The sequence below is a fragment of the Chlorocebus sabaeus genome, chromosome 25 (genome assembly GCF_047675955.1).
Source record: "Chlorocebus sabaeus isolate Y175 chromosome 25, mChlSab1.0.hap1, whole genome shotgun sequence".
NCBI lineage: Eukaryota > Metazoa > Chordata > Mammalia > Primates > Cercopithecidae > Chlorocebus > Chlorocebus sabaeus.
The window spans coordinates 70,390,068-70,678,425 of record NC_132928.1 but is presented as its reverse complement, the minus strand read 5'-3'; the positions used below and the strand labels follow the sequence as shown (position 1 = coordinate 70,678,425).

General features: G+C 41.5%; 1 protein-coding gene across 5 annotated transcripts; it reads left to right on the top strand.

Annotated features, from left to right (window-relative positions):
- Positions 1–45,649: 45,649 nt before the first annotated feature.
- Positions 45,650–277,116, top strand: SIPA1L2 (signal induced proliferation associated 1 like 2). Of its 5 annotated transcripts, none has more exons than XM_007989805.3 (22): positions 45,650–45,800; positions 160,838–162,590; positions 181,988–182,121; positions 184,612–184,800; positions 191,683–191,857; positions 195,936–196,039; positions 204,500–204,657; positions 210,140–210,716; positions 214,337–214,611; positions 228,943–229,200; positions 231,088–231,171; positions 232,893–232,993; positions 233,371–233,474; positions 235,285–235,673; positions 242,266–242,490; positions 246,133–246,286; positions 248,896–249,115; positions 259,016–259,147; positions 271,399–271,452; positions 272,004–272,127; positions 273,101–273,182; positions 276,262–277,116. In XM_007989805.3, exons 2-22 carry the CDS (start codon positions 161,108–161,110, stop codon positions 276,406–276,408), a joined length of 5,169 nt encoding a protein of 1,722 aa, XP_007987996.3. In that variant the 5' UTR covers positions 45,650–45,800; positions 160,838–161,107; the 3' UTR covers positions 276,409–277,116. The 5 variants fall into 5 exon arrangements, with proteins under 5 accessions (XP_007987996.3, XP_037841957.2, XP_007987997.3 ...); XM_037986029.2 differs by lacking the exon at positions 45,650–45,800 and adding an exon at positions 46,102–46,361; XM_007989806.3 differs by lacking the exon at positions 45,650–45,800 and adding an exon at positions 46,102–46,398 and having other exon boundaries at positions 231,091–231,171.
- The last annotated feature ends 11,242 nt before the right edge of the window (positions 277,117–288,358 follow it).

Here is a 288,358-nt window from a genome sequence, read left to right as displayed (position 1 = left end):
TTTTTTAACCACACAGAAACTTTCTAAACTCTTTACTCTTTTGGATCATGTTTCTGAACCAATGGGGTCATCACTATGGTGAAGTCAGTGTACTCGATCCTCCTAAACTCGGTACATCCTATATCTCGTGGTATTAATATCTCACCATATCAGAGCATATAAAGTGTCAGACTCTTACCCAGGTTGTGGCTACAGTCATTAGCATGCCTGGGTTAAGCATCACGATCATCACCAAGAACTTCTTCCATGTTGACCCTGAGCCATCAACCAATGCTTTCTGGAGATGACAGTTGAATCTTCAGCCTGCTGTGACTCCACCTAAGAGAACTCATATGGCTTATATTTCACCATTTTATCCATAAAAACACTACGAGGGGCTTAAGTTGGCATGATACATTCTTAGTAAATCTGAGCTGTCATCAATAATTTTATAAATGTTGACAAACCATCTGCCTCATAACCTGTTGTGTCATTTTCCTTGAGCAAGCTTGGCTTTAGGGCTGTAACTAAGAACCACATTTTCTTAAAAAAAATAAATTATTTTTCCCTTTTTCCCTGAAGACCACCTACTTAGCTCTTCAGAAACGTAATTATAACCTTTACCGTCTCTCCAGCAGACACTCTTCCCTAACTATGTGTTTGCTTAGAAGTTCCAGGGACAACTGAATCTTGGAACACACCAGGTACCTCTGGAACTCTCACCCACCAGGAGATTGCCTCAAAACAACATTCAATTTACAACTCACCTCTGCCCATGATGGTGCCAGCCAGACCACTGGATGGATAAGACATCAAAGCAAGTCATGCAGACCCCCCACACCTCCTCACTCTGATCCCTGTGTTCCATTCAGGCCAAGTCCCTTTTCAAAGCCTCTGCTTTCTTCCCCAAAAGCTCAAGTTATTTCCTTAAGGCAGGAACCTGTACTGTTTCCCCTCAGCTAAGCTCTCAAACAAAAGTCACTTTCTTTTTACAACCCTTGTGCTTGTTATCTGAATTTGCAAGTGGCAAGTAGCCGGACCTGCATGAAACTTCAAAGGCCTGAGTAGGTAGGGACACTGAAGCAGATAGAACCAGGATATAACTGTAGGACTGGCCTCTGATATGACAGATGATAGGCAGCCAGTCTAATATATAGTACCTAAAAAGGCATGGGAAAATTGGGGCTTGCTTTGAGGTGGCACCCATATTTAAGGCAGCTCAAGTTAAAGGGTTAATCAGAGCAACACAAGCTAAGAGAGCATGGTTCCCCATTTCAGGCAGGCAGCATTCCCAGGGTTCTGAGTGAGCGGTCCACTGAATACAGGACCTTAGCCAGGGGCTATCGGTTCAGAAAACTAAAGTAAGCTGCTGGAGAGGTGGAGCTGGCAAGAGTGTCAGGAAAAGTATCAGAGTCTCAAGCAAACAGATTCTAGGGTAGAATGGGATTCCAGTTTCACCGGGAAACTGGAGTTACTAATCGAAAGGTCAAAGGCAGAAACCAGGTAAACAGGGTCAATAAGTCAGAAGTCTGGGTAACGATGCAACACATGCCCTAGGCTCCCACTTTGTGCCCAAGACGCTTGGTCCCAGGTTCATGGTCTGCACCCAATCAGTTCTGATGTCCTGGTAGATGGGTGAGTAATGGCAGGTGCTCTTGGGAGCAGAGGCGGTCAATTCTGCAAGTAGAGTTGAGTAGCCCTGGAGGAGTAGAAGCCAACAGTGATCCCTATCAAGGTGAAATGTTCTGCCTTTTCTCCATCTTGAAAATGAAGACAATCCTTACCTTGTTTGGATCTAATTTCAAGTTGTTTATTTCTTCAAGCATTGTTAGTTAAAGGTAACAATTAGTATTGAGTTAAAATTATGTTGTGATCTTAATGAAGGGTCATGATTTTATAGAGAAAGTAATAAGGCTTGAATCAGGGACCATTTTTCCTTATCTCAATGAACCATGGGTGAAAAAAACTGATTTGTTAGATCTATGCAAGCATTAACAATCCTCACTGACTGTTCACCTGGTGGTGTTACCATTATGGGAGACATAGCAGGAAATTTTTACCTTCTTTAGAACTCGACTGCAAAATTAAACCTATTTAGAGACAACATGTCGGAATGTTCAGCATGCCCTCTGTCTTTTCTCTCTCTTTCTTTACAATTTTCTGCTTTCCTTTCATTTTTCCCTCCCTCTCTCCCTCCCTCCTTTACCTCCCTTCCTCCCTCCTTCTTTCCTTCCTTCCTTCTCTCCCTCCCTCCTTCCTTCCTTCCTCTTTTCCTTCTCTTTCTCTCTCCCTTTCTTTTTCCCTTTCTGTATTTTTTCTTTTCTCTCTCTCTCCCCACCCCTCTCCCTTTGACTCCTTTATGCCAGTCTGTTGGGGCACAGGGACAATGACCTGCCTGAGAAGAGGCAGTTGTTCACTGGATATGACAGGAAAAAGACCAGGGATGTCTGTCTCAGACCAGGGGATCAGAGGAGGCTTCCCAAGGGAGTCATGTCCTTAAGGAATGTAGGATTTGGCCAGATGGAAAAGAGCATTTGAGGTAGAGGGCATCACACATGTGGAGACCTAGGAGTGTAAAGAGCGTGGCTCATTTGAGGAACTGTCAAGTGTGACAAGGCCTGGCACAAAAACACAGTGCGGGTCAGGCACGGTGGCTCAAGCCTATAATCCCAGCACTTTGAGAGGCCAAGGGAGGAGGATTGCTTGAGCTCAGGAGTTTGAGGTTGCAGTGAGCTATGATCACACCACTGCATTCCAGCCTAGACTCTGTTCCTAAAAAATAAAAATAAAAAAACAAAACCTACAATGAGGGGAAGCTGTACTACATTGGGTGTCCAGCTGGTGGGGCAGCCAATTTTAACACTAGCCCTGGCCAAAGCCTCCTCTGCTCATTTATATTAATAGTTTCTGAGTGTAAGCCTTTATAATAAATAATACCTTTTCTAATGCCACATTTTTTTTTCTTAAAAGACTGTAAAGAAGTCCATGATGGAGAAATAACTTCTTTGACATCATGAGCTTTCCTTATCTAAACAGAGAGCTCTCTGGAGGAACTTGGCATGTCCTCTTAGCTTTGTACATGATTAGGGCACAGCGAGACAGTAGCTCCTTTCCCACCACATGCTGAGTGGGATTTAGGTAGCCTGGGCACACGCTTTTATTTTGACGTACGGATAGTTCATGTTGAGAAGGATAGGCACAAAGTTAAGGAGCATACTTGGCTCTTGGGAGTCAGGAGTGCCCGATGAGGCATGTTCTGCATCTGTAGATGCCAGTGGCCCCAGACAGGGCAGTATGAGTGCCAGAGGGAGCTCTGGAAATGAATACCAAAGGCTCTGTCTTCTTCCTCTCTTGATAATGGCGCCAACTCTCTAATTGGGTGTGAGATGTGTTGTTGACAGGAAAAATATGGAATAGGATGGAACTGCAGATAATAGAACCATGTGGACAGGAATGCCATCTGGAAACTCTGGGAAAGGCGCCTGCCTTCAGCTGGGCTCGGCTGTCTGCTCTTTTGCGGTTATCTAGCTCTGCAAGAAAATAAAACTTAAGTTCCTTTAAATTTCCCTTAAGTTACCTCCAAGACCTAACAGAAGCCAGGGACACCAAACAGGAGGGCAGTGAACACCAGTAACATCACGTTTTTGGAGCAAGGATTAGAGTGGGAAAGTGATAGAAGGTACAGCCACAGACAGGGCAAGGGCCAGACCTAGAAGACACACCATGAAGAAAATCTCAGGAAGTTGTTTTTGTCTTTGTTTTCTCCTTTCTTTCTTCAGTATCATCACAGTTCCAGACTTCTTTTTTTTGTTTGTTTTTTTGAGATGGAGTCTCGCTGTGTCGCCCAGGCTGGAGTGCAGAGGCGCGATCTCGGCTCACTGCAACCTCTGACTCCCGGATTCCAGCAATTCTTCTGTCTCAGCCTTCTGAGTAGCTGGGACTACAGATGCCCGCCACCACGCCTGGCTAATTTTTGTATTTTTAGTAGAGACGGGATGTCACCATGTTGGCCAGGCTGGTCTCGAACTCCTGACCTTGTGATCCGCCCACCTCAGCCTCCCAAAGTGCTGGCATTACAGGCATGAGCCACCGTGCCAGGCACTCAGACTTCTCAAATTCCATGAAAAATGGAATTTGGGGTGGAAACGAAGAGCTCATTTCTGGGATAACATTGCAGGGACAAAGATAAGAGCAGTTACTGCCACTCACTAATGTAAACTTCCTTCAACACTACAGGCCCATTACTTTTGCCTAACATTTCCTCAAATAATTTTTTTTAAACTATTGGTTTGAGTTTATCGGTACAATGTTTTATTTGAGAAACAACAGATTTTAAGAATGACTACCCTACCATTGGTTATTACATTTTTATGACCTTTTAGAGAAATAGAAAAGAAAAAATACGTGGTGATGTAGTTTTTTTTGTTTTTTTTTTTTCTTTTTTGAGATGGATTTTTGCCCTGTCACCCAGGCCAGAGTGGGAACCTCCACCTCCCAGGTTCACATAATTCTCCTCCCTCAGCCTCTCCAGTAGCTGGGATTACAGGCACCCCCTACCATGCCCAGCTAATTTTTGTATTTTAGTAGAGACAGGGTTTTGCCATCTTGGCGAGGCTGGTCTTGAACTCCTGACCTCAGGTGATCTGCCCGTCTCAGCCTCCCAAAGTGCTGGGATTACAGGGGTGAGCCACTGTGCCCAGCCACAGTGATGTAATTTTTAATGATCTGTTATGGCTCTTTGACTCTGATACCAAGAATGGGTTATAATTTTTTCATGGTAATCCACATCCTGAATCTTAATACCATTTCAAAAGCCGGGACAGGCAAGAACAAACTTCTCATCATCAGTGACATAAGACGAGGCTGTGCCCTGCTCCTTTCACTTCACTTCCTTTTTAATAACAGAAAATCACCCTGAGATGAACTAGACACATGCCTCTGCCATGGAGAGATGGAGCAGTAACCTCTATGCTCAGGTTAAGCAGAAGCCATTTCAAAAGACATTAGATTCCAGTAAGTCACGCTGTCATAAAGATGGCTTGGAAATAACCATTCTGTGAAAAGATCATTCATTATTATCCCGGAGAGATTTTGAGAAGTTCATTGATTTTATTTTTTAATTTTTGTGGGTACATAGTAGGTGTATATATGTACAGGGTAAATTAGCTATTCTGATATAGGTATACAATGTGTAATAATCACATCAGGGTAAATGGGGTGTCCATCACCTCAAGCACCTATCCTTTCTTTGCATTACAAACAATCCAATTATACTCTGTTAGTTATTTTTAAGTGTACAATAAATTTTTGTTGACTGTGGTCACCCTGTTGTGCTATCAAATACTAGATCTTATTCATTCTTTCTCATTATTTTTTGTACTCGTTAACCACCCTCCAACCCCCACTACCCTTCCCAGTCTCTGGTAACCAGCACAGTTGTTACTGGTTCCATGGCATATTTTGCAGCTAATCCATGCTGATGGATTCACAAGGAAGCCATTTTGCTCAACAGACATTTCACAGACGCAGTTTAAAGATTTTCCCATAGCCCTGGTGGGGACAGATTAGTAAAACTTATTTTGAACCTCTTCCAAGCCAATGTCATCTGAGCCATACTTTACACTGTAGCCCCTCAGGGACACAATCAAGCTCTTATTCACTTGCTGAAGCAGACCCAGGACTGCTTCCTGAGGAAAATTGTGACTTTACCTGAAGAAAAAAAAGAGTAAAGACATTTAGGGTAGATATCAGAAGCCCAGAATAAATAAAACGCTGTGGACCAGGATTGATAGTAAGTTAGACTTTTTTGGATACGTTTCTCAGAGGACAAGATTCCTATTCTGTACCGGGTGTAGCACCTCGGGAGTTAATCAGTCACCAGTGGTAATGGAATTCTTGGATGTAGACGAGACCACCTGGGGCTGGACAGGCTACGCAATTTGTGAAGTCCGGTGCACAGTGAAAAGGCGTGGAGTCCTTGTCCAAAAATTAGACATTTCAAGATGGGAAAGCAGAACATCGATTTAAGGCTGGGGCCCTTGGCAGCATGGGGCCTTTGCAAACGTGCAGGTTTCATGCCCATGAAACCGGGCATGACTGCAGGGAGGAGATGGAGTAAAAAGAAGAGTTAATTATGGGATTCTAGGGGAAAACTAACCTTTATAGGGAAGGTAAAAGAGAAACAAAGACAAAGACAGTGAGATAGGGAAGTCCGGGAGGTAGAAAAAGAATCAAGAGTGAGTGGTCTCTCAGAAGCCAAGGAAGTCATACTTTTAAAGGGAAACCACATGGATGTTCCTATGTATCCTTGCACTTCCCATACACTGGCAAAAAATATGCATCTAATTGCTGCAGGATGTAGTCACCTGTCTCATGTTACTGAAGACCAGGTAATGTAAGTACTCAAAAGTGTCCTTGCCTTTCATAGCTAGGAGGTCATCACTGAGCTGATTGAAAAAAGTCTCAATAATAAAAGAGGAACAGCCAGATGTCAGATTGCGTTGTGCTGAGAATGGACAGGGAATTGAGATCGTGGAGACAGCGCCAAAGACCTACCTGGTGAGCTTGAAGAGAAAGGATTGAAAAGAGGGGAGTACCCGGAGGCAGATGTTGAGCAGTGAGAGCTGTTATTGTTATTGATAATGGTATTTTGTTGTTTTTTGATTGCTTTTAAGAGGGGAGAGACTAAAGCCTGTTGGTATGCAGAAAAAAAAATAATAAATAGCAGAAAGCGAAAAGGCAGAAAAAGGGAGGAGAAAGGAAAGAGGAGAGAAAAAGGAAACGGATAAAAGATTGGAAGAAGTAATTCATGAGTAGTTGAAAAGCATAGAATCCAGGAGATAAGTCTATAAAAATAGCAGAGTTAAGGCATTGGGTGAGCTGAATGTTAAGTATATTGGTAACTTGCAAGTATTCCTGAGCTTTACAAAAGATGTTATATCAATCAAAAAGTAGTAACAAGAATAATAAAGACTCAATGTGAAATCTTGGCAGGGTAGCCCTCAGGTTGGGATTTTTACTTTGTGGTCATGTATACTAGCCTGCGGTGGATGAACTACCATTTGCACTAAGCCATTCATTTTGAAAGAAAGGGAAAGTGTATATTCAAATGTGAGGGGAAAAAAGTGGGAATGAAATGAATGATGAATGTAGACACATTTTTTATGAATATGCTTACATTTGGAAGCAAGAGACTTGGAGGGAGGAACTGAAGTGTTCCATGCTTTCATTCTTCCCTTATTTCCTGTATGAAGTAGGAAACAAGGTCATTTGCTGAGGATAAATACTAAAATACTTACCTAGTAATTAAAAAAACCTTACTTTGATTTGTATAGTTCCTTTTTTTCTACACACTTCAAAGTTCTTTAGCAACTGCTACTCTCAAACAACCTATTCTGGTATTTTGATAGACCCTTTCATTGTGGTATTAATTTCTGTTCCCACTAATATCAAAGAGAAACTTGAAACATTTCTACAAAGACTTAACTAATATCAGAAATAGGTTTTCTCTCTATAGCATTTTACAGGGCAATCATTTCAGAACACATAGAACTCAGAATCAGATCATGATGTCTGGAAATATAAGACTATTAGAGCAAGCCCCTCACAGCACTAGTTTCCCTGGGAAAGAATATTGTTCAAAATATAGCTCTGGGTGGGAATTCTTCTGTTAATTTTACTTCCGTATTATAGTCGGTTTCGTTTCTTTTATGAAGAAGGGTCATATCTTAGTCCAAAGGGCAGCTTATCCAGCATGGTTTAAGATCCACAACTACCAGGTAAAACTGCCCACCTAAAAGGGCTACCCTGCCAGGATTTTCTATTGAATCTTTATTATTCTCATTGCTATTATCTCGTTGATGTAACCTCCTTCATAAAGCTCAGAAACATTTGCAAGTTAACAACGTATTTAATATTCATCCATTCAGTTCTCCTCGTGCCTTCCTGGTGCTATTTTATAGATTGAATCACCTTTTACCTTCTGTATAGTTCACTTATTTATTATGCTTATTATCCATTTCCCCCAACAGAATGTAGACTCTGTGTCCGCAACACCTAGGACCATTTCCATCTATAATAGGCCATTCATTGAATATTTGTTGGAAGAATAAATGAAATACATGTTGAATATTTTCTATTTCAGTGTATCATATTAACTCACATATAGTTGTGCAGAATAATTTTCCATTCTGTTCCTATTTCTCTGGGCTTAAATTGGTGATAGCCGATAGTCTTTAAAAAAAATCAACAACAACAAAAAAACTTCGTGTTTAGGTCTAGGCCAAGAGGTAGTTACACCCAGCTGATTTGCCCATCTCCGAATCACAAATGAAGGATGGAGTAAATCTACCTAAACAGAGAATCTAGAAGAGCTACAAGAGGGCAGTTTCATATGGTTGGACTTGAAACAGTGCTAGGTGTTTTACATTTTATTAAGTCATTTATTTCACAAAATAGCTTTAGGATATAATAATTATTGTTCCCATCTTACAGAGGTAGAAACTGAAGTTCTAAGAGGTTACATTGACCAAGTTAGAAAGCTAAAAAGTACAAAGTTTGAATTTGAGCACAAATCTTATTCTCAAACCTGAGCTCTTTTCAAAACTGCTTGAGAATTATTCGATGAAGTGTATTGTACTGAGAAAGAAAGAAATAGAATAAAACAAGATGTTTTCCACCTTTACAAAAAAAAAAAAAAGGAAGGGAAAGTAACTTATGCCTGCAGTTTTCATCAGTAATTCCAACATGGAAAGCAAATCTATTTCCAATTTGGCAAAGCCCTCTTAGCAAATTGATATCTTGGCTTGGATATGAGAAGCCATGTAAATATAATTCAAAAATTATGAGCCATTGAGAAATAATTTCTAGATACAAAAAAAGTCTGAGGCAACCATCCATTTCTCCACACTACAACAACGAAGGTTGCTTCTCTTTGTTCAGGGCCAAGTTCCAAAATTTATTATCCCTTTAATTCCACCTCCTCAATCATGATTCACACAGCTTCATCTCCTGCAGACTCTGAAGAGGTGCAGGGCATGAGTGGGTAACTACATCGTAAGTCCAGCTCACCCTCCTACCCCTTATTTCATTTTTCTCTTTTCTTTTTGGCTTTTATTTATAAACCACCAAAACATCTGGCCAATTTATTTAAACTCCAGATGTTGTAGCCCACTTCATATTGCTACATTTTTTTTTTTTAACCGAATGTGCTGGCTTTATGATAAATATAGCCTGAGTGAAAGTGAGTGAAGGTTGTCAGCTGATGGAAAATGAAACTAACTGGTAATCAACAATCAACATCTGCTTCTCATGTTTCTATTGCTTCCTGGCTCAATCAAAAATAATGTGCCTAATCTTAGAAGAAATTCCTAGAGAAGTAGAAATCACTTAACAATCTTTACCTTATCCGCTTTACAACCTGAAAGAAGCTAGGCATGGCCAGAATCAAAACAGGATCTATATCAGGGAAATGGCCTGAGTTAGACTCACACATTGCACCATGAGGATTAAATTAGGATAAGAATTCAGACCCAAAGTTGTCAAAACCATTTTGTTACACCATCTCCATCATTCATGTTTCCTTTCCAACTTATCCCAGCATGTTCATGATAAACTTCTTTAATTACCTCGGTACAGTGCCATCCTGGGGGAAGTAATAAACAAATGCCTCTTAGTGCTCTTCAACTGAGAACTGAAGCACCAATCCAGCCTTCAGGTGCCATGGTGCAACAGGAGTCTAGTCCTATGTTCCATGGTGACTATAGTCCTTGACCTATATCCCTGGTCCAAAGAGACAATATGGTAGCCAGACTGGTCTTGGAGAGATTTAAACTAAATCACGCTTTATGCCTTTTCATACGATTTGGAGCTAACATTTTCCTAAAGGTTCTAGCCAGTAAAACAAGACAAGGAAAAGAAAAGATACAAGAACTAGAAAGGAAAAAGCAAGCCTCATTATTCACAGGTGACCAGATTATTATGCAGAAAATCCAAAAGGATCTATAAACAAAATATTTAAATTAATAAATAAGTTTATTTAGAGTCATAAATTTAATGCTAACAGTTATTTTTCTTTTACCAACAATAAGCTGAAAATGAGATTTATAAAATGACACCATTTACATTAGCATTGCAAACCATCAAACACTTGGTAATAAATATACTAAGGCATACAGAAACTATGTATATGTACAAGACATATACGCAGAAACTATCAGACATTACTGAGAGAAATTAAATAAGAATTGAATAAATAAAGGAATATATCATGTACACAAGGGTGTTGGGGCCTTCTGAACCAAGCTGTAGTTTTCTGAGTGCATTAAATTACAATAAGTAAAGCCACAAATGTATGATTTTTGCACTTTCTGCTTGTAAGTTATACTTGCATACAGTTAATAAAAAGTAAATTGAATAACTTGTCTTGCAATGCTAAACAAATAAATACTAGGTTGAACCATCTGAAATTGCTGTTTTTGTAGTTCAGAAATGGTCAAATATAGGCAATAGTTATATAGGAAATGTAGGCAATAGGTAAATAGATTAAATGTTTTATGTTCTATATTACTTGTAAATCATAAAATTATATATTTGTGTTTTCTCTTTGTGACTTTTAGTGGTCAAGTTTTGTGTTTTCGTACTATTAAACGTGTTTCCTTTTTTTTGAGATGGAGTCTTGCTCTTTTGCCCAGGCTGGAGTGCAGTGGCATGATCTCGGCTCTCTGTAGGCTCCACCTCCCGGGTTCACACCATTCTCCTGCCTCAGCCTCCCGAGTAGCTGGGACTATAGGCGCCCGCCACCACGCCCGGCTAATTTTTTGTATTTTCAGTAGAGATGGGTTTTCACCGTGTTAGCCAGGATGGTCTCGATCTCCTGACCTCGTGATCCGCCCACCTCGGCCTCCCAAAGTGCTGGGATTACAGGCCTGAGCCACTGCACCCAGCCTATTAAACATGTTTCTAAGTCTACAGCTACAACTATAGCATTCTATCTGTAAAGAAAAAAGTTTTGACTTTTGACCCATTAACCAGAAGTCAATTAATCTGAGATGGATAGGAATGGTCACACATATTTCATTATGTGTTTTTTAGCTCCGTCACCCAGGCTGGAGTGCAGTGGTGCGATTTCGGCTCACTGCAAGCTCTGCCTCCCGGGTTCACACCATTCTCCTGCCTCAGACTCCCGAGTATTTGGGACTACAGGTGCACGTCACCACGGCCTGCTAATTTTTTGTATTTTTAGTAGAGACGGGGTTTCACAGTGTTGGTCAGGATGGTCTAGATCTCCTGACCTCATGATCTGCCCGCCTAGGCCTCCCAAAGTGCTGGGATCCCAAAGTGTGAGCCACTGCACCCGGCCAGGTCCTTATATTTAATATGTATTTCTTCTAAGGAGAAAATAATTGTTTACCCACTCTGAATATCTTTTTCTTTTAATTAAATCTGTAGTTCATTTAAATGGAATATAATTACGATTTGTTTTCTATTTGTCTCAACTTTTTCTGTTCTTATTTTCTTCTTTCTTACTTTTGAATTGAATAAGAATTTGTATTATATCCATCCCCACTATCATACTGTTTGATCACTCTTGTAATAGTAGAGACTATCCGGTGGTTCGAACATCCTTCCTAGACTTATTAAAATCGAAGATAAATCAGTACTTTTTCCACTTTTTGTACAACACAAAGGACTTAGTATTCTTTATCATATTTCACTACATCCCATCTTATATACTGTTTTTAAATTCTCCAGATAATGTTTACCCATACGAGACATTATCATTATTGATTTTTATAGTCAATATTCATTTAGATTTGCCCACGTATTTACCATTCTGTTACTCTTCATTACTTCCTGAGCCTCTGAGTTGCCACATGAAATCATTTTCCTCATTCCACCATGGCTTCCTCTATTACTTATTTCATTATGAATCTGCTGGTGATGAATTCTCCTGATTTTTAATGTAACTGAAAAAAATATTTTTACCTTAATTTGGAAGACATTTTTACAGGATATTTTCTTTCAGCCCTTTGAAAAGATCATCATTTTCTTGCTAAACAACTGACTGCCTGAAAGAAATACTGAGTGAATAAACACATAAATCAAAGAATGAAGGAATGGAGTTATGTCAATAACAAATCCCATTTCTCTCAGAAGAGGGAAAGGAAGCCAAAAGCAAGGGGGGATGTGCACATGCGCACACACACAAGCACAGGACACATGCACACACACAAGAACAAGGTTACATGTTCAATGCATTCATTAATACATTCCTTAGTTTATTAAATGATTTATCTTTCTAATTAGAATATTACTACACTAGATACTATAATACAAAATGTGTAAACATATTCTTCTAATTGTCCTTAGAGAACTTATAATCTAAACTCTGAGAAGTATATTCTTACTTATTTAATAGGTAATTTTAGGCCGAGCTTGGTGACTCAAGCCTGTAGTCCCAGCACTTTGGGAGGCCAAGGTGGATGGATCACTTGAGGTTGGGGGTTCGAGATCAGCCTGGCCAACATGGTAAAACCCCGTTTCTACTAAAAATACAAAAATTAGCCAGGTGTGGTGGCAGGCGCCTGTAATCCCAGCTACTTGGGAGGCTGAGGCAGGAGAATAGCTTGAATCAGGCAGTTGGGGGTCGCAGTGAGCCTCAGCAGCAGAGTAAGAGTCCGTCTCAAAAAAAATTTTTTTTTAAAGTAATTTTATACTACTTTGAACCTTTCTCAAGGACCAGTCACACTACAATGGCTTTTAAAGAAAAGTCACCAATATACTTTCATGGGGCTGTACAGCAAACTACGGACTAAAGCAAACAAATATTCACTTAATTGTGGAAGGAAAAAGGGAAGCAATTCAGCACTTCTTATGTGATACAGATTGATACTTAGAAAAACAACAGTAAATTTTTAAAAGCAGGACAGCAATAAAACAATAGAAAAAATGAACTACTGTTTAGACATGGAAAACATAATGCACTTTTATCTGGTTGTTTTTTTGTTTGCTTGTTTGGGGGACCGAGTCTCACTCAGTCACCCAGGCTGGAAATGCGGTGGCGAGATCTTGGCTCACTGCAACCTCCGCCTCCTGGGTTCAAGCAATTCTCCTGCCTCAGCCTCCCAAGTAGCTGGGATTACAGGCACCTGCCACCATGCCTGGCTAACTTTTTGTACTTTAGTAGAGATGGGGTTTTACCTCATTGGCCAGGCTGGTCTCAAACTCCTGAGCTCAGGCAATCCGCCCACCTCGGCCTCCCAAAGTTCTAGGATTACAGGCGTGAGCCACCGTGCCTGGCCTTATTTGTTTTTTACTATGCTTTTTTTTTTTTCTTTTTAAGAATAGTTGTCTTTACAAGTGATTATCTTTGGATAAAAAAAAAAACACAATATGGAAAAAGCTAGAGTGTGTTGAGAATCTTGTGTTTAGTAGCAGAATAGAGTCTAACCCACACTTGCTCAGATAAACTTTGGGTTTCGGAGAGAGGGGGTTGGTTTTAGAAATGAGATCTCTCTCGATGTTGCCCAGGCTGGTTTTGAATTCTTGGTCTAGCCATTCTCCTGCCTCAGCCTGGATAGCTACAATTACAGGTGCGAGCCACTACACTCAGCAAGATAAACTTCGAGCTGGGCAAAAATGTGGGTGATGCCTCCTGTACATATTAATGTTGACAAGACAGAAAATAAACATTCAGGCTAAATGGAAGTGGGGAGAGGGGGTCTGCTGTTGAACCAAGTGCTCCTAGAGAGAATGAATTCAGAGCAGACTTTTCTAGAAGAGTGGCCTGCTGCAGGCCTAGAAGAAGGAAAGCATTTTCAATGGAGTGTTCTCTCTGTCTTGTTTTCTTGACATAGCTCCACCGAATGGATGATTTGCTGTTGACAGCAATACTTAGCAGTCTTAAGCAGGATGTAACCATCCTCTCCACTCCCACTTGTTTAACTCACAGGTCCTCACTGTGGCTCTCCATGTACCTCCAACCTTTCAGCCATGGACCTGGTCTCCTTAAGCCAACCGAGGCCCTTGCTTCTTTGTTTCTCATTTGCCGGCACCTCTCCACAACCGGCCATTGCCACGCTCTCTGGAACATGATCTGGAACTTGTCGTCAGGCTCCATGCATTGTAGCTGCTACAGGATGCACACTGCTGCTTCCCCTGAGCCCGACATAGGCTCTCCAAGTCTCCTTTCACAGGGAGATGGATTGGAAACTCGGTGTACGTGTGGACAAAGATTCTCAATGAAATGAGTCTATAACTTGGAAATGGGAAGATTTGCACTCTTTCACTTTCTTCGTTTTTTTTTTTTTTTTTTTTTTTTTCCTGGTCTGTGAAATTAAAACCCCTTTTCTGGACCTGGCTATCAAAAAGTATTTATATGTTAGCCTGTTATAGTACAACTATCAAACATCTGAAAGCACTGAATACAAAAAGTTCAGTAAAAAAGGCATGAGAGGTGGAATGTGTTTTCTTTGTAAATAAAAATTCACAGGAAGAAGAAAACAGGACAACCTTCAAGAGTAATTAACATTGTTTTCTTCTATCGTATATTTGGTTGAGGAGAGCTCCTTCAAAAATAAAGGATGATGATCTGTAAGCACTACCTCGTGTTTTTTAATAGTCTGGATTCATCTGTTTCCTCTTCTCCATGGTTTTATGACTCTCTCCTGGCCCATCAATTACATGACAGTAATCGACTTTTCCAGAAGAAAGGGACCAAATGAGATAATTGACATCTCCCCCAATCTTACAGCACTGAGGTTCAGTCATTCTTCTCTTTAATGGACCTTCCCCCAGTCTCCTTGCCCCAATATAAAATATATGCCATATGTATTTCCAATGAGCTTCTTTATCTAAATGAGTGAGCAGCAGGAAAGCTGGTTTCTAGTCTGCCGTTCACAGCAGACCTTTTGGCATTTATCTACACAGCTCTGTGTCCACCATCCTCATGTTAGATGTGCTTTTTGTTTGGTCCTTGTGTTGGGAAAGCTGACCACTCAGGGCAGGTTGTGTGACATCGTTGGCATTGGTCCTTGCTTCTCTTGCCCAGGCACTCACTCAATGGCATGCAGAGACATAAAGGACTATTAATTACAAGGGACTCTAATCAATTGTGTTGGGCAGTGCAGTCCAATGATAACCATTCTCCAGATGGCTTGCTAAGTACTACATAGGCAATTTCCAAGGTCAGGTTTCTCCTGAGTCTCTTGTACTATATGGGGAAAACTATCACTCTTCTGTTATCATTAATGCAATGTTATTTGGCATGTGCCTGTCTTTAGGAAAGTAAAAATCTCTAACTTGAGGCCATTCATCTATTGGTTCTGTCTATTCCAACGGGTTATAGCTGTTGGCCAGTTTGGTTATTTAGAATATTCTTAAACTCAAGAGTAGTTGCACCTCAGAAGCCGCTTAGGATACTGTAAGGCCAATTGAGTCAGGTAGACAATTCCTTCACAATCACTCACTGATAAGCACCTATCAATGTAATGGTCCAGGGAGATAATGGTTTACAGCCTATGACATTGTTCATTGCTAAACCATATATGTTCACTCTCTGAGATCTCAGTCTAATAGCTAAGATCTCACCATAAAATGTTAGAATTACCTAAAGCAGAGGTCACAAAGTCACAAAATGGCAGACAACTCTTAAAAATCATAAGATTTCCCATAAAATGTATGCTTATAACTTGTCTTGAAGAACTGAGAGTTCTGGTAGAGCTAGGTAGCATGACTTCCATTGACTAAAGGTAAGAAGACATAAAGGTAAGAAGACACAGTAACCCCTCTCCTCCACAGACAGGGTATGGACTCTCGGGTCACGTGTCTGGCTTCCCTGAACACTTGAGGTTGTGAATCCCATAATTCCCTTCGAAAGTCAGTTACTAACTATGAACTTGGCTGCAAAGAGCCAGGGATCCTGACTGTGTCTAGGAATGGACAGGCAGGCATTACATTTAGAAGCAGGAATATTTGAGCTTTGCTTCAAGCTCTACCCATAGGACCTGGCCCATTGTGATCAGTCCTCATAGAATTATAGAGTCATAGAGATTATTTAAATCTTCCCATCTCTCCCCACACATAACAACCGAGTTTTCCTACATCCAGTATTACTTCCATGCTCAGACATAATATTAGATTCTATGGCAATGTGCTCTTTTTCTTATTTATGTATGCTAGTCTTGTCATCTTCCAACATAAATGCAAGCGCATGAAGCAAAGGGACATGTCATGCAGTTTCTTTGTAATTCCCAATGCGTGTTTCTTTATAACACATATTAAATATTCACTACTTATTGAATGGGTTGATTTAAGACAAGCTGCTTCATTTTTCAACATCTCAATTTTTCATTCACAAGAAAAGAATTCTCCTTTGAAACCTCTTAATATCACTTGAATCCTTGAATCTATGAGGCATACAGTGAGAGATTATTTTGTAGGAATTGCTTTTCTGCCAAGAGCTGCTTCATATATGCAATGCATTGTATTAAAACTAAAATGTTGGTACATTTTAGTGAGACACTTGGGTCTAAATGCTGTAGAAGGCTCTGGTGGTCAGAATAAATCTTGAAGATGAAAAAATTGTGATTTTTATGTCCTTTTTGGGAAAGTCAATGGGCCTGGAGGAAATAAATTGCAATAGTGGAGGAAAGTGCCTCTCTAGATATATTGGTGATTTTAGTGTGAGTTTCAAGAAGCTTTTTTGAGGGATTGAATATGTGAGTATGACAGAGAAGGTGCCAAAGTTGGGTGAAACAGGGTTTTTGTACACCTTCCCCTTCTGTGTTTTAAAGTGTGAGGTCAAGAAATTAGATATGAGTGGGAAATCTTATGTTATTTAATACTTCTCTTCGCATAAGCTGGTATGTTACCTCTGCTATTATTATTGTCAAGTTGATTTGAAAACCTGTAAAAGGCCTCAGATAGGCTGTGGAAGGCTGAAAACCTGTAACAGACATCAGTTTGGCTATGGAAGGCTGAAAACCTGTAACAGGCATCAGTTCGGCTATGGAAGGCTGAAAACCTGTAACAGGCATCAGTTCGGCTACGGAAGGCTGAAAACCTGTAACAGGCATCAGTTAGGCTGTGGAAGGCTGACTTACCAAGCCAGCAGCTGATTCACAATGTTTCCCCGGTTCTACCTAAAGCCATTTTGCTCCTTTTCATTCAGAACATGTGGCTTTTGCTGAATTAATACATCAAATTTATTTCATCTGTTAACAAGACTATAGTAGTTAATGGTGGACAGAGGGTAGGGAAAGGATACATTTCCCCTATTGTTATCATAAAGGACTGTAGTTACCAGCTTGTTGCTGAAAGGTTCTAAGGAGAGATGTCTGTGTGTGCCCAAGTCACTATCTTTTCTTTGTGAAAGTGAGTAAAGGGTCAGCTCAAAGCAAAAGGCTCCCAGCCCTTAAAAGTCAGTGTTGAATCTGCTCTATTTAGTGAAGATTAACTATTTGCTTATATCCCTGAAAAACTCGTTTTGAAATTGCCTTAAAGAGGATAAAAATCCTGGTTAGCCACCAACGCAGCTTTATGAAACACAAACCTGGTCAGGCCAATCAAGTTCTTTTTTTTGTTTATGAAAATAAGCCAGGGAGAACCCTAGAAAATCACCGGTATCTTAGCTTCACAGAGACTTTTATTCTAGTCTATGTATCATACAAAAATACTAGGCCTACATGAGCTAAGTTACATAGTCATTATATGACCATACACATGATGGGAAATTCATGTGCAAGAGGGGACTTTTTAAAAATAGCAATACCAACTTAAAATTTCATGGCAACCATTGCTCACAGGATATTGGTTCTATACCCGGCACTGCATAACCCCTGGATGATGGAATGAGAGTATCCTTCATTAGTTTCACAGTTAACACTAAGATATGTGGGGCAAAGATCTTGAAATATAGAAATACAGGAATTTAATGTGTTTTCAATAAACTGGCAACTTGAACTAAGAAAAGCACATCAAGGACAGAGAAAATGCATAAATACAAGACAGAGCAATTATATATACATAAATGGCAGGAAAACATTGAGGGGTTACAGTAGGTAAGGAGCTGATGCCCTATCAGTAGGATAAAAAGGCTGAGTGCATCCCAAGTAGGAACCATGAAGTACTGCATCAGAATGGGACCTGAATCCATACTGACAGAATTCTGAGTCCCAGAAAAAAATGAACTAGAGTAATTGGAGAGAGTGTAGAACATACCTCCAAACACAGTTTTAAGGAACAGTTAAAGTTTTGGCAATATTCTGTTTCTAAAAGAAATGACTGAGAAGTGATACTACAGGCTTCATGAAAACAAAAGCCATTAATTATATGGTAAATTTTCTGTCTTCACTGAGATGCAAAGAAAGTCACAGGGATTAAGCTATAATATAAGAACTTATATATTCTGTCCTTGGAATGTTATCAAACACTTTCCATTTTAGTTCCTTCTCTGAACTTGTTTAATTCAGTACAGGAAAACTGAGATGTGATCCTGCCCGAGGCTAGAGGAGTGGCCAAGATGATTTCCCTGGTCCTTTCTAGATCAATGTTTGCATACCATTTTCATAGACCTTAGGACCTTTAGTTCTCAAGATATCTCCACTGTGTAGGAATTATTAGTCCCTGGTTAAAGATGTGTATGCCAAGTCTCAGAGAGATGAAATTCCCCTTCTGGCCTTGAACTCAGATTTAGCAACTGCAATTCTTATGCATTTTCAACAATGTCTTGCTGCCTACAATTACATGAAAATGAGTGTGTCTCTTTCTCTTGTTATAAATCCTTGCAAAGAAAAGATGAACTGTGATGTGTTTCATAAGAGAAATTGTCCCCCTAGGCTTCGTTCTCTAAGGCAGAGATCGAGCTAGCATAAGCAAGTGGACAGCCCTCAGGTTTAGGGGAAGGGCTGGTGGATCAGAGGCTTTGGAAAATTATCTAGTTCATTTCCTTCTTCTTTTCTTCAGTCCAATCTACTTCTGGATCAATCATATTATCTATTTATGGAGGACATTTAGGTGTGAGATACATAGTACCTATATCTTCCTGAAGGCTGTCTTCGCCTTCTCAATTTGGGCTGCTGTTTTTTTTTCTTTTTTTCCTTCATGTCTAAAGTTTAAGAGGTCAGATTTTGTCTTACCGTGTAGCATAAAGATGCTGAGTCTGATACTAACTGCCTACATGTCACACGGCCAAGCAAATGTCACCATGATTTGTTCACTTGGAATCAATCTGAAGATATTGCAATAGGTCTTTTAAAATTGTTTCCATAATTATTTTTATGTAGAATTCAGAGATGTCTGTTATCTATTTTGAGGGAAAATCAGTTAAAAAGAAGGCTTTCATTTTGGCAGTACAATTTCATCACATTCCTGGAGAGATTGTGTGGTGGCCATTTCCCAATCAGCAATACAGAGGGGAATTTATTTTCTATTCACAGCTTTCTTTCCAATGCACATATTGCAAATATTCTAAATTAAGAACAGGATCCTCTTTTGAAACCAAGAGAGTTTAGAACCAATGTCTTGCATCGTTTCTCCTGAAACAGAACCTCTTCTGAATGTGTATATTGTACTGCGAGCCTCAATGTCTGCTCGCCCTCATTTGCACCTGGACTGTAGCCACTGTGAATGATAATCCTTCGAACACTGTGATCCTGGGGAGCCCTTAGAAGTGGGCTTCTGCTTCTAAGTTTGCAGCAGCTTCTTTGCGCTAAGAATTGATTCCCAGGGCCATCCTTTATTCTGCATTTGGGTTTAGTCTCTACTAAGTACATAGTAGTTACCTAGTAATTTCGATTGGCGATTGACTTATCCCAATATGATATGGGTTTGTACATTGTGGCTGCAAGTTTATAGGGGAAAAAAATGATTCATTGATTTTTTAAAAAAAATTTCTCCCAACTCTGAGAATCAACAATGCTTCATAAAATCTTTTTAGGAACAGAAAATAAGCATAAATTGAATATCTTTCCCTCAGTCTTTCCTAGTTTGGGGTCAAATAAAAGACTTGCTTTTTATTTTATCTGTAGGATGTTTTTCCATAATAACACGGATATCTCTTAGAAATGCCATAGTTCATTTGCTTGGTGGAAGCTGGTTCAATAACACCATTATATATTTATGTGGTTTTGTGGGGAAGTAAAGATCAATAGAGGTCTTTCCAGCCATGTGACTATAATGATGGTTTTCTTTTCCTACTCTATTCATTATTTATTAAATACCTCTTTGTGAACAACACTGTCCTAGACCTCGAATGTGATTGAATGAGAGGACTGTAGATGGACCCAATTCAGTGTACTGATATCATCCTGAAACTTTGGATTTTACTGAAATGTGTTTAAAATTATGGAAGACATGCTTGTGGCAAACACTTTATCAGTCACTATCACGTTTCAAGATAACATTGAACCACAAATTCAATGCAATGCGTATCTATATTCTTTGGAAATGTACCAAATTTAACTAGAAACATTCAAGATTTTCTGAAGTCATTATGAAAAAGCACCTAGGCAGAAAAATGCTAAATGGCCAAGATGGAGCTAAAGTATATCTATTTCATTGGGTCTACACTTTCATAAACTGTGAACATTAGATGTGTTTAGTGTGGATATTTTCCCAAAAAGCATAAGGCAGAGAACTGCATTTTTACAAAATGTAAGAGAAGAAATGGCATAGTGGTGGTCTTGAATGTGCAGGTCAGAAAGCTGCGAGTCTTGTCTCAAGCATGGGAACTGTGATGTGGATAAATTACTCATGGGGGTTGGGTACAGCGTCTCACCCCTGTAATCCCAGTACTTTGGGAGGCTGAGGCAGGCAGACAACTTGAACCCAGGAGTTGGAGACCAGCCTGGGCAACGTGATGAAACCCCATCTCTACAAAAAATACAAAAATTAGCTGGGTATGGTGGCTCGTGCCTGTAGTCACAGCTACTTGGGGGGCTGAGGTGGGGAGATTACCTGAGTCCAGGAGGTCAAGGCTGCAGTGAGCCATGATCAGGCAACTGTACTCCAGCCTGGGCACCAGAATGAGATCCTGTCTCAAAAAAAAAAGAAAAAATCACCATAGAGTCTGCCAGGATTCAGAGAACTAGACAGAGAAATGCAAAAACTGAAGAATTTCTTGAATTGACCCTGGGCTTTTTACCATGAGTTAATGTCATCTTCTACCTGGGAAGTGTTTGACCTGGGGAAAGAGAAATATATAAAGCTGGTTTGAGTTCTAGTTTTCACCAGACACTGTGGTGTCTCTTGCAGCCCTGGCTCCTCTCCGGCTGATGTGTTTTCTCTTGCACTATCTTGCCCTCAGCTTTCTTTTCACCTGTTCGAGAGAAAAGAGGCTGAACTTCTGACTGTGTCCTTGCTGAGATGATAAAGACTAATGAATGCCTTTGAAGCCGTTCGCAGCATGGTAGCCTGAGGTCTTGAAGGGTTCATTTCCTGTCTTGTGGCTATGTGGTTTCTAAGTTTCATGAAGGACTGTAGTAAATAAAACATGACACATGATCAGACCTAAAAGTGGACAGAAACTTGTGTTTACACATTGTATTTACACATTGTATCAGTGCGGGGAAAGGAAGGTAAGGAAGGGGAGGGAAGACAGGTTTATGTAGATGATCTCATCAGTCATTTATTCCCTAAGTGGAGGTGAGCCCTGCTGATTCTGAGATTATTCTTCTCTGGTGACGGCTTTCCTAGTGACAGGAACATGTCCAGCCTGTCGCTGATTCCCCGTGGAGATGAGGCAGCGTCCCTCTGGTGCTATCGCTTGTCCTTGTGAGGGGCTCTCCCAGGTGCCTTTGTTGCCATGGTTGCTCCTGAGCACACGCAAGATGCTAAAAATAAATTCCAAGTGAAACTTTCCAGCTGCCTGGTAAAAGAGTTTTCTGCTCTCTTTGTATTTACATCCAATTGGCTTACAGTTGATATGCTCTGAGAAGCTGGATCAAATACAGATGCCATGCCCAGAATCAGCAGATGGACTGGGGGTGGAGAGAAATTTTATAGGTTAAAGACCGCCAGGGGAGTCAAAGCCTCCACTCCATGACCTTGCCTAACCATGTACCTTTGAGAAAATGGTGTCATTTCTCAGGATCTCAGTTTCTTTACTGGGAACTGCAGTGAGTATCAGAAGAACATTCTCATTTTAAAAGTGCACTTATGAGTTCTGATTTTGAGTCTGAAACATTTCTGCATACTAGACCTCACTCCTATATCAACTCTGTGAACTTTGGCAGCCAATCACTATTGTCCCGAATTACCATCTAAGAGAACTTAAAATGTATACCTCATATGACTTGATGCCAGCATTCATACGACAAAAGTCACACACAGACACGCAGATGACGGTTGTGTTCGTTTTCCCATTCATGCACTATTTTCTTCATTCAGTAAATTATGACTGTGTTCTTTTAAGTCATCAGATTTTTTTTTATACAGCCAGCATTGAACTGAAAGCTATTAAGAAAAGTAAATGCCTGAGAGCATTAGGTATCAAATTAAAATAATACAGACTTGGAATGAGATGATATTAACATAATAGGAACAAAATATCAACACAAAATATTTGTGTGTTTTCTGATTACAAAAGATGTCTATGTGAACTCTTAAACTAATTGGAAAAAAATCTCTAAAGTTAACATTTGATTTTTTTACTAACAGTAGTCCTGACATTGCATAATTTAATTTCTGAGTTACAGTAGTTCTGCTAATCTGAGATATAAGAAGGGCGAAAAAAGCAAACCTAAGGGATAATGGAAAATATGTCCATGAATTAGACGGAAGGCTCCTAGTGACTAAATTATGGAGCTAATTAGTGCCGAAAATATTGAATATGTACCGAATGTGAAGGATTCAACGATTGGGCTAAAATCTACTTAGTAATCTTCAGCAGTGCCCACTCAGGGCAGCAGCTACTAGAATTCTCTAGTTACAGAACAGAATCAGAGACTGAAGAAGGTTAGGCAAGATCCTATCATCAGCAGATCCTGTTTTCAGCAACGTGCACGCTGTCTGCTGGCTTTACATGTTCTGTTCCTTCATGTGGAGGAATGACTCTCATCCTTTTAGGGAGGGTGCAGGGGATGGTTTTTTGTTATTAGCTGTATGGAAAGTAATTAAACTTGGTAAGCCTTCAAGCTTTATGTTCCAAAATTAACTCTCCTGGGCTTGGAAAGCCTTCTTAAATGACAAGAGGGTATAAGAATTGCAATGTAGAGCAGTGTAACAACACAGATCTGAGGAAGGGTGGAGCTTGGGGACCTCGTGGAATTGCAAGCAAATTTAAAAATAGAGGACTCCTTAGGAACTCTGAAAGATATTCAAATGGAAGGTCATGCTTTGAAATAGGGAGAGATGGGAGTCTTCCACCAGCTGTTGATAAAAGGCAGAGAAACTGCAGAAGGGAATGAAGGTTGCATCTACAATATCTCATAATGCCAAATAGGCCTAAGAGTAAGACCTCTGCTTTTCCTAGCTGCAAACCAGAGATGAATAGGCAGAATCAGTTTGTAGAGTGCACCCACTTTAGTAAGTGCTTTAGTTATTGAACAGGTCAGGGCCAAGACTAGAACTCAGGGCAACTCAATGTATAGAGACTTTCAGGCAGTAGGCAGAATTGAGATCATCTATTATATACATGTTGATATCTCCCTCCAAACTTCCCCTTGCGCTTAACTTCTATTGTGATACTAGGACAAGAACTGGAGGAGCTGCAAGAGATATAAGCTAAGTATGAGGTTGTATGTAGTAGGATGCAGTAATGGGGAAATCAGCACATGGAATGACTGTGAGTGGATGATCAATAGTTTATGTCAGGGCCATCACATAAAGGGTAATACAGGGCAAATGCTGTTGTACAAAGTGGCAGGTGAAGCATCACAGAATACAGAAGACAATTAATTAACCAGGTAATCATTGCAAGACTTTTCTAAATTAGACCTGTCTATTTGGTAAATAGCTGATGGATAAATGACCCTCAATGCATTCTTTCAACAAATATTCACTGAGTGCCAAATTTATACAAGACATTGTGATAAAACCCATACTATAAAGATTAAGTGATCTCGGCCAGGTGTGGTGGCTCATGCCTGTAATCCCAGCACTTTGGGAGGCCAAAGCAGGTGGATCACCTGAGATCGAGAGTTTGAGATCAGCCTGACCAACATGGAGAAACCCCATCTCTACTAAAAATACAAAATTAGCCGGGCATGGTGGCACATGCCTGTAATCCCAGCTACTTGAGAAGCTGAGGCAGGAGAATTGCTTGAACCCAGGAAATGGAGATTGCAGTGAGCTGACATTATGCCATTGCACTCCAGCCTGGGCAACAAGAGCAAAACTCCATCTCAAAAACAAAAACAAAAAAAAAAACAAAAAAAGATTAAATGATCTCTTTTTTAATAAGTTACTTAAATAAATGCCTATACCTTCTGTGAAAACTCACTTTTTTTTTTTTTTTTTGAGATGGAGTCTCGCTCTGTCGCCCAGGCTGGAGTGCAGTGGCGTGATCTCCGCTCACTGCAAGCTCCGCTGCCTCCCAGGTTCACGCCGTTCTCCTGCCTCAGCCTCCCCAGAAGCTGGGACTACGGGCACCCACCACCACGCCTAGCTAATTTTTTTTTTTGTATTTTTAGTAGAGCCGGGGTTTCACCATGTTTGCCAGGATGGTCTCAATCTCCTGACCTCGTGATCCGCCCCCCTCGGCCTCCCAAAGTGCTGGGATTACAGGCGTGAGCCACTGCGCCCAGCCGAAAACTCACATTTTTTAAACTAGATTTTAAGAGAGAACGGTGGTTTGAAACAGAAGCAGCAGCCCGAGCCAACAGTAGACAGCAGAAAATCACAGGCATACCGGGCTGAGGCAAGAGGACAACTGGACCATAAGGAGAGATGGGCATGGAAGGTTAAGCATTGGCCCATCATGGAGGGAGGTGTAGAAAATGAAGTTTTCAGGGAAGGAAGTACCAGTAAAGATTTCTGAGCAGAGAAGTTGCAAGAACAGAACTGTTATCAAGCTTAATCCGGTGATGTTATATATCAAGCTGAGTTGGCCCAGTTTGTTCAAGCTGATAATTCAGGGGTGGCGGGTAGTGGGAAGAAGCGGTAAAAATGAGTTTACATGCTCACAGAATGATGGAAACGTGAGGTTCATTGGACACTTCAGCTGGGAAATGCACATCTAAGCAAGACTCCACCACTCATGTGATAGAAGACAATTTGAAGAATAGTCATATACAGGAATGCAGGGGTTTGTTTGTTTGTTTTGTTTTTTTGAGATGGAGTCTCACTCTGCTGCCCAGGCTGGAGTGCAGTGGCATGATCTTGGCTCCCTGCAACCTCTGCCTCCTGGGTTCAAGTGATTCTTCTGCCTCAGCCTCCTGAGTAGCTGAGATTACAGGCATGCACCACCACACCCAGCTAATTTTTGTTTCTTCAGTAGAGATGGGATTTCACTCTGTTGGCCAGGCTGGTCTCAAACTCCAGACCTCAAGTGATCCACCAGCCTTGGCCTCCCAAAGTGCTGGGATTACAGGTGTGAGCCACCGCACCTGGCCTGAATTCAGGATTTTTTTTTTTTTTTTTTTAAGTGAAAGACTATGCTATCTGTACATGTTAGAAACAACAGAATTTCCTTTCTTTTGCTCTAGAAAGTTGGAAAGGTATTTCATTGGTAAGACTTAATCAGCCTCAATGCCTCCTATGTCTTGGAAGTATTAAAGTTGAGCCCACTGTTGTACCCTTAGGCCCTGGCCCAAAACCCGTGGATGAGCAAATGATGTATTTATTTACAAAAGGGCAGACAATATTGCTGGAGAAATCACTCACGTAGCCCACATTATCTTCCTAGAAAATTACAAAACTATATCAAACCATATAAAAGTCATTCCTAATATCCCAACTGAGTATAGGATGGGTTAGAAGAAAAAGAAAGTGAAGTTGAAAAAGCCAGTAAGGAGTTTATTACACTAGTATTAAGGAAAGTCAATAGGAGCCTAAACTAAGTTGGTGGTAGGGGAAATGGAAAAGCAGAGAGAGAGGCCAAATCTCACAAGGTAGAATACAGACAAATTGGTGAGAGCTAAAAGATGACTGACATTTAGCATGAATAGGGGAGGCAGACAGGGAACCGGTGTAGAGGTCAGGCAAGGTCAGTGTCAGATGCACTGGTCTGGAAGCGATAGGAGGCTATCTGACTTGAGACTACAGCAAATGTGGAACTAGAATTCGAGGAGCAGCCAGCTGGCAGAGGGAATTTGAGGAACTATCTGCAAAGAGGTATTTGAAGAATTGGAGGAGATGTCTAAGTGAATCATATATGAAATATGTGATAACCAAATCTATGTTGCATTTTTTTCTTGACTGTTAAGACTGGCCTGACTTCTCATTTATCTTAGTCTTTTTTTTTTTTTTTTTTTTTTTTTCTGGAGTCCTGTTGCTTCTCATTCAAAGACTCCTTATCTCTTGTGGGGATCCCAGCCCTTGCAAAGTACTGGGCACTGTTCGGCTTCCCCAGAGCCCACGCAATTCCCTGCTCCCTTGATACTCTCTGCTACAGTGGGGATATAGGTGAATACTCATTGTTTTTGCCTCTCTTCTAGCTGGAGGTACACCTATGACTGACAGCCTGAAAGAGCTTGAGGGGAGGCCAAAAGAAACAAACGGGCTTGATCCTCCTCTTTCCCTTTCTCTATCCTACCTGCTACACAGGCATTGTGCCTGGAGCCAGGGCAGCCCTACCTGTTCCACCAAAGCAACAAGCATGGGGAAATGCCAAGAGAATTTCACAGGCAATGAACCAGATAGAGTTAAGCCTCCAAAACCATGCCAGCTGCCCTCCGCCTCCAATCTTCCTGATATGTGAGCAAGTGAAATCCCCATTTGTGCAAGCCACTCTTAGGTCAGGTTTTCTGTGACTTCTAGCCAAACACATTCCTAACTGATGTACTCTGCCTGTTTTTTTGGAGGTGGGGGCAGTTTGAGGGATTCCCAAAAGGTGTGTTCCAGTTTTCTATTGCTGTATAACAAACAACCTCAGAGCATAGTGACTTAAAGGAACAATAACCATTTATTTTACTCACACATCTGTAATTTGGACAGGGTTCAGTGGAGATAGTTTTTCTGCTCCAAGGGTGTCAGTTGGAGAAGCTCAATAGGGAACAGAAGGATACACTTTCAAGATGGTTTACTCATATCACTAACTAGCTGATTTTGGCTATTGGATGGAGGAAATCAGGGTCTGGAGCCAGAGGCCTCCATTTCCCTCCATGTGGGCCTCTATGTAGCTGCTGGGCTTCCTCACAATATGGAAGCTGGGTTTCAATAGAGAATGTACCAAGAGAACAATGAAGGTTCACCGCATGTTTATAATCTCTCCTCAGAGGTTACAAAGCATCACATCTACCATACTCCATCAGTCAAGTCAATTGTAAACACGCACCCAAGTTTAAGGGGAATATCATTGCCATCTCTTGATAGGGGTGTGGCAAGGCCCTAGAATATACAGGATGAAAAATATTATATGGGATGCAGACATCTTTGGAAAATATAATCTGCTAGAAGGAATTTTATAAGAATTCATATATAAGCTACATGAATAAAGGTGCACTTTATTCATTCATTTATTTATTGTTGCACTCTAGAGATTATGTGTGACACTTATAGAAAAGAAGAGCTCATCAAAATTAGAATTTTGATTTATTGCAATAATTCTGCCAAATTTTTTCAAATAGAAGTTATAATGGACTTATGGGTAACATGCCTTCTCTTTGTGGTATTAACCAAATAACCCAAGATTTGTCTTGATGATCAAATGCATTTTGGAGAGTCACAGTTAATCCTATTCATTTAAATGTATCCTCTTTGGGGTATAGCTGTAGAGGACCTGGTATGTTTCACCTGTCCGTGACTAAGTAAGAAAACTCCACTGTATGGGCAAGAATTGAGTAAGAGTGTGTGTGTGTGTGTGTGTGTGTGTGCGTGCACGCGCATGTGCTGGGGGCCCTTTGATGGATTGGAAAGTTGGAATATAGCACAGAGCCACCTCACAACCTCACAAGAACACAAACATAATATCCTTCAGTCCTAGAAAGAGCTGCAAATACCATGAAATAGCTCTCTGTACACAGAATTCCCTTGTGTTGTTTGTGCAGTCATGTCAGAAAATATAAAAGGATGCTATGCTAACGAGTAGTCAGTCTGCTCTCAGACCCAACACTTGCCCTTGCTTTGCTCTGCACAAGGAACATGGAACTACATTTCTGAGGCTACCTGGCCAGTTGGGGGTCCTACTAGAAGACTAGAGTCTTCTAGGACTGCTGTCCTTGGCCATGTCTGTGTCTCCCTGCATGGTAGGTGGCTTTGGCAATGGCTCTGGAGAACCCACCCTCCTAGTATTCATGCCCTTGTGTAACTCCTTCTCCTTGAACGTGAACTGGACTTATTGCAATGAATAGAACATGGCAAGGGTAATGGAATGTCACTTCTAAGCTTAGGTGAAAAGGAGATTGTGACTTCTGCATTGCTCCCACGCTCTCTTTCCTTCTCATCTGTTTGCTCTGATGAAGCCAATTGCCATGTCGTGAGCTCCCTGATGTGGCAAGAAATTGAGGAGGATCTCTGGCCAACCACCAGGGATGAGCTGAGTCCTGCCAACCATTGCTTGAGTGAGCAGCCCCACCCCTAGTCGGGCCTTCAGATGATTGCAGCCCTGCCTGGCCAATACATTGATTACAGACTTGAGCAACACAGAGACAGGGGACCCAGCTTAGTCATGCCTGGATTCCTAACCCACAGAAACCATGAGAAAGTACAGGATGTTGTTTTAAGCCACAGGGCTTGGGGAGATGTGTTACACTGTCGAAGATAACGAATACACAGAGGCTCCAGTTCCATCCAGAAGCTCCTTGCTCTGCTATCAGCAGATAGGGTGGGGCTGGGCTCTGGTAGCTTTATCCACTGTCACTCAGCTGTGGGTGGGAAGTGGCTGTCTGCTGTTGCTAAGTGCCTCACTGTCCCATGTTTGGGTTTTCCGATCCCTTATTAGCTGTATATCTTATTCCTATATGAACTTCCTACCTCTAGTAGTTTTTGTTTTTCTACATGAATCCTGTCTGAATAGATTACAGCTCACAAATTTGGTAAAATGCCTCTCGTTTGTGTCCATAAAGTTTTCCTTCTTTCCGTAAAAGTCAGAGGTCCAAAGGTACAGGGCCAGAGCTGGTAGTCCAGTATGAGTGAATACTATGATGTCCAGCACCAGAAGCATGGAAGGAATAGCAGAGAAATAAGGTCTACTTTCATATCTAACTTTGTGTTTGTAATTTTGTAATCTTTACTTTTTAGGCACCAACCTAATTTAATAGCAAATAAGTAATCGAGATACATGTTATTACACAAATACTGAAGGTGATAGGAGTTTTCACCTTTATCATGTTGACACACATGTATTCTTGAAAAGTTCTGTGTTTTAAGATATTTGTTTTCAAAATAGTTGCAAAGCATGTTCTTTACACTAATCTAAAGTGACCTACATAGGCTGGGCGTGGTGGCTTATGACTGTAATCCCAGCACTTTGGGAGGCTGAGGTGTGCGGATCACCTGAGGTCAAGAGTTTGAGACCAGCCTAATCAACAAGGTGAAATATCGTCTCCATTAAAAATCCAAAAATTTGCTGGATGTGGTGGTGCACACCTGTAGTCCCAGTTACTCGGGAGGCTGAGGCACGAGAATCACTTGAACACGGGAGACGGAGGTTGCAGGGAGCCAAGATCACACCACTGCAGTCCAGCCTGGACAACAGAGAGAAACTCTGTCTCAAAAACAATAATAAATAAATAAAATAACCTGCATAATCTAAAATAATCTATATCAAGAAAACTTTAAAAATACAATTAACTTCAAACAATTAAATATGAAAGACAAGCTATCAAATAAATAATGCATGTTTACAGAAATTTCAGGGAACTGCCACTTAGCTTTGTAAGTTTAATAGATAAAAGGATTAAAATCATCTAATGATAAATTATTTCTATAACATGAATAGCATCCATCACAAAAGTTTTAGTAATAGTATAGTTTCACAAATACAAATTACTCTTAAATTGCATATACAAATCATTCTATGACAAATATTTTTTAAAAACTAGTAAATTGTCTACCATATATCTATCACTCATAATCCTATAAATTTTTTTCTTTTTATGGTAGCGTCTCACTATATTGCCTGGGCTGGACTCCCCATGTCACCTAGGCTGGTATGGAACTCCTGAGCTCAAGCAATCCTCCTGCCTCAGCCTCCCAAAGTGCCAGGATTATAGGTATGAGCCACCATGCCCAGCCCATAATCCTGTAATTTTAGCAATATTTGACACCAGCTTAAAGAAGGCACATAAATTTATTTAACCTTCACTTTTATCAATCTGTGCCTGCCCCCGAGTTCAGACACATTGGATACCAAAACTGTTAAAGGCCTAAAAAAATCCAGTTAAAGTAACTTTAAATTAAAATAGCTTTAAAACAACGAAGGTTCCTGTTGATTTTGAATTATCACAGGAGAAACTTGGAAACCTTTGTAGTTTTCTTTTAAACTTTCAAATTTTATGATCTATGACTCCATTGCTTAGAAATTATTTCTACTCCACTCAACCAACTTTTAAAATGAAATAAAAATGATAACCTTCTAACTTTAATTACCTTAATTCATAGAAAACTATAAGGAGGCAAGGAGGTGAACAGCTCTTTGGTCATTAGTTTTAAGAATATCCTGCCTAAAACAGGCTTTTATCAGAACAAACACAGAAGCACAACAAATTGTAATTAGAAAGTGGCATTGCCTGAAGAATCAGAAATATTCCCCTTCTATACTGAGCAGAGGCCTCTCTGAGTACAGTGGCTTCTGCTAACCTTGAAGGATTGCATCCTTCCATCCATTCACTACAGATTCTTACATCCTAAGAACCAGGAGGGATCTTAGAGGTTATTAATTCCCTTTCCATAGTTGGCAACCAAACAAATTGAGGTGCTCAGTGATCAAGTGAAGTCCCTAAATCCCATAGCTTGTCTGTTGCAGAGCCAGGCTAGACCTCAGACCACCTGGCTCCCAGTTTAATGAAAGAACAAATTGCATAACCTGGCAAATACGGTTAACATGTAAGATCAACTTAATGGCTTTATCTTCCCTTAGAGCCATATTCAAGACTGCATGAAGGAGAGTCTCAATTGTCAACTTTTTGGTGGTAGAACCTGTCTTACCTGAATAATAAACGTTCTGTCATGAAGAGCAATAGTCACGGGAGTGATGAAATGGTCACAGGTGAATCATTAGGTTGCAACAAAGATGAATAATATCATCATATTCTCTGTGTGTCCAAACTATTCCCAAGCTAGGAGCCAGATTTTAGTCTCTTTCCTTGATGCATTTTTTTTTTTTTTTTTGAGACAGAGTCTCGCTCTGTTGCCCAGGCTGGAGTGCAGTGGCGATCTCGGCTCACTGCAAGCTCTGCCTCCCAGGTTCACGCCATTCTCCTGCCTCAGACTTCCGAGTAGCTGGGACCACAGGCGCCCGCCACCACACCCGGCTTATTTTTGTATTTTCAGTAGAGACGGGGTTTCACCGTGCTGGTCAGGCTGGTCTTGAACTCCTGATCTCGTGATCCGCAGGCCTTGGTCCCCCAAAGTGCTGGGATTACAGGTGTGAGCCACCACACCCAGCCTCCTTGATGCACTTTACTGTCCTTTTAATTAGCCTTATCTATTTCTCTACTTATAAATGGAATAAACACTTTTTTTTTTTTTTTTCACAGCAGCTACAAAAAGTAATGCAGCATCTTATTTTGACATCATGTCTTATTTCCTTTGGTTCTTTGGAAAGAGCCAAAAAGGCTTAGTTAGCTAAGTTTATGTTCTGAAGAAGCATGGAAAAGCAGGTTAAAGTTCTGTAGGTACTCAATACTAGACTCTGCACACAAAAATAGAAATAAAATCTGTATTCTCTCAAGCTACCATAGAATTTCCCTATTCAGTTCTACAACTCAATATACCTGCTGACTAAACACTTCAAGGGCAGAAGATTGTGCTAAGGCTGTTTTTTCAATATAAAAAATACTCATTTGAATTAAAATTACTGGATGGATCACATGATATTTAAGAATTTAAGGAGGATGGAAAATTATGCCCATGTCGCATAGATGGGCTTATGTGGTACTCAGAGATTCAGAATTTTTTACATTTCCTCATATCTGTTAATTTAATTTGATTTTTCTTGCTTACCCTTGCAGCCAGCATGTAAAAATGAAGGAAATGATAAAAACCAAGAAAAAGAAGAAACTTAGCAAAGCAACAATTTAAGGTAAAAAGTCCAGCTTAAAATCTTAGGTAGTACATGTATACTTAGGTATACATTTATTTTATCAGGAAACTTTATCTTAAAGAATAAATAACCCTTTTTGCATTGTCTCTAAACTGGAAACTATTTCACCATATTTGGTTCAAAAACAACCTTAATACACTATAACTTTGTGCTAAGGCCAATGAAAAAGTTGTTAAGATATAGGAAAATGCTGCTTTTATCAGACTTAGCTGCAGAGTGTGAAGAGGTGGGGAATGGGTAAAAATTAGAGAAAAGTAACAGCTACAAAGTACCTGGGAAAGGCATTTTAATCCAATCCAAACTAAGCCTCTTTCCTTCTGGTCAATACCTGGCATTCTTTGGGGCTGACCTTAGCATCGTATCACTTCCTGGCTGTTGGAGTGGATTCAAGTTCTTTCTCCTTTTTTTTTTTTCAAATTGTCTTCTTGTTTGTCTCTTCCACTAGAGATTGAGTTCAATACATCTTTGCAACTGTAGTGCTGACCACTATGCTTGGCATATAGTAGCACACAAAGAAAATTCGGCAAGTGGATAGATGGATGGATAAAGCAATGAAAAAAGTGAATGAATGGGCATTTATCTTCCAGTTGTTTTACATCCTTGTTGATATGGTTTGGCTCTGTGCCTCTACCCAAATCTTATCTAGAATTGTACTCCCATAATTCCCACATGTTGTGGGAGGGACCTGGTGGGAGACAGTTTGAATCATGGGGGCAGTTTCCCACATACTGTTCTCAAGGTAGTGAATAAGTCTCACGAGATCTGATGGTTTTATCAGGGGTTTCCACTTTTGTATCTTCCTCATTTTCTCTTGCCACCACCATGTAAGAAGTGCCTTTCACCTCCTGCCATGATTCTGAGGCCTTCCCAGCCATGTGGAACTGTAAGTCCAGTTAAACCTGTTTTTCTTCCAAGTCTGTTTATGGCTTTATCAGCAGCGTGAAAATGGACTAATACACTTGTCACCTGCCCTACACTCTTTGGGGCTTTTCAGCCTTAAACTGGATATAAGCCAGTTTCACCTGTGAGATAGACCTAAGCCACTGGGGCTTCTCTCCCCACGAGGGTGCTCAATATATACATGTTTGTTAAGTGACAATGCTAAAGAGAGATTCTCTGATCTCCAAATAACATGTACGAAGTCAAGATTATTAACATTTCTTAACAGGAAAGAAGGAAAATAATGTTTGGAATGAATGAGCTCAGTGCTTTAACTATATGTTTACAATCAATACAGATGCACTTCCTCTTTGGTGTCTTTCCCCAGTGCACAGTGACCTGCCCCCTCCACTAGATCTTTTTTTTTTTTTTTTTTATGCCCATGAATTGGGAATAAAGTGCCAGCAAATTTGATTTTATTGTTCCACATGAATGCTAGTCAATTTTCCTAGTGGGAATACTAAAGATGATAATTGTATGTTGTCTCATCTTGTCTGTATAGGTCTCCTCTAGTGGTAAGCCACTGAAAGCATGAAAGGATAGGAACAAGAGCAAATGAAATGTAATGTGGTGCATTCTTTGAACTAATAGGGACCTGCTGTTTGAAGGGTATCACTGATTTGTAGATAGATAGTGTTAGGGAAAGCTCAAACTGTTTTCCCTCTGCTTGAACACACACACAATAGAAGTCAACATAGAAGACGTCTGTGACCCCAAAGTACGTATTTCTCCCCCTTCCAACAGTTCAAGAAAACAGTTCAGCAGCAGACACCAACAAGGTGTCTTCCAATTCAATTCCAACACTATCTATCTAGAAATAGCATCAGGTCACACAGGTTGGGGCCTCAGTTCCAAAACTTCCCCACTCTTCAGCCATTAGTTGCAAGTTCAGGCCTCCAGAACTTCTGACCAACTGACTTCGAGCTGGTGTGCTCAAGTCCCCCTCTTTGGGTTCAATTAATTTGCTGGAGCAGCTCGCAGAACTCAGGGAAACATTTACATTTTCCAGCTTATTATAAAGGATATAACAGAGGATACAGATGAAGAGATGCATAGGGAAAGGCATATGGGAAGGGGTACGGAGCTTCCACGCCCTCCCTGGGTGTCCTGGCCTCCAGGAATCTCCATATGTTCAGCTATCTGGAAGCTCCCAAACCCTGTCCTCATGGGCCTTTGATGTGGACTTCATTGGCTAGGCATTCATTGGATTGACAACCATGGAGAAATGTGATTGGACAAAAAGGGTATGAGCTAAACCCAGCGAGGCCTGTCTGTTCAGATTCTTCTTGGCCTCTCTGCAGCATTCCTTTCTACAGGGTATGGGGTAGGACCACCTCTGGAATGAGGGTCTTAAGAACTACAGTCAGATTAGAGTCCTTCCTTGGGCAAGTAAAAGGAGGGCTGGAGAAGTTCAAAGAGAGATTTTGTGGATTGTAACAAGGGCAATGGGAGTTACGCATCAGGAACTGTGGACAAAAACCTGTATATGTAAATATACATACATATATATATAAAATAATATCACAGGTAGACATAGACTTTTTTTTTCCCTTTTAGGCAGGCTTCACTCAGGGAATATAGGGAGTGACTGTCAATGGAAGGTATGGTAATAAATGGTCAGGCTCCATAGTTAGGGCACTTGATGGTTTACCAGGGCTGTTGGATGTTGTAGGTGTCACTCTGCTCCTGTGGAATGCAGGCTACAGAGCTGGTCCTTGGTGGGTAATTATTAGGCAATGAGAAACAGTCTTGAACAGCACAGGGACATAAAAAATCTTGTCTGAGACACCGTCGCTTCGTGGTTTATTTCATATCACTTGTCTTTTGGGAGGAAATAATCATACTCTATTATTGATGACTTACACTGTTGCATGGAGAAAAGGCGTGGATAATGAATATAATAGGTGACCCTAAAGCAATTGCTTTTTGTTATTAGAACGTTGTTGAAGAGAGAGACCGCTTTATCATAATTACTTGCCCACATATCCCTTCAACACTCACTCTTCACACCCTTCTTCTCTAATTTCCTCTGGGAACGAGGTGGGTAGATAATGAAGAGAATAGATGTAAAGGCGAAACAAGTATGTTTACATAGCAGGATTATCAAGAAATTGGGGTTCTGGCCCCGTGTCCTTGAAAGACAGAAAGCCCATTTGCATTTTCCAAGTTTTATACCCTCAGAGGGGTAAAAACTGATGAGTAATGCCTCCCTCCCTCTGTGCTGTACTCTCAGAATAATACCATGTGCTCATGCCATTCCTCAAAGCTCCTTGAACCGTGGCCAAGGTGCTCAGACAGACTTATCTCCATCACTTATCAAATGTGGTTAGAGAGACAAGACATAGATTGTACCTATCACAGTAATAACGAAGCATTTGAGATTGTATCTGTAAAGCCCAATGACACGCACAGTCTATTTGTATGCCAACAGAGATTCTTTAGACTGGCCTCAGGTACAGAAGGGGCCACGTTCAGGGTAATTCCTTGTTTTTCTTTGGCTCTTGCCCCATCTGCTAATACAGAAAACCAATTCTCTACAAAATCATTACCTCTCCAACACATGTCTGGGCGTCTTCAGGGGATGAGTCTCTGCACAGGATTGAATCTACTGGTAGCTCTGCAGCTTCAACCAGGGACACTGCAGCTGGTGCTGGGGCTGCAGCTTCTGGCTTGTCTGGATAAAGCCACACCTGCCAAATACCATGACCCCCACGTCTGTGAACCTCAGGCATCCTCTCCCTCACTGCCTTCGTCTCCTGATGGGCCCTGCTGCTGCTTCTGCCACCTCGTGCAGGATGTTGCTACAGATGTGCCAGTGCTGCTTGGAGGTCTGTGCTGAATCTGGGTGCAGTCTTTCTCTCTGTTGGGTAACATTATAATAGAAAAAAGAATGCAGTTGGCTTGTGTCCTAGGACCACACTGAATTTTAATATATAATTTTAGAGTACAGCCCAATTTCTCCATATAATACTGCTATGGGGACATGGAGATGGGCTCCAGGACAAATCATTATGTGTGATAGGCATCATTTTCAGGACAAAATCATTGTCATTTTTAGGACAAAATGATGCTTATTACTTACATTGATTTATCATGGAGCCCGCTTTCATGTTCCCATAGCTGTATTATCATCCCTCTTCTCTAACTATAAGGTTCTAGAAGTGGCTAAATGTGTCTTTTCTCCTAGGATGAATTGGTTCTCTGATGGGACATTAGTCCCTCAGCAGAGATGAGGAACCTCTGCTGGGCTCATCTCCTCATTCACCAGATGCACCAGCAGAGGCCTGTCTGGGACTCATGTTGGGATCACTGGCAAAGGCTATTGGGAGGCTTGCAGGTAGGTTGAGTTGTGAAGGAATGTTTTATGGAAGAGAAAGTCAAGGCCCCTGCATACTTCCTGCCTTCACAGAGTGTACATGCTGGTGGGAAAGAAAGAGGCCACATATAAGAAAGCATAAGGAGATCTTAGAGGGACAATTCTAAATGCCGTAAAAAGGAGAACTGATCAGAATTCCAAAAGGCACCATCCTGGATGCCATAATCCCAAATGCTGAAATCCTAAAAGATCAAAATTCCCAAAATATAATTCTGGAAAAAAATAATAAACTCTTTAAAAGATATTTATTTACACTTTTAAAAGGGGTTTTATTTGAAAAACATATAAACACACAGGACAGGCACTTCATAGGCTACTTTACACAATAAAATAGGCAATAACAACATATATGTTTTTGCAAGCATAAACACTCAGGTATATGAATGGCAGTCACATGGGTTACGAGCAGATAAACCATATTCATAAAGAAATAGGTAAAAAGGAGGTGTATAAAGCCATGCCACTGTGGCTGGCAATTGTGTGCCTCCACTTCAGTCATCTGAAATACCGTGAAGAACAAACAACCTTTGCCTTTTGAGAAGATTAATAAAAAACTGATTACCACTGCATGTGCAGTTGCCAAAAGAACTGAGATTTTGAGAAATTTTATCTTTCCTAAAGAAAATGTACAATAACGACTTCTCTTCATTTACTGAGGAAGTTTCAACGTTTTCACATACGTGCACAATGCTTATCCACAAAGTCAAGATTCTGATAGTGCACTCTTGTGGGCTCAAATTTGCAAAAAAAAAAAAAAAGAAAGAAAAAAAAAAAGAAAAAGAAAAAGAAAAAAATGTGTAAAAGAAATTAGAATTCTCTAGAAGATTTCACATGATTTATACCTCCGGTATTGGAAGTGACATAAAGATGAAGTACATAGCATAGTGAATTGTAAAACATATTGCTGACAATTTGAAATAGTAAAAAATGAAGAACAAAAGAAAAAATTTTTTAAAAAAAGAAAAAAATACCTAAAAAGAAAATTCAACATATGAAAAAATGTGTTGCAGAGCTAGATTATGGGCAATTGCACAGAGATAGTCCAAAGAGCTGGCCTAACATGATACAACTATCCTGTGGTTAGGATTTTGGGGATTTTAGACTTTAGAGATTTTGATCTTTCAGGATTTTGACATTCTGGACTACGGTGTTCAGGAATGTGTGTTTTGGGATTATGATCCAAACCTCCACAAGAAGATAGAGGGTTGACCTGGCCTAGTATAGGGATCAAGAAGGATCATCCTGAGGGAGAGCCATTTGAGACCTGAAGGATGAAGAGGGGTTAGCAAGACAGAAGCAGGTAGAGAAGGAAACTCTTGGCACACGGGAAGTCTGTGTGGAGTCTGAGAGGTGAAATGTGCTGCGTGTAGAACTATGGAAAGTGTTTGGTATTGCTGAAGAATAGGGAGCAAGGCAGGCAGCTGGAAAGAGCAGACAGGGACAGGTTGAGGAAGTTTTCTCTCGAGGGCAATGGGAAGCCTCTGAGGTTTTTAAAGCAAGGGAGGAAGGTGATCTGATTTGTGTGCATGAAGGGTAGATGAATTAGAGAAGAGCTGGACAGAAGGCAAGAAGAGAGACAGAACATTTAGGAGGCTGTTGCTATTGTCCTGGCAAGACATGATGGTGCAGTAAGGATGTTAGGAGAAGTAGATACATGCAAGATATATTTAGGAGGTAGAGAGAGAGGCCTGGTCATTGACTGGATTAAAGCATGAGGGAGAAGGAGGGGTTGAGGAGAAGCCCCAGCTTTTGGAAACGACAAATAAATGGGTGGTGATGCTATTACTGAAATGGGGATCACAGGAAATGGAGTCTGGAGAGTTACGTTTTTTGACGTATCGGGTTCAAGTGTATTGAGATTGCGCTACCTTTGAGGCATCCAAGTAGACATGTTGACTGAGAAGTACAATTTCATAGTAGTCAGAGTTCATTTTTGCCATGTCGGTATCTGGTATACAATCTATCACAGGAGAATTCATTTTCACAGTCTTCACCTCTGATAGATATCTATATCTATATCTATATCTATATCTATATCTATATCTATATTGATCTATCTGCATACTTAGCTTCCTGGGAGCTGAATATCCATTCCTAGGCTGTCCATTTTGGTTCATGGGTCCCAGCACAAGGACTGTAATTGTAAACATTGGAAAAGATGAGATTTGCCAGGAAACAGGTGAAGGGTAGGAGAAATCTTGAGTTGCATCAGATGTGAAGGTGGTAGAACAGGAGTTTCAGAGGCAGGGAAGTGTCAGAGAGGAATGAAGGGTTCCAGGAGAAGGTAGCACAATGGGGCAAAGGAAGGTGAATGTTCCGTGAAGGAGAAAGTGTTCTGCAGTGGTCAATACTGCTGAGAGTTCCCTCCAGGAAACTAAGGTTGGAGGCAGTCTATGGAAGGTGCAAATGTTACGAAGGTGGGAGAACTTTGATGTTATTTAGTATGCAATGAGAAACCCAGAAGACTTGGGAACTGGAAATTTATGTGCTTAAAGGACTGTGTGTCCGGTGGTTTAGAACGGGGTCCCTGGCCCCCGGTCTGTGGCCTGTTAGGAACCGAGTGGGACGGTAGGAGATGAGTGGCTGGCTGGCTTCATCGGTATTTACAGCTGCTCCCCATCACTGGCATTACTGCCTGAGCTCCGCCTCCTGTCAGATCAGTGGCAGCATCAGATTCTCATAGGAGCATGAACCTTATTGTAAACTACGCATGGGAGGGATCCAGGCTGTGCTTTCCTTATGAGAATCCAACTGATGCCTGATGACCTGAAGTGGAACAGTTTCATCCCTAAACTATTCCCCTCCACCGGTTCCTGGTGCCAAAAAGGTTGGGGACCACTGGTTTAGAAGCCAGGGGGAAGAAAACAAACAGCTTATTTAAGAGAGTTGTCCATACTCAAGGACAAAAGCACCTAAGGAGGACAGCTGCGCTGGTGTAAGAGATCGTTGGAGGAAACCAGAATCATTCTTGTTGGATCATGGAAGGCAGAGAAAGAGAAGAATCCAAGAGAAGACTTTCTTGGGTCCAGTATTTAGCAGAGTGACATCTGTATCACAAATGTCATGGCTAGCAAAGGTTGCCAGCCTTTGGGAAAATTTGATAGATTTGGTTTTAGGTCATTGAGTTGTAGGCAACAGCGTCACATGGTGACGGTCTCTGTTGTTGTTGTGTTTTGTAGGTGGATGAAAATGGTGTCTTCTACAGGCTCTTTACTTAGGATGAAAATGGCGTCTGCCACAGGCTCTTTACTTAGTCATTTGTTGCATTTCTGGAAATAAAGTAGTACAATTTCATAGTAGTCAGAGTTCATTTTCACAACGTTGACACCTGATTTTACAATTTCTGGAAACACTGAAATTAGGAGAGCTAAGGTGTTTCAATTTCCTTTTATGGTTCTTTTCTCCTTACTCCTACAATCTTAAAATACAGTATGAGCTTGCTCTTTCCACATCAAAGCAGTTTCAAAGATTTAATTTTCAGATTATGTGGGTAGGATTTACCTTTCTAACCCTTGGCCACTCTTCTCATGTTTCTCTCTGATTGCCTCCTCACACTGCTCCTTTGCTCCCCTTCCTTCCCATCTCTCTCCCTCAATTTCCTTCCCACTTAGGTCTCTCCCCAGGAAATCTCAAGTGCAGTTATTTCTCAGACAACCAGATGTTAGAATGAGGAAATGTGGCCTCGCTAATCCACTTGGACCTGGAAAGCAGAAACTACATAGTCTTGATGGAGCATTTCAAATTTATCTCTATTTCTCCCTTATATTTCCTAATTTTTTAAAAACAAAAATCTGTCCCCTTATAGGATTTAAATATCATAAACATTTTCCTCTCAGTGCTCTGACAGCTTTTCTTCATGAGATAGCAAGCACATCCTCCAAAGCATTTAATACTGGGTGCCCAGTCCCTAGTTGTTAAATGAATAAATGAATGGATGAATGATGAAGGCAGGCAGAACAGTCTCTCTACTTTTTTTCATTCTCTCCATATTGCTTTCAACTTTTTCTAGATTATTTTTTCCCAGGGGGTGTGTTTTTCCATCAGCACTGCAGAAAGACTTGGAAATAGTCACCAGGTACTGTGAAATGTCTTCCACATTGAGGCTGCTTAGAGTTTAATTAACAACCTAAACTGTTGTTACAGAAGACTGTTAAAATTAGGAAAGCAAGTGGTTTGCCAAATTATAGGCAGCCCTAGATACCTAGCCAATATTAAAAAGAAATCAAATGTAAAATGTAAATCTATATACATATATGGTATGCTGTATATGCCTTTTCTGTACTGATTTCTTTAGATTTATTACTCGGCAGAGTATGTGTGGTGCTTTTGAGCATTATTATTGATAAACGCCATCTAGTGGTATAGAATAGCAGATGCTCTGTTCAACTAACACGTCATTATTATTGTTATTTTGTAAAAATAGAACCAAAAGCACTCGTTAAAGGATCCTGTTTGTCCCAAGTAGAAATAAAATTTGGAAGATTAAGATATAAACTTTAAATCTGCTATGGAAGAAAACAGAAAAATCAATACAGTACTTTCTCTCAGGGCAATCCATCCACCCACTCCCTACTGATTCATCAGATATCAAGCAAGACCTTGCCAGGTTCTGTGTGAGTTGCTGGATATAAAGTTCCAGTCTCCTCTTTGAAGGATAGAAGCAAGTGGCAAACACTGATGATCTACTATGTCTTTAGCTGTTTTCCTTCCTCCCTCTCTTCTTCCCTCCCTCTCTCCTTCTCTCCCTTTCCTTTCCTCCTCTTCTTCTCCTTCCTTTCCTCTCTCTTTTCTTTTTCCTTCCTTCCCTTCTGCCCTCCCTCCCTTTCTCCCTTGCTCCCTCTTTCTCTCTTCCCCCCTTCCCTCCCTCCCTTCTTCCCTCCCTCCCTTCTCTCTCTCTCTCTTTTTCCCTTGCCTTCCCTTCCCTTCTCTCCTCTTCTTTCTCTTTCCAAAGTGAGGCAAGAGGCAGAAGATACCTCTCATAGTGATAGAGTTGGTACAAGTTGTTAACCTGTGGGTCTGAGAGTAGAGAAAGTGAAACAGACAATAAGGGGTATAAAATGTAAAATAGCTATGGCCAAGAGTTTGAATCATCAGAAAAGAAACAAACCACCTGTCTTAGAAGATTCTTGGAGATACATTAGATTGGGTACATTACAGCAAAGACAAACATACAGGATTTTAAATTTCTGAAACATATGATTAAGAACTCAAGAAACTTTTTCCTTCTGAAGGATATTTGTCAGTGATCCTTAACCACGCCATCCAAGATTGGCCACTCCAGATCTCCGTGTCACACATCAATACAACATTAAATTCAAATTGGCATTTTAAATGTGTTGTCTTTGCAGTAATCTGAGAATTGCTTCCTCTGTGAAACTCCCAGCTAGGTAGTATTTTATTTCCTTGAGGATCATTTCATTATTTATCTGTAATAATCCGCGTTCCCCAGAGCAGAACTGAACACATAGTAGGCCTCCGTAGATATCCACAGAACTGAGACTTTTGTATTAGATGGGTTTCTTCTAAGGCTATTACGGACAGTATAGGGTACTTAGCACATCATTTATGTTGTTCTGTTGGTTTTATGTTATTCTAGTGGTTTTCATTTTTAAGATAAACATGTGCTTTGTTCGGAGCTGCAGCTGAATCATTTCTTTAAAAATTGCAACAGAACTTTGCATTTCTTAATTTACTTCACAAGACCATATTCAAACATGTTTCTGTTGTAAGAGGTTTTCTTTAAAAAAAAAAAAGAAAAAAGAAAAGTTGAAGCAGCACCCATACGGTCGTCTGCCTGTGAGAACTTCCCTTCTACGAGGAAAACAGAACCTGGCATAGATGAAGTGCCATGTAAGTGTTTGTTATATAAGTGAATAAGCCTGTGCTTGGCCAAAGGGCACCACTGTTTCCCAAACATGCCTTGCACAGGCGGCTCCTGTGTCTGCACCCACCGTGCTTCATCTTGCCAAGGGTAGAGTGCTCTCTTCTCTCCTTCTTGCCTTGTCAGTTTCACATCCTTGGTGGGGCCTTTGCTGGTTGGCCCAAGCCAGGTGGCTGGCTCTCCTGCTTTCCCTGTGGGCACCACTCATTGGTGATCTTGAGCACCTGCTCTCAAGTTCTTCTCCTTGTCATAAAATTCACATACTCTAATAAATATTGCCCTTTGGGTCCTTAGAGAGTCTAATATAATACCCCGAATGTAATACGCATTCAAAGCCTATTTGCTGCAAATTATACCTATTCATTTGACATAAAAGAAATACTTATTAAAAGATGGTTAGTAATAGAAAAGGGAAGGAGGAAATAAGGATAGGAGTATAAACCCTTATTTAACTTAGCTATTCAGGTTTATTACAGTGTACACATTTTATCTGTAAGTAGAATCCTGCTGCAGTGTGTCAAGAAAACAAAACTTCCATTTTGCTAAATTCAAAGGTAAATAGCTAGAAGTACCAGGTAAGGTCAGCCAAGAAGTTCAAAACCTTGGAACAGGGTAGACAGTTGGTATGTAGTTGAACTCCAGCTCTCTTTCCACTTAGAGAAAAATAGGTAAGAGTGATGTTGGAATTATTTCAGGAGTGGATGTGCTGAATCAAAATTGTAAAAAGAATTAATCCCTTGAGTTTGTTTCTTTGGGAACCCCTAGAACATGATGCAATTCACAGAAGAAAGAAGAGTTTTGAGGGCTAGAAAGTGAGGCTTGGGCAACAAGGGGAGGGAAAATCTTGGCCTGCGAGAAGGCGAAAGTGATAAGTTCACACTAGCCTTCAGGCAAATACAATTTTGTAATTCACCATTGATTTTTTTTTTTTAAATTTCAGCAAAATGTATAGCTTTAATATAGAATTATTTTCAGTAAGATGTCCTGAGGACAAAATGATGCACTGATATCTTCACACGTGCTGCAATTCCACCGTCTCTGTGCTAAGTTTCAGGCTGTTTGCCTAAAAAGGCAAGAAACAAGAGGGCTGCTGGTAGGAAGACTAGCAAGGAAGGACACACACATTAAAATCTAATACTATTTCTGGAATATTTTATTTGGTGAAGAAGGTTCAGAATCAGTCCTAAGATGTGTCTCTTGAAGATCTCTCGCGGTTGACTGTGAAGTGGATACCTTGTGGGTTTTGCTCTTTTCTGTATGTATCACCATTGTTCTGCACAGCAAAGGGGCTCACTCAGGACCTGCTGAAGGCAGGAACATTCCGATGAAGGCCTACCTCATGTGATGTGGAGTTCTGGGAAAGTCAGAAACTCCCATGGACCTTCATAAACGCACACAAATATTTACTCCACACAATCAATTACAGGCGTGAAAAAAAATACTGCCAACCTTGGTAGTGGGACTTAGGATATTTCAGTTTTAGTTTGCAAAGCACAAGAAGTGGGATGGGAAGGTGAGAGGGTGAGAATTGTGGCTAGCACCGTCATCGAAGAGTGTCTGGTCAGACTTCCATGTATGATCATTATGTATTGGATATTAAGGAGTGGGTTCCTCTTCATCTATTAGACAATGGACATTTGCAGCTGTAGCAGCAAGACCCACCTCAATGACCACCCACTGATCCAGGATCTGCTCCGGGCTGCAGTCGATTTGTGCTTTAGGGATCAAAATGCTAGAGGAGATGTGGTTCTTCTCCTCAAGGTCCTTACAGACAATGAAACATGCAATAAGGTGAAACGTAAGTATGTCCACCCTAGGCACTCCCAGGAAAAGTTCCTTCACGGGTGCTGCTCCTGTAGGGTTTTGTTGAGTACACAGGAGATAATGTTGGTATCTACAATGAATGAGGATACACCTGTCAGATGGTGCGCTCTTGAAGAGCCAAGCCTTATGTCCTGTGCATTTTATATTCCCAGCACCTAGCATGGTCTGGAACATCAGAGGATCTCCACGAATGTTTGTTAAATGAATACATGACAATCTTGTAAATGCTGATAATGGGGTGACAGTTGGGAAACTCATCAAAACCTGGAGTGCTCAGGAATTGTATTATGCCACAGGATTGCTTTTTGACCTGTTTAGTTATACCTAATCCCACAGATTATACCTATAATTTAAAGAGATACAAAAGATTGTATAATGTGTACATGCTTCAGATCACAGAGAAATACAGTGTGGGAGGGACCGCCTGTATTTAACTTTTAACAGGGCTGTGTTCTAGGAAGTGTTTGTGATAGGGAAGTAGAGATAACATTCTCTCTTCAGGAAGAAGTCTGACTCTAGAAGGGGAGGAACTGAAAGCCCCAATCCAGTCTCAGGGAACCCAGCTCAAAACTCTGACAAAAAAGCCTGCTCAGGAAATCCTACCGTGTCGCTGGAAGGTAAGTTAGAGGCTCCCTCCACCTGCTTTATTATTTCTGCGTATAGATGACTGTTGCTGTCCATTTAGGCAGAGTCAATTCCAGTCTAGCTTAAAATATTCTTCTGAGACCCTTTAATCTTTCTGCATCTAATTCAAATGTCAAGCAATTTACAGTAATAGTTTCAAGTAATGCTTCCTCAAAGGTGAGTCAACATTTCTAAGAAAGTAGAAAAGTTGGGTATAAAAAGTTCAATTTTTCCTCGTCGGAAAAACGATCCAAGACATTTCTACCGTGGGCTGAGCGCTGCCTGGAGGGCAGGGAGGAAGGGCTGAGCGGACCGGGCTGGGATGCGGGTGCCTGGAACTGCTGGTCTCTCCGTTTTTCCCTGGCTCCTAAAGGTCTCTTAGCAGCATTTCCTGCACGCTGGCACCCCCTGTCCTCCTAAGATTTTACTGCCTGCGTATTTCTCTGTGCTTCCCCACCCTCCGACCCACCGGGCCCGCGGCGCCCTCCGGGGGCCGGCACACAGCAGGGTCACGCTTCCTCGCGCTGTCTTCTTCTATGGGATCACTTCGAGATGCGGCCGTTTGGGCTTTCGCGGGGCCTCGGCGATTCTGTGGAGCCCTGGGCTGTGTATGTAGCCCCAGCGGCCGAGGCTCACGGATCCGAACGCCCGGCTGCCGCGTCTGTCCCAAGTTGGGCGACAGGAGGGCCGGGTGGGGTCGCGCCTGCGCCAGAGGAAGGCTCAGAACCAGACTCGGGGTTTTTAACTTATTCCTCAGAGGGACGAAAGCGAGTACCGGCGAGGACGGCGACGGCTCTCTAGAAGCCTGGGTCCAGGTAGGCTGCCCGGCCCTCGAGCTCGCCCAGCGCCGCTCATGCTGAGCTCCACAGCCCCCTCCCCAAGAAAGGCGTTCGGGCCCCTCCCGGACGCGCCGCTCCCGCGCGCCGCGGGGCCTGGGAACAGCGCACCGGCTGAGCCTGGAGCCCGGCGGGCGGTGAGACTGACGGCGCCCGCGCCCAATCGTGGGGCGGGGCCGAGGGGGCCTGCAGGTGGCGGCCAATGGGAGCCCACAGAGCGGGCGGGGGGCGGTGCCGCCGGGCGGGCGGGCCGTGGCTTCGGGAGCCGGCGCGGCAGACTGGGAGCCCGGGAGGAGCCGGCGGAGCGAGAGGAGGAGGAGGACGGAGGAGGAGCGCCGCGCCCCCGCCGGCCGCCCGAGTGCAGGCCGAGAGCTCCAGCCGCAGCCGGCGGGTCCGGGCCGCCTCCGCCGGAGCCCGGCGCGGGGAGAGTCCGGGCCGATGGGCAGCCCGGGGCAGCGGCGGGCGGCGAGGCGGCAGCCCCGGTACGCGCCGCCCGGCGCGCACAGGCTGTAGCAGGTCCCGGCGGACGGTGTTGCGAAGGTTCGTGTCGGGGAATCCGACGGGCAGCGTGGCGAGGGTAGGTTCGGGATGGCTACGGCCAGGCGGTGACTGTCCCGAAGGGGAAGGGGATGCCCTTCGGGGCGCTTCGGGGGGCTGACGGCGGCGAGGGACGCGGGGGTGCGAGGGGCACGGGGCAGGGTCCGGCTTGTAGACGCAGATGCGCCCGCGCTCCCGGGCCCGGGCTGGGAGAGGAACCGTCGCCGCCTGTTCTCTCCAAGTTATCGATCATCTGAAAGGTTATTCCCGTGTCGGCGACACCGGCACTGAGGAGGACCTCCTCCAGGTGCCCAGAACTCCGCTCTGACTAACGCTCTCTGGAAGGGCTCGCGGTTGCCCGACGCAGCTCCCCCGGCGCGCCTGGCGGGTTGACGCCGAACTTGCTGCGGGGCTAATTCCCCTTCTAGAAGGGGTGCGCCCCGACTGCGCGCCCTCACCGGGACGGATCCCTCTTTGTAAGACCGTGAGCTGCGGGCGAGCGCCCTTCTCACTCAGCGCGACCTTTCTTCCCACTTTGCCAGCTCCTGTGCCTCCCCGGGTCTTCCCGTGTCAGTGAGGGTAGTTTGCCCACGTCCTAGGAATATCCCCAGGAAAACCTACAGATTAATTTTCAGCCGTGCCGCAAACCCAAAGAATCAATTTCGGCTCATCATCTACAAGAGGAGCCGAGGCTTCTCGGAAAGAGAGAACAACTTGGCATTACTCCTCTGGGAGATATTTGTCATCATTAACCTGCTTCAGTTAAATTAATTCAGCCCAAGATGACTCTGGCCTGAGTATTGGAAAAAATCAAGTGCGTTCATTGGTCACGGAATTATGCTCAACAAAACACGATTTTGGTCAAAATAAAATTGTAGACATTTTTGATTTGGTTAGATTGAGACTGGGTTTTGACAAGGATGGCTTTTTTCAAAAATCAAGGAAAAAAACCCTCAAAGAATCTTGGTGGTTCTCATGGCTTTGCTCAGTAAGTTCAAAATAGTCGCACAGATTTTTCTTTTCTTTGCCTCTTTTGTCTGCAGTCTCCATTCTAAACGTTAACACTAGATGGCTTTCTTATGACAGACATTTAGTAAACTGCCCATTTGAGTTGCGTTTGTGTGCAGCCTAGGTTGTAATTTTTCTAGTGTTGCAATTAGTAATTGAAGAAAAAAGATCTCCCAAACTGTTGCTTTTTATTACTTTCCTAGAAAACCTACACATACCAATATCTTTGCGGATATTGAGAGGTGGCCTATTATTTTTGGCATTCCTAAAGTTGAATTTCAAGAGACAACTTGGTTACTGTATTTAGTTACATCATTTAAGAATGTCTGTTTCATGTTTGGACTTATTTAAAGAATTCAGAGTTCTGTTTTGTCATCCTGTTTAGACAATATTTCCACTTAAAAGATGTTTACTGCTTGATTGAATTTCACTGCTTGATTCAGAGTTATAAGAGAGTATTATTCATGAGAAAATGCAATCTTAAGTTTTGGGTGTAAATCACGTTGATTCCTCCTAAAGGATTCCATTGATCCATTTTGGGAATAGATGCAGTTAAAGTATCTGCATGATTCATACCAGGGATTGTGTTAGGGACATCTTCTCCCCAGAGGATATTTGATTTTTTCATTTCTAAGCACAAGCCCTTTTATGACAAGCACAATAGCCCGTAGTTTCAGCAGTAACAGCAGCAGCAGACTCCCAGTTGTGTTTTTTAAGCACTTTTATTCTAAAGCAAGATCATGGCAGCCTGTCCAAATCTTGCCTAGGTAGGCAAACTTATTTATACGCTGGATAAATATCTTGAAATTATCTTGGTAGCGCTCATTTATTGTGTGCCTTGCCCAGCTTAAAATAAGACATATTGAATTTGTTCTAAATTAGAGTGTATTCATAAATAGCTGAAGGAAAAAGAAAAAAGAAAAACTACAGAGCAAACATCTGGGAAGTAGGAAATGAAATCAGAAACAGCTTTTATCAGTACCCACATGCTACCTATAGATGGGGTGAAATGAACTTGTATAAGAAGCAGTGTAAGCACTTGGTCCGGAAAATAAAGCAAGAGCTGGATCATAGGTATGGGGGTGGAGCTTCTGGCTTTTAGTATGGGCCACAGATTTTACCCAGTTGCTTTAAGTATATGTTTTTCATTAAATGCTTTTTATGTATTTAAATCATGGATTTTCTCAAAGAGCTTTAAATGTATGGAATGTAACTTTTAGTCTAATAGGGGAATTATCAGATCATGATTTGGTTTCTATGATGCTTACTGTAGTTAAAGCTGTGTAATACGGATTTGGAAGGTGTTTTTTTTCTTTTTTTTTCTCCCCCCATTCCCCAAGACTGGGATGGTGTTTTGAAGGGTTCCTTGATACCTGAGCTTAGTAAACACTTGCCCACCTTGTGGGTCTTTTTACCTGAGGCAAAGGGGAAGCGGGTTATTATTTTGAAATTAGCAGTCAATCTATTTCTTAAAGTAAGGAAATACTAGCTACCCTGAAAAACCAGTTGTTTGGTAATTGAAACTGGTTTAAAAGCACTATGTTTGGGCATTGAAACTAGTTTAAACGGGATTGTGTTTCCTGCATACTTTGCAAAGAACTATGTGTTTATGTGAATACAGCCCCTTGCCCCCAACCATAATTGGTAAATAAGTGCAGGGTTATTTTTTGAGATTGAGGAAGGCATTGAGTTTTTGAACTTCTGATCAATTTATGGTGGTGATTTAGGATTACAAATCCTTTTAAAGACATACTGAATTTAAAGAAAATTTAGCCTGGGGTATTAATTGAAAAGCTGCTTTTTTTTTTTTTTTTTCTGTATTGAACTTCAACGAAATACAAAGTACGGTCCTAGAGAATACTGAACCGTGTTCTAGGTTTTCTACTTCTGTTAATGTGCCTAATTCACTTGCAGGATGAGAGTAGAAAGAGCTTTAGGCACAGACAGGAACCTTGAGCTTCCTGCCTCTACCACCTGTCACGAATGAATTTGGATGAAAGTATTTTCATGATCCCTTACATCACCAAAATGTGGGGTTTCTTTAACGTGTAAAACGAATGTATTAGAGTAATGAAAATGCCTGTCTGACTGGGATAGTTTATATTTTTCATGATTATGTCATTTCTTTGCCTTGACCTATAGTAAGTTTATATGTGAATGCTTTGCATGAGGATCATAGCTACTTGGTTTACCTTGAAATCGATGATTCAGAAATTGCTTTTTCTGTTCCAATTGCATTTGGCTGTGACGCCTTTTAAAAGAGGGGTAACAATGTGATAGGAATTTAAAAGCCTCCCAACTTTAGACATAGATTATTTTGATCCTTTCTGAACTTGATTCATAAACTTTGCTTCCAAAGAATAGCAGTTGTAGAAGGGAGCCAGATCTTGACTCGCTGTTGAGGTTCTGCTGCTTGAGAGATTTCATATTTAGTGAAACCCAATTCCTTGGTTCGTTTTCCCACCCCAGTACTATATAGCTAAGTTGGGTGGTAGGAAGGGAGAAAATATGCAGCAAGTCGAGTCTAGTTGTCATAGCATCTTTGGACCAGAAAGGACCTTAAAGATTGTCTCGTCATGGTGTTCCTATACCTTTTGTTTTCATCTACCTGTAAAATGGAAAAACAAAAACAAAAACAAAAAAAAACAAGGAAGTATTAGGGATTGTCAGGTATGTCAGCATTTAATGTTGCTGCATAAGTGTGTTGAAAATTGACAACAGCAGTTACTACTTATTGTCAATGCATTTCGTCAAAATACGTTTGATGTACCAAAAAAAAGAAAAGGTGGGGAAAAGGGGAAGAATATGTATGCTGTCAGGCCTAAAGGAGAGTTCTTCCTATCCAGAGAGGAGCTGTGTTAAAACTACCCCGTTCGTGGATTTATAGCTATCCCAACACGGACACTTTTGTTTTGCATGGGTCAATGAAAACTTCACTAAGGACCAGGGTTTGGAAATCACTGAGTAGCTCAACTAACCCTTCTTTGATATTTGGATCCTTTTATATAATCTCTATATAAGTGGTCTTCCGGTAATACCTGAACATTGCAAGTAACGGGTGGGGGTCTCCACCTTTTAATGGTTTTGAGTACTAGAAAGTTTTTTTGGCCTATAGAACTGAAATCTAATTCTGCTTGTTTATTCAAATTCTACTGCCTTGGTGGCCTACAGAACAAATCCTTCAGTGTCTGTCAGAGTTGGGCTCCTGGCGGGTGTAACGTGACCTGTGTAGAGTAGAGCAGGAGTGTGTATCATAGGTTGCTTGTTGCTTGCACTGATATAGTCCAAGTTTGCATTCGCTTTTCCGGTGGTCAGACTCAACGAGTTTCCTGTTCACTAAACACCCATGAGCCGTTAATCATATGCTGCCATTGAACCTCGTCTTCCCATCTTGCGCTGATGTCACTGCAAAGTCTAACATTTATTGCGCTGTGGTTTTGCTTTATTTTAGCTGATTCTTTCCATCATGCTTTTTGGAATTTGATCATATTATTTGGCACCTTTACCTGTGCTCCCAAAGAAATGCTGTCTGTACATTATATCAGACTCTTTTATATCTTTTATATCTTTACTTAAGCTGGTGATGAAATTGTTAAACTGGCTGAATAACACGAAGTGTGTCTCTGGAAGCTTCCCTTGAGGCTTATAAGGAGTCACACTCTCGGTTACAGTTAACTACTAATGCTCTTAATATCTTATAACTAGCCCATGTATCTCCACCTTTTCACGTGGATATCCTGAAAGAGTGTGTCAGACCTCCTTTGCTGGTTCTACTGACCGAGTTTTGCTGAGTAATAATGAGTTCACTTTCAGTGTGTCCCTAGTAATGAGGACTCTGTTCTGCATATGATTATGAAAATTTGTTGAATGACTGACTGGATTGAGAAACTAGGATCACACTGTGACCTGTGACCTCTGGAGGCCTTAGGAACTGCAATGCTTGTAGGAAAGATCAGAATCTTGTTGGACTTTGTTCAGCTTATTTTTTGGTTTGGTATTCTCTTGTGTTGAATTGCTTTCAGATAGTAGGGAAGAACACCACAATCTCTTCTGGTTCTGTTTTAATTGGTTGATACACTTCTCTTCCTATTTTGCTAACAAACATTTAGCCAGAAGGGGCGTCTTTAACTCTTCCCATTAGAATAGTCCGTATTTTTCACTTCTGCATATTTGCTTAATCTGCTGAGAGATATCCTCATTTGGTTGAGTTGCTCAAGAATCAGAACAGTCCGAAGTAGGTTATTTAGTAGTATATTCAATTATTCTTAAGTAGAAATATCTAGGTAAAGAGCCAGTGTTAAAATTTGTTACTTTGGAAAGGGAGAACTCTTGGGTGAATAAAAAATTATGTATACTGGCTGGGCGTGGTGGCTCACGCCTATAATCCCAGCACTTCGGGAGGCCGAGGTGGGCGGATCATGAGGTCAGGAGATCGAGACCATTCTGGCTAAAATGGTGAAACCCAGTCTCTACTAAAAGTACAAAAAAATTAGCCGGGCGCGGTGGTGGATGCCTGTAGTACCAGCTACTAGGGAGGCTGAGGCAGGAGAATGGCGGGAACCCAGGAGACAGAGTTTGCAGTGAGCCGAGATCGCGCCACTGCACTCCAGCCTGGGCGATAGAGCGAGACTCCCTCTCAAAAAAAAAAAAAAAATTAAAAAAAAAAAATTATGTATGCTGAGATGAACTATTGTGTGGAGTTTTAAAAAAAGTTCTGATTAATGCTTAAGGCATAATATCCTGTGAAGTCAGCGTAACGATTGCTTTCACTGTCTTCTGGAGGTGTTTTTGGTAACACATTTGGTTGCTTGTTGAACAGTGGGTATTCACATTGTTCAGGAATAGCTTTGGGATACTGTCCTCTATGTATTGAAGTTTCTAATAAGTAATTTTAGAAATTATAGTTTTGATTCTTTTTACAGGGCAAATGCTACCTGTTTCAGGTGTTTAAATGATCGAATACAAAAAAACAGTGGTTTCTTTTGGTAGGTTCTCAAACTTTTTTCAACATGCATCCCATCTATACACAATAGTCTAAGTGTTCATGTATGTATGCATATACTTATATACATATCTGTATACACATTTGTGCATGTGTATATGTATAATATATCTGTATGTGTAAACATACTTTGCTGTGCTAAGATATTATGGACATTATAAAACAAATGTAAATTTTAAGAAGATTAATATTGAAAATAAATAGATGTAGAAGTATTTTCTCTGCACCTCAAGGGCATTTGTATCTTTGAAATGTGTGGCCCTGTTTGGAGACCACTGTTCTACTATCACCGGTTAGAGTTTATAACTGTTGAGAAATGGAATTTCTAGGGAGCCTGTAGGATCTTGTGAGGCAAGCTGAAGACAAACTCCACTCTTAATGGGCCTTCTACTTACTATGTATTTATTCTTTTTCCTGAAGACATTTCTGACTTTGGCCTGTTTTCTTCCAGAATTGCTTGTGGGTTTTGGTTTGAGGTTTCATTTATTGAGGGGTAGGAGGTTAATGTAATGGTGATACTATTCTGCTTAGAAGGTTTCTAGTTGAACTCAGCTGTTTTTTTTTTGTTGTTGTTGTTTGTTTGTTTTTTGAGATGGAGTCTTGCTCTGTCGCCAAGGCTGGAGTGCAGTGGCACGATCTCAGCTCACTGCAAGCTCCCCCTCCTGGGTTCATACCATTCTCCTGCCTCAGCCTCCCAAGTAGCTGGGACTACAGGCGCCTGCCACCATGCCTGGCTAATTTTTTTTTTGTATTTTTAGTAGAGACAGGGTTTCACCATGTTAGCCAGGATGGTCTCGATCTCCTGACCTTGGTATCCGCCCACCTCGGCCTCCCAAAGTGCTGGGATTACAGGCGTGAGCCACTTTGCCCGGCCTGAACTCAGCTGTTTAAGAAGCATCATACTATCACACTCAGACAAAACCAGTCCCAGGATCAGGGTATGTTAAAAGTGCAGATTAATAGCCTAGCTCTGTCTGTATGTGATTGGCCAGAACTGTAGCACACAGCCACCCCTAGTGCAAGGAATGCCTAACTTCCCAGCCATTAGTGGGTTGGGAATGAATGAGGAGAGACAGCAGGGAGCCCTGCTCTTGTATCTCCAGTAGCTTCCAGCTAAATGAGCACCACCCACCCCCACCCATCCTCCTGTGCAATTTTAGTAATGGAACATAAGCAGCAAACGGGCAGGGACATTTCTGGTTTACTGCTGTATTCCTTGTACTTAGGTGGTTTTTGCCACATAATAGGCTCACAGTGAACTAATATTTGTTAAAGAAATGATTGGGAGTTGTGGGTTGAACATAAAAGAACTTCCTTTATCTTGGCTTTTGTTGAACTAAATACTGTCGAGTTAAAGTTCTAATCATTATTTCTATTGTGCATGATCTATCTTGAACAACAGTTTATACCTAATTTATGTCTTTCCTGGGTTGTTTGAAATGACCTCTGATTGAACTCTGATATGGAACTGGTAAAAATGTGGAAGTTTCTGAAGAGGGTTTTGACTGTGTTCCATCTGTTACATCAAGAACTTTACAGCCCCATTCAGAGGGGTGTGGTTCCTGGGAGCCTGGGCACCCTTAGGTGGCCTCCTTTCATGAGAGAGTATGATTTACACCTTTCCCAGGTTTCAAAGTCTGGTCTGTGCTGATGACTGCACAGCCGAATTTGAATCCCATGAGGCTTCAGTTGACTTAAAAGCCCTGGCTGGGACTTAATCAAGCTTACTGAAAAGAAAGGATTTCTGAATTGTGTAGTACTGTCTGTAGTCCTTTAGTTCTCAGTCCATTAGCAGTGTTAATTTCTACAGGAAATCATGTTGTTTAAAAATGCGATCAGTAGTGTATAGTGTGCATCTTTTGTTGATTCAGTACTTTTAGTTTGAGGGTTGCAAAGTACATGAGGATATTATTTATACCTTAAATATGGTAGGTGTTCAGTAGCCATAGTCTTAATTTTACATGGTTAAAATCTTTCTTTAATATCTTAACATACTGCTAGTTCTTATAATATGACATTAGAGGGATATCATTCTAACTCCTGTTTGTTTACTTTTGTGTATAAGGTATGCTATGGTAAATGCTGTAAGCAGGGCGTACATGATAGTAGAAGCATCCAGTTTATCAACCAATTTTATTTGAGGGTCGTTGTAACTCATTTGTTTGGAATAGTAGGTCAGTTTTCTCATTTAAAATGTTCTAAGTTGGGCACAGTGGCTCATGCCTGTAATCCCAGCACTTTGGGAGGCTGAGGCAAGGATTGCTTGAGCCCAGGAGTTTGAGACCAGCCTAGACAATAAAGCAGGACCTCATCTCTACAAAAAATTTTAAAATGAGCTGAGTGTGGTGGTGCACACCTGAGGACCTAGTCACTGGGGAGGCCGAGGAGGGACCCTCCCTTGAGCCCAGGCGTTCGAGGTTACAGTGGGCAGATCATACTAGGGAACTCCAATCTGTTTGACAGGGTGAGACCCTGTCACAAAAAAATAAATAAAATGTTTTAAATGACAAGAATAAGTGAAGGAGACTAATGTTGTTGATTTATGAAGAGAATAAAGAATTGGGGAGAGATATTCTTAAAGGCAAATGTAAAATGTTACTGTGCTTGAACTTTCATTGTGTTCTCTCACGTATACTTAACGAGAACCTTATAGGGCTGGTGGGATTTTTTTCCCTTTTACAGATACAAAAACTAAGGTTTAATGAAAGTGTGGTTTTCTGAATCTAAGTCCTTATATTTTAAACCCATGTCTCTTGGTTCCAGCTATAGCGTTGTTTATTCTACAGCTCACCTGTAAGGTATGGTAGGTTTCAATAAATCATGATAAAAGGAAAGAATGAAAAGAGAGAAAGGAAGAAGGGAGAAAGGGAGGGACTAAAGAAGGTGTGTGCATATGAGAATGGCGGAATTATCCGACTCACTATCACTGAAAGGGGGAAGTGGAGGCTAAGGGTTGGGCTAATGAGCTCATTGTTCTGGTCTAAAAACCGCCCTGTTCTATCAGCCAGTGAATTGTCTGTTATTAACTAGAAATTTCATAATATGTAGTGAGGTAGCAGTTTTGCCAATTGAATCAGGTTATATATTCTTTGTTGGGAAGCGAGTGGGTCCTTCTGTGATCATGCAGAGAACATTTTTTTTAGCCTCTGAGTCTTTGCCAAGATTAAAAGAAATATAAGAGGAAAACAATTTTTGTTTTGCATTTATACTTTGCTAAATTTGCATAATCTTTGTTTAAGCCAGTTGAATGTGAATCCCTAAATACATTTCAGGCATTTAAATATTTAAAAGGATTCATCCACAGTACTTTACTCACCCAAAGAATAAGTGCTTACAACAAAGAAAATAACACCCTTGCAGATGTAGCCTACATAGACTGTTCACCTTGTCATTGAATTATACAACATTAATAGCGAAGCTAGAATTTGAACATTCACTGAAATGCTTAGCTGGCTCTGTTCCAAAATATTGTTTCTCTGGTAGAGAAAGCAGGACAATTTGTTTAAAACTGGCAGTTCGCCAGTCAGAATAGCTCTGACGCAATCATTGCAGTAACTACTTTGCTCTGACTGCTAATTTTAGGGCAGTTAAATCTGGTTGATGTCTGATGGCTGCTGTCGCTGTGCGTCTGGTTATGTGGAGCTTTCTAAATTCATCCTCTTCGCTTGGCACGGTAACTTAGTTCTTTCTGAGATAAGCTGTGGAGCAGAGGGGATGTTGAGTCGGCACAGGATATGTGCATGGAATGAGGAACAAGGCCCTAGGAGAGTTTCAAGAGACACTGCTTTAGTCTTACTACGCTCTTCGTTATTCCAGTAGCAAAGAGCACATCTGTACTTGCCTTGCTGTAGCACACTGGGGGGTGTTGAGGAAGGTGGAGAGAAGTGTACATCGAGACACCTGCCTTTATGGAGCAGGGTTTTGGCAATATGCCCTCGCTTTCCTTGTCATCCCTGCAAGCATTAGTGTGCCTAAAAGTGAACTTTTACCTTCTTCTGTTTTGGAACAGGTAAAACTAAAGAGAAAAATGATAATTTAAAAAAATCTGGCCGAGCGTGGTGGCTCACGCCTATAATCCGAGCACTTTGGGAGGCTGAGGCGGGCGGATCATGAGGTCAGGAGTTTGAGAACAGCCTGACCAACATGGTGAAACCCTGTCTCTACTAAAAATACAAAAATTAGCCAGGCGTAGCAGTGCGTGCCTGTAATCCCAGCTACTCAGGAGGCTGAGGCAGGAGAATTGCTTGAACCCAGGAGGTGGAGGGTGCAGTGAGCTGAGATCGTGCCACTGCACTCCAGTCTGGGCAACAGAGCAAGACTCCATCTCAAAAAAAAAAAAAAAAAAAAAATCTACTTGGCGTATTATATAAAAGAGCAAAGTAGAATATCCTGCTATTGCAGATGATACAAGTGGGGTAAGGAGTTCTTCGGTGGCCTTGTCTAAGTCCCTCATCTTTCTGGGGCAGTGACCTGTAATCCAATTTTAAAATAAGGATGTGAGGCCAGGCCATCGTGAAGTCTGTTTAAATGCTGGCATTCTAAGATTTCCAGGTTAACAGGGTGCACCCTAGGGTGTGAGAGCCCTGAGGACAGGGATCTTGCCCTTCCATCCCTGTCCTTCAGTCCTGGGTAGCTGTCAGGCACAGTTAGCAAATTAACTGACTCTTAGAATTTAGTCCTCAGAGGGACTTTGAGTGTTCTTCTAGTTCAACTTCCTTACGTTACTGATTCAGAACTATCAGAGGGAATGATTTAACCACTAGACCTATTGTGTAGTAGCATGGGCTACCTTATTAGGTGATGAATGAACTGCCTTCTTAGGTGATGAACTAACTAACTTGGGCAGAGTTGATGGCTGTGTGTCAGGTGTATTAGAAAAAGATTCCTGTGTAAATGAGACCGTATGATTGATGGGCAGTGCAGCTTCTTTCAGATGAAAGGCTGTGTGGTTAGCTGAGAATAAGGTGGGTTTGCATAATTAGGAAAACATTCAAGGAAGATAGAACTTGAGTTAAGCTTTGGAAAATGGTTAGGATTTGAATTTTTGTTGAGGGCCTCTTGTGTGCAGGGAAACTGTAGGCCCTCTCCAAGACCAGAAGATACACACAAAACATTCTCAGTTGTTCCTTTGATCACAGTACTATCTCTGTTAACATGATCTGCTTAAATCCGAACTCATCTTTTTGCCTGGTTTAGGTTTTGCAACTCCAGAAATGGATTTTATTAACAAAAGCAACATTAAGGAGAAGTGACGGACAGTATTTTCAAAGTGGTGATAATTACTTTGTCTATCATGTAAGATGGTCATTATGTTTTTTTTCCTCATTGTAATTTACTAAAGGTTATAGACTATGTCATAAACCTAAAAGAAAATTATTTTGGATATATCAGAGATATAAATGACGTTTTGGTATAAAATTACTCAATTCGTTTCAGTTAGTCGACAGAATATACACATAGTATTATATTTGCTACTCAAAGTCATGTGTTTTAAGACTTTATACTTAGGAATATATAACTTGATAATTGATACACTGAAGTGATTTGCTGAGTAACAAGAGTTATTTATTTATTTATTTATTTGAGACGGAGTCTCACTCTGTCACTTAGGCTGGAATGCAGTGGCGCAATCTCAGCACACTGCAACCTCCGACTCCTGGGTTCAAGCGATTCTCCTGCCTCAGCCTCCTGAGTAGCTGGGATTATAGGTGTGGCCACCACACCCAGCTAATTTTTGTATTTTTAGTAGAGATGGGGTTTCACCATGTTGGTCAGGCTGGTCTCAAACTCCTGACCTTGTGATCTGCCCACCTTAGCCTCCTAAAGTGCTGGGTTTACAGGTGTGAGCACTGCGCCCAGCCACAAGAGTTTTAAACTGAGGCAACATTAGGAAGGATATCTGTGGACAAAAAGAACTCGCCTCACCTCAGCATCCCATCCGCCCCCAAGTCTCTGGGGTGTTGGTCATTTGCTGCCAGTGCTCCCTTCCTTCAGTCTACTTCCTATCTCATGTCTCATGAACTCACAGTAAGTTCTGGGTAAGATTTGCATTCTGCTTTAAACTTCTGAGATTTATTTAAACCAATAAATCTCAATGCAATCACCATATACTTTCCCCCAGCGTTTTATCATGCAAATGTGCAATCATATAGAAAAGCTGAAAATACTGTGTGGTGTAGGGGACACCGCTGTACCCACCTCCTGGATTCCACAGTCGTTAGGTCTGACTTTATTTGCTTTATACATGTCTCTCTGTTTTTACCCATCCATCAATCTATTTTGTTTTCTTGATGCATTTCAGAGTAAGTTGCACACATGTGTATACTTTCTCACTAAACACTTCAGCATGTATATTATAAATGAGTTAATAACTTTTACGTTTTTTGAAGTAAAAGGTACAGAGTGAAATGCACAAATCTTAAGTGTATCATTCTGTGAGTTGTGATAAATGCATACACCCATATGGCCCATACTTCTGTTAGGATGTGAAATGTTCCCATCACATCCAAAAGTTCTCTCATGCCCCTGCTCAGTCAACTTACTCTTTCATTTCCCACCTTCATGTGAGGCAACCTTTGTTCTTTTTTTTTTTTGGCCAGTGATAAGTTTTGCTTGTTCTTGCACTTCATGTAAATAGAATCATGCAGTATGCACTCTTGTGTATAAAGCTTCTTTCAAAACTCAGCATAATTTATTTACTTTTACTTTGTTATATACTTTATATGACCACACTGAGCTTTCTTTACCTTCATCTTTATCACATGACCTTTTCTGAGGTCATATCTATTTGTCAAATGATTTTAGGAGCAATTTCTGTTAGATATTTATGTATTTATCTTCACTCACATCTCAACTTCCCTTTTCCCTACAGGGGTGTGATTTTCCTATCTGATTTGGCAATTTTCCCACTAGGTCTCATCTTACGTCCCACCCACTCATTCTGGAGATCAGGTACTTCTTTTGTTAGTTGGCTGATACTTGTTGCAGGCCTGGCTCAGGCTGGCTTACAGCATTGAGCTAAGCAACTTTGCTTCTGAAGAGATGGATCCTGACATATTACTGGTTGATTTGTATCTGATACTTAGAAAATTTTAGGTGAACGAAAATAAATCTGTTTATTTTTGCAAAACTGAGGAATTTTTTCTAATTAGTTCAAATTATTTCCAATTATTTCAAATGCAACAATTATTAAAACAAAAAAAAATTCCTGAGTTCAGTTTTATGATACTATATGAAGGAGACTAATCAACTAGCCCTGAAAAAATACAGATTTTCAATCGTTTATGCTGAAGAGATAGATACTGGTTAGCAAAATGAAAACCTAGTTGACATAAAAATGAAATTCTAGACTTAGTTAACCACCCCCCTTTTCTATTTCTTCTACTACTGAAGTTCTGAGTTGCTAAACCTCTCCAACCATAAATGAAAGTACTAAAACGTTTTCATCGGCTGTACCAGGTGAATGGTTGTTTTGCATGTGAAATGTGCCATCAAGGTGAGAAGACTTTTCCTTAGGGCTGTATTGGTTAAGGTAGCTCTACCTGCTCTAAGAGACACTACAAAATGCTCTGGCGGTGGAAAAGCTGATTTCCACTGAAAAGCAGGTAGGCTGCTCTCCTCCACCTGACACGTGTGGATTCAGGTTCCTTCCACCTGTTTCTGCCACCATAGGGCCCAGCCCCACTGCATTGCCCTGAGTGGTCTGCGCTGAGGCTTGTTGAGGGGGACGGGGCACCCAGGTGTGCATCACCTAAAGGGCTGGCCCAGAAGTGTCTCCTCCATCCCTTCCACTCTTATTCTTCTGGAGCTCTTATTATGACCTGACCTAACTTCAGGGGAGGCTAGGGAATGTCCTGTAACTGGCTATCCTTGGGCTTCTGTTCTAGTCTTGTGGAATTAGGCTTGCCAATTGTTTGGTTCTGCTTTGCCCAGCGGGTTTTATGATGCTTTGTGTGATGCTGGATGTTCGAACTCTTGTGTTGGGGGCTTCCCTAGTATTCCTCTCTACTGTAGGATAAAATCCTTGTGATCTTGAGCTCTTTTTGCTGTCCTGTACTCCCAAGATACAGAACACATGTTGGATAGATCAGACATGGGCTAAGACTGAGGGGCCATCTCCATGGCTGTGGGGCCTGTATGTCAGTCAGCGGCTTCCTCTCTAAAAGTCCACATTTCTGAACCTGTAAATGGAAAAAGTTGAATCTGTGTTATAGCATTACAGAGAGGATTTATTGAGATAAGCTGCCTATTGTCTAGCTGGTGCTCAGATGTATTCATTCGTCAGCTATTTATTATGTGTTCTTTTTTACCAGACACAGTTCTAGGGACTCAGGTTATGGTGGTGAGTAAGGCAGACAGGGTGTTGCCCTTGTGGTGCTCTTATTCTGGAAATACAGATTTTCTAATAATATTTCTCAAGATAGAGTCCCCCCCCCACCCCATTGGATGTAGTTTAGTTCTGGGTGGTGGAAGGGAGGGTAAAGTCTAATAATGAGATTGCTGACAGATTCTATAACTTCGAAAGAAATGTTACTGGAGACATGGATCAGGGGATGTAATAAAAGACCTAGTCCCTGTTTAAAATTCAGACTCATAATAGAAGGCTTAAGAGACACTTGATGAATGGAATAATGGTAATCACTTATTCAGGAGCCAGAGGGTTTCTTGGGAGCAAAAACCTTTGGAATGACTGCAGGGCCCTCTGGCTTGCCTGCGATTCAGAGGAAGTTCCATTGGAGTCCAGGGGCCGTCTCCCAGTCTGAGGAGTTGGGATGGGGTCGGGGCAAATAGTAAGGAAGCAGTTGTGCGTGTGATTTTCTCCTTCTCTAATGAGCTCACATTATGCTGCTTTAGCCTGAGAGGACCTTCAGCAGACTGCTGGCTAGCACCTTGAAAAACTCTTGAAGTGATGATTCTCATCGATTTGAGTGGCCACTTTGGAGACTGTGTGGGGTAGATTCCGATTCCGAGCCTGTGTCTGAGCTCAAGGGCAGCAAGTGCTGTGGTCAGTGCACCATAGTGTCAGGGGCAGGAGATGGAGCGTGGCCCCCATTCTTGGGCTCTTGAGTTTTGTGTTTCTAGAGTTATCTTGTGGGTTTCCAAGGATGTGCAGCAGTAATTCTGATGATAGCAGACGTAAATATTCTTTCCAGAGGGTCAACTCATAACATCCACAGTGTACTATGAACGTGAGCTTATTCCTCTCAGAATGTTGGAGAGTACCGGCTTACACTTGTTTGCTCTAAGTTAAGGGATTATATCTGGCTTTGGACTGGAATTTTCTCCTAGAGATTGGAGTGTTCATGTTCTTGAATGAAGATGTGCAAAAGAATAAAAACTTAGCGATAAGGATGTATTTATCACTTTCCGCTATCAAATCAGAAAAAGAGGCAGGAGAAAACTCTTGTTTAAAGTAAATGACATTTCAAATTTTTGTGAGATGGAAAGGCTAAATGGTTTTTAACAGGAGCATCGTGGCATTTTGATAATTCGAAAGTTGCATTCATTTCCTTTTGATTACTGCTGTCTGCTCGAGGTGTATTATAGATGGGCCATGCATATATTGCTAATTTTTGCCAATAAGTTAATCATGGAAGGATTCCGGGAAACTCTCGAGCAATAAGAACACAGCTGAGCATTTCTTGAGCCTTTCATTTGATTTGGGGGCAGTAGCTGTGGCTAAGCAGCTGCAGATGGTATGTTTTCAATTCATGCTGTGGCAGTTTGGGAATTTTTTTTTTACATCTTTTTGTTTATAGTGAACAAAAGAGCAGTGTGGAACTTAATCAGTTAGATCAAATGTGTATAAATTCTGAGGACGGTATTTCTACTCTATCTGAACTGAAATATGAAACTTGTGTGTGAGGAAAACTGGCCTGGTGATTTATGGTGCCTGATTAAATCCTACATTAACATGCCTCTAAAATGTGTGTACTTTGACTTTCCATTAATGGGTAAACATTTACACAGGCCTTGGCTGATGGAATAATGAGTTATTCCATCAGCCAAAACCCTTTATCTTTCTCTTCTTACACTGTTACACGAAGTATCTGGCAATCCCTGTGTGGAGGGTGAGCCTGTGCTTTTCATGACAGTAAGTTAGTGTAGTCTGTTGGTTGGGGATTTTGGAGGAAAAAGGGAAGGCTTCTATAGGAGGGTGAAGGTTTCTCAGAGTTCATGTCTTCATGGGAAGAGTGGGAGGAGATGCCAAATAAATTGCAAATATACTAATAATCCTCAGAGAAGTGGTTTCTGCACAGCGCCCTCCTGCTAAGTGTTCTGTTATTGTTGGAATCGGAATAAAGACTTGCTGGACTCTGCCTCAAATCCTGTGGGCGATTCTTACATTTTTGTGTTCAAAACCATCCTAGCTTCCTGTTGCTCAGATACTGGGTGTGTTCTGTGGGTTAGAAAGCACATAGCACCTGAAAGATCATGTTCTGTGCTCCTTAAATTGAGATGAACTAATTTGACCTACATTACAACATTTTTGGCATCTCACACACACACACACACACACACACACACACACACACACACACGCACACGCATACATATAATTTTGTTCTTGAATTTTAACTTAATTGGAAGCTTCCAAACACTGGATCCTTCTAATCTTGTGTTTATGGTAGTATCTGTATTTTGGTCACAGCTTTTAATCCTTGCTGTATTCTTCTAAGTGTTTAGATTCCCAGAAACTTCCAGAATTGCTGGAAGACAGTTCCATGTTGGATACCTTCAGTTAATGTATAGAATGCTGTTAATACCTGGAGAAGATTCCTTTGACTTCATAATAAAGGGTGGTTTGCTAAAGACTACCTGTAACTTTGCGTTTAACTTCTTGCCTGGGCCTTTCTACAACTTTACCACCAGGATGCCTTCTAAAAAGTCTAGTATAAAGGGTCTTGTGAAAACACTAATATTTTAAGTTCTATCTTTTGGGGTAGAGACATTGGGAAGTCCATTGAAAAAGTACTGCTCACTTTTCCACCCTCTCAAAATGAAGAGGTGACGAATAAGCTGAAGGTCAGTGTATTAGTCCGTTTTCACACTGCTGATAAAGACATACCGGAGTCTGGGAAGAAAAAGAGGTTTACTTAGACTTATAGTTCCACATGGCTGGGGAGGCCTCAGAATCAAGGCAGGAAGTGAAAGGCATTTCTTACATGGCGGCAGCAAGAGAAAATAAGGAAGATATAAAAGCGGAAACACCTGGTAAAAACTTTCATCAGATCTCGTGAGACTTATTCACTACCACGAGGACAATATGGGGGGAACTGCCCCCATGATTCAAGCTGTCTTTCACCAGGTCCCTCCCTCCTACAACATGTAGGAATTAGGGAGTACAATTCAAGATAAGATTTGGGTGAGGACACAGAGCCAAGCCATATCATTGCACCTCTGTCCCCTCCAAATCTCATATCCTGACATTTCAAAACCAATCATGCCTTCCCAACAGTCCCCCAGTGTCTTAACTCATTTCAGCAGTAACCCAAAAGTCAACAGTCCAAAGTCTCATCTGAGACAAGGCAAGTTCCTCCCACCTATGAGCCTGTGAAATCAGAAGCAAGCCAATTACTTCTTAGACACAACAGGTATTGGGTAAATACAGCTGTTCCAAATGGGAGAAATTGACCAAAACAGAGGGGTTACAGGGCCCATGCAAGTCTGAAATCCAGTGGGGCAGTTGAATGTTAAAACTCCAGAATGATCTCCTTTGACTCCAGGTCTCATATCCAGGTCCTGCTGATGCAAGAGGTGGGTTCCCATGGTCTCGGGCAGCTCCACCCCTGTGACTTTGCAGGGTAAAGCCTCCCTCCCAGCTGCTCTCACGGGCTGGCATTGAGTGTCTGCAGCTTTTCCAGGTGAACGATGCAAGCTGTCAGTGGATCTACGATTCTGGGGTCTGGAGGACAGTGGCCCTCTTCTCACAGCTCCACTAGGCAGTGCCCCAGTAGGGACTCTGTGTGGGGGCTCCACCACACATTTCCCTTTTACACTGCCCTAGCAGAGCTTCTCCATGAGTGCCTGCCCCTACAGCAAACTTCTGCCTGGTTATCCAGACATTTGCGTACATCCTCTGAAATCTAGGCTGAGGTTCCCAAACCTCAGTTCTTGACTTCTGTGCACTCGTGAGCTCGACACCATGTGGAAGCTGCCAAGGCTTGAGGCTTGCACCCTCTGAAGCCAGGGCCCCAGCTCTGTGTTGGCCCCTTTCAGCCATGGCTGGAGGCACTGGACACAGGGCACCAAGTCTGTAGGCTGCACGCAGCACAGGAACCCTGGGCCTGGCCCATGAAACCATTTTCTCCTTGGTAACTGGGCCTGTGATGGGAGGGGCTGCTGGGAAGGCCTCTGATATGCCCCGGAGACATTTTCCCCATTGTCTTGGAGATTAACAGTTGGCTCCTTATTACTTATGCACATTTCTTCAGGTGGCTTGGATTTCTTCTCAGAAAATGGGATTTTCCTTTCTGTCACATTGTCAGGCTGCAAATATTTTGAACTTTTATGATCTGCTTTCCTTATAAAACTGAATGACTTTAACAGCACCTAAGTCACCCCTTGAATGCTTTGCTGGTTAGAAATTTATTCTGCCAGATACCCTAAATTCTCTCTCTGAAGTTCAAAGTTCCACAAATCTCTAGAGCAGGTGTGAAATGCCACCAATTTCTTTGCTAGAACATAACAAGAGTCACCTCTGCTCCACTTCCCAAGTTCCTCATCTTCCTCTGAGATCACCTCAGCCTGGACCTTCTTGTTCATATCACTATCAGGCTTTTGGTCAAAGCCATTCAATGAATCTCAGGCAAGTTCCAGATTTTCCCACATTTTTCTCTCTCCTTCTGAGCCCTCCACACTGTTCCAACTTCTGCCTGTTTCCTACTAAAGTAACAGTCGGCAAAGTCGCTCCCACATTTTCGGGTATCTTTTCAGCCGCGCCCCACTCTACTGGTACCAATTTACTGTATTAATCCATTTTCACGCGGTTGATAAAGATATACCCGAGACTGGGAAGAAAAAGTGGTTTAACTGGAGTTCCACATGACTGGGGAGGCCTCAGAATCTTGACGGAGGCAAAAGGCAGTTCTTACATGGCAGAAGCAAGAGAAGATGAGGAAGATGCAAAAGCGGAACCCCTGATAAAACCATCAGATCTTGTGAGAGTTATTCACTATCACGGGAACAGTATGGGGGAAGCCGCCCCCATGATTCAAGATTGTCTCCCACCGGGTCCCTCCCACAACACGTGGGAATTATGGGAGTACAATTCAAGATGAGATTTGGGTGGAGAGACAGAGCCAAACCATAGCAGTCAGACAGCATTGGTGGCCCTCTGGGTTTCAGGCCTATTGTTAGTACAAATAGAGTTTTTATGTTATTTTTTTTTAAAACTCATTGTAGAAATGTGAGTTAAAGCCCTACCTGAACCAAGGTGTTCCTCCCCATTTAATTGCCCTTCTTCTCCTTCCCATGCTGTCAGGCCTGTGCTGGCCTCTCATGGGTTCCAACTCGGGAAAGGATGACACGGTGCCGCTCCACACTGAGAAAGGCTGAACTCTGAGCTCTTCTGGAGGCTCAGTGTCAGGCCCAGGTGCCTGAGTTCGTCATTGCTGATATTGTGTGTATGTGGAGGGGGTTGCTCGTTTGCTTGATTACTAGGTTTTAAGACCTGGAGACAAACTGGCAAACAGAGAAGTATTTTGCTGTTTATCAAGATCTCTTAGAATTTTGTATATATTTTATCTTTAGAAACTACGTAAATAAGTAAGGTGCATTTCCCTCCTTACATCTTCCATAGCACTGAGTTTTTGTGTCTTGCTTTAGCCTTGGAAACCTGGTGTCCAGCCCAGTACTGGAGGCAGAGGCCGTTTCTCCAAGCGAGTCCAGGTCTCAGCCAGTGACTTGTTCCCATCCACATTACCTAGCACGGCACTTCTCTGTGGCAGAGAACTGAAGGAACTCAAGTGTCTTTAATTTCCAGTCCCTCACAGATTGGTACTTCTGAGAATGTAATTAATATTAATTTTTAAAAAAGAAACATGAAGAAATATACAGTATAAAATTTTAAAACCTCAATTTTTATCATTAGGTTTAACAGACATAAACTTCCATTTCTTTAAATATAATCACAATAAACATAGGAAAAAAGAAAAGCATTATTAAAAAATTATATTTGTTCCATGAAAATGTGCATATCAGAGATGAATAAAGTGAGTCACAGTTACTCTCATTACTTTGTTCTGCAATTATAACTAAAGTTACAAGTGAGAGATCGGTTCTCTGGATTAAATGCTAGTGACAGACTTTGAACAGACACCATGCATATCATTATTTTAAGATTTTAATTTGATAAGTGAGCTTCCTTTTTTTTCTTTTTTCTTTTCTTTATTTTTTTTGTTTTGAGATGGAGTCTCGCACTGTTGCCTGGGCTGGAGTGCAGTGGCGCGATCTCGGCTCACTGCAACCTCCGCCTCCCGGGTTCAAGTGATTCTCCTGCCTCAGCCTCCCAAGTAGATGGGATTATAGGTGCCCACCACCACACCCAGCTAATTTTTTTGGGTTTCACTATGTTGGCCAGTCCGGTCTCAAACTCCTGACCTTGTGATCCGCCCACCTCAGCCTCCCAAAATGCTGGGATTACAGGCGTGAGCCACCATACCTGGCCGCTTGCTTCCTTCTTGCTTTGATAATTTATCTACTCAGTTTTGGATTGATAACACTGTTTTAGGGGATAATATGTATCTCAATGGTTTCTCTATTTTGTTTTAATAATGCGCATAATAGAGACACCCTTTCACGGAGAAGTATGTTGATGGAAGTGGAAGAAGAAATTGTGAAGCGATTTCAGCATATTCATTTCAAACTTTTACCCAGAAAGTAAGCAAATGATATATTTCAAAATTTATCTTTGATCTGTCATTGGTGATTAGGTCCAACCGTTTATTTTATAAAGTAATAGTTAATTTGATGAACAAAACGGATTCTGGATTTTGTATACTTTTGACAGCTAACTATAAAACATCACTGTTGTAACGCAGTCCTAATGATCTTAATTAGTCATGTGACTCACCTTACAAGTTCAACAACATCCAAACTGGTCTATGGCTAGCTTGATGTGGGTGATTATCCCAAATTAGCTTTTAGAGAAGCAAAATTAAATTGTGGAAAACCAACTATTAGAAAAGAGGTTACTGTCTTTTTTTTTTTTTTTTCACAGCTGCTGCTTTTCTAAAGGAGGGGATGTTGGTTAATGTTAGATATGTGTTTGACTTTAAGAAGACCGGCCTATTGTGAGTAAGTAGCTAGATTGTGAACTCTGTGGAAGATTTATTTTGGGGCTGTGAGTTTAAGATGGAGTAATGGAATCTCACAGTCCCAGGTAGGTGAACCTGCCTGGCACTTGCTTGGCCATTGTATGTGGTTTCCTCTGTGGTGTATTTCTCGCCTCTGTGCCTCTACCTTAGTTGGAGTGCTTATCAGTCTTCTACTGTGCATGGATCTCCTCGTGTTTGTAGTATATGCAGAGAGATGGGTGTGCAGCACACAGAGAAACATCTTTAGTTAACTTGAGTAACTTGGCAACACCAAAATGCTAAAATAATTTTTTATTTTGAGAGAGGAGGACCATGTTAATGCCTGAGCTTATACTCAGAGGGTAGAGGAAAAGATAGCATTGAAAAGAGGGCACCAACCTCTTGATTCCAACCCACTAATTTGTTTTCTATTATTTGAGAGTTGTTACTGCATTTGCAGGTGGTCTGCCCTCTGCAACAGTCCCTCACTGGATGTTTGACCCCTTGTGAGAAGCTATCACTAAAAGATTATCTGTCCATTCCTCTTAAGAGGTGAAATATGGGGTTGGGCGCAGCGGCTCATCCCCATAATCCCAGTACTTTGGGAGGTTGAGGCGGGCAGATCATTTGAAGTCAGGAGAATTCCAGACCAGCCTGACTACCATGTTGAAACCCTGTCTCTACTAAAACTACGAAAAAATTAACGGGGCGTGGTGATGCATGCCTGTAGTTCCAGCTACTCAGGAGGCTGAGGCATGAGAATTGCTTGAGTCTAGAGGTGGAGGTTGTGGTAAGCTGAGATTGCGCCACTGAACTCCAGCCTAGATGACAGAGTTAAGATTCTGGGTTTTAATTTATTTTTATTTTTATTATTTTGATTTTTTGAGATAGAGTTTCGCTCTTGTTGCCCAGGCCGGAGTGCAATGGCACGATCTCGTCTCACCGCAACCTCCACTTCCCCAGTTCAAGTGATTTTCCTGCCTGAGCCTTTTGAGTAGCTGGGATTACAGGCATGCGCCACCTCGCTCAGCTAATTTTGTATTTTTAGTAGAAACAGGGTTTCTCCGTGTTGGTCAGGCTGGTTTGGAACCCCCGACCTCAGGCGATCCGCCTGCCTCAGCCTCCCAAAGTGCTGGGATTATCGTGAGACATAATCCCACGTGAGACACTGTGCCTGGCGTTTTGTTTTTTTTTTTTCTTTTTTTTTTAAGAGGTGAAATATGGAAAATAAGTGCAGATGGGAACATCACCATGTAACCCTACCTGTGTGCCTGAAGACTTTGAACAAAGCAGCCCTTCTCTTCCATGACACTGGCTGAAAGATTAATAACTACGGGGAGAAGTAGGGACAGTTTTTGTTAATGCTGAGTGCTCCAAGCATGGCATTCCTTGTCTTCTAGGTGAAGCTCTGTGCAACTTTTCATAATGTAGAAAGTTAATAATTGTGTGGGGATTTGGGATGGGCAATTTACCCATCCCAAATAATCACAAGTGGTCTAAAAGATTTATGTATAAGATTGCCCAATGTAATACTAGTTATATGAAAAATTGGAAAAAATTTGATAGTAAGGTATTAAATTATGATACTGCATATGATCAAGTAATTTAAATCAATTAAATATCCTGTTTTATAAGGCTATTTAATGACATGGGAAAATGTTCACAGAATATTAAATGAAAAAATTTTCTTCGTAAGCAGTATATTAAATATGCATATGTATTAATGGAACCAAGGATACATTTAAAAATTTACAATGGTTATTACTTGTGCTTGTGTTATGTTTAATTATCATTTTCTTTTTGCATTTGTTTTCCAGCTTTTCTAAAATGGACATATTAATTTTATAATAGGAAAAAACATGCTCTTAAAATATTTGAATGACTGCATTATATGTAATCTTTAAAAAGTAATTAGTCTGTCTCAGAATAGTTTCCTGATTCAATATAGTTTGGATTTATTTTCTTTTAATTGTATTTAACAGAAGTTTTCAAGGCAAGTGATTAGCAAATATTTACTAGATCCTACTTAACAGAAGTTTTCAAGGCAAGTAATTAGCAAGTGTTTATTAGATATAAATGTCTAATAAATATTTTTTTGGTACATGTTCTTTATTGTAAAAGCCCCTAACATCTAAGTTTAGTTTCATGTATGCTTTGAAAATTATTTGCTGATCTTATATGTCAGTTTAAGCATTATATTTTTTAACCTTCTGACAACTTTCTTTCATTTAAACTTATTACATAGGAAGAAATACATGTATATATAATTTAAAGGCATTGAAATTAATTTCAGGATCTTTTTTAGTATTAATAATATATTATAAATAATATAATACATATAATAAATGAATAATATAATTCATTGGTAAGGCTTAGAATGACTTGCTTTATATACATACATTATTTTATTTAATTATCACAAGTACCTCTCCTTGACAATGAGAATATTTTTCCGCATTGCTACTAAACATTAAGTTAGAGATTTCGGCATTTACTTTAAAAATACCGTTAAAGCTCTCAGCTTATTTCTGAAAGCAGAGATACCTTGACCCAGATAACTTCCATGTCTTTTTAGCAGTATAATTGCCGGCCCTTTGGTACTATGCTTTTTGACATTTATGTTAAAAATAAAAATTAGCTAATTTGTAAGTTATGAGGTCTCAAAAAAAAGTTCATTTCTGTTTCATGCCTGTTAATGCTTCCATTAAAATTCTGAAATGGCTTATTAAATTAAATGCAGTGTCAAAGGCTAATTGTCTCTCTGTAATTAGTCTACATGACTTATGAAAGCATGTTTTAAGAATTATGTTTGAATAGCAATTCTGAAGTCAATTTTTAGTATCTATCAAATTGTAATGATAGTAGATGACAAGTATTAATAGATTATGAGGTCCTTTCTCTTTCTGTTACAAAAGATGCCTATAATGTATATTCGTTGTTAATGTACTTGAAATTTCTTGAACTCAGTAGCATCACGTGTCTGAGACATTGATATGAATATGTGGTTAGAATGTGCTGTGTGTGCTACAGCATTGTCTGATGGATCAGAAAGCAGCAACTGTGTCTGACTGGGGCATAGGCAGTGCACGTATGTGTGATGTGTGTAAGAAGTCCTGCCATATTGTTGGAGAATCAGAAATCCTGCATTTTTTATTTTTATCATAATGTCAAAGTTATATTTCACAAGCTAGTATAATTTTAGTGGAATGAATGTGAGGCTTGGAGTACCTTGTTTTTTTTTTTGTTTGAGACAGAACCTCACTCTGTCACCCAGGCTGGAGTGCAGTGGCACGATCTTGGCTCACTGCGACCTCCGCCTCCCAGATTCAAGCGATTCTTCTGCCTCAGCCTCCCAAGTAGCTGGGATTACAGGTACCCGCCACCACGCTCAGCTAATTTTCTATTTTTAGTAGAGACAGAGTTTCACTTTGTTGGCCAGACTTGTCTTGAATTCCTGACCTCAGGTGATCCACCCGTTTCGGCCTCCCAAAGTTCTGGAATTACAGGCGTGAGCAACCACGCCCAGCTGGGAGTAACTTATTCAGTGTCTTTTGAACACCTACCATGATTTGTTCACTGTGATATTCCACAGTTTGAACCTGAAGTCTGTACTACCTTGGATGGCTGGGCGCAGTGGCTCACACGTGTAATCCTCCTGGCATTTTTGGAGGCCGTGGAGGGTGGATCATTTGAGCCCAGGAGTTTGACACCAGACTGGGCAACATGGAGAAACCCTATCTGTACCAAAACATACAAAAATTAGCTGGGTGTGGTGATGTATGCCTGTAGTCCTGGCTACTCAGGAGACTGAGGTGGGAGAATCACTTGAGCCCAGGAGGTCAAGACTGCAGTGAGCCATGATTGAGCCACTGCACTCCAGCCAGGGAGACAGAGCAAGACCCTATGTATTAAGTCAGTTCTTGCACTGTGATAAAGAAGTACCTGAGACTGGGTAATTTATAAGGAAAAGAGGTTTAATTGGCTCGCGGTCCTGCGGGCTGCACAGGAAGCATGATGCTGGCTATCTGCTTGGCTTCTGGGGAGGCCTCAGGAAACTTACAATTATGGCGGAAGATGAAGTGGAAACAGACACGTCTTACGTGGCCCACACAGGAGGAAGAGAGGAGAGGGAGTATGTGCCACACACATTTGAACAAACGGATCTCCTAAGAATTCCATCACAAGATAGTACTAGGAGGCTGGTGCTAAACCATTAGAAACCACCCCCATGATCCAGTCCCTCCCACCAGGCCTTACCTCCAACATTGGTGATTACAATTCAACATGAGATTTGGGTGGGGACACAGATCCAAACCACATCACCCTGTCTCAAAAAAACCAAACCAAAACAAAACCCAAATAGACACACCACCTTGGGCAAGTTGAGCCTCAGTTCTCACGTCATGAAATGGGGATTAGAATATCTATTGTGAAAGATTGTTGTGAGATCCTGATAATGCTTGTGAAAGTGCTTTGTCAAGTGCCTGGCACATAGTAGGTGCACAACAAACTATAGTTACTATTCTGCATTATTGAACATCTGGTATGTGTTAAATAACTTGTCTGCCTACACTAGAGCAGAGTGAGAGGAGGCGGCTGGAAAGGAAATGAGTACAACAGACTATAAAAGTGGAGTGAATTTTAATGAACGAAGAGGTTTTTAAAGTCAGAATACAAAAATTGTATTCAACGATTAATATTCCTCTCATTAGTGATAGTGAGAGTCAAAACAAAGTTGATTTGAAGGAAGTTGGTATAGATTCTCACAGGGGAAGTTCCCTTATGCTTGACAGCGTGCTGGAATCTTTTGAAGATTTTTAAACTGATAAGCAAGAGTCTGTGGATGCGTTGTATCCTTTGCTTGAGGTAATTAATCCCTGTGGTGGAATCAGGTTGATTTGTTTGAAAAATGCCGTTCAGCAGGTGTTAAAAAAGGATAGTCTGATTGTGGGTTGAGTAAATATGATGTCCACGTCTGTGAAATTCCCTGCTCACTTCACTTCTGTATTTCAGAAGGTCTCTTTTTGCTGGGTACCTTTTTACTTAGTCATCAAAAATAGGTAACTTGAACTTTTCTGATAGTCTGTTGGAGCCTAGAAGAAATGGTCTCAGTAATTACGGAGACCATCGGAGTGTAATGATGTGACTGGTGTTAGAGCAGAGTCTGAGTGCCCCATGTGGATCTAATGGTCACCTGCATCAGTGGATGGCAGGGCCTGGAAGGAGAGGTGCGTTTCCATGACCTTGCTGCTGTGATCCTAACATCCACCAGCTCTTCAACCCCTCTGAACCCTGCTGGTGCTGCCACAGTCTTGTCTTCCACCCATGGCTTTCGTCATCTGGTCTTCCCTCCTGGCTCTGTGGTTCCTGGTATTGCGAATCCTACAGCTTGTCCTCAGGCCGCATCCTCTGTGACTTTCTGCTCCTCTTGACCCTGAGTAACACCCTGCTGTTCAAATATCTCTGCGCCTGGTTCTCCTCCCTCCCCTGGTCATTTCTCTTCTGCCTTTGCTGGCCTCTCCACCTCTCAGTGCCTTTTAAACACTGGGGTCTCATGATCTTATTGTCCCTCTGCATGATCGATCACCCCTCCCTAAGTGGTATCTTGGAGACCTCCAGATCTTTACCTGTCTGGCCTTTCTCCAGCTGTCCCTAGTCATCTTCCTTGGATCCTCTTAGTACATTTCACAGTAAATGAATCCTTTCTGGATCTGTTGTCTTCCCCCAGACCTCTGTTGCACTCTGTTCTTTGTCTTAGTATGTGCTGTCACTGTCAACATAAGATGCCCAGTTAGACGGAGCTTGTTGTCCTCCCTAACTCAGTCCTTATACGACGTGTCCGGTTGGTCACCAGCATCTGCTAATTCTGCATCAGAAATGCCTTTGAATCTGTCTTTTTCATCTCCCCTGCTCCTGCCTTACTTAGGACATGTCATCCTTCATTGAATTTTCATATAGCTTTCTAGCTGGTGTGTTCAATATAGTAGCCACCAGCTGCATGAGGCCAGCTACCAATATGGTAGCCACCAGCTGCATGAGTTAAAATTAAATAAAAATAAAAATTCAGTTCCTCTTTCTCAGTGGCCACCTTTCAGGTGCTCAGCAGCCCCATATAGCTGCCAAACTGGGCATTGCAGGAGTAGCATTTTCATCGCTGTAGAAGTTTCTGTAGATACCGCTATCTAGCTCATCTGTCCATCTCCAGTTGCCTACTCTGCCCATTTCATCCTTCATATTGCTGCCAGCATTTTATGCGTGGAAACAGTCATCCAGTTATGAGCCTTGCCTGCTTAAAACCTTCTGAGGGTGGCTGGGCGCAGTGGCTCACGCCTGTAATCCCAGCACTTTGAGAGGCTGAGGCAGGTGGATCATGTGGTCAGGAGTTCAAGACCAGCCTGGCCAAGATGGTGAAATCCCCGTCTCTACTAATAACACAAAAATCAACTGGGCATGGTGGTGCACACCTGTAATCCCAACTACTCTGGAGGCTGAGGCAGAGAATAGCTTGAACCCGGAAGGCAGAGGTTGCAGTGAGCCAAGATCACGCTACTGCACTCTAGCTTGGGCAACAGAGCGAGACTCCATCTTGAAACAAAAGAAAAAACCTTCTGAGGGTGCTTGAGTAAAATCTGCACCCCCTCAGCATGGCCTGTAGGTCCTCAGAGCCTCCCTTCCCCTCCCACACCATTCTCCTTGGTCTCTAGGCTCAGAGGCGCCTGCCCCTTGCCTGTCGTCCAGGCTGGCTTTGCTGCTGCTTTGCCTGTGCACAAGCTCTTCTTGTTGCTTGGAATGCCCTCGTCTTCAGACTTACCTGCACTTTCTCTCCTGTAGTGACTTCCCCTCCTTGCCTTGTAGCATTTGTTCACTAGGCCACCTTCTCCATGGTAGGGCTTTTCTCAAGGGCGTGGTCTTCAAAGGTTTTTGTCTTTGTACCCTCTGAAATAATTTTTAAAAAACTGTATACTCCTTCACATGCTTGTAAGGTGACATCCCATATTTTAAATCATAAATTTAAATAGTATGTTTTTGTTAATAGCGAGTAGGAAGTGTTAAACATATTATGAGATGAAAATAATATGAAGATTGACTTAGTTTGATATACCTTTTACAGTTGAATTTGAGATAATTGATTTTATCTACCTGGTTGAAAAATGTACTGTAAAGAATACAAATAAAATTGTTATCTTTGAAGTTTCTGTAACTTGGCTTGAACATTTTGGCATTTGGTGTGTTGGGGGTGTGGAATTTCAGAAACATTTAAGAGAATCTATGCCACTAAACTGTATGTCTTCAGTTTTTCTGAATCCAGAACATCCCCAAATGGGCCAAGTTTTACCCGTAACAGAAATGTGTTGAAGACACATAAAAACTGGAAGCCATATGGATTCTAGGGGCCATAGGCCGTAATTCGTCATCAAAGAAGACATCTTGATGATCAGTGTTTTTAGTTACCCTTTGTTTGGTGCCCTGAGGTTTTTTAAACGTTGGAAGAATGTAAGATTTCAGGGAGAGTGGAATTGTTGCAAAGATAGGAATGCCCGTCTGTTTTCAGAAAGAGTTGCATAGGGAAGGTGAGGGTCTCAAAATTGATTCTGTAGGAGGATTGCTTGGGCCCAGGAGTTTGAGACTAGCCTGGACAGCGTAGCTGTTAGCTATCAGCTCTCCTTGAACTGGGCACACAGACTTTTCAAGTCTTTAAAGTTGCATGTCTCTGTTGGACTACTGGAACTCTAGGATGAGGCAGTCTTCATCTTGCCTGTGTCCCAGGGCCTGGCCTGGGGGCTGACTGAATAGGCCTCCTTTCTAGTCTAACTTGGCACAGCCTCCCTGGCTGGTCCCTTGCTCTCCTTTAGGGGATACCATTTAGGCGGGGGATCTCCTTTAGGGGCTGTTGTTGGTGCCTGCTCTTGCCTATAGGTTTACTTGAGACACCACTGGTCACAGGAAACAGGGACTGTCATTCTGCCTTGGGGAAGAGTGAAAGTATTTTTGTCATGACACAGTAACTGTGTTTATAGCAGCTTGCTTGATTTTATCAGTTATTCTACAACCCATTTTGTAGGACAGGGGTGACATTGCTGTGCAGGCTGCCTGGCTATCACCTGTGTGCCCTGAGGCTTCCATGTGAGTGGCTTCCATGAGTCTTCGTGGAGCAACTGCCAACTCCTGCCCTGTAACTGAGGGCTGAGGGGCAGGGGGTGGGGCACGCTTAGGGTGAGCGTCCTACCCACTTCAGAAGTAAGATGCATGGTGACCATTGTTCCCCAGCTAGATCACGGATAAACCACATTATGTCATCCAACAGGCATGCTCCTCGCTCCTTAATTTAGGTTATCATCTTTTTTAGAAGTTATATAAACAGACACCCTTGGGCAGAAAGCAAAATCAAACAAAAAAGCCTGTTTCAGACACAACAGTTTGATTCTCAGTTACCCCAGTAACCCGGTTTCCTCATCCCTTCACACTCATAACTTTCATTTCTCAGCGGGTAAGGCTTTGTCCACATGAGGTGTTCTAGCTCTTGGAAGCTTGAAGTAACTAAGTTAAAAATACTTGATGAAAAATAAAAAGGGAATATTTATTTTGGCTATAACTTATTAGGGAAGATAGCTGGAAAAAAAGAGTTGATTTTTAAATTCTTGTTTTCAGAATATGTTTTCTAATTCTGCTAATGCAACACAGCCAGAAATGAAAAAGAATTTTTGTTTTTTTTTTGTTAACTCTGTCACCAGCACTGCCCCTTCATTTGAAAATGCAAACTTGCTATCAGTTTATAGCTCCTTCCAGAACTGAGCATAAAGTTTTCAAGTGTCCCCAGAAAGCACCCAGCAAAGCCGAAGGTCCTGCCTTCAGAGTCATTTCAGGACCAAGGGTACCACTCCAGAAAGGCACTAAACTCTGGCAACGGATCCCCGCAGATGGGCAAGCAGAGCCCCCAAGTGTTTGCTTCCGGATCCTTCATACATTAGTTGCTAAAGTTTTCATCAGTTAGGTCTAGGTAACATATTTTCAGGAAGGCATTTCCTGGACAGGAGATGCCTAGGTAGATATGTGGTTGATAAATGGTTCGTTGAATACTTTCCAGCATGCACTTCTGCAGAGCAGACAGATTGCGTTGTAGCAGTCCTCTGGCCTTGCCGTGTGTAATTGTGGTCATCTTAGTGTGAGGCTCAGGTCTTGCTAAGAAGCTGTGGGCATAAATGTATCTTACACAGCTCTGCCCGGGGCTACAGCAGGGGACTAGGCAGCATGATTGGTCATCTCCGATCTTAAGAGGGGTAGTTCTACCCCACCGTGTAGCCAGTCTCGCCAAAACTCAGCAGAACTTCGAGATCATCACAGCTGCTTCCTACTGTGGAGTCACGGAGGGTGGGCACACAGGGATCTGCACTTGGGATTTGTGGGTTTCTCCTGGAATTGGAAACACATTTTGATTTGATAGTGTACAGAAGATGATGCAACTTCCTGCAACAGGTAAAAATTTGCCCTTGGCCACAGTTCTTACTGGCAGATCTTTGCTGAGGAGCAGTCAGCGTCTTGCTGTCCTGGATGCCCTGCTGAGTGGTATGCTTAGAGTGGGGGGGGACAGGTGTTGGGAGCAAGCTTTTGGTTTAGGCTCCACTGTCAGACTCATTAAGCTGTTACTGGCCTAGGCAGAGTGGGTGGTATTTGCAGAAGCTGCGGTGTTCTGGATGACCAGCCGCTCCTGGTTTTTTTTTTTTTTTTTTTTTTTTTTAAATATGTAATCTGAATTCAGAACCCCTGCCCTCATTCTGTCACGTTACAGAGTTTAAGCATAGAGCCGGATGCTGTTCACCTAATGGATGCTCATTATTTGCTAAGGGAGCTAATGTTATTGAATCGAATGGGTTTGGGGTTATAAAGGAAATTGCTCCATAAAACTTAAACTGTCGAATTACATTTAAATGTAGTGGCTAAAAATCACAGAATTTGGTAGTCTTTTGTTTTTTTTTGAGGGGTAGATGGTTTGTTACATACGTAACAGGCTTGTTTCGCTGGAGTTGAGCTTCAGTTGAGGCCTGTTTGTCTTGTTCATCTTAGTCTGCTCACCAGTCTCTACTTGCTTGCTCTGAATATTTAATACTTATGTTCCCCCAATGTTCATGTGTTGAAAATCCTCACTTCCAAGGTGATAGTATTGACAGGTGGGGGCCTTTGGAAGGTGCCTAGGTCGTGAGGGCTGAGTCCTGTTGAATAAATGCCCCTATAAGACGCCCAAGAGAGGAAGAGACCCCTGTAAGACGGTGACGTTCTGTGAATCAGAGAAGTGGGCTCTTACCAGATCCTGAATGTGCTGGTGCCCTGATCTTGGACTTCCAGCCTCCAGAACTGTGAGACATAAATTTCTTGGTTTATAAACTACCCAGCTTATGCTACTTTGTTATAGCAGCTTGAACAGGCTAAGACACTGCATAATTTATTTGTATATTTCCGATGCTTTATGGGTGAATCAAAACGTGTCTTTGAGTTAGCTATAAGTTGTCATTTTTGGTTTTCTTTTAGAGACAGGGTTTCATTGTATCACTCGACTGGAGTACATTGGTGACATCACCGCTTACTTGCAGCCTCAACCTTCTAGGCTTCATCAGCAGTCCTTCCACTTTGTCTTCTCAAGTAGCTGGGACTATAGGCGTGCACCAGCACACCCGGCTGGGTTTTTTTTTTTTTTTTTTTTTTTTTTTTTTTTTTTTTTTAAGAGACAGGATTTCACTGTTGTCCAGGCTAGTCTCAAACTCCTGGGCTCAAGCAATCCTCCTGCCTTGGTCTCCCAAAGTGTTAGGATTACAGGCATGAGCCACAGAGCCTGGCCTACAGGCTGTCCTTAAAAGGAACATTGACTAAGCAGTACAAGCCTCTCTTTGGGAGCCAGATAATGAAAATCAGGAGATCATGGCCAGGCTGAGGATGAGGACACAATTATTGGCAGGCTTTTGTTAGTTTCAAATTCAGTCTGTTGCCCACATGCAGGTGTGCCTTCCTGTAAGAAAATGTGGAGAGCAGGTTTTAAAAGTGAGGTGTGTATTGCACTTTGGAAGTGTTCTTTCGGGTGCCTCAGACTCAGCCTGCCTGAAAGGAATTCCTGTGTGGGGTTCTGATTTCACCTCTGAAATTGCTCAGATCTCCACTGTCACTACAAGGCCAAGATCAGCCTCTCTTGCCTGGATCACAGTAGGGGCCTGAGTGATTCTTCTGAGTCCAGATCAAATCTTGTCACTTCTTTAGGTTGATGTTCAGACCCCTGAGTCTCCCACCATACAGGCTGTTGTCACCTGGCCTCTGCCAGTTCTTTATCCCCACCTTGTGCCTTTTCCTCTGGATTGTTTGTGTTTGGGGGCTGCCACCCTGGCCGGCGAGCCTGTGTGTGTCTGTGGGGGGGGGGGGGGCGGTATTGATGCCACATTTTAATTTTGGCTGTATTCATAGGTGCAGTATTAGGTTAAGTGCCCTTTTGGGAAGTGAAATTGATACTCTTGCCCATTCACAGATGTTGGGGTTTCTGGGATGCTCATAGAACCCTCTTCCTGCCCAAGGCGAAGTTAAAAAACCGTAAGTAAAAGCAGATGCCCACATAATCATTTATCATTGATAGAGGCAAGGTTGGAGGCCACAGCGTGTTGTGAAAACCAAATGGTCCTGCCAACAGAGTCTCAGGATTAGGCCATTGAACTTACCAGGCCCAGGGGACATGTTGCCTTCATGGGGGCCTGGTCCCGGAGTAGGAGGAGGCTGGGAATGAACCATTTTCTAATCAGATAAGTCCCTGCACTTCTCAGGAGTGGAAGAATCCCAGAGTTAACTCATCAAGCCCGTAACAGGTGAAGCGGGGAAGAAGCATTTCTCACTAACAGTAGGCTTCTCAAAAACTCTTCTTCCCTTCAATGATTGCTTCAGTATTAATAAGAAGAAGCGGTTCCTTCTACAAATAGGTTAACTACTGGAAATTTAATAGAGTATTTAATTCAGGTAGCTAAACATCTTACCCTTCCTTCATATGAACATTGATATTTAGAATATATTTATTGACAAAATGATAAAATGAGAAATGTTTAACAGTTTATTTTTCTGTAAGCAATTCTAAATGTCTTATAATAGCATGAATAAATTCATCCACCAAAGAATTATGTTAGGGTCCTTCCTTGTTGGTGATCTGGGGCCCAGTTCTGCTTTGATGGAGCTCTCACGTGAAGTTATTTTCAGCAGATGCCTCAGTGGCAGTGTATGTTTGAAATTCGTTTCACAGCCTCAGTGCAGTGTATGTTTGAAATTCGTTTCACATATGGGAAACGCTTAGGGCAGTTTTCTTATAGCCATGTGAGTGTTGGGGAGACTTTTCTAGTGTGATGTTCTGTATGTTTAGTGTTGTTTCATGAGGGGTAATGGATTTCAGAGAGTGAGCAGTGAGCTAAGAGCGTGCAGTATATTCACGCTGAATATATATATTCATTCAATATATATTCATTCAAGCCTGAATTGGGCATCAGCAGAACCACTTCAAGACAACCCTTTGACTTTCTGGAATCCTGGTTCATTTTAAGCTAGAGCCTTCTTGTCTTTCTCCTCTTCTTTGTGTCTAGCCTGCACCCTAACCCCCATCTTCAGCTTAAAACCTCTTACAAAGATAGCATCCCAAAGGCATCATTCGTGAAGCTGAACAGTTTTAAAAGAGCAAGGGAAGTTACTCACTTTTTTTCCAGTGAACTCTGTGGACAGTGGAACTTGAAGGTGATTGTCAACCATTGTGGAAAGCAATAGTTTCATTTGGTTAACATATTTGGATCCATTCGATCCTCTGTACTAGCATTAGAAACATGATTTCCATCTGTTCCTAATGAAAATAGGTTTTATTTCTTTGAAACATTTAAAGGAATAAAAGCTTAAATTCCAAGTAGTCGTAAAACCCTAAAAAGGGTTTCCTTTTTGAATGAGCATTGGCACTCTACCTACACATAGTCCACCATTTCCTCCCGATGGAAAGTTAGACAGTTTATATGGAATCTGAAATCCTCTTTTGTGGAGGGAACATGAAAGATGACTTTTGCAGACCCAGAGCAGAGTTTGAGCTGGGTGGAATGAGATTAGTGTGCTGGGGAGAATGTCCGGACCCCTGGCCTTCCCTCCTTTGTGAGGAATGTGACAGCTGAAAGGAGTCAGAAGCGGCCCGGTGCAGCGGTGGCAGCCCAGCACAAAGGGTGGTGTGCTTTCCGACCTTCAGCTGCCCTTTGCTAGACCTTCAATTGTCGTTTGGGGCCCAGGCTTTGCATTTTTCTCTTTTATGGCTTAATTTAATTTTATTTCTAGCCAGTTTATTAGAGTGAAGGCCTTCTTCGTTGCCCTGAGGCTTTGTGCCCATTGGACTGGAAATTAGAGGAGCTGGGGGGTAAGTATTCTTTGTATGCACGAGAGGGTTGGTGACTGGGAAGACACGGAGGGCCAGACCTCACTAGCCAGTGGACCAATGATTTCAGCCCAGCAAGATCACTTGTAACTAAGGGAAGGGGCAGTTGAAAAGTGGTAAGCAAGGTAGTGCTTGCAAATGGCAGAGTAAGTCCTCACTAGCAACTAGCCATGGTTGTGTAGCTGTTCCTGTTCCTCAGAATGGGCACCTTGGCTGTGTTTCTTTTGTGCTTTCTCAAACTTGGCTCCATATTGGAATCACCGGGAACATTGGAAACAACAACAACAAAAACAGATGCCTGGGCCCCTGCAGAGCTTCCGGTTTCATTGGAATGGGTGCAGCCTGGGTGTAGGCACTGCAGATCTTCAGGTGATGGTACGGTGTAGCCTCAGTGGAACACCACTGGCCTGCCTGAGACCTGAGGTGCTTGGGCATTACCTGCAGGCTTTACAAAAATGTTAGATGGTGTTAGAGTATTTCAGGAGAGGTTCTGATTAGATCTAAGAATGAGCATATTTAGGAGACTAGGACCTTTTAGGGTTGTCGAACTGGAAAAACTTTAGTGGGAACAATGGAGCTTATTGATTTTTTAAAAAAATCCTTAAAAAGGTTAGCTAGAAAGAGACTGGGTAAAGGGGCATTGAACTTGACTCCCTTAAGCAGTGGTCCCAAGGTGTTTGTTTTTCCCAGAAGGAGAGTGAGGATGAAAACTAAAGAAATAAAAGTTGTCTGGCCGTAGCTACTCCAGACAGAGCGATGGCTGTGGGTGATCGTGAGCGTAAAATGAGGCGAGCGCAGGAGTCCCCGCCTAGGCTCCGCTCAGTGTTCACTCACGTCTCTCCTGTGTGCTCATCTTTGACACCAGCTCCTCTGACTCAATTTTTCCCTTTGTTTTTACTCTCTCCTTAGCACCAGCTGCTGATTTTTATTCCTTGCTTTCTCCCCACAGCCAGCTCTGCCCGTAGCAGCTCTACCACCATCTCCTTTCGCCTCTGGTGGCAACGCTCTCCTTCGTTCGTGTTTTCCCTTCACTTTTTATGTTATCAGTTCTATGGAATCAGTAGGAGTCACGCTCCACAAGCCTGTTCTAGTCGGACTGGGCAGATGGAGTGAGGTCGTCAGAAGACTGGAGGGGAGTGCTGAGGATGCTGCCAGGGTCGGGTTTTGAGAATTAATAGGGGGCTGAGGTCAGCCTTGTCGGAGACAGGAGGGTAGAGATTACTAGAGGGTCAGAGGTCCCACTGCTTGGGCAGGAGGGCAGGAGGGCAGGAGGGCAGGAGGGCAAGAGCCAGCTGAGCAGGGCTGACTGAGGGGCCTGAGCTTGCCCTTGTATCTTTGAGGCTGGGTGGTTTAGACTGTGCCTGCCCAAGCAGGGTCTGCCCTGGATGTCCATGGAGTATAAAGAGGCCCCGTTAGGTGAGCGCAGTGCAGTCATTTGCTGAAAGGTGACTTTTCTAAGGATCCTTTCCTACTTTGAATATTGCTTATTTGACACAATTTCTTAAGTGGGATGTTTCTATTTTGTCTTTCTTGTATTACTGAGAATTTGTATCTTTTAGTTTAATTTCCACAGCTTGTTGGAAAATGCTGGCCACTCTGACTTCTAAGATACTTGGTGACATTTTATAGATAGTTCGGAATTTTTTTTTTTTTTTTGAGATGGAGTCTTGCTTTGTCACCAAGGTTGGAGTGCAGTGGTACAATCTTGGCTCACTGCAACCTCTGTCTCCTCAGTTCATGCAATTCTCTTGCCTCAGCCTCCCAAGTAGCTGGGATTACAGGCATGCACCACCATGCCTGGCTAATTTTTGTATTTTTAGTAGAGACAGGGTTTCACCATATTGGTCAGGCTGGTCTTGAACTCCTGACCTCAAGCGATCCACCCACCTCAGCCTTCCAAAGTCCTGGGATTACCAGCTTGAGCCACTGCACCTGGCCCGATAGTTTGGATTGTTTCTGTGTAATCATTTGAACAAAACTATAACAAATCATTTTATGAAAAGCACCCTGGAGATGGTAAATCCAAGATTGGTTTCAGAATTCTTACTCTGCGAACTACATTTAAAAAAATGTAATGTAGTCTCCAGGTTAGGCCTTAAAATGAAGCGCCCCCATTAATATCCTGCTTATGTTCAGGAATATCTAGGAAAAGGTATTAGCGCAGAAGCTGAAAGCACACAGCTGGATGTGTGCTGAGCTGATTCCTCACCCCAGCCTTTCTCCCAGGCTGCAGAAAGGACTCAGGAAATGGTGGCCCGTCATTATTACTCATGCTTGTTAAACAGGAATTGACCAGATACCTCATTTTAACATTTTAAAGCTATCTCTATGACAGAGTTGAATATTTGACTTAGGACTTTCAGGAAAAGAAAATATTCTTGTTTTTCTTAAATGTGATGTTTTGTGTTGTAAACGTGATACGATATGTAATAATTTATGCAGCCTCTGAACACGCTGTCTTCAGAGTCATTTTGCAGCTGCTGTCTGAGTTTCCTAACTCATTTGGATTTACTTGGGTGTGTTCAGCCCAGGTAAAAATTTGGATTTACCTGGATGTGTCCAGCACCTGCACCGCTATTAAAACCAAGAATCTCCTGAGGTCAGGAATTACAGGGAACTGATTCTCTTCATTACTTTGGACTAATTTGCCCTTTCTTCCATTTTTCTAGTCGTACACCTGAAGACCATGAAATAGAGGATTTAAGGAGAGAAGAAAAGGGTATTTTCACCTTTTTTTTTTTTCCTGTGAACATTCGGAGAGGATAAACTGAAACTTCAAATATTAGTGCTCATTTTAATTTTATATTAAATTAGTTTGTTAAGTTTCCTAAGGTTCTTTATGGAAAGGTTATAAAAAAGGTTTGTTGTTGTTGTTGTTTAGTTCTAGAAAACCTAGCAGTTTACAAAGTTTTTGGGTAACAGTAGACATTCCTTTCTTTGATTCAGTAAGTTTTTCAATACCTGAGGCCTGGGAGTGTATAGACTACATGATAAATCAGTTTTTATTTTATTTTCACAGAGTTAATTTGATTTAGAATCAGCAGACTTGATTTATGAAAGAATACTTGTATTTTTAGATCTGAACATTTTAGGTGGCTACAATTTTACCCCAAATTAAGAACCTTTGCAAACCAAGTGGCAGGTGGTCTCATTCAGCTATACCAGTTCGGATGTGTTTACCTCTGGAGATGGAGTGAAAGTAATTGTATCTGGCAGATAGCAGAGGAAAATTGTCTTCACGGCTAATTATTCAGTGACTTCTATCTATGCAGCTTCCCGTTTTAATTCTGACGGTAAGTGTCTGCAAATGTCTGTGCTAAATATTCCTCTTGCTATCAGACAGCCTCTAAGTAAGAGTGTGTGTGTGTGTGTGTTTGTGTAAGAATTGATAACTTTATATTTTTTTCCTCCCTTTTCTCTGGTAGTTTATTTTTAGTAGTAAAATAGTGGCAATGGATAATGCAGTAATGTTTTCCTTCTTTTTCTTCTTCTGGTAGCCCCTTCCCAAGAGTGATTAGTGGGAAAAAAGGGACACAAGGACTCAGCCCCACTAGAAGCACCCACAGAAGTGGCCCTTTATGATGGCAGGTGGCACTTACAGGCTTGGGCTGTTGCTGTTTCAACTGTGTTCTTATTTCTTTAAGCAAGATTCTCAGCCAGTTCTAGTAAATTAAAAATTAAAACGTAAGAAGTGACTCTTGTTCCTCTTGGGCCAGGATAGGCTGGATTTTGTAGTAGAGCGACCTTGGTTCCCTGCTTGCTCAGGAGTTTATTGGCACAAGGGCTCGGAAGCATTTTCCCCTCTCCTTGTCATAAGGTACCGCATCTTTTTGATTTTCTTAGACTCTGCTCTAACATGGCCTCGCTAAGGAGACTAGAAGACTGAGAGAAAACCACGCCAGTCAGTAAACTGCATCACGAGGCCTAAAGAGAGAGCTTAAAGGCAAACACATAATACAAGGCAGAGGTGCCAGACGGCGTGCCATTCTGGGTTATAGGTTAAGCGTTGTCCTGTCCTCCATGGAGACCAGCCAGAGGCAGCCACATTCCTGGCCCTGGTGGGGGCTGCTGGCCTGAGGGCTCCACTGCCCCACCCCAGATAGACCCAGGGAGGAGCCGGGTTTGGTGTAGAACAAGTAATGGGCAGCACAGTCCTCATGAGTAGCAAACCTTACAGGACTGATTCTAATCCCGTCATGATCAATATGGAAATTTCAGTACTTGAGTATGTGTGTGTGTTGATCTTCTCTCTGAAATATAAACAGCCAAATTATTTTCCAATTTGATCAAGGAAATAGGGAATCACATGTGAGCTATTTTTGTAATAGGCTGAGTTACTAATTTTTGTTTCACTCTTTCCATTTAAATGCTTTTGGCTGTTTTGTCATTGTTCCTATGTGGGCTGCTATTTTCAGATAGGGTACTGGAGGTCAGTAAGGCCAAGAGAGACGGTGGGCACTCCTCAGTGCCCCCCGTGTGTTGGCTGCACTCGGGACAATGGACACACACCTTGAAATCAACCGTATTCTGATTTACCAGGCTTTCCTTTAACCAGCCCTTTAACTTGATCAAGGTTTAAACCCTTTTGTTTGTTGTAAACTATGTTGAGGAAATCCTTACAAAGCAGAGTCTTTCCTGTTTGTATTGTCTGCATTTTAGGTTGATGGGGTGGGTTTCATTTCTCAGAGTCACTTCTCTAATCCAGTTTCTTTTGTCTAATGCATGGTAAAGAATTCACTGTTTGATACTGTGACTGACTTTGGTCTGCTGTTAGTTGGAAGATCTCATATTCTTTCACTGCAGGACCATTTTTTTCCCCTTTTTTTTTTGTGGTGGTAGAGATATTAGGAGGAAGGCAGGGATGGAACTAATTTGTGTGTGGCTGGTTCCATGGGCGAGGCCCAATGGCATATGCTTCTCTAAGCCATGTTCCCCTTCAGGAAGTAGGTAGGGCCCGAGAACTGGGGTCTGAATCAGCATGTGACATCAGGTCCACCGTGTTTCTCCTCCATACCCTCTGCTTTCCAGAAAACAGTGTGTATGAACTCCAGCTCACTTTCTTCTGGCAATCTTGTTAAAATGCTGGTGCTATCACTGAGTTAAATTTCTTATTTCTCCTTCAACTTTATTAAGTTTTGGTTTAATTTGTTTGCTTTCTTCAGACTCAAGTTGTATACAAAAATAAATGGAGCTTTATTGAATCTCACTGCTCAATTGGTGACACACACCTTTTAGAGAAATCAAGTCAAGAGTCATTTTTATGGGGCGTCTTGAGATAAACTCTTGAGGGATTTTGAGTAGGCTGCGTGGGAGGGCCCTGGAGGTAGAAGTGAGAGACTGTGGGAATGGGGAGGTGAGGACTGTCTGTTCCATGTGCTTCAGCAAGGTGTCTTGAGATAAATTCTTGAGGGGTTTTGAGTAGCCTGCGTGGGAGGGCCCTGGAGGTGGAGGTGAGAGACTGTGGGAATGGGGAAGGGAGGACTGTCTGTTCCATGTGCTCCAGCAAGGTGTCTTGACTTCCCCTCTGGGGAAGAGGGTAGGAGAGATGGAATTCCTGGCTTGCGTCGCTGGATTGCAGGCACACTCCAGTGGGCTCTGGAAGCCCTCAGAGGAACCCTTGACTTGAGATAGAGCGATGACTTCCTGTTCTGCTGTGTTTCGTCCTCCTCGGCTGGATGGTTTCTGCACTGCTGCAGGAAGTGTCTGTTTAGCTGTGCAAGTATTGTTTCAGGAATTAGAAACTGCATTTCCTTTCCTGAAATGCATATGCCTTTCTATAGATAAGCAGATTCTTTTTTCTTTTTTATAGTTCTTATACCTCAAGCATGCCATTTTTCCAAACAGAAGCCTATACGTGAATGCACTTACCAGTTTCCCCCTGGGTTCAGTAAAATGGATTTGTCTTAGATTCTTGTAGGAAAATTGTTGACAGAGAGTTGAGGGAAGATCAGGTAAAAAGTATCCAAGTGTGGAATCCAGTGGAGAACAGAGCTTTGCCCATTTAAGTGTCTGACAACTGAGTTATTTGTAAGTTAGGCCAAGGATATTTTTAGAACTCAGTATCTTATCCTTAGGTTTCCAATTATTTTGATTCCCCAGCAGACTCCAAAGGGTACAAGAGAAGTGAGATTGGAAAAATTTCTGTGAAGAGAAGCTCAACTGAATCTTAACTGTGGTAATTAATTGGCAGAAAATCAATAATTCAGTGAGAAGTCTCTCAGCCAATGGTGGCGAAAGACAATGTAGAGAATGTGAGTGGATTTGGGAGAGTATACAAGTACCAGTGAGCTAATTGGGTGAATTTACATACTGTGTTACTGTAGTGTTACACAAGACTAGTCATTTGGGAAATTGATAGAAGATTAATGGAGATCCAAATGTTTAAATAGTTTAATCATTGTCTGACCCTAAAGAGAAACCTCAATGAATATGTATTTGACTTAATGAATTGAAATGAAACTGCGTTTTGTCACCTGATGTTGAGGAAATTTTACCTCACCTGCTTTATGTCTCAAATTCTTTTCCATAAACCTGCCCCTGTGTTTCCTTGTGGGAACTGCCACCTAAATGTTTCTTTCAGATAGTGCTTCTGAGTTATTTTAGTCTCATGCCTTTTTTCTACACTCTGGAAAATAATGGAGGACTCCAAAGAGCTTTTGTTTATGTGAGTTCTATCAATCACATAATCTATCATATTAGAAATAAAAAAGGGATTTTAGAAATCATTATTGAATTTAAAATAACAATATACCCACCTATATGTCAACATAAATAATACTTCCGTGTAAAATAACTATTTTTCCAAAACAAAGATGCTTAATGAGAAGTATACTTCGTTATTTTTTGCAAATATCTTTAATATCTGGCTTATTAGAAGACAGCTGGTTTCTTGCCTTGCATCTGCATTCAATCTGTTGTGATATGTTGCTCTGGTTGCCATCCAACCAAGGAAAACCTAGCCTCACACAGGTTTGTAGTTGGAAAAGGCAGTGTTTGAATTTCCTTTCAGATAATAGTGGATCTTCTTGGGTATTATACTAGAAAAGTGGTATCTCGAAGTTTGGTTGAGATATGTGTAGATCCTGAAACCATATCTATTAACTTTAAAAACTCTGTTTTATGTTTTTGAATATCATGCATTGGCCACTTGGAAAATCTCCCAAATGTTTATACATTTCACTTGTAATATCAAAAATTCCTGTCATGAACTAGAAAATTCTTAAGTGTAGGGAAATTGTCAAGATCACAGTGGATATTCAAGTTTTCAGAAAGTCTAAAATTTTCATAAAAGCTGAATCTTACTGTTTTCCTCAAAAATGGGTCCATTTTGTTCCTTTTCTTTAAAATGCCGGCCGGATAGCCTTGTCTGAATAACCATTGTTTATATCGCTCTGTCAAGTACAAGGTTGGGTTCAATGAAGAAAAGTGGCTCATCACCTCATAGGTCCACCCCACACGTGCTGACCCTTGCGACAGCCATCAATATATGCTGCATCGGGGCTTTCCCTTCCATCACACAGAGTCATAGAGTGTGTGTGCTCAAGAGTCAAGACGTAATAAAATCAGTTTTTTACTTCTCCATTGTATTAGTCTGTTTTCATGCTGCTGATAAAGACATACCCGAGACTGGGCAGTTTACAAAGGAAAGAGGTTTAATGGACCCACAGTTCCACATGACTGGGGAGGCCTCACAATCATGGTGGAAGGTGAAAGGCACATCTCACATGGTGGCAGACAAGAGAAGAGTGAGAGCCAAGTGGAAGGGGTTTCCCCTTATAAAACCATCAAATCCTGTGAGATTTGTTCACTGCCACAAGAACAGTATGGGGAAAATGCCACCATGATTCAGTTATCTCCCACTGGGTCCCGCCCACAACATGAGGGAATTATGGGAGCTACAGTTCAAGATGAGATTTGGGTGGGGACGCAGTCAAACCATCTCATCCATCAAGGACAGTAAGTCAGGTGACGGACCTCTTCATTTATTTTAACTGCAGTTACGTGGTGAGATGACAGCTAGTAAGTACAGTTTGGGGCCACTGCCTTGCCGTGTGGTAAGGCACAAACATTTTTACATGCTGTTGCTCTTGTACTGTTGATGCAGTACAAAAAGGCAAATAATAGCTTTAGAATTCTAGTTTGACCTCACAGATCCAGTTGAAGAGCCTCGGGGATCCTAAGAGGCCCATGGTTCATACTTTTTGAGAACCACGGCTTTAAGACATTTGGGAAAGGTGCTAAATGGGATAGAACTAGACTTGATTTGTTATGAACTTAGTATTACAGAAATGGGTCAGATACCTAATATGTGTGTGATAGACGTGTGGGGCCACGTGGGAGGGATGTGTAAGAGAGTTCCTGGAGTGTGGCACTTTCACTGGGGCTGTTGACTCCTTTGTCCTGAACATCTAAATCTGTACCTGGTGTATCAGTTCATACTCTCTGTGGCAGTTTGAATAATTAGGGCAAATGTAATGACTGCGTAAATTCATTGGTTTTTAGAAAGTCAAATGGGTTTTGTGTTCGTAATAAAGATTAGTCAAAGTAATCTTTTTGTATTATAAAAGTAATAAAGTTGTGAAATATAGCTGCACAGCCCCTCCCATCCCACCTTCCTGTGATACCATCATCCTCAGTCTCCCTAGCCCTTGTATGTCTGTTTCCTATTACCATCAAGGCCCACGACACCAACTGTGTAGACATACTCCAAAAATAATAGATGCAGCATTTATCATTATTCACTTAAAAAGCCAACAAGTGTTCTTTCCCCTTACTGGGAATGTGCCCAGTATGAAGGGACAGCATCAGATTGGGTATGTAATTGATGCTGTTTGTGACAAAGACTCCTGTTTCACTCGTGTTTTCCCAGCGATTTCGCATTGTAACTAGGTAGTGATGATGTTTGCTTGTTTTCTATGTATGAAGAAGAATCACAAGTGTGTTCTTGGGTGGCTCTTGAAGAGAAAGCTTTCACGCGTAGAAGAATACTTTGTTATTTCTTTTTTTTTTTATTCTTCCTTAAAAGAAATTTTAAGTCATTTAGAGTAGCTGTTTTTGTGTGTCGATATTTTGGCCCATTTTATTTTTCTCTTCAGTTTTCTGATTTGTGTGATTACGTGAGGAGCTCTTCCTGTGAATCTCAAGCACTCAGGTTGGAGTCGTTCGGTCTTTGGAGCCTGTTGGGAGGAAGCCAGGTGCCCTTCAACTGTCCTTTGCATTAGGACTCCCTGGTAATAACTGTGGTGATGACGGACTTGTCTTGATAAAATGACATCTGATAAAATATTAATAAATACATTATGGTGGACACCTGCTTCTGAGGATGTGGATGTGCGAAACCTAGACATTCTATTTATGAATGTCTTTTTAATTGAGTCCCCTGGACACAGAGAGAGGACCCGCATGATCACTGAGAAAATATCAGAGTACAGGTCGCAGAGCCGTGGCAGAATCCCCTGCTCAAACTGTATCACTGTGCGGAGACAGAGCTAACAAACAGGGTCTCAAGGAGAGACCGAGTCTTGTGCTTTGCTTTCATGCAGGATTTTTCTGAGTTAGCTGATGAAACCAAGCTAAGTAAATATTATCTTCTTTTTGTGTTGGCCTTTTGTTTTGAAATATTCCAACTCTATTTCCTCCATAGTTTTCTCTTGATTGCTGTTATTATTTTTACAGATTAGAAGTACCACCTTTTCCAGTCTTGCTCATCGTGGTTTTTCCTACTTCAAGCTATGAACTATTTAATTCAGTTCAGCAAGCATTTTTGGAGTGTTTGCAAGTCAGTAGCTGTGTTATTACCAAACCTGCCATCTTTACTTTCTACTGTTGCTATAAGCCCTTTGATTTGCATGTTCAGTATCAGCACTCTTAGCAGCTTCTTCTCTGTGTTTGCCTCCCTGGGTAGGTTTGTAGATTAAGGGGACCTTGTAATGGAGAATGAGGCTTCCAGGATTGGCCTTCTTCCTCCTTTATTCTCTTTGTATGGTTTCATCGTTCTATTTTACTCTTTTACATGTGCACAGAGCTTCCAGTATCAAACTGTCTTTTGGAGTAGGAAGAAGTAGTTTTGGAGATGAGAAACACAGGAAGAGAGAGGAGGGAGAATATTAGAGAAGAAAATTATTCTCTTTTGATCAGTTTCCATTATACATTAACCATTGGCCTGTCCCTTTCCCCACTGTCCCCTTAGACACTGTACGTCTTCATCTGTACTTATATAATGAGGTCTGAATAGTTCTGTGTGATCCTATGACCATTTCCGTAGCTGAGATTGTAAATATCTTCTTTTACTGTGGGGAAGAACGGCACTCAGCTAGAAAATAAGTGTAAGCCTCCAGAAGAGTATATTCTGCTATGTTTATAGAACTGTCATCTTTGGTTCTAATATATTGCCTCTGAGAAATTGATACAAGTTGTGTTTACTTGAATACAGCAAATTACCTAAATAGATAGGTAAAGATTATTCACTTTTATTACATTTCAAATGGTTTCATTGTATTTCTCCAGATTGTACATTTGTTACAGAAGTTAGCTTCGTGTTTCTACTCTTAGGTGTATAAAATCAAGATCTCTACCCCAGTTGAGGAGATATATAATGGTTCGGATCTGAACACTGTGAGGTAACGGGGTTTAAATGAAATATCCCCTTACTACTTAGTGAATGTTTGAGATAAATCAGCCGCAATACTTCTTTCTCCCCCATATATGGCAGCATAGTTATATAACCTTCTAATGATGGATTTATTTCTTCTCTTCCAGAAGTGCTCAAGCCTATTGCAGACAAATCTCTACGAATTTAGTTTTCCTTTTTTATTTTTCTTCTGTCTCGTTGACCTAGCTCATCACAGCTTTCCATCTAGCGTTTTGTATAAGTAGTCATTTAAGTATGATTTAAGAGGTTCATCTGATAATGAGTACTTTCCCTTTGTAGGGGCCAAGGGAAAACTTCCCTGTCACCTTCTGACAGTTCACTGAAAATCACTCACAAGAGGTAGATTAATGGGAGGAAAGGCATACTAATTTATTTGGTCACAGTTGTATATCACATGGGAGCCTTCAGAATGAAAGACCCAAAGATACTGGATAAACTGTCCATCTTTATGCTTAGGTTCAACAAAGTATGGACAGCTATGCAGAAATATGATTGGACTAGGCCAAGATGGGCAGATCACAAGGTCAAGAGATTGAGGCCATCCTGGCCAACATGGTGAAACCCCATCTCTACTAAAAATGCAAAAATTACCTGGGTGTGGTGGCACACGCCTGTAGTCCCAGCTACTTGGGAGGCTGAGGCAGGAGAATCGCTTGAACCTGGGAGGCGGAGGTTGCAGTGACCAGAGATCACGCCACTGTACTCCAGTCTGCTGATAGAGTGAAACTCTGTCTCAAAAAAAGAAAAAAAAAATGACTGGACTAAAAGGATATGATTGAATGCTAACTGACTGAAGGGGAAGCCCAGCAAGGCCTGTCTGTCTAGTTTCTTCCTGGTCTCTCTGAGCATGTACCCCTTCCTTCTGGGCATGGTGCAGGCCTGTCTCTGAAATGGGCATCTTATGATCTACAATCAAACATGGTGGGTCAGACAATTTCTTTATGGCGAGTTTTTATACAGAGAGCAGGAGATTGGGTGTTTAGGTTTTATGGGTAGCTTTGGGCAAAAGGGATTCTAGTTTCTGTGAGTTGACTTGGGGAAGAGGGATTCTAGTTTCTGTGAGTTGACTTGGGGAAGAGGGATTCTAGTTTCTGTGGCTTGCTTCGAAGGAGAATGAGAGACCAGAGACAGGAGGGCAGAGAGAGCTCCTTTTGAGGCCTTTATTTTGTTATGTCATTTTCTGAGCCCCAGCATCTGTCAGTGTCAGAAAACAGAGACATATTTGCCTTTCATGGACACCTGTAGTCATCTGAGTGAATTTAGACTTCCTTAATTTATTACAGTTGCTTTTAGTAGCTGTCCTTAAAATAGAGAATATTCTTGAATTTAACACGTACAATTTATTCTCTCCTCTCTTTATTGACTTAATGAGTACTATTTCAGGTTTATAATAGAATTCCCCAGTCTTAAAATGCTTATGGCATTGAAACATCGTTAAGTTAGAGCTTTATTCATTCTCCACAGAGAATGGAGGACACTGTAGTTTTCATTGTGCTCCGTTTGACCATGGATGGTCTTCGGGCTGTATCACTATTCAACTCTTAAGATAACAAATATAAGCTACTACTTTAATGAGTGATATTTTCTCATTTTTAGTGTTTTGCTTGTCTACAAGCAGATGGTAAAAGCAAACTAGTTAATGATGGAAAACCCTGTATCAGCTATGTATGCTAAATTTTATGTCCTGTTTTTTTCCTGGATAGGCATGCCTGTGGCGATGCATATTACTTCCTTACTTCTATCTTTTCTGCTAATAAAACTGTCTCTGCTTCCCATACTAAAATGATACCATTGTTTGTAATGTTTTACAAATTGGGTGGAAGAGGTGTGTGTTCACCAAGCAACATCGTGACTTTTCACTGCTCCACCCTTTACCCAGGCAAGTTGGAAGAACAACTATTTGAGTGTGAAAACGAGAGCACCAGGACAAGAAGCTGGCAAAATAAATGGGAGATATTGCTAGTGGCCTGGTTGCCTTGACTGGAAATTTGCACTTTGTGTTCATTGTGGAGTAGTTAAAGCTTTTTAGCTTGAATTTAGCAGGGATGTATTGGTTTCCAACGAGTCTTCCTTATATATCTTGTTTGTGGGAAATACTGAAAGAGCCACAGAATTTTCAACACCACGTGGAGGCTATCCCAATAATCACAATAACTTAATTATTTGTTCTTAAAAGCTCAGAGAAGAATTAATGTAAAAAATTCTGGGAACCGTTATACACTGTTGGGGGGAATGCAGATTAGTTCACCCACTGTGGGAAGCCGTTTGGAGATTTCTCAAAGAACTTAGAACTACCATTCGACCCAGCAATTCCATTACTGGGTATATAACCAAAGGAAACTAGGTCATATACCAAAAAGACACATGCACTCGTGTGTATCACTATGCTACTCACAATAGCAAAGACATGGAATCAACCTAAGTGCCCGTCAGTGGTGGATTAAAGAAAGAAAATGTGGTATATATACACCATGGAATACTGTGCAGCCATAAAAAGAATGAAATCATGTCCTTGTAGCAGCATGAATGGAGCTGGAAACCATAATCCTAAGCAAACCAGTGCGGGTGTAGAAAACTAAATATTGCGTGTTCTCATTTATAAGTGGGAGCTAAATATGGAGCACCTATGGACGGGAACACGGGAACAATAGATACTGCAGACTACTAGAGAGAGGAAGGGAGGGAGGGAAGGAAGGAGGGGAGGGGGTAAAACACTATCTCTTGGGTACTGTGCTCACTGCCTGGGTGCAATATACCCATGTAACAAACCTGCACATGTATCCCCCGTATCTAAAATAAAAGTTGAAAGAAAATTATGGAAAAAGCATAGACAGTGAATTGTGACATCATCAGCAGCAAATGTTTCTAGAATGCAAGAAACTTGCCTGCTTATTCATTTCACCAGCCGTTTATTATTATGCATAAGGCTTCTGCCCATTCAGGATTCACAGTTGAAGGTGCAGACATGTCCATCGAGAAGTTACATAACAGACTGACTAAAAAACCTTCCAGCGAAAGGTACACGTAGTATTCTAAGTGAGTAGTAGAGAGGAAGAGACACTGTCTATCTAGGAAGGTTTTCTTTAACAGTTTTTTGAGAAAGTTTTGTGGGGAATGAGGGGCTTTTAGGCACAAAGGATGCTGTTTATTTTGGGTAATGGGAACGTCTTGATAGAAGGGACAGAGGCAGGAACCTTTAGGGCATATTCTTTTGGGAAAGGTAGTTTAATGTGTATTCTGACTGTCAGGTAGGGAAGTCGAGTTAGGAAGGTACTTGGGCCATATAGTATGGAATTATTTGAAGGTGATTTTGAGATTTAAGTTATGCATAGTATAGTTTTGAGTAGATGTGTCTGTGTGAGCTGTTATCACTGAAAGAAACCCAACTTAAAGTAACTTAAGCAAAAAAAGAAAGTAACTGGGATGTCTGGAGTGGCATACTGCAGGCATTGTTGGATTCAGAGGCTCAAGCATTGTCAGAAGGCCTCTTTTTTCCCTCTGTCTCTGTGCTGGCTCTGCCTTCCCTGTGTTGAGCTCTGCATAACAGCTCTTTCTCTGTGATCTATGAGACAGTGGCCAGCAGCTGCAGCCCACACCCTCCTAGCTTAGTTCCTTTGGCAGAACTGAACTTCTTAAGATCCTGACATCATCCCAGAAAAGACTGTAGATGACCTTGCCATGGCCTGCACATGTCCTTGAACTAGTCACCGAGCTAAGGGAATGGTGTGCCCAGAGCAACCCAGGGGACGACAGCATGACATCAAGGGCAGGGATGGTTCCTTACAAGAACCAGAAGGGAATGTGGGAAAAGGGCACGAGACGGACAGAAGCTTTAACTGCCATGGTCGCAGCACAAGAGGGAGGGTAAGAGAAGACTGGAGCTGTTAGCCCCGGTCGGGAACATGGGTGCAGGAGGAGATTTGTCAGGAAGGATGTAGACTCCATCTTCTGCATGTTGAGCTATAGGTGCTGTGGGTCATTCATGTGGCAGTTGGCTGTGAGGGCACAAAGGAGAGGGATAAAGTTAGTGTTGTAGCAGAATAGGGGATTGATGATAAAGATAATGAAGGGAACCAAAATATTTTATCTTGAAATATACTTTGACATATTTCAAGATGGCTATTCACTGGGCTTGAAATACAAGAATAGCTGAAAAGCTGTCTTTTGTAGGGAGGATTTGCATCTGTAGGGAATCTGCATTAATGCAGCCAAGCTTTCTCTAAGGCCCTCCCTTGTCCTCATGTACGCAAGATTAACTGAGAGTCTGACACCTATAAAGGTCTGAAAAAAAAATTATCATCTATTCTGCCTGAGGGCTGCTACCCGTGTGAGGTTTCAGATGCATAACAAGGCCACCTTTGCTAGCCAGGACTCCTTCCCTTCCCATAACTGTCCCGTCATCATAACTTGAGGCACCATCATAACCTGGTTTTGGCCGTGTTCCTGTCAGACATTTTCCCCAGAGTGATTCCTTCTTGAACAGGGGCTGAGTAAAATGAGGCTGACACCTACTGGGCTGCATTCCCAGGAGATTAGACATTCTTAGTCACAGGGTGAGACAGGAGGGGCGGCACAAGATACAGGTCACAAAGACCTTGCTGATAAAACAGGTTGTGGTAAGAAACTGCCAAAACCCACCAAAACCAAGATGGTGACAAAAGTGACCTCTGGTCATTCTCGTTGCTCATTATATGCTAATTATAATGCATCAGTGTGCTAACAGACACTCCCACCAGCGCCATGACAGTTTACAAATGCCATGGCAACCCCATGAACTTACTATACAGTCTAAAAAGGGGAGGAATTATGACTTCTTGGGTTGCTTGCCCCTTTCCTGGAAAACCCATGAATAATCTACCCCTTATTTAGCATATAATTAAGAAATAACTGGAAGTATACTCAGTTGAGCAGCCCATGCCCCTGCTCTGCCTGTGGAGTAGCCACTTTTTAATTCTTTACTTCCTTAATAAACTTGCTTTCACTTTACGAATTCACCTCAAATTCTTTCTTGTGTGAGATACAAGAACCCTCTCCTGGGGTCTGGATCAGGATCCCTTTTCAGTAACACTCCAAGCCCCCATTCTTTCTGTAACTTCAGAAAAAGCTTCGCCCATCTGGCCATTTCTTTGAGTTCTTTTATTTTGTGAGACTTCTGTTCATATTAATATATTTGCCTTTTCTTCTATTGATCTGGCTTTAGTTGATTTTTCATCGAGCTTTGGAGAGTGAAGAGGAAGTTTTCCCATGGCTCCTACAATAGCATGGAATAGGGAAGCTCACTGAGGAGGATCAGAGGTTAGATTGGATTGCATGAAATTGCTGCTTTTGGTGGTTTCATATGGTTCAACCTGTTCTATGGATTCCCTTATGGGAATGGCTGTGTTCTTTCCGTCACTTGCTTATCCTGTAGGAAATGCCCTGCCTCTCTCCTTCTTTATTCATCTCTTTTGGAAATATATACTGGGTGCTTTTTAAGTACAGAGCATGTGCTTAGTCCTGGATATGTGGTCATGAACTGGACCTTGCTGGCGTCTAGAGTCTAGACTGGAGTGTTTTGGGGCTAATAGAAAACTCTGAGGTGTAGTGGTACGGGACTGCAAAACAAACACAAACAGAAACAAAAAGGAGTCTTTTTTTGATGCTGGCTTTCCCCAAATACTAGCAAATCTATCCTAACAGTAAGTAGAGAAACGGAGCTTGATGGAATATTTGTGTTCATTTCAGTGGGAAAAAAATGTTTGCCTTCACTTTCTCAGAACTTTCTTTTGCTGGAAAAACAGCTGATGAACCTGCAGGTAAGAACAAAGAGCCAGACCTCTGTTTGTCTGCAAATCTGGTTTTCACACAGAGCTTCCTGTTGAAGTGTGAGCAGTCTCCTTTCAGTGATAGACCAGGGAATAGGGGAGAACCTTCCCCCCTTACACTTGGCATCACAGCACCTGGCCCCAAGCTCTGTTGCTTGAGAAGGCTGTGCACTGAAAGTTCATTTCTTTTTTTCCTGTCTCAAGGCAAAACAAGGTAAAATACAATAGCCAGTTGCCTCATATAAACCACCTGCTCAGTAGGAAATGAAGTAAAACTCTTGCAGTCCCTATTGCTACTTGAAGAATTTGTGGTTTCCTTTCCTGTCAGTAAACAAAAGCAGTCAGTTAAAAGAGTGGAACATTAATTGTTTACAGGATGTTTGCTGTATCAAAGGAAGGAAAAGTGCCTTTTACAGACGGTTCATTGTGTTGGGATATTACAACATCGAGTGTCTCCTAGAGAAGAGACCCTAAGCATAAGAGCATAAGCTATTTAGTCACAAAACACAGACTGTTTCATTAGCAGGCCTTTAAAAGACTTACTCTGTAAACTCAAGTTGAGGGCTTCTTGATGTATCAGCATAAAGAATATAGATGAGAATAGAAAGCTTCCTTAGAGAAAAAAAGGGATCCCAAAATTTTGAAAAATATTGATGCTTCAGAGGCTTTGAGGTTTTTAAAATTGTAGAATATCGTGCTTTTTTTTTTTTTTTTTTGCAAGAAACATTTATCTTTAATTTTTTTTATTTTTGAGACAGAGTCTTACTCTGTCGCCCAGGCTGGAGTGCAGTGGCGGGATCTCGGCTCACTGCAAGCCCCGCCTCCTGGGTTCACGCCATTCTCCTGCCTCAGCCTCCCTAGTAGCTGGGACTACAGGCGCCCGCCACCACGCCCGGCTAATTTTTTGTATTTTTAGTAGAGACAGGGTTTCACCGTGTTAGCCAGGATGGTCTCGATCTCCTGACCTCGTGATCCGCCCGCCTCGGCCTCCCAAAGTTCTGGGATTACAGGCATGAGCCACCGCGTGCCCGGCAGAAACATTTATCTTTTATAGTTCAGTGATGTATTTTACCTAGGCTTCCCTACGTTACTTTTCAGTACAGGCATACTTCGGAGGTTTGCTTATTTCCAGACAACTGCAATGAAACAAGTGTTGCAGTATAGCAAGTTACACAAATTTTTTGTTTTTTCCAGTGCATTTAAAAGTTACAGTTCACTATACTGAGTTTATTAGGTATGCAGTAGCATTATGTCTAAAAAAATCTGCAAACCTTAATTTAAAAATACTTTTTGCTAAAAAATGCAAATGATTATCTGAGCCTTCAGCAAGTCAGTCTTTTTGCTGGTGGAGAATCTTGCCTCAGTGTTGATGGCTGTTGACTGATCAGGGTGGTGGTGGCTGAAGGTTGGGCTGGCTATGGCAATTTCTTAAAGTAAGACAACAGTGAAGTTTGCCACATCAGTCAGCTCTTCCTTTCATGAAAGACTTCATGCTGTTTCATAGCATTTGACCCACAGGTAGAACTTCTTTCAAGACTGGAGTCTCTCCTCAAACCCTGCTAATTTATGTAATATCCTAAATCCTTTGCAACAGTGTTCATATCATCTTCACCAAGAGCAGATTCCATCTTAAGAAACCAGTTTCTTTACTCCTCTACAAAAAGCAACTCCTCATCCATTCAAGTTTGATCATGAATTTGTAGCAATTTAGTTAGATCTTTAGGCGCCAATTCTAATTCTAGCTTTTTTGTTATTTCTTCCTCTATTGAAATGTTGAGCCCCCGCCCTAAAGTCATCCTTGAAGGTTGTAGTCAACTTCTTCCAAACTCCTATTAATTGTTGATATTTTGACCTCCACCCATGAATCATGAATGTTCTTGATGGCATCTAGAATGGTGATTCTAAAAGAGTTTCAGTTTATTTTGCCCAGATCCACCAGAGGAATTGCTATCTGTGATAGCTATAACGTTATGAAAATCACCTCGTAAATAATAAAACTTAAAAGTCAGAATTGCTTTTTAATCTGTGGGCTGTGGAATGGATGTTGTTAGCAGGCAAGAAACAACATTCTTCTGCTTGTACACCTCCGTCAGAGCTCTTGGGTAACCAGCTGCATTGTCGACGAGCAGTAACGTTTTGAAAGGAATCTTTTTTTCTGAGCACTAGGTTTCAGTGTGGACTTAAAATATTTAGTAAACAATGCTGTAAACAGATGTGCTGTCATGCAGGCTTTGTTGTTCCAATGACAGAGCACAGGCAGAGTAGATTTAGCACAATTCTTAAGGGCCCGAAGATTTTCAGAATGGTAACTAAGCGTGAGTTTCAACTTAAAGTCACCAACGGCGTTAACTGCTAACAAGAGAATTAGCCTGTCCTTTAAAGCTTTGAATCCAGTTGTTGACTTCCTCTCTGTAGCTATGAAAGTCCTATAGGACATCTTCTAATAGAAGGCTGTTTGATTGACATTGAACATTTGCTGTTTAGTGTAGCTCTCCTTGTACCTCATGAACCAGCCTCTGCTACCTGCAGACTTTTCTTCTGCAGCCTCCTCACCTCTCTCGGCCTTCATTGAATTGAAGAGGGTTAGGGCCGTGCTCTGAACTAGGCTTTGGCTTAAGGAAATGTGGCTGGTTTCATCGACTATCCAGAACACTCAAACTTTCTTCATATCAGTGATGAGGTTGTTTTGCCTTCTTATCATTTGTGTGTTCACTGAAGTAGCACTTTTAATTTCCTTAAAGAACTTTTCCTTTGTATTCACGACTTGACTGTTTGGCACAAGAGGCTTAGTTTTGGGCCTGTTTTGGCTTTTGACATATCTTCCCCACTGAGCTTAATTGCTCCTAGCTTTTGATTTAAAGTGAGTTATTTGACTCTTACTTGAACACAGAGAGGCCGTTGTGTGGTTATTAATTGGCCTAAGTTCAACACTGTTGTGTCTCAGGGAATAGGGAGGTCTGAGGAGGGAGGGGAGAGAAATGGAGGAGGCTGGTCGGTGGAGCCGTCAGAACACAGTATTTATGGATTAAATACACTGTTTTATATGGGTGTGGCTCATGCCAGCCCCAAACAGTTACCCTAGTTCCATCCAAGATCTCTGATCACAGGTCACCATGACAAATATAAAAGTAACGACGGAGTTGGAAGTATTGTGAGAAACACCAACTGAAAACTTTGTGTCAGAAAAATGGTGCCGATAGACTTGCTCCATGCAGGGTTGCCGCGAACCTCCAGTCTGTAAAAGACACAGTATCTGCGAAGCACGGTAACATGAGGTTCACCTTCTACCTAGTACTGTGTCTGAGTCCCTGATGGTACTAGACGTCCACTGATGTTATATAGATTGAGACTGTTGTGCAACCATCACCATCATCCGTTTTCAGACCTCTTCATCTTGAAAATTCTGTATCTATTTAATAGTAACACCATTTCCCCTCACCCCAATCCTTGGCAACCACCACTGTGCTTTCTGATTTTATGAATTTTGACTTACTCTACATACCTCATATAAATAGAATCATACAGTATTTGTCCTTTTTGTGACTGGCTTATTTGCTTAGCGTGGTATCTTCAAGGTTCATCTATGCTGTCGTTTGTGTGAGCCTTTCCTTCCTCTTTAAGGCTGAATAATGTTCCATGGCACGTATTTCCCATATGTTGTTTCTGCATTCATCTAATGCGCATTTGCGTTGCTTTACCTTTTGGGTCACTGTGAATAATGCTGCCGTGAAAAGGGCTATGCCAGTTCAGCTTGGAGACCTTGCTTTCAAGTTCTTTTGGCTGTATGCCCAGAAGTAGAATTGCTGGGTTATATGGTAATGCCATGTTTAATTTTTTTTTTTTGAGGTACCCACTATTTTATCCATCAGATTTTAAAACTCAGGACTGTCTTTATTGGCTACAAAAATTGTCAGTGAGAATTTCTTTCCCCACCCTAACCGCTGCACATAATCTTACCTTCAGCCACAATTGAGGGGACTAGTAATTTTTCATCTACTGTTTCTGTGCTTCATGAAAATGGAGACAGATTGAAAAAAGAGGGCTTTTTAAAACTGAGACTAGTCATAGTCTTCTTGGTAGGTGACCTTACAGTTTATCGCCTCCCAAAGTGAAAGGAACGCTGTTAATGCTATGCTGGGTTAACAGTTGGAAACTGGGACTGTCTCTGGGGTGCCCTCCTTCCTGGGGTCTGTCTTGTCTTTTGTAGGAAGCAGTGCTGGATCTTGCCAGCATTTAGAAAGCCACACTGTCTTTGTAAACCCATGTTTATATGGTTTTGTCTGAAGTGTATTCTCCACATTGTTGCGTTTTGAGTCCATGCAGTGTCAGATCTGAGTGTGAGCCCTGGGGCGCTTGGCTGTGGTTGAGTTTGCAGAAATTCTTACGTTGTTTTAAAAAATGGTGTGTTGAAAGCATGATCTTAGGAGTCCAGCTAACTTGAGTTCACATCCTGTGCTTGCTGATTTGCCTGGGGCAAATAACCAGTCTCTTGAGTGCCAGTTTCCTCAACCAGGGAGGCAGAAAAGGCCAATTGTTTTTTTCTTTTAACATGGTGGTGGGTTTGGAAATAACATGTATAAAGTGTTTTAGTAGAGTGTATAGTACGTAGCACTGCATACCTAATATTGACCATCGCCATTATCATTAAAAGAAGATGCAGTTCAACAGAATTTAGTACCAAAATGGATAACTGGAGTTCTCAAAATTTTTGGTTTTAGGATTCCTTTGACGTTCTTAAAAATTATTGGAATTCCATGAAGCTTTTGATTATGTGGCTTATCTCTGTTGATGTTTACCATACTAGAATTAAAACTGAGAAATTTAAAAAATATTTATTATTTAAGAATGATGGCTGGGCGTGGTGGCGGGCGCCTGTAATCCCAGCTACTCGGGAGGCTGAGGCAGGAGAATCACGTGAACCTGGGATGCAGAGGTTGCAGTGAGCTAAGATCGCATCATTGCACCCTAGCCCAGGCCACAGTGCGAGACTCTGTCTCAAAAAAAAAAAAAAAAAAAAAGGACATAGCTGTGGAGTGGGGTTTAGCTTGAAAAGGTGACCTTGCAATTTCACATCAACTTCTGGCTCCTCACACAGGAGGTTGGCAGTAAGGCAGGGCCCCCTTTCTCACTGAGAAGATTGTGAATCTTTCCATATGGATTTTCTATTACTAATGTTAACTCTGATTCTTTGTTTTAAAATAAAAATTCTGAATGTAAACAAAAGAAAAAAAAGAATGACAGTAGTAACCCCTTTATATTTCATTATAAACAGCATTTTATGAAAATAATTATTTTTCAAAACAGAAAAATTAATGAGCAGAATGATATTGCTGTATACTTAATTTCATTAATGTGTGGCTGAAGAGAAGACAGCTGGATTCTCTTACCTGCTTCTTCATTCAATCTCTTGTGCTATCGTATGTTCCTCAACCTCTGGAAAACTCCACCGAACACTGGGGAGAGATGAAGAGTAGAAAAGATAAATAGTGCCTTGGTATCAACATGAAAATGGTTTTGACCTTGTGGACCCCTGGGGATTCCTCAGGTCTGAGGAACCACATGTTCAAATTGCTGACCAGGAGTTGTTCTGGAAGTCTGAACGGGGTCTCTTTCTTCGTTTGTAGGTTCTTGCCAGGCTGTGTGAGCAGCAGCCCGCTGCTCTTCCCCACTCAGGTAAGCCTGCAGGCAAGGCATTCTCACTTCAGAGAGGCATGTTGATTTTTAAATTGGGGTTTTGTGTCCCACTAATTTTTTTTTTAAAAGATTGTTTCAGTTTCCCTAGGCTGATAGAGTATATGTTTTTATTTTGTCACTTCTCCACAGCAAACATGGGTGAGCATTGTTTTTTTTTTTTTTTGAGGCAGAGTCTCGCTCTGTCGCCCAGGCTGGAGTGCAGTGGCCAGATCTCGGCTCACTGCAAGCTCCGCCTCCCGGGTTTACTCCATTCACCTGCCTCAGCCTCCCGAGTAGCTGGGACTACAGGCGCCCGCCACCTCGCCCGGCTAGTTTTTTGTATTTTTTAGTAGAGACGGGGTTTCACCATGTTAGCCAGGATGGTCTCGATCTCCTGACCTCGTGATCCGCCCGTCTCGGCCTCCCAAAGTGCTGGGATTACAGGCTTGAGCCACCGCGCCCGGCCGGGTGAGCATTGTTTTAAGAAAGCTCATTTGAATTTTGGAGTTGCCTAGTTTCAGAGCCTCTGGAGGCTTTGAAAGGAGTCACTGAAGAGTTCCTGTGAGCATCCCTGGATGTGTTTAAAAGCACTGGCCTTTAATAATTGGTTTCTATGTTATCTACATGGAGCGTCCCTTATATTAGAGGCGCGACCAGTGAGCATGTTGGTGGGTAAATAGCTGCCAAAGGCTTCTCCCCGGTATAGGATGTGTCCTGGACCCCCGAGAGCAGCCGCTGTGAGGAGGGTGATCAAGGGAGTGGTGGGGCGAAGTCCAGCCTGCTCTGCCCGGGGCCAAGGGCACTGTCACCTAAACCCCTTCCTTGACTGCAGAATAAAGGCAGAGCTGCTCCTTTACTTGTGCGTGTGCACAAATACTGTATTTCCTGTAGCAGCAGGAAATAAGATGGGCTTGTGAAGGAGCCTGTAGGAAGTAACCACCCCCAGGACATTTGTCCTCCAGCCTTGGATTGTCAAAAATGGATCCCCATCCTTTCCTCTCAGTCTGTGTCTACACAACCATGCACACAGGCCCATGGCACATGCGTGCGCCCATACACTCGGTTTTCAAGTTATACACTTCGTGACCTTTTACCCCTAAGCACTTCAGTGCGATAGAGATAATTTGCTTGGGTAACAGAGGTTTAGTTATCAACTTCAGATAGCTTAATATCGATTGCTTACTCAAACCGAACTATTATTTGTATCCCAGTTTTACCATTTGCCCGAAAATGTCCTTTGCAGCATCATTCCCCTCCATATAGGGTCCCTCTAGGGTTAGGCGCTGCATTTAGTTGCTGTGTCCCTTGATCAATCTTTATTTCCACAGCCTTTGTCTTTTATGCATGTTGGTGCATTTTGAGGTCTGTGGCCTGGGAGTGTGCCTTTACAAATGATTTGAGTGGCCGGGCATGGTGGCTCACACTTGTAATCCCAGCATTTTGGGAGGCCGAGGCGGGTGGATCACCTGAGATGGGGAGTTCGAGACCAGCCTGACCAACGTGAAGAAACCCCGTCTCTACTAAAAATACAAAAAAATTAGCCGGGCATGGTGGCACACGCCTGTAATCCTAGCTACTTGGGAGGCTGAGGCAGGAGAATTGCTTGAACCTGGGAGGCAGAGGTTGCGGTGAGCTGAGATCGTGCCATTGCACTCCAGCCTGGGCGACAAGAGTGAGACTTGGTCTCAAGGAAAAAAAAAAAAAAGATTTGAGGATAAACGTTTAAACTGTGGCAAAATACCACTGGAGGAGGGGGTGGATGTCTACTACGAGTTTCTTATAAATTATGAATACGTAAGTACAAACATGTCGAGTGGTGAAATTGTGAAAATCCTTACAAGAGAAGAGGTGGAACAGAGGAGAGCACAGTAGAGACAGACTCTGCCTGAAAAGACTGTTCCCTCCTAATGGGAATCAAGAGACTTGGCCGAAGTGCTAATGAAAACCCTTGAGACTGAGTAATCCTGATGTGGAAATAAAACGAGGGAGATAGTGAACATTTTCAGCACAGGAAATGGGAGGTGATTCCCACCTAGGTTTAAGGAAAAACCAACGGCTGCCCTTGTCCCTCCCAGTTCCTTGGTTTCCTCTGAATCTAAGTGATGAGTTCTTTCTGTTACTAGCCTGCTGGCCAGCTAAGGGACACCTTGTGCTGCCTGGACACAGCTGGGGACCTGGCCTTTACTGCACTTTGGAGTACTGTGGGAAATAGGCAGTGCTTGAACTTCACACTTTCTGAATTTTCCTTTGTCAGGTTTATACAGAAGTGCACCTAGAGGACATGGTCTCCAGATTAATTTCTTTATGGGTAATTTTGATGAGTGAAGTTCTAGAATATGCTACCCTGTACAATAGGGAGCACATTTGTGATGCGTTGTGTTAACCCCTTTTTGTGTTGGTATAAAGAAATACCTGAGGCTGGATAATTTACAAAGAAAAGGGATTTAATTCACAATTCTGCAGGCTGTGTAGGAAGCATGGTACTGGCATCTGCTTGGCTTCTGGTGACACCTGAGGGAGCTTTTAGGTGAAAGGCAAAGCGGCAGCCAGCACCTCACATGGTGAGAGTGGGAACATCAGACAGAAGGGGGAGGTCCCAGACTCTTTTAAACAACCATGTTTCATGTGAACTGACTGAGGGAGAACTCAACCCCAAGGGGATGGTGCTAAACTATTCATGAAGGATCCACCTCCATGATTCAGTCATCTCTCACCAGGCCACACCCCCAACCCTGGGATCACATTTCAACATGAGGTTTGGAGGGAGCAAACACCCAAGCCATATCATATGTGTTCACGATTTTAGGCAAACTTCATTTTGCCAAAAATTCTTTAGTTTTTAAATTTGTAAGTATATTAATTTCAGGTAACACAGAAATGTATAAAATGGAGCACAGATCTCTCCTGCAGCCTCATTCCCCAAAGGCAATCACTGTCAACAGACTTTTCAGAAATCCACATGCACACTTAAAAAAATTGAATTATTCAATATGTACTATTTTTGACCACAGATATGTTGTACATTGCTTTTATTTTCACTTAATATTGTAGTGAATTGTAGTACATTGTAGACATCTTTTCATTGACTGGTTTTAATGTTAAAGTGTTTTATCGTTTTAGTGTTTATGTTCTAAAAAATTAACACTGAGGTTAGGTTTACATGCTTATTGGCTACATGTATTTGTTTTGCTCATTTATTTTTTGGAGTTTTACATGTACTGATATTTTTAATCTCTCTATTCTGGATATTAGTCTTTTGTCACTTGTAATAAACAAATATTTTTTGCCAATTCTTAGTTTGCACTTGAGCTTTCTGGAGATACTTTTTACAAGAGTAGTTCTGATTTCTCTCTTATGAAGTATGTCAGTCTCTCAGTCTCTCCCTAAGTTTAGCTCCTTTTTTTTTTTTTTTTTTTTTTTTTTTTTTAACAGTTTCTGGCCTGATTCTCATGCTAAGAGAAAACTTCCCCACTCCACAATTATAAAAACTACTTTCCATATTTTAGTTTTAAATTTGCATATGATACTTTTTTTCTTTATTTTTGCATGTGGTATGAGTTCCAGATCTAAAATTTTTCCAGTCTGTTAGTCCAACTCCAGGTATTCTCTCTCGTTTTAAAATTAAATTTTATTTGTATTTTTACGGTTTGAGTTGCTTTTTATTTGGATCCATATGATGTCTTTAAGAGCATAGAGGAAAGTAAAGCTGTGCCTCCTGAATAAGCTGCTGTGTCCCCAGGTAGTCTCTTTTCTCAGTTGAAAATCCATTTCAAATGCTATTTTAACATGGGTTACAATTGGACTCTAGTTAAAGGGGACATCACAAATCTGTACAACATATCTGTTGATAAAAAAGTATGAATGAAGTTCAATTGCTTTGGTTCTTTTAGTTTTTCTTTTGCAGTGACCTTTATTCCCCAGTTAACTCGTATGTAAAGAACACCTTGTTTAAAATCTACAGATTTTGTGATAGCATCAGAACCGAGGAGACGGCATACTTGTTTAATTACTGACTTGTCGTGTACGCCTTCGTAGATGATTTTACCATTTGATGCCCTCATTTTCCCATTGGCGAAGTTAGGATTTGTTCACTTAACCATCTTAAAGGCTTAGAAACTTGTTTATCAGAGGATTAGGAGACTTGTTCTGTGGGAGAACTCAAATTATTATCATGAGAAGTGACTGAGACAAGTTTGGGCTGAGCTCCAAATTCTTGTCCTTACAAAGATGAATAGAATTTTCTGAGATAGCTGGCACTGTAGTGTTATAGAGGTCTGTGTTTCAGCTTTCAGATTTCTAGTAAGAATTTTTAACTCCTTAGGTGTTTTCTTATCAGAAAGGTACTGTTTTGATGCCTGGAATATTTTGTTCCTCCTCTCTGCTTTCAGCTTTACCTTCCGCCTTTTACCCTTTGGGAATCAAAATAAGTATTGGAGGGATGGTGCTAGGCTTCCTTTTGATTCTATACTTTTTTTATTTTATGGTCAGTTTCGTAAGGCCAGTAGAATTCTATACTTGAATGATCTTTACAGGGTCCGTAATTTATATTTATTTATTTATTTATTTATTTATTTAGAGATGAAGTCTTGCTCTGTAGCCAGGCTGGAGTGCAATGGCGCCATCTTGGCTCACTGCAACCTCCACCTCCTGGGTTCAAGCAATTCTCCTGCCTCAGCCTCCCAAGTAGCTGGGACTACAGGCATGTGCCACCACACCCAGCTAATTTTTCTATTTTTAGTAGAGATGGGATTTCACTGTGTTGGCCAGGCTGGTCTTGAACTCCTGACCTCAGGTGATTCGCCTGCCTCAGCCTCCCAAAGTGCTGGGATTACAGATGTGATCCACTGTGCCTGGCCTTTATCTATTTTTAAAATGTTCTGAGACTGAGTTTCTCATTGTCCTGCCCAAGTTTCTTAACCAACATTCTAGTTGCTAGATCTCTACACGGGGAATGACAGCATTCTTTGCCTGCTTACAGCAGATGTGTGCCATCGCTTGCTAGGATCAGGTTGTCAAGGACAAGTCAGCAGGGCTGGTGCTTGATCCTTCACTCGGGGGTTTGACCATTGAGAAATGCAGTTGCCTATATAGAAAATGTTTAGATGATTTCATCTCTCTTCCTAAATTCCATTTTGTTTAGCTGCTTATACACAGAATTTCAGGGTGGGAAAACACAAACCCTTTCCAGATTATGTTTTCAAACATTTTATTTCATATTGCACTGTCAGCCAAATTTAGAAAGCTGCAGCCACCTCAGGCAGATGGTCTTAAAATCTGAAGACCTCAGGGGAAGGAGACTGTGGGCTCCTTGAGAGTGATTTTTTACAGTAAATATTTACTGGATAATTTCTGTAAGTGCAGTACTCTGTTAGTTGCTGGGGGAAACAAGACAACGAAAAGGCAGCCCTTCCCCATCAAGAGTTTATAATCTAAAGGGGAAAAAGCAAATGTACACAAATAGCTAAAAAGATAAAAAGTTCAGTTGCTGTAATCATGAAATACTGGGGGAATACTAGTGAGCTGAGATGACCATGGATCTTTGTGTCCTCCAGGGCGCCTGGCACGTTGTAGGCACTCAGTACACACGTTTGGGTGGATAAATGAACGCATGTAGACATGTGCATTTTGGTGTACTTTATTTAGAGTGAAAAGGATGTATAGAAAGAGATAATGTGTTAGATTTGTGTATGACTTCATAGGGTTTGAGGATTTGATGAGGTCATCAAGGACCTGAGACAAGCTGAGCAGAAATCCAGCCTATGGGCCACTCCATGTCCTCTTGTACCCAGGACAGCCCTACCTGTTCCTTAGCCTCCTCTTCCCAAGGCTTGGAACACTCTTTTTTTCTGCAACACCTGAAGCCATTGCACAAAGTAACATTTGGTCCTTAATTCAGTAGGTCTGTGAGAATGAAAAAAAAAGTGTTTTTTCTTCTGCTGCTGTCATACCACAACAGTCAACAAAGAAGACTTCCATGACCACATGTTTGGTGGTTTTCCCCCCACACCAAGCAAGCAATTAATCCTGCAGCAAACACCAGCTGTCTTTCTTCTAATTCAACTCAGCTCTGATACTATTTACCTGGAGATAGTGTCAGATCCCACAGGTTAAGGACCCAGTCCCAGGACTCTCCTTCCTTTCTCTGCCGCTTCATGTGCCAGTCTCAAGCTCCAGGTGGATTTTCCTGTACTTCTGATTGACTACATTGGGGTTTCCACAACCCCCTCCTTGGATGTGATTAATTTGCTAGAGCGGCCCACTGAACTCAGGGAAACTCTTAGATGTGCTGGTTTATTACAAAGGATGTTACATGTCTCTTCCACGGATGAAATGCATAGGTCAGGGGGAGGGACACAGAGCTTCCATGTACTTTGCCGTCATACCACCCTCCAAGAACCTCCATGTGTTCAGCTGTCTGGAAGCTTCCGGAATCCTGTCCTTTTGGACTGTTTGGGAAGCTTCATTACATAGGCATTATTGATTAAACCATTGGCCATTGGTGGTCAAATTAACCTTCAGCCCCTCTCTCCTCCCTGGAGGCTGTGGATGGGGCTCAACCCTCCGATTAGGCCTTGGTCTTTCTGTTGACCAGCCCCATCCTAAAGCCACCTCAGGGCTGCCATCCATCAGTTAGCTCATTAGTATACAAAAAGATGTCACTGGACATTTTAAGTATTTTAGGAGTTGTATACCAGGAAATGGGGTTGAAGTTCAAATATTTATTTTACACTATCACAGTCCAATATGCTGGTTTCTCATGGACTGATTCTTGCTAATCAGACTCAAACCAAACTCCTTTATGACTTGCAATTTTTTTTTTTTTTTTATTGGCCAGGTAGGATGTGCTTTACTTGGTGATTAGAAATTTCTTTATTTTCCTTCCCTTTTTCCAATCTCTGTTCTTACCGTTAGGTTATGGCTAGTTGAATAAATGACAATGTAATTTATTATATATCTTGATTATATTACTAATAAGGTTTCCCAAAATGTAATGCTGATCCACTTGATCACACAAGACACACTTTATGACTGAATGTGACAGATGCCGTCTCTCATTTGCAGTGTATTTTCAGGCCATTTCCTCTTCTGTTGAATAATTATTATTGCAGCTTTATTTGCTTACTGTTCACTATGTGACAGGTATTATTTTGGTATTTTACCTTTTTCACTTAATCTTTCATTAGTGCTTTGAAGTAGGTGTCTCCATTTAAAAAATAAGGCCCAGGGAAGCTCCGTGATTTGCCCTAAGGGTCATATAGCTAATTTGTAATGAAGCAAACTACCAGATCTCTGTGACAGTGCCTCAAGGATAGTGACTTAAGGAGACGGCCAATTCATCCCGTTAGTCTCATCCTGTTAGTCGTATTTTATAGATAATTTCAGAATGTGGTCTTACTTTGCTTCTGCAGGCGGTGAGGAGAAAAACCAAAAAGAAGCATCTGTACAATTATATTGTTATCTTCTATATGTTCATATATTGTTCATGCAGGAAGATAAGTATATTGATATTGTGCAAAACCAAACAGAATCCTCATAAGACTTCAAGAATGTATACTAGAGTAATATGAAACAATTACTGCATATTCTCATACTCAAATGAAATTATTGATTCGTTCATAGCCTAAAACCCTGCTTGAAATAATCAGACTTCTGAAAACACATTGACCCCTGAGTGTTGTGAACGTTGGATTCTTTTCTGTTTTGCTGAATCTTCAGCTTAAGTGGAGATTAAATGGTTAAGATATCTGAAAGAAGTGTGAAATGTGAAAGTCAGTATATTAAGGATTATCCCTACAAATGTTTAAAATGCAATGTCATGCTTTGTACAAACCTTCTACAGTGTTATTTGGAAAGCATTTACAGTACCATATTATAAAGACAGTTTTGTGTATTCCCTTAGTGAAAAGCCACTAATACCACTCTTAGTTCATGAATCCGAAATCCAGCAGGGCTTTTCCACATACCACATTGTAATTTTATAAGTTAAGTCTCAGTATGTATGGTTTGTTTTCTTTCCTTTGTTTGTTTGCTTTCATTAAACATTTCTCTTTGAAGGAAATATCGGTGGAAAGCTTTATAAAGGAAGAATTCAGTGAGGAACAAGGCATAGTGTTAAGGTTTTGATTCTTTAATGAGATAACTGTTTTTCCTCAATGAAAGCACTTTCTGCGGTAATGAGCAGTGTGTCTGATAGAAGCTGAGAGGCTGAGACTCCATCTCAAAACAAAAGAAAACAAAACAAACAGAAAAAGCTTTGTTTGTTTTTTGGTCTAAGCCCTACTAGCTCTGCATCTCAGAAACTTAAAACTGAATTTCCAACATCTATATTTTCCTAAACTGCCCCAGGTAATTCTTTTTTTTTATTTTTTTTTTGAGACGGAGTCTGGCTCTGTCGCCGGGGCTGGAGTGCAGTGGCCGAATCTCAGCTCACTGCAAGCTCCACCTCCCGGGTTCACGCCATTCTCCTGCCTCAGCCTCCCGAGTAGCTGGGACTACAGGCGCCCGCCACCTCGCCCGGCTAGTTTTTTGTATTTTTTAGTAGAGACGGGGTGTCATCGTGTTAGCCAGGATGGTCTCGATCTCTTGACCTTGTGATCCGCCCGTCTCGGCCTCCCAAAGTGCTGGGATTACAGGCTTGAGCCACCGCGCCCGGCTGCCCCAGGTAATTCTTAAAAGCTGTGAAGAGTTGAGAACTTCAGTGTAAGGGCAACTTGAAAGAGCCATAGTCAATAATTATTATAATATAATCATCACCTTCATGTCTTTCAGTGGGCGGGTAGAAGTTCTCTTAAGCCTGACAGTGTACTATAGGAACCATCCCATCTTGAGAGTCCTTTCAAACTCAAACATTCCTTTTGCCTCATACATTTCTGGGGTATAGGAAGTCACAGGATATTGGATCATTGTGTCCCCTTCATACCTTAAGGCGCACACAGTAGAATTAAAGGCCCTGCAGTCCCTCATTTTAAAAGTTTGTTTGTTTAGAGAGAGAAAGGAGTAGAGAATCTGTATGTGCACTAAAGGGTGATAATTTTCTGTACTGATTTTCTTACTAACAAATGGTAACACATTCTAAGTTCAGATTTAATTCTTGGTAATAATAATAGCTAGCATTTATTGAGTACTTCCTGTTCTAAGTCTTGCTGTAAGCATTTTGCAGGTGTTCTTTCTTTTATTATTTAGTATAAAACAGCTCCTGTTGCTGTCTTTCTTGCTCTGTGGATGCAGCACACAGAGGCACAAAGATGCCTAAGGGACTTGTCCAGGTCGCACAGTCAATAGTTGAGCAGGCACTTTGGCTCGAAGGAGATTCTAGTGTCAGGCTCTTAGCCATGAGCCTATGTATATGGGTGCATATACACCCGTGTATATGCAGAAAAACATTCTGGCAATTGGGCTTGGTGGAAACAGTGAAAAAACCTGAAAGAACCTTAATTTGAGAGTTAGAGAACAACCTGGTTTGCCATCCAAGGTGTCAGATTGTTAACTTGTTGTAACACTGGGCAAGTTACTTCACCTATCTAAGGTTTTTATCCAGATTCATCCAGACGATGCTTGTTGATCTAGCTATTTTATTTTATTTGAAAAATCAACTAAACTGTGTTAGAAAGACACTCATTTTTATCTTCAAATTTCGTTTAGTGTACTTCTTATCAATTTATTTACTTTAAGTTGTGGGATACATGCACAGAACGTACAGGTTTGTTACATAAGTATACATGTGCCATGGTGGTTTGCTGGACCTGTCAACCCATCAGCTAGGCTTTAAGCCCCTCGTACATTAGCTGTTTGTCCTGATGCTCTCCCTGCCCTCGGCCCCCACCCTGCGACAGGCCTCAGCGTGTGTGGTTTCCCTCCCTATGTCCATGTGTTCTCATTGTTCAGGTCCCACTTATGAGTGACAACATGTGTACACTTATTATTTATTACTTCTCCCATCTGTATTAATATGTATTAATTTTTTAATACTTCTGGGAGAAGAGTGATACTTCTCCCATCCTGTCCCCACAATAAAAATCCAGAGTAAGAATCTCTTTTCAAATAAATATATTGAGAAAAGGAAAAGTAAATGCTAAATTAAAATTGGAGATTGAGGAGTGTTAACATGTAGCTTTTAATTTTGCATTTTCTTATGATCTCATCTGATGGTTTCTTGTAGCTGCCTATTGTGGCCTGATTTTCATTCTGTCCAGGAGTGCTCGATAGACGGGTGATACTCCTGGCCTCTTGGTGGCCCATCCCTTGCAGGCAGGCTTCGTGCTTGATACTGACCGCGTCCCTCCTGGTTTTTTTTGCCTGCCTCCGTGACCTGAGAAGTCAACCTGACGTGGTCTAAAAACCTTTGTTGGCCGGGAGCGGTGGCTCATGCCTGTAAGAAGTTGCAGTGAGCCAAGATAGCGCCATTGCACTCCAGCCTGGGCAAGAATAGTGAAACTCCATCACACACAAACACACACACACACACACACACTCTGGCCAACATGGTAAAAGCTCGTCTCTACTAAAAATACAAAAATTAGCTGGGCATGGTGGTGGGCGCCTGTAATCCCAGCAACTCAGGAGGCTGAGGCAGAAGAGTCTCTTGCACCTGGGAGGCAGAGGCTGCAGAGAGTGGAGATCGTGCCACTGCATTCCAGCCTGGGCAACAGAGCAAGACTCCATCACAAAACAAAACAATAAGCTTTGTTGTTTTAAGCAGTGGTCTAAACCCTAGCTGTGTACCTCAGAAACTTAAAACTGAATTTAAAAGTGAATTTCCAACATCTGTATTTTCCTAAACTGCCCCAGGTAATTCTTAAAAGCTATGAAGGGGTGAGAACTTCAGTGTAAGGGAAACTTGAAAGCCATATTCAGTAATTATTATAATGTAATCATCACCTTCATGTCTATTTCAATGAGAGGGTGAAAGTTCTCTTGAGCATGGCAGTGTATACTATAGAAATGTATGGCTCAGTCATGCACCTCACCTCTGTTCGCCTGCCTAGGTTCCCCCCCAGCAATCCCTCTCATTTTCTTGTGTAGCCTGTAAGGGCTAAAATTTAGGTTTGCTGTGTGTTCAGACAAAATGAGGAAGCTGGAGGAGTCCAGGTAAAGAGTTGACCACAGGAGCTTAGGTGCAGACTGAAAATACAATTTAGTTATTTTTCTATTCCTTTGTCTGTTGTTTAGGAGTTTAGTATGTAGGATTGTTCCTTGGTATGATCTGCCTGCCGGACCATACTATTTGTAGGCACTACACCACACAATAGGTTTATAAAGAGGCTATTGAACTTTTTGAGGCTGCTGTAGTCTGTCTGACAAGGGCCAAGTTACAAGGAGGCTCCCCTACCTCACAGTTCAGGCATGTAGGATTTTTATTGTTTTTTCTTTAAAAAGCATCTGAATAGCTTAAAAATACAGTGGTTTGGCAGTCTGACAGGCGATGCCAGATGTCTACACAGCTCTCCTTCCATGCCCGGGTTCTCTAGACACAGCCTCGCAGGTGTTTGTTAGGTTGCTAATTTTTATTTTTTCTCCTTTTTAAAATGTGCAGTTAGTGGTGTGAAGGGGAAAAAAGTGCACATGTGAAGCATTTTCTTGTTTGTGGGTCTCTGTCCTCTGTCTGATGATTCGTTTTATTTGCTGAGGGGATCCCCTTGTCCAGATCTGATTATCAAGTGAACTAAACAGAGTCAGTAGTAAACCTTTATTATTTTACATTTGTTTTTAAAATGGCAATAAGATCTTGTTGTCTTCTAATCTACTCTTGGAAATATGCATCAGTACATTAGGGTGAAAAAGTGTTAGGTTATTAACAGTTGCAGTGGGAAAAAAAAACTCTCGTTATAAAATAATGTGATGCCTTTAATGTGTCCACATAATAGATTGGGTATTATTTATGATTCTTTTCTTCCTTTATTCTATCTCCTTCCATTAAAATGCTATAATAATAGGCAGTGTATTAGAATTACTATGTAGCTTTGACTTTTTAAAGCACGTATCTTTATGCAGATCATCCCCAAACTAATTTTCATCCAGGCAATTAGCCAAGTAAAGATTTTTCTTTAGCTTAGGGAGGGGATAGACTCTAAGTTATCTTTGACGACTTCATAATTAATACCGAATATACTTAACTCCTTTCTGCTGCTGTTACAGACGCATGCGTCTCCTTGGCATTCAAAATGTGCAGTTGACGTATCTGCCACTCTGTAAGGACAGGCCTGGGCAGTCTTGCCAAGGGCAGCATTTTGGTTTTCCTAACTACATTTGGGTCATTTTCCCCATTTCTCCTCATCGGTACTTCTCCAGTGTCCTCTGCCCTCCAAAACTCCTTGGGGATTTGTTGGTGATCTCAGCAACTTATCCATATTTGATGCCATATTTACTTGCTCAGGGCCTCTCAGAGCAGCTGGCGCAGTGAGACCCTTCAGGTGGTTGGCTTTATGGCTTCCTCTTTACCTTTGGCCCTGGAAAAGGTTTAGTAATCGCTAAGCCTGCATATCACGAGTCACCTGAGGCCTTTGCTGAAGTACCCATGCCCAGGCGCATTCCACACGCTGCCCTCTGTATCCGTCTCTCCTGCTCCTACATTTTGACTCAGTAGGTATAAGCTGGGGCTGGAAAGTGGAATTCTCTTTCATCAAGACCATTCCCATCAAAGCCTGGCAATGATAAGTAACTTATCCAGAGTCACTCTGGACAACCTGCCAGTCAAAGGTAAAAGAGCATGTACTCTATTTTTGTTTTCTATCTGTAGAATAGGAAAGGACCAACAGGCTCATTAGACTGTTCATCCTGGACACAGGCAAATGGCTGTTTTGCTCGTTAGTGTTTCATTTCCTGTTACTAGGGGTGGGCATTGTGTGTGTCTCCCTGTGATAGAGAAGGACATCGGATGAACATGTGATCTGTGTATCCAGCTCCAGCCCAAAAGGTAATGAAAATGGGATCCAGTTTGTGGTTTTGTATATGGAAATAATTACGTTAATTGCAGGTACACATCAGGGGCCAGTCGGAATCTGGCACGAGAATGTCCAAAATGTAGTCTTCTGGTCACATAGTGACAGGTACATATTTACAAACCCATTTAAAATAATCAAAAGCTGACTTCCTGAAAATTTTCCTGAAACTTTGTTCTCTTTTACCGGGATACATAATGATAAGGAGTTGGGAAGAGAGTTGAGAAAGATGCTGTAGCCATTTGTATCATTAATCAGAAAGGTCTAGGAATTCATATTATTTGACTGACTTTGTCTTCTATTATCTTTATCAGTTGACGTGGAGATTGCAGTATACCTCCCCAGGAACTGGTAGACGGTGGGAATGTCTAAACCAAATAACTTTTTATGTACGTGAACAAATGTGTAAGAGTCATAATATATCTGTCTGGAACATGGTAGATTCTTAGTAAATATTTGAATGAAAGCTTAATGCTTTAAGAAAAGGCTCCTTTTATGTCTACTAAAGTTCTAGCTCAGGATACTGTAGTGTTTTTATTTACTTTTTTTCCTCTTCATGAAAATCTAGACTCTTAAAATCCAGTATCTTTAGTGGATAATTTGCATTTATTTATTATCCAAATTTTACATCTTGGTGTTTTTCTGGCATTGGTACCTCTCATGATTCTGTTCCACTGCGAGAAATTATATGCACTTAGAAGCTTCGATTTCTGGTTCATGTTCTTGTTAGAACTTCTCAGTTCATGGCCCAGGGCTTTGGGGCTGCTGTGTCCTGGTCTGGCCATTGAGGCTTGTGAAGGCTGAGGCCTCTGGGCCTGCCTCCCACATGCACAGGAGGCAGGTGAGAGCTGGAGGGCCTCCCTGCTGGGCAAGGTGACCAGTACGCAGCATTTTTCTTCCCATGAGGATTAAACAATCACTGAGAAACCTTCCTATGTCTAAGGAATTATGCTTTCTTAAAGGAATCTTTAATAAGTAGTCAACTTGATGAGCAGATGATCCAAAAAGATGACTCTGAATTAGATTTTTTATTCCCGAGGGCCTTATTAAATACCAGTGTAGCATATGAGCAACAGGGCATAGCAGCTTCTTTCAAGTGATATTATTGGTTAAATCAATTGCTAATACCATACTACTGATTTCTTTCTAATGTTTTGGTGTAGTGCTGGTAGCTGGGGATGTGGTTTGGGGTAGGAGATGGGTAAGCCATTTTATCCTAATAGCTGATGGACAGGAAAATGGGATTGCCGGCTGCCATGCTACTACCAACTCACAGGGAAGACTTTTTAAAAACACAAAGGACGTTTCTTTACTGTCAATAAAGGACTGGCCAAGGGCTATTTCTGTTCTGAGTTAATTCCTTTGTGGGCCCTGAAAGTCCAACAGTTCTGTGTGTGAGAGAGATAGCAGATTAGGCAGGGATCAAAAATCAAGAATGAATTGAGGGGAACCGACAGGAAGGAAATTTGTTTCCAGACTGATTTGCTGATGGGTAGGTATTATTACTCTTTGTGAATCACGGAACTTTTATTTCCTTGATGAACAAATAGTCAATTTATATCTGCATTGAATTAGCTTATAGTAGAAACATTGTAGCTTACTCTAACAATAGATCAATTTATTTATTTAAAGTAGTATACACTAATCTTCATTTACTGATATTTCGAAGCAAGCCTTCTTTGTTTTATAGCGTAACCTATTAAAAGTAATATATATTACATATATACTATTTGTATAGAAAGAAGGAAATAAAATCTCCTCAATTGTCGACACCCAATGATGAAAACAAAATTTTGGAGAATTGTCTTCATCTTTTTTCTGTAAATATATGGTATGTCTGTGTATGTATGTTTGTGTTATATTCTGTTGATATACTGCATATACAGTTTGCTGTGCCTTTATTAAAGCACGTTTCATTATTTCATGGTCTTTATAAATAGTATTTTGATGCTAGAACATATGTATTTATTTTACAGGAGTTGGCACATTTCTTTTCAAGAACACAGACTTGGGCAAAGGGAGGTTTACACTTACTGCCTGTGCAGTTCCCAGGCTTAGTGCTCGTGACTGCAGAACCTAAAGCACCCTATGTGCTGGGTCTAGCTGGAGCTGATTGAGTTTATGTTGTTATTTGTTCATATTGGAAGCATCCCTTCTGTGTTAAGATGTAGAAGACAAAGTTTATTAAATGGGACACTGGTGCCCTATGATTGAGCTCTGCATAGTGAAAATATTTACTCAGTCTGGCTGACTTCTAGGATAATCCCTGCTACCCCATGGGCTGGCAGGAAGGAAGCTGAGCTCTGGCTTCCTGCTGGGCCTAGAGTGCTGATGTCTGGGGTTGCTGGGGTAAATTCAGACATTCTTCTACTTTACATAATTGAGATCACCCACCCACCAGTGGGATGAGGACTCTAGAGTGTGAAATTAACACATCAAGTGAATTTTATATCATGGTAGCCTTGGGCTGGTTTTTGCAAATTAAATTTTTTTGCCTCAGCCCCGCAAAAGCAGTATTAATTTAGTACTGGTGAAACCAAACTTTTTCCATGACACTTCTACCCTGGGACGTGAGAGGATTGTTTTATACTAGGATAGTGAGTCTTACTGAATAAGTTGTTATGTGTTTGGTAAAAACTACTGTTGACTAAAAGTGATTACCCTCATAAAACTTGATCCACATGGTGTAGAAATTTAAAGAAAATATGCATAAAAACGAAGATTTAGGATCATGCATCAGCCAGGTGAAATGCCAGTTAGTTCTTCCTGAAGACTTTTATGGGAGATAACTCATTAGTTGGCAAAATTTTAAGAAAATTTTTTTGGGGGGCACTGAGAATGGATCTCTCTCCCAGACTTAGTTGCTTTAACCAAACTCACTAGCCGAGTATGTGATAAGAATGCCTACTTAGTAACGTACAAAAATAAATATACTCATCGTGGGAACCGGAATGCCAACCTTTTCTCAGTGCCATGTTCCCTCCCTGAAGGTAGACAGAGGTCTGCAGGTTGCTCGGCACATTTGCCATCAGAAGTGGGGCAGGGGGTGGGGCACATTTACCATCAGAACCAGGGAGAGAAGTGAGTTGAACAATTACTGGCTTCAGACAAGGACTGCCCAGGAGAGGACTCCCCGTCTAGTGGCTGAGGGTCCTTCTCCTCTGGATGCCAAAATTTCCTCTAGGATCCTCTTTTCATGTCCCCAGTTCCTGACCAAAACTCTGTTTAATTATGTTTTGCCATTAATTAGGGTACAGTCAAATCTTACAGACCTCGAGGCTTCTTGCTCTTTGAAGTTTAAATCTCAGTGGGTTATCTTTTCTCCTCATTCCAAGCTGTCTGGGGAGGTTTCATTGTGTGAGATAAAAGCCTATGGCAACCGGCTTTCCAGGTAGGGTTCTGTTTGAACAATGCAGCTACGACTTGTCACTTTTTCCAGTAAGGCTTTTGTTTTGGCTTACTCTCCATACAGACGCTGCTTTGATAACGTGGAATAATGATCCTTATAAAAATAATGTCTAAGTGTTTTAAGTGTGTGATTTATCTATGGACTGGAGATGTTACAGTCAGTTCATGCTGGTTACAGGGTGTTTGACTTGTTGACACTTCTCAGCACATGCAATGTTTCATTTAGCTGACAATCTTTTGTGTCTTCACTGTGCCAGGTATCTTGTTAGGCAGGGCGAGACAATACCACATTGACTAGGTTTCTCTGATTTCTACATCCTCAGTCTAGTGGGGTAGATAAGCATGTAAATAAATAATGATAATGTTGGGTTATGTCTCTCAGAACACAGAATAGGGCAAGAGCTGTGGCTTGCCAGAGACGGTATGAACACATGGAAGTCACAGTAGCTGGAGGGGAAATATTCTTTGGAATATTGGAATTTTCGAAGTGCCTGGAGTTTGGGTTAACAAGAGTGGGAGAGGAAACTCACTGGCTGGGAATGGAAAGACTGGTCGAAGTCATTGTTCGGTGGGGCCTGATGTGTTGTGCCATTAAGATAGTAAATGATTTGCATAGAAAGAAACACAAGGAGATTTTTTTGTAACCTTTGACCAAAGTTAGACACCTACCGCTGCTGTATGTGGCTTCCGCTATTGAGAAGTGCCTAAACTCTCAAGAGTCCCTCATTACTTATCTTAATAGAGAGACCGATAACCACATTATGGGGTGTCTTAGGTAGAAGCGAATACCATAAATGGAGCCCAACCCCTGGCAGGCATTCACTGTATGTTGTATCTTCCTATTTGTCCTATACGCCTGCTGAATCTGTGATAGCAATGAGACCAACTCCACAAACATTTTCACCATAACCTACAGTGGGTTGCACTGGCGCTGTGCGGTGTCAGCGTCTCGCCTCCTAGTTCAGTATTTTATTAAGCTGCCCTCATGCATTTTTGTTAATCCTCTTTTGCTCACAGGACACAGGTTAAAATTTACCTTTGTTGGCTGTGGGATTTCTTCCGCATGGCTTCTCTCTCTCTGTTGTCCCAGAGCTGGCCTGTGTCTCCTGGGCCAATGGATTGCCTCCATCCTGAAAATCTCAAAGATTGCAAAATCCTTGAGATTTTGATACCTGAATCTAAAAAATAGAGGGAAATTAAATGAGCTTTCAAAGAAGTGTGCTTTAACTTTCCCTGGGTAAATTGTCTTATCTTTTTGCAGACTTGAGTCTGACCCCAGTGTTCACTACCTTGGAGCTCTTCCATTTTTTTTTTTTTTAAACTGTTTGTATAAGAGAGGATAAGATCCCTAGTTTTACAAAGCAAAGTTCAAAGATTCTCAAGTGTGATTGATAACAGCTCCCAAAGACACATAATTTCTTTTGGTTTTATCTTGTTTCTGTCTCTGTTAGTTTTTCCCAGATGACACACTTATCTATCTGATTTCTCCATATCTGAATGGGGTTTATGTGCCATTGATAGCTGCCTTTTGAGTTACATGGATTTTTGTTTCAATCTGTGTCTATGCAACATCAGAGTACATTTGTGGAATTTATCATCTGGTGTGTTAAACTGCACTATGGCCATACCTTGTCCCTAAAGGGAGAGAAGAAGTTTTGGGTTCACTCTTTCTTTTAAAAATGTAGTTGAGATAATTATTGGTTATCTTTAACTTAAGCAACAGCAGCGGCAACAACAGAAAACCTGACATGCCAACAGATGAAATAGATGTTGGGTAAATTCGAGGGGCAGGGGCTGCCAGCAAAACCCTTGATGAGAGAAGCTTAGTTGAGTTCAGTTCATTCCTCTGTAAGTTTTGTAACAGGCAGGAAGGTAAGCTTTTATCACGGTGTACACATTAAATTTCTTTAAACAGCTTAGTGGATCCTGAGTTCTTGCTACAGATATTTCAAAATGTGTGCACTCATGTTATCTTTAGCAGTAATGTCATCTTTGAGGAATCCTGTGTTAGCTCTTCGTGGCTCTCACCAAGTTTAGGTGATCCTTGAACTGTTGACAGTCTTCTGGGTTAACTATGGCTTGTCGTCGCTGCAGAATGCTATTCAAGGACATTGTTGCAATGTGGAGGTTGCTAGGGAAGCAACTTTTTAGTTAATACCCTTGTGAGCTAGTATCTTTGTGATGGATAGATTTTTTTCTGTAATAGAGAATTTGCAGAATGGTTTTGTTTAGAAATGTTGTATTGTGCTTTATAGGACTTAGAATGTAGAGTTCTCTATCTCCTGCTGTTCTGTCCTTTCATCCTTTCATTTATTTAGAATTTCCAAAGACTGCATAGGCTCTGTGGATCTTTTTTGAATCTGCTGATTTTTCTGTGAAGCTGATGTCACGGTCTGGACCTTTACTCTTACATATGCTAATTATTAGATTACATTTGGCTGTTGAGGCTTTGTTAGAGGGGGCTGAAGAAAGTGGATTGTTTTATCAGCTGTCTGCTTTGTCTTAGACTTGGTGATACTTCAGTGAGAGCCTCTGTGTGGTGGAGCAGCTGGAGGTTCTTCTCTCTGTTAATTAGGCATTTGGTTATTCTGTCTTGAGGAATTCTGGTTAGAAGTACACCTTGGGGAACCTGACTCCTCACTCCAGCTGGAGGTGATAAAGATCAGGCTGGGGTTATACTGCCCCGGGTTGGCTTTAGGGGGGCAAAGCATGGCATTGTAAATAGAATTACATTCAGACTTAGCTCCACAAATACCTGCTCTCCCACTCTGGCTTCAGATTACCGGTAGAGGTGGACTGTTGAGTCTGAAACCTTTTTTCTGTTTCATTTTGGGCATGGGAGTGGTGCAGCTGAAAGATAAATAATGTTTGGGTGGTTTCATTTGTTCGAAAGAAGAGTCACTTGTTTTCTCAGAACTACTGAGAATAGTGATGTGATTTAGAACCTAGAAGTTTTTCAGATGTTTGTATTGTAACTGATTTTAAAGTAAAAGCCTCTGCCAAAATTGAATAATTAATGTCCATAACTTTGTAAACTCAATCTCTTGTTTAACTTGTTTGCTTTTGTTCCATGGACAGTTATTGTAAGGAAGCACGCCAGATACTTTACAGAGAGAAAGGGACATTTAATTTTGCTAATTACAGACACAAATGTATGATGTGCAGATTCTTTCACTTAGAAATTCATTGTTGGACGTTATTTCCTTATTGTTATTTTGATAAAAAATAATTGTACCCCTTTTAGCCTGTTAGATAAAATTAAACCAAGAAACTCCGTGGAATGCCTGGGAACAACACCCAACTTGCCAGCACAACAGCTGCAAGGCCAGGGCGCACACCAGACACGGCTGATGCAGATCCCATTTCTAGAAAGAAAACATCAGCACGTGTGTGATCGTGTCAAGATATGTGTGCGTTACATAAATATTGCTCTCCCGTTAAAATAAGTGGTTGTTTCATCTTCGTGACACCAGTGTTCTTGCAAAAGCAAACTGAAGGGAAATCTGCATGGTACCCTGAGAAAGAATAAAGGGAACTATTTTTAGGGTAGCATTGTGGAAAAACTTTTCCTGTTGAAGGCTTTGGAATTTGAGAGGCTGGATAAAGTAAGTTTGTTAAAAATAGGACTTTAAATGTAAATATTTTATTTCATAATCCCTTCTTTTAGCGCAGCCACTTAACCATATCCTTTCCTGTATGAGCATTTCTCCTTTGTATTGTGTCCTGTTATTTGAAGTTTCAGACTGTCCAGCCACTGATGTGCTATGTCTCTCTTATAGATTGTTCTCCATTTGTCCTTCTCTTCTGGTTTGCTCTGACGACTGCATTTAAATAATTCTAGTTAACATTTAGCTTGTTAACATTTATCTCTGAGAGAGACAGACAGGAGATGAAGATAGAAATTTAAAACCAAATGTATCCATTTTGATTCTTAATAGTTACTCTGGTGGAAAAAATAACTTTTTAGATATTGAAACCAATGTTGTGGAAAGATGTGTATGTTAATCTTGCCTCCTGCAGTAGTTTATAAACGTCCTGGAGTCAGGGCTCATGCCTTAGATACTTCTCATTGCCTACCATGGGGCCTTGCTGCTTGGTCAGTTCTTCATGCTTAAATGAAAGAATGAACGTGGGTTATCAGAATTTTCATTTTGTTGATGGGTTTTATGTTCTTTATGAGAAAATGTGTATTGATCACTTACAGATGGCTCACCTCTGTAATGAATATAAATATGTTTTTGTACTCTTGGAGTTTGTCTGACAATGGAGATAAATATTCACAAACTACAGAAAAGGCCGATTTTTAAAATGAGTTTTATGGTAGAAGAGGATTTAGATATGTATTTTATAAGGAGAAGAAAACATTAAATGGACGCTCAGGGGTAAGAGTATAAATATAGGAGACAGTCGAATAGCTAAATCCTCTATCTAAATCCTGTGCTGGCTCCTTGCCTCCTGGCAGCCTGGCCACTTTCCACGTGTAGCTGAGACCAGAGACAACGTGTCACATAGTGATATGGGCAAGAGACAGGAAACAGGGAAATACTGGGTAGAAGAGGGCAGTTCCCCAACAAAGGCCCCACCCCCAAGCCTGGAAACCCACGGCCCTAAGTGGGAACGGGCATTCCTGTTTTCATGCTCAAATGTTGCCTTTTGGCCCACTACATGCCCCATCCTGTACCCATATAAACCCCAAACCCCAGGCTCCATGAGCAGACGGGCAGATGAAGAGAAGAGCAGAAGGGCAGCAGAGGAGAGATGAGGAGGAGCATCTGAACCTCAAGAGAAATTTGGCTAGGGACTGCTGGGGAGGAGATCAGCCACTGGATGGCCAAACTCCAGAGGAAGATTATCCTCCTATTCTACCCCCTCTCCAGCTCCTCCTCCATCCTGCTGAGAGCCACCTCCACCACTCATTAAAATCCCTGAATTCACCATCCTTCAAGTCTCTGTGTGACCTGGTTCTTCCTGGACCCCAGACAGGAGCCCGAGTACCAAGAGGGCACTGAGCTGGTTAACACGTAGGCCGTCTGCAGATGGCAGAGCTAAAAGAGCAGTGTAGCCTGCCCACTGGGGCTTTGGGAGTCGCAGGCACCCACCCCAGATGCTACTGTGTGGCTGGAGCCCAAAAGAGCTCACCCTGGTTCCTGCATCTGCCCGTATGTGTGCGCCCCCATCCATAAGGGGTGCCACCCTCCTGTCACACATCCAGTGAAGGGGGTCAGGGAACTCTTCTGTTTCAATTGTAGTGTCCCTTTTATGGTGTTAAAATATAGGAATCTGCTTTTTATTTCATTAATGTTCTCTCTTTTATACCATATTTGCTAGATATAATCCTTTCACTTAAGCATTCTTTGATTCAACGGATACTTATTGGCTGTGTGTGGTGGTTCTTGCCCATAATCCCATCATTTTGGAAGGCCAAGGCGGAGTTCAAGACCAACCTGGGCAACAGAGCAAGACCCCAACTCTACAAAAAATACAAAATTAACCCGATGTGGTGGCACATGCTTGTAGTCCTAGCTGCTTGGGAGGCTGAGGCAGAAGGATCCCTTGAGCCCCAACTATGATTGTACCACTGTGCTTCAGCCTGGGCAACAGAGGGAGACCCTTTCTCTGAAAAAGAAACAAACAGAAAACAAATATTTACTAATTACTTAGTCTGTGTCAGGCAAGTTACCAGTTCTGTAAGTCAGTGAGAGCTGCCAATCTCCTGATTTCAACCTTTTACCTAAGAATTAAGAAAAACCTATAATGCCTGGTAAATGCAGTATATAAGCATATTGTCGTCAGTATTAATAAAAGCTGACATTTAATCACTGCTTGCTCTTTGTGAGGCACTGGACACTAAATACTTGATATAAATCTAACCCTCTCTGGCTTAAAAACTTACTGTTCTCAGCTGGGCGTGGTGGCTCACGCTGTAATCCCAACACTTTGGGAGGCCGAGGTGGGTGGATCACCTGAGGTCAGGCATTTGAGACCAGCCTGGCCAACATGGTGAAACCCTGTCTCTACTAAAAATACAAAAATTAGCCAGGCATGGTTGTGTGCGCCTGTCATCCCAGCTACTCAGGAGACTGAAGCAGGAGAATGGCTTGAACCCAGGAGGCAGTGGTTGCAGTGAGCCGAGATGGCACCATTGCACTCCAGCCTGGGGGACAAGAACGAGACTTCCTCTCGTGGGGAAAATAAATAATAAATAACTTCATTGTTCTCATGGAAAAGTTAAAATTCCTTGGCCTGGCTTTTAAGGCTCAACTCATCAGCTGAACTCTCACTCTGGCTTTAGCTTTTTAAAAGACTTTTACAGTTCACAGGAATCGGAATCATTTGCTGCAGCACAGCCCTTCAGCCCTGCTGCTCTGTGGGGCTCTGGGCAGCCTGGAGCGCTCTGCCTCTTCCCTCAGCTGAGACTGGAGGGTCTCTCCAGGCCTTCTTCTCACCTCCCCCACGGGGGCCTCTCTCCTTCCTGGCAGTTCCCACCGCTCTTCTTGGGAGTACTACTGCTTTGTCAGATTGACGTATTGTCCTTCATTTTTTAAAGAGTTTTCAAATTCTCCTGGTTCATCCTCAGTTAGTTCGTTGCTAAACTAGTTTGTTATTAGGCCTCCCCAGTGAGCATGGAGCAGTAAACCTATTGGTAGCCAATATTCCTTAGATACTGGGTGTTGAGGTTGTGAGGACTCCTCTCTTAGGTAATATTTCAGGTCTACCCCTTTTCTCTTACAGATGGAGAAAGAGCTGGTTCCGGGTCATATAATAAAAACAACTGATTTTAGGGGAACATGGCAGAAGGGGCTAAACCGGTGTTGTGGTTTTCGTTTTTTTGGTTTTGGAGTGCCTGTTAGGTCCCAAACACATGCATTCTATTATCTCATCTAATCTTCCTATCATCCCTACTGTTTGCTTCATTAACTCTTTACAAATGAGAAAACAGACATAGAAACGCACAGTAGTTTGTCTGGGGCCACCTAGTAGCTAATAGATGGTGGGAGGAGGATTCCCATTCAGGCTTGACTTTTTTCCAGTCTTTGCTTCTTTCACTCCTGGTTGGTCTTCACCTGTCTCCTCACTCCCAGTCCGCTGGTTCTGTTTCATTGTCCTCAATTACATTCTCTGCTTTAAACCAGAACCTAGTGAGTTGACTTAGCAATACCTCTTCCATGTTGCTCTTCCCCCTTTTTTCCATTTAAAATATTCTTGAATATTTTAATAGTCTTCACTATTTTAAATAACAGTTTGGAAGGAGGACTTCAGTGTTTCTGTTTTATAAAGCCCACGCACCTCTCAAGTTTTCTGAATGCCTCACCTCCCCCAGGGGAGAGGAGTTGCCAGCCTTGGTTCTGTTGTCTGCATTATGAAGACAGTAGTGTTGGATACCTTTAAATGAGATTAACGTTGCTGCAACTGCTGCTGCTGCTAATTTTGATCATAGTAGCAAAAACAGCCACAATTAATAATGCTCCAAAAGGCAGAATCAGCTGTTTATCCAAATGTTCTTCTGATTTGTGTAATGGTGTTTAACTGCTTTTCTGGTTGAAAATATTGCTGCTGTCAGGATTATTTGTTATATAAATGAAGGTGGCTGCACAGACTCTTTGGTTGGCAATCCTATTTGCTTATGTTTAAGCTATCCTTGTATTGAAATTTCTATATTGGTTTGAAAATAGATAGTAATTAAGTCTGACTTGTGGGTGGCTGGATAAGAACGTTCATATTTAAAATACTGAGAAATGCAAATATTTGACTAGATATAATGCCGCCATACATCCTGCACTAGATCATGGTTACTTAAACCTTCTGTTGAGCTCTTAGACAGATGGTCTTTTGAGTAATGAACACCCTCCTTTGAATACACCCTCCTTTGTGCCATTTGGTAAACTAATGAAGTAGCATTATTAATAAGTATTTCGTGCAGCAACCACAACAAAAATCTGAAATGGATGTGGGTAGTTACAGTTCAGAAAAATTTTGAGTTCTGTCTTACAGATAGTTAAGTGTGTAATCCCTCTTCAGGCATTTGATCAGCCATTCTCTATTTCTACACAGAAATGAAAAAGAAATTCACTGTCACAGTTATCACCATCGCACTGTATTTATTAAGAGTCCCTGTCTGTGGGTGACCAGGCTTCAGAATGATTGTAGAGCACCATTCTTTTTGCCTGCTGGTTATTATAATCTAAGGCAGCAGTGGTACAGTCAATTAGCAACATAAGCAAAATAAAAATGATCAAGAAAAGTAATATTGACTAGTGATTTTTATGACAAAACTTGAAATGTAAGTTGGATCAGCAGATTTTTCAATTTCAGACAAAGCTTAGTTTTTCCTCCCTTATTTGTGCCTCAGATTCCTCTCCTCAATACCCCCCTCTGCCAATTTTAGGTGAATAGTGGTACCCTGCCTCACTTATTTATAATCATTAGGGAAAAAGTGTCCCACTTATGGAAATTTCCCACATAATATGAGCTCCCATCAACATCAGATAACATGCTGATTTCAATCACTTTGTGTGTGAACAGTTCTTAAGAGTTTTCTTACACTACCTGGCTTCTTCTCTACCAACTGCTTATACTCTAAAGTGGTGAGCTTTAATTTTATATACCTTTTCTACAACCTTGAGGATTTGGCTTTCAGATCTCCTCTTTGGGATTAATTAAAGAAAACCACTGGGAAGAGTGACAGGCAGGTTGAAAAGGATGACAGTGTAAGACTAGGAACATCTGCAGGCCTAAGAGGAAGAAAGGTGGGTGGTCAAAGAGGAAGGTCCTGTGTCAGCTAAAAGGAGTGCACTGGGAGGTAGTCCAGGCAGGCTGGAAGTGAGGGCAGTGGAATGGGGACTTTGCTGGCTGCTCCTGTCACCTCTGGTTGGGGGAGACCTCACTTGAGTTGTGTGGAGGACAGGGTGCTGGCGGTGCAGGCCCAGCATGAAGGCTCCGTGTCCCTTTTGGTGTGCAAATCCTGACCAGTAAGAGGAAACTCCTCCTTCTGTTTCCCAGGTTATTTCTTGCAGAATCCCCTTTTTCAGTGTTATTCAAGCCTCTGGCTGTACACCAGCCCCTTGGGCTCTCCAGAAGCTTCTGCTCCTTCCTGCACAGCTGGCCTTGGCCTTTCCACTTCTGGATCTCATCTACCACTTGCTTTCCTCCCTTGTCCTTGCATGGATCCTGCTCGCTGTCCCTTCATGTCTTTACATAGGCTGCGTCCCCTGCCTGGATCCATGCCATCCCTCTATGATGTATTCTGTCCTGTCCTCATGGTTGGTCTGGGCTCCCTCTGTTCAGGGGAGCTCAGTTCCTGTTGGATTGGAGTGTGCAGTTTACACTACCCCCCAGGCTGTGGGAGGCCTTGCAGTGTCCCTCTTTTTACTACTCCTGCAGTGCTGGGTGTGTTATCTGCCTTCAGGTAGGGGTGTTAGTATATATTTATTGAAAGAGTAAAAGAATGAAGTATATTTATTGCATTTTTTAGTACATATTTATTGAAAGAGTAAATGAATGAAGTACATTGAACTTACCATTGTTTGGGTTTGTAAAACAAATATTTTGTCTTCCATGAGTCTTAGTGTTATGGGAAGGTGGATACTAAACAATAAAGACACTTTGGGTTCCACACTAATTATGAACTGAGACAAGTATGTACAGAGGTTGGAAGCAGAAGGAGGTGGGAGGTTGGAAGCAAATGGAGGTGGCGAATACGGTTGTTTGTAGTCTGAGAATATCCCCTGGGGAGTCAGGGTGGCTCTTCAGCTGTGTTTGCTTATCATACCAAGCCTGCCTCTTGGGAGCTGCAGAAGGAAGCCGTACAGTTCTCAAATCTGTGCTTTATAGAATCCATTAGAACCCTTGGAGATTTGGGCTCTGCCTCCAGCACGTTCATGATTACTATAGTAATCATACTAGTGTTTGTTTTTCTTTTACTCAAGTAATTGTAGAAGAGCCTGTCTGTAAAAAGTGGATTATGTAATTATTTCTCTAGAAAATTGGCTTTCTACTTGTTCTTGGGATTAGTGTTTGAGAAGACTGGGAATCACGTTTTGGGACAGCCCGTTGTGTGTCAGGCCACAGTGTGTGCTGTTGTGTACCAGGAGGCCACCTTTGCACAGCACAGACCTTGAAGCTACCGCTGAGAACGGTTTCTTGTGCCTTTGTCACTGCATTCCCAGTCAGCCACACCCAGCAGGTTAGGGATCTTTACTCATGTTTATTATTCTGAAGAAGACTGCTTAAAGCTTGAGGGATTTGGAAATGAGATATGTACTGGGTGAGATAACGCTGGCTAATCACTTATCAATAGGAATTGTTTCATTAACCGCTATAGAGGCCTCCGAAAGTCTTTGAATAACTTAGGATTTGGATGATAGCAATGCTGGTGTTCTTCCCTAGATTGGTAATTTTCAAACTTTTTACTTTTTATCACTCTTATCTGCCCTACCCTGCCCCCATCCAGCCCCCACCCCCAGCCACAGTGATCATTAGGGCACATTTTGAATACTGTGAAAACAATGGCTCTGGAAACACGCTTGAATAGAATGAGACCTGTGATTCTGCCCCTAGGGCTTTCCTGATTGTTACATGGGACCACCTTACCCCGAAAGGGTTATTTCATCTTGGGAGGGTTGCGTTCCCATATCCCAGGGCCACTCAGACATGATTTGGGGAAGACCTGTGTATACCAGTCTCCTCCCTGTTACTTATCCCAGCTGCTGTGTGTTCTGCATAAAAAATACTGGATTTGTTTTGTCAGGGGTAGGGGGCAAGAGTTAGTTTTATTTATTATTTATTTAAAGTTCTGTTTATTTGGAGAGATATATTCACACTGTCTAAAGCATAGCCAGCGAAAAGTTTTTCCCCACCCTCTGCCCGCCATCCACTTCCTTACGGTATTACTAGTATTAGCAGTTTATTTGTATTACTGGTTTCTTGTGTATCCTTTCAGAGATTTCTTTTGCATAGTCAAGCAGGTACTAATTTACATTCTACAATTTGCCAGTGCTCTATCACGCTTTAATTTGGCCAGCTGTTCTTTCTACCTGGAGTGCCTTTGCCTCTTCTCTTCACCTGGCAGACCTCCTCCTCATCCTTGAGGATCTGATTGTTCATTTTTTCTGAGAAGCCTTCCCGACCAGCCCCACCCTGACAGGTGACTGTTTTCTTTTTGATGCATTCATAGTGCTGTGCAGTTAACCTCTTTCACTGTATCGCTATCAACATGTCTTAATGCATGTCTCTTCCCTTTACTAGACTTGTTTTTAGGAACTGAGCTGTTGTATTCCAGAATGCCGACTGTCCTACACAGTTCCTGAAACAGCCTAGACATTTAGTAATGAACAGAATGAACTGTGTTCATTAGTGCACTACTTTGTGTTTTTTTGGTGGAACTGTGTTCAGTTTGCCACGCAGAGTAGGTTAGAGCGTGTCTGTGATTACCCCTGGCATCTCTTCAGAGTCGAGTGCCATGTTGTCTGGTACCCTGTGTGCCATCATTTAGTGCCATTGGTTGCCCCGCTGGACAGTCTTCCTGTTAAATCTTACTAGACAGAATGGGAGGTTCATGAAGTGTATTGACTCTTACTAAAGAGGAGTGGGCCATAAAACCCTTTCGTAAAAGTAGATGAAAAATGGTAAGTCAATAAAGGTGAAGTCTTGGCATCATAGTGGCCTTTTAGGGTTTTCTTTCCTCTCTCTTATGGAGGCCAGTAGAAAAATCCTTTACCTAGAGAAGAGAAGAAGGTGAAGGGACGTCTTTACATGCAAAAGTAAGGTTATGTTGTGTAACTGGCTGGCTGCCTAGGAAATGTAGAGTGCATTTTCTTGTCTTCAGTCTATTACAATTTATCTATCCAAATCACTCTAGCTTTCTTTAGCCTCAAGATTTAGACAGGACTCCAGGTGTACTAGAAGATTAAAATGATGCTTTTCTGTGATCTGCACGTTCCTAACACGTTGTAATGACAATATGGCTGCCGATTGTGCCTGTATCAGTGACACCAGAAAGAGAAGGGAAGAAAGAAACTTCTTGGTCTGTAAATAATTTACATTCTGTTTAGCAATTCTGCATAAAGATCTGCATCTATATGGTTAACTCTTAAAGGAAGCTGTAACTTATTTAAAGAAGTGATATAGATTTTTATTTATTGACAGGGAAAGTTATTAATACATTAATTGAAAAAGATTATAGAATATTATCGCATATATGCTATTATGTAATCCTGTTACTGCTAAATTACAAACATTAAGAGAATTATATGTGAATTAGAAAACTAGAAGGCTGTATATATCAAACTGTTAATAATGGTTGAGAAAAGTGTTTTCTTTCTCAAGACTGTTTGAATTTTTAAAAAACAGTTATGTTTTATCAGAGTAAAAAGCTATGAATTTTTCAGCTTATCAGTAGGAAAAAAAGTCCAAGAACAAGAGGTTAGTAGAAGAAATAGACAAAAATCGTAGCTTCTCTAAGGGCGGTAGTATTACGTGTGATTACATACTTATTCTTCAGTCTTATAGTTTTGTAATGTAAGTAGATTACTTTCATAATTAAAACCAAACAAAGCCAACTGTGGTTCTTCTAGAGCGCTTAGGCGCCCACACGGAGCCTAATAGATGTGTGAGTCAAGAGCTCTAATTCAAAGTTTTAAGCCAGATGTGAAAAACAGGTAATGTGTCGAATAGAAAGTTAGAAATCATATAGTCAGTAAGTGTAGCTTGTTTGTGGCCAGGTTTAAATCCATGTGAAGGCTGTGCTTTTTCAGTGCTATGCTGCAGGGAACCTTGTACAAGAGTTGACACTTATGCATTGCTGAGTAGTCTGGTAAAAATTGAGGCGTTAAAGTTGCTATCAGATTTTTTGTAATTTTAAAAAACATTCTTACAAATCGAAATATTTTATTTAAGTATGAGATTGGCTCCTCTGCTGCTTCTGTAACCATCCACCACTTTGCCTGGTGTTTTCCTCAGGAAGACGAGACATGAAAATGAGCAGACAGTTGTGTCACTGGGCCTGTCCTGTTTACAGGTGTTTAATTCCTGTTAACGCCTTTAAAAAGAATTCTTATGCTGGATTCAGAGCGTAGGAGACTTTATGCCCCTATACAGTGATCGTCTGCCTTAGTGAACAGGGGATCTGCTTTCGGAGCTTTTTTGATTGTGATAATAACAATGATGAAGTTTTAGGCATCTGGTGCTTATCTGTCTTTTTGTGCAAGAAGACCTGGCTGTGTTGTGCCTTAGGTATCTTTTATTTGCTAGTAAAATAGGTGGCTGCAGGGCAGGGATGTTCCAAGCAACCTTTGTATTATTTTCTTTCTCCCCGGCCCGCCCCGCCCCCCCGCCCCGCACATTTCTTAATCACTTTGACCAAGCCTCTGTCTAATATGTTAGAGCAGATGCTCTTTTTGAGAGATAAAGATCATTATTGGCGTTCAAATACTTTTATATTAGAAAGTCATTACAGCCGTTAAATAATGTAAAACATTGCCTATTTCCCCAAGACGTCTCAGAATGTGGAAGTAGTTCAGTGCTTACTCCATGCATTTCAATGCTTATTCCATGAATAAGAGGATAATAAAAAAAGGAAGGTTTCTATTGGAGGGTACATAAGTACATGCGCATGTGTTTGTGTGTACCTATGCCCATATTTAAAACATTTGTTGTGAAAATATTAACCGTAATTTTAGAAATTCCAGTCTTTCTGAAGTACAGTTGACTGGAACAATGTGAGAGTTAAGGGCACCAACCCCCTCCCTACAAAATTTACTAATGGCTTACTGTTGTTTGGAAGCATCCTTAATAATATAAACAGTCAATTAACATTTTATATTTTATATGTTTTGTTTTTGAGACAGGGTGGAGCCCTGTCACCTAGTCTAGAGTGCAGTGGCGCAATCATAGCTCACTGTAGCCTCAAACTCCTGGGATCAGTCATCCTCTCACCTCAGCCTCCCAGGGAGCTAGGACTGCAGGTATGCGTCACCACTCCTGGCCAATTTTAAAATTTTTTGTAAAGGCAGGGCTCCCTGTGTTGCCTAGGTTGGGCTTCAACTCCTGGTCTCAGGCTATCCTCTCTCCTCAGCCTGAGATTATAGGCAGCTTGAGCCACTGCACCTGGCCCATTGTATGCATTATATACTGTAGTCTTGTGTTACAGTAAGCTAGAGAAAGGACAATGTAAAAATGTGTTTACTGTTCATTCAGTGGAAGTGGATCATATAAAGGTCTTCATATCGAGTAGGCAGAAGAGGAAGAGAAAGGGGTAGCAGAGGTGGAAAAGGTGGAGGAGGTGGAAGGGGCCAGGAGAGGCAGGCACACTCAGTGTAACTTACTGAAAAAAATATGTTAAAAGTGGACCCATGCAGTGCAAACCCATGTTCAAGGGCCAGCTCTGTTGATTCACTTGAATCATGACAAAAAGTGTTTTGGTAAATCATGCAAATTAATGTTTGTATATGATACATTTCGATTACTAGTTAGATAGACCTAGATGAAAATATAGTAAGGATAGTAGCAAGGCTTTGCTCTGTGCGTCTCTTCATTCGGTTTACGTAGCAGCATAGTCATAGGCTGTCCTGTGGAAGACAGTAACTGGTTGTGTTAGATACACTGTGCAATGAGAGACCCTTCTAGTACAGATTAAGCCTCATGAAGGCACACAAATTTATAAAATTACTTAAAATAGCTTCTTGAAGATTCTTGGAAAACTTAGCTGTTTTTCTGAATCTGAGGGAATTAGTAGGTGGCAAAGCCTGATTTTTGTCATGTGCAAATACCAGTGTGTACAAACAAGGCATGTTCCATTCATAGTCTTAGGCTATTTGCAGACACATAGAGAGGAGTATATATGAGCGAAAGGAATGTGCAGTTCCTCACAGGGCTCAGCTGGGCCCTGGACACGAAGTGGGAAGACCCAGACTACCAGAATTACATGAGATCATGTAACCACAAATACCTTGCCAGTGCCTTAGAGCATAGCCGGCCTGAGGTAAGCGCATTTTCTTTTTCCTTCACTCTGTGGGGTTTGGCCTCAGTTCCTTTAACTCAGTTCCTGACCTCTTGGATAGTGGGAAGTACAGTTGTTTGGAGTCAGGTTTGGAGGGCCCTGATTGCTAGGTTGGGAAATTTGCTTTTTATTTTGTGGCAGAGGGGAAATGAAAATTTTTGCAGGTTTTGAAAGACTGGACATGAACAGATATATGTTTATGAACGTTATTCTGGTATCCTGTCTTAAGACTAGAGTAGATATTCTGGTACCCTGTCTTAAGACTAGAGTAGATGCATTTTAGAACTTTGTGATCAGTACCCACTGTATATGAGAGTGCACTTGGCATACAGTAAATGCATCTTATTTGAGCTACTAGAAGTAATTTCTGATAGATGAAATGCCCACATCTGTAAGTATCTTTAAGCATGGCATAGATGCAGGCAGTTGTGCCCTATCGCCTCAGTATCTATGTTGAGTATCCTGGAAATAATTGTATTGAGGATTAACTAAATTAATAATTACTTAAAATAATCATTTTTCAGGCTGAAGAGAAATTAGTGCATATTGTGGAGCGACTTTCCCAGGGTTACATAAGTAGATGGTAGCAGTCCAGTCCTATTTGTATGTATCATACTGATAACTTTAAATCCTTACATCATTCACTACAAATGCTGAATATTCAGAGACACTTTTATATATCAGATGTAATCTTGTACAAAAACAGGAATAAAAATACTGTGCGTCTTCTGTTAAGGGTTTGATAGGTATTTTTAAAACTACAGATTGAGAGAGAGAGAGAGAGAGAGAGAGAGAGAGATTTAAGGCTCAGCCCAAGATTTAACATTCTTTCCCTGCCCCAGTTCCCCCTCACGAATTACTTTTTTTTTTTTTTTTTTTTTTTAATCTATGGGATCAAGCCAGTCCTTGCCGCCCGATTGTAGAAATGTGCTCTACTCTTGTCAGGAATGCTTCTGGAGAGGGCTTATTTGAGAGGGTGTACTGAAAACTGGGTTTCTGAAGGTCTCAATGTGTTCTTCTTTCATTCATTCTTTCTTTTTGTTAAATATCAGTAAAAAGCGTCAAATGAGCAGATACAGTTGATGGGGAAGTCTAAGTTTAAAACACTTTTACTGTACAAGAACCAAAATACCGACTTACTGTCTTAACTCAGAAATGCAGATATTGTCAAGAAAAGAATTTAGGACTTGTTCAGCATCATTGAACCTGGAGTTTTGGGGGAAAAATAAATTATCTATCTGGTTTGTTAAAGCCTTATTTGCACTTGGGCCTTAGAGTTCAGGAAACCCATAGAACCTACTGTTAAAGGTTTTAGGTCTTCCTTATTTTCAAATGGTATTTTGTTAAATATACCTAGTAGACTATCTAGAGCTATTTTCTTGTTGAAAATAGTAAATTATTAATAAGTGGCAAGCCCAGAGGATATATTCTCTTGTTTTATTTTATTTATTTTCTGGAATACATGTGCAGATTTGTTACGTAGGTAGACATTTGCCATAGTGGTTTGCTGCACATATCAACCTATCATGTAGGTATTAAGCCCAGCATGCATTAGCCGTTTATTCTGATGCTCTCCCTTCCCCTGCCCCTCCGACTGGCCCCAATGTGTCTTGTTCCCCTCCCTGTGTCCATGTGTTCTCATTGTTCAGCTCCTACTAACAAGTGAGAACATGTGGTGTTTGGTTTTCTGTTCCTATGTTAGTTTGCTGAGGATAATGGCTTCCAGCTCCATCCATGTCCCTGCAAAGGACGTGATCTTGTGCCTTATTATTAGAGATACATTCTTAAAGACTTGATATAACAAACAACACACAGTGAGTGCTCTGTAAGTTAATGGCAAGGTGCCTGATGAAGGCATTGACTATTGCTTATAATGATAATTCTGGTCAAATTTTAAATTTTATCACCATATTTCACCAACTAGATCCATATTCTTTCCTTTCTCTCTCCCTCTTGCCTTTGCCTGATTTCTTGTTCTCTAGACCCAGTTTTTTTCTTGCATGTTTCTGTTTTTTCCCCAGTTGCTTGCCCTTCTCCCTTTCCTTCCATTCGAAATCTTTCTGCTGTCCTCTCCTCTAACACTTATGGAATTTGCTAGAGATACCCCTGGTTGGTCTTTGCTCTCTTACTTATTTTCCTGACTCACTTGAGTGCCCTCTGACTGTGAATTCCTTCCCTCAATCAGAGGGAATGGGCAATGGAGGAAACAAGTGTTGAAGAGTCGGAACCAATGAAGGTTTGCAAAGAGGCTGTCATGGGAGAGGCTGGTTCAGTGAAATGAAGACACCAGTTTGAAGGTGCCACTTCATTGCTATCTTGCTTTCAGTGTTGATGCTTTCTATCTGAAGTTTTTTTTTTTTTTTTGAAACAAAGTCTTGTTCTTGTCCCCCAGGCTGGAGTGCAATGGCGTGATCTTGGCTCACTACAAACTCCGCCTCCCGAGTTCAAGTGATTCTCCTGCCTCAGCCTCCCAAGTAGCTAGGACTACAGGTGCATACCACCACGCCTGGCTGATTTTTGTATTTTAAGTAGAGATGGGGTTTTCACCATGTTGGCCAGGTTGGACTCGAACTCCTGGCCTCAGGTGATCCGCCCTTCTCAGCCTCCCAAAGTGCTGGGATTACAGAGGTGAGCCACCACACGCGGCCTTTATTTGAAGTTATAACTTGCTGGGAGCTGGACACTATTTTACATGCTATACAGGCATTGGCATTGGGCACCATGCTGCTTTCTCCATCCTGCAGGGACAAGTTAGACACAGACCTTTCATTTTTGTTTTGACCTTGTAGTCTGCACAGGAGAAAGAATGAATAACGAAAACTGGTAGAATTAAGCTCAGAGGAGCCAGATCTAGATTGACAGGTCACTGGGGCTTTCTGAAGTAAAAGGGCTGTCATCAGACTCGTGGTAGAAAGAAGCTGGCCACAAGGTACAGGGGGATCCCAGCTCTAGCTGGTTCTGGGAGGTGGGCATGGGGGAATGGGGAGGCGCAGAATGAGAGAAGAGCTGCTCCAGGTCAGTTCTTTGTGTTATTCTTGTACAACCTGCATAAGATCCTCTTCTCTAAAACCTCAGCCTTCGTGCGTATTGGCCTGGTGATGCTCTGTACCAAATTTCTGAGGTAGTGGGCCCAGACCTACTCAGAGGAGTGCAGAATTGAGGGCAAAGATGCAGAAGGGGAAGTCTCTTATTATGTCTTCTTCTGTTCGGTGGTTTTCAGGGCTGTTTGACTTTTAGGAAACTACCTAGTTTCTCTTGGCCAAATGAAGCTTAAGTGATTTTGAGTATTCTAGTTTGTCCTTTGAGTGGCAGACCCTTAGATTTTTTGTAGTTGGAAGTACTAGGAAGGACTCAGATTCTTTTGAACCCCTCAAGGCCTTGCTTAAGGTGTCCACTAGTTACCAAGAAGCCCTAGGTAAGACCCTACCCCAAGGGTTTCAACTGGCATCAGGTTAGACAGAGGAGTTGAGCTGCTTCAGCTGCAGTGGTTTGTGTAGTTAGCATGGTAGAAGGCTGGAGATCGTGAACTGAAGATGATGAATAAACAGATTTGCTGTTTGCTTGACAAGGAGACTCTGAGTATAGGATTTTCATTCTGTGCTGCCACAAACAGAACATGTGACTGCTGCTTCCCCCAGCAATCAAAACAGGATTAAGTGGAGTAGAAAATAAGGTAGATAAAACTTGCATCTCAGGAATATTCGTCAGCTGTCTGAATAGGTAACAAAAATAGAAAAAAGAACATGATATTCTATATACACTTGCAGGTTTAGATGTTGAGGTCAAATTTTGTCTTTCTCTTTAGTGGTGAGTCAGCTCACCCACCCACTGTCACATTCTTGATGGTTGGGAAATTTTGAGCCTTCCACTGAAGTTGTACCTTCATGTGACCATCAAGTTATTGAAAGTTTTTCTTCTCAGTTGTATGTGTGTATGAGCACATGTGTATAAGGTGGGGAGGGGGGTCACAGAACAATAAGGCTGGGGGACTTTAAGATTGTGTGAAGTAGGAATTAGCAAAATAAAAGATCTTAGGGATAGCAGCATTCTCTGGACTGCTTCTCTTTGGATAATTTGAAACCAGCATAATTATACATATGCTATTTGAATGCCAGTGGTGAAAAGGTTTTAATGGAAAGTGGTGTCGGGGAGCTCTGTGGAAAGGGAGCTGGTGCCGTACAGAGTGAGTGCCCTGATGTGGAACGATGCTTTGAAAGGATCAGATATTGTGGAGGCACCAGGCGTTCTTTGCCTCTGAGTCACTCTGGAGGTATAACCCCTGCTAAGGGCCAGTTACTGTTCTCTGTGTTTGAGAAGGGTGTTTGTAGGGTTAGGAGACCTTCCTCATCTGCCCCATACCCCCTCCTCTTTTGTCTGACATGCATGAGTGTTTCTGGTTCATGCCCTCAACAGCCCCATGGCCTGCCGAGCCAGGTATCAGCAGAAGATCCCCATCCTGGCCCCATCCTGGCCTGACCGTGATCCCACCTGTGCTAAAGTGGAGATATGTCAGCTTTATGCTGCTACCTTTGAAATTACTGAGACTTTTTGTTGTTTCTATTTAACCAATGTTAATGAGGGTTTGAACCCAGCATTTCCTCACTGTTGGGGTAGAGAACTTGCCTGGGAGACTGCCACAGATAACTTAAATAAATGATGTTTATTACAAAAAGGGTTACACTTAGGATATTTTTGTCATTTAGGATGTCTGTAATCAGTGCATGAATAATGGATAAGCTTAAATAGCGTAGTTAGAGGTAGAAAGGTTGTATGTAGATGGTTTAAGGATCATGGATGAACAGTAACTGTGGAACACATTTGCACATGGGAGGCACTATTCTAAGGCTTGCCTGCCTCAGCGCATTTAATCCCCACAGCAGTCCTGTGAGTTGGGTCCTATTAATTCTCCATTTTGCAGATGAGAAAATCGAGGCTCACAAAAGTTACCTAACTTGCCTGTCTACACATGGTCTAGTAAGTAGAGCTGTGGTTCTGACCTTGGCGTCTGACTCCGCAGCCCATCTGTGCTACTAGCCATTATTACACCATTTCTCCTGCTGAACAAGGGTGATGGACACAAAACCAAAGCTTCCGGGATTTTTAAGTTACGAAAATTTCTCATTTTCCCATATCGTGAAGTATTACTTGTTGCTTCATTTTTTTTTGGATCTTTTGAATTTTAGTGTATTTTTAATGTGGGCACTATAAAGGGATGAATTGCTACTATCGTTCTTCTTAAGCAACTCTAATGTTTTGCTGTTATACTATTGGTTTAGTTGCATGCTTATGTACCTAGAAATGGTTCTTAATTTTATTGATCAGAATTTCTTGTTCCAAGAAGTAGGACATGCTATATTTACAAATTGCTTGGTACCACCAAATTAATATATAATGTAATTATTATTATTTATTTGTTTTTGAGACAGGGTCTGACATTGTCACCCCAGGCTGGAGTGCAGTGACACAGTCACAGTTCACTGTAGCCTCAACCTCCCGTGTCTCAGGTGATCCTCCCACCTCAGCCTCCCAAGTAACTGAGACTACAGATGCAAACCACCCCACCTGGCTAATTTCTCTACTTTTTGTACAAACAGGGTTTCACCATGTTGCCTAGACTGGTCTCGAACTCTGGAGCTTCAGCGATCCACCTGCTGTGGCCTCCCAAAGTGCTGGGATTATAGGCATGAGCCACCGTGCTCGGCCCATAATGTTGTTATGACATGATGTGGTATAGAAAAGAATAATTCCAAATTAAAGCACATTCTTTGAGATAAAACATCTTCAGCCATCAGACATCCCAAATATTTGGACCCAAGAGAAATTGGTTTTTGACTGTTTTATCACCTCAACTAGTCCTCCTATCAGTCATCGTATTTTTTTTTTTTTTTAGGCAGAAGAACTTTTTATATATTACTTATATAGTGAAATCATCCATAGCAATATTGCAGTTACAAGAGAAAAAGAAAGAACTTATTAGACTTAGAACTTCTGTCATTTTGTCTGTTTTCTTTTTCATTTTTGGAGAACTCTTTTTCACCAATCCGTTTACAGATTTTTTTAATGACGGTGTAGGCTGTCTTTCATTTCAGCCTAAAGGCTTCTTTATTTGATGGGCTGATTTCTCTCGGTCCCTGGGCTTCGTATCACTGGTGTCACGTACCATCTGAAACAGGGTGAGAGGAAGGTGGAATAAGCAGTGACTCAAGAGGCCAGGAGAGTGGTTGGTTAGGACCCTTACGGTTAGAATATAGCTTTGAGCATCTCTTGAATTCCCAGGCCTTAAGTTAGATTCCCTCTAGTTTTCCTTAAAGGTGTTTTGCCTGTGCAGACCATCTACATACACCAGACGCTGGTAAGAATATTCTGCTCAACGGTTACTGAGATGAGGCTGCATTGCCAGAAGAGAGTGAGGGATTTAGGGAGAGAGGCGGGGGATGCCGCAGGCCCAAGCTGGAATGGGGTAACCTGACTTTTAGATAACAGAGACTTGTTTTCCCCCTTTCCCAGCTCCTGCGCTCTCAGATCTGTCGTGCTTCATTGGTCTCGTTGTCTCTGACCTAGCAGCCAAACCTCTTCTCACCAGATTCCTTGGCAGGTCATCAGTATGCCTTCCCAGACAGTGCGTGCCCTTTGCTCTGTCAGCCGCCGGAATTTAAGTTTCAGAGAATTCTCGCCTGTTTTAGCTACAGAACGTATCCCTAAGGAGAAAGTCACTTGAGTCTCCAACATTTATAACTTTGATGGAACATTAAATCTCTTTTATGAGCAGTCTGCCTCACTTAGGTTTGTTTTAATATGTAAAAAATCAGTAGGCCTAATAAAAATAACTAATACCAGTTTTTTGTTGCTTTTCAACATTCATAATACATATCTCACAAAGTAACTTCTTAAAAGGCATCAGTGATAGAGTACAGAATTCCTTACTGTGAGGCACAGTGCATCTGATGTGAACTTAATGTCTGGCACTCAGTTGCATTTGGACATAGGCTCATGGTACATAATCATATTCAGGTTAAATGTAATTTCTTTAGATGTGTAGCAATTAATATTAATAATAACTTGGCAGATTATTCATTTAGAACCTGGGATGGCATTTGTAACTGAAAACTTTTCGACAGAATTTTACTCTTCTTTTTGCTTAGATTAATTTCTAGACATTTGGCTTGAGAAAACTGCGATTTTGGTTTTGTAGTAAAACCATTTTGCCAATGAAGAACGTTAAAATGCCGGCTTCCACTTGTGTCATATTTCAGACTAAAGACATTTTACAATCAAACCAGAAAAATGTGAAAATAGAGATTTATAATGGAAATGTTGATTCAATTTGAGCTGAAGCCAGACATTCATGAGGGAAAATTAGATTAAACAGTAGATGTTTAGAGAGACTTTAAATTATGACAGCTTTAAAAAAAACATATGTTGTGGATGTTTCTCAGGCATACGCATACTTGCTCTGGCAGACTGGGAACCTAGCTCCTTGATGTTTCAGCCATTTATTAAATTCCCTTTTATCTTTCTTTGGACTAGTGGACTCAGAACTTACAGCTTAGAGTCTGGTGATTGGGAACTGTATCTTGTACATTACTGTAGGATCAAAACCTGATGTTGTCAGTGGAAGTAATTCTGTCCTGTCATAGCATATTATATTTATGAGTATAAATTGCCATTTTTAGATTGTGAGTACAAAGCTGCTACCAGTTAGAACTGATTTATTCCATTTGTCAAAGCCTAACAGATACTCCATGCAAATAATTTATTTTCATATACTGTTCAGATAGAGGGGGGATGTGCTTGAAATTGTGAGGAGCTGGGATCTGTGTCGGGGGAGCAGTGTAACAGGAGGATTCATGAGCCTGGATGTAGATGCTGGAATGATGAGTCTTCCCAGAGATCCAGCCCCAAAGGACTCACCCTTGCTGGAGTCAGCAGGACCCCACCATGGTGGTGATATCCCAGCCTCAGGCAGGCATCTGGGGCCAGTGGGACACAGTGTGCAAGAGTATACCTTTGGATGTAGCCAGACAGACTTGCTGCTGGATTCTTGCTCTGCTGCTTCACTCATTGTTCGGCTTTAGATAAGTGTCTTTGGAGTCTCTGAGCATAGTTTTCTTGTCTTTACATGGCAGTTGTGGAATGTTGTAGGTTGTGTATCAAAGGTCTAGCTGAGGGCATGTGACACCTTTTTCTTTATCCCCTTCTGCCTTCCTTGGACATCTGTATGTGCCTCAGCTTTGTCCTCTGTGATTTAACCAACACTTTGCCTGTTATCTCTCCTATTTTTAGATTGAACACTGGCCCAGGACACCTGCTCCAACTGAAACTTTATGTCCACTATCTCATTCAGTTTATTCAACTCAGGTGCTAACTCCAGTTTCAGGGGGATGATAGCTGCAGTCCTCCTTTCTGTAGAGATCATTGCCCAGCCCAGTGGTGGACCTCCTGGGATCCAGCACTTGGAGAAGAACTGTGGTCTTAAACAAGCATCATTATACAGTGATAGGGAAGGAAGAATGGGGTGACTTTAAAGGGTAACTCAATCATTAGTGCTACTTCTGAATTAATGATTTAATCATATCATATGCTTGTGTAATGTTTTATATTTTCCAAATTATTTTTTTACCCCGTGGATCTTAAAGATGAATCAACACCAGAAACACCTGAGGAACTTGTTAAAAACTGGCTGGGGGCCCCACACCCAATCTCATGAGTCAGGATTCCTAGGACAGTGGCTAAGGAATTTGTGTTTTAAACAAATTCCTCAGCTAATTCTCCAGCAACTGACCTGCCACTGGTCGACACACAGACCTTCGGGAACCTCTGACCCATGCCCTCTATCAGTTCAGGAATCTCATTTTCAAAATCTGACAGGATTTAAAGATCTGGACAGCTAATGTCATTACAGAGCATTGCACCACAGAAGGCATGTTTTGTCTTGACCCCAGCCTCATCTTGTTCTGTATTTCAGGGACCTTAATTCCACAGTTCTCTTTAGCATTTCTCCTACAGTAGAGGTGGGCATCTCATTGTCCTGCTGTACTTCAGCGTTTTTAGCAAGGACATGAAATCTGGGTTTTGTTTTGCTTTTTTCTTATATTACTCTGGGCATTTGTCCTGATTGGATCATATAGCAGCTAAACCTCAGGATCTTTGTTTTTCAAAATGCGAATTCTGACTCCCTAGACATTTCAGTTTGTTTTAAGAAGTGTTATGGGATGCGCTTTACTGCCTTCAGGAAACACAGTTCTGGAAGCTAAATTTATTTTTTTGTCCCCATTGAAAAACTGCACAAAAATGCAAGGTAAGTCAGCACTTATTATGTGCCCAAATGAATTGAACAGATAGCTGAGTTTACAGTAAGGAGTGATCAGTGTGAGCTAGAAGATTCAAGGTTTCATGTGGACAGATGATGACAACAGCAAAAATACTGTTAGTATTTATCAAGTTCTTACTGTGTCTCAGGCCTTGTGCTCATAAGCATTTTGCACATGTGATCTATTTAACCATAACCCTGCTCCCTTCTACAATCTTCTCTATCTTAATAAAGGTCAACTTCACCCTCTCAGTTACTTAGGCCAAAAATCCTGGAGTCATTCTTGACTTTTCTTTTTCTCCTGGTCAGCCCATTCATCAGCTGAAGCTGCCGTTGCAATCCTCCCACCCAGAAGCTGTCTGCTTCTCACCATCTGTACTGCTGCCACTTGGTTCCAGACCCCATCATGCTCTCTTGCCTGGATTACTGCAGTGGACTTACATCCCTCTTCCCATCTTAGTTCCCTGGAGCCTTTCCTCATCACCGCAAACAGAATGGCTAAGTCAGATCTCACTCCTCTGCTTAGAACTGTCCAGAATGAAAGTCAAATCCTTCCTGTGGCCCATCAGTCCCTCCCGGATCTGAGCCCACTACCTTTCTAACCTGTGTCCTTACTGTCTTTGTATGTACCAGGCTTGCTCCCAATTCCAGTCCTTGATTGGAACTCCTTCCCCTCCTCCCTTTCCCTTCCTGTTTATCTGTGTGGCTCATGTCCTCATCCTTTTCTTCAGGTATTTCCTTAGCCACCTACCCTTCCATTAACACGCATACTGGCATCTCCATGTCCCTAGCCTTTCTGATCCTGTCCCATGATAGCAGTCGCTTTGAACAAGTTCTGTAGACCCTACCCACATTCAGTTGCGTTCTACCTATCCACCTTACCAACTGCAGCTACTAAGAAGAACCAAAAGATGTTCCTCTGTTACATGACTTCTTATGCCAGAATATGTGTCCTGTGAGAGCAGGACCTTTTCCAGGTCCTTTCATTCCTGCATCTTTGATCCTAAGGTAGTAGTCACGTATAAGTATTTGTTGAAAACATAAAACCTCTTTTACATATGATGAAACAGATTCTGAGGGTTTAAGAAATGTGCCTAGAGGAGCAGAGTGAGTACATGGCTAAGCCAGGATTTGAACTTAGGCCTTATGTCAATGTCTGCATATTTAATATCACAAGAAATGGGATGGAAAAGACATTGCAGGAAGGGAACTCCAAGAAGGAAGCTAGGGAGGTTGGAGTGGCTCATGTGTATTTGAGAAGATTTTAAGGTGGTCTTAGTGGTTTTGGTTGGTAAGATGGATAGGTAGAATGCAGCTAAATTTGGGTAGGGCCTTAAATGCTGTATTAAGAGAATTGAGAAGTCTTACTCTAAATTGGGGATAATAATAATTCTTATCGTATAAGGTTATCAAAATTCAAATACTTAAAAGGCATTTAGAAAGTGCTTGGCACCTACAGAATGTTCAGTAAATGTTGCAATTTAGAGTATATTTTGACAGCAGAGCAAATCCAGGCTACTGTTACCAGAGTAGAAATTTCTAGTGTTTTGGACTCATAAGTGATTTCTAGAGTGTTCCCAATTTCAGATTTTCATTTCTTCCACACTCAAGAATCTTCTGAGTAAATAAATTGTATTACATTTAGCTGTTTAAGTGGAAGATGGTTCAGTACTTGTGAAAGGGGAAAACAGGGAGATTTTAGAGTCGTGTATTTACCTTTAGTTTTCCTCTATTAGAATTCCGTTGAAGCCAGTAGCTTCCAATCCTATTTGTGCATGGCAACTTCCTTCTAAAACTCTAGGTTCCAGGGCTACTCCAGGCCCTCTGAACCAGAATCTCTGCGGCCAGAGACCAGGAAGCAAGGTATAAACATCTGTTAGGTAATTTTGAAAATGTGTAGTCAGATTTGGGAACTGCTGGTCAAAACAACCCCAAACTTGTTAACTTTTTTAGCGAAAGGGAGTATTTACCTTTTTGCTCAGAAATCTGTTCTGAAGACTTAAGAACCCTTTCTAGTTGTACTGCACTTTTAGGGAGGGTCTCAGGCCTGTGCTTAAAGGAGAAACTCCGTGGCGAAAATGTGACAGGGGTTGCAAATGCAAATAGAATAAATGATGGCCAGGCACGGTGGCTCACGCCTGTAATCCCAGCACTTTGGGAGGCTGAGGCGGGTGGATCACGAGGTCAGGAGATTGAGACCATCCTGGCCAACTTGGTGAAACCCTGTCTCCACTAAAAATACAAAAAATTAGCCAGACGTGGTGGTGTGTGCCTGTGGTCCCAGCTGCTCAGGAGGCTGGAGCAGGGGAATCGCTTGAACCTGGGAGGTGGAGGTTGCAGTGAGCCGAGACCATGCCACTGCATTCCAGCCTGGCGACAGAGCAAGACTCCATCCCCCCCAAAAAAAGAAAAAGAATGAATGGTGAGGCTTCTTGCCCCTAGAGATGATGAGGATTCTGGTTCTACAGGAAAGACTGCGGGAGAAACAGGTTGGTTCACCTTCAATGACAAGGGTCAGAGAAGTTATGCTTTAATCACCAGTGACTGCTCATACCGAAGTCTGGGAACCAGCACTTCTCTCCCAAACTGTGGGGTTGATGGTGAAATGAGGCTTCAGGTTGCTGATGACACATCATTCTGCAATAGGTGGGGCCATGCTGAAGAGCATAATACTGATCTCTTGTGGCTTTCTCTTGCCTTCTGTTGGCCAAAGTTGGCAGTACCTTTTTTTCCTCCATAAGAATAAAAGCAAAACTTAAAACTGTTTACTCCTAGCTGAGGAAAGAGAGAAAGAAATCATGATGTCCGATTTGCCATCCTATAGTGATATCCCTTGCTGCTTTCCAGTTTTGCAAATGTATGGGCTTTTAATCTTAGCAGCTAGAATATGGATGAGAAGGTACACAACTCTGGGCACTATTTTAGCTAGCATGAGCCAAGAGCAACAGCAGGAAATCTTAGCAGGGCATTCTTTTAGCCGAACTGTATTCTGGCACCCTTGAGCCCTACTGACCTCCCCCAAGCCAAGAGCCATGTCACCCATTCTTCTGTGCCCAGCTTCATACTTAGTAGGTCGATAGATACTAAGTGGTATGTCAGTGTCAACGGATGAATATAATGTATGCCGTTATATAGTAAAGGAACACAAAGTACTTTGAAGGTTAAGTTTTAGAGTAAAGTTAGAGGGGAAAAGAGTCATAGATTATGGCTTTGAGTGTGTTAGATTTGCCATTTCCAATGGAAGAAGAAAAACATTCCAAGCAAAGGAACTGAATAAACAAAAACAAAGAGGTGGGGGGCATACAGGGTGGTCGTGTAGATATTTTCAGCCCAACTGATATACCTGCGTGTCATAACTGATCTTTATCAGTAATACGACATTCAAATAAAAAAGTATAAAGGACAATGACCTAACTATTAGCACTTTGGGACTCCAGTGGGACATCCATTTTGCTCTTAACCTTAGGCAAATCACTTAATTTCTGGCTTTATAAAGTGGACAGTGAGAATAGATTATCTCTCTTAAGATCTCATGTTATGATTGTGAGTCTAAGGGGGTGGTTAACACCCAGAGCACCACACAGTGCTCTCTGTACAAGGGAAGAAAAAATGTTTCTTTGAGGCAAAACCCAAAAGTATCAGTAAAATGCGTTTGGGAGTGGTATTGTGAAGTTTTGATGTTATTTGGGGGTGGTGTGCCTGGAATCATGTCCTGTCTGCTCTGCCAGTCAAACACTTGAGGTTTCCTTGGGTTATATGGGTAACTAGCAGGAGCCAACTAGGAAGAAAGTGCCACACTTGATTGTAAGCCGGGTCTGTGCGTGGTCTCACCAGTGATGTGAGGCTGGAGCAGCTGCTGCCTTTTCCTGGGCCTGTCTAAATCTACCCTTAGTCTGGCTCTAAGAAGGATGAAGAGGAGAGTTGCCTGTTGCAGGAAGGAGGAGCAGGAGAGTTGCTTAAAGTTAATGAATTTGTCTGAAGTTAACAAATTTGGGTTAGGTTGGGTTCTTTTGAACAGATGAAGCCAGTAATGTTTGTGTTTTGTTTTTATTTCTAATTTCTAAAAAGCTATATGTAAATTTGAGAACCTGTGACCGTAGAAAAAATGAAGCAACTTAGATTCTAGTTCTGATTCTCTCGAAACACAGTCATTTGACTACAGGCAAATGCTTACTTTCCTGCCCTAAGACTTTTTCCTTGTCTGTTTAATCGAGAGAGGTGTCTCTTTCTTGTCTTTTCGGAGATTTTTTATGGATCGAATTAACCTACAGGGTTTGGGGAATAGTCAATCCTTCAATAATGTAATTATGTTAATACTAACATTTTATAAGAAAATATTCAGACAAGTTCTTTGGGTATACCTGTGGTTTTTAGAAAGTTAATGGTGATGTATATATATATATAAAAAACTTGCTTACTTGCTAACAAGAGATCAGTTTTCACTGTTGGATGTTCTGTTTGACTCAGAATCATCGTAACTACAGTTTCTGCATCCCACTCTTATTCATTAACTTGGAAATGCAAAGAAAGTAATTTCCCATGATCATATTTTTTATAAGAAAACGGGATTTTTAATTAAATTATCTGGGCATGGTGGTACATACTTGTAATACCAGCTACTTGGGAGGCTGAAGTGGGAGGATTGCTGGAGCCCAGGAGTTTCAGCTGCAGTAAGCTATGATTGCATCTCTGCACCCCAGCCTGGGCAACAGAGTGAGACCCTGTCTCAAAAAAAAAAAAAAAAAAAAAAAAAGAAGAAGAAGAAGAGGAAGAAAATGGGGATTTTGGTGTTCTTGGGGATTTTAGAACATGCTATATATCATATTAAGTGATGATTCTTTTTTCCTTTTTTTCTTCAGGTAAAGATCTGTAGTGTTATGAACTTCTTAAAAACAACCCAGATTAATTAGTGGGCATCTGTAATTAAAAGTGGTTTAAGTTTCCTTTTCATATTTAGCACTCAGTTCATACTTGAAACATTCCAAATCTAGTGTGTTTAAGGAAGAGTCTTCCCCTCAGTGCCCTTGAATTTGTTCCCTGTGCCCAGTGAATTGGAGTGGTATCCCTCTGGAAGCAAAACCTTCTAAAGAAGTACATTATGGGAAAACGTTTCTTGAGGATTTATCCTACATTACTCCTGGATTTGAGTTTCCAGGAAACTTTGTTTTCTGAAGAATTGAATGAGCTAGCCAACAAAGCTAGGACAATTATGAGTCAGCTAGGACAATTATGAGTCAAACCAGACAATTAAAAAGTATGGAGCCCCTTCTGCTCCTGTCCTCTTTTCTGCTTTTTAATTTAGTGACCTTGGAAGTTTTACTGCAAAGTTTCTTGTTTTATTTTAGGACAAGTTTATTGCTGAAGGAAGGACATAGAATTTGGACTTGACACAGTGGAGCCAGTATTTTTAACATGTTTCTTCACCCACCAGGTCATTGTGCTGGCCTGTCCTTGTGGGACTGCTTTATTTCGACGACAGTTCCTAAGTAGTTGGACTGACACCTTCGTACTTTGTCTTTATTCTGTCAGGCACTCAAGAAGACGGTGGTATGGGAAGGTTTGGGGAGGCCTTCTCGGGAGAGGACTGTACTGACCCCTCAGCAGGACACTTCAGTCTGGGAGGGAAGAGTCCTTGGGCACAGTCTTGATGTGGGCAGGGACATCTGCAGCGAGAGGATGTCAAAATCCACAGCCCTGGCCTCCCAGTCTCAGATACCGGTCAGGGGGACACAGTGTCAAATGAGTGACTTGCTGCCCAGGCCCACCTTGGAGAATCAGTCCAGTTTTAGGGTTGTCAGCTGAGGGCAGGGCATGTGTCACAGGCCTACGGTATGTAGATTCTGGAGTTGGAAGAACTCTCAAGCAGTGGGTTACGGCAGGAGCCCATGGCCTGTTAGGAACCTAGGAACCGGGCTGCACAGCGGGAGGTGAGCAGTGGGCTAGCATTACCGCCTGAGCTCCGCCTCCTGCCAGATCAGCTGTAGCATTAGATTCCCTTAGGAGTGCAAACCCTACTATGAACTGCACATACATTTAGGTTGAGCACTCTAAGGTCTGATGATCCGAAGTGGAACAGTTTCATCCCAACCCACCCACCCTACCCACCCTACTCCAGTCTGAAAAAATTGTCTTCCACGAAAATGGTTCCTGGTGCCAAAAATGTTGGGGACCGCTGGGTTAGGGGATCCCATGAGAGGTGAACACACCATCCGGCATGCTTTTTGAGGAGTTAGACTCAGGCACTGCCAGGCACCAGGGTCCCAGGTAGGATGACAGGTACAGGCCTGGGGAGGCCGGGTTTGTGTTTTCCTGCAGCACAGTCCACTTTAACTGACATTCAGTATTGGCACTACAGGGACTAGGAGAGTCTCAGGCACTTCTCAGAGAGGTTAGGAGGTGGAATATCGGTCTAGAACCTAACAGCAACCTTTTACGTAGATAATACTGATTTCCTCAGTTGCAGTTTTGCCAGCAGCTTGGTCTGTCCCACTTCCTGATTTGCCTTGCTCTCTCGGCTCCTCAAAGCTGTTTTTAATTGGGCACAAGTTATTCCTCAGCGAGATGGAAAGAACACTGGTTAAGGACTGGACATACCACGGTAGTAAATGGCTCCACCCTGCCTCTCCGGGCGTCTGCTAGCTCAGGCGTCAGGTGGTGGTTAGACTCATAGTTTGCATCTGTGGTGTTAAATTTTCTGGAGTACTTATGTGTGCTTCCTCACTTAGTCCCACAACATTTATCTAAGTGTGCTAAGCAGACATTCTCCCCATTGTGCAGATGAAACTGAAGTAAGTGGCCCGCTGAGGGTCCTAGCGTCAGTCGTGTCCCCAGAGGTGTGATGCAAAGCTCTTAATTCTTAATCTTTTGTGCCGTCCACCACATAAGCAGCCTTGCAGTGCACCAAGCGTCTCATGAGGTGTAAGTCCTGTGAAAATATATTCGAGTATAAAATATTTATTGGCCAGGTGTGGTGATTCATGTCTATAATCCCAGCACTTTGGGAGGCCAAGGAGGGTGGATTGCCTGAGGTCAGGAGTTCGAGACCAATCTGGCCAACGTGGTAAAACCCCGTCTCTACTAGAAATACAAAAAAAAAAAAGAAAAAATTAGCCAGGCGTGGTGGCGGGCGCCTGTTATCCCAGCTACTCAGGAGGCTGAGGCAGAGGAATTGCTTGAACCAGGGAGGTGGAGGTTGCAGTGAGCCGAGATCACACCACTGCACTCCAGCCTGGGTGACAGAGCAAGACTCTGTCTCAAAAAAAAAAAAAAAATGTTATTCTAACAAAAGTAATTTCTGTTGCGTGGGAATAAAGGGCAGTGTTTTTGTAAATACTTGCCATAAGAAAAAAAAAAAACATTAAATTAATCAACAGTAGGTATTGTTCGTTCAGTATTAATATCCATTTTCATCTTTATCTTACTGTGGGACTTTAAAAGGGAGAAGAAACAGCTAACAGTCCTCCTGTTATACAAGGAAAAATATTATATGTTCTGTGTAATTTAAACATCCATTAGTTTTATGAAGGATTTTTTTAAAATTCGTTATTTATTGAATTTAAAGTTTATTTGTATATATGTAAGTTAGCATACATATACAGTTACGTAATTTGGACACATTACAAAAATACAAGGAAGAAAGTAGAAAGCATTCCTAAGGCTACTTACCAGAGCTAACCGCTATCATAATATGAGAGTGTTTCTTTCCTGTATTTTTACGTATATAGATTTTTAACATACTTTGTTTCATGCTTTATATAAAGTTTTTTGTGTATGGCTGTTTACACATAATATTATAAATCCTCAAGTTCATGCATATTCTTAAACACTGGGATTGTGTCATATTTTATTCTATATATGTACCACATTTATCCCTGACCACTGACTGTTAAGACTGTTTCCAGTTTTTCATTCTTGTAGTTTGGATGAATATTTTCTATGTTAAGTTTTTTATTTTCTTATTATGTCTCTTATTTTCTTGGGTAGATTTTTCAGATGTAGAGTATTGAGCCAAATGATTTGAACAGGTTTTTAGGATTTAATACATATTATCTTATTGGTGTTCAGAGAATGCCGCCAGTTTGCATCTGTCTGTAGCATGTGGGATATGCATCCCCCAGACCCTCACAGGCATGGGGAGTGAGTGTGTGTGTGTGTGTGTGTGTGTGTGTGAGAGAGAGAGAGAGAAAGAGAGACATGCATGTGTGATACACTCATGGACAGTGTTTGTAACTTGCTTGGTCAGAAGTGGTATACTATTGTTTTAACTTCATCTCTTTTATGACTCATCATTCATGCGCATGTCTTACCCAGCTAAGCTTCCTGAGGATTAGGAAGCTCTTTCATTCATCTTTCATGCTCCTCCCTGCTACAGCATCCAGTACAGTGCCTAGTAGAACTGAATACGTTGATTTACTGAAGTAACAAGAGGGTTTTTTATATCAGACAATAAACCACATAACTCAGTAGCTTATAATTCAAATAAACATGGGAACAGTGCAAAGATGGCTTTCAGTGTGTGTGAGTAGTGAATGGAGTTTGTTGTGTATTTGCTGCTAAAATTACTGTTTTTAAAAAATCAAATACTAGACTGTTGTATGGATTGGCAGGGTTTTCTTTTCATGTCCTTTATACTAAGTTGAAAGGAAGCATCTTCACATGTGAAGGCTTCGTGTTTACTTGTTACATTTTAATAAAGAATACAGTGATGGCACATGCTTTGTACAGTTTAGTTCAGTTTTTAACAATATTGATTGATGTTAGTTTTGTTGAATACCATAATACAGATATTTTGCAAGAGTTTCCACTGTGGATTCAGTGGAAAATAATATGAGTGAGAACAGAGTGTTTTCAGGAAGGATTATATTTTTTTAAGGCCCCAGCCTGCCAGTTTTCATTATAAAATGCTCATGTTCTCTTCTTTGCTACCCATTGTCACTAAACATTCATTTAAAGATTAGGACAGATTTTTTTTATGATTTCTAAATGAAATTAATAAGTGCAGTCTATATTAGTTGACATTAAGTAGAAATTCTTTTCTTCTTTTGCTGTGTTTTCCTCAGACACAAATGCTTCTGCTTAAATTATTAATTGGGATGACTGATTTCCTACCGTGCCATCTGTAATTCAGGGGTCACATTGCTGAAAAGATGTATTAACTAATAACCTCCTGAGAGAAGGAGGTGAGGGCTATCTCTTTTTATCTCTTTCTGATTTAAAAGATGTAATGGGAAGCAGTCAATACTCGCAGCTGTTCTTCTGTCTCCTTCAAAAAACTCTGTGATCAAAATTGTCTATTTAACAAAACAGCCCTTGTTTATTCTATTTTTGACTTACAGAATGATGGGCAGGGTAGCAGTTTACTGCCAGAAATTGGTTCTTGTTCTTTGTTGAGATACAGGAAGTTTAAAACTTCAGAAAAGCCATATTTTAATACAGTATAAAGTCTCTAAGATAATTTCAAATATAAATTGTAATTGGAAAGAGAATAGTGCCTCCCTGGAGATTGTTTTGGGCAACTCACTCAGCTTCTAAAAGCTTTTCTTTGCCTCTTGGAGAATCAGCTTAAACACTGCAGTCAGTTACTGGTTTGTGTTCTCTTATTCTTTGTGTGTAAATCAGTGAGCAGTCATCCCATATTTTGTAAACCTGACTGTTTCCTTCACTGTGTTCCTTTGGAATAGTTATGGGCCTCATTCATTTGCTCAATTTCAAATCAGTATGTTTATCAATAAATATACACTCATATATTACATTTTCAGCTATTATTTTTAGAGCTTTTAGTCCCATTGAATTTCTAGAATAATCCTTTGAAATAGATACAGTTATTCCCACTTTACAGATAGGAAATTGAGGCTCAGCGTTTACAGGCGGCTTTATCACCATCTCAGCAGCACGTGGTAGAGCTGGATATTTGCCAAGTGTCCACATGCCAGGACATGTCTATGCCTTCACCATGCTTAGAGTTTACAGGAGGATAACAGCAAGTAATAAACTGGTATAGTCTGGTGTAACTTCGAGTAAGAAAGAAAAAAAAAGGTACAATGCTATGGCGGCCAAAAGTAAGATCACTTACACCCAACCTTAAGGTTTGAGAAGGCATTTTAAAAACATGATATGTGAACTGAGGTGTGATGGATAACACCTCTTAGCAAGGCAGGAAATAAACACGTCTTGAAGAGATGTTGGCAGAGGTAGTGGCATGTACAGAGGATAAGAACATGAAGGTCAACACATGGGAGCATAGAGGGTGGAAATCCAGCAGCTGCACGAGGGGCTGTAACTCATGGATCAAATCATGAGTGGCTTCTTAAAGCAAGCAGCTTTATTCAGAGGGAAATAAGGAACTGTTGAAGGATTTCATTATAATCTAGGAGAAATATGATAGTGGTTTTAACTCTGGTTGTAGCAGTCGAGATGGAGAGACTGACATGGATTTGAGGAGTACTTGGAAGGTAAAATGGGCATGATTGAATGTGGGCTGTGAGGGGAAGGCAGGATGAACCCTGGGTGTTTGGCTTGGGCACCTGAGTGGTTGGTGATGCCTTTCCCTGAGCCGGGCAGAGGAGGAGCAGATTTGGGTGCAGGGAGGGGTAGGCAGGAGAACCTGGACTATCTTAGTGCAACTTGGAAATGTTGACTGTGAGATGTCTTTGGGCTTGTGGATAAGGATTTATGAGTCATCAGCATAGAGATGGCATATGAGACTACAAGGATGGCACAAGGGAATGTATAAAATTAGAAGGCAGGCTAGGGTAAACCTGAAAAACCTCAGCATTTAAAGACGACCTGAGGAGGAGGAGGAGCCAGCCAGGAGACCAAAAGAGACAAATGAGAAATCAGTGTGCTCCTTGCAGGTGTTATGATAATGTGTCGACTCAGGACTTTGGGATACTTTGGTCTGCAATCATTTCAATTTAAATGGATAGATAGAGGTTAATGATGATTGTCAACCGAGTGTCGGACATGACTGGGAGTAGAAGCAGTGACTATGACAGACCAGGACCCCACTCCAGTGGAGTTTACCAAGCTGCTTTACTTACAGAGTCACCCAAACGCCCCATTTAAGAAACCTTTGACTGGGCCCATTTCTTCACTATGAAGTACAAATCAATATAAAGGAAACTCATAATATGGGTTACTTGTGGAGACTGAATCCTTCAGGGTTTTTTTTTATTGAGGTCTTGCTTTACTCCAATGAAAAAATTCTTAACTACATCAAGGAGATCAGCTTTTCTGGGACATCACTTGAGAAATTCCTCCAAATAGCACGTGGAGTACCTTAAAAATTTGTTGGCCTAACACCAATGTGAACTTTCCAGCAAGAAAAGATTCTATTCCCCTTCGCAGATCATAAGTTACCCCTATGTTATAAAACCCCAAAGAGGAGAATTCTGCTGGTTTTTATGTTCTCATGTTCAAAAATATTTATCTTTGGTACCACTGCAGTGTTTAATTCAAGATAGATGTTTAAGAACTTATTTTCATGTTCAGATCTATCAAAAACTTACCAGGAAAAAATATTATTGAACTTGTATATCAATTTATTACCATTATTATTTAATAGTAGCTATTTATCAAGTTGTCTTATAGCTTTGATTTTCATATTCTACTGGTAATAGGAATGTGAGTTAATGGGCTTTTTTATAGCTATTTTTTTTTTTTTTTTTATCATTTCACTTAATACCTGGCTTAGTTTTTGGTAAATGCATTTTAGGTGATCAGACCTCAGCTCATTGATTGTCTTCTTGACCGCAGAGAGAGGGTAAAAGTGGGATCAGTTCTTCCTTTTATTCCCTGTCCTATTATCCATATTAGTATTAGAGCTGTTGGGATACTGGCATGAAAAATAAGCATTTTTTTTTTTTTTTTTACTGTAGTTATACTTGTATTATAAATCTGCTATATAATTTTAACCATTTTTTCCCTTGAATGGGGCTCATAATTTGTGCGTTTTGTGGTTTTCAATCCATTTGCTACAGCTGCAGTCCTGATAAGTGGCTCAATTATAACTATAATATTGGTCTTAAAGACTCACTGATGTCTCATGGAAAACTTCGAAAAACATCCTATTTAAAGACAATTATGCTTAAATATCAAATGTTCTCCATTTCTTTTCTATCCTTTAAAAGTTATTACCAAGACAGTTAGCATGAGAACAGCTCCTTCAAGCTCTAAAATTCTTCAGTGTTGGTCAGTGGCCTTCCCTAGCCCTTCCTTACTTGGGGGCACCCCCACTACCTGTGGGGTTTCTGTCTGGGTTTTTTAAGTGCTTGCAGAGTGTTGGTGACTATTTTCTGTTTTTACTGGGGAGCAAAAGCCATAGAATTTCATGAAATGCAAGAATAATTGGAAACTATGGGGAGAGGGCCAGTGCCCCTCACAGTAAAAATTAGCTTAAAGAACAGAAAGAAAACTGCATGTAGACACAATCCAGAGATCCATTTTTATTAGATCATTCAAAGGCAAACTCTTTCTTCTCACCACCTTCCAGATGGTCAGAATCTAGGTTTAGGAAATTACCTGGAAGAGAGAATATTCATGTTGCTGTCAAGGTCACAGGCCTCTTATAGATGAGTCTGTCATCTTTATAAAGTTCCAGGGAAGGAATTAAATGAGTCTCAGATTTTCCTTGATGTTTGTTTTTTCTTAAGCTATTCCAGCTTAGTAGTATGAGTCCATTTAACTGTTAGGAAAGCAGTTAATATCCTTGTGCTGTTAATTAGAATAAGGCAGGAGGGAGCAAGTGGTACCAGTGACACTCACCATATACATGTACAATGAGGATCCAGTTTATGCTACAGCTTTCCAATATTTCATTTCATAGCACGTTTGCTTTCTAAGGAGAAATACCATGGCCTTTTTGTTTGAGGACTCTGCATTTGCCAATCTGAAACTCTCGTAACTGGTTTTTTACAATCTGTTAGAATGACAAGATGATGTAAAATCACAGAGAGGGGAAGGACAGGCGTGACTCACAGCTGCTCAGGAAGAAGGCATGTGTGGGCCCTCGCTTCATATGGCTTCTTCTCTAACTCGGACACGAAGCTGAGGTGGCCTTTTGACCAGGTCTTTCGATTGCATGGTTTCCATGTGCCATCCGGTTTTGGAGTGATACCATTCACGGGCATGCATCCAGAGCCCCCAGGAAGCTGGCGACATGCCACCTACAGAAAATGGAGCTCTGCAAACAGCCGCTTCGCCGCGCTCACAAGAGGACAGAGACTGGTGGCAGGATTGGCCGTTTAGGCCTCCTCATTACCTACCATGTTTGGGAATGGGCCTTGGGTCTACTAGAGGAAGCTGCTGAGATGCTTAGAAGATGAAGTATGACATTCTTTTCTTTGTATACAATGAGAAGACATGTCTGTAATCACCTCATTTGGCTGGTACGGAAGTGGGGGTGGGAAGCTCTCTTTTCAGAGTGGAATAGTTGCTGAATTTTGTGTTTACCTGTTGTAAGGATTTGGGAAAATGCCATGGAGCACATAGTGTCCTGCAAAGTGTTAACATTCATTTATAGGTGTCTGACTTTATAATGAGTGGTTTTCTACAAAGTTATATCAAATGAAACATTTGTGATTACAGTATATTATATAATATATTCCTATAACCACCAGAATTTTTCATTTAAATATTTTCTAATATAAGGGCTTACTGCCTAATATATTTGTATAGTGATTTGTTAATTTAATAATATTTACCAAACATCTACCACATACTAGAAACAGCTCCAGGCACCGTAGATAAAATGGGGAAGAAAACAAACAGAGTCTGGATTCACAGAGCTTTCTCCTGGGGAGAGACAGAGAGAAGCAGGAAGTCCTTAGAGGCATGGAAATGGGTGTTGGGGAAGTAGAGGACACTGTGGGAATATGTTGTAGGGTCACCCCGTTGCGGGGAGAGAGATGATCACGAATGGTTGTCAGTTCAGCTCAGGCAGTGAATGATCCATTTAGAGGGAACAGCTGGGACACAAGCCTGGAGAGTGGTCTGTTTGAAGACTTGAAAGACGCTTGGTATGTCTGGGGCAGGGCATAGAAAACAAGGGAGGAGGGAGAGAGATTAAACAACACAGAGTTTCCACAAGCTACAGTAGAGCAAAATCTCAGGGGAGGAGTTGCAAGGAGATGGGATCCAGGCTGCATCCCAGGAGCAATAATTGTGGCCGTGGGATGAGGTGTTCTTAACTGACCACATGTTAGGTGTGGAGTTAGCCTCACACAAATTAAATGATTCTCCAAAGCAATTCAAGCCACCATTTCCAGAAGAAAGGGGAATGGATTCTAGATAGGAAAAATCGGTAGCTGTCCCGTAAAGCTAATGTTCTTAGCACAAACAAATTTTCAAAATTCACAACCGAAGGAATATTCTGAGATACCGTTAGGAAAGAATTTCACGTTCTCTGTGTTTGCTATAGTTTTTGTCGTTTGTAGTGAACCTAATGATAAGATTCAGCATAAATTCATCTATTTTTAATTTCATATATTATTTATATTTTAAAATCTTAATTTATTTGAGACCGGATCTGACTTTGTTGCCCACGCTGGGATGCAGTGGTGCGATCATAGCTCACTGCCACCTCTAATTCCTGGTCTCAAGGGATCCTCCTGCTTCAGCCTCCCAAGTAGCTGAGACTACAGGTGTGTACCGCCACGCCTGGCTAATTAAAAAAAAAAATAAGTTTTTGTAGAGACGTGCTCTTGCTGTGTTGCCTGTGCTCATCTCAAATTCCTGGGCTCAAGCGATCCTCCTGCCTCAGCTTCTCAAAGTGCTGGCATTGTAGGTGTGAGCCATCACACCTAGCTAATCTTTATTTTTTGACTATATATTGGTGTATTCCATTTTTTCACAAGACATGTGTAATAAATATTTTGTAACTTTCATTTCATGTGTTAAACATTGAGAAAGTTACAAATGTTAGAGGAATGTGAAAGCTCAGAAGATAGATTTTCAAGTAAGAATCTGAGCCCAGTAAATTATAATAGCTGGTTAGGTTTTCCAGGACTAATTATCATCTTATTCTTGCTAATGCTAGTTTTAATATTTAATGTTTCTCTGGTTTATTTTGCACATCTATTAGTTGGTGGCCTAAACTCAGAGCTTCCCTGTGGAGCGTGGTGAATAGGTTACAAGTGTGAGGAGATGCTGGTTTTCTCTTCTCTCTGGGTGGTGGGTTGAGCCCAAGGTGGTCAGTCTATTAACCGTGCCTCTAGTTTGAGCATGTTCCTTCTTGACTCCCTTGTGCTGTACAGATACTGGTATTTCAATAGATGACATGACATGGAAAAGAAAAGAAGGTAGGGTTTGTCCTAATTATTTGGATGGCATTTATTTTACAAATAAGAGGATAAAGGAGTTTCAAAGCAATGATTAAAGTGGTTCTTTGCATTTCGTGGATGCGTTTGTTAATGTCATTTCTAGTTGGGGACTGGTTATGTACAAGAGTACAACTTTCTAGTGCGTTATGCACAAGTGACCTGTAAAATAAAGGCCCCCGGAAATAGAAAACACTGCAATTTACCCATATGTTTGTAGACACTTGATCTAATAACTCTTCTCTTTAATTACAAATATTTTTCTTTGAATTTATTCTTTCTTTCTTTACACACAAACATTTTCAGGTGTTACATATTTTCCAAACTCGTGACAGCCTGTCTTACTCAGAGGCAGAAGAAAGAAAGAACCACTTTACCTCTTCTGAACATAATGATGGTAATAAAGCTATAGCCAGTTTTCTTCATCCTTCACCAAAGCATAAGAAACATTAATAACTGTAATTCGGTTTGAAAATGTTAAAATCCCAACTAGCTAAACAGCATAAAAACTCTTTCCAGTGGATTCTTAATGGCTTTGAGATGAGCATGTGGGGATGTCTTGGAATAGCAGGTATTTTTCTTATGGTGGCAGTTGCTTTCCCCCTACCATAAAAAAAAAAAAAAAAAAAAAAATTTAGTGTAGGGATGACAACGTGTCATCTATTCTCATAGCTGTTCCATAATGGAGGAAATAAAATGATATTTTAGGATATGGCAAACAAAGGGAAAATGAGTAGCCAGGTACTGACATGCACAGAACAGAACAGACACACTATCCCATGGTTTTCAGAAAGATAAGATAAATGACTGCATCTTACCTAATTCTCTTAGAATTATTATGTTTAAAAGGATCAAGGATGACTGAATTATAGTTTTTTTCCTATACAGTTTAGGCTATTATCAAATCCATTCCTGGAGACTGAAAAACTGACAACTTAGGTACATGAAAACAACTTCTTACCCAGTATCTCTCTACTCCAATGTATTTGATGTGTCAGATACCAGATCCTTGAAGACCTTTTCCCACTTAAAGGAGGATCTGTGTGAGTTCTAATTTGACTACAGGTGATCATTGTGAAAACTCTCTTGTTAATGTCTTGTATTGACCCTTTTGCTGTGGGCCATTTTGAGTTTAACTGTTTTGAAGGAAAGTAAACTAATAATACTGAAACCCATTATATACATGACTTGTGCTACTCTTATAGCCAATTCATTCATTGAAATACTTCATGAATCCCTAGTTTAAGCCAGGCTACCTTAATAGTTAATGCTGGTACACAACTGAAAGGCATGGTTCTTTGCTTAGAGGAACTTGAAGTCAGTAAGTTGGTAAACAGCAATTAGAGATAAGGAAAATTACTCTGTTGGATATAGATGGAGTGCTGTGTTATCACAACAGTCTTTGCTTAGATGCAATTAGTGTGGGAGACATCCTAGGAAAGTTTCTCAGATAAGTTAATACCTGGTTGTATGATGTGAATTTTATCTAGCTATGTAGAGAAGGAAGATGGTGTTCCAGGGAGGAGTGTTACCAACAGTGCTGTGGATCATGAAACTTCGTGGGCAGAAGCAGAGGAGAAAGACAGATACGAAATCTATTGTAGAATGTGTTCAACTTGAAGTGTATTAATTGCTAATGGCTACTTCCTATCTTTTAATTCAGGTGAAGGAAATACTCATGACCAGCCAGATGTCTTAAGGAATGCTTTTGAAAAGAACAGAGGTGTACAACATTATTACGACAACAGAGAAGCAAATTGGCTTTGGAGAAACTGTATTCTGAAGATGTTGTTTGCTTTGGGCTAAAAAGAAGAAAAAATACAACTACAGACAAAGGCTTTGTATCTGCAAGTATTATGGCGTGGTCAATAGCAATGTAATTAGATTTACATCGGTCTTCCTGGTGAGTCTTGGAGGCTGTTCCTCAGTAGACATGAGTGACCCAAGGCAGTCACAAGAAGAGAAGCACAAGCTCGGCAGAGCCTCTTCAAAGTTCAAGGATCCCCCTAGAATCATGCAGTCAGATGATTATTTTGCTCGGAAATTTAAAGCCATTAATGGCAACATGGGACCCACTACTTCTTTAAATGCCTCGAATTCCAGTGAGACTGGCGGTGGTGGTCCGGCTAATGGTACCCCAGCTGTGCCCAAGATGGGTGTGAGAGCAAGGGTGTCTGAATGGCCTCCTAAAAAGGACTGTTCCAAGGAGCTAACCTGCAAGGCACTGTGGGAAAGCCGGTCTCAGACCAGTTATGAAAGTGTCACCTCTGTCATGCAGAATGGGCAGAGTGACCAGAGCGAAGGTCAGCAAGATGAGCAGCTCGATCTGGACTTCGTGGAGGCCAAGTACACAATCGGGGACATCTTTGTCCATTCCCCCCAAAGAGGACTTCACCCCATAAGACAGAGGAGCAATAGTGATGTCACTATCAGTGACATCGATGCCGAAGATGTCTTAGACCAAAATGCAGTCAACCCCAACACGGGGGCTGCCCTGCACAGGGAGTATGGAAGTACTTCATCCATCGACAGGCAAGGCTTATCTGGTGAAAACTTTTTTGCTATGCTCAGAGGGTACCGAGTAGAAAATTATGACCACAAAGCAATGGTCCCTTTTGGGTTCCCTGAATTTTTCCGCTGTGACCCTGCAGTCTCTCCGAGCCTTCATGCAGCAGCACAAATTTCTAGGGGAGAATTTGTCCGCATCTCAGGATTAGACTACATGGACAGTGCCCTCCTGATGGGGAGAGACAGGGACAAGCCTTTCAAACGGAGGTTGAAATCAGAGTCGGTGGAAACATCCCTCTTTCGAAAGCTTCGAACTGTGAAAAGTGAGCACGAAACTTTCAAGTTCACATCTGAGCTGGAGGAGAGCCGACTGGAGAGGGGCATTCGCCCTTGGAATTGCCAGCGCTGTTTTGCACATTATGATGTCCAGAGCATTTTGTTTAATATCAATGAAGCCATGGCTACGAGGGCTAATGTGGGGAAAAGGAAAAACATAACCACTGGGGCTTCTGCAGCATCCCAGACTCAGATGCCCACAGGCCAGACAGGCAACTGTGAGTCCCCTTTAGGGAGCAAGGAGGACCTCAACATCAAAGAGAACCTGGATGCCGACGAGGGTGACGGGAAAAGTAACGACCTTGTCCTTAGTTGTCCTTACTTTAGAAATGAGACTGGAGGGGAAGGCGACAGGAGGATTGCGCTCTCTCGGGCCAACTCGTCCTCTTTCAGTTCTGGGGAAAGCTGCTCTTTTGAATCGTCTCTCAGCTCTCACTGCACAAATGCAGGTGTCTCGGTCTTGGAAGTGCCCAGAGAAAACCAGCCCATTCACAGGGAGAAAGTGAAGCGCTACATCATAGAACACATTGACCTTGGGGCCTATTATTACCGCAAATTCTTCTATGGGAAAGGTAAGGAAGAGCCCTGGGCGTTTGTGTGCGTCTCGGGAGTAATTTTTTTAGGACCAGTCACAATGTTTTGCTTTGTGTTGGAGCACCTTCCTCAGAGTGTCCAAGGCCATAGTCCACTGGACCTGACCTTGTTCTCCATCATGGTCCCTCCATAGCTTCCAGGCTAATTTTTTCTTTGGAAAACTGCAATTCCATGCCTTTGTTGATGGGTAGTCCTTCATGTGTAAATGTCCTTTTGGTTTGGTTTCTCTTTCTGTCATTCTTTGTCTGCCAGTTTGTGAGCATCACAAATTCAAGTTGATTTTAGATTTGGATTTCACTTGATTTAGTTTTCACCCCTTGTAAGAAGTCTTCCCTGATTAATTCTGTCTTCCTCCTATTCCTCTGAATAATCTCTTATGCTACATACAGTGGATAATTCTGTGATTCCCTCACCTCTGACCTTTCTGTACTTTGCTCCTCCAGCATTGCTGTATGTGTTGGACATGTTAAATCTTTGTTGAAAGAATGCGTGAATTACCACAACAGATAAATTTTGTTTTCGTGTAGTTCTGTCGATGGGCTTAAATGTTAAGACACAAATGATAAATTATTTAATTCTATGTCACATACATGGTTTTTGCTTTACTTATATCTTCAGGCTTGAAGGATGCGTTCTTCAGAGGTCATGTAGTTGAATCCTCAACCTTTAAGTAAGTGTCCCGAATTATCCCAGGGCTAGTAGATCTTCTCTGATTTAGAGACCTACAGAGAAACAGGTCCCACACGTATCAGTAACACATGCCGAGGAAACACGGCGGCACCTCGCACCACCTTTTTAGTGGGTGCAGCTGGTGTCCTTCACCTCTTCATTACAGTGCAGCTTACTTTTCAGAGCTGTATTTTTCTGTCATCAGTTTCACCTGTCAGCCCTCTTCCTGCTCCCAGGGATCCAGGGATAACCTCACGGAGCACCTGAGGAGGCACAGGGTGGGCCCCGCTGCTCTCCTCCTCCTGTTTCTCGTGCATAAACTATTCTGCTTCTAGTGCAGATAACTGGGAGCTAAGTGTACTTTTATGTATTTATTTACTTTTTTACTTTGCATCAATCCAGACTTAGCATGTCTTTCATAATCACATTATGACAACATGTAACTCAGAGAAACGATCTGATGCAATAAAGCTAAATAAACAGATATTTACACTGCATCCGGCCACTTACTGTGAATTGTCTCTCTGTCCTCATACTGATGACATAATAGGACTGAAATAATTTTGTCAACAGATCTCGGTCCCCTGTTGTGTCTCCTTTCCTCTCCTCCACCCTGAATTTTGGTCTTGGCTTCATGTGTGCCTCGGTGTTAACATCATGAGTTACTTTCTTCCAGCCAGTGGAATCAAAGAATCTTGGATCTGCTTTGTTTTGGTCTCTGCTCTGAAAATAACTCATAACCCTCATGCCTGTGTTCATGCAGAGGTATCACATTCTATCACACTGCTCAAGGATACTCTCTAGGTGCGAGTTATTTTTGGAAAGGGAGATGGAGAGATAGGCTTCCTAATTAAGGTTATTTTTATTGATGAAGCCATGGCTGCCAATTCTTAATAAAATAAAGTCTGTTAGATTTATTATGCCCTGAAATCCCCAGGTAATTAGTCATTCTGGCTAGCTGAGTTTTGTAAATAGTTTGTGATCCAGACTTCGAAATACTAGAATATAAAATTATATATATATTCATATTTATGCCAAGACTTAGTGCCAGCATCTCATTCATATGCTGTTGCACAGCCTAAGTGTAAGTGGAATGAAAAACGGTTGTTTTCTGCACCCGGGTCACCACCATTTGATTCATTAATGTCCTCAGGGTCTGTTCCCCGAGATGATTTCGGGTTGCTAGATTCTGTTAGTTTTCTTGACTACCACTTGTAGTTTTTCTCTTGAATTCTCAACTGTCACTTCTTAGTAGATTTAAAGACTCCTCTGCAAGTGATTTATTTCCTCCACCTTTTCTGATGAGCTACTTAATGTTTTCAAGAGCATCGCAGGTGACATCATCAAACTCCTTAGGTTTGAATGTGAAATAAATAAGCTCCACAAAAGAATCTGAGCGTAGACACCCTGTCAGTGAATTGTGGGTGGATGTACGCTTATCGTTTGGCATCTTGGTGCTGTTGGGCACACACTCTGGTTCTCAGCTTTGCTGTGGATTTATAAACCAGTCAGAAAGCGGAATTCTAGATGACAGTCACGCCTCAGTTAACAACGGGGAGATGGTCTGAGAAATGTGTTATTAGGCAATTTCGTCACTGTGTGAACATCATAGAGTGTACTTAAACCTAGATGATATATATTTTTATTCCTATGTATATATTTTTTCATATGGAAAACCAAATGTCCCATCACCATTACTGAATATCAGACATTTCGCCTTATTCATCTGCACTGCCAGTGTCAAGTGCCATGCATCAGATTTCTATATATGCTCCATCGTGATTTTTGTGGAACCACCATCATGTATGTGGTCCATTGTTGACCGAAATGTCCCTATGTGGTACATCGCTGTGTTTTGCAAAGCCCACAAAACGAGGGAGTGGGGAGGCAATCCCTGAGGTCGCTTTGTCTTCGGTGTTCTGTGATTCTGTGCTGTGGAAGGTGCTGTTGTGCCAGCAGATGGGCTCAGGGGCTGGGGAGGGAGCGGCCACCAGGAGCAAGAAGAAGGCCGAGCCCCGGCTGCTCTGTTCTCTCTCCAGTGCAGCTGTGAACTGTGTCCTGCCTCCTGCTATATTTAGCTCTTCCCCTGTGGTCCAGTGTGACTTCAAAGTGAAATTGGCTACAATGGCATCTGCTCCTGCTCTTGCTGGTTTCTTGTTGAGCCATTAAGGACTCCAGGCAGAGGCAGCAGCCCAGATTCTTAAGTGAAAAGTATAGTGAGGTGGAGGCCTCCTATGGTGTGGGAGTAGATTCCTACCCCCGCTTCAGCCACTGGACACAGCTGTGCAGAACCCTTCTGTCTGCAAACATCACAAGTTGCTTGAGCTTCATTGTATTTAAAAACAGAGGGCCTGGACATACTGGCACAGATACGATGTTTTTGAGATAGCTTTTTTCTTTTCCTTTTTTGCTTTTCCCTTCTCTCAAGGATTTTCTCTTTGGAAACTGGCTTTCAGGGATCTATCTTTTGGTACTTTCCAGAGTGCTTTTATTTTGTTCTATGCTTCAGGGTTCTGTGTAAAACTTCATTTTCAAGAGAATTAACTGGCTCCCGATCACTGGCAAATGTTTAAAGTGTAGAACTTTGATGATGTGATTTCTTCTTTATTGGATAGTTAATGTGAAATGTCTGCCCGTGATGCTGAGGTGTATTTCTATGACACGTCATCCCTGAAAGGCTGTTGAATAACTTTGTAAAAGGATTTCTGCAGGGGAGTGGCAGGACACAGGAAACTGTGACAACATCGCTTGCCCAGGCAAATCCATCTGTAGCTTTCGGTGAAATCGCTTTTTTTTTTTTTTTTTTTTTTTAAAAGACAGAGTCTCGCTATGTTGCCCAGGCTGGAGTGCAGTGGCACCATCTCAGCTCACTGCAACCTCTGCCTCCCAGTTGCAAGCAGTTCTCCTGCCTCAGCCTCCCAAGTAGCTGGGATTACAGACATGCACCACCACACCCTGCTAACTTTTGTATTTTTTGTAGAGACAGGGTTTTGCCATGTTGGCCAGGCCGGTCTCGAACTCCTGTCCTCAGGCGATCCACCCACCTCAGCCTCCCAGAGTGCTGGGATTACAGGCGTGAGCCACCGCGCCCGGCCGGAACAGCTTTTTTAAAAGCAGTGAGGATAGCAGCAAGTAGAGTGAATGCTCAGTAATTCCCTTCCTTTCACTAGCGATGACCATGAAGACACATTGTTGCCATTTGTCACACGACTGTTTCTCTGATGGGACTCATCGTGAATGTGCCATATGCTGCTGCTTTGAGCTTTCCATTTGTGAAACAGGCCGTGACCAAGCCCCCTCTTAGATAGGGATTCTGGTTGTGCTTGACCATGGTCAGCCATAGGCGTATCAGTGAGTCTGGTTTCCATTGTAGCAGAGCAGCAGGCTTTGCCTCCTTCTGGACCTGCTTGGTACTGCACACTGCCACCAGCGGTGGGGCCAGCGCTGGCACTGTGTGGCTGGACCTGCTTGGTACTGCACACTGCCACCAGCAGTGGGGCTAGCGCTGGCACTGTGTGGCTGGACCTGCTTGGTACTGCACACTGCCACCAGTGGTGGGGCCAGCGCTGGCACGGTGTGGCTGGACCTGCTTGGTACTGCACACTGCCACCAGCGGTGGGGCCAGCGCTGGCACTGTGTGGCTGGACCTGCTTGGTACTGCACACTGCCACCAGCGGTGGGGCCAGCGCTGGCACTGTGTGGCTGGACCTGCTTGGTACTGCACACTGCCACCAGCGGTGGGGCTAGCGCTGGCACTGTGTGGCAGAGCCCAGACACTGTCTGTTGACACGTAAGGGTTCCTGCTTGGTGTCGAAATCCTTAACTTGTTAAGAAGTTGTGCACCTACTGGGCTATTCGGGAGTTCTAAAACGGTTCTGTGCCCTACTTTATGCCACACAGACCAGAATAGTTCTGGGAGGCAAAGTGAGTAATACTTGGGTAAAAAGAGGTTAAAACCAGATGGGAGGATGGAGCTGGGCCTCCATGGTGACTCAGGAGTGAAGTGAAAAGTGGTTAAGTCGTTGTCTCACCCTTTGGGAACATTGTTTTACTAGAGGCATTCTGCTGGCACAGGAGCATGTGTTCCTCTGAATGTAGTGGGGAAAAATGCGGAGTAAGATTGACAAATCTGTATCTTTTTTCATTTAGAATTTTTAAATGGTATATAAATGTCATATGATGGTTATAGGAAAATAAGAAAATGTAGAGAAGCAAGAAATAAAGTCTCCTCAAATTCATCAGCTATAGTCACCATTAACATTTCGTCATTATCCTCGAAGGCTTTTCTGATGCAAATAAATTTATGTAAATGGAGCTTACTCCTGCTATTACTGTGGAACTTGCTTTTGATGATCATCCTTCCATGTCATTATGTATAGAACTGCATCTGCATTTTAAGAGCCATTATCAATTATCGTTATCTGCACTGAATGTATGAGGAGATACCAGGTATTTGCCAGCCATGATCTGGGCAGATAAGTTAATGATTGTGTTTACTTTACTTGAGAGAAAAACTTACCAGCTTGATAGAAGCACAGTAACAGGGGAGGATGCATTATTTCCTGCCCTCTTGTAGATGCTACAAAACAACTTACCAAAGACATTAGTGAATGTCCATTTTTGTAAAATCCTTACTTGAAAAAGTAATTTATCATTATAAGAGTTGAAGTCAGTGTCCCACCACCTTCCCATGTGGATGTGGGCTGCATTTAGTGACTCGCTTCCAAAAAGTATAGTATGGAAAGACAGGGACAAATAACTTTACAATGGAGGAACCTGGCAAACACTGCCTCCCTAGGTCACCAAGGTCACCATCAGCAGTGCCAAGTCCTGTGGATAGCTTGTACCCCAGGTATGAATGACTCTTCTGCAGTCTTCCTCTCCAAACCTATAACCCCAGTACAATTAGGAGAAAACATTAGAAAAATTCCAAATGAAGGACATTCTGCAAAATCCCTGACCGGTACCCAAAACTGTCCAGGTCATCAAAAGCAGGGAAAGTCTGAGGGGAAAAAAAACCAAAAATCACAGACCATAAAAGCCTTAGGGGACATGACGACTAAATAGAATGTGGTACCCTGGGTGGAATCCTATACAGAAAAAAAGACATTCCATTAAACACTGAGGAAATCTGAATAAAGTATGGACATTAGTTAATAATATAACAGTAGTGATGCATTCATCAAAACAAAATGTACCAAAATAATGTAAGATGTTAACAACGGGGAAACTGGGAGACAGGTATAAGGGAAGGAACTCTGCTATTCACAACTTTTCTAGAAATCTAAAAGAATTTTAAAATAAAAAGTTAAAAATTTTACAAATGTAAGTCATAAATGCTCGTATATTTAAAATTATGATCTATTTCTTTAAGACAAGAAGAATTTATAAGTAGTTCCTCTAAATAACAAACTTAAAGGTTTATGTTGCTTTAGTGAACGACCATAGAATTCTTGTAAGCAGCTAACGTCACTGTTTCTGGTAACTGCTCTCTTACTAGCTCTATGTAAACCCACCTTTTTCTCCAGTGCTAATTTTTATCATTAGTATTTTAACTGAAGAATAATATGTTGTATGAAAATTCTGCCAAATGAACAAATAGATTCTTCTAGAATTTGTGTAATAACCCTCTTAGCTCTCTTGATACCAGTTTAACCATTTGTTGGCTGGGGAATTGTCTGTCATTAGGTAAAAGTGTCCATCCATTTTAATTATAGTTGGAGGTCAGCTCTTGGTAAATAGAGGTCTGTGAATGGTGGGCAAATGACATCACTTAAGGCAGAGTGCACACCGAGGTTCACATCCCAACTCAATTTGGGGCAAATCCTTGAACTACTTTGTGCCCTAGTCAATCATCTGTGAAATGGGATGATAATAATACAAATCCCCCTGTAAAGGGCTTAAGAGCAGTGCTTGTCAATAGCGTGCCCCACTGCTTCCCAGGGTTACTTAAATAAATGTGTAAGACTTTTCTCTCTAAAAAGAAACTATTGTTCACACCACTGGTACAGGCTTTAAAGGGCAATACTTTCTTTTAGTGGTTCAGAGATGAAGAGAGAAACAAGTAGAACCATATGGCAGAGAGGGCTGGGGAAAGGTGTCTGGTGAAGTCCACCACCGCATTCCAAACACACTCACTGAAGTGTCACTAATGTGACAGTTGTAGGCGGGCCTACACCTTTACATCTCAAATGAACTTCACTGCTCAGTGATGTGTGGCTGCATTTGCTTTGAATTTCATGCCTGGTGGCTTTTTTTTTTCCTTCTGATTTTATACAGTCATTGATGAAAATTAATAGGGAGTTGGACACCGTTAAATTCATACGGGTGAACAGAGTGCCATCTAACAATAGTACTATTCTAAGATACACATTCCTCCCTCTGAAGACGTAATCGACTGAGTTCTTCACCTCTTTTTTTTTTTTTTTTTTTTTTTGGGAGACAGAATCTCACTCTATCACCCAGGCTGGAGTGCAGTGGCGCAATCCTGGCTCACTGCAAGCTCCACCTCCCGGGTTCACGCCATTCTCCTGCCTCAGCCTCCCAAGTAGCTGGGACCACAGGTGCCTGCCACCACGCCTGGCTAATTTTATTTATTTATTAATTATTATTTTTTTTCAGTAGAGACAGAGTTTCACCGTGTTAGCCAGGATGGTCTCGATCTCCTGACCTCATGATCCGCCTGCCTCAGCCTCCCAAAGTGCTAGGATTACAGGCGTGAGCCACTGCGCCCGGCCATTCTTCACCTCTCTCCCTGGCCAGTATTGCCTCCCCAGAGGTCCCATCCAGTCCCACGGGGGCCCTTAACAGGGAGGAATTGCCCGGATATATATGAGATTCAGCACCAAGGGCTATGATCGCACGGGCTCGGTGTGGCCGTCGGAGGAAGACGCCAGGGCTGCTGGTCTTGCGGAGGTGCCGTATCTGGACAGTCACAGTTCCCATACTCTGCAGTGTTGAAGGAACCTGCAAAGGACTGTGTGCTATTTCAAACCTACTGACCCTCCGGCTCCAAAAAGTCTTCAGTCAGTTACTGGGGAAGAAGAACGAATGCCCTGTTATTTCCCTGAGAAGAGGAATAAGACTCTTTATATTTCTTTACAGTTTGACTCACATGGCGTTCAACTGAGAACACTTGTTGGCATTTTGCTGCTGGTATAGTAAGTTGAAAGTAAAGGTCTTTGGAGCATTAGTTCTTAAAGAGTGTAGAAACTTAGTTTAAACACCTTGTGTTTGTTTAGATCCAAAATTTATTTCACTATTTGTCCCACTAAATTAAAATAAAAGCTGGACAACCGTCCTGTTATCAGTGGGCTCCACCTCTCTCCTTTGAAGTGGTGACGCCTTTCATTCTTTTCTAGTGTTTTCTTCTTCCTTTTGAGCAAATAGTAACAATTACAGATTATGAAAAGAAGCCTTAAATAATCTGCCTTCCTTTTTCAGCTTCATTTTTACTCTAGCTTTCCTTGAAATCATGTTTTTCAAGATACCGTTTTTATGTTAAGGATACATTTGTTGTCTCATCTTTAAGTTTTCACTTTCCTGTATTAATTAATTTTTGCAATTTAAACCTTTGCCCGAATTTTTTTTAGCCTTGAGCTGCTTTCCATGAGAGAACACTAGAGCTGGACTGCCTGGGTTTGCATCCTCACTGTCCCACCAGATTGTGACTTTGAGCAAGTCACCTAACCTTTCTGCCTCAGTATTGTCTGTAAGAATAGTTGTGCCTCCTCATAAGTAGTTAGGTTGAACTGAGTTTATTTTTGTGAAAGATATTTAATATTATTGTCTTCCCTGTAATGCCTTGGATTTTTCAAGCTTAGCAAATACCTTGGTTAAATTTGGGTCAAAAGAGCAAAAATTTACATGACAAAAATCTATGTTTTCCCTTCATGGTAAATTCGGTAATTTAATCCCTGAAACACTAATGAAAATGTTTGATACTTCTTGAGGTTGTTGAGCTACTTTTTTTTTTTTCTTTCTGAGATGGAGTCTGTCTCTGTTGCCCAGGCTGGAGTGCAGTGGCATGATCTTGGCTCACTGCAAACTCCGCCTCCCGGTTCATGCACTTCTCATGCCTCAGCCTCCCAAGTAGCTGGGACTACAAGCACGCGCCACCATTCCTGGCTAGTTCGTGTATTTTTAGTAGAGATGGGGTTTGCCATGTTGGCCGGGCTGGTCTTGAGCTGCTAGCCTCAAGTGATCCGCCTGCCTCGGCCTCCCTAAGTGCTGGGATTGCAGGTGTGAGCCACTGCTCTCAGCCTGTTGAATTACTTTTTTTTTTTTTTTTTTTGAGATGGAGTCTTGCTCCATCTCATAGACTGGAGTGCAGTGGCACGATCTTGGCTCACTGCACCCTCCACCTCCCGGGTTCAAGCGATTCTCCTGCTTCAGCCTCCTGAGTAACGGGGATTACAGACATGCACCACCACACTCAGCTTATTTATTAGGTTTTTTTTAGGTTTATTGTAGAGACTGGGCCTTGCAGTGATACCCAGACTGATCTTAAACTCCTGGTCTCAAGCAATCTTCCTCCTTCTGTCTCCCGAAGTGCTGGGATTACCGGTCCAAGCCACCATGCCCTGCCCTCATTTACTTACTTATTGTCCACTTTTCGCTTTTTAAAAAATAACTCCTAGAGTGTTTGAAAAAAGGGAAGTGATTTAAAATACACATAATTGTTTGGAGAGAAAGGTGAAAGAAGATACATCATAGATAGGAATTGAAAGAACATTTAACGGCCTGTGTAACCCAGATCAGCAGAGAGCAGGCAATTAAATCATCAACTAGTGGCTGAGAGAACAAAGACCCTTTAAAATGCATTTAATGGCAAAATAGCTAGCTAGCTTCTGCTGTGCATATTAACAAAGTAAAGGACTGGAGGGTACAGGTGCACAGTTGTTTGTGGCCTTGGTGTTCTTATAAATGGTGCTGTGGTCACTGGATGCTAACAGCTTGGATAAAATCCTGTAAGGCAGAGCTGGGAGTGAATGTCTTTTACATACCTGGCCTCAGGAGGCCCTGCAGAGATGTGATCCTTAACCGGTCAATTCATTAGTGAGTTACCACTTAAACCTCTCTTCTAAGATATCACCGTATCTAGAAACAGCTTTTGGGCTAGGGTCCAATGTACCACCCCTGCCCCCATTTTTTTTCTCCCTGAGCTACAATTTTTATCTCTTACTGAATAGCCACAATGCACCACAGCAATGCACTGAATCTCATTTTCATTTCCTGCTCTGCAATCTTGTTAGCTGATTTTTTTATCTTGCCCTGTTGTATTTGCATGATAGGTGGGTTTTCATTCAGCTTCTCAACAGTCTTTTCATAGCTTCTGTTCTGCCAAGGAAGGATTTCATTTGATTCACCCTTGAAGCAATTTTATGGAAATCATCTGCCTGGAATGAGGACAGGCTCTGGGTGGGTGAGGGTCTGAATGCACACAGCCCTGGGAAGCCTTGCTCACGGTCCTCTGCCCAAGATGGGAAGGGCTTCTTGCCATGCAGATAAACAAGGAGGTCTTTCCCGAAGAGGGGATGTGGGATATCGTTTGAAAAGGGCAACTTTTTGCCTCCTGGTGGTTATGGTAGGGGGCACAGTCTTTGTATGTCCTAATGGTATGTGGAGATGCCCTTTATAAAAGCTAGGCATTATTGGATAGAAGACTTTGATTTCTTTAGAAACACATCAAGGTAACCTACTGTATTCCTTGGTGAAACCAAAAGCATGGCTAACCCTTAGTAGATGGTTAGGAGACATAAAAACTGTAAGTCTGCAGGTGTGATGCTTGTAAACAGCAGGAACTTCATCTCTGTGTTTGCAATAAGAAAGTAGATGTCTGTGTGAGACAGACAGAGGAAAATGGGTCTGCGACATGGATTGGTAAGGTAGGCATGAAGGGTTTTGTGTGTTTGTTTTTTTTTGTTAGTTAGTTCACCTGCCATCTTTGATAAAAAGGGGAATATACAAATTTTGGATTCCCGAACTTTTAAAAGTATAATTTATGATAGAAATTACTCCGTGAAGTATATATACCGCCTCTTAAAAAAGACTTCTGTGAGTCCAGTGTGACCTCTCCAAGTGATTCTGGGTCAGCATTTTGAGATTAAAAGTGGGAATCACCTTCAGGCTGACCTATGAACTGTGCCGGATTTTTGGGCTCAAAATCAATTTTGTTTTGATTTCTTTTTTTTTTTTTTTGCCAGTAACATGCCTGCTGTCAACTATAATACCCCTCCCAGGTCAATGATGGTGTTACATGGATTAGATATATTAGGAGCCGGGAGGATTCTGAGGTTAAGAAAGGTTCTGTAACTAACCCAAGGTTAAGCACGTGATAAGCATCAAAGCCCAGATTAGGCAACCAGTAAGAAGCTTTTTGTAATTATAAGATTGCACAGTAAATGGGTTTGAGACTGCTGGTTAAATAAGGCAAATTGAAAACATGTTATCTCTTCCCCTTCCAGAATACCACTAAAAATGACAGTGAAGGAATTTTAAAAATGGGCATAATGCCAAAAAGTAAAAAAGCACCAGGGAGAAGCAGCTGAAGGAAGGCAGGGTATATGAAAGCAGGTGGAAGAGCAAGACTACTCCTAGTAGATTGAGAGAGCCAGCCTCCTGCGTCCCCCAGCGTGGGAAGAGGGTAGAGGCCATCAAGAAGTGAGTCAGGACATGCCACAGAGCCAGGCACCCTTGGAGAAGGGCTTAGGGGAGTGAAAACGGGGCTGGTTACATGCTTCATAAAAGGCCGATTGTCTCTCCTCCCCCATAGCCCATTCACTATGTGCCCCTCTCCCAGGTGGGAAATAAGATTTATTCTGGAGAAATGGAACAGCAAGGCCCAGCAAAGGGCAGGACTAAGGCACTTAACTAAAAATGGGGACTTAGTGAAAGTCAACACAGTGAGGTGCCCAGCCCCACCCCATTATTTGGGCTCAATATTTCTAGACAGGAGACTGGAGGTGCCTTCCCTGGGACACTCACTGGCCCAAGAAGAAGATGCCCCTGTCTGATGGCTGGGTCCTGCCTGACTAGCCTTACAAGGCACGGCTCAGAGATATGGTGGGGTCAGTGCCAGACCACATCAATATGATGAATATTGTAATAAAGTGAGTCACACACTGTTTTTGGTTTCACAGTGCATATAAAAGTTGTTTATACTGTAGTCTATTGTGCAGATAGTGCTATATCTAAAAGAACAGTGTACGTATCTTAATTTAAAAATACTTCATTGCATTAGCCAGGCGTGGTGGTGGGCACCTGTAGTCCCAGCTACTCAGGAGGCTGAGGCAGAAGAATGGCGTGAACCTGGGAGGCAGAGCTTGCAGTGAGCTGAGATTGCGCCACTGCACTCCAGCCTAGGTGACAGAGCAAGACTCTGTCTCAAAAAAAAAAAAAAAGAAAAACTTCATTGCTAAAGAGTGCTAACAATCACCTGAGCCTTCAGAAAGTCAACGTTTCTTCTGATAGAGGATCTTGCCTCCACGTTGATGGCTGTTGGCTGATCAGGATAGTAGATTTTCAAGGTTAGGGTGGCTGTGACAATTTCTTAAAACGACAGTGAGGTTTGCCACATTGATTGACTCTTTCAGGAAAGATTTTTCCATAGCATGTGATGCTATTTGATAGCATTTGACCAACAGTAGAACATCTTTCAAGATTGGAGTCAGTCATCTCAAACCCTGCCACTGTTGAATCTACTAAGCTTATACAAGATTCTAAATTCTTTGTTGTTGTTTCAACAATGTTCACAGCATTTTCACCAGGAGTGGATTCCATCAAAAGAAACTACTTTCTTTGCTCATCCATAAAAAGCAACTCCTCATCTGTATAAGTTTGATCATGAGATTGTAGCAATTCAATCAGATCTTCAGGCTCAATTTCTAATTCTAGTTCTCTTGCTATTTCTACCACATCTGTAATACTTCCTGTAGTGAACTCTTGAATCCCTCAGAGTCATCCGTGAGGGTTGGAGCCACCTTCTAAATTTCAAGTTTTCAATTTTTCTAAATTTTAAGTTTGTATTTTGACATCCTCTCATGAATCATCAATGTTCTTAATGGCATCTGGAATGATGAATCCCTTCCAGGTTTCCAATTTTATCTGCCCAAATCCATCAGAGGAATCTCTATTTATGGCGGCTATAGCCTTACAAAATGTACTTCTTAAATAATAAGACTTAAAAGTCAGAAATACTCTGATTCATGGGCTACAAAATGAATGTGGTGTTAGCAGGCATGAAAACAACAGTAATCTCCCTATATATCTCCGTCAGAGCTCTTGGGTGATGAGATGCGTTGTCAATAAGCAGTAATATTTTGAAAGGAATGCTTTTTATCTCAGAACGAGTACTCAACAGTGGGCTTAAAATAGTCAGTAAACCATACTGTAAACAGATGTGCTGTCATCCAGGCTTTGTTGTTCTGCTGATAGAGCACAGGCAGAGTAGTTTGGCATAGTTCTTAAGGGCCCTGGGGTTCTCCTAATGATCAATAAGCATTGGCTTCAACTTAAAGCCACCAGCTGTGTTAGCCACTAGCAAGAGAGTCAGCCTATCCTTTGAAGCTTTGAAACTAGGCATTGACATCCTCCCTCTAGCTATGAAAATTCTGGATAATATCTTCTTTTATTAGAAGGCTGTTTCATCTGTATTGAAAGTCTGTTGTTTATTATAGCCACTGTCATCTGTTATCTTACCTAAGTAATTTGCTGGCCAAGTTGGTATAGCTTCACTCCGTCATAACTTGCTGCTTCTCCTTGCCCTTACATCGTGGAGATGGCTTCTTACCTTAAGCCTCATAAGCCAGCCTCTGCTAGCTTCCAATTTTTCTTCTGCACCTTCCTCACCTCTGTCAGCCTTCATAGTATTTTTTTTTTTTTTTGAGACAGAGTCTCACTCTGTCACCCAGGCTGGAGCACAGTGGCCAGATCTCAGCTCACTGCAAGCTCCGCTTCCCGGGTTTACGCCATCCTCCTGCCTCAGCCTCCCGAGTAGCTGGGACTACAGGCGCCCGCCACCTCGCCCGGCTAGTTTTTTGTATTTTTTAAGTAGAGACGGGGTTTCACCGTGTTAGCCAGGATGGTCTCGATCTCCTGACCTCGTGATCCGCCTGTCTCGGCCTCCCAAAGTGCTGGGATTACAGGCTTGAGCCACCGCGCCCGGCCACCTTCATAGTATTGAAGAGAGATAGGGCCTTGCTCTGGATTAGGCTTTTGCTTAAGGGAATGTTGTAACTGGTTTTGTCTTCTATCCAGATCACTCTGACTTTCTTCATATCAGCAGTAAGGCTGTTTTGCCTCTTAATCGTGGGTTCTCTGAAGTAGCACTTTTACTTTCTTTCAAGAACTTTTTCTTTGCGTTCACTACTTGGTTCACTGTTCGGTGCAAGAGGCCTAGCTTTCAGCCTGTCTCAGCTTTTGACATGCCTTCCTCACTAAGCCTAATCGTTTTTAGCTTTTCATTTAAAGTGAAAGCGGTGTGATTCTTCCTTTCATTTGAACTCTTAGGGGCCATTGTAGGGTTACTATCTGGCCTAATTTCAATGTTACTGTGTCTCCAGGGAAAGTGGGGCAATTGAGGAGTGTAATTTTTGTCTCTATCCTATATTATTGCCCCCACCGCAGTCAAACATTTTGAAGCAGGCAGTGTTTGTATCCCCAGTATTTATCAGTCTCTGGCGCACAGTTGAGACATCCCCTGTTCAACATTTGGATAAGTGAATTAAAGTGGATTAAGTATATTTGGAAGGCTAAACAATGGCCTCCAGAGGTGTCCAGGTCCTAATCCCTGGAATTTGTGTATGCTCCCTCATATGGCAAAAGAGACTTTGCAGTTGTGGTTAAGTTAGGGATCTTGAGATAGGGAAATATCCTGGATTATCTGGGCAGGACCTGGCTGGAACCTAAATGCAATCACAGGTGTTCTTATAGGAGGAAAACAGAGGAAAACTTGATTACAGAAGAGAAAGGCAGTGTGACCACTGAAACAAGATGCTAGGCTGCTGGCTTTGAAGATGGAGGGAGGGCTGTGAGCCACGAAACGTAAGGAATGTAGGTCTAGAAGCTGGAGAAGACAAGGAAATGGATTTTCCTCTAGAGCTGCCCAGGGGAATGCAGTCACTCCAGAACCTTGACTTTTGTTTGTTGAAACTGACTTCTGGTCTCCAGAGCTGTGTGCAGTAAATGGAGTTGTTTTAAGCCAGAAGTTTATTGGAAATTTGTTACAGCAGTAGGACATGATAGGTCTATTGCCATGTAAGTTCCAATAGATATGTAAGTTCTCAGTTTTATAAATACTTCAAGAAATTGTATTGCTCCGGTCACTGAGAGAAATGCCTGCTGCAGCCTCCAAGATGCTTCACACTGTCTTACCACTTCCTGGCATGAAATGAGTTACCTCCCTGTGTTTATTTTGATATTCCTGCTTGAGGTCAGATACAACCATTGCTTTTGGACAATACCAGAGGAGGCTACTTTTAGTTCAGTGCTTCAAGAACAGTTTATTAGGCACTTGTCATCTCTGAGGCACTATAACCCTAGGGCCTCAGGATGTAAAATTGGAAGGATTTGGCCTTTTTGGAGGTGAGGGGAGTATTTCCAGTGGAAATGATGTTTGGATTGAGTCTTGAATGATGAGTAAGAAGAATGTCAAGCGAAGAAAAGTGGAAGACATTCCAGGCAGAGGGAGGAGGTGGAAGTACAGGGTTGGTGCCATGAACAGTGGAGGGTGCTTCCCTAGACCTTTGTGAGTCAGGGGATTTGCAAGAGAAGAACCTGGAGGAAGCTTGGGATGATATCACTGAAGAATGTAAAGGAGAAGATGGGCGAGTAGATGGAAAGACAGAAAATAGACATTCATATAAGTATAAAGACAGAGACAGAATCAGAAAGGTCTAAGCTGGAGTCTTGGGACACACTCATGCTGTAAGGAGAGGCCAGAGGAGGAACCATGCCAGACACCCAGAATGAAAGACCAGAAAGCAATCTCACCTGGAAAGGAGATGCCATAGTAGTGGAGGAGTAGAGGGCCCCGAACAAGAAGGGAGTGGCCACTGGTGTCACACAGCAGACAGCTCCGGCAGTAGGAGGCCTGAAGGTAGTTGGATTTGGCAACAAGACCTTGAGTGGAGCAATAGCGTGGCAGAAAGTGTGACGCAGATTGAGGATTAAATAGTAACAAAGGAAATAGGAGTGAGAGAGAAGGATGATGACTTGAGGAACAGGTACTGTCCTCACTGACAGGCTGTGGGGGAGTGAAATGGTCATGGCATCTGTCTGTGCAGCAGGCCCCGTCCATTTGCAAGGATCACTGGCCCTTCCTCCCATTGACTCTGCCTCCCTCTGGTTTTTAAAACTGAAGGTATATTTTAGGTACAGTAAAATTTACTTTTTTTTAATGTGCACTTCTGAGAGTTTTGAGAAGTAAATACGGTATTACCATTACGACAGTCAGTGTAGAATAGCTTTGTGATCCCAGGACATTCTCCCATGCCTCCTCTGTAGTCGGCCCCTTGCTGTCCCTTCCAGCCCCTGGCAGCCACGGCTCTGTTTTCTGTCGTTGTGGCACCTGCTGAGTATCATTCTATGCTGTCACGTATTAGAATTAGTGATTTGATTTTCTTAATCTGGGGCTCTCAATCTTCCCATCAGAGGTAGTTTTGTGTATTTACTCTTGTACTCCCTACAATAATTTGAAACTCTTTTGGATCTTGTTATGGGGCTCGTCAAATGCCAAATATAGAATCGAGAATTTTTGCAAGTAACTTTTTGAAATGTGTTATAAGAAGGAAGCTTTTGTTTTATGACCGTTGTATTTTTGTGTGCTTTCTGAATATTTTTCTTAATGCATTTGGCATATGATGCATTTGGCCCATTGAGGGAAAAGCAAAAGTTACTGTCAGGATAGTTAACTAACTGCGACTAAGAATATTCTAAGCTGATTTAGTTTTAAGTTTAAAGATGCATTTTCCATTGGACCTACTGCCATGGGTCCAGTAGTCACTAATGCCAGCTTATATAGTGACGGTGTACTTAGTAGTCTGAAGTAGACAGTTAACTTTTAGTCTCTGATTTCATTGACTATCTTTTTTTTGTTTGTTTTTGGCCTGCTTCTGGATCAGTTCTTAAACCCAGATCTTTGTTTATGTATGCTTAATGTCACTGGAGTGTTTTATGTTTGTAATAGTTACCTTGGCCATTATCAGTACGCAATACAGCCGTGCATCTCTTAAGAACAGAATTATGTTCTGAGAAATGCACCCTTAGGCAGTTTCGTCATTCTGCAAACGCCGTAGAGTGGACTTCCGGAAACCTAGATGGGCCAGCCTTCTGTACATGTGGGCTCTGTGGTATTGCATATGGCTCCCAGGCTACAGACCTGCACAGCACGTTACTGTACTGAATGCTGTAGGCAGTTGTAACACAATGATAAGTATTGTTGTATCTAAACATAGAAAAGGTACAGTAAAAATACTGCATAAAAGATCAAAAGTGGTGCACCTGTATAGGGCACTTACCATGAATGGAGCTTGCAGGACTGACTAAAAGCTGCTCTGCGTGAGTCAGTGATTGAGTAGTGAGTTAATGTAGGACATTATGCTACTGCAGACTTTATAAACACTTTACATTAGGCAATACTACATTTATTATAAAAAAATTAATAATAATTAACCTTAGCTTATGGGTAACTTTTCTACTTTATAACTTTATTTTCTTAACTTTTTTACTCTTTTGTAATAACACTTAGCTCTTAATGCATACATTGTACTATTGTACAAAAATACTTTCTTTATTATAAAGAAAGCTTTTTTCTACTTATATAAAAGAAAGCTTTTTTCTACTTACAAGAATTTACTTTTATTTTCTGAACTTTTTTTGGTTTTGAGTAATATGTTGGATTCCCATGTAATGACATCTAGAACGTCACTAGACGATAGTAGTTTTTCAGCTTCATGATAATCTCATGGGACCGCCACTGGTACATGTGCTGCATTGCCGACCAAAGCAGCATTATGCAGCATAAGGGATTAATTACCCACTAAAACAAATAGGCTAGTTTCCTTTTGTGCAAGTCTAGGACTATACCCTGTCAATAATTCACCTTTTATCTTTTAAAATAGTTTACTTGCTACTTCTGCCCCTGACTCTAAAGGGACATAATGTCAGTACTAATCCCATTTGGTTGCAAACAGCAAATAGGTAAATGATTTGCCTTTTCAAGGTCCAGTCAGTATTCTTTGGTGGCTTTGGATAGTGTGTGTTCTGAGTGATTCAGATTCTGTTTTCTCCTTTCTCAGCAACAATTCTTATTCCTTCAGAAATCATTGTGGCAAGCATTGGCATAACCAAAAGCCCTTAGAATGCCTGTAGGTTTTCTTCAAGTTTGCAAATGTTCACTGTATTATGTTTCTTTTTAGCCAAAACCTTAAGTCAGGGTGAAAAAAATTGATTTTGTGAGAATACACCTTGGAGAACTGACCTGGCAGCAGTTCGTTAAGAAATAAATGAATAACACCTGGAGGTTTGCGTTTACCACCTGCTCATATGAATTATTGGTGTAATGGGGCTACTAAAAATAGATAAATTTTTAAGCTGCATTAATAAGCATTTAGGTAATTGCTCCCACTGTTTTGTGTGGGTTGGACCATATCTTGAATGTTGTGTTAAGTTTGGGTCATTTCAGAGGAAACATTTAAAAAGTTTGAAAGTTGCGATGAGGTATTTTTGGCTGCTTTTAACAGAGCTCACAGACAAGAAACCAGCAGTCTAGAGGGAGTTGCTCACAGAGCAGTAAGCTTCATGTCATTCGAGGGGTTCAGAATACAGTATTTGCTTTATAAGTAGCGGCTATTTTCTGGAATGTTCTCCCCATGTTCCCATGGCTGAAACAATGCCCACACATAGTGATTGCACATATGAGGAAGAGACGAATGACCATCTCTTAGGAAAGATGTCCTGGAGGGATCCTTGTGTTAGATGGACAGTGTGGCCTCAGGTGCCACCCTTTCTGTGCAGATGGTATGATTTCCCTCAAAGACCAGTGATTTTATGTGAAAGAGATGATTAGCTGATGTCGTTTTAAACCAAGTTATAGGATTTGTGGATAAAATTTGACTTTAGAAACTGACCTTTTATGTATTTTCTATTGCTAAATTGTGCTGTAGACTTTATGAGCATTGTAAGCTTTATAAACATTATGCTGTTTTAGCGACATTGTAATGAAAAGACGATATTTGCTACAGCACTGATCACCAAGATTAATCTGGCTGGCTTGAGTGGCTACTCAGGTCTCCTCTGGTGCCCTCATTGAGTCAAAAATGATGACTTTCCCAGACAGAGGGAAACTGTTTTCAATATTGATTCTACAAGTAGCCATGTTCCACTTTTGACAGTTTCTAAGAATGGCAATACCTCTTTCTGATAGTGCCATTCACATAATCACAAAATAACAACTTTGGGTTAGGGAGGCTTTTGGTGTTCATGAACTAGTGAAAAACAGAATGAAAGGAGGAAGTAATCGAAAATGAGATGTCGACGTGCATCCGAACTGGAAACCGGAAGATTTGATCAAACAAATACAAGGAAATCATTGCGTATGAGCTATGTGGTATTTCTTCAGAGATCTGATACACAAACTAAGAGATATCCATCTTGCTCTTTGTTCCTTTTTCGTTCTTTTGAGGCCACCCTCTCTCTTCCATTATAGAGCACCAGAACTACTTTGGAATAGATGAAAACCTTGGTCCAGTGGCAGTCAGCATCCGGAGGGAGAAGGTGGAAGATGCCAAGGAGAAAGAAGGATCCCAGTTCAACTACAGGGTGGCTTTCAGGACAAGTGAGGTAATGGGGCTGCTTGCCATTGTTATTGGGCTAAAGTCTAAATCTCCTTTGATGTTACTGCTTGAGTTTGTTTTAGATAGGGTACTGAATTTTTTTTTTAATGTTAATGATTGCAACATTTAAGATAATTAAAAAGGGCATTGCAGTATTTTATTCCAAATGAAAAACTTGGAAACATGCCATGGATATTAAGTGGCTGTATTAGTTCATTCTCACACTACTATAAAGAACCACCTGAGACTGGGTAATTTATGAAGAAAAGGTTTAATTGACTCACAGTTCCTCAGGCTTAACAAGGAACCTGACAGGGAGGCCTCAAGAAACTTAAAATCAAGACAGAAGGTGAAGAGGAAGCAATCTTGCCATGCTTGAGCAGGACAGAGAGAGAGTAAAGGGGGAAGGGCCACACACTTTTGAACCATCAGATCTTGTTGGAATTCACTCACTGTCATGAGAACAGCAAGGGGGAAATTCACCTCTGTGATTCAATCACCCCTACGAGGCCCCTTCTCCAATTTGACATGAGATTTGGGCAGGGACACAAATCTAATCCGTATCATTTTGCCCCTGGCCGCACCCAAATTTCATGTCCTTCTCACTTTGCAAGATACAATTATCCCTTCTCAGCAGTCCCCTAGTCTTAACTCACTCCAGCATTAACTCAGAAGTCCACAGAACAAAGGCTCATCTGAGACAAAGCAAGTCCCTTCTGTAAAAGGCTCCCTTCTGAGCCTGTAAAATCAAAAACAAGCTGGTTACTTCCAAGATGCAGTGGGGGTACAGGGATGGGAAAATGTTCCCATTCCTAATGGGAGAAATTGGCCAAAACGAAGAGGCAGACCCCATGCAAGTCCAAAGCCCAGCAGGACAGTCACTACTACCCACACTTTGTTACATTGAGGACCCAGGTTAGATTCTTGCTTGTCTTGCTTTTAGTGGAAAGTGAGATTGTTGTATGAATTATACAACATGTATAGCTAAATAGGTAGATATTAATCTATATAAAGAATTAAGTCTGAAGCTGGGCATGGTGGCACATGCCTGTAGTCCCAGCTACTCAGGAAGCTGGGGTGGGAGGATGGCTTGAGCTCAGGAGTTGAGGCTGTAGTGCAGTATGGTTACACCTGTGAATAGGTCCTGCACTCCAGCCTGGGCAATATAGCAAGACCCTATCTCTTAAAAAAGAAAAGAATTAGATCTGTCCAGCACTTTAGGTTTTATCCCTTTAGCTCATTTTAATTAGAGGGATATGTATTTGGCAGATATCCAGAATATGTATTTTGGTTAACTGCTTCTAGATCAGAGAAAACACAGAGCCCTTTTCTAGTTTCCAGCTGCATGAACATGTGTACCCCTGTTCATCTTACCTAGTACATAGGTGTCCCAGTGACCTAGGCTCTATTCTAGGTATATGTGAGATAAAGTCCCTTTCTTGAAGTGACATATTTTAAGTTATAGATCTATGCTGTTCAATTCAGTAGTCACTAGCTGCAGGTGGCTACTTAAATTAAATTTAAATACTTACTTTAATTTAAATATTAAATTTAAAATAAACAAAATTAGAAATCCTTTTCCTTAGTGACATTAGTGATTTCAGGTGTTCAGTAGCTGATGTGGCTAGGGGCTCCTCTATTAGCATAGATAGAGAACATTGTCCTCATTTGCAGATAGTTCTGTCGGCCAGTGTTATGGAACGTTTATGCAAACGTTAGGTATCCTTATGACTGCCTTCAACCCAGCTCCTGTTGTTAGTAGTCTAAGGACTCTAACCAGGGTCAGAGAGAGGTTGGATTAGAACTAGGTCTCTTGATTTATGGTTCTGGGGTTTTCTCTCTCATCATATTAGATCTTAGACACGTGCTTCAAATACTGATTGCATGTTTCTGTGGTGAGTGTGAGGACACCTAAAAAATCATGAGACAAAATTTAGTGGCAATTTTCTCAGCCCTGAATCACCCTACCCATGGATGCCACTGACTGCTGCTCCCCTGTTCAGCCTCGGGAATGGTCGTTATGGAAAATTTAATCTAAGATAAGAAAGAGAGTGGAAGAAAAGAAGATGGAGAGATAGGAGGAAGGGAGGACGGAAGAAGAGTGATCAGGTTCAGGATCACTCAGGTCCAGGATCATGGTCAGGTCCAGGATCATCATGTCTGGTTTCTTCTCTGTTTCAACCTTCTCATGTGGGTTCAGAGTTGTAGGAATGTCCTAATTTTCATAGCATTGCTCTGCCTTGCTTCTCCTCATTCTTAGGCATATATCTGCTCATTTCCACTCTGCCTGGCTTGTTCCTGGTCTTCGTACACTGTTACTGTTTAAAGACTCCTTGCGTGTTGATTTTGTTTCCTTAAATGTTACTTTAGCCCCTTTCGCTACACTCAGAAAGAGCCTTGCTTCTCTTTTTCCTGTCTTAAGGCAGCCAAACAGTTAGGCTATGAGTAGGTAACTGAGAATCAATATTAACCGAAGTCTTTTGTTTTGTCCCTGCAGCTTACAACACTGAGAGGAGCAATTTTAGAAGATGCTATACCCTCTACTGCTAGGCATGGTACCGCACGAGGACTACCTCTCAAAGAAGTTTTGGAATACGTCATTCCAGAGCTGAGCATTCAGTGTCTGCGACAGGCTTCCAACTCACCCAAGGTTTCAGAGCAGCTGCTCAAGCTTGATGAACAAGGGGTGGGTATACTGTGAGATTGTATGTTTGTGTGTGAATTTGTGTCTGTTTCTAAAAGTTTTGGAGTTTTCCCATCTGTCTTGTAAGATCATTTATTTTAAATGCCTCAGAACATTTTCTCTTTAGTTTTTCCCAAATATGTTTTTATACTAGTTTGAAAACATGATGCCATTATAGTGTAACACACCTCCTGCTGAGTTGTGACTTTTTGTTATTACCAAGGTTTTGGTGTGTCCCAGCTTGCAAGAGTGCATCTGATTGCATGATTAATAGAAGTCGATAGTGGTTTTTTTCCAGGGTTTAAAAATCTCGTGCTGGCCCTTTCCCTGAACCAACATTTATTCTTCTCTACTATGTGGAAGGCATGATGCTGACAGATGGGTGTGAACAGCAAGCGTTAGGAAGATTGAAGCTGTCTAAGACTTAGTCCCTGGCCTATGGGAACAGTAAGACTAAGAGCAGAAAGGCCTCTCCAAGGCAGAACATGGTAAGAGATCTTGGAGAGGTGTAAAGGCAGTGAGTACTTTGGGGAAAGAAGAAATAACATCTGGGTGGGCACCTCTCCTGAAGAGGTGGCATTTTAACTGGGCCTTTGGACCTGGATAGAATTCTAAGAGGGAGACATGAATAGTTGCTGTTTTAGGAACTATGACTAGTTTCTTTATAAAGAAAAGAGAGGTGTTGAGGTGGGTTGGGGTGAGGAAAGTAACTTGAGACTAGAACAAATGAGACCCGGAATGCTAGGCCAAGGAGCTTGCACTTGATTCAGGAGGCAATGGGGAGCCATTGAAGGTTTTCCATCAGGATGTGATGTGATCAGAGCTATATTTTAGGAAGATTATTCTGGTAGAAGAGAATTGTACAGGCTGATGAAGATAGAGACTGATGGCTGTGTGGAGACCAATTATGTGATTATTGACATTGTCCAGGAGAGAATTAATGATGAACAGGATTGAGATGGTGGTTCAGAATATGGAAAAAAGGTCTTTTAAGTTTCAGGTGCAAAATAACTCATAGAGGAAACCGAGCGTTACATGCTCAAGTGCATGCAATTTATTTTAAATGAGTGGATTTGTTTTTAAATCCATGATTTTAAAAAGACAGTGACAATGTATATTTTCAGAATTTCCCAAGTAGCATCCTTCTGCACGTTTTAGAGGGAATATGAAGTATTTCTTGGTTGACCAAATAATACTGTGGTTAAAGTTGAATATTTGACACCTCAGATGGCTAGAATTCTAAAAGTGATGAACCTAATTGGTCTAACAAGTTAACAGTGCATTATTAGCAAAAAGAAGCAGATATTGTAACACCCAGAATGAATAAACTTGAGATCTGTCTCAAGAATGAAAGCTGACATGAAAAACAAAAAACAACAAAAAAAAACCATGCTCTAAACTTGTGCGAGTGAGTTCCAAAATTGTGTAATACACAGAATAGATTTACCATTATAACTGGTAAAGTATGTGGAATATATGAAATGTTCATGAAACATACATGAACAATATATGAAACAGTTGATGAAAACATGTTATGGCAGGATAGAGAGGATACATCGGGGTGGGTTGAAAGTGCTCAGAGTTCGGGCAGGCTTGATGAGAAGAATAGCATTCCTTTGCATGTTGTAAGACAGTTGGTGTAAAGAACTTGCCATCCATGTGGTAGGTAGTTCTTGATCCCTTTGTAGGATATGTCGGTTCTCCCTTTAAAATATATCACTGTCCCACAGAGCGGGCGCGTGGTGGGTGAGGCATTTATTTGGTCCCCGAGGCTGCTCTAGAAAGTTTTACAGATCGTTCGTATTCCCCAGAAGCCCTCAGGGCTCTGCCGCTGCCACTATCTAGGGCTGCGTTTACCAAGCAGTGAAAGGAGGCATCATGGCAGCTGCAAGTTGACTGATGGAACCATCAGTCTGTATCCTCATGAGCCTGTCTTAGGCATCAGTGAATGTGGCTACCTTTCTTCTACCAGAATAATCTTCCTAAAATACAGCTCTGATCATGCCACATCCTAATGGAAAACTTTCGATGGCCCCCTATTGCCGTCTGAATCAAGTGCAAGCTCCTTTGGAATTTTGTCGGTGTAGTCAGATAGGTCTAGAAGCCAGGCAGTTGTAAAAACCAGGCATTCTAAGTATTTTTACTGAACACCTATTTACAGTCTGATGTCAACGAATGAATTTAGAAAATTGGATTCTGCTTTGATAAAACCACTGCATTTCATATCTCTAGTAGTAGTTCATGGGTTTTTCTTTAGATTTTATATTCGTTTGACTTTGGTATACTTTCTTAATGGTGTTCAAACTTAAGCACAAGATGGCATTTTAACTCCCTAAAACTCTTAATGGTATCAGATTTCCCATTATACATGAGGAAAACATATTGTTCATATTCATCTCTAAAAGAGATTGGGCAGCTTTTTTTTAGCATCCCAGTTTCTAAAGAATCCTTACAAATCGCCACTAACCTGTTAGGGTGGTGGAGAGTTTATTCCAAGCGGTGCTGTTTCTTTATTCATTTTCCTAATAGTAAATCTTCTCAGGAAGGGATGAGCCAATTTTGTTATTGTTCTAAGGGTTCGTTAATCTTGAAAATATATTTAAAATACAACCTAATTATGGGCCGGGTGTGGTAGCTCATGCTTGTAATCCCAGCACTTTGGGAGGCCGAGGTGGGTGGATCATTTGAGGTCAGGAGTTCGAGACCAGCCTGGCCAGCATGGTGAAAACCCATTTCTACTAAGTATACAAAAATCAGCCGGGTGTGGTGGTAGGCACCTGTAATCTCAGCTACTAGGGAGGCTGAGGCATGAGAATCGCTTGAACCGGGAGGCGGAGGTTGCAGTGAGCCAGGATTGCACCACTGCACTCCAGCCTGGGCAACAGAGCGAGACTCTGTCTCAAAAAAATTGTGTGTGTGTGTGTAACCTCATTACGTATATTGTTAGTTTCTGCTCTTTTGTAGTTTGCAAACCATCCTGGTTTGTCATGTAGCCACTGAGTATATGTGCTCTGTACAAGACAGGTTTCAGAAGTAGGAGATTCTGTGGGTGTTTAGATCATTCCTTCTGTTCCTTCAGTTTGGTTAGATGTTTTGAGGAGGAAGACTTGAACACTATGGGGAATTTTCAGGAAAGTAAATATTAAACAAGACCTTGATGGTTTTGCTACTTTATCTGCATAATTTCACTTCTCCAGTTGTAAACTCCCATTTTTCCTTTTTAAAAAGACTATCCCAATGTATTTAATAGGTAAACTCATAAAATTATGGAGGTTGACTGTAAACAAAGTGTTATTTAGATGAATTATGACAGCTCACTATCTTAGAATATTATGAAATCCTTAACAGAGTTATTAATTGGTTCTTAAGGCCAACTGCCCGATTCCCCTCTTGTCCTCTCACCCCAGATGTGTACGTTTACTCAAATATCAGATTTGTTTCAACCGAAGTCAAGCAGGTCTAAATAAATGAGACTACATGCTTAGAACAAGTAGGCTGAATCAGGAGAATGGAGGGGAAGGGATTTATTGCACACTCAAATATATGCTCTAGACAATTCTGAGGCTTGGTTTTTTTCTCACCTTCATTTGAATGTAAATTTTCTTGTCAATAATAACAAAGCTTCTGGCCTTGGAAATAGAGCAGCCAGTTCTTATCCTGTCTCAGAAAGAAAATGGGACGTGGGTTGGATCCTCTGCTGTCTAGGCAGTGTGTATGTGTGTCCAGCTGTCAGCACTGAAGCCATAGGGAATTTTGACAAGTGAATATTTTTAGTTTGCAGCAGTGCTTGTGTCCAAATGCAAGCCTAGTTCTATCCCGGGACTATGGGACTGCCACAGCTCTTACCAGATCCATCAAATAAAGGTTGCTGCAGTAGACTTAAGTATTAGGCTTAGCTTGAGGTTTAACGAAGCCTCGGTCTGAGAGAATGAGGAATGTTAGTGTACGGAATCTGGAGTCCCTCGTTTACTTTATATTATGATGGAGCTGAAGAAGTATGTTGCTAGTTTTCTGATATACCCCCGGAGTATTTAGTAGTTGATACCACATTTCAGTTGTTTTCCAGGTTTCTGAAAGAGACTCTGGTGAGAGAGATATCTTTACTGAACATTTCATTCTGTTTCATTATTGATTTCATTATTGTTTTACTGGAATCACCTTTGTTGTAAACAAGCTACAGTTCTTTACTGTGATGCACTGGAGATATTTCTGTCTCCTAAGTTTCACCTGGCAAACTGGTCAAAAGTAGGCATGACTGGCAAATACCTGTGAGTGGTAAACTTGTGCCATGCCATGTGTGTAGCAAGATGTTTTCTTTGGAGTCAGAGTATGGCAGCTGTCCTAAGACGCTTGAGGGCCTTGAAATCTGCTTTAGTCACATCCACTGATTCCCATGGGCCCAAGAGCTTCTTAGATGGAAATGCAAATCCTGTTCTAGATCCTGTTAGGATCTAGACACAGGCTGGTGTGTCCGATGGCTGGGAAGAGAGGGATGTGAAGTTGACAGTACAACAGTCAGTAATGAGGTCTCATGAAATGTCAGTTGTCCAGTTGCTTGGCCTTTGCCTGAATGAGAGTTCACAGAAATAGCAAGCCCACAAGACTCTCTGAGTCAGAGAGGAAGTGTGCCAGGTTGGTGACGGCTCTGCTTGGCATACCGTGCACACCCTGGGCTCCCAAACAGCTCTATTCCGGGACTCCCCATTCAAGAGCTGGATGGGAGAAGAGAAGAGGAAGGGGTTTCCTCCTGGAGATGCCAGAGCAGACTGAGGCAAGCTGCCTTTGTGTCCTGGGGCAATGGAGACAAAGATGGCCTTCAGATGATGTGGCACATGGCACTGGCAGTGGTCTCAGATAAGCAGCAGGTAAAGGAGCAGAGGATGGGCAAACAGGGACAGCAGCCACCAGGGCAGAGTGACCTCCGAGGCTGAGGATGATGGTGCAGCAATTCTACTGGGTGCAGAGGAAGCAGGGGTCATTGAGATGCACAGGCATTGGAGTGAGTGAGTATTCTGCGGTATTAATGGTGGACTCTAATTACAGCCAGGGCCAAATAACTGGGGAGCTGAAATCCTCCTCTCACAGCGAAAGAGACATCAACTAACATCGTTGCCCATGATGGGACGTGGTCATTTTCAGGCCACATTTTAGTATTCTTATAGATTCCAACAATCACAGATGTCACCAACATCTGTGTAATAATTGGTAATCACAGTAGTTTCTCTGATGCACTTTAAGATCCTGAAATGTCTTGAGTCACTCAGGAGCAAATAATGTTTACAATAAAATGAGGTTGGGCATTTTTATTGTACTTAATATTTTTTGAAGATGATTGTCTGTTCTCAGTAAATGTGGTATCTCATTGATTTAGATAATTGAGTTGATCAGAAACAGTGATTCCTCAATCTCTGGGTGAATAGAAATTTTTCTTCTTGATCCTGTAGTAGCTCAATAAATTCATAATGTTTGGTATCGAGTAGTATACGCACACCGTCTCATATCCCCACACTCAAGGTGCAGATCATTTTCCTCGCTGTGCAGTTGGGGATCTGGCCTTGACAGGGTCCCAAGGCCCATGAACTGCAATGCCATAGCATCTATCAGTGTAGGTAGCTGATTCAGTCAGATTGTAAACAGGTGATATTTCCTTTTATAGTCTCTCAGCACTTAGTCGAGATCCGAATACATTCAGGATATATGGGTAGTTGACTCTACCTGCTCAACTCTTAAGTTTATCCAGCATGCAGTAAATGTTTCCTGATGTCTGCTAAGGTCACCCAGGCAGATGTCGCATGCCTTTCTTGCATAGTATGTTGTCATTAGGGTAATAATATGGAAGAGACTGCTGTCATCACTTTGCTGCTCAAGGGAAATGAGTATCATTTTGCCTTATTTTACTAAGAGAGTCAGCTATGAATTTTGATTAAAGGCTCTATTTTACAGCTTGATAATAAAAGTGAACAGTGTTATGGATTGATGTCTTTCGGGAATTGGCAATGTCTGATAATCTGTCAGCCTTTCAGGCTCAGATTGCTGGTAGTAAGATTAAGAGCTCTGATTGCGTGAGTGAGAAGTAGTTCCTCTTTGAGGGACATAAGAAAGGTATAAAAATGCCTCCAGTTTCTTACTGGCCTTGGGAGGAAGTCCCATGGCTTCCAGCATGAACGTGGCATTGACTGTAAGATAGGATTACAGCAGGAGCTCCTCAATTGCTATTAGATTCTTTGTGGTACACTGTATATTTAGCAGATGTTTTCAAGATAGTAAAAAATGTAACAAATGAATATAATCGTATAGCCAGAGTTTTTTTTTTATGGCAACAAAACATTTTAATGTTTATATACATATATCACAATTTCCATTGGAATTTCTACCCTTACCAGACCTTAATTTGGTTTGTTTTTTCCTTATAGTCTTACATATTTACAAGAAATACATAAAATTCAAATAAAGAAGTAAAAGGTATTACTAGAGAGAGAAACTTTTAAAAGTTTGTAGCCTTTTTTTCTTTCCAACTTAGAAGATCATCCTAATTACTATATGAAGTGTATAAGATTAAGTATTTCCACAGTTCTATTTTTAAGTAGATGCTTGAACCTTGACTTCCTATCCGTTTTGGAAACCTGGCAAATCCCACATGGCCGTAGCCGTACATTTAATTTGTTAGGGTTTCTGACATGTCTCCAGCTATATTCTGGGGTTTCTGGGTTATTATTTGGAGCATCTCACACAGTGGCAGTTGCCTACTCTTTTGCTTATTCACTCATGGGAATTGTTCTGGCATGCTGTCCTAGAACAATTCTCAGCTTCTGTAGTTTTAATTTTACTGGAAGTTAGCTTGTCTGATATGCTTTGCCAAGTAATTATATTTCTCCCCCATTTCAGCTGAGCTTTCAGCACAAGATCGGGATCCTTTATTGCAAGGCAGGCCAGAGCACGGAGGAAGAGATGTATAACAATGAGACGGCGGGACCAGCATTTGAAGAATTCCTTGATCTTCTGGGCCAGAGAGTCCGACTGAAAGGATTTAGTAAATATCGAGCTCAGCTGGACAATAAGAGTAAGTTTAATGTTGGTGTGTGTGCACATTTTTAATTCTCCAAAGGCAGGCATGCTGCGTAAATCCAAGTAAGTGATCACATGCCCTCCTGTTCCCGACCCCAGAAGCAGCCTAGAAAGCTTATTTGGAATAGACTTTAGATTTCCTCAGATGAACAAAGGAAACACATTTCTCAAGAGGTATATGCTTCACGTTGTAAGCTCAAAGGGTCAATTATTTTTCCTTTGTAACACCAGCAGAGAGATTCCCCAGTGTTTCATGAAGAATTGTTCAATATTTTCTTCTTTCTTTTACCCTAACCTCTTCGATTATACCCTTATTTCAGTATACCAAGGATGAGCACTGCGTTTATTTCTAAGAGACAAAATATTAACACATCCATTCATGCTGTGTTATTGGGCTTATTTTGTTCATTTCTAGATTTATGATGTTAACCAGGGAGGTGGAGCAGTGGTTAAAAAGCGAATGCATCTTCACACAATATCTCTTTATAACAGACTTGCACATGTACCCCCTGGATCTAAAATTAAAAAAAAAAAAAAAAAAAAAGAACAAAAGACTGATGCATCTTATTTTTCAAGGATTTTATTTAGGTCCCCTTGAGTGGGGCACCTACTAGCTGTACAGTGACAGATTGACTGGCCAATCCAAAACATGGGCTTTATGCCCTCCTAGGATGCATGGATTTGTCTAATATCTACACATAGATAATCATGTTTCTCCTGATGTCTATAAGTTCTATATATTTTATCTTTGTGCTGTTATTTAGTTGCTATGAGTATCTGAAATACCAGGCAGAGTAATTTGATGTATATTGGAAAATTCTGCTTATTATCAAACAAGTGCTTGCTCTTTGAGTGAAAAGAGATGAACAGAGAGTCTAAACTTGGAGGATCTGAAGGAGCTTCTTTACACGACTCCTAGAAGGAATGGTGACGTGGAAGTTTTCTGTGTGGGAGCGTCAGGGTGTGGCCGAGCTGCGATTGGAGCCAAGGTGGCCTAATGCCATGTCTTCCTGCCTTCTGTTCTCCTTAGTCGCCAAGCCCTGTCCCTAAGTCTACTCAACTTGGGACTATCACTGATGTTCCATCTGGATGAGGGTGGCACCTATAGTCAGTTCTGTTGTTAGACCTGTTTTTGAAAGTAGCAGTTACAGGATAGTTCACAAGCCCCTGCGATGGTATAAACTCACACATGGGGCCCCTAGTTGTCCCTTGCACACGCCAGGGCTGGAGCTGGACTGTTAATATGTATAATGCCCATGCCTCAGAAATAATTCATAGTACCCAAAATGTGAATATCCATATATTTTAAGAAAGACAAATGAGATCTTCTCTGATTTCCTTTTTTTTTTTCCCGAACTCTTCTTTTCCGTAAAGAACCATTCACCCGCTAGAGATGCTGATATTCTGTCCTTAAGGATATCCCTCCAGGAAAACCACTGCTGATGTGAACTATTACTGTGATTGTGTGTCGTCTATCTTCAGTGAATTGGATTGAGAAAACATTTAAAGAATTTCTGATCTGTGTCGTCTGTAAAACTACAACATAGATAATCCAAATATTTTCCTACATATAGAATTTACATTGGTTTTACATTTTTATGACGTAGGCCTTATCTTTGATACATTGCAGATGTAGTATTAAGCACCTTAGCTCAAGGAGATGAGAACATAACAACTGGAGTTTGATGTGTTGACTTTAATAATAAATCTGTAAGTTATTTTCATGAGCAAGGCATTCTGTGAGATGCGAAGAAGTCTGATGTTCTTTTAGTAGAGAGGAGATATGTAAGAATTAGGTATGGGAGAATGGTCAGATAAAATTACGTCTTTTGAGGAACAGACAAATTAAAATCTTCCTTCTAGAATTTGGGGGACTTGAGTTCTAGTTAGAACTCTGTCTGCCCATAAAACTTAGGTCAAATCTGGGCCTCAGATTCCTCACAAGGAAAGCTCAGGATGTTGGGCTAGAATATCTGGGATTTCCCTTTCAGCTCTAAAATGGGTTGTTTCTCTCTTGAACATAAAATGAAATGGGATAGGAACATAGAGGATTTGAGCCACTAAGATGCTCTGTTCACTAGAGGAGAGTACAGAATCCCAGCCATGAAAAGCCTTTATTGAGCTAGGTGCAGAGAATAATAAAACTGATAGCCTGTATCCCTTTTTGAACAGAAATATTTATAGCAAACCCCAGAACAACAAGCCTTGTTAGTGTATATTCTCCATTATCTGACTGATATTTGACATAAAAACTTTCAGAATATTTAATTTTAGAAATTCCTCTTTTAGTATGGCTTGAGATAGACAAATTATTATCACATTTTAAGAAGTAGTTCCCCCACTCTCCACGCCCCGGCCAGTACATCTTTCTTTCTTCCTTGCAATTTCCTAAATCTGAAACCTAATATCAGTCAGCATTTCTCTTTCCGAATTTGAACTACCCCGATAGCGGTGTTGTGATGGGTGTCACTGAACACACCAGGCCCTCTCATCATCCAGCCTTTGGTTTTGTCATCAGTGAGTCCATTGTTCATGGAAGGAGCATCCATCCTGCCGTGGGACTGTGCTGGCTCACATCCAGAGCCACGTTCACTGTCAAGGTTCCGAGCCAAGAGAATTAAAATGGAATGTTGCTTTCTAAGAAGTCCTTTGAAAATAACAAATGTGTGTTTAATGAGTAGTTAAAAGGAATTTTTTTTTTAAATTTTGGGACTGATTTATATATAACTTTTTAGATGAATATTCTCTCTGTCCATCTGTAAGTTAATTTATTGGTAACTATAAGTAAACACTAAGTATTCACCTTATTCATGAAAATGCCTTTTATGAATGACTTCAGAGCATCTAAGATCTCTATGAGATATTTCTTCTAGAGCGTTTTCAGGTCTGTTTCTGAATTGGATATAAATGTTGGAAAGAAAGACATACTACAGGGTTCAGAAAGAAAATATTAAGTCCATGAAGGTTGAATGGTTGCGTGTTTTTAAAGTAAAAATTTAGATTTTTAGATTAAAAAAAGATTAAGATGACTACATAGAGGTTTCCCCAACAAACACAATGGAATAAATGCTGTTAGCAACATTGTTTCTTGTTGCTTAAAAAGTAAAGAAATAAGACTATGTATAGATCAAGAATTGACAAAGAAATTGAATGCCATTTACATTTTCCTTTTTGTTTATCTTTTTGTCTTCATTATCCATATGCAAAAAGTCATTCAGGAATTTAGTCCAAAATTACTTCATTATTTTATAGTCAGCAGGTTAGTTTCAGTGTGTGGAAGTCTCAGTCTGAGATACTCTTATTGATAATACAGATGGAATTTGAATTTTCAAAGAATCATTCTCCTTTTCAAAAGATGAATAGTTTTATGATTAATAGGGGTTCAAATGTCATAGTTTTTTAACATATGTGTCACTGGATAATATACTGTAAATGATCACATTCATTCTCCATATTCTTCATTCACGTGATGTATCACCATACTTCCTGTTGAAAGGAGAAAAAAATTAATTACATTCAGGGAAAGACATATTCTAAATAACATTTTTTGTTTTCATTTCCATATTCAATCAATCTTATTTCATTTTTCTGGGTTCTGGAAGATGAAGTGCCCAAGAATAACTGAGAATTAACTGTGAAACACACACACACGCACACATGCACACATGGATGTGGCCAGGCCATCTGCCAGTTTGTCACACCCTTCAGATAATTGCACCCAGACCTGCACCAGCTTCTCCTCCACTGCTCACCTATGCACTTAGTGGCAAAAGCACTTCGCTTTCAGTGGATCACCTAAATCCACACTGTGAGGGCGAGAACAGAGAAGAAAAGCGAAGAAACTGAAGGTGCAGTAGAGAGTGGTGAGAAGGAAAGGAGCCCCTCAGTCCGCAGTCCTGGAGCGGGAGGTGGTAGTAACAGTGCTTGGTGACAGCTGATGGGCAGTGTCCAGATTCTGGTTGGGTGGAGCTTGGTGTTTTTGTTTTTCGTTTTTGCAACAATAACCTTTTAAATATTAAAGCACTAATTTTGTAGTGGCTTACCTTGCTTCTGTAATTCACCTTTGTTTTCAGCTGATTCCACGGGCACGCACTCTCTCTATACCACATACAAAGACTACGAACTCATGTTCCACGTGTCAACCCTGCTTCCCTACATGCCCAACAACAGACAACAGGTATGTCCTCCCCAGCCTGGAGCTTTTTACCCTGAGTATGGAATCTGAGGTGGGCCCACGATGATACTGATGCATTTAGAACTTGCAAAGAATCAGTGAGGGTTTTTCTTGAATAGCATTAATCATCTTTGACTCTTTGATCATTTGGGATTATTTGGGTTTTAAAGGGCATATTGTTGCACTTTTTTCTTATAAAACTTAGAAACTCTTCTGCACTCAGATTTATTGCTTGCTAGGCAAAATCTTTTCTTAAGAGAAACTTGTCTCAACTATGTTAATTACGAAAAGGCCAACCATATGGACCTGACCTCGGTTTTTGCATATGGGTAAATAGCTTATTTATAGAGAATACTCTTTGCAGTTGTTACTGGTGCTGTTTTCAGCTGTTCCTCTCCTTTTCGTTTTTGTTGTTTTAAATGGATTTACTGGTCAAAATTTCTTGACCCTTTTAAAGAGAAAAAAATCAGAGTGCATCCTGCTCTGAATATAGCCACTCAGTAAGAATTAAGAACCTTTGAAAACTTGAACGATGCATAAATCATTATAAAATAATTTACTTTTTGGTATAACTGTAAAATTGGTCGAGCAAGGTTTTTTTTACAAAGATTACTAGAAATTATGGCCATTTTTATCTTATGCTAGAAATATTTGAAATGCTTTGTCTACTGTGAGCTTGAGAAGACTTGGAGGATCACTTGAGATAGGAAAGGACCTACGTTTGGGATAGAGGATCTATGGGATATAGCTAAGGCTCCATTTCACATCTTGTTTAGAATCTTCTGGGCTCTGCCCATGGTAAGCTAAAGATTTTTTGAAGAATATTGACTGCTTGAGTTTCTGAAGATTTGTTTACAGAAAGGTTTGTGAATTACTGGGATCTTATAACTGATTCATTGCCATAATTTAATTTTAGGGATTTGATTGTGTTTAGGTTAAATCCAGAGTTAAAGTTTGTTTTCACATTTAGGAGATAGTTCTGGATGTCACTTAACTGATACTCCTTTGCTCTAAATATATTAAAGTACCAAGGGCTACGTAGGAATTGCTCAATAGGTATTTGTCAAATGAGTGAAATTTAATTGTCACAGAGAATTTTTCTTTTTTTAAAAACACTCATAAAAGTGTATATATATTTAGTCTAATTCTGCATTTTTTTCCCAAAGAGGAAACCAACCAACTACCTCCTCTTCTCCCATCACTAGTTGGAAGAAGCACCTTAGCCTAAGATCCTCCACCTAGGATGAGAAAGCAGGCTCCTGGTCCCCAGTCTCTTCTCATAGTAATTGCTAGCTGAGTTTTCTTGCCATTTTCCATCTTGTGCTTATCTCAATCTCTTGTCCTTTCTGAATTTTCTAGTGTTTTCTAATAATCATAGTTCTTCCTACCACCTTCAAAAAATCTGTCTCTAGATTTGCACATCTGTGTATTTTTAAAGATAGACTTAAAATCACTAGATCACATGTATGTATTTTTGTATATTTTAACCTAAGGGATTTTAGCTCTCAAAAATTTATTTGCAATAATGCCAAACAGATTCACTGGATCTTAAGAGGCTTAATTTAGACCAGGACAGTTGTCCAGCAAATACTTGTGAATCATTCAGTAATTAAACTCTGTGGGAGTTGTTGCTCAGAAAACCGATAGGGCTTACTCAAGCCAAGAAAATCTGTCAGTACTTTAGCAGAAATAGAGCCAGTGACTTTTGACCCCCGTCATCGAGTATTCAAACCACAAAGCCCTTCCAGTTCCCTAATTACTTGAGTCATTGGACTTCAGGCTGAATTGGCCCTGGCATTTCACATGTGGCAACCTCCAGAGGTTTGAAGTCTTTGCTTTTACCAGAACTCAAAACTGGCTTTCCCACCCCCTTTCACTGAAGAGTAATCAAAATCTGTAGGCATTAGAGTTTTGTGTACCTGACTTCATTTCACTGAAACTAGCCTTGAAAAAATGTGCACGCAAAAATCAGGATAGCAAAGCAGTGAAAGTGTAGATGCAACTGGGGGGTAGAGGAGCATGCGTGTGTGTTAAAATTCCCCAACTGGAAAGTAAAAGAAAAGTCCCTGTAAGTTGAGGCTATACGTTATAAACTCGTGAAAGCTGGGATTTGTATCTGTTTTGTTCCCTGAAGTGTCCCTGTGTGCCCGGAACAGTATCCAGAACATGGTAAGAAGTCAACAAACATTTGTTGAATGATTAATGAATGAATGACTGAACCTTTCTTAGGGATAGAGAATTAGGCAAATTAATACATGTAAAGCACTTAAAATAGTTCAGGCATGGAACTAAGTTTTAGTTGTTATTCTTTTATAATTCATTAGATATCGAGCCACTCATATTTTGGATGACTTAATTTGCGTTTTATTTTCCTGTATCCAGTCCTAAAGATCTATTATGAAAAACTAAGATTCTGAATGGTTAAGAAAGTGAGAGACTAAATTTATCAATTATTTCAGAAAATTATTCTTTGACATTTTAATATTTTGCAATCACAGGTTGTCATCAGAATGTTCTGTTGGTGGATAAGTAATGCCACTTGCAATCTTGGGACATGTATTTTCCAAATTTGTTATGAGTTGTATTGACTCCATTTCTCTCACCCTCCCCATCCATGCCCACAAATTATGTTAATACCAAAGGCAGAAATGTCTGAAATGACCAGCTGGGTTCATGAGTGCAATTTGAAGCCACAGGACTTAGCAAAGTTAACTGGCCCCTACATGAGTTATGCCTGTAACCTTGGCTGCTTACACTACAGTTTGTGACCATTGAACTGGTCCAGACTCGTCCACATCAGATCTAATTTCTTGTGTTCCTTCTTGTAATAAATCAAGCTGGATGCTGATTCCAGGATGTATTAAAAGTCTTCAGAGAGTTTACCACAGTTGCAAAAGAGCTTTAATCTTTGGAATGGTCTCTGACTCTTGCGTAGAAAAACTCAGTAGACCAAAAGAATGATAAGAAACCCTGCTCTTGGAGTTATTTTCTCTCTTCAAAAGTTGAGTCCTGCAAGTCTCTCTGCATGTGTCTGGCAGTCCTTCCACTTTTCCCAGGGCTGTCTCCCCTGTGTGCTGTCCTTCTGCTTGCCCTGGAGACAAGTCATGGTTAAGCCGTCGTGGGATGTCATCAATGGGAAGAACTTCACAAATTAGCTTTAAACTTCACTTTGGCAAAGAAATTCTTTCTTCAAAGTAGGCATATAAAGTAGAGGTGCCTCAGTGCCTGGCACACAGTAACCTATTTCTTTTTTAATGTATGCGTAACATTTTAGCCGCTCTGTTGTGAAGGGGTACCTGTTGCCTTATGGAGGTGTCTAATGAGTAAGACCAAGCCCCTAGGTTTCTGAGATGCTAATTAAAGGATACTGGTCTTATTCTAGTAATGGGCTTGACACCACAGAGGTAATGATGTTACATTTGGTCTAAGCCTGGAGCCATTTTCTCCATAGTAGATAGGCTGATTGTAAGCTCCTGCCTTAAAGAGTTTGCGTACTTCCTTAAGTCCCTAGTCGGTGTTACAAAGGACTCATGTGAATACTGGAACAACCTGCCTCACTAAGTGCTATGAACCCTTGGGTCCTGACTATACTTGGGTTCACCTATGCATAATACTGTAGAATATTTTGGGAGGATAAAATGCTTATTTAGTTTTCCATGAGTAGCTTTATTCCCAGACCCCTAAGTAGGAGCATATACTTATACTACATCACAAAGATCGTTTAGGTGAGGGTTGGTATTGCCTAGTGTCAGAAAGAAGAAAGAGATATTTATATCTGCACAATCCTGTTACCATCTTTACTTTGTTATGAAGTCATTACAAATCTGCATTCTTAGATTATTTTGTTTCTTCATTTGCAAAGTGTTCATTTCTTAACTCATTTGTACATTTACTCTTGTTATTGGTAAAATATCATGATTATGTGAAATGGTAAATCAGTAACAAATCCTTCAAACATTAATTAAATGTAATATCCTCTTCTTGCCTGTCAGAAGTAAGAACAGTTCACTAACATTCACTTTTTTGCAGGAACTGGGCAAGACTTTTCTTTCTTTTGTATTTATGTAGTAAGGTGTATAAGTTGCCCTTCCTTAATTATTATTTAGAATGCTTTTCTTTTTTTTTTTTTTTTTTTTTTTTTTTTGAGATAGTGTCTCGCTCTGTCGCCCCGGCTGGAGTACAGTGGCCGGATCTCAGCTCACTGCAAGTTCCACCTCCCGGGTTCACGCCATTCTCCTGCCTCAGCCTCCCAAGTAGCTGGGACTACAGGCGCCCGCCACCTCGCCTGGCTATTTTTTTTTTGTATTTTTTAGTAGAGACGGGGTTTCACCGTGTTAGCCAGGATGGTCTTGATCTCCTGACCTCGTGATCCGCCTGTCTCGGCCTCCCAAAGTACTGGGATTACAGGCTTGAGCCACCGCGCCCAGCTAGAATGCTTTTCTACATTAACTTTTTCCGGAGGAAACTCTATACGTCTCTTAGAAATCAAGGCATAATTCTAACCACTGGTGCAAACTCTTGAGGATAGTGTATGTGAGGGGATATGTGTGTTTATGTACATGCATGTGTACGTATAAGTGCAAAATTAGGGCCATCTCCCTAAAGGAGGAAAAGCCAGCCCTCCGGGTGAAGGGGAAGGAAGAGCTTTCCAGGTAAGAGATTAGGAACTGCAAAGTTCCTTGGGTGGGAATCAGTTGTCCTGTAGGAGGGACAAGATGCTGTGTAGATGGTAAGGAGCAGGTGATGAGGTCAGAGTGGTAGGAAGGGATCAGTCATGTCAGAGGAGTCTTTGTCAGCCCCCTTTTTAGTAACAGGATTTAGATTCAAACCCAAGGACCAGGATTGAGAACCTGTGATTGCTTTCTTAGAGTATATGGATTTGCTTCTTTCTAAAGACCTTCTCTGGAGACCTGCCTTCTCCAACTTCAGATGACCTTCCTCTTCTCTGACTCTTACGAGCTTCTGAATCATATCCTGACTGTTCTCTTTCGTGTTGTACAGCCTGCTTTCCCCCAGCATTAGGTGCAAAACAGTTTGTTTCTGTCTTACTGGGTTAAAAAAATAATAATTTAACAAATGAGCTCGTATACATAGAAGCCAGCAGATACTATCTCATTCAGCTTTCAGTTTTCATCCAAGTGTGCTATCTGATACTTATTTTCACTTCCTGGTTTTTTCCTTCTCAGTTTGCTTTTTGAGTTTTTTCCTCTCATTAAATTTTCTTTTTTTTTTTTTTTTTTTTTTTTTTTACTGATATATCATATTGTACGTATTTTGGGGTTACATGCTGTATTTTGAAACCTGCATACAATGTGTATTGATCACATCAGGGTAATTGGCATATCTATCACCACAAACACTTATCTTTGTGTTGAGAGCATTTCAAATTTTTTTTGCAGCTATTTTGAAATACACAATAAGTTGCTGTTAATGATAGTTTCCCTAGTGTACTGTCGAATAATTAGAACTTACTCCTTCTATCTTACTGTATTTTTGCACTAAGTTAAAACTGGTCTTGTGAGATCCCGGTTTGTTTAAGGAACTGACACTAAACCTACGGCCGTATATGGTATTTCTGTAGCATCTGTATGCTTTTGCCATGGAATTGGGTGAAGACTCACATTTTCTCTTTCCTTGTCATAACAAGAGCTTATTCCTGTTTCACAGCTGGAATCAAGCGTTAGAAATTTAGTAGAAATGACTATGTAAATTTATCTGATACAATATTTATTAACTCACTGTTGCAGTTGAAAGCACTAATAAGTTGGTTCTCTTGACATTACTGAAAATTGTAATTAGCTTTACATACCTGGAAAGAAGTTGGCCCCAGAAGATGTCATTCCTGTAATTCCCTCAAACAAATAGTGCCATCCGGTTTTGCCAGGCTGCGTTGGTTTCTGGTTTGCCATCCCTTTTCCCAGTTTACAGACTCTGATTGTATAGAATTTCACTGACCAGTTAGAAAAAAGCATAAACTACTAAAGAAAACATTTGCCTTTAAGAAGTTTAAGAAATTACTTATTTCATGTTTGACGAAGTCCTAAAACAGAAAAATGAATAGTATTTCTGTTAATTTTCCAGATTATTTTCTTAATCTCTGAAACAAATTCAAGCATCCTACTAATGGATAGTGTTCATTTTTCTTATTTTATTCTCCTTCAAAGAGCTTTAGATTTTACCTTTCCTAATGACTCTTCTTGTTTCCTCTCCCAATGGTTTATTTTTTTCCTACAAAGTGCATTATGTGGCCACAGCTAAATTAACTAGACTTTTAAAAACATTTTTTTGGCCCATTTTACAAAGCAAAAGAATGTGTCTAGAAAGGGACAACAGTGCTTTGGCATGTTGTCAAGGTAACCAGACTTTAGCTTGTGCTTTAACTTGTGCTTTAAATAGTCCTGTGGTGAAGTAGAGAATCAGACCCAACATCTTCCTTTAGGAGGAAAAGAAATTGGAATAACTGTCCAATTTGCTGTTGCAGTCTTAACAGCCACGAAGCACTGACTAACAAGGCCCTCCCTGCACCCTGTGTTTAATTGACAGGGCTGGCCAACATGAAGCCACACTGGCAGTCACTCAGGAGGTAGGAGGTGCCGAACTCACTGCCTGGCCTTGGCCAAAGTGAGCTCCATCTTTTGACAGTCTGAGAATTCCTGTGTTTCAAGGGCATTGAATAAAGGAGAGTGTGAACTGCTGTGTTTTGTAGTCTACAAATACATTGAACACAATGATGGGCATATTTTTAAAAACTATTCCTGATTTTTCCTTGTCTTATTACAATACATATGAATCATGTATTTCAATTTTGGGAGAAAGGAGCAAAGAATATCCTTGCCAAATATAGTTTTCACTGATTATATACATGCATTTGAAATGGCACATTTTAAATATCTAGCAAACTTCTTTAAAACCACATTTTTAAATGAGGTGGCTCATTGGGTCTGTATTATGATGTATTAATATATGTTTCCAAACTTCACTCAGACAGTAAGATGATTTTTGTGTGTTTATAACTTTGACCATGGGGATTTAAGTAGGAATTTTTCAGCATATGAATCAGCAGTTTAACTGGCCTGTAGAAAACTCTGAAAGAATGAACATTTCATTCCCACTTTTCCAGGCCTTTTATCATGCTAAATCACACAAGTCAGGGACCTGACAATGAAATCCTTTTTGTATCTGGGTTTAAAAGGCTTTAAAAGTTGAACTTAATGGTCTTTACGTGGAATATGCGCTGTAGGTGCCAAATAAATTTAAGGGTAAAGTCGTGGTCTTTCATATTGCTAGTGAAAAGAGGTTTACTATCTGAGATTGTCACATTCCAGCAATGACATCACCAAGTTGTGTAAGGATTGTTTTATGTATTAAAACTGAAGATCACAAACTTTGAGAGCTCAGATCTATGCCTTCATTTGCATAAGCTGACAGAGTGCCTTTATGTGGATTTATGGGCATGTGTTCATAGGAAGGAAGTGGTCACAATTTTAATGCATGATGTGATGTGTCAGTAAATGTATATTTGGATTATTTATTTGTTAAACAAATGCGTATTGGGTACCTCCTTTGCCTGGCACACCATTAGAAACTAGGAAACCGAAAGTCAGTAGGACACTTCTGTGCCCTCATGAAGGTTATGACCTGATGCAGAAGAAGTAAACCAACCGTTAGAAGACCGTGCAACAACCAGTGTAATAGAAATAGGCCTGGGAAATAGGAAGTTTCTTTCAGATGAGGTGGGATCTACAGAGACAGCTGCATTGTCTGGGAGAAACCTGGAGTGAAGGGGGCATTCTTGGCAGAAAGAACATCAAAAGTAAAGGCATTGTTCAAGTGTTAACTACTCTGAGCGTCATTCCCCCTGCCAGATTTATGATTTATAAAATTATGAACGATTGGGCTTCTGATTATTAATCCAGTGGAATTCTGTGTTTCTGAGTTACATTTTAAATGGCCAGGGTTCAGTTAATTGGTTTGTATTATTGCCCACCAAAATGACAGTGTTCTGTATTTTTGTTGCAAAAATGCATGTTACTGTGGGAGTACAGGCTAGAAGCTGAGGCCTGCCGGTATGATAGTGTAGGACCTTTCAGCAAACCTGTACCCTCTCTTGGACTTCATCTTCCAGAGCTTAACCTACAATCTTTTTTAAAGCATTGTGAGGTCTGAAGTGCTATTATTTTAGGGGTTTTAAAAAAAGGAACTGGATAAAGACAAAAAAGAGAGAGAGTACAAATTGAATTTTAAAATAAAAGAGATAAATATTTAGGCTTTTCTTACCGTGGGTCTTTTGGATGAAGCCCATTTTGCTTTTTCTATGCCAAATTTAGGAGCACTAACTTCCAAAGAATGACTGTGCTTTTTTAAAATCACTCCTTCAAGTTGAAAGATGAGCGAATTGCATATATTTATATATTTTGTTTTAAAGAAAAACTTGTTTGTAACTCTTCACTTTCTTGACCACAGCTACTGAGGAAAAGGCACATAGGAAATGACATCGTGACCATCGTCTTCCAGGAGCCTGGGGCACTTCCTTTTACTCCAAAAAGCATCCGGTCTCACTTTCAGCATGTCTTTGTCATAGTCAAAGTGCATAATCCATGTACCGAAAATGTGTGTTATAGGTGAGTCAGTACTCCCTGATCTGTCATTCTCCTAGGTTTATTTCAACAGGGCATCTTTTCCCAAAAGTATCTTTGTTTGCCAATTATTATTTCCAACTTCGTGATTTTCTAATTACTGAGACACTTTCTGTAAGAAATAATTGCCTTCTTCCCATTTTTCCCCCTTGAAAAAGTGAAATGCCTAGCACTTTCAAATGGTGGATTACACGTTTCCTCTGTTTTTTCCTAAAAACTTCAGCCAGAACCAATAGCTTAATTGGTATCCTCCTCTGAGTTGGATGAAGTGGCTAGTTAAGTGCTTATCTAGGAGAAGTAAGTATTGTGGCAGTAAAACATTTCTTTTCATCAAAGATCTTGGATCTTTGCAGGGCTGGTGAAACAAGGAGTTGACACTTGGGTGACTTCAAAAGGGCACATCCATGCCTTGGAATCCCAAGACTGACTCTGACAAGGCCTGCTTTTCTGCTTAACTGCTACTCCCAGACTCTGTGTTAGGAAATAACTGCAGCCAAGTGATCATATCATGTGGGGTATTGGTAAAACAATGGGTCTTTGACCGAGTTTGAAACCAGCTTTACCACTTATCATAGGGCTTTGTGTGACTTATTTTATTTTTCTTAGCATTTGATTCCTCATCTTAAAATTGAAGATAATGGTAATGATAGTACCTACTTCAGTATGTGGTTATGATGAATAGATAGCTTAAATTATGTAAAACACCTATTAGAGTTCCTGGAATTCATCCAAGGTTATTTTCATTTATCATCTTAAAACAGTAGTTGCCAATTCAGCTGCCCACTGGGCCTAGTTCAGAGACATGACTATTCCTTGTAAGAAAGTGAAGACTACAGAGCTTACTGCCTAAAGGCAAAAGAGAAATTAGTCTCTCTGTGAGAAGTTGCCAATTTACATCCCACCCTACAGATGCCCAAGACATCTTAGAACAAAATCTGAAAACCAGCAGTTCTTACCCTGAATTTTACCTCCCAGTCACCGTGTTAAACATAGCCCTAGTCTATGGCTCTACTGTGCTGTGTTCTAATGCAGTACACCTGACATCTCTGTATTCTCCTCCAGAGTCATTCTTACACACATCTGGGTTTAAGACCACTGGCCTAAATGCTCAGAACTACTTTTTAAAAGTGATATTTGAAAGAATATAGTATCTACTCTATACAAATGATAGGCTTCAAATAGATAGTATTGGTACAAACCTGGTGAGTTAGCCTTTTTTCCTGGGAGCTCATCCAGCGAATGGTAATTCTGAAGAGTAAAATGAACCTTACTAATGGGTTGGGAAAACTGAAATATAAGGCTTTATTGTATTGTATTTGGTGTTATTTTATGGGTAGCTATCTTTAGGTCAAATCAAGTATTTTAAATTACTTGCTATCTTTAGGCTTATATCATGAGGTAGTTCATTAGCAGGAAAAATTGTAAAGATAGGCAATACTTGTTCAGTTTATTTCTTTTAGGTTTTCTGGTTTTAATTAAACAACTGAGTTGTTTAATTAAATATTTTTGAATCTAATTAAATGTTTTGAATGTATTTAATGTTTTTGAAAACACCACAGAGATATCTTACATATAAACAAAGTACATCGCATTTTTTCTGTGATAAAGATAGCATATGCCAATCATTCAGAGATGGAGTGATTAGTTTTTAAGAAATCACATTGCTGTTACTAAATTAACCTTTGCTAATGAGATTCAAATGTAACATCAGTTCAGGTGCCTACATTTTTGGAAGTGCCTCATGAGCTTCGTTGATCTTGCTTAAAAACATCGCTAGTATTTCTTGAACAATCAATAATAATCTTGAGTAATCCTGTAGTCACATGAATTCCATAACATTTTATGAAACTGTCCTTACTCTGTCTCGTGGAATAAGGTTGGCATGCCCACATTTTCTAAAAACACCTTATTGATCTGTTTCATGTGATACTCCTCGAAATATTCCAATGGAGAAATAAATGTATTAAAATAATTTCCAAGGAAATGATATAGTCCAGCTCGACAGCTTTCTTAAATTTTGCTGTGTCCTAATCCAGGGTGGCAAGCTCCCGTGAAAGCTGTTTTTCTCCTGAGCTTTGTGCGGGTGTTGAGTGGCAGTGTATTCTTGCTAACGTGGACCCCCAGTACCAACGCCAATTCATAGGCCTTACAGCTGTCAGAAGGGGCTGCGCGGTTGAGATCACCTCCTCTATTGAAAAGTGTGCAGCCTGTCAGGTGTACCTGCCTGAGCAGAAGACCACACTCCCACCCTACAGAGGGAGTCAGGCCTCCCCCATGAGCTCAGCAGAATGCTCAAGCAGTTATGCTGGGTCCACTGGAACTAGGAGAAATGAGGCGACACACCCAAAGCCTCACGAAACATCTCGCTTTTAGCCTGAAAATATTTAAAAAGCAGACATGACAAAGTGCCTATTTCTTTATAAAAGACTTTTTAATTTGTAGCCAATGTTAAGCTGACTTTGAGAGATTTATGTTTTTATGTGCTTTCCAAGATAAACTCTTTACAAAATGCTCAGTAACAGAATGAGAATAGGCTTGGTAGCTAACAGTGAATTAAAGGTGGAGAGGTATCTATAGAAAATGATGACTGCCATTTTTAAGAAAATTTAATATGTAACATCTTCTGACAAAAATTAGGTGACAGGCTTAAATCATTTATTAAAACAACTATGATAGTAATAGTGACAGTAACAGCAACAATTCGGGTAATAAAAGCTTTACATGCATTATTTTCTATCATCGTTACAGTGGGCTTTTGGGTATGATACTACTTTACCCTCCATTTTACAGATGAGGGCAGTGGGGCACTGAGGGATTATGTCGTTAGCTCAGTCACTCAGGAGGTGGTAGAGCTGGATTCCCATTACCTGACTCCAGTTTGCTCCTCGCACCTTTCTTTATTGTCCTTTGGCCAGCAGGCATTATTGAAACGCTTTCATCTGCATATTAAGGAATGCTTATCTTTCTATGTTTGCTTTTGCTGGAGGAGCCTTAAATATCTAAGGCCCCTAAATCATTAATAAATGCTATTGAATCATTTGAGTGAAATAAGGAGCTCTGATACAAGTTCTCGTTTCCACACATTGGAAATTATCTGAATCTGGCAAAAGAATATTTCTTCTGAACTTGACTCTATTTGGAATGTTAAGGATCATATGAGCTTTTGTAATCAAGGATTTCTAATTGATTCCCATACCCAGAATATCGTAATCATGGAATAGCCATGCTTACATTCTGCTGCTTTTCTTGTACAACTTTGAGATGTGCAAGAATACAGTTTATTGAACAAGAATATGGCATACATTGTAGAAAGAATCTCCAAGTAGATATTAGGGTCTATAACTGGATACAAGAAGAATTTCTCTAATACATAATGGAGTCACCATGTCTCTCTTATTCACTATGTGACACCACAGTGGAGCATATTTAGATATAAGAAATTTCCCCTGACATTGTAGCTTAAGTACATACAAGCTGCAGTCAGAGAGTAGCATGAGATCTACAGAGTTAATGCGGAGAAGTAATGCACTAGAGTGCCAGATGACATTTGGCTGCCTCAGCATTCCATGGGTAAAATACTGCTAGAAATCTGTACTCATTGTTGGAAGAGAGAACCAAATTTCGGAGCAGTGATACACTGGTTTATCGTACCCAATATTTGCAGGGCTGGTTGCAGTGCACAGAGAGGCCCTTTGAGCTCATTGACAGTGTAGAGAAGAGAGGCCACAGGGTATGGTTAGACTAATCACAAGTTCAAACAGGAGCTTTAGGACCACTCTCTCAGAGTTAACATGGGGGACTGTAAGGGATAGATTAATTCCCAGTCTAGAATGGCCATCCTGAGGATGGTGGTGAGGGGAAAATGGGCCACACATGATGTAGATCCCTGGCAGCGTCAACCTCTGTGATGTTTTTAAGGACCTTCCCTTCATTTAAGGACATAAGTCAAGTTCCCACACACACATACCCTCTGGTGTAGTACGTATACTACCGTAAAGCACCACCAGGTGCTATTCATGAGTTTGGTGTATCAGTCCCAAAGCAAAGCAGTCATTCCTTCCCTTTCATATTGGTGAAGGCCCATCTAGCCAGCTGTCTGTCTTGCCGCTACAGGTAATTAACGCTGCTGAAGAGATTGCAGATTAAAGCACAAGTGAGAGAGCCTGCAATTTTTCTAAAGTCTAACAAACCACATTTCAGAAGAGGAGTTTGCATCTGACAGAACAAATTTGGATGGAATGTTTTTTTTCCTTAATTTACTTTTTTTAGAATTTTCCACAATGATGAAAACAAAACAAAGATTGCTTCCTTTCTTTACTCCAACATCAGCCTGGGCAGATGTGGGATTGGTACGGATTCTTGGTCTGTGGTAGCTACTCAGTAATTGGGGTGCTCTCAATGCTGCCAGTGATACCGGATCCATTCATTCACTCACTCGTCTTAATCCTTCCTTTGTGAATTCATTAGTCCACTCTATAATTTATCTTATTCAGAAAAGGATATGAGATAACTAAAGCAACTCTCTGATGTGGGGGAGCGTTACTGGTTTTAATAGATTAAGATGCTCATTATTAACACTATGCATTTGATCTCTTCAGTCCCTGAGTTCTCTTAAAACTTTGCTCCCATAAAACCTTCATTTAGATTTTCAAAGTGTAACCAAGTGAGCATTTCCTTTAAAAAAGTGACACTTAAAATTTTTGGCCTTTGTAAGTATGATGACTCTGTCCCATGTCACTGAATCCCTTGCAGCTAACTTGGGCTAATTACACTTTGGTCAGAAGCGTTACTGTTTTTCCCTGTGATAACCAGCCCACAGAGTTATAGAGTGTCAACCTGCTGATTCCACATGCTATGGATGTGTTACCCCCATATTAGTTTGGTAGCACTGCTGTACTAATACCACAGGCTAGGTGGCTTAAGCTGCAGACTTTTGTTTTCTCAGAGTTGTGGAGGCTGGAAGTCTAAGATCGAGGTGTCAGCAAGGGTTGGTTTCTCCTGAGGCCTCTCCCCTTGGCTTATGGATGGCCGTCTTTTCCTTGTGTCTTCACATGGTCTTCTTTCTGTGTGCATACATCCCTGCTATCTCTTTATAAGCCCAAATTTTCTCGTCTTATAAGGACACCAGTCTGTTGGATTAGGGCCCACCCTAATGGCTTCACTGTAACTCAGTCACCTTCTTAAGGATCCTTTCTCCAGATAGCGTCACATTCCCAGGAACTATGGGTTATCTTGTCAAGATGTGGATTTTGAGAGGGACAGAATTCAGCCCATTACACCTCCTGTCTACTAAGTTTAAAACATTTTGCTTAAACAGCAACAAACCCTGGGTATCTAGAAATTAGGAGAACAAGAGCCTGCAGAATAGACCAGTTAAGTTGAAAGTGTGTATATATGCCAAATTCGGAAAGATACACGTTATGGTATCATAGCTTATCTCATTTTGTTTCCGTTTTTACTTCCTCAGTGTTGGAGTTTCCAGATCAAAAGATGTGCCACCATTTGGCCCACCGATTCCCAAAGGTGTAACTTTTCCAAAGTCAGCCGTGTTCCGGGACTTCCTTTTAGCCAAAGTAATCAACGCAGAGAATGCAGCCCATAAATCGGAAAAGTTTCGAGCAATGGCCACTCGAACGAGGCAAGAGTACTTGAAAGATCTGGCGGAGAACTTTGTCACAACTGCCACTGTGGATACCTCTGTGAAGTTCAGCTTCATTACACTGGGTGCAAAGAAAAAGGAGAAAGTAAAGCCAAGGAAGGATGCCCACTTGTTCAGCATTGGAGCCATCATGTGGCATGTGATAGCACGGGACTTCGGCCAGTCTGCTGACATTGAATGTCTTCTCGGGATTTCCAATGAGTTCATCATGTTGATTGAAAAGGATTCCAAGAATGTTGTATTTAACTGTTCCTGCCGGGATGTTATTGGGTGGACATCTGGATTAATGAGTATCAAAGTGTTTTATGAAAGAGGCGAATGTGTCCTTCTGTCCTCGGTAGACAACTGTGCTGAAGATATCAGGGAAATTGTTCAGCGATTAGTAGTAAGTACATGTTTTATATTTTCCCTTATGTTTTCAATTCCAGATTCAAAATAACTTTCACTGGGGAAATCCTACCATGATTATAGCAATTAGGGAATGTATTACTATTTCTTACAGATACAGAGCTTAATTTCAAATGCTGGGTCCTTTTGAGTTGTTGAATACATGAACAGTGGAGAAGCAACCATCATAAATTGATTGGAAGAGTTAAGCCAACCTGCAAAAGAGAACATTGAGATGTATTTTAGTAGCATTTGAAGGAAAAACAGAATTATCTGGGTAGAATGTCTATTTATGGAGGCTGACATAACATACCTTCCCAGTGGGTAATTAACAGCAGAATTGCTGTTGAGTGTATGAGTGATGAGTCCTATTTGCAGTTCAACCCTGCATGTTTATACAGCAGGTATTTTTGTGTAATGTGCCAGATTAAATATATTATTAATCTTAGAGCCACCGTTTCTTAAGGAAGTTTTTCAGAATTACACATTAATTTAGAAAGGCTTTTAAAAAGTCAGACCTAAAAAAGATTTTCGTGTATGTGATTTTTAGTGCAAAACCCTTATATTTTATCCATGGTGTTCAGTAGTCATATTTCTGCTCCCAATTTTAACAAAGTAAGAATTAGATTTTAGTTTGAGCATATAAAATAAAGTAGTAAGAATACATCAAACTATTTCCAGTTTTTATTTTTGGTAATATAAGAAAAAAACATGCTTTGACAGTAGAATTTCTTGTATGTATATCTTCCCCCAAAAGGGATTTTTTTTTTTTTTTTAATTAGAAAAGGTTTAGTTCACTATGGATCATGAAAAAAGGAGAAATTATATCCATTCCTTGTCCCCTTTCCTCCCACCAAATATAAATTACCCTTTTGTTGTTACAGACCATGTATAAGAAGGTAAAATCAGGGCAGTGTCTGCTGGCCTCGGAAAAGTAATTTCATTATTTGTGGAGACTGTTTACAGTAAAGGGCCTCAGTATGTTCAACAGTGTTATCAGGTATATGTGTGCAAGCCTAGATAAGGGGTTTGGGGTGATTAAGTAAATGATTAAATGCCTAGAGAATTGACTTGAGTTATACTGATGAGTCTCTGGATGCATTGTGCTTTTGCTAATTGCAAATACTTCTTTTCAGCATATCCACCAAATCATTATAATCTGTGCTTCTGAAAGTACAACACAAATACCACTTCACCAACCACGAAAATGTACTTTCCCTGGATATTTACACAGGGGCTCTTATACATTTGCTATTCCATGGACCCCATCCTATTTTGCTATAAAGGTGTATTGTCAGTGTGACCAAGATGCACAATATTACAAATCTATTTTAGGAATTATATTCTGTGTCTAGGATGACGTGCAACATGAGCTATTGGAAGCAAGCCAAACCAAAGACTGTTGAAGGGATTAGATCATAAGTGTTGGTACAGGGTGGTAGTAACAGAAATGGGAAGAAAGAGAAGAATGCAGTCATCGTGGAGATGTTGGGAATGCCTGCCCGTTTGGCAGGTGGTTAACTCAGTGTCCATTCTCAGGTGGTGGAAAGTGGAACTAAAGGTGTCTGTCTTGCAGGTAACAGTACAGGAGGGGAATGAGAGTTTGTTCCTAGAGGGCCAGGCAGGGTTCACTTCCCAGATGTGCACCCCGTGCAGTTGCTCAGGGACCCACTCTCAGAAGAGTTTGTGCTTGACTGAATGCTCTGCCATTGCCATCTTGAAATTCTTCATAATTTTTTCATAAGGAGCCTTGCATTTTGATTTTTCATGGGGCCCCACAAATTACGTAGCCAGTCCTGGCTAGGAGACTACGGTTTTCGTGTGATAATTGGGTCCATGGAAGAAGTCCAAATACATGGAGAACACCTTCCTTCAGACGTTGGGGATGTGAAGAAGCAATAAACAGAGGGGATAAAGAAATAGCAAAAAGACAAAGTAGGGGAGATGGCAGGTGACTGGAGGAAATGAGCAGAAGAGCCAGAGCTGGAGGACTCTGGAAAGGCTCAGCCAATAACTCTTCATTCTGATACATGGATGATAAATTTCACCTGATAATTGCATTGATATTTGAAAGAAGGCTGGGTACATGTTATGTGTCATCTTTTGATAGGATTGCTTAGGACAGAGTTGAAAAAGAAGAGAACAAGATATATTTGTGTTGTGCGTATTACAGAACTACTTCTTCAAGTTTTAAGTTACTTCAGTTCATGACTTTAGAAACGTCAATATTCTAAAACGTCACCACTAACTAAAACCAGCAATCCCCTTTCTGCATTTTGCTGAGTCGTGAACTGTCATGGCTGTCTGGGAAAAGCTGATTGGCATTGTGTGCACTTGTGGTAACCATGGAAACATCAGACACAGTGGTGATACATGAACCAGCCCCAGTCCCACAGCTGTACTTACTGTCATAGGTCTTATTAAATAGGTATCTGTGTATTCAGAGCATGTTTCATAGAAATAGAGCGTTCATTAAACTGAAACTTCATACATTGCCTCTGGGCTTTTGGGGATAGGAGTATGATACCTCCCAACTGGAAATTCCCACAGATAGGTGATGTCATAGTCATCAGATGATATTTAATGAGCCCATGTTCTTCTTTCATTGCATGTAAACTATGCTCAGTGAGTGCTTTTGAAGACTACATTAGTGGTGCTTTAATGTACCAAGTGGGATGCAAACCACCATTCTTCTTTCATGTTCCTTTTTGTGGGACTGCTGTTGACTCTCTCTCACTCTTGAGTAAGGTACATACACTGGGGCTTCCACTGCTTGGGGCTGCCCTCAGCCCCAGGAGACAGGCCCAGTGGAGGAGAGGCAGCCCATAGGCACAGAGGGACTCTCTGCTGCCTGCCAGAGCACCATCCTGCACACTTGTCTTGTGAACAGATGGCCAAGGAGTCTGGCTGGCCTGCCCCTGCCATGGATCTGAATGGTCCTCAGCACTCGGGCAAGCACAGACAAGGACCCTAGGGGACAGAACACTCTACAGTATGTCCCCAGGACTGGTGCGTAGAGAACATTTAGTTTTCTTAAAGCTCTGACTTTCTGTGTTTGCCCTTCGTGAACCTCAGAGTGGGCTCTTAAGCATTAGCTTTCAAGTGTTTTGGGGTGTTTTTCTTTAAATTGTCTAATGATTTTTAGTGCTTGCTGACTGAAACTTGTAATGGTCTCCAAAATATTTACGTTTTACATCGCAAAAATCCATCTAGAACAATGGGATTTATATGCTTAAAAGCCAAGTCACTTGACACAATAAAGGAAAAAGGGGAATTATCTCAGTCCATCTGAAGCTCCCAAGCTCTGGGTCAGTGACATCTAAGAAAGCAGGACACCTGTATCAAGAATAGATTTGACTTAGCATGAAGAATGAAACCATCGTGTGCTTCTATTATTTTCTTTGCACTTGATGCTAATGTTAATTGTGATCAGCTCTGAACTTAGATGTGTCCTTGTCTTGTCACTTGGACAGTTTAAGGAAAAGGCAGAGAGAGACGGGCTGGGCTGTGAGGGCCCAAGGGAGAGGGCTGGCATGGAGGCCCATACGTGCACCTTTGGTAAAGCCCCATGGCAGCTTGGGCAGGAAGGGCATCTCTAACAGTCTCCTTCCCCCTTAGATAGTGACGAGAGGCTGCGAGACTGTGGAAATGACCCTGAGGAGGAATGGGCTGGGCCAGCTTGGCTTCCATGTGAATTTTGAAGGAATTGTCGCAGATGTGGAACCTTTTGGCTTTGCCTGGAAGGCTGGCCTTCGCCAAGGGAGCCGCCTCGTGGAGATCTGCAAAGTCGCCGTGGCCACTCTGACGCACGAGCAGATGATCGACCTGCTCCGCACTTCTGTGACTGTGAAGGTGGTCATCATCCAGCCCCACGACGACGGCTCCCCCCGAAGGTAAGGCGTGCCAGGCCCAAGTAACGCTCACTCCTCCTTCACCTCTGTAGCAGGTGGCTGTCCTCACTGCCCCTGCAAGGTCCTCAGAAAATGCAGTCAAGTGCATCTTGGTACAATGTTGTTGCGATGTCTCTCATTCGAGGAATTGAAAAGGAGCTTTAAAATATGTAATAAATGATAAAAAGTAATTTTCTAAGCAGTTTATTGGGACATTGACTACATAAAAGCTGAGCTATTCTGAACTAACAGGAAGAGCACCTGCCTGGTTCCCCTGGACAGACAGACTTATATCTAAGAGGAAATAATTCTGCATCGCAGCTCAGCCTTGAACACATTAAATAACCATTCAGTTAGAATATCCTCCCATAACATGAAGCCATTGATTGTTTAAAAAATGTTTAATAAACCAATACTTGTAGGTATGAAAGAATGTTGGAACAGCGCGCGTACTCTGTGTGGTGAATACTCCATTCTCAGTTGGAGCTTGAGAGATGTTGAACTGGTTCAGGGCGTTGTCATAGACTGTCAGGAGAAATAGATGAAAAGGAATGGCTAGACTTGGAAGGTTCAGAGGCAGTAGGTGGAGGGCTGGGATAAGAATGGGGTTAGAAAGCAATACTGTTCCATTACTAATAGAAAATAATCATGCCCAACATAAAGTATTAGGCCAAAAGGAAAAAGAATGCTAATTAAGAAGGAGCCATTCATTCAGGCTGTGGTCCACTACTTGTGGTAATGCATGACTGATGGTAGTATCTAGAGCACCTTCTCTCTGTCTTTATGCTTGGAATCCAGGAATTTGCTGTGTGGCCTGGGACAACTCACACACTCTCTAAGTCTCACTTACTCTCTATAAGATGGGATGATTATATTGCCTACCTCCTACGATTTCAATGAAGATGAAATAAAATAATGTATGTAAAGCACTTAGAACCTTTTAGCGTAATTACCCCACACATTTAATTTAAAAAAATAAAACTTCACACCTGTAATCCCAGCACTTTGGGAGGTCGAGGTGGGCAGATCGCTTGGGCCCAGGAGTTTGAGACCAGCCTGGGCAACATGGCAAAACCCCATCTCTTCAGAAAATACAAAAATTAGCCAGGTGCAGTGGTGTGCATCTATAGTCCCAGCTACTCAGGAGGGGAAGGTAGGAGGATCCCTTGAGCCTGGGAGGTCAAGGCTACGGTGAGCTGAGATCGTGCCCCTGTACTCCAGCATGAGTGACAGAGTGGGACTGCATCTCAAATAATAATAAATAAAACTTTAGCATATTCATTTTAATTTCTTTCATATTAAAAAAGAAATTCTTATTATCCAAAGATAGTAGGCTTGTTGGGTCTACTTTCTGGACTTACTAACCTAGGTCATGCTCTCTCCTTTCTCTATCTCCTTTCTTCATCCTTTAAGCCCGCACTCTCCATTTGCACTTCTACAATGATCTGTGTCTGTACTGTTCAGAGCAGTAGCCACAAACCACAAGTGGCTATTACGTACATGAACTATAGTGCAACTTAGGAAACAAATTTTTCCTTTTAATTAATTTATATTGCATTGGCCACGTGTTGCTAGTGGCTGCTGTATTGGATAGATCAGCTAAACCATGATCTCCTTTTAGGAAAAAAAGTTGCTTACACTGTCTTCCTCTATGGTTAATGCGCAAAATCTTGCAAAAATCTTCCTCTGTTAGTTATCTTACCATTTGCCTCCAGCCTCACTTTCTGTGACCTTGTTTCCTGTGTTTGCCCAGTATGTTTATAAAATAAGGATTTAAGAAACTAAGATTTCTCTGTAGAGTATCAGTCCCATGTGAAGATGTTTCTTATTGCCTTGCCTGATTCTGCCTGGTTGAATCTATCTGTTTTTCGAGAGTCCCATGAATCACATGTACTACTATGAGTCCAAAGAAAATAAAAAATTAATTTATTAAAAATGGGTCTTAGAAATAGCAAAAGGCAAATCCTTTGGACCTTAAAAGCTAAAGTACTATATATGTAAAAATCTTTTATAGTAAATTTTCCAGCATTTGTTAGAAATTTTTTCATACAGTAAGATTTCTGTCTTCCTTAGTAGAAATATAGATTTTTAATGCTTATGATAAGAATCAGTCTTTTATCTGCCTTTGTATCTTTTATTTGTCCTAGTAGCCAATTACTGTAGAATTGGACGAAAATGTTACCATGAGCTTCCTTTGGGTTAAAAAATAACATTTCTTGCCTATTTTTAGTTTTAGTCTACTGTTAGTAAGAAATTTTTAAAGCTTTCAAGAGATCTGTTTAATAAAAATGGTAAAGTTGTCATTATATTTGGTATTTAGAAATATAATTTAGGAGAATAGAATTTTCTACGAAATATTGAATTGTTTTTCAGCTAAAACAAACAAAAACTACAATTTAAAAGTTCCAGCAGCTGTTATCTTGTATCCAAGGACATGTTTTTCCTCTAAGGAGTCAGTTATCTGCCTTGTTCTATACATAATTAATTCTTTGTTTTAAATGCAAATTCTCTTATTGGAACTAGGCAAGATATTTATTTAAAGATTTTGCCCTTGCTTCCTAGGAGTCTCATTAATGTCATTCCCTAAACATACAGGGGTTTTTTTTTTCCCAATTAATCTGTAATAAATGTCTTTTAACCTTAGCCAGAAGGATTAGAATTAGCTATTTGCCTAGCAGCAACGTTCCAAAATTGGCACACCCATCATCCACATTACTGCGAGTCATGAAGGCTTTAAGCCTAGCCTGTATCATTTAAAACTCTTTCAATTCAGTTTTCCAATTTTCTGTGAATCTGAATTTGTAAATTTTTAAATCCATATTTTTGTTAGTTTTGATTTGTTTTCTGCCTGCAACTGTCTGGGTGCCTTGATAAAAGTACTTGCTGTTGTCAGAAAACCTCTCATAACCAGACACCACCCTTGCAATACCAACCCTTTGCTTTAGACCTCAAGCGTAAGTATGAAATGTCATTTTCAGTTTCACCTTTGCACTCAGCATGTTTAGCCTTCTGCATTATTAGATTTGTTAAGAAACTGTAGAGGAGGGACTAAGGGGAAATGGGTAGCACTTCACTCATTTTAAAATTTAAAATACAAACCCTTTAAACCAAACAACTTTTAGTACCTTTAACCATATAGTAACACATACCGGGATGTGCCTGAAGCTAAATCTATACATTTGACTTGCAGCATGGAAAATGACCTCCATCTTTCTCAAACTGGCTCTTAGTGCTTGTCAGGGAAGAGGAATATTATTTAAATGGACATGTATATGCGTGTGTGTGTTTCTGTGTGTATGTGTGTATATATACATATACATTTTTTAAAGTAGTTTTTAACATAAACACTATGAAGACTGCAAAAATGGCCAAATTAAGGAATTACGAGATATTTTAGTCTCATAAATGTTGTGAAAAATGCTTCGGTTCATTTTTGCCATTTATCAACTCCCATTTTTTCCTACCAGGTTATCACTGAGGACATCATTTGACATGGGAGCCCAGCTGCTTCTGTGGGCAGCATGAGCGGCCTGTCATTTAATATACAGTGTCTCTTGTCCTCAGGTCAAAAGGTGTTTGGTTTTGACTCAGAAGCTGCTGGATTAAATGCAGTCTTTAGTAGGAAAAGTGTTTATTAATATGTTGAATCCAAAGCCACCTGCGTTTTGAATTCCCAGAAAAGTATTTATGTTCAATCTAAAGCCACCTGTGTTTTGAAGTCCCCTTTGCCAGCCTAAGGGAGGTGACAGTCTAGCTTGTCCCTCAGCTTGAAAGGAAGTCAGAGCCATTTTTAGTTTTCCTTGTGGATTTGCAGGGAATGCTGAGCAGGGAGAATCCCCCTTGAGGGACACTTATTAACTGATCTCGTGCTGGGATTGGATCCTGGAGTGAATTTATATACAGTGGGAATGAGTGGCAAGAAGCAGTTCGGGAATAGCACTCTTCAAATGGAAATGAGGTTTGAAAGGGGAACCACGGTGTTTCTCAAGCAGACCGTCTCTGTGGCAAAGATGAAGAGTTGCTCAGGCCAGAAATGCTTAATTAAGATCTTTCTTGTTTTTGCAAGGGATAATTTACAGCCACTGGTATGGCCCAGCCTCTGGCCTTCAAAGGTGACTGACATTCTATCAGTGTCATTTGAAGGAAAGCATATCAGCCTAAAAGGCGAATATAAAGGAAGTAACAACTCATCAGAATTATGCATGAGTTGTTATATAATGTGAGTGAATTTAGTAAATATGTCCAATAAATATGGAAATGAAATTCCTTGCTACAGTGCATCTGTTTTGTGTGAATTTTTTCATACTTTGTTGATATACTATCCAAGGCATTTTTCTATATAATGCAAAACAGTGAAAATTTTCTCATGTTATCATGAGTCTAAATTATTATTCTCTCATCATTATGTAAAATTAAAACTTTATGTTCTCATCTCCTGTTTTGCTGTCTGTTGCCTGATCATTCAACCCCCTGAAGTATGCAGAGAGGAGAATATGGAAATAGAAGGAAAACTCAATTTTGTCAGTTTAACAGTTTTTATTTTTGTATGTATATCTACACACATACATATATAAAATAAATGGTGGGCTGAAATCTGGACTCAAGTGAGCTTGCTTTTTAAAAAAAAATTTTTCCATGCTTTATTCCATTTATTATTCATTACAAAGCAGACTTTTTTTCTTTCCAGCTTTTAGGTTCAAGGGGTACATATGCAGGTGTGTTACGTGGGTAAATTACGTGTCGTGGGGGTTGGGTGTACAGATAATTTTGTCACCCGGGTAATCAGCAAAGTTCCCAGCAGGTAATTTTTCCATCCCCACCCTTCTGTCACCCTTCACCCTCAAGTAGGCCCCCGTGTCTATTGTTCCTTTCTCTGTGTCCATGTGTACTCAGTGTTTAACTCCTGCTTGTAAGCAAGAACATAGCAGCATTTGGTTTTCTGTTCCCATGTTAATTTGCTTAGGATAATGGCCTCCAGCTCCACCCGTGTTGCAGCAAAAGACATGGTTTCAATTCTTTTTTGTGGCTGTGTAGTATTCCATGGTGTATATGTACCACATTTTCTTTATCCAGACCACTGTTGAACATCTAGGTGGATTCCATGTCTTTGTTGTTACAGTGCTGCAGAGAACATGTGCGTGCATGTGTCTCAAGTGAGCTTTTGTATTAGAGTTCCAACTTATTTGTATGGGTAATAAAAATTAGTTATGTCTGGTATTGTCTTATGGACCCTCCAGGAATGAATTTTGATGTGAAATGTGAAACCAATACAGAACAAAGGTAACCTAAAGTACAATCACTATTCTGAGTCCTCCGGCCAGTTCCTCCAATATAACGTTCAGATTGTTCTCTCACTCCCTAAAGTAAGAACATAGGATTATAGAATTGAAGGCCGATTGCCTTGCATTCACTCATTCACTCATTCATTCATTCATTCACTCATTCACTCACTCACTCTTAACTAGCTTGTGCCAGGAACTGTGCTGAGCACTAGGGCTTTTAAAACGACAGGACAGATGTAATCTGACTTTCAAGGACTCCTTTTTGTCTTTCTGGCTTTCCAAAATGCCGTAAGACTTATTCATATTTTAGCTATTTAAAAGTGATTTTTCTCAAACTATAGCAACAACTTACTACTAATAATAAATGTCTCAAAGTAGTGTAGAAAACGCTGTCACCCTCTCCAATTAATAATCTACACTTTAGTGCCCCCGTGTTTTTTCATTTTGAATGCTGGGATATTACCATCACAGTAAGAGGAATGCATAGGGTGGCGGTAAAGCATGAGCCTTGTGTTAGACCAGTAACCATCTCATGCTTGACAGGTTACACCGTGGCTACCATAGTGGACAGACATTGGATGTTCTCCCCCATAGAAATATATTCTTCAGAAATCAGGCATCAGATAGCTAGCTATTGAGAATCTTCTCTGTATAATTTTGAAGTATTACAGTGCAGTGTTGTTCCTGCTCTTAAGCTTTCTAAGAAACGAAGCAGTTGATTTTGGTAAGAACGTGCTGAGCTTCTGTCCAGTGCTCTGACAGGTACTGGAGATACAAAGACACCATCTGCCCCTGTGTCTGCTTCTCGTGAGGGAGGAAAAGGATGGAAGGAAACTGATGAATTAGTCAGTGCCAGATAGCCTCACTTCCTATTTCATACGACACCTTTTCGATTCCTGACCTTTATAAGAGGGCTTGGTCACGTGTGATTATGGTCCAGATGTCTCTTCTTTCTACCTATTCTGGGTATCTCTCTCTTTCTATCTGTAAATTAGGAGTTTGTTGAAAAGCAAATTACTATTTCATTTAGTGCCTATTTCATGGATGACACTGCCCTAACCTTTACAGTAAGTTATACTATGTGGTTATCTCCCCGTTGGAAGCCTTTGATTTTTTATGTACCAGAAAGAGTTTGTGATTCAAGTGAATGAGCATCAATTACCCCTATCACCTTGTTGGATAATTTGGAGTCTTTTAGCTATTAGCAGGCTATTAGCAAAACAGACATTAAAATGATTAAAATATCAGTGATTACTTTAATCCCTAGGGTTATCAAAGAATTCTTTTACAAAATGCATAATATTTTTAAAATATTTAATTTGTTTTAGAGGATCGGCTTTTGTTTCCAAAGATTCTTTTAGCACCTACTGAAAAATATGACATAGTGTAGGCTGCATTAACTGTTCTTTGATGGTTTTCTTTAAAAAAAAAAAAAAAAAAAGCCATGTGTTTTAGGAAGAGTCCTGAACTTAGAGTCAGAGGACCTGAGTTCCTTTGTGAACCCTATCTCTGATTAACTGTATCATCTCTCCAACCTCTGTAGCCCTTCTTCTGAAAAATGTAGATTTTCTTTGTACCTCACAAATTTTTGTGAAAGTCAAATGATGTATGTGGAATACTATAAAGTGCTACACATGCTAAGGTGGTGGATTGGAATTAAAGGATAGCATTGCAGTACTTTGTAAGGCTTTTCCTTAGATCACTGGATTCACTTAAAGGTTCTCTGTGATGCAGCCAAGTAAAGTAAAACCAATAGGGAATTTCAGAGTCCAGTAAATGCAAGTTCCAGTCATGAGATTAGATGAAGCTGTGGCTGCACAGTCTATGGTACCTGGTACTGTTCAACTGCCCTCTCTTTTTTTGATAAGAATATACATTCTTCCCTTTGAACTTTCTCGGTTCTCTAGGTTTTTTGGTTTTGTTTTGCTACTCATCATTCCCTTAGGACTCTTCCCCTTTCTTAGTTTCGAAGTAGCATAATACAAAGTCATGTGTCCCACTTTTATGTAAGATGAAAAGAATAAAGTAATAGGATAATGATATATTGTTCTACAGGTGAATGTAGATGAAGGGAATTTTACAGCTCTAAAGACTTTTTCAATTTGAAAGTTAAACTTTAAAATTCCAGAACTCTATAAACATCTGTTATCTAGAACTTTCATAAAATTGTATGTGCCTTTTGCAGTTTCATGTTGGTTTCCCCCTTTTTGGAGAAACAGAAAGTAATAATGTCTATTTGTAATGAACTTCTTTCTTTTGAAGCTGTCACTTGAGGAAGTTTACATATTTTGTGTAATTTAATCTTGTTGCACCCTCTGCTGTTACTATTCTATTTTCAAGAGGAGAGTCTAAGAGGTTATCACATTTCTAAGCTACACATAGTCATGTCTGGGTTTTGAGCCTAGAACTCAAACTCTGTCTTTAATGGAGACAGTTTGGTGTCTAGGGTTCCTGTTGGGAACAAATGGAAAAAACTGTATGGCTTGACTGGACTCAAACAGTGGTGGTCTTGACGGTCAGCCTGCAGAGTTTGAAGCCTTGATTTAGAACCAAGTCCATACCCTGGCCAGCAGGGATTCTACCTTCCCGTGTCCAAATTATTGATGGTAAATGGAAGGTTCTTCCGAGAAACTCAAAAGTGTCATTGGAAAGGAATGAGCCTGGGTGGGTGGATGCCATCTTGGGGGCCTTCCTGGGTGCCTCTGAAGTTGTGGGGTCCATACACTACAGTACTTGGCAGTGACTATGGTATCTGTTAACTGTGAGCAAGATTGGACACCCCCTCTTTGCTGATCATGTTCAGGAAGCCAGGAAGTGGTGGCAGCTGTAACCAAGAAGTCTTCTGGTGGAAAGTTTAGCTTTAGGCATCAGGAAGCAGGAGAGAAAGCCCATGAGTATGAATATGAATAAGTTAATGAGTGTCCCTTTTACAGGATTAAGCCATCCCAGGAAGGCCATGATCGTGAGTTCAGAAGGACAAGTAGTATTGTTTTTAGAATATATGAGTAAAATATAAGATCCTCTGAGGATGCCATCTAATGGAATTACCTGTTATTCTTACAGTTTGAGAATGCCACATTTTTAACTAACTAGCACATTTTCAATGACCTTCTTGGTCTACAGAATGTTTTGCCTTCCAGCATATGTTTTTGAGTGAGAAGAGAGAATAGACTCAGAAAAGTTATTGGCTAGAGAAGAAATGTGAAAAATTGCACTTATTTTTAACCCTGAAGCTGAGTTTGTATTGATCCCTACGTAGTGTGGTAATTAGGAGCATAAGTCGATGATGTGTACATTTGTTATGAAGCAAAGAGGAAATCAATATGCATACATAAAAGTGATCCCACAGCCTTATCTTGAGGTTTTTTAGTATCTCCTATTGGCAAGCAAACTGTAAGGCATGTGCCAGAAGCTAGAAATGCATTCTCCATCCTTTGACTTGATTTGGTATGTCGAGAGGAAGCCAAGCGTGTGTATCAATGAGGTCTGAATTTTTCTACTGTAGCAGGAAAGCAAAGTCTTTTCTTTAAGAATGTTGCAGTTACACACAGGTTGAGCAGCTTGCTTTTTTAAGAAATGTCTTTTTGTGCTAGGTCTTTGGGCATTTGGTCTGTTGGGGTTTCAGTTAGCCTTTATTTAACTCATGGAAATATTTGCCACATGCCCCATCTATAACAGCCCCGAGTTTGACACTCCAGATGAGCCAGGGTGTCGTACCTGATGTCCTGTGCTAAAACCCCTCAAGAGGGAGAGAGGATGCGTGCCAAGGGGGACGCAGATCCATTTCTGATGGGCTCTGCAGCACGAGGACCTCTCCAGGCTCATTTGTCATTCTTCTTTTATGCCTTTTCCCATTTCCCTAAACATTGGTTGAGTTTTCCATATGCATCCTTTAAGGAATTTCTCATATATATGGAACAGAACTGAGTTTGACTAGGTTTGATGATCACTTATATCAGTAGCACTAATTTGGCATCTTAGTCATGGAAGTAAACAAAGCAAAAGCTAGTTCACAAGAGTAGTTGCTGTAAAAGTGTCACATAATAACAAAATTAGTTTTGATTTTAAAATAAAACCATTCTTTTGAGAATAGCTAAATTTTATTAGGGCAAAAGGATGCCAGTTCTTATTATTTTAAAAGACCTTTCCTATATGACTTTCTGCACAAGGTTGGAGATAAAATCATTCCACCCAGATTCTCTCTTCAACTTAATGGATTGCACAGATTTTTGCCAGCACTCTCTCAAAATATGAGTCATGATTATGCATTTATATTACATGTTTCCTTCCAAGCCTCAAGCTAAATTATAGTGTCTTATAAAGACTACAGTCTATGGGCATGAATTAAGTAGGCCACACTACTCAGCCATCTGTCTTCTCTTTCTTTTTTCCTCTTAAAAACCCATACCAAACAAACTTGAAGGCCAAACAAGCACTGGAAATGCAAAGTTGCCTTTTGGTTCACAAGATTCAAGGTTCACATTCCTTTCACTCAACACATAACTCCAGGATCTTTAACTTCGATGGTAGTCAGTTACAGTTCCTGATGCGTACTACTCAGGTAGCTGGAACCTGTGAGACACCAAAGCCTGGTGTTCACCTGAACATCCAGTGATCCTTAGAGCATCGGTTTGAGTGGAAGACGAGAGTAGGTTTTCTTGATGTTTTATTATCTACTGTCATATCTTACCTTTGATTTCTGATTAGGTCTTTGGCTATGGGGATGAATCAGTAGCCCTAGGGATGTGGTGTCTGAATAAACAGAAAACGCTTGGAAACCATGTACATCCATGAACAAAACTTGTAGAGCCTTGGCATTTTATAAGAAAATAATGCTACCCAATGTAATTTGCATTTACTCAGTTTGACCAATAATGTAACTATTAAACTCAGTAAATCCAGAGTAACTTAAACTAAGTAAGAGAGGAGAATTTTACTTTCAGGAAGGGAAACAGAGTTAAAATAAAGGATAAGAACTAACGTTTACTGATGCACAGAGAAATCACTATCTCATGTTCTATAAACAGGTGTAAGATTTCTTTAGGAGGGCGTATTCAGTCCACTCTTCTCTATTAACGCTACCATCAAAGGATAGGCGCTACCATCAGTTTGGTTTCCCAAGTCAAAAGTTAGGATGTTGTTTTTTATTTTTTTCTCTTTCTCTGTCCCAAGCTCCAAGCATTATGGATTTGACAAGTTAGAAATCACTTTCACCCAGAATTTTACAAGCATTTCCTTTGTTATATTTTGTACCTTCTAGTATTGTTCTTGAGAAGAATGGAACTATTCCACGCCCAGGTCCTTAGACACTTAGGCTCCCACCCACCCCGTCCCCAGAACCATAGGCTTATTTCCTTAACCCAGGAGTCTGAATTCCAAATGATGTGTTTTCATATGGACCATTTTTTATTCATTGAGCTGGGTACTCTCTGGACCTTTTAATCCAGTTTTACATATCTTTTAGTTCTAGAAATGTTCATATACTATTTCTTAATAATTTCTCCCCCCTTTTTTTCTCCTCTTTTGTGATAGCTCTGTCTGGTAGCTGTTGGACTTTTTGAATTGAGCTTCAGTTTTCTTAAGTTTTTCTCTCTCCTAACTGTTTGAGAGAATTTCTCAATTTCCCTTCCAACTGTCTTATTGGATTTTTTAATGTTTAATTTTAACTCTCGTAAGTTCCTCCTCTTCTTCAGCAATCTAGTTGCTCCATGAGCTTCACTGCAGCGTGATTGGATGGTTTACATCTGCTTGTCTTTTCTCTAGAGAACCATCTTCTTTGATCTCTGTGGGGTGGTGAGCATTCTGAGGCTGAGTTTCGGGGAAGGAGAAGTGACCCTGGGTCTCATCTCTGCCTTAGGCTTGTCGTTTTCATCCCTGTTCTCTGCACCTCACGCCCTTGACTCTGCATCTTTTCTGTTCTCTAAAAACCACTGCTCTTGCCCACTGTGGTAGAGGATTGGTTACTGCCTGACAAGGCCAGGCACTGTGTGGACCTCAGGGCCTAGGGCCGAACTCCCGTTCCTTCTTTCTAAGTAACTTTTAGGCCTAAATCTCCCTTTTCACTTGGCCTTCTGCAGTGCTTGGTGCTTCCCATCCCTGCACCATTTTAGGGTTCTCAAGGACAGTGAGTGATCTTCCTTCCTACTGATATTTCCTCTGCACACCTTCCTCTGCTCTGCTAAACCATAACCTTTCTTCGTTCACCTCCAACTTTACATCCTGTGTATTAGAGTCTCAGGGATCTCCAAATTCAGCTGGCAGTTGAGGTTGTTTCTGTTTCGCGTTCTCCCTGTCCTCCTTGTTCTGTTGTGATGATTTTCAGAAAAGGCTGAAATTTTTACTATACCATGGTGACAGTGGAATTCTGCTTTTTAACAGAGTGATCCCTTGTTCTAGTAGATTTCTCAAAGGGCAAATATTAGGAAGTGTTGTTGTTGTTGACGACTCTGGAACGTCTAGGGAGAGGCACTGGCTTGGGATGCTGACTGCTTTGCCAACAGGGTAAATTGGAATTATTTGCCCGGCACTCAAAGTTGAGACTTATCTAGTCTTCCCGTGTCCTTGCCGAACTGCACCAATTAGCTTTGCGGGCTGACTTTGGTCAAGTTAACAGTACGCCTTGTACTGTGCAGTTGGTAGGAACCTTAGGGATAGCTGACTTAAATCATATATTTTAGGCTAAAGAGTCTTAAGTACCTGAATAATCATTGAGCATATGGAAAAGCTGTCTAGCAGGTGACCTTTTAGGAAGCTGTGATGCCTGTTTAAGAGAGTAACCATGGTAACTCAAAGCCACACCTGACTTTCACGTAATGGACCCTCAGGTTTTCCCTGAGTTGTGATAGCTTTTACTAATTGTGCTTTTCACTTCTCTCAGACTCAATTAGAAAGTGATTTGTAACTCTGATTCCTGATTATGTTAATATAACTATAATTTAAAATACCTGCTCAGATTATATAAATGAAGTATTTTTAATCTATTAAAGCTTATTTATCACCCATGTTCAATGTTCTTGATTCCACATATGCATGTTAGTTAAAGATCTGATCAGTTCTGTCCTGGAAGTTTGCTAATTACCTGAAAAGACAGAATTTATATATTAAATGCCTGACAGCAATATCCATCAATAGCCAGAGCCAAAACCATAATATTGGATCATACTGATCCATCCTGGTTGAAAATAGACAAGGCCCCCATAGCCAAGAACGGGGTTATTGCACGCACTTGCATGGCTTGTGTCAGAAAGGTGCCTTCCTGCAGTGGTGAGGGACCACTGAAGTTCAGCCATTCTCTGCGCAGGGGCCTGTATCTCTCGGGGCATCTGTGCAGAGCACACACCTTTTTTAAATTGTACCATGGCTTGCCATCCTTTGCACTCTGCAGCACAATCAGCAAATCTTATGGAGAAGGCAAGATCTGAGTTGAGATTTGGGTCAAACTGGGAGATATGACTCCCAGGAGGCATGGCTGGAACAGATCAGCCAGCTGGGGGTAGATAGATAACATGCAGAGAGCTGTGGCAGGCCAGGTTCCTCTACAGGGGGCTGTCAAATAGAAGGATTTTATCTGGATTTTCCAGTAGCCATATTAAAAGAAGTAAAAAGAAACAGGTGAAATTATTTTTAGTAATATATTTTAACCTTGTGTCTTCAAAATACTATCATCTCAACATCCAAAAAATGTTAAACGATTATTAGTTTACATTATTTTATGTATTATGTCTTTGAAATTTGGAGTACATTTCATACTTACAGCATATCTCAAATCAGATGCTAAATTTTATCCTGAGTACTTGTTGTTTATATTTCATAAAATTTAAAGTTGAAAACATGGATTCACATACCCAAGTTACTCTAAACACTTAAAAAATGAATCAGAGTATCAGTTTTTAAAGTCAAATGAATGAAAATGAAATCACTGTGTTCCTCCAATCACAAGCCCATTTCCGGTGCTCAGAGGACTCTGAGTGGCTCTCTCAGCCACCTCTGGCGTCTGCTGTGTGGACAATATGACTGTGGAGGGACTGGGGGCAAGACAGTGCTAGGTACATAGTGTGCCTGAAAGACATTAAGGAGACATTGAAGTTTTCAGGAAGGTAAATCTCATACAAGGTTTGTAATAAGGAGGAACTACAGCCAGAGAAAGATAGAGAGACCTTAGAATCCACCAACTCCCATATGTTGAACACAGACATGGCCTAGTTCTTTTGGTCACTAAGACTGGTTATGCTGCATTTAACCAAAGACTTTCTTGAAGAATAAAGCATCAGACAAAAGGAAGCTTTTCTCTTTCTATTTAATAAGATTTTTTCTACAACTTTATTGAGGTGTGGTTGATGCATAGTGAACTGCATGTATACAAAGCATACATTTTGACGAGTTTGGGCCCATGTGTGAAATAGTCACCACAAGCAAGATAATGGATATTTCCATCATCCCTAAAAGTGACGAACATTTGCTTAGAGGGTCTTATTTCTACGGTCCCTGGGAGTGAATGTGAGGACCAGAGGCCCAGTCTTGGTCCTGCTGAGTAACTGTGAACAAGGTGTTTAATGTCTCTGGACTTTCGATTTCTAATTACCGGAGATAGTACTTGCTATCTCCAGAAATATATTTAAAATATTTAACCTACAAGTCTTGGAGGCCTCCGCTGTGCCAGGTGTTAATTTTTTTTGGTTGTGTATTGGGGGGGTCTTGGGACAGCAGCTTCTTATGCTCTGGTAGTTGAACATTTTAATAACCACACAGCTGTATTAGCAGGTTACCAGCATAGATGATGTGTGTGGCTGCACAGCAGCCAGGAAAAAAGCCACAAACAGCCTTTCTAATTTCTAGACACAGTCATTGCTGGCAGAAGAGGAATTGAATAGTGTGGGAATGTGGTTTTATTATAGGTGAGATGCTTCTAAGGGTGGATCGCTCTGCATCATTGACTTGGAGCTGGGAGAGGCACACACCGCGGGATGTGTGTTGATGGGCCCAGCTGTGAGTAAACCATGCTGACGGCTCAGCTGCGAGCTTCCCTTCTCACCATCTCTTCTTGGCCCAACAGAGGGTGCTCAGAGCTCTGCCGGATCCCCATGGTGGAATATAAACTCGACAGCGAGGGCACCCCCTGCGAGTATAAAACCCCCTTCAGGAGGAACACCACGTGGCACCGGGTGCCCACTCCTGCCCTGCAGCCCCTCTCTAGAGCTTCCCCCATCCCCGGCACGCCCGACCGGCTGCCATGCCAACAGCTGCTCCAGCAGGCCCAGGCTGCCATTCCTCGAAGCACCTCCTTCGACCGGAAGCTGCCCGATGGCACGAGGTAATGCTGGTTCCGTTTCCTCAAGGGCGGCCCTTTTAAATCACTGGGGTGAGAACTTGACATTGTAGGGAGGGTTTTTCGTAATCACTTCTGAGTTAGCTTGTTCACAACAAGTTGGCAAGCAAGGTAGCAGGGCAGGCCCCAGACACAGTGGCGCCTGGGGTCAAGCACTCTCCTGGCCCCGAGATGGTGCTAGTAAAGTGCAGGTTCTGCCCACCAGGGCCACAGCTTTTCCTCTTCATCTGGTAGCCTTCCTCCATATCCACTGGCTCTCTTCCCCAGGATGGGAAAGGTACCCCAGAAACTATTCTGCTGTAGCCTCTAGAAAAGTGTGAACAGGTTTGAGCATAAATAAAACAAAGCTGAACAATCAGTGCTTAAATAGCATCATAATGTGAGTAATACTTTAAGAGGTTCCAAGCTCATTAGGACTTCCTCTTTGCTTTTCTCCTTTTAAGCAAAGTGAGTTGAGTTTAAAATTATTTTTTGAAAGAATGCATACACTTGTTTAAAAGTTAAATCCAGTACCATTAGAAGCTGGTGAGGGTTTTCCGATGCCGAATTTGCATAGATCATTTTAACAAAGCAAAATAATAAATTTCTTATTGTTGTTAATTCCTACTCCTTTTATTCTAACTTTTATGTAACATATAGGCCGCAGTAATGCTATGAGTTTTCTCAATTATGACATGTCAGGCTCTGGTCTGATAGACCGTGGCCTGGGAGCCAGGCTGGAATCACAGCTCTAACTTACTTGATGTGCTGTAACCATGGGCCTGGTGCTCATCCTCTCTGAACCTTCAGTTTCTTCATCTGATGAACCACATCAGGAAGTTTGGAGGACTGAGTGGGTCAATGTATGTAAAATGCTTAGAACTGGGCCTGGCAGTTAGTGAGTTTACATAACTGTTAACCAGAATTGATTGATAAGCTTATATAAATATTAACCAGAATTAATTGATAAGCTTATATAAATATTAACCAGAATTAATTGATAAAACTTGTGGTCATCCTCCCTCTTCTCCAATTTTTATTCTTTCCAGAGTGAATGCAGGGGAGGTGTTAATTTAATTTAACATTCAATCATCTTGGCTCTGTGTCTCCTAACTCAAAAGTCTGCTAAGTTTATAACTTTCCCATATTCAAAGAAATATACATAGCGCTGGTAAAAGGGGCAACATGTAGAAGGAAGGGGGTCTGCAGAACCCCCTTTATTTAAGTAAATTTAAATAATCATAGTTTAAATTATATTAAATTAAAATTTACTTAAAGTAAAATTAAATAATTCGAATTTAAGTAAATTATAGGAAAAAACCAGAAGTATTCTAGTAGCAAAAGGGAAACTTGGCAAGCACATCTTCATCAAGTGAGTTTTCATGAGTATTTTTCATTTTTGCATGTCTGAAAAAAAGATAAATAGGATTACATTCAAGAGATGTGTGAAAATAAATGGTTTTGCCAAATTTAGGTTTTTCTTTTTGCATAAGTTTTAAGTATAGAACTAAAACGTGACTTGTTTTAAATTTCACATAATAAGAATTAGTAATGTTTTCATAATTCTGTATTCTCGGGAATTGTATTGCTGTTCTTCTGTATTTCTCTGGGAGGAAATCATTATCTGTGCTTTAAATCTTTAGACAGTGAAGGCTTGTCCTGTCATACCTCTTTCCTAGGACAAATTGCCAATCATAAACCACCTGATATCCCCTGGCATCACCGATTCTTAGTTTATTTTTCCATGATTTATTCTGTTTCACATGGCAATATGTTTTTCTTCCTTTTCCTTGCCATTCCCAAAGTAAATTTATTTGTGAAACAAAACAGGCCAGGTCAAGGGGCTTGGCAGATAGTTCAGTGTCGTGTTAATGACTGTGCTCAACCTTTCAGAAGCTCGCCCAGCAACCAGTCATCCTCCAGCGACCCTGGACCCGGCGGGAGCGGACCCTGGAGACCACACGTGGGCTACGACGGGTACCACTCATTTTTACCTTAGTTATCCACTGGGAAGAACCTGTTTCCATGACTCATTCAAAAGCGTTTGCTGTGTGCCTGCTGTACCCGGCGCCATTTGGGGAATATAATAATGCCAGACATGCTTTTAATAAGTGACTTGTGCAGGTTGGAAAGCTCATTGTTTCTATATAGGTAGTGCTCACTTGTCTAGTTCTCAGCCTGCTTTTTTCGTTTTTGATGAGGAAAGGTTTTTAGAACATGAAAATTAAGGATGTGAGGGCTTAATTGCCCCCTGACTTAAATTGCTGATGAGGCAGTGCCGCTCAAAATCAGAGAAGTGGGTTTAGCATTTGGCTTTTTTGCTTCCTGTCTGAGAAGCACTGGGAGGTTGCCCCAGCACACCTAGCTGAGAGCTGCCCTTTGTAGTATCCATGCAGTCCCAAGGAGCCAGCAGCTCAGGCAAAGCCTGAGGACTTCCGTGAACAAATACACCGAATGGACCAATCCCACCACCTCTGGGAAGAGAAGAGAGAGCCCAGGGTGCACCCCTGAGGAGCGCCAGGTCTGCCGGGGCCACTGTGACTTGGTGCTGCTTTGGGTTGGAGTTAGGAGCTGGTCACACTGATTGAGAGGAGACAATGGCCGGTCAGTGGGAAAGACTCCGCTCTAAGGAGCAGCTTACATCACTGCTCCTGCAAGTGCACACAGAAATCTCTCTCCATTTGTAGTCTGAGTTATGTGTGTTCCTTCCCTTAGATGATGGAGTTCTTAAAAGTTGTATGTCAAGCAACTTTCTAAATTACATTGCATTTTAAGAGAAGAGAGGTTTTGATGTGGGCTTTTTTGGTTTTCTTTTTTGTATAAACAGTAAAACCTTTTCTGGCTTTTTCTGTAAATCAAGGTCTTCAGCCAGAATTCTGTAAATAAGGATCACTTTGTAGTGTGAATAAGTTTTCTTCTACTTATTTCTTTTATATTTGAGGTTTTCATAAAACAAAGTCTACTTGGATGTAGTCTAGAGTTAATCTTTTTCATTTTTTTTTTTTCTTTTTTTTTTGTTTTGAGGTGGAGTCTCAGTCTGTCGCCCAGGCTGGAGTTCAATGGCAATGATCTCAGCTTACTGCAACCTCCGCCTCTGGGGTTCAAGCAATTCTCCTTCCTCAGCCTCCTGAGTAGCTGGGATTACAGGCGCACGCCACCACGCCTGGCTAATTTTTGTATTTTTAGTAGACACAAGGTTTCACCATGTTAGCCAGGCTGGTCTCCAACTCCTGACCTAGCGATCTGCCCACCTTGGCCTCCCAAAGTGCGGGGATTACAGGCAGGAGCCACCGCGCCCGGCCCTTTCTTTTTCTTAAGAAAAATTTAATACAAAGATATGTCAGTGCCATGTATTCTAAGCATAACGTAAAAAGGCAACCTCCTCTTTAGCTTGCAGGTACATTGTCTGATCCTGGACAGTCCTTCAACCTCCTGGTTTCAGCAGCCCTTCTTTATCTGTAAATGACTGTCATCCAGCTGCTCTTTCTGACCCTCTGGTTAAACCAGATCCCACAATTTCAGATGCTTTTAGCTTCTCTGGCAGGGCTGAGCTGACAATTTGCATTTTCATTTGCCAAAAAACCAGCTCCTGGATAGGGCTTTCCCTCACATAGCCCACTTGGAAGCCAGCACTCCCGTGTGCATGCTGGCAGGTGGCACGGTGAGAAACGACAGGCTCAGCTCTGTGTTCTTTTCAGGTGCCAGTCCCCTCTACTGCTCGAACACCAGGGCTCAGGCCCTTTGGAATGTGACGGAGCCAGGGAGAGGGAAGACACCATGGAAACAAGCAGGCACCCGGGTAATAAGGAACTCCTGGAAATTGACCTCCCTTGCTCCCCATTGCCCCCTCCCCGCCCCCTCCTCTCCCATCACTTGTTCATTTGATTCATTCATTCATTCAGCCTATGTGCGCCAGGCTGAGGTGATCAGCTGGGTCTCCGGGTGCAGGAGGGGGTGTGGTCATGGTTGGTTGTGGTTGTGGCACCTGCAGAAAGTGAACACTTTATGGTGGTGGTTCTGTTTACTTTTGTGGCATATCCATCCATAAGACCAGAAAGGCCTAGAACCACAAGCCTGTTCATGTTTACCAAACCACTTGTCTTGACTTCTGGTTTTCTTTACTCTTTTGGTAATACTGGAAATTGGAAATTCAACTCCTCTCTCTTTATGTGACAGAAACCAAATGGCATGGCCCACCTTCCAAAGTCCTGAGTTCCTATAAAGAAAGAGCTCTGCAAAAAGATGGAAATTGCAAAGATTCCCCCAATAAGCTTTCTCACGTAAGTCCTTTGTTCATAAGCCCTTCACTGGCCTCGCCAGGACTGATCTCTCTTGGCACGCAGTGATACAGCCTGCTTCCTGGGGATGCTCAAGACCACATTACCTCACAGGGCTCTTAGAGGTGAGGTGAAAAAAGGAAACTATCTTCCTGATTTATAAAGGACCTCGAAGAAAGGTTGTACAACAAATTAGTGGCAAAGCCAAAGTTATATCCTCAGCCTTTTGATCCTCAATATCCAGTGCAGTAGTTACTAAATCATGTTCCCATTTGTAATCTGTTAACCACTTATCGATTTACTGGCAGAAGCATTATCGATTTGAAAACAGAAGCAGAAACTGCTAAGTGATGGGTGTGGTCAGAGGAACTCTGCCCATAGGCAGCCATTTACTGTACAGTCACAGATGATTTAATCATCACGGCAGCAGCTGTCCATCACACATGTCAGGGTAGAGCAGTGCCCACGTGTTAGTTCTCAGTCCTTTGCTTGTGTTGCCATGTTTACCCCTTGAAGAAACCCCTGGGAGGTGAGCCTCAAGGAAGACTAGCTCAGTGAAACAAAACTTCCATTGAAATGCAGAAACAGGAATTGTTGGTTATTAAAATAAAGCCAACATTTTAAAGTGGCTTATTTTTGAAAATGTTCAGGTGAAGATAATTTATAAGGTCCTGAATTAAGTTATGTCTTTCTTCTTTCTTAATGTATCATCAGCCAGCTTTGCAGTTGTCCCTTAGCAAGCACACACGACATTTCTTCCCTCAGCGGTGACCACGACCTTGTCTTGAGTCAGCCTCGCTGTATCTATTTAAATCTACCTTTACAATGTTCTCATATTGGTCTCAGCAAAGGGATACATGGTGTCGGCATAGTTTTGAGAATATCAGTGTATCATGAAAAGGTCGAGGTGATTTGCTTAAGGATCTGATAGACTGGAATAAAAAAAGATAATAAGGCCAAACTGCTTTAAAATCTACCAGGGCCTGACTCGTTCTTAGGATTCCAAAGCCCTTTGCCAATGCTTCAGATCTTGTTGCTTTTCCCGGACTGTGAAGAGAGGCCACGTGTATATGAGCACATTGTACAGATAGTGACATTTCTTCTATTCTATTTGCTTTTTGTCTTCCAGAGACCCCCCGCCCCAACCAAAAGCATTGACTCTTTTTCAGACCTATTTACTCTAAAGAGAGTCCCATTTCGTAAAGGCTTGGGACGCAGTTTGACTGGGGCTGTCTCAGAGAGAGAGTTTGTGTTTACCATGTACTTTGCAGCAGCCAAGTGCTTCTGCTATATTATCTCATTTGCTTCATACAAGAATCATGTAAGCTCAGTATTGCAAGCACAGAGAGGGTTAAGTGATTAACCAGAAAGTTCTACCTTTGTGGCTGGAGCCTGAGTCTTCTCCCCCAAACTCAAGGCTGGCACTATAATTTATCATAGAAGCATTTTCTTAATAAGTGGCCCTTCTCTTCCTTGTATAAATTTTCCATTTCCTTCCCAGTTTATATCACCTTTGTTTATTATTTTCTTTGCTAGTGACACTGTGGCCATACTTTTGTGCTTCTTGCACAAATAATTAAAGATTTAAAGATATCCATTTAACTTAGATAAATTATGGGAAGAAGTATGAATTAGAGACTTCTGCACAAAACCAGGTTGTTTTTGAAAAAGGAAATCCCGTCATTGCCCACATTGAAGAGTGAGTAGAAAGGATTCAGGTACGATCCCATGGCCTGTAGCTCCCTGAGTCAGGGTGAGAAGCAGCAGAGTTCAAGATTCACTTGAAGACTCTCTGTTCCTTTTTCTTCTCAAGATTGGGGATAAAAGTTGCTCCAGTCACTCCAGCAGCAACACACTCTCCAGCAACACCTCCAGCAACAGTGACGACAAGCACTTTGGGTCTGGCGACCTGATGGATCCCGAATTACTGGGGCTGACCTACATCAAAGGGGCCTCCACCGACAGTGGCATCGACACGGCCCCGTGCATGCCCGCCACCATCCTCGGCCCTGTGCACCTGGCAGGCAGCAGGTCCCTGATCCACAGCCGGGCCGAGCAGTGGGCTGACGCTGCTGACGTCTCTGGGCCTGACGACGAGCCGGCCAAGTTATACTCTGTGCATGGCTACGCGTCCGCCATCTCCGCCGGCAGTGCTGCGGAAGGCAGCATGGGCGATCTCAGTGAGATATCCTCTCATTCCAGGTAAGCCCCGCAGCACTGCAGAGTAGTACCTGCTGGTGCCACCTGTGCCCTGCCTGCTGGGATGGGGCAGAAGCCTGAACTGTAAGCAGTAGGGGCATCGGGTGGGTTGGTGTTATTTTTCCTAGCTGCATCAGAGGAAGGGCTTGTTTCTACAGCATGAAAATGTGAAAGCTTGCATGTTAGTAAGTCCCTTGTTTGTGTTTTGTTTTATTTTTTTTCCTATTAAGTTTGAGTGAAAAGTCAGTAGAGATATTAATTGCTCTAGTCAGGCCACTTACGTCTCTCTCCTAATTCAACCTGTTGGCCCTGCATGTTTTGGAGGCACTCACTAATCTTCAGACCATAGTAGTAGGAAGCCATGAGGGCAGCGTGTGTGTGGAGCACATGTAGCTCCCTGCCGTGAGGGCATGCACACACTTCCTCCCTGTTCCTACAGCCCTGACAGCAGGGGAGACCTGAGATCATGTGTCTAACAATGAAAGTGTGTTCAGCTCTGCAGCTGGAGTTCTTTCAGTAAAGACTAGCTAAGTGTAAAGCAACCGTGTTCTAAGTACTCTAAGTGTGGATGTTTAATATCTCCTTATGAGTGGTTTTAAACTCCTGTTGAACATACTTCTCTGCAGTGGTTTTAAAATACCTAATTTGCAATTTCTGCCTTCACTTTCAAAGACTAGGCAAAGGACAAAGAAATGGATTTATTCGGTTTTGCTGTGGACAGGATTTAACTGTTTACAGCAACTACCAGTGTCATTTTTCTGCTTGTTTCCAAGGCCTTCCCTGATTCAGCTCCAAGTTACTCTGTGACTCCTGCCCACAATACTGGAGGGCAGAGTCAGTTGAACTAAAAATGGGAATATTTCTGGCAGGTACCTAGTGCTGTGAGGGAGCATTTCTCCAAATGATGGTGCTCAAGGCAGACCTGTAGCCACCACGGTGAAAGGCTTTTTATGTTCCTTAGGCTCCCCTTCAGAGACCCCCTCACCCCACCACTGCTAGGGGATACTGAGTGTCATTCAGGGACCTTTACGTTACAAGTTAAAGAAACTCCATGCTGATTGGTTCGCGCAACCAGGGTCATATTGGGGCTCATGTAACCAACAAGTTGAGCACTTGCAAGGTTCTGCTTGATCCAGCAGCTCAAAATGATACGGCCCAGGACCAGGTTGCCTCCACCTTCCCACTCCGTATGACCATTTCCCAAAATCTCAGCATTCTTCTTTTGGCTGAAAACAGCTGTGCCACCTGCAGACCTGCCACAGTCACGGTCCTCTGTCCCCAGGGAGAAAGTGGTTCTTTTCTAGTTTCTGCAGAAGAAACAGGTTTCTGCCTTCTCCAAAGCCAACCCCCCCACCCCCATATCTCCTCACATGTTCCTAGCTCCAATCATGTGGTTAGGGGGTAGCATCGCCTCAGGCAGTTGGGGCCCTCAGCCTGGGCTGGGGGGTCAGTCCCTCTCACCAAGCCATGCAACCGAGGAATGGCAAATACAGCCACTGCCCCAGAAGAGAAGCAGGGCATTATTTGACCTGAAGAAGGGGGAGTGGACGCCAGAGAGTAGAAATCATGCATATCCACCATGCAGAGCGAGCTTAGGATATGAAGATTATTTTCAAAATAGACATTCCTACTACTTTTTTTTTTTTTACCAGTTCTATTTAATAATTTGACTTAAAATAGGTTTAGTACTAATAACTAATATAATAATTAAGGATTATCAGTGAATTTGGTTATCTGAATTATTCCTGGCTGAATTTCAGGAACAGTGGTCATACGGTAGAAACCATCTCGGGATTGCACAACCTGCTAACATCTAGTTCAAAGTTTAGATGATTTGTAAAAGAGCCAATTTCATGACACCTTTTTGGTCAGATGTCATTGACATCACAAATAGAGTTTTGTATTATTATTATTAAGTAAAATTTCTATGGAGACTGCCTTCGGAGTACATTGATTTGTTGATATTTGGTAGGGATATTTACCGGCATTTGAAATGGGTTTTCATGACTACCTTAACCATTTGCAAATGTAATGGGCTAGACTATTAGAAAGTATATGACAGTGCTAGATTGGATTTCTGATTGATTCTACTTTCTTCCGCCACTCTGAATTGGATGTGGCCCAGCTGTTGTATAAGTGATAGATGTTGAGTGAGTGGAATCCTTTACCACTTGACTGCCCTTTTCTTGTAATTCTTCGTTGATGGTGGCTTTGAAGCCACATTTCAACTTGCGTCCTAGGCTTTTGCTCAGCGTGGAATTCAGTCACTGAATGGAATCTTTTTAACACTTCTTCTTGCCTGCCCTCCGACCTGCACAGGAGGCGAGGAGGAGGGATGGGATTTACAGCATTTGCCTTGTTGTCTATGTGTGGAGTGAAAGGCAGGTGACTCATTAGAGCATGAGGGACCAACCTATCAAGCCACACAGAGATTCTGCAAACTCTGAAATGCCAACCCCAGCTGGGGCATGAGCGGCCATGAGGAAGGCTCCCTGAGCCCCGTACTTTCCTCTTTTGTCCCAGTTCAGGCAGCCTGGCAGTCCCCTCGAGCCGAGGCCTGCTGCTGGGGGGTCTGGGTTGTGACTGAGAGTAGCTCAGGTAACAGAAGAGCAGAATAAACTTTCAGGAACTGACACGGGTGACCATCCTGCCTAAACCCACATCTCTGCTTCCAAGTACTCCGTGCCCCTGACCTGTGTGTTATTTCCTTCATAGCACCCACCCCTAAATAAAATCATTTGTATTTACTGCATATTCCTTCCCACAAGAAGGTCACTTATAGCTACCTTCCCCTCACTGGAGCATTCATGTTTTGAGCTGATAGGGTCATGGCCTGTGTTGTTCGCTTGTATCCATAGCACTTAGTACGGTTCTATGCACATGGCAGGCATCTGAATATTTTTTGAATGAAGAAATAAACCAGGAAAAGTGCTTGATAAATGCTTGTTGATGGAGTTAATAAACCAGTGCCTAGGTAACATAGGGAAGTAGGAGGAATGTGGGATCCACCATTCCTAGTTCACGGTGTCAGGAGTCCCAATCAGTATATGGTGCACTCTTAATTCTTAACTGTGGTTTTTCACCACCGACACCATAGCAGCCTCCTCCAGCCCCAAGCACACACACACGCATTCCTTGGCAGCCACCCGGGAGTTAAATAAGTACACAATTGTGTATATGGCACAATTCCAAGATTGTACTAAGGAGGCAAAGGGAGGACTTAAAACTCTTTAGGACAAGTTACACTCTTGTGAGGAAGAGGGTATGGGAACAGGAATCATCTATTAAGCAGAACGAGCATGTATCTAGCCTGCTTTCTCCTGCTGCTCAGTTCTTGTAATTCAGCACACACATTTTTTTCTTGCTTCGAGGGCAGGGCATTTAGATAAGAGCTCAGAATACCAGGCAGTATTTATGCTAACCTAACTAAGGCTTTGCAAAATGAAATAAATCAACTGCAAAAACAAACCCCATGTTCTGGATTCGCCTGTAAATGGCACATACGATGTTGGGCTGTTTATCATCATTCACGCCACCATACCTTTCTCCTGGTACAAATGATTGGAGGTCGGCAGTATAACTCTGAAAGAAGAGCATTAGTCCAGGAGGAAAGGATTCGTGAAAAGTTTGTAGGCAACATTCCAGAATGTTGTCAGCGTCGGAGAACACTTCTGTAATGACTGCTACTAAACAAGGAATTGTGCCATATTACTCATCAAGTGGATTCTGCATGTTTATTCTTCAAGTTAACTTTAAAATATCTTACAGTTGGGATAAAAGACATTTTAATGAAATCTAATTTTTAGAAAATGTTATAAAACAAAGGGCAAAATACATAGAGTTTGCGGCCTTTGGTCATTTTAAGGGGGAAAGGTGAGTAACCTACACACACATGTACGGCGTATTAACTAGACTGTGACTTTGAGTGCCCCAGTCTTTAACAACAAAATATCTCGGGGATCATCCAAGGCTTTGAAATACATGAGACACACGGGTAGTGGAAGGCAGTGCACAGTCCTTCATCAGGTTCTTAGTGGGGAAACTAAGGCCATAAGCCTTACTGGGACAATTGGGAAACTAGCAAGTGGGCTGTCTGTTAGATGACAGTATTGCATTAATGCCTGACGTCCTATACATGATCGTCACTTGGTTAACTATGGGGGGATGTCCTTATTCTTGGGAAATAAATGCTGAAACATAGACGTATGATGTCTTCATGCTTGCAGCTAATTCTCAGATGGTTCAGAGAGGAATTAGTGGATCTAGAAAAAGGGTACGTGGGTGTTTATTCTACTATCCTTTCCCTTTTCTGTAGCTCTGAAATTTTTCAAAATACACTTGGGAAAATAACATACAGGGCTTCAGAGCTCGTTATCTAGACACACAGTTTTCATGTTAGGGCTCCCTAACTGGCGTGCACCCCAGTGAATGGGAACAGTCCATTAGCTCCTATTCTCCATACGCCTGTTGATTGCTTGCCTTACTACTCAGGTCACCTCGGTCATGTTGCTTTACTGTTCTCTTGACCTGGTGTCCCATGTGTGTGGATGTCGTTGAAGAGGCAATGCAGCATCTTCCCAAGACTCACAGTTAGTGCCCAGAGGGAGGGAGCCACCAGTCAAACTCAAGGGCACCAGACCAGCCACCAGCAACTAAGTTTCTTCATAGGGGTAGACGAGGCGCTTTGTTTGTTGGTCTTGGTTAATTTTACTTAAAACCGCAGTGTTTTCCAAAACACAGAGACCCTGAAAATGGGTCCATTTATTTTGTTTCTTTATTTCCTCTGGAACCTCTACAAAAAGTTCATTTTAATATCATTCTTATTTTTATACTTTGTCTTTTATGATACTTGCTTTATACATGTATCAGAAAAGGTCTGTGCTCCCCTGGGGTTTCCGAGTAAGACTGTATTTCAGCATACTGGAGGAGCTTGCTACCTCAGGAACCCTGTGTTAAACTCTTTCAATAGAAAGGACTCCTACTCGTGAATAATCCTTTCCTGCGTCACTTCCTATAACTACATTTATATAATGCTTACCCTACGCTTCTAAGTGCCTCACTGATACTAACTCAGATTATCTTCAGAGAAACCTTCGGAGGTAGATACTGTTACTATCCTCAATTTACAGATGAGAAAACTGAGGTTAAGAAACTTGCCCAGGGTCTGGCAGTGGTAAGGGACAGAGCTGGTGTTGAGAGCTGGTGTTGAGACCCAGAATCCTCACACTGCGCTCACATGTCAAGTTTGCTGAAAGTGAAGTTCACCTCCCTTTCTGAATGCTAAGATTAGACCTGTAATTTAAACTCTTAAAATTTTTCATTTTTTATAAAGGAACTTTTATTCCTTTTTCATAAAATATATATTGTTGATCTTTCTAATTTAAGAAAAAGATATTTCTGGTGGTGGTGAACTGTCCACTTAATTTCTCAGTCAGCCGGGGGTGGGTGGTCCTTCTGGCCTTAGCTGCATGACTAACCTTTAAAATTTTTATTGTTTTTAGGGCCTCTGTCTGTTTCAGTATTGTTGCTGTTGTATCATATGATAATGCAGCAAACACCCCTGTAACTACCAGCAGGTTAAGGACTAGAGCATTGCTGTGTCTGGAAGCTCTCTGCATCCTATCCAATTACAACCCCTTCTCTTCTCCCTTGAGGTAGCCACTAACCTGGCTTTTGTGATAATCATCCCCTCATTTTCTTTACATTTTCCTGAATGACATGTTGTTTAGTTTTACCTGTTTATGAACTTTATTAAGAAACTGGCTCATGATCATTGTATTCTTTGTCACTGGCTTCTTTTCTACATTGTTCATGAGATTGCCCAAGTCGTCTGTAGCCTCAGTCCATTCATTCGTAGAGTATTCCGTGTATTCATTCATAGTTATGAATCGAGTATCCTTCTACTATTGATGATTTTGGTTGCTGCCATTGGGGAGTTCTTCAAATCAGTGCTTCTAATCAACATTGTTCCATGTTGACAGTTGCACGTGCAGCAGGGGTTTATCGTATGTGTGCCCGTGCAGTGGAATTGCTGTATCGTAAGCTCTGCGGGTGCACACACCTTCATAGGTAATGCTCAAACTGTTTCGTGCACTTTTTACTCCCACCAGCAGTAGGAACGTACCCACTGCCCTGGTTCTTACTAACACTGGGTCACTGGGTGTTGTCGGGCATTCCCATTTTTACCTGTCTGGTGAGTATGTAATGGTATTCCATTATGGTTTGCATTGGCATTTCCCTGGAGACAACTGAGTTTGAGCACCGTCTCCGACAAACATATTCACCATTTGAGTTTGTTCTCTTTTGAAGCATCAGTTTAGGAATGTTGCCCATTTTTCTATCAGATTTCCCCAGCCACGTTTTTAACATCCTTCCTGTCACAGGCATACAACTTGCACGTGAATAACCTTAGCCTATGTAAAAATGAGGCTTCCTAGCAAGCTCCATGGTAGAAAGAAGGCTCCATCTGCCTCACTGGGCCCGATTTTGCTCTCGGAGAAAGACTTGAGTAAAGCCTGGTGGCTCTGAATTTGGCCGTGTGCCAGCACTGCTGAAATCGGATGGTATTGCAGCTTTTGTCTGTTTTTCTCCTCAGTGGTTCTCACCATTCAGGAAGCCCTTCGGCTCACTGTTCAAAAAATAGTGGGTCTCTGGATTCATCCAAAGTCTACATCGTGTCTCACAGCAGCGGACAGCAGGTTCCCGGGTCCATGTCCAAGCCCTACCACAGACAAGGGGCAGTGAACAAATATGTCATCGGCTGGAAGAAATCGGAAGACAGCCCACCGCCCGAGGAGCCTGAAGTGACTGAATGTCCCGGGTAAGGTGGTTGGCTGTTCTTCTCTGGTCAGCATTGTTCACTGTAGGGATTGACTAAGCAAATGTATTTTCCTCCCAAAGGAAATACATTTACTAAAGAAGAATAATCTAAAAACATCTTTCTTAAACTCTTTAAATGATGATGTTTATATTTCTCTATAATAAATTCTTCTCTTGATTTTTACATTAAAAAAATGAAAAGAAATCTGTGTTCTTTGCTTTTATATTCAAATCTGCCTGCAATAGAAAAGTCATGGTAACATGCTACTGATGGTGTGAGTATAGAGTCTCTATAATACACAAGGTCAAAGGCAGTTCGAATTCCCACGGAGTCCTGTGCGTTTCTTAAAGTTGCCGTGTAAGTGACATCCTAAAAGAAAAAGTATTTTTCTTAATTTTAACATGACTTCCAATTTTCCTTTTAGTTGTTAGGTTTGAGGTTGGGGGCGGTGGTGGGCACGTAGGGAAGGATGCTTTGTATCTGTTTGAAAAAGAAAAGATTTAAAAATACTGGTAACCCATCTTACAACACTTGTGAAAACTATGCTGATGCCTCTGTGAAGAGACAGGTAAAGAAATTGCATTTTAAGAATGCAGAGCAAGGCTGGTTGGGGCTAAGGAACTGTTTGCTTATTTCGTAAAGAAACTTAACAGAATACTCGTGCTAAATTATCAGGTCTGTGTGCTCTGCTGTACCTGCCTGCAGTAGCATCATCAGGCGTGTGGTGCCGAGCATGGCATGCACCCAGTCTGGGATGGCTCTTTAGAGAGAACCTCTAGATTTGCACTTTGCCAGTGAACTAGTATCACCTTTTTCTCTTAAAAAAATGATCCTGTGTCTTAAATACAGCTGATATGATTCTGCCTTCTAAATTAAAAATTCTTTTAGTGCTTAAATTGAACATGGAATCTTTTGTTAAAAAAATCATGTCAGTCATTGCAAATGACTTATTTAGGAAGGAATTTCATAGTGATAACTAGCCCTTTTTATTATAAACGAAAATGTTAGAATGATACATTGGTATTTCTAATAAGAGTCTTCTCAGTGCTTCACAGGAATTCATTCCAAGCCTTTTTTAAGTTCTATGAAATATTTTTAGAAGCATTTTATATGTCGCCGTAGTACTATGTTTAGGCGAAAGACACTTGGAAAGTCAGGGAAGTGTGAAAGGAGCCCATTTGGACAGTTTTCATGCAAAAGCCTGGGGTTTATGCATTTCCACACACTGGTTTGATGGCGCTAATGCTCAGTGAGAGCGAGGCAGTGTCAGGAACGAGGTGAGAAGGGGGTTTGCGTCTCTGAGTCACAGGTTGTGTGCACACTAGAGGAGACTGAGATTGTGTCTCCGCTGGACCTCCCCACCTGAGGTCCCCTATGGTGTGGAAGGGCAAACGGCAGTCCTCACACATGTTTTTGGGTGCACCTGTTAGGGGAGGGGCTGTAGAAGTTCTTCCGTCCTAACTTGCATTTTATGGGGAGGATTTGAGCTTAAACTGGTTATCGCAAGAGGCCGGTGCTGGGATTTGAGACCAGGGTTCCTGGTCAGTGTGCGGGCTCATCCTGGCAGATGGAGCAGGCGCCCCAGGCCCTGCCCAGTAACACAGTGTTTCTAAGGCAAGGCAATCATACAGGACTGCACTAACTAGATTTGAAGTTTTATCAAAACAGTGTTTTACTGGATCATTGAAAGATTTGCTTAGAAAACAGTCAGCCAAGTACATCATATTTTTAGTGTCTCATTGTGCACTGAAGAACAAATCAGTTGTGCTCTCCAGAAGTTTCACATAGACCGGTGATTTCTCAAAATCATTATGGAAGCCCTACTGTTAATTTTGTTAATAATATTGTCTTACATTTTTAAATAATATAAGTAAATGAGCCATTCTGTCTCAGGCTTCTGTGCACCCGTTCATGCTGTTCCCTCTGCCTTAATGCCATTTGTGAGTTTCTGAGCCTGACCAGCACCCTCCCAAAGGGGATTGTTCTCTGCACCCGCTAGCCCGGTACTTCCTACAGTGACTTCACGCTTGATAGGTCATCTCAGCCTGCAGAGCACACACACCACATACCTACCACATGCACACACACCCGGACTGGGGTTTCTGTGCAAGCCCCATGTCCTGCTTACCTCACTACTCACAGTGGCTGGCACAGAGTAAACCCTTGGAACATATTTATGACATGTCATTGGATAATTTCTTTAAATTACTAGTTTAGCAGAGAAAGCTAGCAATTTTTATTGAAACACATATAGAAACTAGAACAGCACATTTTAATAGTAATTATGATATAATATTTTTATCCATGCAGTTATTGGTAGGACCTGGGTTTTTTTCCCCGCATCTTCCCCAAAACACATAGGGCGTGGAGCTCTTGAGCACCACCTAACTCACCTCAGGATCAAATGTTGGGCGCTTCTTGGATGCAGTCTTGGTAAAAACTACATTGTTTTGTTTTCCTTATGTGACTTTTATGCAAAAGCCTTCCAGCGTCTTGGATTCTTCTTGAAGCTCCCGTTTTCATGTCATGCCATCCCACAAACCAACTAAATCTTCAGTAATGTTTTAAAAGTTAAGAAAAGCTGCTTCTTTTTTTTTTTTTTTTACAGCCACTGTTCGTTCATGTTGTAACTGTAGCTTGTGCTTCAAGAACTGAGAGGTACAGGGAAACCTGTCCTACCTTGGGAACAAAGCCATAGAGGATTTTAGAGAAATCCTTCTTAATTTTGAGCATGTTTGTGTATGTTTCTTATTCTAGCAATTTCCCAGTGAGCTGTCATACAGTGACAAGATAGCCTCGCTTTTGAAATAAAGAGTCATCTTGGAGGCACACAGCAATAACATTCAGGTCGTCCTCCAGCTCACTGCTGTGGGCTATGAATTCCTCGAGTGTTATGTTTCAGGTTGTGTAGCAAAGACCGTTTGCCTCCACTGACAGTACAGCCACTGACTGTTTACTGTGTCTTCAGGAATGTTTGGTTGCTCAGATTGTATTTTCAGAGTAAACCTTTTTAGAATGACTCCCCAGTTTTCTCCCTGAAAAAGAGCTAAAAACAGTAATTCAGCTTGACACTCTTTCGTCATCTGTCAGTACATTTTTATATACTGATAATTAAGGGAGACAGCTACTTTATCCAAACAGTTTTGTGAAATTGCTGATAATAAAACATGCTTCGCACACATGTGAATTGATTAGTCTTAAACCTCAGGCTCCCTCGGGTGGCTTCCTCTCTGCTGCCTGGGTGCCATCAGGGCTCTGGTTGTCCAGCCGCGAGAGCACACAAGGGTTGTATCAAAAGACGTATGATAGTCTGATGAATTATTGAAACTGTGTTTTCTAATACAGATTAGGAAAGGGAAAACACAGCCGTATTTTAAAAGTTGGCTATGTATTTTTTTCATCCTGGGCGATCTGATTTGTGTCTGAATTATTCAGGAATCTAACTTTGTAGTTGAGCTCATTTCACAAATGTGACATGGCGTGGGAATTTGGAGCAAATGCAGCAAAAGTGAACTGACTTTAAAGACCTAAGAATTGTTTGTATGCATTTGTGGTTGCTGAAACTGGTTACTAGGTTTTAATTCTTACCACTACAGGCACTTTACAAATAGGCTTAATTTCCGTTCTGATTGTTTTCAACAGGATGTATAGTGAGATGGATGTCATGTCCACAGCAACTCAGCATCAGACAGTAGTGGGAGATGCCGTTGCAGAGACTCAACATGTTCTGTCTAAAGAAGATTTTCTGAAATTGATGCTTCCCGACAGCCCCTTAGTGGAGGAGGGGCGAAGAAAGGTTAGTGACTTACGGAGCTTTGAAGTTACCAGAAACACTGAAAACAAAAAAAAAGTCTAAAGAAACTCAAGGGTTTCCAGAGTACTCCCACATGCTTCATCTCTCATGACCCTACCAACGACTCACTGCACATAGTTGACTGTTGTCCATTTTGATTCTATCAGTATGTAAAGGGAGCCTGGGAGAGGTTAAGAAGGCTGTTTTTAAAATCTCAGATAGAGCTAAAAGTCAGGCTGGCCTAGCCTCAAATCCTGGCTCCAGCAATGATTAGCTACATGACTTTATGCAAGTGACTTGGCCTCTTGACCTCAGTGCTCTCATCTGAAAAAAAGGAGATCATAATAATTGAATTGTGAAGTTACAGTGAAGATAAGAAGTAATGTGAGAAGAGCCCAGTACAGCTCCTGGACAGAACTGGTGATCGTGAACAGTAGCTATTAAAATTCACACCGCCTGACTTTCGTTCCAGACCTCTAGCCTCTGCTCCAAGCTATCTGTTCTTAAATGTAATCCTGTTCCAGAAGTGGAGTGGAGTTAGATAGCACACTGCTGGGCATTTTAAACAGGGTTGGAACACGCACAGTGCCGTTTAGAGATAATGCAGAAATTATAGAGAAGGCCATGCTTAAATCTTATAAACCACAACCCCAAGTTCGATGGCATACCTTTGTCATTCACAATGTAGTACTCCCTCGATAATGTCAGCTTGCTTATTGGCTTTAGTTTCATTATTATTACAATCTCTTAAGCCACTTTGCTAAACAATTCAAAGTACTAAAAAGGACTTAATAAAGGCGATTTAGCCCAGTCACCCCTTTTAGCAAGTGACTGAGGCCCCAGATGGTGAAATGTGAACTCTTCATAAATACTTGGTGCCAGAGTCAGCAACTGAGTCCTTGTCTGTCACTTCTAATCCAGCACTCCCTCTTGTTCATGTGAAAAGGAAAAAGGAAGTCAGGTATCGCCATACTGACCACGATCAGGGTAAACTGCAGGTCTTTGTGCTTCTGTCTTCCCTATAGTAAAACAATTCTGCAATTAACCTAATTGTGTTTTTAGAACAACACTCTAATTAGACACTACTGCAAAGCTGCTTTAATCTAATATGCCTGTAATCAAGTTCTGAAGAACCTGCTGGTGGTGTGTGAGGAGGGAATCCCATAAGAACTCCATCAGAATTAGTCTTTTTAAAAAAACTTGTATCAAGTCATGTACATGATACTGTATAAGATTGGATGCAAAGGCAGACTGTTGTACAGAGAGTGTAAACGGCTTTTCTTTTTGGAGGGTTAAACTTCTTGACATGTGTTTTTTCTTCTAAGACAAATCACCTTCTTTTCATGATGTAAATTTAACTTTATAGCTCACACACATTCCAGTTACCATTCATCAGTTGGAAAGACTTGACAGAATGGAAGGAACACATACAATAGGAATATTTTTAGACTTACTGCTACATTCATAAATGTAAATAGCCATTTCTTTGTTTGATGTGAACATTCTGGCTTTTACTATTGTTTACCTAAAAGGAATGTGGTTCAGTATGCAAAGGAAGTAGTGGAAAATTCAAATTTGATTTAACTTTTCTTGAGTATTCGACCACTCATTTCTTTAGTAAGAATTTTCCTTACCCTATCTGTAATTAAACACCACAATAATTTTAATGGTTCATTTAAGTCTGGTTATGATCCATTATTGTAACTCAATTTTCAACAGTTATATAGACTTTTGCAAGTGATACCTTTTTTTTTTTTTTTTTTTTTTTGTGAGACAGAGTCTCGCTCAGGCTGGAGTACAGTGGCATGATCTCTGCCCACTGCAAGTTCCGCCTCCCGGGTTCACGCCATTCTTCTGCCCCAGCCTCCCAAGTAGCTGGGTCTATAGGCGCCCACCACCACGCCCAGCTAATTTTTTGTATTTTAGTAGAGATGGGGTTTCACCGTGTTAGCCAGGATGGTTTCAATCTCCTGACCCTTGTGATCCACCCGCCTCGGCCTCCCAAAGTTCTGGGATTACAGGCATCAGCCACAGCGCCCGGCCGCAAGTGATACTGTTAAGTGGACAGTAAGACTTTATTGGACTGCTGCTGTTTTTTTGAAACGTGTTTATGAGGCCTACAAAGCTTCAGTATTCAAAATTAGTCTTCTTATTACTTAGATTAGATTGAACCTCACATGTAGTTGATTGGTAGAGAAATTGCCTAATATTACAATGTAGTCATTTCAAATTAAAATCAAACCAGTATTATGTGTGACTTTGAATAACTATTGCCTTAAATGGCAACCTTATATAATTCCAGGAACTCTCACTGCTATAAGGTTATGGAGGTTTTATTTAACATTTCAGAGTTAATAAAGTTGTGCATGTCTAAGTCATGACGATATTTCATAGACTGTCAAAGGAGGAAAACATAAAATCTAATAACTACATCCGAGCCCTGGTGCATCTGCCTTATCAACTGCTTGCCGCGTTTGGCATTCCTGAGCTAAGAGAAAAAACCCAAAGAGGCTATCACAATAGTATGTGAAACCACTGGACTTAGTCAAACAAGCCCCATGCATTCGTTTTGTTAATGTCTGTTCCCTCCTCTCACCTTGTTTAAACCTTAGTTTTCGTTCTATGGGAACCTGTCTCCAAGGAGGTCGCTTTACCGCACGCTGTCAGACGAGAGCATCTGCAGCAACAGGAGGGGGTCCTCCTTTGGCAGTTCCCGGAGTTCCATGCTTGACCAAGCACTGCCCAACGACATTCTGTTCAGCACCACCCCACCCTACCACAGCACACTGCCTCCGAGGACCCACCCCGCACCCAGCATGGGGAGCCTGAGAAGTAAGTGAGAGGCTGGCTGATCGCACAACTCCTGCCTCACTGGGCTCTGAGGGTGGCGTGATTTGGGAGTTTGTTTTTGTTTTTATTCAATGTGTATTATTTGGTGTTTTTCTTTTAAATAATTTTCAAATATAAAAGCCCCAGAGTGCCAGAGTGGACATTTTGAAAAAGTTAGGTAACACTACTATTTTGAAAGCAACTGAGAAACACATATTAGATATTTCTGTCAAGTCCAATAGTGACTTCTGCATGATATCTCAACTATCATATCTAAGCCTGATTTTAAAAAAAAAAGGAAAGAAAAGTCTGATGTAAGGAGTGGGTTTTTGAGTGGGTGGACAGTAAGGAGGGATGTCTGGTTTTCTAGCCTTCAGTTTCTTCTTGCAGTTCAGTACTGGAGATGGGGAGGTGGCACATGTGCCTCGGGAGACCTGGCTCGTACACTGGGCTTTACCCGTGGGCAGCTTTGTGTTCCTGTGCAGATGACGTGTGTTCTCTTGTGTCCCCGCTTATTTCAATTTACTAGTCACAGGTCAACCTGACGATTTCTAGACGATTTTCCTTCAAATCCTAAACATCTTTGATTTTTACATAGTGTCAAGTCTTCATTAATGTCAGTTTTTAAGGGCACTTTTTTATGTTAACCTTATTTCCTTTATACATAGTTATTTCTTATTGTACAGAAAGAATGGGAATTTAATCAGAAATATATTCATTGGCAAGTTTTTTTTTCATTTCATCCCAGAAAATATCTTTAGAACCAATTCAAACTTCATAATACGCTTAGAAGTCCCAGGCTAAATGAAATCAAAGTTCTAATAATGTATCTAATATTTAACATAATTGGAAATGAACTTTATCTCATAAAATTCTTAATATAGTTCCTTTTTTTTTTTTTTTTTTTTTTGAGGCAGAGTCTCGCTCTGTTGCCCAGGCTGGAGTGCAGTGGCACGATCTTGGCTCACTGCAAACTCTGCCTCCCGGGTTCACACCATTCTCCTGTCTCAGCCCTGTGAGTATCTGGGACTACAGGTGCCTGCCACCGCGCCTGGCTAATTTTTTGTATTTTCAGCAGAGATGGGGTTTCACAGTGTTATCCAAGATGGTCTCGATCTCCTGACCTCGTGATCTGCCCACCTTGGCCTCCCAAAGTGCTGGGATTACAGGCATGAGCCACCGTGCCCGGCCTAATCTATTTCTTTAAGTAACATAATTACCTGCCGGTTATAAAGAGTCCATTTACCTAGAATGAAGAAACCTTGACAACCATGTGAAAGGTCAGACAGACCTAGGCCACTTTCCTAATATTTCTCCAGTTGTTTTCCCTTTTTTGTAAAGAGGTAACTTTAATGTCCTCTTAAAAGCTTTTGTAAAACCAGTAAAACTCTATTTTCCTCCAAACATTAGTTCATGTACAGTGTTTGAAGTGTGCTTGTGAACTCTTCATGGTGCGTGTGTTATGTTTATCTTACGTTCTACCCTTCATTTTGTTTCCATGTGAAAGATGTATGTCCCTTTATTTTTTTAGCTTCACTTAAAAAAAAAAAAAAAAAAAAAGACTTTTTAAAGCAGTTTTAGGTTCACACCAAAAAGTACAGGGATTTTCTGTATACCTCCCCCAACACGTTTTCCCCGCTGTCGACAAACCCCTGCCTTCAAAGGGTGGCAGTGGTACATGTGTTATAATCAATGAACCTATATGCACAGGTCATTATCATCCAGAGGCCCTGGTTTACATTAGGGTTCGTTCTTGGTGGTGTGCGTTCTATGGGTTTCTACAAATGTGTAAGATGACATGTATCCGCTATTACAGTATCATTCAGAGTAGTTACCCTGCCCTAAAAATCCTCTGTGCTCTGCCTGTTCTTCGCTCCCTCCCCTTTACTTCCTGGCAACCACCAATCTTTTTACTATTTCCATTGTTTTGCCTTTTCTAGAATGTTGTATAGTTGGAATCACACAGTGTGCAGCCTTTTCAGACTGGCCTCTTCTACTTAGTAATAAGCATTTACCTTCCTCCATGTCTTTTCTTGGTTTGGTAGCTCATTTCTTTTTACAGCTGAATAATATTGCATCATCTGGATGTATTGTAGTTTATTTATCTAGTCATATACTGGAGAACTGTGTCCTTTTTTAATGTGTTCAAAGGCACAATTAGGAAACAGTCAAGTTTACACTGTTCATTCACTGTCCTAGTTGAAAACTGCCTTACTTGTCTTCGTTTTTACTTCTCTAGAAAAAGCACTAAGAGTTTTCCTTGCCATTTGCTGGTCTTTAAAGAAACCTTCTTATTTGGTGATACATCTCCTCCAATGGCTATACTTAAGAAACTACCCAGAAAATGTTCTCTAGGCTTGATGGATGAACTAACAAAATGTAAATCAGAAAGCTGGAGGTAATTTGTATTGAAGTCTATTCCCCTAAAAACTTCTGATTTCCAACAACCCCCCGTCCATGGAAAGTTTAAGCTTCTAGAATCTAGTTGTATGGAGGCCTCTGGTTCCCTGGCCTTCTGACTGCCACAATCGCCTACGTGATTATAGATGCTCCTTGGCTTACGCTGGGGCCATGTCCAGATAAACCCACCATAAGTTGAAAATATTGTAAGTTGACCATGTATATGGTCACCTAACCTACTGAACATCATAGCATTTCCTAGCCTACCTTAAACATGCTCAGCACACTTGCATTAGCCTCCAATTGGGCAAAATCATCTTGCAACACAATCCATCATACAATATCAGTTATTTACTCACGGAATCTCGTGGCTGACTGGGAGCTGTGGCTCACTGCCACAGTTCAGCATTGCGACAGAGTGTCATACCACATATCACTAGCCAGGGAAAAGTTCTAAATTCAGAATTTGAATTATGATTTCTACTGAGTACGTATCACTTTTGCACCATTAAGATCTACTCAAGACAGGTTTCAATAATCCTCCTTTCATGGTTTCTGGCCATTCTGTAGACCCTCTCTAAGAAGATACCACTCTTTAAGAATAGTTTGACAGTCAAAAACTAGAGCAGCCCAGAAAGCTGAAATGTGAGTGTTAATGCCCAGAAGATGTCTTTGAGTGAGAAATGAGGAATATTTGAAGTTGCCCAGCAGTTTCTCTTAGTTTCTCAGAGAGACATAGCTTCACTTTAAAACTTGGAGCAGAGGTTGGTTCCAGATGGTTTTAAATTGCTGTGTAGATAGAGTTGGGCAGAAAACTCAGAAAGCGCAGATACTCTTCTTTTAAACTTTAAAACATAGAGCATTCCTAAGGGAAAGAGAATCTTTCACCAGGAGAGACTCAATCAGATTTTGTATGTAATGTGGAGGGAGGGTTGCAGGGCAAAGCACCAGTAACTGCCCATCTCTTCCCAGTGAATATTGGAAGACCTAATCTCTGCACCTTTTCTACATGTAATTATCATGGTCACAGGCTTCTCCTTCCGGTATTTTTAGCTTTTAAAAGTTACAGATTTGAATCTGTCTCAATCTTTCTTCTCTTGAGACCAAGATCTTAATCTTCATACTTAAGCTCATTTTGGGTGTAATTCATGTCATGATTCATCTATATTTCCTGTGGAGTCACTGAAATGTGTTGTATCTTTGTGTCTTCAACTTGGAGGTGTGCAGATATCACCTAATCCAGCAGTTGAGAATATTTCTGAAACATTTCTGCCTTGCTTTTAGGACCTTTGTTTTTGTCATTGGTAGATTGCAGAAGAAAATTTATTTAAGGGCACAGATGGGAAAAAAAAAATGAGAGTGGGCTTTTAAACACACAATTCACAGGCCGGATAACCAGTGACACTGAATAGCAGTCATATTTTCCTTTTCTTCCTTGGCAGGTAGACACCTGGGGTCATTCAGCACAATCCCAAGCATTGGCAGGCTCACCAACTTAAAGATCATTTTTTGGTTTTTTATGGAACAGAGATCAAAACTCTGAAATCATCTTCTGAGAATGGACTAATGAGAATTCTTAGATTTCAAAAATGAAAATAGAGAATATTATGTGTGGTTTCAAATCCTATAGTTCTGACCTACGCACATCAGAAAGAATGCCCCTTGAAGTTAAAAAGTGGGAGGGTGGGAGAGTTTAGAATAAATAAAATAAACTGGTATTTTAGTTATAATGTAATAGTTGCACGTGTTGCTTCAGAGCACACGTGTAGCCTCAGTGGTTTTGTGTTGTAGATGATAAGGACTACCAACCACCAGAAGAAGAATTCTTTGCCAAGGGTGGCATGGCAAGGTGTCCATCCACCTGCAAACAGGGTTTTGACTATTCAGTATTTGAATAGGCAGTATTATTCAGTGTAATACTTCTTTCTCTTTTTTCAAATGTCCTCAGTCTTCCCTGTAATAAACATTGGTTTCTGAAAAGTGTAGTTGTGAAACCTCAGATATCTGACCGCCAGGAAATGCTGTTGGGAAGCTCCTTGGCATTTATAATAATAGCAATAAGCTCAGACTCAGTAAAGATGGTTATTGTGATTTCAGGTTTTGGGTAAATAGACAGGCAGCCACAAGATCAATGTCGCAAGCCAGAGCAGGTGCGCAGGCAGTGGTTCCCTGATATTACCCCCATTTCAGTATTCATGAGTCTCTTGAAAGGCTGACTTAGGTCCATATGCAACATGGGCAGTAAGAATTATGAGCACAGAGAAGCATCTTCTCCAGAAGTGAGGTAGGATGGAATCTACCCAACTGTACCCAAAAAATGCTTTCAAGACAGTGGCCTCCCCTCCCTCCTGTTTTTTAACTCATCCTGAGAACTCCCAGGAAGTATTATGGGTATGAACTAAATTCAGTTACTGTTGTTTTCTCCTCACTAAATGTCTCATCTTTGACATTAGTATGTGACACCATATGCAAAATCGGTTCAGGTTTCCATTTGGAAAAACTCTGTGAGAAACTTGTTATGCCAGGAGGTCACCGTGCTCCGTGTGGGGAGCCTGCAAATGGGTCCCACACTTGTGCCACCCACTTTCCTGGGCTGGCACCTGGGGAGCGAGCCAGCCACCCAACTGAAGAGGTCACGGTCTTGTCTTAATTGGCCAGAAGAGTTGTTTGGGCTCCTGAGGCTTGCGAGAGCTGGATTTAAAACAACAGGCTTTGATACCTGAGGCAAATGGTGCCTTTCGTATAAAACCGTACAACTGAGGAGACAAGACAGTTCCAGCCACTGTGGCATCACAAAGCACAGGTGATCAATTGCCCTTGCCCCTCCAGGTCTGCACTGTGTATACCTTTTTTTTGAGATGGACTTTCGTTCTTGTTGCCCAGGCTGGAGTGCAGTGGCACGATCTCAGCTCACTGCAACCGCCGCCTCTCTGGTTCAAGCGATTCTCCTGCCTCAGCCTCCCGAGTAGCTGGGATTACAGACGTGTGCCACCACACCTGGCTAATTTTTTGTATTTTTAGTAGAAACGGGGTTTCACCATGTTTGCCAGGTTGGTCTTGAACTCCTGACCTCAGGTGATCTGCCCACCCCAGCCTCCCAAAGTGCTGGGATTACAGGTGTGAGCCAACGCACTCAGCCAGCACTATGCATATCTTGATCCAAACCCCTCTCAGACCAACAGTATTCATCTGTTTGTTGACAGAGCTCTTTGAGAATAGAACTTGTGTCTTACTAGTTACTCTGTCCCTAGGTTCTGAGGTAGTACCCAGTAGTTCCTGGAATATAGTAGATGCTCAGTAAACATCATCTGGGTGATGGGGGGAGTGATAAAAGTATTGCAAATAATTTTGGCAGATTTAGAATCTGTGTTAGACTGTGCTTGCATTGCTGTAAAGAAATACCTGGGGCTGGGTCATTTATAAGAAAAGAGATTTAATTGGCTTTTGGTTCTTCAGGCTGTTCAGGAAGCATAGTGCTGGCCTCAGCTTCTGGTGAGGGCCTCAGGAAGCTTACAGTCATGATGGAAGGTAGAGGGGGGAGCAGGAGTAACACATAGCAAGAGAGGGAGCAAGACAGAGCTGATGGCGAGATGCCACACTCAACCAGATCTCACGAGAACTCACTATCATAAGAACTCACTCATTATCACGAGCACCAAACCATGAGGGATCCACCCAGGACTCAAACACCTTCCACGAGGCCCTATCTTCAACACTGGGAATTACATTTCAACATGAGATTTAGAGGGGACAACATCCAGACTGTGTCAGAGTCTCAAAAAAACAAAAACAGAATAGTAAATTTTCCCAGTTACATGATATTCTAATCAATGGAAAAGAAAATGTCTGTGTTTCATGTTGATTATTCATGGAGATATACAGGTGGCTCTTTCTTCGTCTAACAAGACTTCCATTAACATGAGGCTCTTCCTGCTTATGGAAAAATGATGGATTTTAGCTTTAAATCCACATTTTTTTCACAGCTTTTATTTCTAAACTATGCTGTTCCTTAAGAAGCTTCTCATCATTTGTGTCTCAGCCAAGTGTCCCCTCCTTGGACAGCCCTCCCCGAAATGTGCCACCAAGCTTCACAGTCACATTACCCTGTTTTGTTTTCTGCAGAAGACTTAATCACTCCTTGTATTTTCTTGTTTATTCGTTTATTGTCTCATCTTTGATGTAAAGCTTCACGAGAGCAGGGCCTTGTCTGCCTGACCTACTGTTGTGCTCCCATCACGTGGCAGGCAGTAGTCACTTATCAAATACATTGTGGATAGACTGCTGAGCGGACAGTGCTCCAGATAACCCTAGAGGAAAGGAGACATCTCATCTGTGCTAACGTTCTTTGCCAGTTCTGCAGTATCACATAGAAGTCCCATTCACCACTGGAGGAGAGGGGGGGACAATATTTCGTCATAAAGAAAAAATATCACCAACAAATGTCCTTTGCTTCTCCTCCCTGCTTTGCCAGCCGTACAGATTAAAAGTGGTGCGGGGTTGCCTGGGCTTGCCTTTGGCTGTGAAATGTACACCCCAAGACCATCTCAGATCCCAGAGCCATTAGTGCCACTCAGTCTGTGGTCTCTACATGCATTGGGTGGGGGCAGTGGGCAGAGATCTTCAGAGCTGGTGGGCTGGGCTGCTCTGTGGGGAGCTGGGCCCGCTCACACACTCCGGGCCACTAACACTCACGTTTGCGCCTTGGCAAAATTATGAATGGCCACGTATCAGGAACTTTAGAGGTGCTTAGGAATTGTCAACGCTTTAATTATTTCACCCAAGACGGTCAAGAAACCACTCTGTTGAGTGTTGGGGAAAGATGGCTCTTTGAGCACACAGCTGCAGGAGGGACCAGGGAAGGGGAAGAAAGGGACAGTAGTCTCACATCCCAGCTTGTGAGTCAGGGGACTGGCCGCCGTCCCCTCTGTTCTCGTTGGATTTTACCCCTCTTGTCTACTGTGTTATTTTTCTCTTTTCTTGTCTCCTGTTATCAACAAGTAAGGATTGTGTTGTGTAGTGATCTTAGGGGAAAAAGCAGACAGCACATAGAATGTGCGTTAGGCTTGATTTTAACCTTCGAGAATGCCGGAAGCTGGAGTGGATTGTTTCTTTACAAACACAAGGAAAATTCACGAGTTGGCATTTCTTAGTAAAACATGATGAACAGAATGTACTTTCTGTAGAAATGTTCGTATATCTGAATAGAATTCCATTCCACTCCGTGATGCTTCTCCTCCAGTGAGGGAAGGAGGGAGGACAGTGCTGCAGTGGGCCCGGATTCCAGCCTGCCTGACCTCCGCGGCCCTCACAGAGCTATGCCACTCTTGCACCGTTTCCCGAAGAGCTCAGCCACGTGGAAATCAGTGACAAAAGTAATTGCTGCCTCCATATGTCATTTCTTTATACTCGGTGCAGAAAACTTGCCTTGAGCAAAGCAGCATATGAGTTGCAGAGAGAGAAGAAAGTGTGTTTTAAGTGAAGGAAGATTCCTGGGCTTCTTTACCTTTCTGCTTGAGGGTCTTTCTTTACCTTTCTGGAACCCTTTCTTCCTAAGCAACTGAGACAGGACCTGACAGCCAGTTCAGCCCAGCCTTTGCCCAGCAGGGAGCGAGGATGCTCCTGGGAAGCAGTGAGTGCTGAGTGCCCTGCTTTCCACCTCGCACTCCTGTGTTGCTGCTTCCCTCCTCTGCTGGTTAACCTCTTGGCAAGGACGAGCACATCACACACAGAACAAGTAGAACAAGGAAGAACCAGTGTTGTTTCAAAGAAGAGCATGTGGAGAAGGGAGGGTGGAAACAAGGTTGACAATATATCCATTACTAGGTTCCCTTCAAAATAAAGGCAGGGAATAATTAGGTGGAAAATTACCCCAACTTCTAAAGGTGGTAGGTAGCATGGAAAATTGGTGTAGCTGTAATTGTTAGAGATCCGGTAAGAGCTGCATTTGTCCAGAGTCTCAAAAGTCTGTCAGTCTCCTTCAAGGCCAAATTTACTAGCTGTCTTAGTCCCGATGCCAGCATTTCACAGCCACCCAAAAGGATGTGGGAATAAAAATTACAGGTGCATTTGGTTAATTATGCCCCCTTACTTAACATAATTGCAGGCTCAGACAGCCAGGTGGTCATTATTTTGATTGGTCTAATTAGTCAGATGTGTTCACAAGCAGCTGCATGCAATGTTCTGGGCAGGTTCAGAAAAGCACATTAAAGAAAGTCCAGTTGAAGCCTTTTTAGAACTTGTCCTCAGATGCATAATAAGTTCTTAACAACGAGTCTTATTAATGACATAAACACTTAAGTACCTTGATGAGAGTTTAAGGAGAAAAAGAAATGGAAAAGGTCCGTTCATAGCCAAAGGAAAACCACTCAACATTGAATCCAGGATGGGTGAGTGCTCTCTGCTTCAACCATTGATAAAACCATCTTATTAAGTCAGAAAGGTAGTCCAACCACTATGTTTGTGCTTTGTATATAAAATAACATCCTCGATCTCAAGTAGCAATAAAAACAAAGTCAGTCTTACTACATTTTTATAATCAGTTGGTATTTGAAGCATCTCAAGTTTGTGGTGCTCAGCTTAGATGTTCCTCCGTAAGCTTTATAAATCAGGATGGAGATTGCTCCAATACTTCTTACAGCAAGGTAAAGCCTGCAACACTTTTAAAAAGAGGAAAGTCTCCCCTGAAGCAAATGAGAATTTATCCTGCAACAGTCAGACCTGGTTGTACTCAAGCCCCCTAGAAGAAAACCGTGAAATTACAATAGTATACAGAGGCTTGATTCTCATCTCCCTGCCCTTATGTGCTGGTCGACTTCTCACTAGTACAGACTCGGCTGCTGCTTACAAACCTCCATTTTTCCAGCTATATCCCTTCTGGGCAACTGCAGCCTCGTGTTTTCTTTTTCCATTAAGAGCAGGAAAAATTATCTTGGCCACTGTGGGAGGAGGATGGTGGTTCCTGTGCTGACTGACTCACTGGGAGGAGCAGTACTGCCTGTGTACTGACTGACTGACTCTGAGAGGGGCAGTGGTGCCTGTGTACTGACTTACTGATTCTGGGAGGGACAGTGGTGCGCATGCTGCGACTGACCTACTCTGGGAAGGACAGTGGTGCCTGTGTACTGGCTGACTGATTCTGGGAGGGGCAGTGGGGCCTGTGTGCTGACAGACTCTGGGAGGGGCAGTGGTACCCATGTACTGGCTGACTGACTCTGGGAGGGACAGTGGTGCCCATGCTATGACTGACTGACTCCAGGAGGGACAGTGGTGCCTGTGTTGTAGCTGACTGACTCTGGGAGGGACAGTGGGCCCCGTGTTGTGGCTGACTGACTCTGGGAGGGACAGTGGGGCCCGTGTTGTGGCTGACTGACTCTGGGAGGGACAGTGGGGCCCTTGTTGTGTACTGACTGACTCTGGGAGGGACGGTGGTGCCTGTGTACTCACTGACTCTGGGATGGTGCCCGTGCTGTGACTGACTGACTCTCTGGTTTTGTTTCTGTTTAGATGAGTTCTGGTTCTCCGATGGGTCCTTATCAGATAAGTCCAAGTGCGCAGACCCTGGCCTGATGCCCCTCCCGGACACAGCCACAGGGTTAGATTGGACCCACCTTGTGGACGCTGCACGGGCCTTTGAAGGTAAAGAGTCACCAGCCTCTGGCCTCACCCCTTACCCTGGGAGTCCTTTCCTGCAGGGCCTGTTTGGCATCTTAGGGGAGCGCATCTGTCTCCCATCGTCTGATTAAAGTTTTGAATCTTTAGCCTTGTTATATAATGAAAACAAGCAGAGGCTGGCTTGGGCTATGACTAAGGACATTTCCTAAGGGAGACCATGTCATTTAGTAAAAGGAGCACTAGGCAAGAAATCTGAAAACCTGAATTCTAGCTCTGGCACCATCTGTGACCTGGGTGGGACCTCCGTTTCCTATCTGAAAAGTAGAGGTGATTGTATGGGGAGCACCTTGCGTCTTTCCTCAGCGTACTGAGGTATAATGCGGGGGGCACATTTAGAAGGCGGGAGCTGCTGGGCTCACCCAGACAAGCACAGGCCGAGGAGTTCAGTCACTTGGTATAAACCCAGACTCTGGCATGATCGGCTCGACCCATGCAGGTGTCTCTACCTATCGAGGCCTCGGCTTCCTCCTCTTACATGCGGGTCAGTGAGGGTAGGTGGGCTAGCCAGTCTCTAAGAGCCATCCAGCTGCCACACTGTCTTCTGTCATTTTTGGTTGAGGCTTCCCCTTCAGGAACACCTTTGTCCAGCTCGCAGTTAAAGGGAGACAAAACAAGGAAGATGCTTGCTTCACGTGCAGCCTCGGGACCTCACGGTGATACCATGTAAACCTGTGGCACTCGGGATCGTGACTTGACTTTTTGCCCTTTGTCGCTGCATTCTTTCAGTGAGTTTTATGATGGCAGGCTCTGGCACTGGGGAACCTGGCAGCTAGGACTGACAAAGGAGGCAGGATCATTTTAGTAGGGGTTAACACCCTGCGTTCTGTGAGGCTCTCATGGTGTAACCGAGTCACAGCATCCTGGAGGCACCCGAGTCCACTGCTGCCTTCTCAGGCCTGAGGGCCCTTCCTTCTCTTTCTCCCCATTTCTCTTCCTTTCTCAGTCTCTGCTAGCACAGCCCCATCACCTGTGACACCAGGCCTCAGGAAACAAAATCAAATTCTTTTCCCAGGAGGGGAGGTGCATTTGAAGTCAAACTGCAGAAGGTTGAGGTTTCACTGCCCCTCGTCTGTGACCAGCTTAACACGTTAGGGAGGCCCAGTGGTGGCTTTGCTCTACCCAGTTGGTATCAGTGTCTCTGGTCCTGAGCCTCTGGGAACAGGAGTTGGAATCTACTCTCAGGTGGACACGAGGGAAGTAGGTAAAAGGCAGCTTGCTAGGAGGAAGCCTCTGCAACATGAATATGCGCTCACTGCTCCCTAAATGGAAGGAACGAGACTGCTTTCTTTATCACTCACTCCTTGTGGAAATTTCAGAAGAGCCCTGTCTGCCTTGTGTCGAGACCTTCATTCTCTGATGTTACCAGAAGTTAGTTGCATATTTTAGAAGCCCCAGGCTGGTGGTCTAGTTGTTTCCTGGGCTCCCCATGCTTCTAGCACTTGCTTGTACATGACCCAGCACCAGAGCACAGGAACGCTGTCTTTACCTCTGTCCAGAGCAATCTGGGAGCAGGTAACACTGTTTTCTCTTTCTCTGGGGTGCTCTTTACACACTACAGTCTCTCTCTCTCTCTGACCAGATCTTTCTGCCCCAGGAGAGGTAAGACCAGAGATAAGATCTCTGTGTGGCCTCACTGTGTAACTATCTGCAGAGTACTTAACACACTGAATTCTGCTTCTTTCACATGCCTGTCTCTTAAGAGATGAGTTTCTTAAGGGAGGGCTGCCTCTTTTATTATTTTATCTGTATTTATCAGAAACATATCAAGATAACCAAATGAGAAGCGCTAGTAATGAGGAGTAAGTAGGTATTCAATATGCACAGTTTGTGCAACCCAGAACTATCCCAACTCGTATCACAGCTCTCAGCGTCTTAGATCCTTTTGCATTTTGTGATCACCTTTCAGATTTAAAACAATATTTATCACCTTATGTCTGTATCTGCCTTCATTTATGTCTTTACTTGGTTCCCTTCCACCCCTTTCAAATGTTCCTTCAGAATAAACTGACTGCTAGAAAATGCATTTTTTCAGGGGCTTAGAGAAGGCAAAATGGCGCATGGACTAAATGATGAATTTAGGGATTTTGGTCATAACTTCAGCCATTTCTGGGCCATAGATCTTTGGACAAGTCACTTAGCTACTGTGACATCCACACTTTGTCGCAATACTGTTCTAGGTCTTTTACAAATATGAACTCGGTGAATGTTAAATAGTAATCCTTTTGGACATGTGCTGAATTAATTTGGGCTTCAGTGTTCTCATCTATAAAATGAAGAACCAAGGAACCTGTAAGGAAGGCTTCATCTAGTCCTAAACCTCTAGTTCTGTGGTTTTGATATCAACAAGTTATTTCTAAGCTGAAGTAAGAGTATAGGTGGTAGTTGGCACAGAAGGGAAAAAGTATGACATGGAAATTCTCCCTAGGCACTGCCCTCAGGTACATGGACGCCTAAATTAAGCAGAAAATAGTGTTGTATTCTATTTGCCAAAGGAGAAGACTTTGGTTATCTGAGCTTTAACATTGATGGATAAAATAATGTGGAAGAAGTTAATGCCGTGTTTAATTTTTGATGCTACTCCATAGGGTGGCATGTCATGGTGAGACAGTAGCCAGCTTATGAAAATTCAGTTGAGAATGTGTGCCTCCTTTGGCTAATCAGATTCCCTTGTATCAGTGTTGCCTCAGGTTGCATCCCAGTGACCTGCTGCCCTCTCTCCTGAGTTGCATGGTGGTGATCAGCGTGGTCAATCTCCTTAGCACTTTAAAGAGAAATGTCTTCAGGTAGATAACCCAGTTGCCCTCCTCGTGACTTTTTCTTTTTGTACCAGTTCTCAAGGCCATTTCTGAGCTAGAGTAAACATTATAAAGAAAAGATAGTGTGAAACATGTCGTGTGCTTGTTTATGTCATTGCTACAAACTAACAAAGGCAGTTCTAAAGGCTTATTGCCTCAGTCTTCCCTGGAATAATCCTGTGCGCATATTTCCATCAGTATATCTGAAAACAGGCTTGGAAAATGGAATTTACCTGCCTATTGGATTGAGATCCCATGATCCCTATAAAATCCAATAGTGTAATTGATCCCTGGCAGACTGGCCTCTCCCCCATTGGTCTACCTCATTTATGCTACACATCTTGGCATACGATATGTTCACCTTCATTTAAGGGCTAAAGTTGACATTGGACACGAGTTTAAGAATCTAGATTTTGCTATACCATTTAAAAATAGAGCAGAGGCGCCAAATTAAGCTGTCAAATCATGACTACTTAAATGTTTAAACTCTATTAGTGCAAGGACCATAATAAATAGTATAGTTGTGGGTGAGAGCCAGGCATTCTGTGCACAAGGACTCAGTAAGCTCCCTCCAACAAGGAGCCATGTTTCCAGACCACATTGCTGACCCTAAGGCAGTGATAATAGATTTAAATGAGAAAAACAGAAGCAAAACACAAAAATCTGACCATTTAGAAAGTTTTAAATGTTACTCTAATAATAATTATGCTGGGAAGAATTAATGAATATGACAAGAGCAATTTTTTTAGGATCATGAAAAAGATGCTACCTAAATCTGGACTACACCAAGAGAGAGGGTAGTTCTTAAAGAAAAATGTTTCAGAAATATTTATTTCAATGGAAAAAAAGGGAAAATTAACCAGCTTCACTGTACTTCAGAAAGATTCCATGAAAACTGTGAAAAAAAAAAATACATAAAGGAATGAAATAAGTTGTAAAAAACAAAAAAAAACAAATGGCAAATGAAATTACACTGCAATTTATAAATAAAACTAACAACCTCTGTTTTTCTTTGAATATTGATAAACCAATAGCAAATTTGATCCAAAACATAAAAAGTACAAATGAACCATATTAGAAAGAAGGTTAAGTTAACATGAGAAAAAGACAGTGGGACGACAATGACCTGTGCAGAACTTTGCCATCTCCCTGCAGAGGACAATGGGTTCTGCCTTACCCCACAAATGCCAGACCAGCTGCAGTGACTTGTTATTACCTCTAGGATAGGAATGTGACTGCTTCTCCCTGGCTTGGATTATGAAGACCTCGTGATCATTTGGGGTCTTGCACTCCCCACCATAATGCAAACCAGGCCAGCCTGAACCGTAAAATCTGGTCAAGACGAGTCCCTGTCCCTTCTCAAGAATTACATATTTAGATTTCCTGTAAATCTAAATATGTAAATGTAAAGTATTAGTAATCAGCTGTAGAGGCAGAAGGAAACCTGTCAAAGGACAATCTAGAGATGCCAGCTCAGAACACCCTTCTTAATTCACGGTGGCATATACACACAACCTGCCCACCTTGGCTGATCCCAGGTGTGGGGCTTTTTATTTACCCAGAAAATTACTTTTCTGTCTTTACTCTAATGGTCTAAGATGATACACTTGATCGCTTAATTTTCTGCAAACCTTGGCAGCCTACTTGGCTGGTTCCTTCTGCACAAAATACTGGTACACCACCCTAACCCCCAGTTTCTGGCCCCACGTGAATCTCAGTCCTCTATATTTTCTAATTCATATATTCTCTGGGTGACATTTTTAAAAAGAGACACAGAGTTTTTTTAATTACTAAGGCATGTCAAGCAGCTATATAGGAATACATTTGGTAGATAAGGTACTTAGATTATGTCTTGCAAGAAAATGTGGCAGAGAGCATAAGAAATGGTCAAAAGCCAAAGTGTGGAAGGCATTGAAAAAGTCACCCAAGAATATCCCCAAATACCAAATATTACGTGAAAATAATAAGTTTACAGTTAGTTGTTTTCAGAATTTCAGAGTAATGATGCCCTTTTATATATTTTTTTTTTGAAATTCAGAAGCAGGCAGAGGTAGTAACATTCCTATCCTAGAGGTAATAACAAGTCACTGCAGTTGCATGATAGGATTCTTTCCTGATAAACACATACACACTCGAAAGATAATTATAAGACAATCTCAGTCTTTAATATTAGTATGAGAAAGCTTAAATGAAATTCAGCAATAAATTGAAAAGATTATTCATTGTTATTGGCAAGAGTTTAGTTTAATAAAAGAAAATCTTTAATTAAAAAGTTACAGTAGGTGAAGTAATTAAAAGCTATATCAATTTGTCCCAAAAAAGTATATCTAATAGAATTAGAACCTATTTCTTCTAAAAATTAAGATTTGAGAGAGACCCCCAAAGGCTGATATCTATTTTAAATGGTTACATATTTCTTTTTTTTTTTTTTTTTTTTTTTTTTTTTTTTGAGACGGAGTCTCGCTCTGTCGCCCAGGCTGGAGTGCAGTGGCGCAATCTCGGCTCACTGCAAGCTCCGCCTCCCGGGTTCACGCCATTCTCCTACCTCAGCCTCCCGAGTAGCTGGGACTACAGGCGCCCACCACTGCACCCGGCTAATTTTTTTCTATTTTTTAGTAGAGACGGGGTTTCACCATGGTCTCGATCTCCTGACCTTGTGATCCGCCCGCCTCGGCCTCCCAAAGTGCTGGGATTACAGGCGTGAGCCACCGCGCCCGTCCGGTTACATATTTCTTAATAGAAAATGTTTATAAGCAGATTGCTTATGTCCAGAAACTAAGCAAGTGTACTCTTTGAGACTGTGCCCTTTAATTTTTATACTGGAATCTTTGACATTTAAACAAGGAATGCAAAGAAAAAAGAGATCAATGTTGGAGATAAGAAATTTTAGATAGGGTTTTATACATAGAAAATACAAAAGATCAAAATGAAGTTTAATTAGAGTTTATAAAATAGGCAAAGTAATTAGGTATTTTGAAATATACTTTTATAAGCATAATTTCAAAGTGTTACTAATTTTTTTTAGTTACCTGTTGCTGTTTAACAAACCACCCCCAACATTTATGACTAAAAACAACAATAGTTTATTATTTATCGTGATACTCTGGGTTGACTAGGCTCAGCTGGGTGGTTCTTCTCCATACGATCTTAGCTGGGGTCACTCAAGCAGCTGTATGCAGCTGGAGCTCAACTGAATCTGGAGCATTAAGGAGATTTCAGTCACCTGTCTGTGTCTGGAATGGCTGAGGCCTAGTGAGACCCCTGCCGTCAGCAGAGTAGTTGTATTTATTCACATGGGGCTTAAGGAATTAGAAGAGCAAAAGCAGAAGCTCTGTGATGTCTTAAGGCCTGGTTTTGGATATCTCAGAACATTATATTCACCACATTCTATTTAGGCCAAAGTAGTCCACAAGGCCAGTATTCCAGGGGTGTGACATAGACTCTACCTCTACCTCTTGATGGCAAGAGATGGCAAGTGCACACAGGGAGGGAGGAGTTGTTGGCAGCTGTCTTTGCAGACAACTTTCCACTGTAATAGTCACAGGACACCTTAGATATATCAGTAAGATTAAATTAACATGTTCTTTGAGAAGTAAACCATCATCAGAATTATGAGAGAATTCCAAGAAACACTTTGATATCTGAAAGGTCTTAATATATAAGACTAGAAATGGATAGAAAGCTTCATAGTAAAAATGACAGTTCTTCCTGGATTAACTTGTAGAGTTAATGCAATTTCAAGAAAAATAGTTAAAGAACTAAATTTGCCTCCATTTGGAAAATAGGTAAATTATATTCAACCAAAAGATCTATTATAACTTAATAATAATTAAAACAGCATAATAACTCAATAGGGATAAGAATTTTTGAAGAAAAATTAAGAGCTCAGACAGAAATCTGAATATGTTTAAGAGTTACATGGGAAAGGAATTTATGTATTCTATTTGGATTTAGGTATTTAATAAGCCAATTTTAGAAAAAGTAAAAGTAAGATTACAGTTTTGGAAGCAAGATTATGCTTTAATTATGGAGTAGTGAGAGAACATACGAAATGTAATATGGTCAGATAAAGGTATTTAAATATTTAGACCTTTTATGAACCTGAAAGAGAATGTTAAAATAAAAGAGGAAATACTGGACTTTAGGAAAAGATTTCTAAAGAATGTGATTGTGATACCTAAAGTACATAAAGGAACTTACCCTGCAAAAAAGCACCAAACCCACAGTCAACAAATGGTCAAGGCATGTGAATATAAATTTCACAAAAGACAAATACACAATAAATAAGAAGGTGAAAAATGTTCAATCACACATGTAAATTTAAAGAATAATGAGCTACCAGCTCACACTTTTTGAATATGAAAAATGATACAATAGCTCTAGGAAGCTATGAAGAATACTCACAGCTGGTAGATTATAAAGTGATCCATCTTTTTGTTCAAGCAATATGATAGTATGTTACTAGTGCCAGAAAACTGTACCCATCTTTTAACCAGAAATCTAATTCCTGAGAATTTGCTGACAGAAAATTATTAAAAAGAATCAAAAAGCTTCCAATAGAAAAATATTGGACATTTAAAAAAATTAATAAGTGATCAAGTAACATACCTCTACCCAAATACCTAGAAGAAACACACACACACACACACACACACACACACACACACACACACACAGTCCTTCATAGGTCTAAAAAGGTAAAAGTAAGTTGGATGCTCTGTGCCTCCCCCATGCTGTGAAGATCAAGTTCGAAAAGCTGACTGAGTCACATTTTAGACTTTGTTTTAATGTATGCAGTTATTTTGTTTTTTGGAGGGCAAGACATGTCCTTCTTACATGTCAGTATTCCTAAGTGAAATTGATGGTCTATCTAGTTCAATAAGATCATAGTTTTGCCACCCTGCAGTGCTTATACCCTTTGTTATGTAGAATCACGTCAAGTTTGGGGGTACCTGATAATGTACATAATGGCTTTCATTCCCGGTTAAATATGGTAATGGGAATAAACCCAACTAGAAAACCTGGCTATGGATCACACAGTGAAGCTGGGGAAGGGAAGTGGAGTCTCTTCAAAGTCTCTAGGATTTCAAGTATCTCTCATTCATCAGAATATCAGAAAGAGGCAGTTGGTGTGTTTTTAGCATTTGTTGAATGGATAATGTTGTTTTCAGTGAACACAGGCTTCAAAGGTAAAATGACCAACTGATGATCTTAGACTCTGGATTCCATGTTGCTGCCCCACGAAGGCCTGTCCTCCTAGGTTTCCACACTTCCCCAGTTGGTAGTGGAGAGTGCCATCTTCCCATAGCCGTTTGGGAGCATGGATGTGTGTGTGCTCCTACACAAATATCAGTGTGAAACACACATGCAGAGTTCACAATTCACATGCCAGGCACCACTGTGGCAATGAAATGCTCCACATAACCATATTTCCCAAAAATTCAAAGTCTGTATCTTTAATTTGTTGTGTTCTTTAGGCCCTTGGCTTCTTAAACAGAGCACAATAAACATCACTTTTTGTGGAGAACTTTTTCTGTTATGAAGCTTCAGCTTAAAGTTGATAAAGTTGTTATAGTTATTGACATTTGACCACTGTGTGTATGAGAGAGAGAGTATGTGTGTGTATACGTGTATACAAGTGTAAACAAAATGTGACTTACTGAGTAACTCCTAATGGTAACATAATTAGTGAAAAAAAAATGGAAAGAAAAATGACTACTACATGGATGAAAAATGCAAAGTCAAATTTGGAATAGTAAATCCATTTAAATTATCTCAAAAGTAAATTAAAATGGTTTCAGGCCAATGCAATAGTTGTTTCTTAAATAAATAATAATTTCAGGACTTTTTCTTATTAATTACTCATAGGCGGATACTAGACCATTATCTTTCTACATGCATGGATGGGCTTCCAAAAGTCTAAACCAGAGAATTTTAGGTGGAAAATAGTATAATGCAGCATTTTTTTTTTCCTTTCCTAGTGGCCAGTTAAGTCAATTTTCTTCAGTGCAATAAGCATAGGAGTCAGAATCAAAACTTTTAATTTTCTACATGTGGCTACAAAACCCTACTTTGTCTTGAGTTTGCAGTTCTAACAAAGACATATTAGAACAGCTTTGTTTGTGGAAATATGTTTAATTTAATCTAGCCTCGTACTTGAATGTCCTGTTTGGTATGTATCTGGGGCAAGCACTGTCGTCCTATTCCTCACCCTAGACAGACATGACGCGTTGATCAGACCATTCATCCCCACCTGATCCAGCCTCAGCCTTATGTTGGATAGACATGACGTGTTGATCAGACCATTCATCCCGCCAATCCAGCCTTGGCCTTATGCTCCACAGACATGACGCGTTGATCAGACCATTCACCCCGCCAATCCAGCCTTGGCCTTATGCTCCACAGACATGACGCATTGATCAGACCATTCACCCCCACCAATCCAGCTTGGCCTTATGCTTGACAGACATGACACATTGATCAGACCATTCACCCCCGCCAATCCAGCTTGGCCTTATGCTTGACAGACATGACACGTTGATCGGACCATTCACCCCCGCCAATCCAACCTTGGCCTTATGCTCCACAGACATGACACATTGATCAGACCATTCACCCCCGCCAATCCAGCTTGGCCTTATGCTCGACAGACATGACACGTTGATCAGACCATTCACCCCCCGCCAATCCAGCCATGGCCTTATGTTCCTAGTGCTTCAGGAATCCTAGACAGGGTCATGCGAGTGACTTGCAGTCATCTGTTTTGCCATCTTGGCTCTAGAATATGGAATAGCCTGTTGACTGTTCATCTTCTTGTTTAGTGCTAAATGTACTAAAAATAAGAAACTGATATTGAAATAAGGTTTTTATTGTTTTGTTTTGTTTTTATGTGTGAGACGGAGTCTAGCTCTGTGGCCCAGGCTGGAGTGCAGTGGCGTAATCTCGGCTCACTGCATGCTCCGCCTCCCAGGTTCATGCCATTCTCCTGCCTCAGCCTCCCAGTAGTTAGGAATACAGGCACCCGCCACCACACCCAGCTAATTTTTTGTGTTTTTAGTAGAGACGGAGTTTCACTGTGTTAGCCAGGATGATCTCGATCTCCTGACCTCTTGATCCGCCCGCCTCGGCCTGAAATAAGTTTTTTTAAGAGATTATTTTAAAGGATGGATTGTTTTGTGTGTCAGCCATGCCCAGCATTCCACCTTAGCCAGATCTGCTAGCACTGGAAAGAACAGGAAAGAAAACCGAAGAGGCTGCACGTGTGGAGTGTGGGTGATGGGATCTGGACCAACCGTAACCAAGCATATGAAGTTCCTACTCTTGTGCCTGTCTTTTCTGATGGTTTTGTTCATGCCATTTGGTTCTATCTCAGTAATTGCTTGATTATTGAATATTTATTGTCACAGAAATAAGCTGTAGGGGCATAAAGCTTCCACTGGAAACTGTCTCTAAGATTAACTATTTTATAAAGTAGTTTGGTGTCTGTACTTAATCAAGTAGCATTCTCTTTGCATTTCAGCCTCCCAAGCTTTTCAAATCCAAAGTGAAATCCTGTTTGTGAAATTACATTGCTGGCAAAATTCTAGTTTTGGCTTCTTGCCTTCTGACCAGTAGGACCCTATTTCTCCCTAGGGAATGTCTGAATGACTGCCTATAGCAAATTCTGTTTCTGTTCAATATGTGGGTATTTTATCAATTAAGGTAAAAACAGATGAAGGAAGCTAAGGCGTGTTCATCCATGTATTTAGACTTGACCACCAAACCTAAATATATTAAGAAAGATAGAAACGTAACTGAATTATCACTGGCTTGCATAAAACGAGGATGAGTCAATGAAACTCCTAAAAAGTTAGACAAATTTTTACCTGTTTTCTTTTCCATTCCTTTTCTGGTCAGCAGTTAAAGTCACTATGGAATAAAAATATATCTCCTAATGATTTTTAAAAATGTGATGTGTTCCCATATTCTGGGCTCTTTACAGAACAGAAGTTTATGTTGGACACCACTGCAGCCCAGACTTCCCCTCCCGACCCAGCCCCTAGAGCAGCTCAAGCCCAGCCAGGATTCTGCCCCCAGCTCTGCTGTGCACGTCACATCATATGTAGAAGTTGGCAGGGCCCCAATTATGTTGTTGACCTTAATTAAATTGCAAATTACTTTATGCAAAAAGCCTACTATGCAGTACCAAATTGGTAACATGATTCTCTCTCAGGAAAGTATAGTTATATAATGTTTATCAACTTACAGAAGGTTTGATGTGTGGAACTTTACAGAAAGGTTAGTTGAAAGACATCTGCCTGCCTAGGGCAGGTGTGTTAGCAAAGGAGCCACGTGGATGGAGAACTCTCAATGCTATCAGTAGCTGGGTGCACTCAGGAGGACCCAGGCCTCTGTCAGGGCACTGATGGCGCTTTCAGCACCATGGCCACAGCCCGCGCCTTGGCTTTCCTTCACATGTTCCTGGCAGCTTCAATGTCACCATCCTTTTTAATTAACAGGAAGTATATGATCTGCCATAAAGCAAATAAGCCGGTAGCCTCATGAGGAGTCTTGTCCAGCACCCAGAGGGAGGTAGAGTGGGGTAAATTAAGAACAGAGCACCCCTGACACGGACCCAAGTGCAGTCTCTCCAGCATTAATCGATTCGTAGGAAAAGGACCGCCACAGCACTAACACGCCTGCTATATACCTCAGATTCCTAGTGTAGATACATACATGTGCTCAGAAACCAAGCAGAGAGACTCCAGGGAATGAGGGTGAAGTGACCATTGAATAGACTGCTTGGTTCTCACTTCCATGTGATTCAAAAACAGACTATTTTTCTGCATGCCATTCAGCATTTCTGGATTACTGTTCTCGGTCAGCGCTCAGCCCCCAGAGCCGGGCCAGTCTGGCGCCCATTCTTAAGACTATTCTATTCCCTTTCCTTCCTACCTCTTAAAACATTGAATGTTAAGTTCTTGGTGCCAAGAATAAAAATGTCCTTGTGCTAAGATAAGGCATTGTAGTCATACTGATCATTGGTACTACTGCTATGAATACTGTGCCCCTCCGATCTTCCTTTAAGGGTCTCTAGTGAGCTTACTTAGCTATTATCTCTCTCACCACCACTCTCTGTGGATTTGTGGAGTGAGTCATTTAAGTAAACCCACAGTTGTGTATGCTCGTGGTTGGATCCATGTGTGTATGGCATACCACGTGTCTTTGTTGTACACTACAACACTGCTTCCAACCAACAGTGAAAACATGAAATGTGTCACCTTATTGCATTGGAGTTACATGATACTGGCTCTCAAGGGTTTCCCCTGGTCCATCGCACACACACACTGTACTTCACATAACCACACTTTGTGGGCCCTCAAGATTCTCAAGTATAGAGAGATACTCCTGTTCATAGGAAAATTCTAAATCTTATTTCAGGTCTTGACTCAGATGAAGAACTGGGGCTGCTCTGTCACCACACGTCCTATCTAGGTGATTGTCTGGGGCTGCTCGTTGGCTCCTGATATCCTGTAACCTTTTCTGTATATTTCATGTGTCTGCACGTCTGCATGGTTATTCACGCTCTGAGGGTTGGGGGTGCACAGCGGGACATGTGCCCTGGCTGTTCTGTCTCCAGAACCTTCCCCGGGTTGGGGAGAACTTGAGAGAGAGGTCCCTCTCCTTGGTTCTGTCAGTCAAGTCATTATCCAACTATTACTTCATGCATAGCCAGCAGCTTTGGCATTTCTTGGGATGTGGAAAGAAGAAAGCAAATTGGCTCTAGCAAATCCAGTGTCTGCTAATTGTCCCCATGGCTGTGATGTGCATAGGCCATACAGCCCAGTAGGAGGACAGCCAATCTCCATGCTTTCTCCTTCTCTGAAGCTTGCCTGAATTTGTTTTTCTTTGTTTTGTTCCAAAACAAGGCAGTAACTGATTTGAAGGGGGGAAAGATTTTATTTACCTACTGCATTTCCACAAAGAAGCATTGCCTTGCAGTGATTACTAACCCTTCTTTCTGTGTGTGTTTCTCCCCTCCCCAGACCAGAGGGTGGCATCCTTCTGCACCCTGACAGATATGCAGCATGGGCAGGACCTGGAAGGGGCCCAGGAGCTGCCCTTATGTGTAGATCCAGGCAGTGGCAAAGAGTTCATGGACACGACTGGGTATGTGAGCCCCTGTGGACCCCTCCCTCCTGCTGTTCCAGGCATGATTAGCAAAGATTCGGCTAACAGACTAACCCTGAGCCAGGCAGGTGACCATATTCCACCATGCCCTTTCCCAGTCCTGAAGAATCCAGAGAAGGGACTGAGTGGGACTACTTGGCTCCCTGCCCTGCTGTGGGAGACCGCTTTTAGCTGCATGACCACTCTGCTCCATGGGCACATCATGCCTGCCAAGACTTGTGACCCTGTGCCCACGGTGGCGAGCCTCACTGTCAGAGAGGGCAAGAAGGGGCCTCAAGGTCAGCGTCTGCTGCCGAATTATTGCAACAGCACCAGGCAGGGATAACTCACCGATTGGCCTTCCACCTGCCAGGCTGCACATGTTCACCAGCCCAGGGCATGGCTCCTCCCAGAACCTGGTCCTTGATCCGGCCTCATGCCCTCCATTGAAATATGTTGGGAACACCCCACTCTTTGCCCTATATTCATGACGTGTTCTTCCCCCGTGAAATGTGTGTTCTTTACCTGTGTCATCCATTCTTAATTCCAACTTCTGTGTGAGCTGAATATAGAAGTTGGAATTAACTTCGTTAACTTGCATGTTCACACTGGTAACAAGCTTCATAATATTGTCATCATAGGGAAAGGCAAATTGGGGAAATTGACTGGTTCCCAGGACTTCATTTGGGTCTACCTTGTCTCCATTGGCTAAACCAATTTAAATAATATATCTTTTGGTTTCCTACCGACCCGTATATCTATAGAGATTCTGGATCTCTTTTTTAAATCAGTAAAGTCCCAGAATGGGCTTTCCAGTGGATCAGCTATATGGACACTTTCCATTCTGACATATTATAATGTATCTGCTTGCTGGGCTCTAAGCACATGAAATAATTTTTTCAAGTGAAAACTTGACCAACAAAATGCTGAATTGACTGTCTTGAGTCTTTCTGATTCTATCCTTATTTGCTAGGGAGCGTTCTCCATCACCACTGACCGGGAAAGTCAATCAGTTGGAATTAATTCTTCGACAACTCCAGACCGACCTTCGGAAGGTAATCTATTGGAAGAGCATAATCAGGACTCTTTCTCTTATCAAATCAGCCCCTTATAACTACTACAGAGAAATTGAAGAGATTCAGGAAAGAAGACTGCCTTACACAAAAACCAATGATAAATACAAACAGATGCTCCTGAGGTCTCACTCCATCTGCTGACCTGCAGCTGATGTATTTCATTTTGCGGGATGCAGGGATCTCAATGGATATGAGTAAATGAGGATTAGCCCTCGATGTGGCTAATCTTCAGTGTGCAGTAGAAGCACGGTGGGCCAGCATTTTTTAGTTCAGTGAGCTATCGGTTGCACCAACTCTGTATGAGCTGACCTCAGAGGAGTCCATTGCTGCCGGAAAGCCTGGTCTCTATGAGTCCTGTTGTCTGTCTTGAGTCAGCTTCACAGCCCTCAGAACTTCTGCTCTACACATCAACCTGTGCTTGGTCCATCCTCAAAAGAAATTAAATCCTGTATCCCACAAATACTTGCTGAGCTCTGTTCCATCAGCCCTGTGCTGGAGAGCCAGTTGGTTGTCCAGGGAAACGGAATGGGGTACGGTAGCGAGTGGGAGGGCGTCACAGGAAGGTTTTTGTTGTGATGGTTTGGTTTGGCTTTTGAAGAAGGGAAAAATCATAGCTGGTGAGAATGCTGAGGAAAGGATTCAGTTGGGAGGGAAATCATGATGAGGGTGAAGGGCAAGTGGGTGGAGTTCTGATCTAGTCACAAGGAGGGAGCTGGCCTTGGATAAGAGCAGGGACAGCTTATACAGTTACCAGAGTGGAGCAGAGTATGTGTGCATGTGCACGTGTTCATGTATGCACCACGTTCATTCACATACACAGAGTCCAGGCAGAGATGTTGGCAAATTTCTCAGATTGTTTCTTTTTTTTCTAGTCATGAGCTGAGAGTGGTGAGAAGGAATATAAGAGCTTTGTGGGTAGAGGATATGGGTGTACCACAGCATGTAAACTAACCGGGTGTATTTGGGAGATTTGCCAAAAAAAAGCTAAAGCACATTTGAATTTGGAGCATAAGTTAAAGCGATACCTGTTTTCCTGGTTGTGTGTGTTTTCCCCAGCTTGGGTGACGAGCTGTCCCAGTTTGCCCAGGATGGAGAAGTTTTCTAGGATACGGAACTTTCCATATTAGAACCAGCAAAGTCCCATGCAAGCTGGGATGGCTGGTCACCTTATCTCCAGCTGCAAGTGTAGAATCATTGGAGAGTTGAATTTAGCCAATATTAAGATTTAGACAGGAAATCAAGATGAGGAGAGAGAGAGGGAGAGAGAGGGAGAGACAAGGACCATGGGGCGTGTACAGTGCATGAATAAACCAAAGAACCCAGAGTCCAGGCTGGTTGAAGAGAAATAACGTCACGGCTGGGGCGGAGGTGTTGGTGGGCAGTGAAAATAAGAGTAAGATTGATAAGATTGATGGATTCTATCATTACTGGAGGAGGAGATACTGGAGAAATTATTTTTAAAAGACAGAAGGTGATGGTCAAGAAGTAGGAACTTGAAACTTTTAGGAAGAGATGCAGTCATTGACAATAGCACGGTATAGGATGTGGTCATGGGAGTGGGAGCTGAGGAAGGCTGGTTTTGAAGATCACTGAGAGAAAGCGATGGAGAGGCTGAATGGCCAGAGTGTCGGATGGAACATCTCAATGGATTCGAAATCATCAACACAGATGACAGGAGTGGGATGGGGAGAAAAGAGCAAACCAGGTTCTAGAATCTTCCCGTAATGATGGTTGGGACTGGAGATACAGTAAAGTTTTTGCAGCCAGGAGGGGTAGCAGGTCTCATGACCTGATGGCACATTTTTTAGAGGAGCTGGAATTGTAGGAAGGAGCGGAGTTCTGGCCTGAACAATAGGGGATGCACTGTCTGCCTGCCCGACCCCCGTAGTGAGCTGCTGGGGACGGTGCCCTCAGGAGGGAACCAGGATTCACTTAGAGCACGAAGACGAAGGGAATTTCAGGAGGACAAACTGAGCGTGCACAAGGTCTTCATGGCAGAATCCAAGTTCCATGGGTCATAATAAAAGGTTTGCAGGGATGCGGAGAGGTGGGCAGCTGAGTCACAGCAGAGGTGTTCTGAGCTGTGGGACTCAGACTGTTGGGACCGAGAGTCGTAGTGAGGAATGTCCGGGTAGAGTCCGTATCCAGGGTGGGCTGCAGTTGCTCCTTACAGCGAAGTGAGTGGCCAGCTCTGATTCGGGCCTCCTCTGGGGACCAGGGTCTTTTGCGCCAGTGACCAGGCAGGTGGTATTGGGGAGGGCCTCAGAAGGGACCAGGAAATGAGGAAACCTTGAGGGCGGGACCAGACATGCCAACGGTGGGGGCCTCCACTCACCTCGCTCAGTGCTCCCGTACAGTGCTGTGGGTGGCATCTGGTGGCATTAGCGGTCGAGTTAGATCCCATTACAGAAATACCAGTTGTTACAATCTGACAGTGACCCCTCTATCCATTTAGGGCAAGACATCCCTTTCAGCAGGGAGGGGTCTGAAACTGGTGCTGTACATTTTTTTATTGCTATATGTTGGAAACTCCAGATGTGATTCTTCTGAAAGTCTTGATTATTTTTACGTAGTTTTTAATGGCAGACTTTAAGGGTCATTATGGAAATATAGTGTAGCAGGAAAGCTTGATGGAATGAAAGACCTAAGTACATATTTTATTATAAACATATGTAACAGCTCTGCTGATTCCAATTTTGTACTTAGAAAGTTTTGTGCGTTTGTCAAAGGGTATTACCTTTCACCTCACTGTAGTCTCCCTTTTTTGGATAGAGGGTGATATAAACAACGATGAACACCTTCCTCTAGAAAGGCTCTCTTAGCAGCCTGTGGGAGCAGAGTGGGATGAAAGAACAGGGTGCATGGAGTGCTCGTTCCCATCCGTTTGTCATCAGCAGGAATCAGGATCAGGAAAGTTCCCTCACTGAAGAAAGTCACCCCTTCTCCCCTCAAAAAGTACATAAGTAAAAATAAGAATAAAAGATTCTTGTAGCCCAGCTTAGGAGGAATGAATGTATCGGTCAGTCTCCATGACTCGGTTTATTTCTACTCTGACCAGGAAAAACAAGACAAGGCTGTTCTCCAAGCGGAAGTGCAGCACCTGAGACAGGACAACATGAGGCTGCAGGAGGAGTCCCAGACCGCGACAGCTCAGCTGCGGAAATTCACAGAATGGTTTTTCACCACCATCGACAAAAAATCTTAGCCAGTCCGCACCTCATCAAGGGACCATTGGGAAATGCCCCTTGTCCCTTTGAAGTCACAAACATGTGGTTTTTCTGTGTGCTTTCCACCAGTCGTAGATGTTTTTGCTGTTCCATTCTGTGTAGCGCCATTCACCACAGCAGGACAGGGAGCCTCGACTCTTTCTCGGTAGCCACAGCAGAGAGCAGTGCCGATGTGAAGCTGAATGAATGTAACTCCTGGTGTGAAGATGAATGTAAACCCTGGCGACAGTTGAGACCTTTTTTCTTTTAGACTCTGCTAAAACATGCTCTGGCTTGGGCTTACCTCAAGAGGGAAGATAGTTGGGTTTTATTTCCTATTTATCAGGTGACCTGGTAGAGATGTAAAGCAACTTACCATAGTTTGGGCTTTAGTATTGTAAAATAAACATGAGAACAAATAATCAGACATATACTTTAATGTTAAAGGTGCTCTATTTTTTTGGATGTACAGTAGTTTTATTTCCACAGCCACATTACCATAGCAATAAGAAAGGAGGCATAGTACATAGTTGGAAAAGCTTTGCGGGGGGGATTAAAGAAAAAAAGCACTGTTGTGTTTAACACTAGTTCAGATGCAGTTACCTTAGAGACTTATTTATTTGCAGGAACAAATGGTGCCTGAATATTAACAGTGTTCTGATTTAAAAAAAAAAAAAAAAAAAGATACATATGCCTTGTAAATGGCTCACCGAGTTGTCAGTAGTCACTTCAACTCTTAGTTCACTTTTGTATAGTTGCTCTGCTGGAAAAAAATGAAAGTGAATCTGCTTAACTCACTAGAAGTTCCTTGTGTGCTGTGAGCCGGCGGAACCACTTGTACAATGCCAGATTTGTTTATCTTTGTACAGAAGCTTTGATGATGAAGTGTCTTGTATTTAACACCCTTATTTAAGCTTATTTAACCTTAAATTGTTAATTTTATAAAATTTGGTTTGGCCTGCACTACGATGAGGGTTAGAGGTAGCTGCAGGCTCAGAAGAGACTGAGCTTGCACAGATCAGACCGAGAAGCAGGGTGAGAGATTCTAACGACTGGATGCTGCTAGTAACACGTTGTTTGTATTGCTTTACCATTTTTAACTGTTAGATTTGAGATGAACATACATTTTGCTTTTTTAATAAATGTTTAAAAGAAGTCCACATAAGAAATGGTGCTGTCAGGTGACTAGATTTTTTATGATCTAACACGTCTACAGTCTGACTGTATGTGAATTTATTTCAGGTCATTTAGGACCTTGATTTGTATTAAATACTGTTCAGCTGCCTTCTCATAAAATCCCAGATCGATTTCAGGAAGCGGTACCTAGTAGTTTTCAGTAGCTGTTGTGTGCCAGACACTATTCTCTGAACTTTTCATCCCTCTCATTTAACCCCAACGGTATCTTTCATAGGTAGGAGGTGGGGTTCTCATTTACAACCACATGAGCTGTGGCTAAAGTGAAGTAATTTACCCAAGATTGCCTTTAAAAAAAAAAAAAAAAAAAAAAAAAATTTAACACTTTGGTGTTGCCAGCACTTTGGGAGGCCAAGGTGGCCGGATCATGTGAGGACAGGAGTTCAAGACGAGCCTGACCAACATGGAGAAACCCTGTCTCTACTAAAAGTACAAAATTAGTCGGGCGTGGTGGCGCATGCCTATAATCCCAGCTACTTGGGAGGCTGAGGCAGGAGAATCACTTGAACCTGAGAAGTGGAGGTTGCGGTGAGCCAAGATCATGCCATTGCACTCCAGCCTGGGCAACAAGAGCGAAACTCTTGTCTCAAAAAACAAAAACAGTAACAGTTTGAAAAATTACCAGGAAGAGATAAACTGTAAATTTGAGTTGAATGTAAGACAGGAGACACAGAACATGGATCCAGATGTGAAGGGAAACACTGTTAAGGTCCATTGCTCTCAACCTTTGAAGAACAGAAAGCATATCAAGAATTCAGAGGAAGCAAACTGACTCTTAGAATTGGCCCTAAAAGGAATTTTCCATATGGGCTTCACATGGGAGGCATATTGAACAATTAACATTCTCACAGTGGATGTAGCAGTAAGCTTCCTAAGGCTGTTTCATGCAGCTGCCCTCTATGAAACGCACAGGTGCACCTCCAAGATGCAGCCAGGGACTGGAGATTTTCAGGGAATAAGGACCTTATGGGCCACGTAGATACCGCCCTTCCTCCCTCTTTCCCTTTTTTTTCTTTCCCATCACTGTGAACCAGGCAGCATGCTAGGAGCTGAAAATCCAACCGTGATCAACAGGGGTCAGGGCCGCTGTGTGCACAGGCATACAGTCGAATAAGGGAAGACAGACATAAGAGCACTTCAAAACATGAAAGACAGAAATAAAAGTACCTGCAACAGGCTACCTTAAGTAATTATTATGAACACTGATACTGTTTGAATAGCTCCTGGGTGCCAGGTCCTGTGTTGTGCTTTGTGTTACCTACCTAGCAGCCCTGTGAGGTAGGTGCCATCATCCCTTTTTAAAGATGAGGAATCAGGACCTAGATAGGGTGGTCCATGGGTAGACGAGGGTACACGAGGTTCAGAGTCCCTAAGGTTAGTGTGTTCAAGAAATCTAGCAGAAGCCAGGACGTAACAGGGAGGGTAGAGCAGTGGGAGATGTGCTTGAAGAGATCAGCAAAAGCCACACCATGAAGGAACTGGAGGCCATGCTAGACTTTGGATTTTGTTCTAAGTCAAAAGGAAGCCATTGAAGCAGGAACACTGCCTGATGTGAGCTCTATTTTAAATGGATTATTCTGACTTCTAAAGCAGAATGGACCGCGCAGGTCTTCAGACTTTCTGTGTGGGGCTTTATCTACAAAGGAACCATTTGAGGCTTTGGGAGTCACATACTGCCTCTGTTGCATACTTTCAAATTTCTATTTAACACCCTTTAACGATAGTAAGAGTCGTTCTTAGCTTGCAAGACCACACAAAAACAGGCCACTCACCAGTATAATTTACCAATGCCAGGCATAAGGCAGAGTACATGAGGAAGACCAGTCTAGGTAAGAGATGGTGTTGGCATGGCCTGTGGTAAGGCAGTGAAAGTGGAGAGAAGTAGGTAGGCCACACGTGAAAATGTATTTGGAGGTAAAGCGCACAGAACTGCTGATGGGTTGGAGACGAGTTGAAAGGGCTGGATCCAGGGATAAGCCCTAGACTTCAAAGGAATCGATGAACTGCATGGTCGATCACACGGTTTTCCATAAATATCTCTTGCCTTTAGTAAAGGCTTAACAACAGTTACGCTCCTGGCAAGGGCCTGGAATACAGCTCTCCTGTGTCTTTGATCAAGGGTGGGTGCATTTGCTTTAGAGCTACTAATCAGATGGAAAGGTGGACATCGTTTAGAGAAAATAAAGGAACCTGACCAAAACCTAGCTGAATGGAAAGCCATTCCATCTTCGGAAGGCATACCTGAGGATAAGACCAGAAGACGTTTCTTGAAAACACAGTTCTCAGTCTTGACTAGCAAAGGAATGAATAATCTGTCTCAAGTCCATCTCCAAAGGGCCATGCCAAAAAACAGGGCCAAAATGATTTTGGGTCTGTTTAGCTTTTTCAGACATGTTTCCAGTCAGCAACCAACCAACTCCATGTTCCCATAGTACATGTAGTTTTGAACAACTTGGCGTCCTGGTGACACTGTTACAAAATGTGCCCCTTAACAACTACACATATTGACTTGCTATAATGACTTACTGGATACAAACCAAATATTTCATGGAATATATCTGCTAAAATTATTTCAGAATAAGCAGGTTTTTCTAACCATATGGAATGGACTACTATGTATTAAGGCCATTTTAGTATGTGACAAAGTTAATTAACATATTAGGCTTTTATCCTGCTATTCTCTATAGCTAGGAGAAGGCTTATGATTAGAAACATAAGTTACACTTGAGGGGGCTGATTGTACAGTTTTGCCTTTGTGGCTCACAATGATCTTTTGAGATGCCTGGAGTCTGTTCCGCGAGTCCACTAAACTGCAGAATTTGATCACCTATTATTTTTAGCCTTCAAAGTCATGAAGCCATGAAACATAGCTTCTTGTTGGCACATCCAAAAATAAAAAGATAACTATGAAAACATTAAGGATAAAGACCCGTAATGATGATAATAGAGGAGTGCTTGAATAGGGAAATCACCTGCTCCTTGTATAAAATAATTGGCCTGAGAAACCACAATCTGTGATTTAGGGAGAGAATTGGCATACCATTTAGACTGATCAACAAATGAATTCTCTGGTTGTGGAGAAGCTGTGAACATAACCTCTTTAAGAATCAACTCTACTGTTTCTACCGGATGGAATGTGTCACAAGAAACAAGCCACCATCTGAGGCAGAACCACCCTCTTGACCATGACAATCACTGCCCCACCATGAAATACATTTGTGTGAACCTAAGAGAAAGACCCACGACTTTCAGGTCAACCTCTGGGGATTATTAAATAACCTCAGATCCCCTGAAATCACACCAGTGTTGATTCTTTAGAATTTCCAAGTTGAGATACGGGGCTGGGAAGAAGTGATAAAGATTTTTGCACACACTTTTCTCCTTTGAATTACTGGTTAGTAAGAAACAAGTTCAGTTCACTTGAGTGTCTGTGGATTTTGTGCTTAACACATTTAAAACCAGTTCCCTAGCTCTAGTGTAAGCAAGTCAGGCATACTACTCACTCCCGAAAAAGAAAATAGAACTAAATGGGTTCTATTTAACACCTAGTTAGGGGCAGGTAGCAGGAAACTATTTATTTATGACTCACAGGAGAGAAAATGGTAAGAGACCTGCCAAGACCTGAGGAATGCATTCGATTTCTCACCTATAACCTCCAAATTAACCGAAGAGCAAGTCTCCTGACTTTCAATAATAGGAATTAGGCAGAAACAAGTACAAAGGAAGTATCTCCTCATGTATTTTATAAAAGGTTTAAACGGGCATCACCCCCAAATGTCACATTCTTGCATTTTGACACACAAGATTTGAGTACCTTTTGGTTGCTTTTTAAAAACACAAAAACATAAACCCTGCAAGCCCTCTCTAGTTCATGTTAATATCAGAAAATGTACTGCCCTCTTAAATCCTTACACAGTTTTGATTAAATTTTAGCATCCGCAGACTCTAAAAACATTTATCTCTGTTTTTCATCTCTTAATATCAGAGATCTGCCTAAAATTTGCAGAGCAGCCTGTTTTTAAGTAGAACAAATGAAAAATAATGAGCCCCCTTGACATGCAAAAATACCGTTTGGCTGCAAAACTGGAGCTGAGTTCGTAAAAAAACAAAATGAAGAGTAAGACTTCTAGTGTCTTGGCCATCGGTGCCCATCTATCAGGCTCTTAGGCAGTGGTGTTGGTAGTCTTGTAATAAAGAGCAGCTCTCCCAGCCTTCCTGTGACCCAGTGAAAGCCATGAGGAAGGCTGTATGCCGGAGAGGGCTTCAGAGTGGTAGCATTTCAGTAAATTGCCTCAACTAAATCAGTGCCGGCTATTAATACACATCTGCAGATGGAGACTTCAGGCCCTGGCAGAGTCTCCTCCATCGCTGTGTATGAAATAAGCTGGGACTGAGCGTCTGGGCCCATGCCCCTCTTGCCCACGACCATAATCATTGATGCCAAACAAAGCAGATCTTGCTGAATGCTCCATTAAATTAGAATAATTAAACATGGCAGTCGTGTGCTGCTCTAGGATCTGATTAAACACCTTGTAGAACCCCATCTGGGCTGAGGGCTTGCCAAACAGCAGGCTACAGCCCACAGTCCCCGCTTCCATGAATATAAAATTCCCAGAATAGGCATTCTGTATCATTTTAAATTAAGTACTTAAGAACGCAGATAGCATTACTCAGGAGAGGAAGTGCACAGAAGTCAGTGGGTTTAACCCCTCAACTCCTACTTGATTATTTTTCATTGTTCCTCTCGAACTATAAGGCTGTTGTTCTGCCAGCATCATCTTAAAACATTTCACTTCAGATGATTGTGAAGGGGGAAGGATTAGAGAGAGGCCTGGTAGTGACCCAGTTAATGACACTGGCATCTGTAGACTACACTGTTCATGTGAATTCCAAGGTAGATGGGAGCTTTGAAACCAAGTTTTTCTCCCTAATTTAACAGATTCTTGTTCTGTTCTTTCAAAGCAAGAGCCACCTTAGTGATTTGTTCTGAAACGTAAAATTGAAATGTTCTGGGAGTCTTGGTTACTGTCATTGTTTACTATCCCATTGGGTAGGGATTATTCTTGTCAGTGACACTGATTTCCCAAAGAAAAATTGCATTAAGAACCAAAGATGTAGCTGTATAAGGAAAGGTTCTGAAGGAATCCCACCTTCACTTGTCCAGAGAAACAATTTATTTCGTTTTATTTTAATTTCAATAGGTTTTAGTGAACAGGTGGTTTTTGGATACATGGATAAGTTCTTTAGTGGTGATTTCTGAGATTTTGGTGCATCCATCACCTGAGCAGTATACACTGCATCCAATGTGTAGTCTTTTATCCTCCACCCTTCCCCCCAGTCGCCAGAGTCCTTTAGATTATTCTTATGCTTGTGCCTCCTCACAGATTAGCTCCCACTTATAAATGAGAACATATGATATTTGGTTTTCCATTCCTAAGTTACTTCACTTAGAATAATGGCCTCCAACTTCATCCAAGTCACTGTAAAGGCCATTTTGTTCCATTTCATGGTTGAGGAGTATTCCGTGGTGTATGTGTAACACATTTTCTTTATCCACCATCGGCTGATGGACATTTAGGTTGGTTTCATAATATTTTTGCAATTGTGAATTGTGCTTAGATGCATGAAGTAGTTCTGCCATAAAAATGCATTACATTAATGGATGTGACCATGAAACTTGTGTGTTTATAGACACACATTTTATTTATAAAAGTAGCTGCCAATACATATAGAATATTCCAACAGAATATCTTCAGTATTTCTGTTGGAAAATTTGACTTGCCCTGTCCTGCCAAAATAATTCTTCCTTCCTTCCTTCCTTCCTTCCTTCCTTCCTTCCTTCCTTCCTTCCTTCCTTCCTTCCTTCCTTTCTCTTTCTTTCTTTCTTTCTTTCTCTTTCTTTTCTTTCTTTCTTTCTTTCTTTCTTTCTTTTTCTTTCTTTCTTTCTTTCTTTCCTTTCTTTCCTTTCTTTCCTTTCTTTCCTTTCTTTCCTTTCTTTCCTTTCTTTCCTTTCTTTCTTTCCTTTCTTTCTTTCCTTTCTTTTTGGGACAGAGCCTCGCTCTGTCGGCCAGACTGGAGTGCAGTGGCATGATCTCGGCTTACTGCAACCTCTGTCTCCCAGGCTCAAGCAATTCTTCTGCCTCAGCCTCCCAAGCTGGGATTACAGGTGCCTGCCTCCATGCCCAGCTAAATTTTCTTTTGCATTTTTAGTAGAGATGGGGGTCTCATCATGTTGACCAGGCTGGTCTCGAACTCCTGACCTCAGGTGATCCATCCACCTCTGCCTCCCAAAGTGCTGGGATTACAGGGGTGAGCCACCGTGCCCGGCCTAACTGTTGGTTCTTATAGAAACCTGTTGCTTTTATTCTTCCCTGTGACTTCATCTTGCATGGCCTTGTTCCCTCCTAAATTATGGCTTGTGATGAATTGTATTTTAAATGAAAAGGATAGGGATGTGGTAAGTGTTAGCAAGGATGTGGAGAAATCGTAACTCTGGTCCACTGTTGGTGAGAATGTAAAATGCTGCAACTGCTATGGAAAATATGTTGATTCCTCAAAAAATGAAGCTTAGAATTACCATATGATCCAGCAATTCCACCTCTGGGTATGAGCCCAAGAGAATTTAGGAAAAAGGTATTTATACCTTGAAGAGGTATTTGTACACCTGTGTTCATGGCAGCATCATTCTCAATAGCCTAAAAGTGGAAACAACCCTGATGTCCATCAGGAGATAAATAAACAAAATACGGTCTATCAATACAATGGAATATTATTCAGCCTTAAAATAGAAGAAAAATCTGACACGTGCTAAAACGTGGATGAACTTTGAGGACGTTATGCTCAGTGAAATGATCCAGTCACAAAAGGACAAATACTGGATGATTCCAATTATATGAGGTAGTAGGGTAGTTAGATTCACAGAGACAGATAATAGAATGGTGGTCACCAGTGGGTAGGGGGAGAAGGAATGGGCAGTTGTTTCGTGGGTCCAGAGTTTAGTTTGGGAAGATGAAAAGAGTTCTGGAAATGGACGGTGGGGAGGGTTGCAGAGCAATGTGAATATACTTCATACCACTGAATTGTACTACTCAAAATGGTTACCATGGTAAATTGTACGCTATGTTTTTTTCATCACAATTAAATAAAATCAAGTAAATGATTTTATTTTAAAAAGATAGGAATGTGGCCCGAATGAGTGAGTTGGAGTGGATAACCAGGAAGCACAGGGAAACCAGGAAGCTTAATCTCACAAAAAAACAAAGACCTGTTGGAACAAGTGCAGGAAAATATAGAAACACCATTGAAGTGCTCTCTGGATGTTAAAGAGCAGACAGACTTTGATCAATTGCCATCTATTCAGAGAGAAGAGACGTCATTCCACGGAGCTGTGCTCTGGGGGCCTGCAGGAGGATCAACAGGGGAAAAGAAGACCTCTCTCCGAAGAGTGATTAATTTGGTAATTAATGTGTAGAAAAGGAAGAATGACTGAAGTGTTTGCTCCAGGCCCTAAATTTTAACATTTCGTTCTGCAATGGGAGCATCTGGTAGGACACTGAGGTTGGATGAGCTAAAGAATGAGATCAGACACCAGGACAGCAGGAGAAGAGATTAAATATGAATAGCTTCAGGGGTGCTTGAGGATTGGGAAGCTTGGACACAGTGGGGAAGAAAGTGCTTGGAAAAAAGAAAAGACAAAGGCCATTATGAGAAGGCCTGGTACCCACTGGAAAAAAGAAGAACCACAGAGTTGGAGGAGACCAATCCCTTCGCTTTATAGAAGACCGAGTTCTAGAGAAATGGTTGAAGAGGTGAAATCAAATCTATAACATGGTCCCCGATACATTTATTTTTTTGGTTGAATCAAAGGAAGTGTCGCATTTGTGAATATAGGGCGCTGTTTGCAATTTGGGTAAGGATATCTGCACTCAAAATTTTATCAATCTCGGTCAAGTTAGAACAATCAAGACCTAGAAGTGAAAATAAGAAAGCATCATTGGGCCGGGCGCGGTGGCTCACGCCTGTAATCCCAGCACTTTGGGAGGCCGAGGCGGGCGGATCACAAAGGTCAGGAGATCGAGATCATGGTGAAACCCCGTCTCTACTAAAAAAAAAAAAAAAAAAAAAAAAAAAAAAAAAAAAAGAAAGCATCATTGAATACCTTTAAGAGGAAGAATTATTGAGGAAAACCTAACTTTTGCCATTAATCCAACTTTATTGAACCTGCCTACAGCCTGGCTCCCATAGTAATAACTCCCCTGGTCATTGAACACTAGAGCATACTCAAGGTACAAGTGTAGACCAGGTGAGACTTAAGACTCCCTGTGGCTCCACATGACCGTTTCAGAGGTGCTGGGACATTGCCCACCTTTCTGACCTTCAGAAGGCAGAAATATCCAGGTCAGCCCTGCATGCAGCTGACTGCCCAGTGAGAAGGCAGATCGAATTTGTGCTTATGGAGGACACTGGGTCAGGGCTCAGTTACTCCCATTCAGCCTCTTGGGACTTTATGTTGACTTGCCCAGCTCCTGTGCACCTTTACCTGGAAAGGTCATGTTTAACCAGTGCCGTGAGCACTTTTCAAAAGGCTAATTGAGTCACCTTTCTGTGTCTTCACAGAATGTCTGTGGGCTCATGCTAGCCTATGCTTGCTATTAGGGAACCAGGAAGTGCGCGTTGGTGCTCTTTTTTTTTTTTTTTTTTTTTTTTGGAGATGGAGTCTCGTTCTATCCAGTGGCATTATCTCAGCTCAGTGCAACCTCTGCCTCCCGGGTTCAAGCAGTTCTCCTGCCTCAGGCTCCCTAGTAGCTGGGATTACAGGCATTTGCCACCATGCCCGGCTAGTTTTTGTATTTTTAGTAGAGATGGGATTTCACCATGTTGGCCAGGCTGGTCTCAAACTCCTGACCTCGGGTGATCCGCCCGCCTCAGCCTCCCAAAGTGTTGGGATTACAGGCGTGAGCCACAGTGCCCGGGTCGGGGCCTTTTTTTGTTTGTTTTTTTAAGAGACAGGGTCTCACCTTGTCACCAAGGCTGGAATGCAGTGGCACAATCATAGCTTACTGCAGTCTTGGACTTCTGGACTCAAGCAATCCTCCTCTCTCAGCCTCCCAAGTAGCTGGGGCTACAGGCACGTACCATCATACCAGACTAACTGTTAAATTATTTTGTAGAGATGTGGTTTCATTATGTTGCCTAGGCTGGTCTTGAACTCCTGGGCTCAAGTGATACTCTTGCCTTGGTTTTCTAAAGCTCTGGGATTATGGGCATGAGCCACCATGCCCAGGTGATTGGTACCCTTGAGTGCTATAGAGACAGAGTGGACGTGCACTTCCTACAAAGCTGCCTCCTTTCAGCTGGCCAGCCTTGGCAGAAAGGGAGGACGCACTGAGTGCTCACTGATCCCAGCTGAGCCCGCTGCTGAGGGCATGAATCCGTTCTGAAGTGAGGAGGTAAACCGTCTTAGATGGCTCCTGAACAGGGTCTAGAATCCCACAGATCCTTGCTGTCCTTTGCCAAGTGTCCCGATGTTGAGTTTAGGAGAAGGGACAGGGTCGGGCTGGAAAGAAAGAAGACTGAGAAGGAGTCTATACTTGCTACAGATGCCCTGTGCCCATTTTCCATTTGCATGGTGGCCGTGAGCAGCCACATGGCTGCGGTCTAAGCTTTTCAGGAGTGACCATTGGGCCTAGAATTTATTGTCAATTATGTGAAAACCCTAGAAGGAAAATCTCCTATCAGGACTTTACTTTTCCTTACTCAGCAGAATTGGGCTAAGATCATGTTTGAAGATTCTTTTTCTCTAAGAAGAGATCATTTACGAACAGTATTCTCGAGTACTATTTTAGAACTCACCAGAGTTTTGTACCGTAACTGACATTAGTTGATTATATTACACTGCAATGTAACTCCTAGCCCCAAATTATAACGCTCACTTCCTTCCCCTGCTCCTCTTTCTCCCCTAGTCGCCCCCACCTTTTCACGCAGAGACTATGGTGAATACCCATTATGGGGCGGACATTGTGCAGGGCACTGGGAATACAGCATGAGACAGCCTCTAAGGAGGTGGTAGTGGGTGGAGGAGAAGACTTTATCAACGGGAATCACCGTTTGCCTTGGAGTGCAAAGTAACACAAGCAGCAGGGGAGCAGCGAGTGGGTATGGAGAGGGGCTGCAGAGAGGAAGGAGTATCAGAGCCGGATACTAAAAGGCAAACATGCCTGTGTCTTTTACTTTTACTTATTTTTGAGACGGAGTCTCACTCTGTCACCAGGCTGGAGTACAGTGGTGCCATCTCGGCTCACTGTAACCTCGGCCTCCCAGGTTTAAGCAGTTCTCCTGCCTCAGCCTCCCAAGTAGCTAGGACTATAGGCACCCACCACCACCATGCCCAGCTAATTTTTGTATTTTTAGTAGAGACAGGGTTTCACCATGTTGGTTAGGCTGGTCTCAAACTCCTGACCTCAGGCGATCCACCTGCCTCAGCCTCCCAAAGTGCTGGGATTACAGGTGTGAGCCACCGCGCCCAGCCATATGCCTGTGTCTTAACTCCACAGCTTATCTAGTCTTTGTCTCCACTACAGCCATGTTGCTAAGAAGTAAAAGGACCACAACTTCTTTCCAGATGTGATAGGAAAGAAGCGAAAATGTGTTGATACCATCTAACTCCGTGGTTGCCAGGAATCAAAGGAACGTGTTACAGGTATTAACTTAGAAAAAACATTTTTGTTTTCTGCCCGAGTGCACAAAAGCAATGGA

Bases quoted from the DNA above. Each gene is read 5' to 3' on its own strand.
- SIPA1L2 (XM_007989805.3), top strand. From the start codon at position 161,108: ATGAGTGACCCAAGGCAGTCACAAGAAGAGAAGCACAAGCTCGGCAGA. The intron at 231,172-232,892 runs GTACCACTCATT...TGTTCTTTTCAG, and splicing joins CCACACGTGGGCTACGACGG to GTGCCAGTCCCCTCTACTGC. The intron at 235,674-242,265 runs GTAAGCCCCGCA...TTTTCTCCTCAG, and splicing joins GAGATATCCTCTCATTCCAG to TGGTTCTCACCATTCAGGAA.